Below are 249,349 nucleotides of genomic sequence, written 5' to 3' on the forward strand. Positions count from 1 at the left end.
GCATTTCAAACTTGTTTTCTTTCATAGACAGGACTTTTAACAGAGGTAAAATTTATTCATTGTGCCTCCCAATAATTAGTGTTAACTGAAGAAAAAGGTTTTTCTTTTTTAAAAAACAAAGTCAATTCGAAAACTACTTTGGGCCTTTGCCCCCCCCCCCCTTAATTGTCTGATGTTATATAAAATGTTGCTTTAGTTTTGAACATACTTTTAGAAATCTATCCCATAATGTAGTGGTACCTAAGGGAAACAAAGAACTTTTTCAAACTTTGCTTGTTAATAACAATATACGCATTATTACTACTTTGTAATTAGTGTATCATACCTTCATATTTATACTAAAGATGAAAAAAGACAACTGAAATATAGTGTAGTTTTCAAGAAATGACTCACCACATGCCACATTGAGATTCCTGCCACCAGGTAGCATCACCCACTGGTCTATATTAACTGCAGTTACTGCCATCTAGTTGTAGGTCTCAGTTCATATTTTGGCTTCCAGGTGGCAGCAGCTTTTTGTTCATTAACCTACCAGTGTGCATTCATATTTTGGTCACCATGTGGCAGCACCCACAACCTGATGGCAGCATCCACTGCTTTTTACATTACCACTAGATGGCAGTACTTGCAGTCAGTTCATATTTTGGCCACCAGGTGACAGCACACTGTTTAAGTTCTTTAACTTACCAGTGTGTGTGTGTGTGTGTGTGTGTGTGTGCACCTGCCAGAATCCGGTTCAGGTAGCAGTGCCCACTGTTTTTGTTATTAACTTATAACTAGGGGCATGCATATTTCGTTTTTGACGAAAAAACGAAATTTGAAAAAACACATTGTAGTGTTAATTTTTCTTGTTTTTGAAAGGTGTGAGGTGCTTTTTGTGACCATATTTTGTCACGAAATAATGCGAAATGAACTGCAAAAAGCGAAATTAACTCTTAAACACGAAATTCAGGGTTTATTCACCGACGCGACACCTTCCGAGGTCTGAATTATCCTGAGAGTTATGCAATTCCCGGAAAATTGATTAATTATTCTGTTAATATTGGAGAAGCAAAAATGGACTCCTTTACACAGAAATAAACTTAATACTCTGATAACTACATAAATGTGCTATTAGAAGTGAAATGTTAATTCTGTGGAATAAGTGTAGTTTTTAAATCAAATTTAGGATTATTTTCACAATTTTAAAACCAATATGTCTTTTTATATACCACATTTCATCCATTTTTTCACCGCTATAACATCGATATTTTATTTTATTTACCGCTTTTGAACCCGAAATTGACTCAGTTTTTGTACCGAAATTTTGCCTTTTTATTTACCAAAAATATGTGCCTCTACTTATAACTAAGCTGCGCGTCAGGTCAACTTTGCAGCAACTTTTCGCACATGTAGATCCAAACGTGTGCGCAGAATATAGTTCCATTGAGACTGGTTCTATTCAGACATAACTGCATACTTGCAAGGAAACGGTTAATACATTTGTAATATGTAGACTATATAATATATACATTAGCAGATATGTACCTGATCGGTACAACTCAAGAGCGAGTCGGTGGACTTGAAGGTTGTAGTACGCGTGGAATCACCAATCCATCAGACACCAGTGTTGCAGACTGTACTATTTTAACCCTACATTTATAGTCATTCATTGCTAATCGAGCTGCACAGCAACAAGTGTGGCTGAATCAAGGTCTCTTGTTGAGCGTGTGGTTTCGCTGGAATGTTATTTTAGGCAGCATTCAAGAGTGAAAGCTCTCCAAAGTCAAACCAAACAAGTTGCTTTAAATATGTATTCATCCTTAAGGCAACAATATCCGGATAAGACAGGACTTGAGGTGATGAGCATGACGTCAGTGTTGACAGGTGTCAGTGAACGTTCCATTTACGTGGATGTGAAGAATGGTGGTGTTGGATGATTTCTCCAAGCGACATATTTGCCAGAAAGTAAGTTTCTTACCTTCGCAATGAACTTCCAACCTCAAAAAAACCTGGCGCAGGCAATAAGAAGCGAGCGATTTACCGCCGATGAGCGCTCTGTGTTGGGTGTTGAATAATTTAGGTTTAAAGTTTAGTAGGAGGAAACTATCGTCTGTGTTGCTGGAGAGGGAAGATATTGTTTGGCGACACAAGTATCTCTGTGCTATAAAAAGGTAGTCGTGAAAAAAAAAAAACATTACTTGGACGAGACATGGGTCAACGTGGGACACACTTTGAGTAAAGAGTGGTAGGATACCACTGTGCAAAACCACCACCAGGCTTTCGTTGAAGGGCTGAGCACTGGATTAAAGCAGCAGACTGGGAAGGGGGGAGGCTTATTGTTACACTGCATTGGCAGCAAGGAAGGCTTGGTCAAAGATGCTTGTTTACGGTTCAGTGAATTAATGAACCAACTTAATATTTTGCTTGAATGAGGCTCCTCTTCAAAATGGACATGTGCTTTATTTTACTTCGCTTTTATGCCACTTTTTGGCTAATTACGAAGATGGGGACTAAATTGATGAATGGACTAACACATTCATGCCCAAGCTGGGATTCGAATTCAGGACCTCTGGCGTCGTAGAGTTTTAAGATTGAGAATAAAATTTAATTTTTAACAAAAGAAATGTCTGTGCGTGCAGGCACATGGGCGTGCATGTGTGTAGGATGCACAATCACTTATGAACATAACACAATGTTTTCAGTAGTCCTTATGTCGAAAACTAAGACACACACACACAAATGGAGAATACCAGAACCTTTCTTCCTCGCAAAAGTTCTTTTTAACATTTTTTTATTGGATTTTGCTTAGCTTTTTTTGATACTTTTAGCTAATCGCAAAGATGAGGATGAGTAATGATATGAAAAATTAATGAAGGCACACATTCAAAGAACACCCATGCTTGATGTATGAAATATCATTATCCTTGCTTCGCACCACCCTTAATATTATCGTGCAAACAGTAACTTCTGGTATTGTAAGGAATCCATAGCACAAATGGCATAGTTTTGAGAGATATGCATGCCCTTCTCTAGCAAAAATGTTTAATTTTGAATACAAAATTGTACTGCACATTCCGGATTTTAAGTTATTTTACATAACATACTTGTCGTTAACTGGTACATTGTATAACACCATCAATAACAAATCACGTGGTTTTTTGTGGTATATAAACTTAGTTTGTCTTATACGGAACGGATGCTTGCAAATGGCGCAACAAACTTTTTAATAAATTTAACCTTTGTAAACCAAAAGCCAATAACTTACCACAAATTCAAGGGATGCCAGTAGTTTGTTTACTTTTACTTTCTTTCTGATCGCTCGAAGCAACCTAATTCTCCCCTGCACACGCACCCTCATGTTTCGAAGATATTTCGCGATTAAACAAGAACACATTTATTACAGGTTTATGCACAGAAAGTGAATTAAAAATTGTGTGGTTTAGGAGACTAAAGTAGAAATACATTCCACTTGACATGCATGTATGGGTTTTGATGTGTTGGCAATACTGCAGATTCTCTCATTGTCTGCGATAAGAGCAGCTCGGCAGTTAGGTAAGACTGGCATGGATGATTTTGAGCGCTGTACTCTCGTGGATTAATACATAAAACTTGTTTCAAACTTGACCTGATGCGTGGCTTAGGTGGCAGTACCTGCAGTCTGCATGTACTGCCACCTGGTGGGTAAAATACAAAGTCACAGACTGCAGGTACTGTCACCAGGTGCCAGCACCCACTTTTTATTTCCATTAACTAGTCACTAGGTGATGGTACCTGCGATCAGTCAGTCCATAATTTGGCCACCAGGTGGTAGCACAGACTCCTGATGGCTTTAGGCACCTGTCACCAGGTGGCAGCACACACTGTTTTGGTTCATTAAATTACCACTATGTGGCAGTACCTGCAGTCTGTCAGTTCATATTTTGGCCACCAGGTGGCAGGAGTTTTTTCATTACCACTAGATGGCAGTACCTGGAGTCAGTTCATATTTTGGCTATCAGGTGGCAGCACCCACTGTTTTGGTTCAGTAACTTACTACTAGGTGGCAATACCTGCAGTCTGTCCAATCATATTTTGGCCATCAGGTGGCAGCACCCACTACCTGATGGCTTCAGGCACCTGCCACCAGCACCCACTGTTTTGGTTCATTAGCTTACCACTAGGTGGCAGTACCTGCAGTCCATATTTTGGCCACCAGGTGGCAGCACCCACTGTTTTGGTTCATTAACTTACCACAGTGAGTCTGTTCATATTTTGGCCACTACATGATAGCACCCACAGACTTCAGGCACCCACTGTTTTGGTTCAGTAACTTACCACTAGGTGGAGGTACCTGCAGTCCATATTTTGGCCACCAGGTATACCCTAAGTCTTCTAAGTATCACCAGTTCGGCATCTTTGACACAACCCTAGAGGAAGCCGACCTAAACCGTATCTGGTTTCGAGCCACCATCTGTTTTTCGGCAAAGCGCTGTTGTCACTTTTGCGTGCAGTGTTTAAACATCCATTCCTTCACTGTGACATTTTACTCCCATGGTCTTTATATTACTTCCTCTGTCCCATAATTATTGTCCGGTATGCCAAAATAGTAACTTTTTATTTAGGTTCTTTTGGATACTTGATCGGCCAATTTGTACTGATCCTTGAGTAATAACACTGTATGACACATTCTCATGTTTATTTACTACTTCTGTATACACCAATGTCACAGTTTGAATATCGTACAATTATTATGGGACAACAAACAAAAGTGTACCGGACAATAATTATGGGACAGAGGGAGTACATAAGACAACCTAGCAAAGACAAGGAACCAGAACCTCACCTTCAGTAATCTCTAAAGAAACTGAATTAGCAACATCTCATTTAGTCCACGTGGAGTTGACGAGAGCAGTCATTTCTTGGACGGACACTATTGGTGGCAAAAGGTTTCAGGGGAGGATTTACTGGACTCCACGTGGACCTGATATATGGTTGTAAGGGGGAAAACTGATCTTTCGGAACTTTGTTTGAAGTAAAGTGAGGTTGCTTTGGGGACCAGAACTATACTAGCACCAACCAGATGGCAGCACAATCTATTCTAAACCATGTGTACAACTCAAAGTTCATGTACCTTTCATAATTAATTTTTATTTTGAATTGAGAAGTTATCAAATACATACTTATTGAAGCACAAGAGTACTTATTTATTTATTCTTGATACAGTATATTGGTAAATTGCACCATTTACAAATAGACTTGAAACTTTCAAATTTATGAAGTAATAGAAAATGACCACATGCTTTCAAAACATCTAAATTCATGCACTACATAATCAAACTCCTGATGAGTACTAATGAAAGATTGGCAAACAACTTACCTTTTAATCAATTAAATATTCCCTTCAGGCAATCCACTATCAAATTGCAGGATTTCTACGGCATTCATAAGACTAGAAACCTAATTATACATCAGATTTCATATTCTATGCACTATTGCAGCTGGCTTTAATCAAAACCTCCATTATTTTAACATTTATGATAAAAATATATCAACTTTTATATGACTGCGCAAATATTAATGTACTACTAACACCACCAAAGATAATAATTTTCAAGTGAGGTAAATAGTTAACATCATATCAGATGGTATGACAGCAGTTACAGTAGCAAATACAAACTGCAAAGCACACTTATCCACTATCAACACAGAGTGGATAAAATTATTTTCAAATAAGATGCTTCAAATTAAAAATGAAATTTGACATTCAAGCTTAAAGTTCTATAAAAACAAGGTTCTCAAATTGTAAAAGTTATTGGCAGTAAAGCACCCTCTACTTATGCTGTGCTTAATTTTTACATGTAACAAATGTTTTCCTGTTTTTAGGAATGGAAGATGCTCTATTGCATTGATAAAGTGTATTCAAAATTGATTGTTTTGCCACTTACACAAAACTTGGCAAGATATGTACATTTTTACTTCGTAAGTGCAGGTAATATTGCCTATATTCATTTAAAAAGAAACCTGCATTTTATGCACGGCAATACCACAGAATGTACATTGACAATGTTGATTTTCTTCAAAATAATTTTATATGGGGCTTCAAATGCACAATATTAATAAATTCTATAGTAAATATTTGTGAAACATCTTCCAGCTTTGCTTCTGCAATATATTAAATTATTAACATATTTAATGAGCAACTAGTTCCTACATATGGCAACTAGAACTTCCATAGAAGCTTATGAACGTCTCTATTAGCCTACATAATCTGCCATTTGCATCAGACAAACTTACAGTAATTTCTATTATGTTGCCCTTCCATTTAATAGAACACATTGACTCGCAATCAAGTGTCACAGTGTGATCTTTTAGACATGCTACACACTAAGACACTAATGGAAGAAAAGGTGCACCATCTCAATGATGATAATGAAGTAAAAGGATATAGTATAAACTGAAACATTCACACTCGTACTTTGTATAACACCATAAACTAAATAGGTTACGTATAAATCTGCAATGCAAAAATTCCACTATAAGTGTTTACTCATTAATACTATTTAACAAATGCATGCTGATAAGATGACAGGGAATATTAACAGGGAAAAGTTTCTTTGCTACTAATTCTTGGTAATAAGAGTTAAATTTAGCAATGGTCATTTTCTACTTTCATTTCCAAATGTTGTCATTGGAATCTACTGTATACATATACAGATACATATTCTTTTCTATCATAAAAGAGCAATTAACAATTTGACATACAAGCACTGACAACATATGTACATATTATACACACACAGTCTGTGGTCTACAGAACAAAAACTGCACAAATGTGCCATTAAGACTTGAACCATACTACAACTAGTATGTTAATTTCTACGTACACAAGGGAAGGATCTGCTGCTCTGATCAGTTGAGATTCACCGAGGATGAAATTTCTAGGTAAGAAATTGTTTACAACAACGTCTAAATTATTCTACAAGCTTGCACAGGATCAATCTCTATGTAGTCATATGTGGAGAATATATGTGTAGTACTTGATCTAACAGAAACGAAGAAGGGTACCGAGATTTACAAATCTAAACTTCGTGATTTCATTTTACATTTAGCCATTTAAAATTCTCTACAATTACATTGCAGGCTGCAAGCAAAAGGGTATGAATGCAAACTATTTTTTCTCTATTTTGAAATACACTTCTGTGTCTTTATATGTACACTTGCTACTGTACTTAAAAAAAATCCTAACTTGAAGCAAATACTGGGTCATTAGCACCTCTCATTTCTTCTCTATTTTACATCTATAAATAATTTGGCAACAGTCATGAACATGGCGATACACTGTGAAATTAAAATTTGTCCACGGAAATGTGGGAGGAAAAATATTGAACTTATCTTTTTACATCGACCAACACATCAAATACTCATCGCTTTTCATGATGACTTTATAACAATTAAAAACAAATATGCAGAAAGAAACAACTCTTACTGAATAAATTCTCTAATATGATAAAGAAATACAATACAAAAGAAATATACACGTACTCCCTGTACCGCCAATATGAATTTTTAAAATGAATTGCTCTTCAATCCATACTTATCACAGACTTATTTTCCTATCAACTGTCTATGCAATGTACAACACATTAAAAAAATATTAGAACTCAACTGAAGATGTGCTTATTGCATTCTGCTAATTACTATCAATTTACACCATTAGTTTTGTACTCTATTCCTTCTGGTCGCACCTCATTTCGCAATACAAAAAAGTTTCAGTGTGACTGAATGTCACATGCAAAAAAAAAACACATCACGTATTTCCACATCATCACCAATTGTCTTTCAGGAACAAGTTCTTGCACTTTTCAACACTCGGAAAACTTCACTGCAGTCTTTGTAATTATGCTATTATTATGCAAGAAAGGTGGGTGCCACATTTTTAGTGTTACAGTGTCTTTTTTTTTTCTTCAAGATTTACCTTGTATGGAGATATGCAGATGCCATTCATGCCAACACGAGCTTATCATACCTGAGACTTTGGTTATGCCTAGCTTCAGATCCTTGCTTCTCCTCCCTTGGGAATGGGCGTGGAGCCTATGTTAACAGCAACTGTTTCGCTAATCGTAGCCAAGTGTGCAGTGGGTGTTCCACTGAATCGTCGGCCCATTATCTTCAATGCTGAAACTTTTGCACGTTGGTATGCTGTTACTGTGTTCAGACCCAGGAATCTATAAAGAAAACAAGATGAGAAGCTATAATATATGAGCATGAGTATTATGACTGTGATGGTAAAACAGAAGTACAAAATTACCCTGAAATGACAAAGCAATCAGCGAATACCTCTAGCCAAGAACTAGGACAGGATAAAATAGTTATGCTGATCATTTTATCGTTCCAAAAGTTCTATAACTGTAATCTCTAATTGAATGCACAATTCTACCATTTTTTGTTTTGTTTTGGTGAACATATCCTGGTTACATAAAATAAATTTCAATTTGAGAGGGTACTTCAAAAGTAAGTCTTATGGTTCTCTCGGTGGTGGAAATGTCCACTGTGACGATAAGACACTATGATTAAGAATATAAACACAGTCCCAGTTTTTAATGTAGTCCCCATTCAGGTATGTGTCATACAATTGACCCACCCCATTCAGGTATGTGTCATACAATTGACCCAGGTTGAAGAAGTCCTTGTAAAAATTTGTATCCTGTATATGTGTGCAAATGATACATTTTGCATTCTTCAAAGCTGGGAAGAAGTGGAAGTCCCTGTGTGTCAAGTCAGGACTTGGAAGGAGAAAGGGGGGTCCCAAGTCCAAAGCAGCTCTACATTGTCACGTGAGGTTGTTGTTGCTGCGTTGTGGCTCTTATCACCATAAAGCAGAACACAAACTGAGAAGGCCTGGTGTCAATCTTTGAATTGCGCCTGTACCTCACACTTCATGTGACACCTTCAAGAAAGTCCAGCGTCAGAATACCTTCATCTTTCATCCAAATCTGCAACATACAGCACTGCTCATGGCTGGAAAACCGCATACCCCTCCAGAAAAAAAAAATAAACTGTAGGGTTGCTACTCAGTCAATTATATGGAGCCCACTTCTTGTGTGAATAAAATAGTGCAATCCCACACTTGATTTAGGTTTTCATTGACGGCAGAATTTGATTTTCACATATTATATATTAATAATGTGGTTAAGATTATTTTTGTAGAGGTGTATTTTTTGTTTCATGATATCATGTGTGAATGAAAGAAACATTAGTAGTAAGAGAGATTATTTTCAAGGTGTCAAGAATTGGATTCTCAATTTGTCCACTATAAATAGTCAAATGCACTGGGCTTACTACATTTTATCATCAGATACTTAACTATACTTTAAATATCAGCACTATACACACTTTCAGGAACACATACATTCACTTTTCAAGAAGACTGAAATATTGCAACAACCTATAACAAACAAAGGGTTGAACCTTCCCTTCCCTCTCTTGAATTATATCCAACACCAAAATTTCTTCATGGCAAAAAGAAAAACAAATGTCTTACCTTACGCAGACATATTCTATGAGCAACGCACTGCCTGCTGCCAGCATTCGAATGCCTGGGTCATTAAACAACTGAATAACGACCCATGCACCGGCAGCAGACACACACATGCATGTCACGAGGGCAGCAGTTTGCAACCAGTGCTGAGTAGTAAATCCATACTGCCAGATGAGCCTTGATCCCCTTTCAACCTCGTATGGTGAACCACATACTTTGCAGCATAAGCTGTCAGGGTTGTCGGAGCTCTATAATGAAAAAATAATGCAAAAGTATTAGAGCCACTTAACATTTTTTTTTTTTTTTTAAATTCACTTGTCATGTTGTTAATTTTTAAATTTTATACAGCTATTTTTTAAATGATTTTTACAGTGCTCAATAAAATTTGTTACTCGTTAATAAGTTCTATCATTTGATACAATATTACCTTATAGGTATGCTAGGTTTTATTCATTTGGCTACGAGGGAGCCTTAATGTCCGTCCAAAATTAAAATTATAAATACATATTGTAACATCCCAGTTATCAAAAATTATAACTGACTGAAAAAAGAAATATTTCATTGCAATTTTACAAATCTGTTCGTTTCTAAAGACAATCCATAGAAATTATTAATTGTCACGTATCCTCTGTACCTTGCAGAATGATACTGGTCAATACTAAGTGTTGTCTCAAATCTTCTCTACATTAAAAATTAAAGTGCTTTGAATTAACATAAAACTGCGTTCCTTATTAGAACAGCTAACAGATCACTGTAAGCAAAAGTTGGGCACAATCATTTGCAGTAAATAATACATCATGCTGGAAAATGCTAGCAAATAATGCAAATTCACAAATTTCAAGTTTAAAAATGATGAACTTTTAAATGAAAACTACACAATGCACAAATCAATAACTCTACTACATGTGTTTTCAGAATATTTCTCTGAGGAGCTAATATTGCTTAAAATATCAGTTTTTCCAAAATATATTCATAAAACTCTGAACAGTTAAAATCGTTGAACCTGAACAAAATCAACATCAAAGATTTTACAGAATCTATTAGAAAATGATGTGTCCATTATGCTGAAATGACAAACACAACCAACATAAAAAAATTCCCTCAGAATTTCTGTTTCCCCACCTGACAGTTTTATTTTTCTAATGCAATTTCTGTAATGCTCATAATGCAGGACACACAGAGAAAAAGAAAAAGTTGGTAACCTTAGGTTTCCCACTAAGTCTAGAAACCACATTTTTAATTCTATCCAACAGATTCCATGAAAAGAAGTTAGAAAAGTAATAGGAGGTACAAGTTGCACTTACTTCGACAAGCCAGCGTCGCAAGCAATCATGGTGGACAGTGCTAACGTCTCCTCGACACTGGCAGGGCTGGATGAGAGGTCCTGCATCCAGTCTCTCTGCGTCATAGCAAATCCAGCAATCTTGAGTACGTTCGGATGTGCCATCTTCACATGGTGATAGAAGAACGGAGGAAGTTCATTAGTTATTTAATTGTACATATGAGTTGCAAAATGCATGCATTGTTGTACAGTTCATGCCACAATAAAGTAAACATATGTCATTTTTAAAAAAAAGGTAAAAGTAAAAAGGAGCTTGGGGTTTTCTGGGAACAAGCATGTTGGGGATTTTACTTGCAGTTTAAATACTAGTAAAAATTTCACGGGACATCTGCAAATGGCCTGTAAATGCACAGTTTGGGAAATTTGGTTAGTAATGTGTTATATTTTCAGTACTTGTATTGGTAATGAACTACTGAAAATGCATGAATAGTTTTAATGCTACTTTGTTACTTGCATTGCCTTTATAAATTCTGAACGGAGGATTTATCTACCACGACAAAACGCACCATGTTTGTGTTAAAGTTGTACTGTGAAAACAGATGTGATAATTTTGCAAACAATTACATGCTGAAATGAACAATGCCAATTTCTAGGGAGGGTCGACAGACCCCCTCCCCCCACACACGGAAGCAGGTACACAGTACCTTTCTTCTAGTAACTTACTCATCTCTGTGTAAATCTTTGTGAATATGTGTAAGAAACACATTTCTTCACTCGGAAACTTACAATACAAATTTGCCTTTTGAGCTAACAATAAAATTCTAATAACATATTTAGCATAGCAAAGCAGACAAAATCTTGCTTGCTTCAAATTTACTTTATGCTCAGACGGACTCAGGACTGGATCTACAGTCTCAGATTCAATCCAAACCTTACCTACCAGGAATCAATCATGGCTCCTTTATTACAAAGTGACAGCTTTAGCCACTAGGCTTTAGGATCTTTTTAGGGGGGGGGGGTAGATCCACCATGCTACTGAAGAATTGGATGTGACCACAAACACTTTGGTAGTATTGCAGATAGAGCTAGACGTGCAATTGTACAGTTGCAATAGTTTGGTCCAAAATAAAAGAAAAATTTAACTCGGTGATAGACTCGACATTCAGTCCATTACACACAAAGGCTGTCACAGGGCATACAACTTGGTGCTTACTGTTTACATTCAATTCTCAGAAGTATTCAAATAATATTGTGATGAACAGCCATGATAATTCTATGTTTAGAAAATAATATATTTATAAATTAAATGATACATATTAACAATGATTCTTATTATGAAAATCATGCCAATGTGAGTTTACCAAAATACACCTTGGACATTTTCGCATCACAACTGCAGTTCAAAAAAAGTCAGGACAGGAATTAAAAAGAATTAACTGTCTTGACTAAGTCAGGAAGTTTGGTAGACTTGCATCAATGGTTATAAAACTAAAACTGCAAAATATTGCAGATTGCAGACTTTTTCTCTCCACAAGCAGCACATTCATTTACGCAAGGACAAAATCGAAGTTCTTGCAAAATCTCACAAATCATCAATGCTATTAACGTAGGTTTTGTAGATTCACATTTAAATAGTTTATAGTTTGAGGGGTCATGGACCCCTTGCCCCCCCCCCCTGGGTATAGGTCTGCACTATGGTAGAAAATGATGAATGCAAAACGTTTCCCATTGTTGAAATTGATGATTGTGTAAGAGCTTATCCTCATAGCCCATGAATTCCATAAAGCTGGATGAATGTGTGTTTCAAGAGTGTCAAAATCACAATTTATGGTCTTCCATATGATTGTATGGGAGCTGTGGTCCTCTAGTTGGTAGGGCATCTGACTGCCATGCAGGAGACCCAGGTTCAATTCCAGGATGGCTGATCTAAGGTCGATTTTCCTGGCTTGTCCCCACCTAAAGCGGCTCTGGGGCTCATCCAGCCTCAAATGAATCCGTACCTGGTGGAGGGGGGGGGGGTAAAGGCAAGAGTGTGATGCTGATCACATCAACTCCAAAATGGCCATTATCAAAAATGTATGGGGCCTTACACACATATATCCCTCTATGTATGCCTTATGGCATGGTGCAAAGTGCATGAGAAACCCGGGACCCCTTGATTGCAAGGCGACGACGTTTCCACTATGCCATCGGGGAGGCTCAAATGGGGGAAAATCCAGTGTACATATCTCTTACAGTTTCCAAGTTATTAGAGATCAAATTTAGGGTTGAGCGACTTTTGAAACGTGCTGTAGTAGTCTATGCTATAATTTCACCCATCCCATGTTTTTTTTTTAAAAAAAAGATGGGTCAAGAGTCAGTGGCGTATTTAAATCGCAGAAAATGGCACGAGAGGTGGCATCTAGGCGTTTTGGACCCGAAACTTTTTCTTTTTCTCCCAGCCGTTCCTTAAGCACCCACATTTTCAACACAAGTTAGATAACAATAGTAATAATAGTTACAAATTAACATAAAAACGGACGAAATTATTGTTTCACTTTGTTCCGATTTCTTGGATTCTTCTTAATTTCGACGAACAGTTGAGTGTCATTGTAAACATACGTTACTCTGCGCAAAACCAGAATTACGCCGGGTACACCAAAAAAACCTTTGTGTATTTTGAATAATGTGAGCAAAAAATATAATAAAATTCCAGCGGTATATTTGCAGTAGTGCAGCAGGGTTCCGTTTTTGCATTCGACTTTTGACGGATGCCGCATAATACAAACTTCGTACACGACGACGACGACAAAAAAAAAAGCCATACTGCAATATCCAATAACAATTGGATCCATAAGAGCGCCATGCATGCGATTTTTGTGGAATGTCGCAGGATGACAAATGTTGAACTGTGACATCCGACAAAAATTGCATTCATAAATTAAATGTTTGTCCGACAAAGAGTCTGGTTAAACATAAGGCCTCACTTGTTTTCATGTTCCTTCAGAATGTCTGACAAAATGCCGTACTACGACGTCCGACTTGGGTTGTGGTACCCCCCCCCCCTTTCCGATTTGAAAGCTCTGCCTCCTAAATGACATGATATCAGGTGGTTTATCAAATTTGTCTGCTCCTCTAGAAATTTCTCCCCCACCTCCCCGCACTTCTTGTTTCTGGCACCGTGGTTGTGTCGGGTGCATAAAAGGGGTTTAAAGTTGACGCTGAGGCTTAGCAACAAGATTTCCGTTCCCCTGCAATTTTTGTAAAAGCCAATTAAATGCATCGCATCAACAGTTCAACAAATGAATAATGTCGATCAAAACGGACATTTCCCGGACTTTTTTTGACCACCGAAATTCCCCGGTTTGTCGCCACGCTACCAAAACATGAAACGTTTTCCTTTATCATCTTTATTCAGTGCTAAATGTATGCTATTCCTAGGGACCTTATCATGAACGAGAACTGCACACTGTGGCTTAACGTTGAAGTTTTTGAAAACGAAGTACCGTATTTCACCGCATAACCGTCGCATAGTTTATATCAACATTTTTCTGCAAAAAAGTAGAGTGCGATCATTATGTGAAGCGTTATTTCTTTTTTAAAAAAAATTGTGCTGGTATTGCCGCTATTAAAAATCAATATTAGGATGTACGGAATACTCGTGAATATACGTCAAAATTCAAGTCTAAATCGACGTACATAATTTCTTCGTGACAGTTTACCAAACATTTATCCCGTCTGAAAAAAACACTTAGTTGTTATTTATTTGTGCATTATAGTCGTAATATTAAAAGCAGAAAATTTACTACAGGGTTGCGAAGTACGGAGTCACAAAATTTAAACTTCAGTGTTCGAAGATTGTGCGCCGCTATCATTGGTTTCGTTATCTGATGCGCCGATTACGTGGTGAGAGAAGAGAACAAATGATTATCCACTTTACTTTGCGAGTTTTTATCATCTTGGTCGATCTGTATGGCTCCTCCTGCTTTATAATGTTACTAACGCGCCAAACATGCAAAAAAAAAACTTGTAGAAAATTACTTTTGGACACCCCTCGAGAGGTCACGGGGAACGCAAGTGGCTGGCTAGGCCAAGATTGTTTGCTTTCATGTCACGCGCCAGCCGAAAAACGTCCCTATAAACCTGCCACACCCGCGGAGCGAGATGCGTAGAATCCCACAGAAACCACGGTACTACTACCGTGCATAACTGAAGGTATCGGCACAACCAAGTTTGCTGCTCCTTCAAACCACTGCTAATGGAACTTTCCTTGCACTTTTACGTAAAATCTGAACAGGGAAAAACTGTACTGTACCCAAGATCTATGACTATACTGCAATCCAGTGGCGGTGATTTGGGGTGGGGGCTTTTTTTTTTTTTTTTTGCACTCGCAATATGGCATCTTAATACTAAGCCTTGGCTACCAAGAGAAAGTAAACTGTCCTTCCTGACAGTACACCACTAACCTTAATTTAATTAATCGAATTTTTAAGGCCTTAATTGTCAGAACTTGCTGTTTGAACAAAGCACGTTGCCCTTCCTTTCTTAGAAATATATGCCGAGCTAACGTCCCGGTGGGTCGCGCCCTGTGGAGGGTGGCATCGTAAATTTTACTAGGGGTTAGTGCCTACATATATATTTATTCGTGCGATCTATGAGGTTTTGTTAGTGATATTGTAAGTGCCGAATCTGCAAGCGCCAGACTAACGAGGCTTTGGCGCCTGCACGCTGAGCCAGTATAACCCTCTGTAGTACTAGTTTCATGTACGTAGATTCCATGTGTTTCAGATTGTCCTTTCATTCATCTCATCACCATTCATCCTCATCGTTGCGATTAAACGCATGAGGCAGAAAAGCGATGTTAAATAAAGAAAATCAGTCAATCAAGCAACCATTGTTGTGGACACCCGAGTGCTCATAAAAGGAAAATGAACAATTATGAAAACAAATTACAGTAGGATGTAATGTATTTTAATTGTAATTTCGATTTCAAACAATTGATAATTATAAAAAATGTTTGTTAAGTAATGTACTGTCTTAAGTAAGAACAATTTTAAATAAAAATATACGGGTAAATGAGAAACTGACGAAATTATATTTTTAGGCTCGCAATACTACTTAAGTACAGTAACGGACACTTCCGGGATGTAACAATTCTATTGAAAGTAAATTGTATCCTTACAACCCAGAAGTGTCCGTGACTGTACCATTGAGAAAAAAATATTCAGTATTGAAAATCACGAATGGTTTTGTAGATACAAAATAATATAAATAAAGTACCGTCGTAAAATTTGCGGGTTAGTGAACACAAGCCTCCCACTAAGGGTTAGTGTTCTAGGATTAAGAAACCATTGAAAAGATACAATGCGGGATCATTGAATAATAGTTTGAGAGCGAGGCGATATAAATTATTTGTATTGATTGATAAGAACCCACCTGGACTACGTATCAGCTTCCACGTATATTTTCTGGGCACTTTTCTTCCGCTTCTTGTACACTGCCATATGATCAGGCTACACCACGACATCTATACAAGTTCGGCGTTGCAACAACAGAAGTAAATCCATCGGGACAGGACGACACCAGTTAAGCCTAACAATGAGTGTGCGGAAAGAAAAAAGCTTCCCAAAAATGCGTGGGTTGGGCATCATATGTGTGCCAGGCTAATGTGCGCGCTCTTTTCTCGCCCAATCTATCACTGAACTCGTACGCTTGTTTTGAACATAGCTATGCTGCGTATCGACTTAGACTGGCTCCCCTGCGAGACCACATTCCTTGGGCACTCCAAAAACAAAGATGTGAATACAGCAGTTGCTATTGATTGAATAGGCAAGGTCCTGTTTCTATGCAACTTCCGTCGTTAACATTTTAGCATAGTTTTCTATTTATTATACGTACATTCGGGAAAGATAAATATAAAGGCACTCGGTAGATGACGAACACTGGCGATAACTATGTTCACTGAGGATTTGTTAATATTATACAGAATGAACTTAACATTATTATTCGTACACACGGACTTTCAAAGAAAATGCTTTAATATCTGAAAGGAAATACACTATTTTGAAATTGTTTCAAAAACGAATATCTCATTAGGAACCTAAAATCTTACCCAAATTCTGTATAACCAATGACAATAATAAATTAAATTAAACTGAAGGTAAAAAAGGTAAAGTGCTCCCCTGTGCATAGCACCACGCCATGAAGGCGTATAGGGGGTGTGGGAGTAACGCCCCACACTTTCTTGATCCGGTCGTGAGTGGGGGTGATGTGATCAGCATCACGCCCCTGACCGCCTTTACCCCCCAGGGTTTCCCCCAGGTACCCATATTATTCGACACTGGGTGGGCGCCGGGGCCGCTTCCATCGTTAGAAAAGTTGCCGGATTTGAACCGGCCGGGGATCGAACCCGGGACCTTGAGCATGGTAGTCAGACGCGTTACCGACTGAGCCACACATGAAATTTTTTAACAACTTTTCTATTCGTACACTTAATAATATAAAAGAAAAAAGTATATTCAGAGCAAACTGACTGACAGTTCTAATACTTTGATGCATATCCGTTGGCTTTAATTCCTGCTTGACACCTGCTCTTCATAGAATTAACCAGTTTCCGACATTTTATTTCATTTGACTTCCACAATAGTTTTCAACTCTTATTTGGACTTGACGCCTGCTTTATGGACTCCTAGGTGCATTACATTATAGAATGTGAAAAAACTCCCCATTTTTATGATTGTTTTTCATTGAAAGTTGGGGGCCGCGGCCCACTTAACCCCTCTTATTGGCTTTGGCGTTTTGATTCCTGCACGGTTGCATGCCCTGATGTTCTAGCTGCAAAACAAAAGTTACCCGAAGTAGATTGCTCAAATAGTCTCCCAGATATAACGTTTTTCTCAAATAGTCTAAAATTTAAAAATCGCGCGCAAAGGCGGCGGCCAGAGAGAGGTTCAAGGTGGAAAAAAATTCGAGACGAATGCGAGAGGACGCAAAGGTCTAGTCGGTAGGGCGTCTGTCACGCGGTTCAATTCTCGGGGTGGGTGATCTAAGGTCGGAATTTTTCCGGCCTTTTCTCAGCATAAAGCGGCTCCGGGGCTCACCCAGTCTCAACTGAATAGGTACCTGGGAGCAACCTTGGGGAATAAAAGCAGCTGGAGCATGGTGCTGATCAAATCACCTCCAAAATGTCAGAGATCGAGAATGTGCGCTATATGCACGGGTAAAAAAAAACAACAACTCACGTGAACATGAATAAATGGTGTTACCTCTCCGAGGTCTAAAACGAAGCTATCAGCCCTGAACATGACGTTTAAAACAAACAGTAAACTTTTAAAAAATCTAAATGGCCAACAAACAAACGTTCCTTCCTCGGTTGTTCCGCCTCTACCCACAAATGCTTTCGTTATTGCCTGATGTGAAGAAACCACAGAGGAGGGGCAAGATTGTTTTTTAGCTCTCCTTCCCGTCACACCCCTACCCCAGTCCCTTCCTAAAAATGAGACTACATCTATTTCAATTTATCTTGGTTTTCAAGAATATTTGGAAAAATATATTTGCACTAGATTTGTGAACATGCACTCAAGTTTCCCTTAACAGCAAGAAGCACGTGACATCGCAGTCAGGTCTCTGCAAAGCAAGTATCCCCGAAGGAATTCGCTGCTTCTGTTTCCAGTTTTGCTGAGAAACTCGCATATAACAATGCATCGGGGTAGAGGGGCAGAGGACAGCTTAACTTTAAATCTTCCGGTGCACTTTCCGAACACGAGCTTTCCTTAAGGACCTCTTGCTGTCAAAAGGTCATCGACCACAGAAAAGGCGCACCTTGCAAGTTCTTGGAAATTCAAGTCTAGGCTAAGCTCCCCATCCCTTTTCAAATTTAGACTTGGTCAGATGACACAGTTAGTTATTGTTCAGAGTAGAACAACTGCAGAAGGCGTGTTTCGGCATTTACTCTGGAAATTGTAGTGATGAGTTTGGATTTCTTTCCGCACCAAGCGATATAACTGTACATGTACGTGTAAATCATTTGCAGGAAGTACCCCAACTGCAAGGTTGCATCGGAAGATCACTGCACTTTTTATCAATCCATAGGATTATTCTTTATTTTATTTTAACTTTCTCCAGAAGCTTCAATTCACCAAGGTTCATTCACCACGTACCATTCTAATGAATGATGGGATCGAACCTGCCACTCCCAATGGGTGATGTAGCTAATCATCATTCATCTTCATAAATGATGAGAGCATTTGTCATAACGACAAGTTAAATGCTTGGCAGCAAAAGACACAACTGAAATAAAATACCTTAAACAACTAGAAATGGCAAATAGTCACTCGTTGGATTTTAGAACCTTGAACCCGAATCATACATGGCAAGGATTAGGGTAAATACCTGTCTAGACTTAGAACAATGATGATGAAGGTAATATTGAAGAGTAAAATGAAACTATCCTTTCTCCAGGCTTCTTAGCTAGTTGAGCTCAGTCAGGGTGACTGCTCTCCTTCCCACCTCTCCAAAACCTCTTCCCTGTTTTCAATCAATTCGAAAAGTGAGTCCTCTGCCAGCCTGTCCGTTCCTCTAAACCCCTGTCCACAGAGACTTCCTATACGCTGATACGTGAGTTTTTACCTTCATATTATGTAAACAGCTTACTACTTTTTTACCTGTTGTAAACCTTGTAGCCTCAATATATCAGGAAGTGGAAGTCTGCTTAACACTCGACTGTGCATTATTCAAATACCTGAGCGGAGTGGACAGCTAGAGTAAACAAGTGAATGAACCTTGGTGAATTGAAACTTCTAGAGAAAGTTAAAATAAAATAAAGAATAATGCTATGGATTGATACGACTGCACTCGGTCACCTGATATAGAATCAAATGACTGGTAAGTACGGGTGTGCGAGACAGAATTTTTTGGGTCGGGAAATTTTCGGGATGGGAAATGTTCTAAATTTCCCGAAGCTCTGGAAATCTCGAATTCTACACGTCCCTTCCACGTTAAGTGATTGTTTTTGCATTTCTGGAATAAAAACTAAGAATTTCCGTTAAGTTTCAGACACTTGAAATGCAGAAAACGTCGACAATTAACGACTTTTTAAAATGACCATTCGGTATTTCCCGACTGCTCGGGATCAGGAAAAGTTGGGAAGTAATTTCCCGAAGTCGCTATCGGGATGAAAATTTTTTTTCCTGCTCCCGGTCCCGACTTTTCGGGATCCCGCACACGCTGACTGGTAAGATTTACTTCTGAGTAATTTATATTTTCTGTGTGAAAGGACAGAAAAAGACGAGACTAGAGACAGACAAGTTTCGTCTCGATATACCATCTGACCTTTCGGGCTTTAACACTGCAAACTTTGGAGTGTATGATCCACCTCCTCTCGTGGAAAGGGAGGATCTTTTATTCCTTGGATATTTTTATTAAACGTTTACAGTTTGTTTTAAACGTCATGTTCAGGACTGATGACTTAGTTTTTAGACCTCAGAGAGAGGTAACACCATTTATTCTTATGTTAGCAGGCGATTTATTTTTACATTGGGAGTAGTAATTGTTTAGTTTTAGGCATGGTTGGTTTAAGGTGGCAAGATCGAGGTATGATTGATATTTTAGATCTCCCGGAGGTGAGGGGGGGACGATCTTTCCTGACGCCTCCAGTCTTGTAAGACTGATTTCATTCAAATGCAATAACCAGGTACCTAGCTGCTATGATAATTACAGATCAAAATATGAAGCTGTTGGCTTGGTGTGGCGACTTGACTCATATTTGATACTTCGGCCCTCTCCAACCATACACTACATTTGAAAGTCTTCGTTGGAACACTTTAGCCTAGCAATTACTCTAAAATTACTGAGTGTTTCATTTTTTAATCTCAACCTCTGAATAGTCCGAGATTTGCAAATATCAGCAAAAGGTAAAAGAATCGTTTGTCTTTTTTTGCGCCATTTTTTATGCCTTTTCTGAAGCAGAAAATTTTAAAAATATAGCGCCTACAAAATAAAATATACCATATTGCCTCAATCTCATTGACTGCCTTCGCAATTAGCCAAAAATGGCAGAAAAGTGAAGTAAAATAAACTAAATCTAACTCTTTCATTCATGTAGTTCTTATTTAATATGTGACGTTTTTGTTAAAATTATTCTACGATTTATGAGAAAGTTTCAGAAACATGGATTTTCTCAATATGTTTGCACGTGTACTTCATCGACTTTTAAAAGTAGTGTTTTCAGTTATGTCAGTATTCATTTTTTTAAAAAAAGAAAGGAATGCCTCAATACTATCATGCCTAAGTGCATGCGAAGATCGAGTACTAGGCAGGGATGGAAATTTGCTGTATTTATCATTTCGTAAGACATACTACTTCAGTTTTCTTGTATTAAGCACAGTTTAATGGAATTATAAGTAATAAGATCTTATATTTCATGAGCCACTGTGGATATTCAATAACTATAACTATATATAACACAGTAGCTCATGGAAGATAAGAGGACGCCGAGAGGCCTCTATTACGGATTATTTTACCAGGTGTGCCGGTTAATAATTCTTAATTTCGTCGCTGGATGGTGCTGTTACGCCATGGATGTGCAACCGTGCGAGTGATCGTGATATTGGGTTTGTGTGGTAAACATGTTGACCTTCAAACCAAATAAGGAGCATGTGCGGCACGTCCTGCTTTTCTTGTTCAATCAAAAGACGCGAGTGAAAGCCATCGTATCCTTGTGGAAACGTACGGTGACAATGTCCTAATGCAAGACGCGTGTGTGCATTTGTTTGGACGATTCAAAAGTGTTGATTTCGATTTGAAAGACAAAGATCGCCCGGGCCAGCTGAAAAAGTTCCAAGATGCCGAATTGCAAGCACTGTTGGACGAAGACGATACACAAATGCAACAACAACTGGCAGAGAAGTTAAATGTTTGTCGCCAAACCATATCTGATCGTCTTCATGCCATGGGAAAGATCCAGATTGGGCGACAAGACACGGAAAAGTGATTTTGCATCATCACACACAGCGGAAGGCGTCACACACACCATTTCTGCACTTGGCTGGGAATTCTTTCCCCACCCGCCATACGCACCAGACTTAGCCCCTTCGGACTACCACTTGTTTTCATCGATGTCTCACTCACTTTCCCAGCAAGACTTCAACAATTACAAAGATATCGAACAATGGCTTGCTGACTGGATCACCTCAAAATGTGAACAATTTATCTGGTAGGGCATCCACAATTTGATGGGACAGATGGGCAAAATGTATAGCTAGCGATGGCGCATGCTTTGAATTTGTTACCTTTCTCCTCACATACACTTGTTTTCTTTCGGAACAATTAAGAATTACTAACTGGCACACCGGGTATTACTTATAATTCCATTAAACGGTGCTTACGAGACGAGAAAAGAGACTGTAAAATCTGGTTGACGGATTTAAAAACCTGCCCCCATCCCCTCCAAAATAAGTTCTGACGTCACTGGTGCAATAGTTCCGCCAAAAGAACTAAAGCCTGACTCACACGGAACTGGAATACCAGAAGGAATTCCCTAGTTGGTGCTGGACTGGCTACCATTTGCTAGTTTTCGCCTCACATGATAGTTGTTACCTTACTTGTCGATAGACTTCTGTTCCCATAAGACATGGCACAGAGCAGACAATCTCTGTAAAGATGGACGAGCAATTTGAAGAATGTTGTAGGAGAATTACTGCTTTGTGCTTTTATTAATAATTAAAAAAGAAAGTATGGACTAGTGATTGGCTTGAAAAAAAATATGGTAATCAATGCGAACCGAACAAGTTCTATTTATGAACTCGGGTATGCATTGATATATTCATACATGAGATTCGCAGGATTCGTTCACAAAGAAAAAGTCAAACATGTAATAAGGATTTTCATATTTGTTATGTACATATCTCATTGCTTTGCAAAAATACCTAAATATTAATGAACTGAACACGAATGCACTGCACGTCATCTCTTTACCTTTATCCTTATCGAGAAATTAAGAAAAACAGCCAACACTCGGAAAACACAGACAAAAGAAACTCTCCTTTGCAAACTCGCAGATTATCTTCACATGGTCAAACTTTGCTCCGATTGGCTGTTCCACAGAATCCAGTCGAGGAAAGTCAGTAGCAATTAGAACATGTCCTATTCCTCCAAACCAGCCAAGCAGTCAGCCAGGCGGCCATCACATCCGGGCTGGTAGCCAGTTCAGCGCCAAATAACTGGATATCCAGTCCCGTGTGATTTGGCTGGTGGTGGTGCCACCCTCGAGGTGTCCTCAAAAGAATTTCGTTCATCATTTTGTTGCCCCAAGTTTTACATAGGAACGTGATATAATAGCTATTCAAACGTTATTTTCACCGAAGGTAAGAGCTTCTCGTGAAAGTCGATAATAAAAAATGTGTTTAGTAGGGATGGGCTGATATGAAATTTTGGCTGATACCGATAAAGTACCGATATAAAATTTACCGATACCGATAACCGATATTCTACCGATCCGATATAAAATTAGAAATGGTCATTGAAGAACCTGAAATGTTCATTCATCTCCTTAATATATGTGTGTTTTGAGGTGACTGCAGTGCAAGAGAAGCTAAATATTTAGACATTTACTTTTTAGAAAGAAGAGCATGGAAATTATACATAAAAATTACAACAAAATGGCAGAATTTTGCATTAAATTATAAGATATTTATCAATATAAGATCGATAAAATAATCGGTAATTTTACCAATAAACCGATATGCCTATATCGGCTGATACTGATAGAGTACCGATTAATCGGTCCCATCCCTAGTGTTTAGTCAAGCTTCACGATTATGCAGCTAGTCATAAATTTCCTAAAATTACATTCTCCTGAACCTCAGAATTAATATATTAAAGCACAATGTCATTTGGGTCGTCCCCAGCTGCCATGGGTCAATATACAAAAAAATATATTCTACACACCACGCACATTTTGTTTGCCAGTACGTGTAATACAACAGTGGGTGTAGGAATCGGAGAAACTTCCAAAATTATGCAGGAAAAATGTATTAAGTGTGTGTGCACATGATATTTATTATAATACACTATGCCCTATCCAATAATTTAATATTAATACATTTTCCTTGTAAAGGGTCTACCAATTTGAATGTCAGATCTTTGAAAGAGTGTTATGGCAACACTGACTGGAATGACTAGATGAAACTGTGACATCTGTGTGAGTAGTCTGTGGCAAGTTATCATGAAGAGATACACAATGCAACAACGCTTAGAAATTATTCAAATTTATTATCAAAATTCGTGTTCATTTCGACAGACATTTCGTGCATTGAGAGGAATTTATGGTCAACATAATCCACCGACAGAACAAACAAAACTGTAGGATTTGGGCAGATGATAATCAGCAAGTGATTCTGGACATACCCATTCATCCTAAGAAAGTAACTGTGTGGTGTAGATTTTGGGCCAATGACGTGATCAGACCTTATTTTTTTTAGGACCAACATGGAAACCACGTGACTTTCAATGGGGAGCGATACATGACTATGGTGGTGCAGTGTTTGTGGCCTAAACTGGCAAATCTTGACATCAACAATGTGTTTTTCCAACAGGACAGTGCAACTTGCCACACAGCTCGCCAAACAATGGAATTATTGCAGGAAAAGTTCCCCGGACGAGTTCTGTCCAGAAAGGGTGATGTGAACTGGTCACCAAGATCATGTGACCTAAACCCCCTGGATCATTTTCTATGGTGTTATGTCAAATCTAAGGTCTAGGAGACTAAGCCACACACAGTTTGTGACCTGAAACGGAACATCGAACGAACCATTGAGGCTATACTGCTCAATATGTGTGCAGACGTGCTGGAAAATTGGACATTCAGAATCCATTCTGCAATGATACTTCACACTGAATATATATTGTACGCGAAGGATGAGCAGACTTTACCAGGTGAATAAGCTTAAATCTGCTGTTTGCTCATAGATGGCGTTAGTGAGTGCATGAAGCTACCATGGGCCCGCCATACCTGGTGTTTGTATGAGTTGGACATCTGCCAACACGAATCAGTGCACATCCTCAGCACGTGCAGACAACAACAGCAGGGTTCCCACGCAAACTCCAAATCCATTTTCCCTGAGTTTTCCAGAATCCTTAATTTTTTTCCAGAGTATTGAATGCACAGTAAATGACTACTATAATTTTACAATGGCCTCCACCATTTCCCCTCATAGCCATACCATCCTCACCTTCTTTATTACTGTTGTTTTCTGATGCAAATAACAAAACTAGTTCAATAATAAAATAAAATTACACTTCTTTGCATGTAATTAAGAACAAAGATGACCAGTTTTCTAGAACTTTAAACAACTCTGAAACAATTTCTAACATATCTGATATAGAAGATTGAAATATTGTCACACTTTTTATAGGTGTTTATAAATGTATACAATATCAATTAATCTGTAATGCTTACAATAATAGTCAAGACAGGAATAATAAGTTACTGAGACTGAAATATAAGAAATGTACTTAATGTCTGATACAGCAAATTAAGAAAATTTACTTCTCAGAAGCTTCAAGTTTTATTTTTAATTGTACTGCAATAGCCTTTGCTTCTTCTTGCATCTTTTGTTGTTTGGCTTGTAAAGCACGGATCTCACTTGCTTTACGTTTCATTTCTTTCCTTTTGTTTTCTTTGTGTTCACATTTCTTTCTCTTCTGCAATGCTTCTTCGTATCTAATACGTGCACTTGTAACACTCTGGATCATATCTTTGCTTACTGTTTGACCAGCGATCCGAGAGCTCTCGAGTTTTCTGCGCATGACCGAAGTAGCCGAGTCCAGTCGTAAATTGGGGGAGTTTGCGGAGGCGCTCCTCTGAAACTCGAGCAGCGCGAGTGTCAGGTGGGGAAAGAAAGCAATGTTGCCAACCGGAGAATATTGACACAAGATATTGGAAGTGCTCTGGCCGTGGAGAGGCGTCTTTGCAAATGCTGGTCTTGAACGTAGCACAAGGTCGGCATCTTTGACCCAACATCAGAGGAAGCCGACCGGACCCGTATCTGGTTTCGGGCCACCACCATGGGGGTCTGGAAGGGGGGGGGGGAATGGGGGGTATGAGAAATGAAACAACCAAAAATTATGTATTTCACACAAATAATTTCATTTTAGCCACAATAATATGTGTTAATTTTTGCATGATCACCATAAATTCAAATTTAAGCAATTTTTTTTTATGGAACTGCACTATTTTTGGAGAAAATGTGCCTTGTTTGCCCCACTGGAAAAAAATACCTTGTATAAGTGAAACTGCAATTCTTTACCCTACTATCCTTCTATTTTAAATTGTGATACAAAACAAATCCTTGTCACAATCCCTTTACTTCTGTGCATGTTCTCAGTTTTCGATACTTATGTTCTGGTGGATAAGCATCCTCGCAGATTCGTAACACTGTTCAACGTGCAACCCCGAACTGCAATCTCCCGCCTGCCTACCTCTCACTAACTTCCCCTTTTTCTTGGCACTTTGCCAACTGGAGCTCTCGGATCACTGGTCAAACAGTACTTCTACATTTGACACTCCTCTTACCACTTTCACTGCCTCAAACTGCCTTAAACTTGCCGAATAGCCACAACAGACTCTTCTTTCAAGTTTTCTATTAGAACCTGCTTATTTACAAAAAAAAAAAAAAAACCTTTCCACATATGCATTGTCATGTGATAAAATCAAAACCAACTTAACAGTGCTCCATAACTCAGAGAAGTCATCCTTGCCCTTCATGACACCTGTATAAAAAGGATCTAGTGATCAGTTTTGATTGAAAAGTTACAAAACTTCTCTTTCAATTCAGTTTCACTACTGACATTGTGCAACAATGTCTTAAACTGGCAAATTACTTTATCACCAGTTACAGCCTTCATTCTCTTTCTCCTGAGAAGTTCCTGTATCAGGTCTTCCATGCGCTGAGCACATCGCTTTGGAAACTCAGTCATTTGCTTCGGAACTAAACAAGTAGAGGCTCTCACCAACCAGAACTTAAGGGGACCACGTTCCACAATCTTCTCTGTTGTTGGATGCAAAAAAATTCTGCAGCTAGTAAAAAAAAAATAAGCATCTCCTTTTCATTCACCTCTTTAGCTTCCAAAGCAGCTTTGGCACCAATTCCAATATCAATCTTTGTCAAAGGAATCAAGTTGTCAGAATTTCTGCCATCAATTTGCATTAATTTAAAACTATTTTTTGCATTGTTCAAGATGTCTTTTTGTAAAAAAAAGAAGGAAGAAAAACTTAAAACTACTCCCTAATAAGGGAAATCAGATGAACACTGGTTAACTTTAGACATCTGAAACTTTAGACATCAGGTTATCTCTATTATGTGTTTTCCACATCTTGAAATATATTTTACGTCATGTAAAAAATCAAAATCGGTTAATTAAAAAGCGCAAAATTTATGAGGGTATACACTTGGGCACTAGCCCTGGAATCACATTTAAAAACAAGAAACAGACAAACAAATAGATATGAGTTCCTTGCTGAAAGAGAAATGCTACAACAGCCTGGATTATCCCCAGACAGGAGCATATTATAATCCCTCAGTTTTGATTCATTGGGAACCATTAATCAATTACAAGATTTTCCCTGAGATTTGTATTTTTTTCAAATTCCCTGAGATTTCCAGGTTTTCCAGGTGTGTGGGAACCCTGAACAGTGTTCCTGTGGTAAGCATGTCTAGTTTTGTGCCAGAAAAAGAGCATATGCGGGAAGCTCTGCTTTTCTGCTTCCATTTGAAGAAATCGACTGCCGAATCGCATCGAATGCTTGTGGAGGCCTATGGTGACAGTGCTGTATCGGAAACAACGTGCAGGGATTGGTTTCGTCGGTTCAAAGACAGCAATTTTGACCTGAGCGACAAGAAGCGTGAAAATCGGCCCAGGAAGGTTGAGGACCATCAATTGCAGGCTCTTTTGGATGAGGACGATACCCAAACGCAAAAGATACTTGCCGAGCAATTGGGTGTTACTCAAGCAGCCATTTCCATGCGTTTACGTGCCATGGGAAAGGTTCAAATGATCGGAAAATGGGTGCCGCATGAATTGACCGATCGGCAGCTGGAGAGACGCCAAAACACATGCGAAATCTTGTTTGCCAGACAAAAAAGAAAGTCTTTCCTGCATCGGATTGTGACTGGCGATGAAAAGTGGATATATTTCGAGAATCCTAAACGCAAGAAATCGTGGGTTGATCCAGGCCAACCATCAACATCTTCCTCGAGACCAAATTGCTTCGGCTGGAAGCTGATGCTGTGTGTTTGGTGGGATCAACAGGGTATCCTCTACTTTGAGCTGCTGAAACCTGGTGAAACTGTCACTGCCCACCGCTACCACCAACAACTGATCAAATTGCACCGTGCTCTGTGTGACAAAAGGCCGGATTATCAACAAAGACATGACAAGCTGATTTTCCTCCACGACAACGCCCCATCGCACACATCAAGACTGGTCTAAAACAACTTGGAGACATGCAACTGGGAGGTGTTACCTGATCCCGTCTATTCACCAGACCTGGCCCTTTCCAACTACCATCTGTTTTCGTTGATGGGCCACGCCCTCGGTGAGCAGCACTTAGATTCGTATGCAGACGTCCAAAAATGGCTTGATGAGTGGTTTGCCTCGAAAGAGAAGGACTTTCTTTTGAGTGGTATCCACAAATTGCCCGAGAGGTGGCAAAATGTGTAGCTCGCGAGGGCAAGTACTTTGAATAAATTTCTTGTTGCTTTCTATGAACAAACCATGTGTTTTTCTGACTACAAAACAGCGGATTTAAGCTTATACACCTGGTAACACAATTTTAAAATTAAATTGCAAGCCCTCAGCGCTCAACTGGTTTTCATAATGTTATGTCATAATATACTTACATTGCAAGAATTAAACAACACAACTCAACTTCCAAAATATTATTTCACTTTATAACATTTAGTTTTTTTTGCTAGGTGAGAAATTGTTTGAATTTGTAAGAAAAAGCATGAAATATAAACTTCGATTTCTAACACAAGACATTTTAAGTCAATATTCTTACATATAACAAAAACGAAACGAAATCAACAACTTAAAACAAATATCGACATTGATACAGTGTTCTTAATCTCAATAGTTAACTGTTAATTTTACAAACTTGTATGCAATAGAAATCAAGTAAATATTAGTTATTTGTGAATGTAGAAGACAGTCACAATTCCACCCACTGAAGCAGGAGGATATTTGAATGACATATTGTTCAAAACATAATGCCATTGTAAAAAAAAAAAAAAAGTCATTATCACTTGTGGTTTTCACTCTATCTAATTTTAAAGATCTGACGTTCAAATTGGTAGATCCTATATTAAGCAAACATTTTCCCCCTATACTTTCATCATATTTTTTTTTTTTGTTACAACACTTTCAAAACTACAGTTCCCCAGTGATTTAAACAATTATGCTTTAGACATACAATAAGTTTTAATTTAGAATAGTATACACTAAGAACACCATATTTACAGGAAAATGGAAATTTTCTTTTTGTAATAACTATTCTTCTAAAAAAGAACCCCCAAAAATTATTTTAAAAAATTGCCACTTCACCCAAAAAATGTCCTTGCACTTGGGCACAAAACGACACCTGCGCACAACATTCACGGACGAAAAGCTAGAACGCAGTGAAAAATGATCGCCAATTCTTGTAGCTGCTTGAAATTCTATTTTTAGACAATGCAGGGTAGCCTCTGTTGCAACTTGTGGACACTTGTGCTAAAAAAACAAAGGTTTCCTTCAGCACGCTTCGAAATTCCATTCTCACAACGCAGATTCAACAACCAGTCTTCCCCTCACCCTCCCTCTACCCCCTGCTTGCACCCTCACGGAGAACTTTCATTTTGATTTCCGATACTGATAAACAAGCTTCCTTCGAATGCAGTTAACAGGAGGGAGTGAAAAGCATTGCTTTAGAACAACAAAGCCGCTCTTCCTTTGTCGGCAAAAATTTGACCTTGAAAAGAGACGCAAAAGAGAAGGCCCTTTTCCCGCCTTTCCCCCTCCATTTTCATGAAGACAAAAAAAATGCAAAAAAAACATTTCTGTTAAATACATGTGTTAGGAACAATATATAAATAAAATCGAAATTCTAGCCAAAAATAGAAAAGTTATAATGTAAAAACTACGACCTTGACACAGGGACACAAGAGGTTAAAGGTGTAGATCTCTTAGTTTGCGAAGGTTTCTAACAATATAATCGACGATACATTCATTTGGCAGTCATACAGCAGTGCCTACAGATACAGCTTGTCAGCTACCATGTGCAAGTGGGAGAGAGGAAGGGGGACTAAGGTTGGGTCTCATTATCTCACAAGCCTCAAACAACATCCCCGCCCTTTGCCTGCTGACATCGGTCTTTAGATTTAATTCTCTTAGAATAAATAATACCCTTTGGTGAAGCTCTGAAAAATTGGAGTTGCTTACGCCAAGAGACATAAATCTAACAACGAAGGCATCCCCTGCTTACGTGAAAAGGTGACGGTGTGATGTTGTTTGAGCCTTGTGCTTCTTTCTAACTCAAGTCGGCACATGAGAACGTCCTATTTTTTTCTTTTTAGCACACCTTCAGGCATATTATTTTTTGTTAAATGAATCGCAACTGAAACATATTACTAAATTATGAAATATGCATGATACTTATATTACAACAGGAGTAGACTAACAATCGGCCATTTTATTTTTGCCACCTTGAAGTGATTTCAAAATGAAATTTACGACTTCCAAATCACACAATTTATCTTGCTTACTACGTGATTTGTAACTTACTTCACAAATAGTATACCTAACGGTGACGAAAAGGTTTTAACGCATCTACACTTAACACATTATTGCTAACTTTGGCATTGTATCAACTTCACTGATGACATTTCAATGAACCATGACACAAGTTCACCACCGTATTGTCTTACACAGGTACTGTGGCACAGATATTTACAAAAAAATCCTACCCTGTGATGTTGCTGAAGACATGATTTCGCGAGCCTCTAGTGACTCAACCTTCATGAAACGCATCATAACTGGTGATGAGACATGGGTGTATAATATGACACGCACACAGATCAACAATCTTCGGAATGGCACTTCGAAAATGAACCAAAACCCCAAAAACCATGCCAAAGTCGCTCAAAAATGAAGGTCATGCTCATTGTTTACTTTGATTATCGTGGTGTTGTGCACTAGAATTCCTTCCAGCAGGACAAACTGTGAATAAAGAATTTTATATGACCGTTATGAGGCGTCTGCATGAGAATGTTCACCTGAAAAGACCAGAGTTATGGAAAAACAATTCTTGGATTTTGCACCACGATAATGCGTCGTCGCACACGTCGACTCTTGTTCGCGAGTCTTTGGCCAAAAACTCAACACATGTCCTCGCCCAAGCCCCATATTCTCCAGATATGGCTCCATGTGATTTTTTCTCTTTCCGCAACTCAAGTTACCACTTCGGGGAAGAAGTTTTGAATCAATTGAATCCATTACAGGAAATTCGCAGAAGAAACTCAGGGTGATACTGTCTTCTGAGTTTGAAAAGTGTTTTGAAGACTGGGTTAAGCGTTGGCATATGTGTTTGCATCTGATGGGGCCTATTTTGAAGGCGACAAAATAAATGTTGATGATTAACCACGTATTTTGTGTTTTATTCACAAATTCCGGGTTCTTTTTGTACGTAGTAGTAGTTCTGCTATTTTTCAAAGGATAGGAGGGCATATCAAAATGTGCAGTTATAATTCGAAAACTTCCTGACCAGCAGAGAGGATTTTCAATATCTGAATTTCAATAATTGTGAAATCACAAATCTACTGCCATCTACACTTCCATGTGGCATTTCGACCATCGCTTGCAGGCTTTATTTACGACAAATGTTTCAGAAACTGTACATCTGCTGACAAAATTCTGGTCTACTAGTGTTGCTAACTTTCATCATATGGCACTAAAATGTCACTTTCTCAATTCACTCAAATTCACTATTCCAAAATCCATTAGGTGTGGTATATGAACCCTATTGGTGGCAAACCTGAGTAATTGCCACGTCACCAGTCAGAAAATTTTGAGTTATGACCCTGTGGTAATTTCTCACCCGTTTCTGCCCACAAGATTGGATTCAGGAAAAAAATGCAGTGAGACTTGAGCAAGGAATTAACTTCTATAATTTCCTGTATGGCGTAAAATGGCAACCAAAGGCAATTAAAAATATGTAAATAGGTGAGGCTTCATAATGCTGAAAATCTGGTGTGAATCTCTCTCCCATTATTCATATTACAGTGGTGCCGTAATTTCGGATTCCCAAATTTTACATTTTCCTGCATTTTAAGTTTTTTCACCTTGGTCTTTCTCAAAAATATAAAATCCAAGTTCCTCAACTTTACAAACATTCTGTGGCATAGTGTTGGGTAAAAAATATTCTCCTAATTTTCTCTAAAGTATTTGGTAACCATTTTTAAATAGTGTGCAAAACATATGATAGCACTATCTTGCCACTCTAGAACTTCTGTCCCCCTACTGGCTGTTCCATGGGTCAAAATATGAATAAGAAGGTAACAAATCTGGAGGGCATCTGACTGCCATGAAGGAGACCCGGGTTTGATTTCTGGGGTGGGTGATCTAAGTTCAGAATTTTTCCCGGCCTCGTCCTCACATGAAGTGGCTCTGCGGTTCATCCAGCCTCAAATCAACAGGTACTTTGGGGGGGGGGGGTGTAAAGGCGGGCTTTAAACTTTGAGTTAATTCTTGGGGGTCCGTGAGGGCGAGTGAGCTCTGGAGGGGTCCGCAGTCTAGGAAAGTTCAAGAACCGCTGGTATAGTGTAGTTAGGCCTATGCCCTTTAAATACACCATAATAAACATGTATTTTTGCTACAAACAGAGTTTTCACTTTCTACTGTTCTTTTAGGTTATTTCAGTTAATCCGGACTTTCGTTAAACCAGTCAACTTATCCCCCCCATTAATCTGGATTAACGAGGTTTAACTGTACATGTAATTTGACTTCAAAGTCCAGCTTTTAATGCAAAACTAACACAAACATTTTAAGTGTTCGAATTTTGCACAGTTTCAAGAATAATCAGACTCTGCAAAATTGTCGCACGGGATTTTTAAGGAGTCCATGAAATACCAAAATACTGGAGAAGTATCGGATGGTATCGGTAAATAAATTATGGCTGATACTTTCTACCAATACCACTGGTATCAGTCGATACCTACCAATGCTGATGCATCTGTATCGGCTCAGCCCTATTTACAAGGCAGACACAACCAAACCATTATTCAAGGCAAGTTCTATAACAATCAGTAACAGAAAGACACAAAATAATGCTCTATTCTTCACATGTAGTTCCACAATGAAAACAGTACATATGCTACAATCTGTAACAGTGACAAAAAGAGGTACTCACCATCTGCTTGGGCAGATGCATTGGATGTGCCTGGCTTCTCATCTCGGGGTTCAACTGAAGAGGACTCCAATTCCAACTTTTTCAAAATTTTCTTTGGATTTAATATCCATAGTTGTTCTGGGCTGGAAAAGGGAAACGAAAATACGTGTTAACATCATTTGCTCATTCTACACAATACACAAATTATAAAAGGTTCACATTACAGAGTAATGTACAGATAACGGTGTTTCAGAAGTCCCCCAACACTAACTTCGTACGCTTACAACAGTGATTTTCGAACTTCACGAGACTCATGCCTAGTAAATTCAAGTCGATGCCCCAATCCTAATAATTATGCTCGTAAATACCTTTCTAACTTTTATATTGTATCTGTTAATATGGACCCTTGAAATTAAATATTAAGAAGTATAAGTATGGTATAATCGTAATGAGTAATAGTCTGATTATGTCTAGGCTTCATAAGGTTTAAATTAGTTGTCTACCACCGGTTTTAATGAAATCTTGTAATTCTCAGACCAAAATCATTAAATTAATTTGGTGTCTTGATTTTCATTGGCATGTTGCACCTTGAACGCAGAAACTTTCAATTACTGTATTGCCCCAAATATAAGCAGCATCCTAAAATTTGAAGGAGTGAAAAAAAAAAAAATGGTACCCAAATATAAGCCGAGGGAAGAAAATAAAAACCGGTAAACATTTTGTGTAGATCCACTTCCGTAGAAATGAATACCTGTACGTATAAGCTTAGAGAAGAACAAACACAATCTTAATAAAATCAAAAAGTATCTTATCACTATGGCTAGGATTTTTATGACCTAAAAATCACCAAAATATGCAAAACAAAATATGCTCTTATGACCTAACATTTTACAAAAGCACTATAATTTGAAAAATATGCCCTTATAAATATTTTCACATATGTGCTATTTTTAGTTAACTTTATGGCCCTGAGTTGCAATGCACAATGAATACTTTCTCTAAATTTTCAAATAAAAATGAAAAAGATTTTGCTGCAGTAAAAAAAAAAAACTCTCGGGTAAACATGAGAGTAAGAACGAATTCAATAATGACTGTATATTTCTTGAAATTGCAAAAATATGCTGAATATGACTGAAAATCCATCAAAATATGCTCTATCACGCAGAAATAGCCAAATATACCAAAATATGCCCTTAAAAAGCACCTTAATTTAATTACTTTCTTCATAATATGAATTTCTATATGTTTAGGGAACACATCACTCTTACCACAAAAAATATGAAATATGAAAATCCTAGCCCTAGTTATTAAGAATGCAGACAATTTTTACAATTTCCAGTTAGAAACAACAATGCTATTGTTGGATAACATTATGATATCTACAATGTGGCCAGTTTCTACAATGCTATTGTTGCATTATCCTTATTTCAAATGAAAAATCAGCACATTTTTAACAGCATATGATTTGACAAAATGTCACTTTTTTTTAAGGTCTCGAATATAAGATGCATCCAAATTTTTCACAATTGAAATTTGGATAAAATGTGCAGCTTATATTCGGACCAATACAGTAATTATAATTGGGAAATTGATAACTATATTATTACAATCATAAAACTGATAACTATATTAGTAATTTGATTTGAATAATGGTTGGAAAAGAACTATTTCAGGAGAACCTCTTGCAACCCAGTGAAATGATGTCAGGGGTTGAGAAACACTGGCTTATAACAGGATAACTGGGGGAGATTTACACAAGATTTTCTGGTACAGTTGATTTGCCAGTTCAATCCACACAAGAATAAGAAGTTAGTCAATATGTTCAAAATTAAATTCTAAATATTACAAGCTTCTAAATATTTTAGTTACCAGTGTTAAATGCTGGGGAAATGCAGACAAAGTTTAATTTCAAAATGGCCAATCAATAATACAGTTGGAATAGTGAAATTAGGAAGAAGTATAACTAAAACATTGGATTTCAGATAAGCATTTTAATAAATATAATAAAAACCATTCACTGTTACATATTATATTTAGATATATATCTATATATTTGAAAAATGTGTCAGGTTCCAAACTCAGTACATTGATTCAAGTAAATAGAAATTTGTATTAACTTATGTCTAGTAGAGATTACAATGTTTAAAAACTCACCTCATACAGTTCCAAAGCACGCACGGAAACCACAATGCGACTCCGATTTCAACAACCCTGAACACAATGTCATGCCAATTACGACTGTACAGGGGAACCCTAGAAATAAAGGAAAGAACAAGAATGAAATATTCAACAGAAGCCTTTAAGGAAATTAGGCAAGAGTCAGAATATCATCTGACTCTATGAACATGTGAGTTTAAGAAGAGTAAATTAAAACTTCATGATTCATGTGAATTTAATGAGAGACTAGACTATTGCAAAACAAATTACAACCTACTTCCTGTATAGATACTTTCTTAACCTTTTAACATAAAATCCCGAGTATATTCGGGTTTTTAATTCCCATGAAAATATAATATCCCGAGTATATTCGGGGTAACTTCTTTTTATCCGTACACATTTTAAAAGGACGATTATACTCGTTTTTCTATGTTTCTGCATGTTTCCGCTAGATAGTGCTGTTGAAGTTGTTGTTTACTTGTTTTTCCAGTGGATGTCACTAATAGTGCTGTTTAAGTTTTATTCTCTTTGCCTTTCCGGTAGATTTCACTAATCTCCTTCTTTTGACGTTTATTTTCGTCTACGGCGTACGTGTGAAAAAGTCAGTTAGGGTGCCTTTGTTTTCTTCACTGTTTCTTGGCGGTATTCTTCCTTTGTGAAAATGGAGAGTGGAGAAGAGCTTGATATTGAGTTTAGTGGTTCAGATAGCTCCGAAGGAAGTTCAGAAGAAAGTGATGTGTAGGGGCATGCATATTTCGTTTTTGACGAAAAAACAAAATTTGAAAAAACACATTGTAGTGTTAATTTTTCATGTTTTTGAAAGGTGTGAGATGCATTTTGTGACCATGTTTTGTCACGAAATAATGCGAAATGAACTGCAAAAAGCGAAATTAACTCTTAAACACAAAATTTACCATTTATATACCGACGCGACACTTTCTGAAGTCTGAAGTATCCTGTGAGTTATGCAAGTCCCGGAAAATTGATTAATTCTGCTGTTAATATTGGAGAAGCAAAAATGGACTCCTTTACACAGAAATAAACTTAATACTCTTATAACTACATAAATGTGCTATTAGAAGTGAAATGTTAATTCTGTGGAATAAGTGTAGTTTTAAATCAAATTTAGGATTATATTCACAATTTTAAAACCAAAATGTCTTTTTATATACCACTTTTCATCCAATTTTTCACCGCTATAACACCGCTATTTCATTTTATTTACCGCTTTTGAACCCGAAATTCACTCAGTTTTTGTACCGAAATTTTGCTTTTTTATTTACCAAAAATATGTGCCTCTAGTGATGTGTCAGATTCATCGGAAACTGACTTTGCAAGTGCCAGACAGTGGTTGGTGGTTAGTGTTTCAGTGCTATTTTGTGTTTATTTTGATTATTAAAATAACTTATCTTGATTTTTTAACAAGTTCTATTTGTAATATTTTACTCATTGATAGCACGAGTATACTCGGGATTTTATTTTAGGGGCTTTTCAGACGCAATGTATCTCATTGTTGAGTTGTCAACAATCAACATTATTATAACCATTTATCATGTTAACTGATTATTTCAACCGAGTAATAAAAAAATTACATTAAAATCGAAACAATTTTTCTTTAAAAATCTGTATGTTAAGAGGTTAAATTGTACTGCTCTCTGAAGGTAATACCCTACACATAAGAAATGCTGCACAATTCTTGGTCATTTTCATTCCCTACTGTGCAAATGCATAATCGTTTCCTTCCAGTCCATACAAATCAGTATAAAACAATAAAGAGAGCAATTACACATTATATAAAAAAGTCTTCCAGGTTTCAACATAAAATGAAGTTGCAACAACTTTGAAAAGTTACATGTTATGTCTTGGCGCATTATTAGACACCAGATTTTAAAGGGAAAAGAATTCCTCTAAAATTGCCAAAAAAAAAAAATGGGGAAAGGACTAGTTTTCTTGTACTCCACTAAAAACACTATTTTAAATGAAAGTGCAATATATACCATTCATATATAAAAAGGGATACATTAAATTTCATATTAATGTATCCGTTTTTATTAGGGATGGGACCGATTAATCGGTACTCTATCGGTATAGGCCGATATAGGCATATCAGTGTATCGGTAAAATTTCCAATTATTTTACCAATCTGATATATCAATAAATATCTGATAAATTAGTGCAAAATTCTGCCATTTTGTTGTAATTTTTATGGATAATCTCCATGCCCTAATTTCTAAAAAAGTAAATGTCTAAATATGCAACTTCTCATGCACTGCAGCCACATTGAAACAATTTATTAAGGAGGTCAATGAACCTTTCAGGTTCTTTAAGGACCACTTCTAATTTTATATCAAATCGGTAGAATATCGGTTATCGGTATCGGCCAAAATTTCTTATCGGCCCATCCCTACTTTTTATATATGTATATATTGTGCTCTCATTTAAATTTAGTGGAGTGCAAAAATAAACTACAGTCCTTTTCAATTTCCTTTCCTTGAAGGTAAAGTACAGCAAATAATCTTACCATCCGTTTCGATGAAATCTTCCTTGAAACAACTTACCGCAATTCCATAGCTTGCTGGCACTTTTACCTGGCTTCACCATTTCACTGATGCTCAATACTGTCGTCACTGTCACACAGTAAAGTTAAAACTATTCTATAAAACTTCACAACAAAAGACTAAATCTAGCAGATAAGTACACTTTCAACTCAACAGGCGTACCGCTTACAATGTTACTGGTTAAGCCCAGATCGCATTGTTGCAACAATTGCATCAACGTGCTCCCTACATTCATGAAGGTAAGGTAGAAGGTGCTTGTTCTTTCTTTCCTCTAAGCTGCACCAAATAGACAATTGTTGAATGTTTTGTTTAGGAAAAATTACAATCGTACAAAATATTTGATATCTTGTCAATAAAGGGACAAAGGAAGATTTTTTTTAAAAAGGTAAAAAGGAAATGTAGGCAAAAACACTAGTCAATTAAGGGACCAGTAAGAAAATGTATTTAAAAAAGGGAGAAAAGAGAATGTTGGTTGAAAAAGAGAAAGGAAAATCAAAACAGCGTAATCTTGTTGGTGGAAGATAATTGAAGGCCCAGGGGGAAAAACGATGAATGTCGATTTTTCGCCCATTTTGAGATCGCAGCGCCTTCTGATAGCTCAGAAGCTGTACTATAAGAATGTGAACGGCCTTGGTTGGGAAAATGGTGATAAGTGCCTGAAAAACACATTCAAACATACGGGGCAAGGGGGAAAAACGATGGAAGTCCGAGCGTCAGGGGAAGAACGATGAGTGTTTTCTGTTAAATAATATGTGCCTCACTGAAACGGGCTAGCGCTACGGGAAGGTTATTCCAGTCGTTCGTTGTTCGTGTGTTGAATCGTGCAGTGTTGTGATCAGTTCTATTGTGTACTATTTGTGACGAACATGAATGTTTGCTTAATATTTGTTGAGGTATTAAGATTTTTAAATGTTTGTTATTTCAAATTATATGCAAAATGTCACAGACAACTTTAATTATATTGGTACAGTTGATGTTGGAACTTGTATATATGTTTAGAAATACATCATAATCGGTTCGCATTGACATCACGTTCCCATCTCAACAGAGGAAGTGACTCGTATGTACAAGTCGCAAAAAGCTGTGGTTGAAGCTGCCATCAATGACTCTGAAAAATCAAAAAGAGAAACAGAACTTTCAAGACTGGAAGCAGAACACTAACTTCATTTACTGAAAGCTCAGAAGTTTTATTCCCTCAAGAAGTTATACAAAAAGAAGAGTAGAAAGGATGACACCATGGCTGCAGTTACCATGGATGTTCAGAAAAATTTACCGACCCCCAACATTAGCACCAATGATGTGTATTATAAACATCTGTTGAGCTTCTACAGCTTCAATATTCACATCTTTTCCTCTGGTGATTCAGTTTTCTTCACGTACGACGAGACCATTGCTCATAAAGGGTCAGATGATGTGTGCTCTATGGTCGACAGTTTTGTGCACAACTTTTTGCCGGAAAAAGTTCGTCGCGTGGTCATCTTTTGTGATTCTTGTGCCGGCCAGAACAAAAACTATACTGTCATTCGATACCTCCACCATCTCGTGACAGAAAAACGTCGTTTCAATGCCAACAACATGTTTTTTTCCAATCAGGTGCCACTCCTACTTAGAGTGCGATAAAAACACGAGCTACATAAATCAACAGTCCTAAGTTGAGTTGCCGGACGAATGAAGAGATGTAATAAGGAACAGCAGACACAAACCAACGCCATTTCCTGTGGTAAACAGCACGAAGGAGCTCGTCAAGACGTGGACTGAGTTCTTGAAGCCAATTTTCCTGCCAAAATGTCCATTTCCTACCAGGCCAGTGCGTTGATTGGAGATACGAGCTGAAAACCCTACCAAATTTTCTACCGCAATACCTATCTTGGCACTTACTTGCACGCTGATGTCATGTGGCGACCACCGAAGAGAGGAAAGAACATAGGGACCTCTACTTCACCTAGAACCATTTTGAGTAACCTGTACGATGGACCGCTGCCCATTCCTTTGCCCAAGTACATGGATCACCAGGATTTGAAGCGATTTTTCACCAACCCAGAGCCTCAACAGTTTTACGAGACCATGCTAACCACCAACGCTATGATAGAAAATGATGAGGATCTCTATGTTGACTATGTGGACTACTTAGTTGATGATCAGGTATAGTTTGTGAGTTACCCCCAAGACTGATCCAACTTTTTTCATTTTGATGATAGTTTGATAAATAACAAACATCACTCTTTTTAATGTTGTACTGTTACTCCCATTTTGTCTTTGTTCATTAGTGCACACCTGCAATGTAGAATTAAAACCACATTTTTCAGCATAATTTTGCTTATTACTCTTTTTTGGTTTCCTCTGATTCTCCAGCAACATTTTCCTATGTTTACTACATCTGTGGGAGTAAAAAGATACTTAAAAATAATTATTTTGGCATATAATGGCGTATTTATGAATATAAATACTTGTTTTTCATTTCCTGGCAAATAGTCTCGAATGAACATTCATTGTTTTTCCCCCTTCCCCTTCAATTATAAACACTGTTGTTCCATGATTCATGTTGAAAATTAAAAAAAGGAATTCGCTTTAAAATCCATTCTATACTCATTACTTTCAATTCTTTAGCATCTCAAATTGCAAATGGTTGGTCAATCTCTCCCATATTTTTCCACAGTGTTCACAATAATCCATTTTGTGCTACTAAATACAGACTAGATATAGTGTGGAAACTGTACATTGTTGCTTATTGATAAAATTTAACAATCTCTATATGTCTGTCTATACAGGGTGGTGCAAAATTCCGTTTACAACGCTTGGGAGGTGATTCGACAAGTAAAAACAAGGAAAAAATGCCATGTGAAAAAATGTCGAAATCGGCACCGTTTTCGAGTGACAGGCGTGCGAAAATCGCCTCACACCATGTTTATAGCACAATAACTCAAGAAGGAAGAAAGATATCAATGTCGGAATAAAATAATACAAACAAAATCGTACCTGACGAATACAATGGTGCAGCAATTGAGGCCCAGTGTAAATTGCGCAAGGGGACTCTCAAAGAAAGTGGGGAATCCCCTGATGGAAAATACAGGAAATTTACTACTATTTTCTACATAATGTTGAGATCGGAATGTAGGCAGTAAAAAATTACGACGTATGTCCACATGTCCAACTACTGCTGGGACACCGTCCCACACTCGGGAAATAGGAAAATAACTGCAAATTTCCTGTTGTACACGGTTCACATTGCGGTACGAAGAAGAAAAGAAACCAATTTGTCGCATGTCCCACTACTGCTGGGACACAATTCCAAATGGAAAAAATACGAGAAAACACCAAAAAAACGTTTTCAATACCTTAATGTTGACACACTACTTTGAAGTACAAAAAACAAAAGTTAAACAATGGCCACATGTCGTCAGGCTGTACATACTACAAGAGAGCTCCAGAAAGAAAGTGGGTAATCCTCGAAGGAATGAAGAAGGAGAATGGCGAGAAAACGCACACAATGGCATGTAACATTTCCGGACACAGCACATCTTGAAGGGATTCCACTGAGAAGCGCACAACCTCCGCACATGCAGATCGATGGTATGAAGTACAGCGATCTCCAGCATCTTCACTCGCACCTTTCACTAAAGGACACTATGCTATGCTGTTAGGGGCTCACAAAGACCGGTATACTCAGAGACTTTGTTGAAAAAGTCCGCCATTGACTTGAAGACAAAGATGGCATCGGCGAAGCACTGATTGTCTGGTAAGCGAAAATACCTTTGGCCTGTCAACAATTGTCCCAGCAGCGGCACTTACACGAGCAACGAGATCCTCAGCACTTTCCACATGGGTTCCATACACGAGCCTTTTCATTTCTCCCCACACAGAGAAATCCAGTGGTATGAGGTCGGGGGAACGAGGTGGCCACGGTAAAGGTCCACCCTTGCCAATCCAACGATCGCCGTAAATATCGTTGAGTAAGGCCCTGGCTCCCCGGTCGAATTGTGCGGGGGCGCCGCGGGGTGAAACCAGATACGTTGTCTGCCTGCCAGTGGCACGTTTACCAAAAGTTCAGGTAATACGTCATGTAGAAACACCCGATTATTCCCAACACACAAAGTAGAGGGCAAAATGTACGGGCCTATCAAGTGGTCACCTACTAAGCAACACCACACATTCACTGCGAACCTATGTTGATGATGGCGCACAATGATTGCATTCGGATTGTCCATATCCCAGACGTGGCTGTTGTGGCTATTGAACATGCCGTCTCTGGTGAACATTGCGTCATCGGTCCACAAAACTCTTGTTGGGAAATCTGTAATGGCAAGAGTTTGTTGCACGTACCATTGGCAGAAATCCATGCGTAGGGGAAAGTCCGTGGGCAGTATGTAGTGCACCTTATGCAATTGGTATGGGTGCAATCCCTCCTCCTGAATAACGCGGAACATATTGCTATGGTGGGATTGTTGCATACGAGCAATGACACGTGTGCTGGTGTCAGGACGGTCTCGTATCGCGTCCAACACGTCCTCTTCAAATTGCACAGTGCGCACAGTGCGGGGTCTTCCACAATCCCACCTACGGGGTAGTAGAGATCCAGTTTCACGCAGTCGAGCATCAAGTCTTTGAAAGAGTGCATGTGCTGGTAACCGCCTATTGGGAAAACGTTCGTGATACGAACGCCATGCTTCATATTCCTTGAAGCAATTCAACCACACACACACGCCAGACTAAACCCTACGCTGCGACACGCAGAACAGACAGGAAGAACAACGGTCGACTACACTCTCTACGTAGTATCCACCAACACTAATACGTAACAGGTGACCTACACTCCCACAGCGCCTCTAGTGGGGCTTTCTGTATCAATTAGCTGAAATCAATCTCAGCGTAATCTGACGGCATAGCGTCATTTTCGGGTGAATTTCCTATTTCCCGAGTGTGGGACGGTGTCCCAGCAGTAGTAGGACATGTGGACATACGTCGTCATTTTTACTGCCTACATTCCGATCTCAACATTATGTAGAAAATAGTAGTAAATTTCCTGTATTTTCCATCAGGGGATTCCCCACTTTCTTTGAGAGTCTCCTTGCGCAATTTACACTGAGCCTCAATTGCTGCACCATTGTATTCATCAGGCACGACTTTCTTTGTATTCTCTTAATCCGACATTGATATCTTTCTTCCTTCTTGAGTTATTGTGCTATAAACATGGTGTGAGGAGATTTTCGCACGCCTGTCACTCGAAAACGGTGCCGATTTCGACATTTTTTCACATGGCATTTTTTCCTTGTTTTTACTTGTCGAATCACCTCCCAAGCGTTGTAAACGGAATTTTGCACCACCCTGTATAGACATATATAAATGAGCAAATACATCACATGCAACTTTCATAGTGGTGCAATGTCATTTTTATAGTGAAACCTTAAAACTCTTTATACAGTGTGTATTTGCTATCTAAATTGGTTTATACGGACTTGTACTGACTGGAGGAAAACAATTATACATTACACAAACAAAATAATAAAATAGAAAGAGAACTTACTTCTTTTTCCAAAATTCACTTAAAGTTTCACTGAAGAGAAACCCAACGATAATTATAAGCATGAATGCTTGAGAAAGCAATCCAAGTCTTGACTGATGCAGCTGTGAAGTGTCAACTCTCTTAGGAGGTCCATCTGCAAAAGCACCCCTCAACTAAAGAAGGGAGAAGAAAACAGCTGTTAAACACATTATAATGTTTCCATCCAGCATTGGACTCAAGAATGGAAATGTGGCATCCTTTCGCTTCTTTTAATTTAATTAAATGAATCTGGAAACAAATTAGCATCACTCCTGCAATATCCGACATACGACATCGTATTTGTATAAAGATCATTCATCAGGAATTTTATTATTTGATGATGCATTTTAAAGTGGTTAAAGCTAAATGTATCATTTTCTAGTTGATGCATCTTCAAAATGTACTCTTGCCTGACCAAAACAACCAGCAGTAGCCGATCATCAGTATTCATGATTGGTGGCCCAAAATCAAAATTCAAGTAAGAGATTTTGTTTGGTGCTATGCATATAGTTACCAATGCCTGTTATTACAAACTCTTAACTTTAAGAATTCACTACAAAAACTACAAATAATTGTCACTGTATTGGTGCTGAGAAACAAAGTAATTGTTCTTTTCACACGATCTGCATCTGCATTTAATTTTAGTTGACCAATCAATTTGAATCTTTATAAAAAAAAATGTGGATGGAATGAGGGATGACCAGAAGGGTTAGTATAAAAACTGAGGACGACATAACAAATATTCACCAGACACTGGAACTGATAAATTTTCCAGTGACTGGTGAGAGTTTCCTAAACACTGTTGATTCATTTTAATAAAATTGATTGCTCATCCAATAAGCACCTCCAGTTTTCTGTTGAGACTTAATAGGGATAGGGATATACACTAGAGCTGAGACAGTACCAATATGCTGATATCAGATCCAGAATGTTGGATTTTTATCGCAGGTACCAAATGATGCTTTTCAGGTATCTTTCAGAGTCCACAAAATGCCCCGATTGATTGAATTCATTTATTTTACTTCATGTTTCTGCCATTTCTGGCTAATTACAAAGATGAGGATGAAAATTGACAAGAAAACAAATATGGATGACATACAACACAAGTTCCACAGAGAATTATCCTGGGCATGGGTCCAAATGTCAGAGCTTTGTTAGTCTGCAAATCCAGGGTGTACTACATGGAAGTGTGGTTGATATTTATATGTAATACCTGGACCCCTCACACCGCATGTGGCATTTTTGTGGAGTATTATATATCCTGTAAATTACGCAAAACACATAATTTTGTAATACTAGCAAAAGTGGAGCTGAGAATTAAATGGCAGCAATTTTCATTTTGGATTATCTTGTATGTGAACCTGTGAGTAATTTAAACTTACAGTACATCGTTATAATGGAATAGTTACATAATTTCTTTATGTATTCTGAAGAACGTTAAATTGTTTAACCAAGTTTAAGTACTGGTACCACTGGGAATTTAAATTATTACAATTTTCAGGTATCGGTGGGAGTATCGGTATCGGCTCAGCCCTAGTATAAAGGTGACAGTGGTATTAGCTCAGCCCTAATATAAGCACTACAACAAACATTCACTGTAAGTAATGGTAACATGGACTGTGATTACACACACTTTTAGAAAGCATTAGTGAGACAACTGTGCATAATGATCTTATCCCTGCTGCTTCTTCAAAATACAGTGTGTCCCCCATGAGACTCCAACATTTTCAAAGTTTATTTCTTTTTCATTTCAGATAATACTGTTGTGATTCCAATAGGAGCAGAAGCAGAAACTCAAAAACTTTATGTGGTAATGTTGTAGTTCATGCTAGAACCGCAGTGGCGCTACAACAATAAATTGTTTCTAAAATGGTGATTCCAAATGAGCATGCATAGGTTGTGTGGTGGTATTTGATTTGGTGGCTAAACATGCATCCATGTTTAATTTTTCTTTATTTTCAACATCGCACCCTCAAGATAATCCTGGCACCACCGCTGGAACCCAGCATCCAGGAAGAGGTTGTAGAAAATGTGTGGAGATCGTTCGATCCACTGCAAGTAGACCGATTTTGAGAGTTACACTGAAAACTTTGTGAGTTACATTATCATTTTCATGTATAGAAATGAGGATATAAAAATTTCCCTTTCCACTATATTTGTTTCAAATGTTGGGAGTCTCACGGTGGACACCCTGTATAATATGGAGAGAAGAAGGTAAAATAAATTGTTATGCTTTTTCCAAGTAAAGGAATGTTTCCTTTTACATTTCTATCCCTCCCCTTTTCTTCCAAACCGGACAGGTAATTATGATTGAAATGGTGTTACTGGTGTTTATGCTTTGATCAAGTCGCTAATTATGCATGTAGAAGCAAAATCAAAAACTAGCTCCTAAGATTTCTACTTTTCTTAACATGCTAAATTACTCTCATGCTGTTATCCAAATTTCAAAACAATCTGTGAACTACAATGCTTACCTTTGTATCTTCAACAATTTTGCCTTAAGAGTTGTAAATCCTTTAAGAGTATTACCAGAAGCAATTTCAAGTAAAATGCTTTGAATACTTGAATAAAGTGTATGTACACACACACACTTGTAACATTCAATATAAAAACAGAAAAAAGTTTGCCGTTTTATTTTAAATCCATTATATTTACTTGGAGTTAAAGGGGTTGAACACTTAAATGGTTCTATAAGCACAGTGAGACACAAATATGTCCTAAATAATTCCCATGGTGATCCAAAAAGGACTTTACAACTTTGAAAGCATATAGAAATTTATTCAGATAACTTACAGAGTCGGTTGAGGTGCCACTGCAAAGAAAAACACATCAAGTTTGTCATAACATTCATGTTGGGTCGATGTGGCTACAATTTGTAATGCAGCATATAGCCCACCTGAAGTTGATTTCATTCCAGACTTTCACCAGTAAGTCAGGTGTCACTTCTGCAGCTGAAACGTTAATTCGAAGTCTCAGCTCAGCAAGATCAGCAGGTAAAGGTGGTACAAACACCCGATTTTAATGAAACCCCACAAGAAAAAATCTGGGGAGCAAGGTGGCCATGCAACCAGTCTCAACGAAGGTTTCGTGGCAAGAGTAAATTGCAGACCTACTAGGAGGCACCTTATGATACTCCTTACAAAACTTACGTTGCACTGCTGTTGCTGATTGCATCTCGTGAAACCAAAACACACAGTGAAGCACATTCTGCACCAGAAAAAATAGCTATTTTCAAGAACAATGTTGACAGTGCTACTGGTGGGTGAGTTCGGGACTAATGAACTACGGGAGTCAAAACTTGATGTGTTTTGCTTTGCAATGGCACGTCAACCAACTCTGTAAGTTATCTGAATAAATTTCTATATGCTTTCAAAGTTGTAAAGTCCTCATTTATCTTAATTTCCATTGCTATTCTGCCAAGTTTTGTTAATCATGGCAACAACTATGACATAATGGTTATGAAATGGACATAAAAGAGGCTCATAAAGGAAAACTATTGTGCAAAGGCCAGGTCCAAAATGGACTGCCAATCAGGCAGCTAACCAACTTACCATGAAAGCTTTCATACGTGACAACTCGTATGTGAAATATAATGCAATTGTCAGCATCACTAGTAACAATCTGAATATCTTAAGCAGTGCAATTCTACTTAATGCATAAGGACATGCTCCGTTCAGTATGTTGCGATAGAAGCTATCTTTTGCAAGAAATTTTGTACATCACACCAACATGGCAGTGCATGAATGAGATGTGATTACACAAATGAAATTCAGGTCTTCGTTCAAGGAGTGAACATTTTTATAAAACTTATTGACAACTACCACAATGATTCTAAAAGGTGTAATTAATCATATGTTAAACAGACGTACAGGATTTTTTTTTTAAATTCATTGTCATACATCATACTGCCTACCACTACTATTATTTGAGTGAACTGTTTGACTATTACCTACACTTCTTAAGCAGCAACCATTTTGCACGTTTATCTATAAAAGTCTTAAAATCATGGAGTACAATAGGAAAAAAATTATTCAGAAAAACACACTGCTTTTCATCTTGCCAAGGTTTCAAAATTAACAAGAAGACAGTACCAGATATAAGTAATATCAATGTTAAAAAAAGGGTAATGTATTTAGTGTGACCCCTCATACATACAGAGAGGATATTCTAGAGGGGTATCAGTCAGTAAAGTGACTGCACTAAAAATATAGACAATTAGAAGTGCTTACCAGAAAGAATTGCGAAAATGAAAATAAGATGAGAGCTTGGTGTTGAAAGAGGTAAAATAATAAAGTGAAAAGCAGCTTCTACATATACTATCAGAGTAACACATGTCCATGATATTACAGTATCCTTAGAGGCATGCATATTTCGTTTTTGTTGAAAACACGAAATGTGAAATAACACATTGTAATTTTAATTTTTCATGTTTCTGAAAGGTGTGAGGTGCATTTTCCTACCCGTTTTGTCGCAAAATGATGCGAAATGAACTGCAAAATGCGAAAGAAAACTCTTAAACACGAAAAATACCGTTTATATACAGACGCGACACTTTCTGAAGTCGGAATTATCCTGTGAGTTATGCAATTCATGGAAAATTGATTAATTCTGCTGCAAACATTTGAGAAGAAAAAAATGGACCCCTTTATACAGGAATAAACTTAATATTCTGGTAATGATTTAATGTGCTATTAGAAGGGATATGTTTATTTTGTGTAATAGTGCAGTTTTTAAATCAAATTTTGGATTATATTCACGTTTTTAAAACCAAAATGTAATTTTATATTCCTCTTTATCACCGCAATAACAGCAAAATTTCATTTTATTTACCGCTTCTGAAATTTTGCTTTTTTTATTTACAAAAATATGTGCCTCTAAGTATCCTACTTAATGAATAATTTAAATTAACAATGAACAGTAATAAATATTTATCTTGGATTAAAGCACACCTGTGAGAAGGAAGGATGCCCTGGCAGAACTTACATAACATAATTCTTTTCGTGATGTGGTAAGATATTGACACACATGAAATGTACTTATGTATCCACATAATGGTTTACTTTATTCAATTAATGACACCATCCTCCTCGAAACTTGATACCTAAAAGTTCCAAATTGGATGATGACAGTGGTCACTGAAATTAATCAAATCAAATAAACCGTTATGTGTAGTACATTCTGTGTGTATATTAATTCATGTTCAATGTTAGAAACTTTGACAACTTTTTAATTCGTAGAAGATCTGAATTCTATGAAAGCTTCCGAGGTAAAGCCGTGATTTTGCACGCATGCAGGATGATATATCTAATACATTATACAGAGCATTTTACTTGAAAGCTGTGTGTGCAATATGAAAACCACGTGGGTAGATAAAATTGAAAAAAAAATAACTACATGCCTCTTGCTCAACAAGCTTGGTAACTGCAGGATCAGTTTCAGTTTCTCGTTCATCACATGGGGTGCGATTGTGTGTTGCTATAGCCGTCACAGTCGTTTCATGATCGCACAAAAAACCTCCTCGTACCTGTCGGAAATTTCAACATGGAAATTCTGTCCTGAGTATTTGCAAATCCAAAAATGTATTTTACAATAAACAAAGGACATATACATGTTAGGAAATAGAATTTACTTACAATCAGGCTTCATCTCCTGCACAAGTAATTGAAATGCAAAATGCACTTTATGTTTAAACACACAAATACATGCAAAATATATCATTACTGCAAGCTAAACACATTATGTTAAAATGCTGAATGCATTCAAATTGCAATATGAATTTAGTTAACGCTCATACTAGCCAAGCTATGAAAAAAATACACGGTATGTAGCTACACACAAGCTATGTAGGATACTTCTACAAATACACACACGAATTTTAATAAATCATCCTACTCAAGTACGTTAACAAACAAGCATTCACAACACACATAGGAATTACAATAATTAAGTTGTATGTAAAAATCATGGATGCAGAACAAATTAAGAAGGAAATAGTAGAGGTATTATTCACAACTACATGCACTTCTAAATTGCAGACTTGCATTTCTATTGGGCATATTGTAAACACAAATTGAGCAGCAAACTGGCATTACATATTCAAGAAATTCTAAGCTTCTGGCTAGATCTCACCAACACCTCAAGTAACACAAGATACCTGATGTTAAGGGATCTTGAACAGAATTTATATTCTACTCATCAAACATCAATATTTACGAACAGCTAGTTCTGTTTGAACGTAAACTTCAACTGTGCAGTCAGGAGAAAAATGGGACTTATTTAAAAACACCCTGAAATATCTACAACTTATATTCTACCTTGGAGAGAAAAAATAGTTCACCTTGTATTGCCACTTATTTTTTTTACTACCTTGCGTCCATTTCGATCTGCAGCCGAGAGATCGGGAGAAGCGTGGCGGGTGGCACTGACGGAGATGCCGACATTTGCGGCCTGAAATGCCAACTTATTTTTATGGACATATGCAGACATTTATATAAATATTGCAAAACGAGCACTAACCTGTGTTATAAGAGTATGGTTTTAATTTTAGTAGCTTAGTGACTGTATGTGCCGATGATTTTGACACGCCCACCTCTTGTGAAACACGGCGTAGAGGTTTGTTTGGAGAACGTTCTAACGCTGCACCAATATCATCGAGTTTTGATTCGGTTAGAATGTGTCGTTTTTGCTTAGGTGTTTTAAAATTTAACGATACAGTTTCTCGTAATTTAAGGACAAGATATCTAACCGTATCTCTGTGTGGAGTTGAAACGCATGGGAATTTCTGTACAAATTACCTACACACGTCTCTACACGAGTTTGTTTTCACGTAGGTACGTGTCATACATAAAAAATCTTTGTTCTAACGTGAATCTTGCGGCTGGCATTCCAATCGTCTCACTGACACGTCACACATACACACTACAATAACACAAACAAGTAACTGCAAGTAACCAAGAATAACACTCTTGCGCACAGTACGAAATTAACATGCTCTTGGTTTACATTGCTCGCCACTATATTTACAACTCTGTCTTCATCTAGTCGCGAAGGAACAAAAAACTCGAGCTCGGATATTTCGGATTGCGAGGAAGCTCACGAAAACCATTCACTTTTATCGGTTTCGTCTGCAGTGTAATCCTGATACAGTGTTGCACCTTCGAAACCTCCAAACGATTCCCATCGCCACAAAACTCTTTCAAGGATATAAACTTAAGCAGGACGTTACTGATCAAAACCATGATTAAAATGCTTTTTTATCTGTGGCTCTTAACATCATTTCTATAGCGTATTTATTTGTGTATATAAGAGCAGAACTTGGATGAATTACAGAAGAACTTTTGCATGTTATAACACAGGTTAGTGATCGTTTTGCAATATTTATATAAATGTCTGCATATGTCTATAAAAATAAGCGGGCATTACAGGCCGCAAATGTCGGCTTCTCCCGATCTCTTGGCTGCAGATCGAAATGGACGCACGGTATTACTTGCATAAATTACAGGGATTTTGGGCATGTGCTTTAATGATTCTATATTATCCCGGGATATCACAATGTTCCAAGCATTGTAATGATCCTTTTCAGGTTAGATGAAGCAACTGCGTTACTTTATCCTCTGTCTTTTTCATTTGTTGACCTCTGTGGACTTTTTGTTAAAGTCTAAATCTACATCTATCTTTAAAAAAGAATCCTTCAGTCATTATCATTACATTCATTTTTACATTAATTTATAGATATATTTTTAAAATCAACATTCTTACAGTTTCAGCAGTTTTATTAACTGCATGTGGAAATACACTGCTCAAAATAATTAGGGGATCAGGCAAAAATAAGTAGGGGAACAGACCAGATATGTTGTCAGCGCCTGTACGAGCTACAATCAGCTGCTAAAGCCCCATAAACGAAAGTTCCAGTGCCTTAAACATGATGTAATCTTTGCACTGGAGATATCAAAGGGTAGAGTGGAGGAGTGTATGCGTGCTGGTGTTGTATGCTAGTCGTCTCTGGTTAGCGATACAGTTCAGTTGGGGGAGGCAAAGGTTCAGGTGAGAAAGGCAATGCCACACCAATGTGATTTACCGGAAGTTATGGCTTGGAGAGCCATAGGAAGGATAGAAGCTGGGCAGTCACAATGCCAGGTAGCACACACCATTGGAGTGTCGCAAAGTGTAATTTCCAGACTATGGAATCGTTTTGAAACGACAGGAATTATTCGCAGAAGACAAGGCCAAGGTCGTCCACCACCAACAACATCGAGGGAAGACCGTTAACTCTTAATCACAGCCCGTCGGAACAGGAGGCAGAATGCAACACTACTGCAATGTGCTTGGCAAACAGCAACGGAATGCAGAGTGTCATCGCAAACTGTCCGGAATCGTCTTCATGAAAGTGGCCTCTATGCACGTAGGTCCATGGTGTGTGTTCCATTAACGTTACAACATCGTAGAGTCCGTAGAAACTGGGCAGAGGAACATCGTGGTTGGGGACATGCCGAATGGAGGTCTGTTCTGTTCTCTGATGAGTCGCGATTCAGTGTGGAACCTGACAATCAACGTGTTCTCATCTGGAAGGAATGCGGAACACGAAACAACCCAGCTTTTGTGAACGAACGCTCCCGATATGGTGGCGGTGGACTGATGGTGTGGGCAGGAATCACTATTGGTGGACATTCGGACCTGCACATCATCCGCGATGGCACCTTGACAGCTCGAAGGTATAGATACGAGATCCTCCGACCTTATATCGTGCCTTATGCTGGTGCCATTGGTGATTCTTTCTGTTTCATGGATGATAATCCTCGTCCACACCGAGCTGGGTTGGTGGACGACATGTTGGACAAGTAGGGTATCGAGTGTCCACCCTGGCCAGCTTGCTCTCCAAACTTAAATCCAATCGAGCACATCTGGGATGCACTAGGCCGACAAGTTGCAGCTCGATCAGCACCTCCCACAACTCGTGCAGGGCTGGAAATTGCCCTTCTGGCAGAGTAGTGACTTATCCCCAACAGCTCATTGACCAGCTCATTGATTCCATGCCACGCAGGTGTGCAGCAATATTGGCCGTTAGGGGAAACATACACCGTACTAGAGGAGAGTTGCTGTAGTGTTTGTGTCTGTTTTTGTGCTTTTTTGTGTGCTGTCCTACTGATGCTCTAATTGTCATATCACGTCACATGTCATTAATGTCATTAACATTAGGTATCATGGCAGCATATCTTGCTGTAACTAATCTCAGAATGAAATAAAGGATATGGTATTAGTATGCCTACATGAGCTTTGATATCTGGTATGATACCCTACTTATTTCTGCCTGATCCCCTAATTATTTTGAGCAGTGTATGTCTCTGTGGATTGTCACAATGTAAAATTTTCATCCTTTAATAGCTTTTTAAAAATAGAACATGTTTGGTTTAAACAAATTACTGAAATTAAAAGACTTTCTCCTGAATGTAGAATTACACAATGCACACAAATAAGACACAATGGGAAAATAAAACTGTAATAGTGCCTGAAGAAGGTGCCTACAATCCGAACAGAAAAGATACAATTTATCCATTTTAATAATGACATGAAAAAATACAACTTTCATTCACAGAAGCGAATAAAAAACAATTCCAAACTCTTTAATTAGCATGAAATGTTTGTATGTAGTCAGTATAATAGCATGCACACATTAAGGCCAATCTACTCACAGTTCGCCAATAATGTTGTTGCATGATGCATGCATATATGATCTGTTATAGCGGTTATCAATATTCTGTAAGACACTTCCCTGTTAGGTAACTAAAGCTCATGAGAAGATAATACATAAAATGCAAATTCTAACCTATCTTTTTAAAAACACATAATTTGCTCATGTAGCATACAAATCTGCTCTGTTCACTTAGAATTAAACTATGTTGAGGCAGAAACGTTTATGCTTCCAGCATAAAAAACTCTGCATGACTCAAAAACCATCAAGTTCTGTGCAAAAGTGCATCTTGCTTTGTCCCCAGCTACAAAACTTGCCTCCTGATTGTGGGGGAGATACATACTTAAGCTATCTCAGAGCAAGATTTAGGATAGAACAGCTGTCAACTGGTCCCTAAATACATGAAAGCCAATCAATGCATGTTTTCCAGTCTACATGCATCAAAAGTTCTATTATTATATTTTCTTCTTTGAAAAGGAGAATGAGTAGGGACATGCATATTTTGTTTTTGACGAAAACACAAAATGTAAAATAACACATTCTAATTACAATGTTTCTGAAAGGTGCGAGGTGCATCTTCCTACCCTGTTTTGTCATGAAATGATGCGAAATGAACTGTAAAATGCGAAATAGACTCTTAAACACGAAATTTAGAGTTTACTTACAGACACGACACTTTCTGAAGTTTGAATTATCCTGTGAGTTATGCAATTCACGGAAAATTGATTAATTCTGCTGTAATTATTTGAGAAGCAAGAATTGACCCCACAAATACTTAAATAAATAAATGAAGTTAATACTCTTGTAACTACATAAATGTCCCATTAGAAGGGTTGTTCTCTTTGTAATAAGTGCAGTTTCAAAATCAAATTTTGGATAATGTTCACAATTTTAAAACTAAAATGTCATTTTATATACAGCTTTTGATCCATTCTTTCACCGCTATAACACGAAAATTTTATTTTATTTACCACTTTTGAACTCATAATTGACTGTTTTTGTAGATTTTTTTTTCCAAAAAAAAATATGTGCCTCTAAGTATGAGGTACATACATTATGCAAATCAGAAGATATGTGCAATTGCTTGCAAATAATTGTAAAATTATTTTACACATGTGTGGGGAAAGGCAGAATTTATATTGTGCAATTTCAGTTCTCCGGTGATATTCACTGTCCACAAGTAATTCACAAGAATAAAAAAAGTTGTTTCCTTTACCTTAAAATAAACTTCAACTCCATAAATCAGGAAAAACACCACCACAATGAAGATCAAAACTGCATAACATCCATTGAAAACATGAGTGTAGAAGCTCTGGAAAGAAAATGAAAGAAAGGGATAACTATAGTAACTTACACTTGAAGAACTTTCTGTAAAAACAAATCTAGCATTTATAAACTCACACTGTAAACTATAGTTCTGAAAATCATTAAAATCACCACTGACTGAAAATTTATCTATATTAAATTTATCTTTTCAACTCGCAAGGGGAGTATTTCTCAAATATCCCTCCAGTCAATTGAAATTAACAGCTTATTGAATGTAACATATTGAATGATTTTGTATGATCATAATCAGTTACGTTAGACTGAGTGTTCACCACAATATTACACATTGATTTACATCACCAATCTCAAATCTGTTTAAATAAATCATGTCTATCACAATTCCCAATCCTGGAACTTGATGATTTTAAATCAAAAGATTTTACAATTTTTCAAGATTGAAACTACATGTTAACAGAACAGATTGCATGTTTATCATTATACTGCATCAACTTCAACATAAAATGACAAAAGGAGAGAAAACAATTGTCACAAAAATACAAAAATTTAAAACTTTTGACATTAACACACTTCACATCTTTGACTATGATTTTGAATTTTTCTTATATGTAGCTATATATAACTCAGAAATTGTTTCTCAACCGATTTAATCAGGTTCTTAAAAAGAGAGCTTTAAAGAGCTAGTGCATTTACCATTATGGTGAACTGAAATTACTCGTAACATATATGTATCTGAGAATAAAGCATACTTGACTTTCAGAAATAAAAAATAAACACATTCATATTCTCTACATACCTTCTCCTCCACACTTGTGTTGGCAACCTGTATTGTTATGAATTCTGCCAGCAACAATGAATACGTAATGATATTAAAGGTAAGAAATCCTAAAAAGGACTTGGACAAAAACTGGGGCTTTTCACAACGGATATCTCGGAGATGAAAAACCTGGAACAAATAAGAAAGAAACATTACACTTAGACAATATATTGTGAAATATATCACAGTGCAAAAAAAATTCAACCTTTCCTTTTTGTACCATCTTAAGAGCAACTGCTAAGTACATAGAACTAATCTCCCTCCTTTCTTTGTCTCTACATCTATTATGTACAAATATCTTTATAAAAGTTTATTCCAGTACCATTAAACTGAGTGGGATTTCCTAACATGTGTAAACAAGATGATACAATCAATGAATAGAATTGTCTACAAAATTTCAGTACCGGAGAATACCTCACACCTGTAATTAGTCCACACATGTTCAGTTCAGGAAAGACAATAATACAAGTCATATTTACAATTCTATTTCTGCTATTAGTATGCAAATTAATTGGGCATTATCAATTGTCTAGATTTTAACTATTCTAATGCTACATTTCAAGAGAGGACCTTTTCTCTTATTTTTGGGTGAATAAATTACTTTTCATTGATGATGGGGATTCAACCGATGACGGACACGTGATTTGCTACAAATATGAAAAATAAAATTGAGTGCTTAATCTTAAGGTGTTCATGTTCCAAGTTACTTCTAAGTCCCCCTTATGCTCAGATCAGAACAGCCTACAGTTTAAATTGGGATCTGACCCAAGGTTCCTTGAATCATAGTAGTCCTCCCTGCCTGAAACAGTCCCTTCATTACTTCAACCCCCGAGGTCACAGAATTCATCACGGAAATACTTGCCTTCCTGTGCCAGCTGTTCTATATGGAAGAGCATTGGAGGCATAGGCGTGTGCAGACCCTCTGATTAAGGGGGAGGCAAAAGACATGATGAAATTTCAGTCGGGAAAGAAAAACCTTATTTTATCTCATGTTTTAGTTTCATTGCATTGATGAATATATGTATGTGTGTATATATTATATATAATGCAGCAACATAGAGGCACCATAACGAATAAATAAATTGTCTCTGAAATGTGCCATGCTCCTTTTACTCCAAAGAATTGTGTTCATGCATTTAAGGCAAAACTGTTTAGCTGCAAGAGTCTGAAGTACTTGAACTTCTACCTCTAGCAATTTACAATGTATTACAGAAAACAAAACAATTGCGAGCGAAGCAAGCAAGAAACATTTTACATCCAAATTTTTGCAAACTGAAAAAAATATTGATTTAATATGGCACAAAAATTTTTATGGTGCGCCATGGAATTTTTTTTTACATTTTTTTTTTCATTTAGATCGTTCCGTGCCCAGGGCCAACTACCACCACCCCCTAGCTACGGCTCTGAACCTGACAATATTGTAAGAAAAGCAGATAAGCGAGCAAGAAAATTTTATGAAATGTACGAGGGGCGTACTATAATGATTTAAACTTTTTTTTTTTTTTTTTTCAGGTCCCATGTTTCACCATTCGAGAAGTGAGGACTGGCATATGAAGCTACGAGTCTAGTCTACCGACTGCAGGCAGCAGTGCCCAAAAAGGATTCCCGGTGTTCACACATGCCAGTCCTCACTTCTCGAATGGTGGACCATGGGACCTGAATAAATAAATAAAGTGTAAATCATTAAAATACGCCCCTCGTATTTTTATTTGTATAAAATTTGATACCGAAGGGTGAAATTGTTCCTCTGTATCCCCCAGTAGGTGCTCTTGGCCATCTGGAAGAAATAATGCAAGAAAGACGTGAAAACTAATTCCATCTTAAGCATACTTTTGTCCTGCTACTCTTAGATTCTACTAGTCTTGCTTTCTGTTACCTCAATGTTTGCCCCCCTTGCCCCCTAGAATTGATTTCCGTTCAAGGCAAAGGGCATTGCCTCTCCTGTCGTTTCGCCACTGCAACCCTTTCCCCCGTAGTTCCTTGGAACCTTAATCGGCTTGAAAATACTTAATTTTCTTTAAGAGCATAATATCGTTTAATAACCATGATAAGATTCCATCTCCACTAAATTTCTAGGTGAAAGTACAATAATGTAGGAGGGATATGGATGACTGGAAGGGGGCCAAGGATGGCCACACCTCCCCCTTAGAAATCGAATGTCAACCTAAAAGTATATATTTTCCACATATAATTTGATTTCAGTCATAGTAATTTACATTAATTCGATAATTTTAAAGTTAAGTGGTGTTTTTTGAGGGGGCAACACTATTATCGGGGTAATATACTCCATGGAAAAATACCTTCCTTTTGTCCCTCCGTGGAAAAAAATCTGCAGACGTCCATGATTAGGTGGGGGCAATTGCCCCCCCTTGCCCCCCACCGTGCGCACGCCTATGATTGGAGGCAGGAGTAGGGAAGAATGTTTTCAATTAGTATACAGACCTATATTTATGCAATTGTTATTGGAGTATTTGTATACAATGATATATTAAGATGGAGGGACCGGGGGGATCTACACACACCCTGCCCCCCTGAAAGAGCAAAATACGCCCCCTGCCCCCCCTCCCGAAAGAGCAAAATACTTGATTACAGTATGATCATAAGGATTCGATTGGGATGAATTAGTTTTGAATTGACAGTCTGCAAAACTTAAAGCATGATGATGATGATAAGTTATAATTATATGCAAAAAATAATAATCAGGAACATCTATTTTCATCACTTGAAACTATCCTTTTCGTTGATCTACAAATTTCCTATTTATTTTTACACTAATTTTCTTGGTAGAAAGAACACACTTTTTTGATAAAAAAAAAATCAGTGGTCTTAACTAAAAATAATAGATAATGTATGTGTATTGTTACATGTGTATTCTTACACCATCTTCTTACTATTCATATATACGTAAGGTAAAGTTCCCCGTGGTATGAAAGAACATTTAGGGGATGGGAGTAGGGCTCCACACATTCTCGATCTAGGTCATTTTAGAGGTCATGTGATCACGCTCCCACGGACTTTTACCCCTCTTCCCCTAGGTTTCCCCAGGTACCCATTTATTTGAGGCTGAGAGAACCCCAGAGCCACTTTATGCCGGGTCAAAGCCGGATAAATACCGACCTTAGATCATTCACGCCAGGAATCGAATCCAAGTCTTGTAGCAGTCAGACGCCCTACCCACTAGACCACCGCAGCTCCCTGCTACTATTCATATAATAATCCGTAATTATTTACAAGTATTACCTATTCTTTATCTATTTCTTTATTTTGTCACTTTCTGACATTTTGGCTAATCGCGACGATGGGGATAAGTGGATTAAATTGATGAAGGGACACTCACGGACAGGTATGGTCAGGACGGGTTCGACCACGAAAGTTCTGATCGAAGATCGAAAGTCGACCACGTAACGCAATCGCTCACAGAACCGGACGGCTATTCTTTATGATATAATATAGTATTATTAGTAGATATTGTAATATTAATAAACACATTTTTTCGTATTATTACACGTGATACAATTGACGAGCGTGCGAGGACCCTCCCCGTATTTTATTTCTAGATAAGTGCCTATGTCCATACCATGATCCACAAATAAAATAAATGATATAATGAGTATTCAATTGGAAAGTATTGACACCTCGACGCCGTTTACAAATGAATTTGTCAAGGCAGAGGGAAAGTTTTCTTCGGCAGTGACGTCCCAAGTTTACGATCCCCTTCCTTTGCGGAAAAGGGGCTGTTATGAACAGACTAATGTTGGGCGACATATCGTCCTGACGATATATATCGTGTTGGCGATATATCGTCACGATATTTTTAGCGATATATCGTCACGATACTTGGAGATATATATATATCGCGGAGACGACATATCGCCGATATCACGATACCGAAAAAATATCTTGACGATATCAAATTTCCGATATCGTCCTTCACTAGAACAACTTCACTGATCTTGGATTCGACCCACTATGTGCCTCCACAAGGTATCGAACCCGAGACCCCTTGACCACAAGGTGACACACAGACAAAAGGTGTAATTTTGTCTGAATACTGGCATGTATCAGAGGCGATGCCACGGAAGGTATGGGCACCCCCTCCCCTACACACACACACACACACACACACACACACACACACACACACACACACACACACACACACACACACACACATATATATAACGGGATAACGGGATAGAATTCGCCAGGTTCAGCTAATCCTAAAAATAAAACCCGGGTGTACCTTGCAGTTGCTAAGTAATGACGAAATATTCCCCCAAATATTTTAGGTATAAGTTTTAACCATTTGGTTATATATATATATATATATATATAAATCGCAATTCCAGCTAATAATAACAACATTATGACATTAAAAGTACGAACATGACAACGTATCTATTTATAGATACGTGGTCACCTGGGCTTTACCGAACGTATCTATAAATAGATATGTAGTTTTTACGTCATAATGTTGCTATTATTCGCTGGAATTGCGATATTTTTATATATTATTGTTAACACATATGTCGGCGTAAAGACCGTTGCAGGTTCCTGGAAATTTATTGTTATTCCATTTTAAAAACGTGAAAATGGCGGCTTTCTTTGGGAAAAAAAGCATTTTTGTGCACAATAAAGGCCGGAATGTTTGTTCCACGACAATAATGCAGACGTACTTGGAGTTGGGAAAAGTTTTCCTGTCGGTAGCAGCAAGTTCGTAAGTGCTTTCTGTGTCGGCAAAAGGGGGCGGAAGTAAGGGGTCGAGAACGGCAATTAGCCTCCGATATACAGTCCTTTCAAGATAACTCTGCATTTCGCTGAAAACCTAGGCTTGAGTCATTAACGTACAGACATGTCGTTTGGGTGATACAAGTGGTGTTCTATTGCACATGATAATAGTGCAATTATTTTCTTGTCCCAAACATGCCTGCGATCATTTCCATGTGTATTTTCACAATGTCCTGTACTTTGTTGTCCAGGGAAGGGGGGAACCCAATATTTCTTCAGAAATATTGGAATTTTCCGGTTCCTCTCCTCCCCCGCAACCATAGATACACTCAATGTGCATAAATTGTATGTAGTCCGAATCTATGGTTCATTTCGCGTATATCGGTACTTGGTTCGTCTGTATAGGGCAATTAGCCTCCGATCTACAGTCATCTAAATTAAACTCTGCATTTTGTCACTGGGGGCTTACCTGAAAAATGGGCTCCGTAATCAAAAGTTAATAGTACAACGCTCGCCTCAGTTGCAGCTAAATGTTTGCGGAGAGGTGTGAATTTCCACGACATCAAACAATAACCAAAGAGTGAACAAACTATCCTCTTCGAAACTCGAAGCAAGGAAAGTTGATTAAACAACAGTCGTCTCACATGGAACAGTAACTTCACATCCACCTCGTGCGACAAAAGAAATAAACACTTCTTGTTCACTGAAATATTGAACAGCGCTGGTACTTAATGATTGCAGACGGCCGTCTGCAACTTCACCGCCACATCCTCGTCGAACTGCCAATCGGATTGCAGAACGCGGTGGAGGTAAACGCCAGGCACAACAGTATGCAGGCACCTAATTGTTTTCTTCACGCACGCACTCTCACAAACATCTTTATTCTTACTAATAATTTCATAACAACTGATAAGTGAGGTCTGCATACTTCAGTTGCGCTTTCCTTATTAGCTTAATGCAAGTTACGTCGACTCTTGATGAAGAATTCTGTTTTCAGAAGGAGACCTCCGTGGCGGAGTGGTTAGCATAGCGCGCTACGACGACAGGGACGCCGGGTTCGAATCCCAGCCTGGGGATAGGCGTTTTGTGTGTGTCCCTTTATCATTACTCATCCTCATCGTCGCAGAGTGGCAGAAAAGCGACGTAAAACAACCTAATTCAATCAATCAATATATTTTCAGAAATAGCACATGGTTAATTAATGAAAGAGTGGGTAGATATCACAGGATCAATTTGGTTTATATCTCGTCCTACCACTGAAAAGAATATCCAGATTAAGACGTCGCATTACCTGTTTTTCGCGAAAATACAAAATGTAAGAAATGAAGAAATATGAAAAAGGACAAGCAAAATGAAGATATTATTTTCGTTAAACACTACAATCAATCGCGCGACTTCCCTTTGAGGGGCAAGGCTTGGTCAAGTGACTTTTCATTGGATGACACGTGATCCGCGCATCGGACAATATTGCCCTTTTTATTCTGGTTAGTCCACTGTTTCCAATTCAAAACTACTTCTGCAAAATACGCCCGCAACAACACTGAGTGCTGGACCGCAGTGTAGAGTTGTGCAGTGTTTTAGAGTAGTCAGTGTTTCTTCTCTTGTATTGTAATAATTTGGTGGTGATTTAACTTGCGTAAAAATGGACAATACAGCTATGGCGGGTTTTGTGGTTATGGCAGGAACGTACCATGAACTTCTAAAAAAAGAGGCGAAAACAACCTAGATGGTGGATTAGAAGTTTCCTAGCGAAAACTCGTTGATGAGAGACTTTCGTCTTCAAATTGGATACGAAAACTATGTAAGAATGACTGCAAGTGATTTTGAATTGTTATTAAATCTTGTTGGACCAGAGACTGTAGTCGCGTCGTGGTATACTCTAGTGCGCATGCCCGTGCCCCAGGAACTTGCTGCAGGCTGTTTCTATTGTCCGCGGCGCATGTTGTGCGTCAAAGTCGTTTGGGGCAATTTTGTCCCCGGCACTTGCGCCGCGGCATGTTGCAGACAGTTTCCATTTCAACAAATGCTTGGCACGTGCCGCGTCACATGCTGCGCGTCATGTTGCGCGGCAAATTTGTGGTAATGGAAACGGGGCTGAGCCAACACAGATTTTTTTATCTTTTCTTCCATCGAAAATCGAACACGGGACAGCCGCACGAGCGATAGGATATATGATAAAGATACGATTACTACTAACCGCTCAGGAACGCGAGAGCTCTATCTTCTTTCAGAACCGAAAACATGCAAAGGGATACGTTTATTCGTTCTCGGAATTCCACTACTTAATACTTATAGATAAGCATGGCCATATCCCGTGGGTGGGCCTCAGGCGATGCGAGTTTGAGTGAGGGACATTGATGGAAAATTGCCAAAAAACCACACACCCCTGAAATCAAACCTGGTTTTCCAGAAAGGCACAACTACACTACAACACGCATGTGAAGCAGCTAGATGAAAACAAACATTGGCACAAACCGAGTGAATCACGGCTGAGAAAGGCCTTTCAGGCAATTTGAAGATAAGCCAACAAAGCTAAGAGATTAGAATTTGAATGCTTCCATTATTCAATCGCCCGTTCAGCTTACACAAACAACAAACAAGGTTTGCTCCAGATAAAAGTCCATGACTGTGAACCTAGGTAAATTTCACTTGGGAGGTGCCTCAATGTTTTACACTTTTATGTCGTTTGAAAATACAAATCGGGAATATCTGTAGTAGCTATCAGGATCTTCGACGCTCTTGGAGTTCTAAACAAATGTATTCCCGTCACTGTTGTATGGCTATATCAGTGGTCACGAATTTAGGTGTCTGGGCAGAAATGCTCTGTTGCCACATACAGCAAACGCAAAACGAGCCATGCAGCGTTGCCTAGCCTAAACGTCAATCCTCCCTCCAAAGGAAAATCGACAGTTGTCGGTCATATTTCCAACAAATACTTTCTTGCAGACTAGCGGGACTGTGGCGTCTGAACTCATCTGTAGGGCTCGTGTTGTGTCGTCCACATGTTTGTCATTCTCCCTCCGTCGATCTCATATTATCAGCATTCATCCCCATCTGCGCGATTAGCCAAAAGTGGGAGAAAAGCGAAATAAAATAAAGCAAACGAATCATAACTATTCTATTACAGTAAAACATCGTTAATCCGGACTAATGGGGGGATAAGTTGACCTGTTTAAGTTTAACGAAAGTCCGGATTAACTGAAATAACCTAAAAGAACAGTAGAAAGTGCATTAAAACTCCATTTATAGCAACAAAACACGTTTATTATGGTGTATTTAAAGGGCATAGGCCTAAATACACTATACAGTACAGTGCAAAGTCTGCGGGAAACAGAATTTCATCAGTGGTTGACTGCCTTTTCTTTGGGAAGTTCTCTTGTTGACTTCTAGCCACATTTAAAACCTTGCATCCTGGTTTTTTGCCTTTTGCCTGTCCGGATTAAGCGAAGTCCGACTTACCGGGGTCCGGATTAACGAGGTTTTACTGTATTGTAATGATTTTATTGCGAAATATTTGCTCTTGTGAAACACTATGAACTTGTGTAATGTAAATTTAGAAACCACAAAAAACACCGTTTTCACTCCTTTAATGGAGTTCCAATCAAAATCCAACAAATATTGGTACCATTTTTGTTCCGCGTATATTACAAATACGAACTGCAAAGCAAGATCGTACATTGTAGCATATCTCCGAAGAAATCCACTTGTGGGCAAAACCCCAGTCGCCGACATGTCAATGGTACAAATTTTGCCAGGGGACTAATTTCGTGTCGCCGAGCGTAATACATATAAAATGGAGACTAGGTACAGTAATCGAGAACAAGAACATAAAGATCGGATATTTTTCGAGACACTATACTCGGCGCCAAGGATTTGTGGAGCAAGCGAACGAAAAGAAGTCCACTGCGCAAGTAGAGGCTCGAGAGAGCTCGACCAATGAATGTGTGAGAGAGACGGATTGACTCTAGCGACTGCAGCTACCAGCCTTTTGCAGCAATGCAACGCGACTGCAGCTACCAGCCCTTTGAAGCAACGCGCACTGCTTTGCTCGGCCCACTCGCTTTCTCCTCTTCTCTACCGTTATCTGCTGTATCTTTTGATTTAACGACACGCTCACAACGCCCTCTCCCCACGCGATATATATCGTCAAGAAAATATCGTCACAGACGATACGATATTTTTTCCGTATCGTGATATCGGCGATATATCGTCTCCACAATATATATCGCCAAATATCGTGACGATATATCGCTGACACGATACATATCGCAAAATATCGTGACGATATATCGCCGACAAGATATATATATAGCCACATATCGTGACGATATTTCGCCGACACGATATATATCTCCAAAATATCGTGACGATATATCGCCAAAATGTCGTGACAATTTATCGCCAAAAATGGCGTGACGATATATAGCCGACACGATATATATCGCCAGAATATCGTGACGATATATCGCCGAGACGATTTTATATCGCCAAAATATCGTGACGATATATCGCCGAGACGATTTTACATCGCCAAAATATCGTGACGATATATCGCCGACACGATATATATCGCCAAATTTTGGTGACGATATATCACCGACACGATATATATCGCCAAAATATAGTGACGATATATCGCCGACACGATACATATCGCCAAAATATCGTGACGATATATCGTCAAGTTGATATCGCCTGAACGATATTTTTTCAATATCGCCCAACACTAGTCCTTACATTTTTCACACTCAATTTATGATTATTTTTTTACCCTAAATTTATCCTTACCTCCCCCTACCACCTGGGCTAACGAAATCATTCACCATTCATTCTGCACCAAAACACAACGAAACGTGGTTCCACACCTAAGCGCAAATCACAAATAACTCACCACCAGCACCATGCTCCTCCACACAACTTCTCCGTGGCTAATTAAGGAACATTAAAGCTCGATCTGAAATTCGAAACCAAGGACCTTGACCAAAGAGTTTCACACGCACACACGTCTTCAATTTGTTCCATACTTGTCCATTCCATGGACATATTATACGAGGTCATGGCAATTATTTTCTTCGTGGCACAAAAATTCAAAATATACAAATAGAAGAGAACAATGTATGGAACTGAACATGTATATCAGGGGTTGGTGGAAAAGTGCCAAAATACTTGTATTTGTGCATTTGTATCTTTATTTTGCATTGCCTCTTGTTCCACTTCTGGCTACAGGATACATTGTGACAAGGTACTACTGATAAAGTGTTCACAAAGGAACACTCGTGTCCAGGACGGGATTCGAACCTGGAACTTTCGTTGACAAATTCGTGAGTAGACCACTAAATGCGCTCGGTTGCCGTGGTGGCACTACGTGAGATTCTAAAGAGCCTCAGGTTTGTAAAAATATCACCTAATTCCTTATGCTTAGAGGCTAATCGGGACTGGACCTACAGTTTAAAGTGGGGTTCCAATAATTACGCAATGCACCTCAACCGGAAGCGCTTGATTATGAAGTGGCATCGTTAGTCGCTTATGCTATCGTAGGGTCACACTGGTTTTAAGTACATACCCACCCCCTTCGAAAATATTGCGCCTCCTAGTAGTACTTTACACTCATGACTTATTTTATACTCACAGAGGTCAAACAAGTACAATCACCACAATAGCGTTGTTTCCTGGCATACAAGTTCTAGCAGTGCCGAAAGCTACCATGGGATGCGAAACGATGTCCTCCACCGTGCACCAAAAGCTGAACTTGGTCGGTAGACGAAAACCCTTCCATCTGAGGACGACATGAGTCAAAGGACCACGTGATATTTACACGCTAAACGACAAACTGCCCGAGTCTCGAAGATTTCAAGGGACGCCTTCAGGGAGAAAGTCCCAGGCTCAATGTTCTTTTCTTCTGTCCCAAAGGCACGTGCTGCGAAAAGGACTGGAGCGCGTTAGCATTGAACAATTCTTAAGTGCCGGATCTGAGCTGTAACTCTTAGCTGGTTACGTATTCCGCTCGAGTACGTTTGCAAAACTGCGTTTGGTTCGCGCGGATTCAGCGGTCCGTGCGAAAGTGTGCCAAGAACGCCCGCCCAAATGTAGATATGCAAATTTTCCATTTTTTCGTTTGGTCCTTTATGCCACTCTTCTTCCTCTAGATCAATCACGACGATCAGTGAATTGATGAAACAGATGAAGACGCAAATACAACGAAATGTAGGATTCAAACCTGGAACCTCGGGAATCATAGAGCAAGCTACGTTGACTACTCCGCAATTGAGACTACATATGCGGATATTTTATAAATAAATATTACGTTCATCTTCGCCTAACATCATTTCGGTCAAGGTTTTCCTGTTGTGCAGAACCTCCACAAGATTCGCATTGTAGAATGGGAGAAGGGGGGAGCCATGTGCTTTCTGGGGCCATGAACATGACAATGCTGAGGTTAAACGTGATCTTTCAAAAATATGGTTTTGCGGAAACAGGCTAGGCCATGGCATCTTAACTTCCAATACGAAACTTAGCATCGAGTTCTTGTAAAATGTGTTGTATGCCGTGACGTTCGTTCATTTTTATTTTCATTCGTATTTCACACTTACTTGAATACTGCATGCTCAGCAATCAATATAATAGGCCTTGTAAGTAGGAATTGTAGCTTCCCCGGTGACGTGATTCGAACAAGTGTTCTCGTGTTACCAGCCAGGTTAATTCGCGTTAGCGTCCAACGTTTCAAGCTCATACATGGCTCTAATCATCAGGGAACAACACAGACCTCACATTATTCTTGTTGTTATTTCTACTGTAAAGATCGAGATTGCTCTTTACTGGTTTTTATTACATTAATTAATACATGAGCAGCAATTAATTAATACAATAAAACCCAGTAAAGATCACTCGAACTTCATACTACTTACGTCACGAAATAGTGCATATTACAATCGTCCTTTAACTGAATGGCATTGCAATCCTTTATTGCTATTTTCTTCTACTTTATATTCATGAAAAAAAGTCGTCTGGAAGTAATGAAGATTTTTTTTAACAGTTTGTATTTGAGTATTGGTATCATGGAGTGGGAGAAATGGTGGCGAATGGGTTCCAAAACTAGGGGGGGGAAGGTGCCAAAATTGGGGGGGTAAACTTCCCCCTAATCGCCGCCACTTGGTGGGAGGTAAATCATCGTAGGTAAAGATCGTTAATATCTTATTATTTAATTATACATAATACTGCAACAAATTGACTGGATTGGGGACTGTTGTCAAAATTTGGCGACCCATAGCCAGGATTCGAGATGTCAGTACCTTGAACTAAACTGGAATACAAAGCAGGGCATTGAGAAAAATAAATGGAATCAAATGCAAGCTCGTCCTTTCCTTCGCTTCGCCCCTTTTCCACTGAAGCTCACTTGGCTGCCATCAAGCCAAACAGACTAAATTTAATCTGTTTCCATTAGAGCTTGACATTGTAAGAATCGACTGCAACAGGTTGCTTCAGAACACGAACAATAATAAAAAAAAAGGGGGGAACGAAAGTTACACATGGGCTTGATCGAAGGAGGAGTTGCTCACAAATTGCAAATTGAGGGAAACGAGGTTGGTTGGACTGCAGCGAATGACTGAAAAACTGAGCGAAGGACTTCAACATGCAGAGATCAAACTGCAACATGTGTCTTGGTTCTTGTCAATCAGCTACAAGGTTTCAAATTGAACGTGTAAAGGACGACGTGATCTTACTAAATCCCACGACAAACGACATAAAAACTAAGTTGGAAAAATCACGTGATCGGGGAGTTAATTAAAAGAACAGGTTTCTAAATCAGCTGTGATGATTCAATAAATCCGCTAAAACAAATACTGTAAATGTTCACTATTTTCATGGTCAAATGTTAAATTACCAGACACTATTAGGTGAAGCTATCTCCATTGCCTCACTGACAATAGCAACATTAATTTAATGGCATTTGCGCCCCTTGTGTATTTAAACATACATTTGATGGAAAGAACGAGGATATCTTTTAAATACAACAGTGATGTTCTTTTGTTCACGTTACTCGTCATATCGATTGCAAAAACCTAACAAAGAAAGTTTCCACATTTACGATTCGTTACTAATCAGTAATTTGTTTTCTCACAAAACCAATATTTCTTCCTTCTTCTTGTGGGTGGGGGGGGGGGGGCTGGAATTGTACAGGTGCTCAGTACGTGGCTGTTTTCTAGGAGGGCGGCATACATAATACGGTATTTCATATTTTCAGAACTTTCTACTATCAAGAATGGAAATCAGAGGTCATTTTAAGGGAAATATGCATTTACCACTCTGGTTTTTCCCAGAGTTCTTCACTTGCTTTTATTTGAAAATGTTAATTTTCTGAAAATTTCGGAGGGGGCTGTAGCTTCATCAGCCCTCCGCGTACTATACCAGTGGCGATGGTTGAGATAAACGTCTGTAGGAAAACGACAACTAATTAAAATTTTGTTTCATTCATTTTGGAGACCACTCTTTATGTCAAAACTTGAGAAGTGATTGCATATAGTTTTGGCGTCACGTGCCTTCTCAATAGTAGAATGTATGTATGTATGAAAATGATAAGAGGAAAATACATTAACAATGACGAGCCGTTGGCATCTCTATTAAATGAATTGCGAGATAAGGATAGCAGTGATTGTACGAAAGAGGTATAGAAACAACCACAAACGAACGCGCATGTCCTTGTACGGGATTTGAGCCAGGACTCCAGACCCTTCAATGTTGTCGGTCACCGACAAAGCGGAAAAACTGCAATTTCCATTTACAAATACGATACATAGGATTGGCTTTCCAAGAAAGAAAATGTCGTTCTTTCCATCATATCGCTAAAGCGCCTTGTACAGTGAGATCCATGAGTATTCCCGTACAAATTGTCCATCACCATGTTTGTGAACTTTGTTTGACCCAGTAAGAGCTTCAAGAATTACAAGAAAACTCAAAACAAGCTGTTCACAACTTCTGCACCCGCATACATAAAAATTCATCTCTTAAAAACACATAGGATGTAAGAGAAAAATTAATGAAAATAGTCATGGACAATTTGCAAGGTAATACTCATGGATCCCACTGTACACGACCAAATTAATCATGAACAAGTCGTTGAATTGAACGCAATTGAAAGTGGTTGAACCATCTTGAATGTCTGAAATTGCTCATGTACACGATGAAATTACTGAAATTACGGGGAGTTTACTGCATTTCTAGAGCAGCAAACGTGATATTTTTTTCACTCTTGCCGTAATTCGAGTTTTGTGTCTGTTAAGTCCACCTTATTCACAGAAAGGCTAAACGGGACTGGACCTACAGCTTAAAGTGGGATCCCAACCACTATGTACCTCCACCGGGAATCGAACGCAGGACGCATTGATTGCAAAGCGACGACATTACCACTACAAGTCATCGGGAGGCCCTTTTGTGGGTGTTGCATGCAAAAGCGTCGTTTGCGACCTCCGGGCTAAAACATCAAGTGCCACTTTAAGCCCATATTCTAATAACAATGACATCCCAGAAAAATATTCAAAGATGTGTGTAGAAATCATATCTCCCACACCGATATCTCCCTTGAGAAAAAGTTTACGGGTGAAACCGCCAACCTGGGCATGACGAGTGTTCGTTAGCAAGTGACTGATTGCTAGAAAAGAAATGTTTTGGTGCGTCAGCACTTGAGCTATTTGCATCTGTCACATTATACGCGTTCAAGCCCTTACCATAACTAAAGTCAACACGTGTTACGAGGAGTAAGATCTCCTTACCTAAACCCTGTCCCGGCAATCACTGGAGCAAGAAAACGAAACACGTGAGGGGAAATAGGATTGCGTGGTGGGGGAAGCGACTGCAGTTACCAACCTTCGCAACAGCGTGTACTGCTTCGCTTTCCCCCTTCTCTGCAGCTATGAGCGGCCTTGTTCCAGAGATAGCCGGGACAGAGTATAGATTAAAATGAAGCTGTAAAGGGGCGATCAGCCCATATAAGGACAAAACAGAGGATTATACCGGCTGTAGGTTCACACGCCATAACCTCGTTGGCCTGCAATGCAGTCGTTTGCAAGTGGACCTTCGTCAATGTAACCTCATCTCGTGGTCGCGATTAGCCAACAAAGGCAGAAAAAGCGACGATAAATATAAATGAACATTATATAGAATACGAGTGAAAAGCCACACTATTATTTTGCCTCATGTAGGATCTCAATCCGCGGTCACTAGGAATCCTCATTGCATGCTTCTCTTGCAGACGTTTCCAATCCAAGGTGAAATGCAAATTCTCATCCACTAACGTCCTAATAAATATATTACACAGTGACGTAAATTATAGAGCTTCTAGCACCCACGTTTCTTAAGCCATAACGTGTCAATTCCCTTCCACGCACTTCAACCGCTGGAAGAGAGTTACTACTTGGATGACAAAGTCAAGCCACACAGCGAAATGACATAAATACGTCAAAACGGGAAATGGATGTGAAGAAAATGGCGCAACTTCAGCTAGCCAATCGCAGGAACGTTGACGTAACGGAAACTGTGGCTATCCCCAAACTGGAGAATTGAAAAATCGTGGTATTCCGAGGTTTTATCTCAAGAGCAATACAGGTTGGATAAAAGTCGCTTTCCTCAAAAATGTACATTGCTCATTTCTTTACAAAGTGTGTTCAAAATGGAGACCCTGTTTGGTGATACACAATTCACATCGTTTTTAGGCACTGATTTACAGATTTTGGAACATAAACGACGATCTTTATCGATCTTTTCAAAAGCGGGACGAGACGGCGGTTGAATAACAGGAAAGTCTGCTATCACCAACGCTGTGTTTTTATTGTGTTTGCACCAACATTGTAGCACAAAAACACGTTATCTTTGGTTAATTTGCGATTCACTGCAAGAAACCACAAGCAGTTATTACAGACACAGCCCTACACACAATAAACAGGGTTGCCAAGTCCCACCACTTACGCACGGGGTACTTGTTTGTTCAAGTTAGGACGTCTATATGGTGATACACAATTCACATCGTTTTTAGGCACTGATTTACAGATTTTGGAACATAAACGACGATCTTTATCGATCTTTTCAAAAGCGGGACGAGACGGCGGTTGAATAACAGGAAAGTCTGCTATCACCAACGCTGTGTTTTTATTGTGTTTGCACCAACATTGTAGCACAAAAACACGTTATCTTTGGTTAATTTGCGATTCACTGCAAGAAACCACAAGCAGTTATTACAGACACAGCCCTACACACAATAAACAGGGTTGCCAAGTCCCACCACTTACGCACGGGGTACTTGTTTGTTCAAGTTAGGACGTCTATATGGTGATACACAATTCACATCGTTTTTAGGCACTGATTTACAGATTTTGGAACATAAACGACGATCTTTATCGATCTTTTCAAAAGCGGGACGAGACGGCGGTTGAATAACAGGAAAGTCTGCTATCACCAACGCTGTGTTTTTATTGTGTTTGCACCAACATTGTAGCACAAAAACACGTTATCTTTGGTTAATTTGCGATTCACTGCAAGAAACCACAAGCAGTTATTACAGACACAGCCCTACACACAATAAACAGGGTTGCCAAGTCCCACCACTTACGCACGGGGTACTTGTTTGTTCAAGTTACGACGTCTGTATGTGTTTATTCACGAACAAGCATGAAAACCCAGAACTAATTTTTGGGGAAAGCAATTTTTATCCCACCCTGTATTTGGAAGTATTTGTTCGTGCCACGAGATGCAGCAGATATGGACAATCGTCTATTAAATACAAACTTATTTATTAAAAAAAATGGTTCTAATTTCTCTTCTCTGGATACACTTACCGAGCTCAATACATAATTAGTATTTGCAAGTTGAAAGATTAGTTAAATTTGCTTAGTGCAGGTACAGAAGTGAGAACTACCAACAAGAACGTGTCCAATGATGTCTCTGCTACTTATTAAGATACTGTATATAAAACGTTCACTCTCGATTTCATGAAGAAATGACTATTTCACAGTAACATTTACTCATATTAATTGCAAGAAAACTGGTTTTGAGCCTGGAAAATGTTTGCAAAGAATAGCAGTCATCATAACACACCAAATTTTCTGATTTCTTTTCAATTTTCCTAAACTGAGATGTTTTTCCTGGTGGATTCTGATTTAGTTTTCTCATCCTGCATTGTTTTTGATTGATTGAATTAGGTTATTTTACGTCGCATTTCTGCCACTTTTGGCTAATTGCAACGATGAGGATGAGTGACATGAAATTGATGAAGGGACACTCACAAAGAACATCCATGCCCAGGCCGGGATTCGAACACAGGGTCCCTGGTGCCGTAGCCACGGAGGTCGGTCATTATTTATTTTAGTAAATTCCTTTGCAAACCATCAGTTTAATGCAAAATTCAGTAGAAAAACACACAACTGAGACTGACTTGTTGAATTTAACGCAAGTTTTACTTGTAGTAAAAATCGCAGATCTGTCGTAGGTTCGATTCCCACTAGCGGCAAAAATAAATTTGTTCACCTGAAGACGAGAGAAGAGGTACTCTCGGGAAACGTAGTGCTATAATAAATATAGTTTAAAGCAGTGGACAATGGATAATGTCCAATTAACATTGCTCGCTAAGTCGCTTCTACCTATCGAGACGGGACCCGAGATTATACTCACTCTAAACTATTGGCATGGTATTCAAAATTTTACCTACACTAAATTTATTATACTGTACGACTACGTTAGGCATACCAAGCGAACATCTATCTGTTTATTAAAAGTAATATATTTTATGATAACTGCGAAATCAATCTAATTGTGAGCCTGTGCTATGTGGTTGCATACATATTCAGGATAAAATCCCTTGGAGAAGAAACGAGACGTCAAAGAGACGTTGTCTACCTTAATGACTTCTATACATTGTTGCTTTAAGTCCACTTTATGCACAGAAAGGCTAATCGGGACTGGACCTAAAGTTTAAAGTGGAATCCAAACCACTATGTCATGTGCCTCCACCAGGTATCGAATCCGGGACCCCTTGGTTACAAGGCGATGACATTACCACTACGCCATCGAGGAGACCCTTTCTATACATTGTGAAAATGTGTGCGGTCATACGTCGTATATGGTATTCATAGCCACTATATACTTCGACACTTGAAACGAGACCGAGACAAGAACGAGAGGAAAGTTTATGAATCAAGACGAGAAAGATCCAGCTCGAGACAGTCTTTCTTGTCTTGTCCCGATGTTATTTCCAGTGCAGAAAGTCCTGATCACATGGCCGCACGGCTTTCTATCACTCCTCATGGCTCTTCTGTGGACAAGACAACAGAGTGGCGAATTCACTACAAAACACTCTTCTGTGGACAAGAAAATAGAGTGGCGAATTCACTGCAAAACAATGACAGGACAAAAACGAAAAACCTAAACACACATCAGCTTGCCGTCAGAAAATATCAGACTTGTTCTTACAGCTGTAATCGGATGTTGGTTGAGGATTCGAACTTCAAGACCAGAGTTGCTTAACCACGTCTTCGGATAAGTTGGCACTAGTGTTGGGTGATATATCGCGATATTGAAAAAAATATCAACTACAAGATATATCGTCACGATATTTGGCGATATATATCGTGTCAGCGATATATGGTCAAGATATTTGACGATATATGGCAGATATCAAGATACGGAAAAAATATCGTATCGTCTGTGACGATATATCGCGATATCAAATTTTCGATATCGTCCATTGGTACAATAACAATCCTATAACGGTAAACCTGTTAGTTCTTTTCCTCTGCGTCACCTCCGGAACAGAAAGGTACAAAAATAATTCAACTAACCTGCACAGCTATAAATCTGAAAAGCAAAGATCCTAAATTGTAACAGTGGAAAGCCGCTTGAAGGAGCCAAATACATATACATGCCTCTCACTTTGCACTAAACTGCGTAAATACAGCATTATCTACAAAGTAAATGTACTCGACTCGTACAAAAGGGCACATGCACTCGGTACTTAAGCACCGACCTTGGACCGAACTCTTGCTTTCGTTCCGTTCAAGTGCAAATCACTCGAATCGAAAAATAAGGGGAAAAACTCATGCAGAGCTAACATTTCAAGTAGGAAGACGTAAGAAGGAGGCGTGTCAGGGTAGCCAATGTCCGTTTGGGAACTGAAAGGCGAACATGACTTACGACTTCCATCCATAACAGCCTACGCAATAACTAAGCAACACAATGCGGACAGGAATTTATCGTTCCGTACTGGATTTCACCACTCACAGCAAGTACTGACGCACTTAACGTCGTACTGTACGTTGCACCAAAAACTGAATAACAATGAGACAACTTGAACTGGTCGCATTTTTTTGCCTCGCATCTGAATCTTGAGTTATTGTTCGATATACAGGGTGTCCACAAAGTCCTGCTACCGTAAAATGAAACTTAACTTCTAAACTATATGAGATAAATACATGCAGTTTTTTGCAACGTGTTCTTCAGCTCTCAAAGTTTTATTTACAATTACAACACTTCAACCTGTTCGAGGACTTCTGCAAGCCGTGTTTCTTCTCCTCATTGGTCTCTAGATGTGAGGGACCTTTTGGATAGACATTTCCCTGGGAGATGGATTGGCCGCAATGGACCAATCTCCTGGCCACTGCGATCCCCTGATATCACTCCCTTGGACTTTTTCCTTTGGGGGTATGTCAAGGATCATGTCTACGGAACCCGTTCCAGATCTTGTCACACTTCGTACACGCATTGCAGAAGTTCTCGAACAGGTTGAGCATCCAACCTGATTCTTTCAAATGTGGCCTTTTGCGATTGATATGGACTTGGAAAATTTTCAGTACATCCCTATAGTATGCTCCAGTTACAGTTGTATGTGCTGGTACGACATGCTGATACACCATTCCCTGAATATCGAAAAATGATATGACCATAACCTTCCCAGCAGAAGGTACCACTTTTTTGTTTTGTTTGGTATCGGTGATGACGGAGATTTCCACACAGAGCTTTGCTGTTTGCTCTGGATCGTAATAGTGTCGCCAAGTTTCATCTGCAGTGATAACCTTCGAAAGAAACACCTCATCTTCCTGTAACAGCGCCTTCAACTGCGAACAAACTTGCACGCGAACGTCCTGTTGTTCGGGTATGAGGCATACGCGATACTGAACGTGTCTGAACTTGCACGGCTGCCACTGACGTACTACTCGCAAGAAATAATTACCACATATTCATTACACGTTAACCCTTAGAGGACCGCTTATCACTTATAGGTGACAGCCGGTATTTACGACTGATATGATGGCAGCATTCTGAACATTCATACATATTGGAGGGTAAACTATGCTTTATAATGATATTTTTTCTTATTAAATATTCCTGCTGCTCTCATGGAATATTAATGAAAATGGGGTCTTACACGTGTGCGTGTTGTTCTCATTGTCATATCAAAAATCTTTATGTGGCTGATTACTTTTTAAAAAATAATTGGAATTTATCATATGTATTGAAATTAACTAAAAACATGTTGTGTAAAATGGGAATAAGATAAAAATTTGATATTTATCAATTCTATCTTCTTAGCACTTAAATGGAATGCTAGTTGGGGGAGGGGGCATTTACTCAAACCTTGGGGGATGCTTCTTATGGTATAAATGAGAAACAGGTGGAGCGATGCTTTACTTAAGTTTATTTATTACTTCCCTGAAGACACAGTGGCAATTGTGTCGCCTTGTAATCCAAGGGACCCAGGATCGATCCAGTCTCGATCAGTTTATCTATGCATAAAGTGGACTCGAAATAAAAACTAGGAAAGACTCCTAGTTGGGAGGATGGAATCCTGCTGCTCCTCCACTCACCACACGGCTCATCATCCGTCATTCTTCCTTATTCTCACAATTAGCCGAAAGTAGCAGAAAGTGACTATAGATAAGCTAACTAAATAAACCATTCATCCTACTTGCCATTATTAGCAAAAGTTACAGAAAAGCGACGCAAAAGTAGGAAAAATACATAAATTTGAAAACTATGTATATTAACCAGGGTGCGAAATCCTGGGAGGGACGGGGGGGATTTCCCCCACCCACAATCTTGGCCTCAAAAACCACCCCACCAAAAATTCCCGGGAGGGAGAGTTTTTGTTATGACAAACAAAATATAAGCAATTACTTTTAATTTCACACATACTTTACTAAGAATAATATCGAAGACACACACAAATTAGTGTAGTTGTGAGTATTGAATGCTTTCTCTCTCAAGAGATCAATAACAAATCTACATCAATACGCATAATAAAAGTAAAACAAGAATGCAAGAACATAACTATGAAATCTGATTTATCATAAAGCACAAACTAAACAAAAACTTACATATAATAAAACCACTTGAACTATTTCAAAATTTATTAACATTTTTAACCAGTTAGTAAAGGATGCAATATCTGATACGTATAAAAGTAAGAAATTAATTTCCTTTATGTAATTAATAATAATAGTAATAGTAATATATTTTTAATTGAGTAATTTATTTTTACTTTTAATAACATTACAAATATGTATCAGTATGTGGGGGAGGGGGTTTGTAGATGAACTTTCTCTCCATTTCTGCAGAAAAAGTCAATAACTCGTACATACTTTTTACAATATGATAAAATGTATTGAGGAAACTGTCACTCACGTGTAAACCCGAGTGTTCTAAACATATTGTGTAATTTTACAATTTGTGAACAAATAGGTATTATCACGAAAATAAATGTAATTCCAGAAAGTGTATGTCTATCGTTCTTGTAACAATAATTTCCTGCTGGTGAGATCCTATATACTGACAATGATCAATGCTATTAACGTACTGAGCCATTGGTTGCTGGCACTATTGCCTTGTCAGTGTACTGGAAAATGGATCGCTCGTTTTTGAACTGCAAGTTCTGTTTTACACAGTAATTATTGATATTTTGCTGTATCTTTCACCATAGGTGTCCACAGGATTTGTTCCGGGGGTGACGCAAACGAGGCATTTTTTTTCTAGCGGTGCAGAAAGCGAGACATGTCTCTACCCAAAATAGCGATGCAGCTCAGAAAACGTAGCTGTTAGCCTGAATAAATTCATATATGTCTGTTAGTTATCTGGATATAAGAAATATTCAGATATTAATTAAATAAATTACGCAAATATTTATAATGACCGATATTGAGATATTTATAATTTAGATTATACGTATTTCCATGTAATGGACTGTCTTTATTAACCTCCTGCAAAAGTAAGCGTTGTTGTGGATTTCTTTCTTTTACGCTATTGCCACATTCAAAATTTACCTCAAAATGCAGAGAAATAATGTAGCTGTATCTACAACTACAGGAATTTTGTGGCTTCGCTACTGCTACAACTACAATTTTCAAAATGTAGCGTCGCTACAGCTACAAATTTTGTAGCTAGCTACAGTAGCGACGCTACTTCCGACCACTGGTTATTCATAATAGACATTGCTTATATCCTGCAACTTCCCCAACATCCATAAAGTTGTATCAGTTCGAACTAATGGAAGGTAAATGTTGGCAACACGCTACTTGCGTCATGAACAGCTTTCAAAATGTGTAACTCTGAAAAATAAGTAATCTGTGCACTACAGGTGTGAATATTATATCCGAGGTCAACAAATCATTTTCTTTGATGTCAAATAACCTTGGTTTGACAGGAAAACCTCGTCTCGGGGAGAGGAGAGGGTGAAGGTCAGGAAACCCTCAGTTAATTCGCAACCTTGTAATAAACGAACGTGTAAGTTTTCTTAACAGTTGGGACATATTAAACGGTTCTGTGTTGAAAATTGCTTGGAAATGTGTCCTTTATTCCAGAAATGGAAAAACAAATTGCTTGAAAATGTGTCCTTTATCCAGAAATGGAAAAACAATCACTTTCAGGAGAAAAAGCGTGTAGAACTCACGATTTCAAAATGCATACGTGTATGTTAAGAACTGTCAGTGTTGAAAAACAATAGGCGCTCACACGCACATATACAGGTTTTTTTTAAAAAAATGACTGTCGCCCCCCCCCCCCAAGAATTTAAGCCACTGAGAAAACAAAAGTTCTTATACATAATATTATTTGTTAATCTGTTACCTTGAAGCAACTTTACAAAGCAGGGATGGGGAGCTCATATTTCCTTGGGTTTTGAATAATACACTGAGGACCTAACCTTATATATTTCCGATGACCTTGGAAAAGATTACATGCGCGCTATTTATCTCATTACCTTGCCAGGAATGATGGGATGGTGATGATAACAGTTCATATCTATACGTTGCGTAACACTTGTATGTCTGTCAAAATAGTGGAATAACGCAATGTACACAATATTTTACATTTAAGGGGATAAAGTATGTTTTGTCTGACAAGTAAACGTTGTAGAAAAATCTTTAGCCCTCGCGACAAATAATAAAGTGGATACGTATCATGTAAGGTAACCTGGGTGAAGTACGTTGGGAATGGGGAGAAAAACATGGGCCAAGGAAAATGTGCCCGAAATGAAATGGACTCAATAAAATCTAAAATAATTATGGAGCTTTCACACCTAAGCGACAAGCGACACATTTCCATTCAGTCCATAAACAAGCATTCACCGTTCTGGCGCGAACAACAAACCGAAGTGACGCGATACCCGGTATGCAGCGATTACTGAGGGTTCGTTTCCAAGCGACACGTGTCGCCTGTCTCTTGTAGCTTCACTCTGAAAGCTCCCTTAAAATAGCTACAGCTAACTTAAATTCTTCTAAAATTTAACGTTACAAGCGATTTCCGATTTTTTCGTGTCGCCTTGGCGGCAGAGCGCGGATTCACTTGTTGCCAGTGATGTGCCTTAGACTATAAGTTTACGTCTAAGCCAAGCGTCAAGTCAACCTTGCAGCAGGTTTTCGCATATGTAGATCCAAACGTGTGCGCAAGAATATAGTTCTACTGAGACTGATTCTATTCCGACACAACTGCATACTTGCAAGAAAACAGTTATTTAATTTGTAATATACAGACAAAATAATACATCCATTAGCACGTATGGACTTAATTGGTTGCAATCACTGTGCAGACGAACTTAGAACCGCAGATTCGCCAACTGGAATATGTATTGCGTTGAGAGACCCTGAAACTTTAGGGCGAGTCGAGCGAGACTGAATGCGTTGCAGAGCGCGTGGAATCGGCGATACCAGTGTTGCACATCCCACTATTTTAACCCTATGTTTATTGTAGAACGGCGAGAATGGCTGAATCTCCTGTTCAGCGCGCGGTTTTACCCGAATGTTATTTTGGGCTTCATCCGAAGGGAAATGCTCTTCAAAGTCAAGCAAGTTGTTTTAAATGCATAATCCTCCTCGTGGCAACAAGATCAAAGTAAAACCGGGCGTGAGGTGATTTGCCGTCAATGTGCGCACGAATTGTATCACGGGCATTGAATGATTTGCTGTTTGAGTTTAAGAAGAGGAAACGATTGTTTGACGACAAAAGAATCTCCGCGGTATTAAAAGATATCGCAGTGAGAAGAAACATGTTTATTATTTGGACGAGACGTCCTTCAACTCGGTGGGTCGGGGAAAGGGGAATAAAACATGGAAGGATACCACCATGCAAAACCACCGCCAGGGCTGAAGAAACCGACGATGAGGGGAAGGGGGAGGCTTATTGTTTCACCCACTGGCGGCAATGAAAGCTTTGTTGAAGGCGCATATTTACTATTCCGCGCAAAGAAAGGGAAGGGTGATTATCAGCAAGAAATGGACAGACCAAGATTTGAATCCTGGTTTAGTGAAGTGATTCATAAATTGAAACCAGAGTAATAGCGACAGACAATGCTTTTTTGGTGATATAACTTGAAGTGCGTGTGTCTTACAGTAACGGATGTATTACGAACGAAGCATAAATGTATTTCTTTCTAAACCAAAAACAATAATTTGTCATTAAATTCAAGAGGGGCCTATTGTTGTTTTCTTTTATCTCCGTTTATTTTTCGTTTTGCGTGGTCGAAATATACACACATGCTCTCATGTTTAGAAGTTATTTCGCTCTTATATTAATGACACATTTATTAAATAATATATGCGCAGAAAGTACTTTTAAAATTTTATGTTTCAGGAGACAAAGAGAAGCAAAAATACATTCCACTTGACATGCATGCGGGTTTTGATGTGTTGTGCGGTTGGCAATACTGTGGATTTTCTCAGTGTCTGCGATGTAAGCAGCTCGGCGCTTGAGGAAAGACTGGCACGGAAGATTCTGAGCTCAGTTCTCGCGCGGATTGATACATAAAACCTGCTGCAAACTTAGCCTGACGCGCGGCTTACATGCGTTGTCTACACGTAATCTACGCGTAGATTACATTGGGTTGTAGTTTATGTAGACAATCTGAAGTGCATTAAAATTAATTTTCAAGGGTTTCATGAAAGGAAAATGACATTTTCAACTGTATTGGTTCCTAACGAAATAAAAAGAATCCTATTTACACCAAATTTCTCTTCTCTTCTATTATCAACTATGGAAGAAGCTAAATAGTATGCAAAAAAGACAACAGATGGCAGTCGTGAGGCAAGAGTGGTCTTTTCCCCATAAAACACTAGAATATTTCCTATATTAGGTTTCTTCCTAGGTGAGAAATTGTTCGAATTTGGAAGAAAGAGTATGAAAAGTTCTCTTCACACATCAGCAACTGATACGCAGTATAATTTTCTTCTAATTACACGGCGCCCTTTGCTAAGTTATCACCTTTCGCCATGTTGTTTACATAGATTACATAATCTACGTGTATAAAATAATCTACGTGTAGAATGTAGACTATCATTGTTTACGCGTAAACGCACATCACTGCTTGTTGCTTGCCTATCACTCACACTGGGACGTTCTTCTCAGTGGCATGAATCGTGTCGTCTCGGTCTGGTGATCGCGCATGTGCAGTGAATGTTTTTACAGGATGTAGATGCCTTTGTCGGTTCGGTTGTCACTTCGTGTGAAACTCCGTGTCGCTTCGGCCTGAAAAGCGGCAAGCGACACGTATAACTTGGAAAAGGGCCTTCAGAAATAACTTCAACCTTTCGTACCAGAGTGACAAGACAAGCTGGGCGTGTCGCTCGGACTGGGCCATTTTCTCACCGTGTTGCCTCGGTCTGTCGGCAGCTCATGCTCAGATGCTTTTCTACAGACTGAATTGGCCCTTGTCGCTTGTCACTTCGGTACGAAAAGTTGCATCTTTTCTGAGGGTTCGTCTGTCGCTTCGTTCGAAATTTCCGGGTTCGAGTCCGGGCAATCGCATGGATGTTCACTTACGAGTGTCCCTTCTTGAAGTTCATCTCATCGTCATTCACCATCAACATTCGCGATTAAGAGACAGGAAGTCAATGTAAATGAAAAAAATTACAATTATTAAAAACGGTAACCAATTTCTTGCGGTTGAATCTCGGTGAACATTAGTGTTGCCCACGGGACGAGACGGAACAGGCTTTTAAAAATTCGAGACGAGACGAGATTGACCATGTGTCATAAGACAAAATTAATATTTTCGAGACGAGACAGCATTTCCACGAGGCTCCACGAGACGAGACAGGCCAAAGTCTCGTCTCGTGGGCAACACTAGTGAACATGTGCGTATTCGGAATCCAAAAAAAGTTAGGTTTAATTAAAGTGCTGATTCCCGTGAACATTGCAGGACGAACATTTCACACATCCAAGGTACACGATCAAAGTATTTCAAGGTTGCCGAAATACAAAGGGCAATGCCAATTGTCGATGACACAGGAGGAAATACAGCCAACAAAGCAGCACGTCCAATGGTTCGCCATTTGCGGATGAACGGCACACGTTCACCGACTGTATCAGCTGACATTACGCCCAATTGATAGCAATTAGATCTCCTCCTCATGCCGCACGAGGTTCTACAAGCACATCGATGAATACAAAACTTACACGTGCGACGATAAAAGCCACTCAACCCCTGAGGCAGTCAACTCATTTACAGATAAATGTTACAAACACTGTCAGTAACTGGAATTAACCTACTGAGAGCAATGCTACAAGATAACTATGCCTGTGTGCGTACATAAACACGCGTTCACGCACTCTTACCCCTTTCACAAACACATTTATTTACACGCTAGTGATTTTTCATTACTTTAATATTACTCATTTCCATTTTATCACTCTACCTATTGGCGATCCTCTGTTAAGTATACAATGTAGACGACAGTGTTGCCGTATGATGCGCAGCAAAAGATTCCACCGAAACAGAAGTTACAGTCGGGAGGCGATAAGAAGTGGTGTGCAATCAGAACGCAAAACGGCAGAACGTGACCAAATTCTGTCCCCTCGTTGGCTGCCATGTGGCTGGGGGTTTTCTGCGTTGCCACGTTCGTGCAAACAGGCGGACAGGCTGATCAGCTGTTCTGTTGGCAAACTCAGGAAAAAAATAAAACGTCAAGCGAAATTAAGCACGTACATATCAGTATGCTAATATATGTTATTTCCGTCGCAAAGTGAGAAATTAACGAATCTAGACGTTTGAATCTGAAGTTTCTTGTAGGTTAACGTTAACTTCCCGTGTGAATTTTACTTTCTGGCAAGCATGAAACATTTTCTCTTCCTGCTCTACACAGCAACCGAAAACCTTCAATGAAAGAACCCTTGTTGTGTTTTCATTATGGTACATTGCAAGCATCAGCTACCGGCATCTTTTTACTTGTGTTGTGTCATATCACAATTACCAACAAAAGAAAATGCCTCTTGTGTTATGTACAACACTGTGGAAAATCATTCTCCTTTGATTTCATACCGCCTCTCTTTGCCTTCTTTGTCACGCCGCGGCGTTCGTCTTTTTCGCAACTCTATACCGACCGCAGCTATGCTCGCCTATTGTTTTTGCATATGAAACTCGTCCTTTATTTTGTAGAGACATGGAATTTATACTTCTGTAACATTGTTGAAGCTTCAGAACGTACAAATGAATTGTATTTCTTGAAAATTAGGGCGAATTACGTATAAACAAATTACGTACAACTTGGTTTCGTTAACACGTTTTTAAATTGTATTTTGGGGAACCTACAAAAATTCACTAAAACAGAATTTCACAGAACTGAGTTACTGTATTACGGAGAAGAATTTATCAAGAACAAAACAATTGTGTGTGAATTGATTGATTAAGTTGGTGTTTTAAAGTCCACTTTATGCACACTACGGCTAATCTGGAATGGATCTACAGTTGGAAGTGGGATCCGAACCACCATGTGCCTCGACAGGGTATTGAACCCAGGACTACTTGATTACAAGGCGACGACGCTTACCCTACCACTGTACCATCGGGGAGGCACATGTGGGTGGTGAAGTGAGATAATTTAGGAAGCTACATGAGAATACATTTCTGGCAAGACAAAGTTCAATAAATTACAACGAAACGCTTGCCAATTGCTCGATTTTCGTAACATTAATGATACATTTGGTACATGTGTTTTCGAGCTACCTGTAGGCTATGTAAAAAAAACATAAAAAATGAATGAAAGAACAGAAGTAGTTAACGTTGTTCCTTCAAATATGAACAAAGTCGGAATGAGAACAATGGAAGGGTCCCGTTGTTGACTGTTTAACCAGATGTTTAATCCTACACGTGTTTCTGTGGGCTCGCGAAAATCCTGAAGTAGGTCAATCTGGCAACGGCGCGTCACTACCACAGCGGGTGGTTCCACGCCGGTTGCTAGCGCGTCCCCACTGTAGGAAGCAGCGGCGGCACCAGGATTATTCATCTAGGGGTGCTGAGGGGGTGCGGAAAGGAATTTAAGGGGTGGGGTACTGAAAATAAGGAAAACATGGAACATGCATGCAACCTATGCAACCTTTCAAAACGGGGGGGGGGGGGGGGTCAAGGACAATTTACATTCCCTTGGTAGATAAGGTTTAGCATAGTGCAGGGGCAATAATAGCAAAAACTGGGGGTAACTGCACCCCTAATTGCCATAAATTACTGACTGAAATTAAATTATATGTGTGAAATATATAACTTTAGATTGGCATTCATTTTCCAGGGAGGCTGTGCCCCTTGCCCTCCCCCTCGACGTCCATGATGATATGTATTGTCTTCTACTCCAAGAAAGTGGTCATACAGTGTAAACATTCACATGCACGTTGCAGTCTTATTGACGTAGGTAGTGAAATACAAAATTAAATTATCCTTGCCTTTAAAACACAATTTTTAAACCTTTTCAATGTAACCAATGGAGGTACAAAATATAAAGTACATTATATCTTCCGTCTGCCACAGGACAAAACACGAAGCGCACAGCAACTTCGTCTTCATTAAAATCCCTTCTGCTGCACTATTACCAATAACGAACTGTAGAATTTCTTCGCGAACATTGGGCCTCTTCCTAACATTTTTTGAAAAAGCCTGAAATGGTACGTTTACTAGACATGTTACGTGGAACAAATACATGGAACGCATTAACAATAAACCACCCTTCACGTTGCAACTTGCATTAAATAATTTCCTGAGCACGACTTGGTGATACATTGAAAGCAAGGTACATAGAGATTAGGTAAAGCCATCCGAAGATTGCCGATCTTACACGAACGCGTGACGTCACAGGAGAAGCAGTGAGCTCGGCTGAAGCAGACGGCCCCTAGCATTTATTGTACATTCAGACAGTGAGAGTGAAAGTATATTATTACTTTTAGGAGGGGGAAAATAATAATTGTCATCCTCCAAGATGGTATTGGGGCATCCTTTTAATGATTAGTAACATAAATGAAAACGCGCTACTTTTAAAAGGGGGCAAAGTACGTGAAAAAATGTATTTGGAAAATCCATATTCCTGAAACTTTCTGACCGATGCGCTACAAAGAAAGATACGTGTTCTCCTTTAGAATTTCGTCATTTTACAAATCGTAATATAATTTTAACAAAAACGTGGCATGCTAAAGAATAATTAAAGAGTTTAAAAAAGAGTTTTAAAAAATAATTGATTAATAGACTTAGTTTATTTTACTTCGATTATCTATCACATATGGCTAATCGCAAAGATGAGGATGCGTGATGATATGATGAAATTGAAGAAAGGAGAGTAGATCCATGCCCGGGCGGGGATTCGAACCTGGGGGCCCTTGGCTTAGTAAAACATTGTGCTAACCACTTTGCCACGGAGGTCAGCATTACAAGGAAATAAACAGAAAATGACATCTATGTTTTAATATGCGAGAAACATTTGCGAGGAGATTATTGAAGTAACAAATAATAATAATAATTGTGATGAAAATTATTACTATATTTGAAATATCGAGAGTTGACCTTGCAGTCTCTAAATGTACTTTTAGGGTTACGCAAAACCTTTACTCAAAATTGCTAATGTAAATTTATAAGCTACTAAAATTTAAAACTTATTCCTGTTCAAAAAAAGAAACTGCCAAGTCAAATTAATATTTCGTAGAAATACATATATTTTTCTTTCATGAGGCCAAGAGAGTATTTGAAGGGGACGGTGGCTTGGGAAGGCTATGGCCTCGGATCTCGATCTGCAAAGGGGCTTCCAGTGGGAAAACATTGCTATGAAATAGTCCAGAAGGGGCGAAATGATTTTTATTAAATGGCTCAAGAATGCAAAGATATAAGTGGACGTTTGACAAGCTTAGTCTAAAATTTACAACTGAAATTGTACGTGTGTGGGGGGGGGGGGTGGCTACGTGAGGTAACACAGTGGAATATGATTCACAATACTAAAATTAAAATAAATATGTGGGAACAATAGAAATCAAAATATGTTGTAGCTAGTGACGGCGCAATAGTAAAGATGGAGGGGGTAAGTCATATTTTCCCGGGGCAATCATGTTTATTATTCAGTTACATACGACACAAAAATGCATATTTTGGCTAAAAGAGCATTCATTTATTTATTTTTGTCGTTTTACTGGGGGCAGATAAGATAGAGAGAGATAAATTGTCGAACGAGAATAGGGGGGCGTTCCTGCCCCTTCCCCCCCCCACCCCCATAGTGTGGTCACTGCCTATAGCTCTGCTGGAGAAGAATGCACCAATTAATACGCTATTAAATAAAACAGATACTTTTAAAACTTTTAATCAAATTATTTGTGAACTATGATTTAAATTTAGAGAGAGCACATACTTGTTTAATTTAATTTGGATGAGTTAACTTCTGAAGCCTGCCATATCCGAGCCTTCTTCCGGTGTAACTGCACTGCCCTTTGAGCCCTAGCTGCTGCGTTCAGGTGGCGGAACGAGCAGAATACTAATTAAATACAAATATGTGACAAATATATATAAAAAAACCAACGTGTTGAAGCTATTGACGGCGCCAAAGAAAAGACAGAAGAGAAACGTGGAGAGTGCAGTGATATTTTACGGGAAGCAGTCACGTTTATTACACCCTTACATTTACATACAATATTAAAAAGTTTTGCTTTTAGATCTCGCACAATGCCTTTTTCACAAAAATGGGCAATCCCACATTTTTTATATCGATCAAGCTGTGATATTTTAGATTTCTTCCGTTAGTTTTCTGATAATAGTTTTCACAGCTTTCCATAGCATTTAGGCATGATTTCAGTTGACAAGAACAAAATAATCTAATTTCAAAACATACAGCAAAAATAAACTCAACGCGCGTAAGTTAAAACTCCCTTACATTGGAAGCCTGGAGAGAACAAAACAGGGGTTCCTTCGTAACACAATTTCTTGAAAACCATTTTACACATTTGAATCAACTTTGTGATAAATTGATTAGAAAGGATGAATCTTAACAGTAAAAGTTGTAACTTTTCCCCTGCTACTATATTTTAGAAGATATTCCTTGTCAAATATCCCAATATTTGCATAAGGAACCAGCCTTTTCAGTGCCGAGTGTTTCGACGATGACGTCATGCATCCACGGACAACTGGGCATACGATCGCCGTCGAACGAGCACCCCCTGCATTGAAAGGAGCTAAAATTTTTGCTCCAGTGCAAGGAAGAAACAAGCAGACGGAAAATAAACAGTTTATCAACAATGCAAGAAAGAAAAAGAAAAAAAAAGACATAACTCACATTAAGCTATAGGCAATTATCGAAAACCACAAACAGACCACTTAAAGAAACAACAACAATGCTGAGGAAAGAAAAAAAACGACCACTGATCTTTATAGAGGCTGCCGCCAGTGCATCTCTTTCAGTGCTTGCATGCTGCATACAAATAATAACAGTCCTGCTTCAGGACCTAACATTCGGCGCTCAATATGACGACATGACATAATATGACATTGTAAGGGTTAGTATTTTCAGTTGAACGTAGGGGGTGCGGAAGAAAACTAAGGGGTGCGCAAGCAGCCCCCTCGTGCCCCCTGGCGTCGCCCCTGTTAGTAAGACATTGATGTATTTAATACCAGAGCGACAATTTCAAGGCAAATCAATGCCGCTAAGAAACACAAACTTTAAAAGCAATTAAGAGGAATACTACTGAATTCTCTTTCCAAAGGAGTAAAACCGTCCATTGTCTCATTCCAGCTTCAAGAAACACTAGGAAACAAGAAAGCGCACACTGCACACCCAGGGAAGACTATTTATGATTTAAATTACCACTGGGCGCTGCCACTATGATCAATTGAACTGGGTTACAACGTTTTTATCCATTTGTCTCCACAACGTGATGCGTGGAAAGGGTTTCGTTCAGAATGGAGGAAACTGAATTTTCTGAATGTTATCGTGTGATCTCGAGGAGGTGAAAAGAAGTTGGAAGCATAATTCGTGCACAGTTGATACCTACGGCTACGGACAATTCAGTCACAATAAGTTCATATTAGGGCTGAGCGGATACCAATTTGAAAATAAAATTATAAAAATACCTATTATGTACTCACAAAATACAGTTTTTGCACATAATATTGGTACAAAATCAATTGGAAATGTTGTGTGTCATTTTTGCGGACCCCACGATTGATCAAAATGCCGGAAAAATATCGGACGGCATCGGTAAATCAAATCCAACAGATATTTCCCATATCGATAACACTGGTATCAGGCGATACAAATACATCGGTATCGGCTCAGCCTAGTTCATATGTATTTGGATTGTAAAATAACGTTACTCGTACCTCATTTTGTAACTGCAGTTATTGCAGATAACATACGTATTAAACAAATTTGAGTGAACATAATAAGTTGAAGCATATAATCACTGATATTATTTATCAGTGACTATCAGTGAGAAATTGAATTTTGAGTTTTTTAAGGAGCTGACGAAACTTCAGTGGCGCAGGGGCAAAAAGCGTTGACGTTGAAAGGACGACCCTCCACTCCAAGGGACTTCAAAATCTAACAGTAAGTCCGTAATTAGCATAAGAATAAATTGTGGTCATCTCTCACACATTCATGTCTCAAAAGGCAAAACTTTTAGCAAAGTTTGTTATTTAAGTCTATATTTCATGATCAGAAAGGCTGATCGAAACTGGATCTATATTTTTAAAATGTAAGATCTGAAACACTTAAAATGTCTTAACTGAGAAACGAACTCGGGTCACTTTGATACAGTATAAACAAGCAATTGACTTGACTAAAATTAATAGTTCACCCCTCCCCCAACACACCTGAAACTAGTAACATATAATCCTTTAAAAAATTTAATAGATTTCAACAATATAGTTGCATTTATGAACCTGCAAAGAATACAAAGTTATGATAATCAATAGAAAAACCTAGGAAATGGAAGATCAAAATAAGATGGATGGACGGATGATGAGAATTTTAGGGTGAATAAGATTAAAAGGACTGATTGTGAAGGAGATCAATGTTAACCAAGACATTTGTATGTAGACAAAATGAAGAGTATTTCTACAAAAGGAATGGTATTAACGTGTAGATCAAAGTTTACAAAAATGGAAAAAAACTAATTTTAACGATCAAAACTGATGTAGAAAAACGTATTTATTCATGTGTTGTGACCTGTAAGCTCTCTACCAGAACACCCTCATGCAGGAAGATGGGGGGGGGGGTCAGTTAGACCCACAGCATTGGGTGCATCGCGTCAAATGGACAATACTTTGAAGGTGGCTAAGGTATTTGTAACTCAAAGTTAATAAAACATCTTTTTTGGCATATTCCGACAAATTTCTGTGTCAAATTCCGGTTTCTTTTGGGTACATCCTCGTATATTTGCGTATAATATCCTCAATGTTATTTCTTCATAATACATTTTAAGGTCAAAATTGTGTATTATAATCGCTCAAAATGTTATTTTTGGTCTTCTTTTTAGGGGAAGGCAGTTTGTTTAACATTTGAATTTTTTTGTGCAAGTACCAATAGTGTGTCAAAATTATTTGAAGCTTGAAACTTTAATCCTTTTGTTTCCACCACGGCCATTCTTTTTACTCATTCTTTGGTTCAGTCGGTAACGCGTCTGACTACCATGCTAAAGGTCCCGGGTTCGATCCCCAGCCAGTTCAAATCCGGGAACTTTTCTAACGTTGGAAGGGGCCCCGGCGCCCACCCAGTGTCGAATAACATGGGTACCTGGGGGAAACCCTGGGGGGTAAAGGTGGTCAGGGGCGTGTTGCTGATCACATCACCCCCACTCACGACCGGATCAAGAAAGTGTGGGCCGTTACCCCCACACCCCCTATACGCCTTCATGGCGTGGTGCTATGCACAGGGGAGCACCTTTTTTTTTACCTTTTACATGTACATTTTAAATTTTTCAAAAAGATGCAGTGGTTGGGGAGTTACTTGTACAACTCGAACAAGTACTTGTTTTGAACATAAAATAATTCACTTAGGAACATGGAAGGCACCTAACAGAACAATAAGCCAGATTGATCATATATTGGTTAATGCACGTCATGCCTCATCAGTTATTGATGTGAGAAGCTGCAGAGGACTCAATTGTGATAGCGACCACTACCTGGTAAAAGTAGTAATGAGGGGAAAATACTGTAAGATACAGAGTTAACTGAAGGAGAAAGAAAATGACAGACTACGAGTGGTTGAGGAAGAATGGGAAATAATAGAAGGAGTGATAAAGGAGGTAGCACAAGAAACTTTTGGAGAAGAGAAAACTAAAAGTAATGAGTGGTTTGATGAAGAGTGCAAACAGGTTATAGATGAGAAGAATAAAGCTAGAAAGAGAATGTTACAGAGGGAAACTCGAAGTAATGCTGAGAGGTATGAGGAATTAAGAAGGAAAGCACATAGAGTATGCAAACTATGACATACTAGCGTTTATGCCATATGGTTTGCCTATAATTCACGAAAATGGTTAAGGAAGGATGAAACAATATAACATGTACAACGTAAAGTCCATTTCGAAGCAAGTACTTCAATACTATTAATGGTTCTAATTTCTCAACGTTTAATCACGAAGCAATTCGTCCATGTAGGATGCGAAATTCACGCTAGGTGGTGGGTACGAACAGAGAGGGTAACAACAATCTTAGATCAATTAGTTCATGTTTGTACCGTTAATGGAGCTTGTTGTTGTTGCATGTTAGGGATTCGATAATTCTGTAATGTTGAAAAAGAGGTTATTTGATATAACACCTAACGTATTTTGTCTCTGTTTAAAGACATTGTTGCAATCAATAGTCGCACTTGATGGATCACGAATCCACAATTTTATGCATCCCGAATGCGCAACTTGCGTTGCGGGTCAAATTGTGGGAAGCAAAGGGTTGGCGCAAAGGCACTCGGGGGAAGGGGTCAAGTGATCGCATCGCAAGAAATCTTCGGAAGTTTGTAGCCTTAGTCGATCGGTCTGGCAGAATATTAATGTTTCAGCCCAATGAGAGTGTAATGGCAATGGAAACAAACATAAAAAACCAACGAGGTAGGTTGCGCACGTTTATTTGAAGACAGGAATGTGTGCACCGATTGGTTTGCTCGACTCCCCCATGTTCCCTTACATCAGGTAAGAAAATATTTTCCCTACTCTATTTCAACAAGGACACATTCGCAATATTAGCCTGATGTTAGAAGTTCGCATAGATCATGTTTAATCTTATCAAGTGCATTACGATAAGCATTTTGTGAAGCAAAAGACTGCTTTTCTGCGAGTGTGCGTGTAAGTGCAAGGTGAAAACCACGAAATGGCGACCTGTTGCATTCTTGCTGTATCTGTACGCACATGAGCGATTGAAACCGAAAGTGATCAGCCACAATAGCTTTCGTCGAAAGGACTCAAAAGTGGAGTCGTGTTGTTATCTCATGTCAATGCATGATGGTATAATTCAACCTTCGGGGCATATGATATTGCATTAATGTTCGATAATGCATTACTAACTGGTGACAAACATAACACAGGTTACAAGTACATGTTGGATATACGTCATTCGTTTATAGTTCTCAGGCTGTGAATGACTGTGATTTTATTTCCTCTCTTCTTTTGGCAGAATGATGAGTGATAGATTAAATATCATTCGACATGTAAATTTCGCCTTCTAAACGACAATGATATCAGGTAAATTGTGAAGTTGGAAATACTGATCCTAATGTATGTGATCATTCCAGTGTAATGAACACTTGGATAACATTTGGTTGTACAGTCAAAGCCATAAGTAGTTTTACATATTTGTGACGAGTAAAGTCATAAGCTATGAACATTGTATACTAATTAAATCAAGCCATAAGTTGTAGCATTTGGACATGGTAGTTTGGGACCATAAGGGATTTCTAGTTCCTGGTTTGATGTGTACACTAATGTGAAAAATTATGTCATAACAGTAGAGAAAACAAGATAATCGTTTAAACAGTTTAGATTAACTTGAACATTAGTAATGGTATTCTGGCCGAACTGTTTGAGCCATATTGAATGTTGATTTTCAAGAAGCTTATCATATCTCATGTACAATTGCGTACGTAAGTATTTTAAGTCGACTGTGTGACATTTCACGTGGTATGATTTTGACTTATGAAATACATTCATAAGAATTTCGCTTGATAAGTTTCAAGTTGTTTGTTAATAATAAACACATATAATACATATGTACTTGAGTTAACTTTTAACCTACAAAAGACTGTATCACCCAGTGTGTCTTTATGTCCTATTTGTGCTCTAATATGTAAGAATTTCTTCCAGGTGGGGGGCATCACATGCATTCTGGGCATAAGCTGAAACAGGGGTAAATACTTGAGTGCATATCTAATTGCATAACGACATAGTATGGAAGTGGAGATGTGCATGTTACAGGGACATTTGTACATTTTGTCCGGTGTGTTTAATTTGCAAATCATCTAGAGGATAAAGTCTACGAATCATTAACTCTTGCAAATTCAAACATATCTCATGATGTGTGCCTATATTCATGGCCTTGGGTCATAAATATTATAATATACAAACTTCCATAATAATTTGTGAAATATTCTGAGTATACATATGAATGCCTCTCCTGTCTAAAGAGGGAAGGGTGTTAATAAGAGTTTTGTCCCATCACATCCAAGCGAGATCTTCACAGAATCCTCACATTTTATGCAAAATATACAATATAAGGTAAACTTTGTATTTCTTTAGGGGTGTATACTTATTTTGTTGTTCAATTCAGATTGATAGAGGTTTTGTCGTACTGTAACCCTCCTGTCAGCGTTACCGGTGTTACCAGGCATGTCATCCAAGAAACCATTGGTGATGAAGTTATGGAAATAATTAGGTCTGTGATATCAATTGTTGGAGTTTCTTGGGACGCATGTGGGTTCAGGTATCCTCACCATATTGAACTCATTATAGTAGATTACGAGACCTCAATGGCAGAGTGGCTGCAGTGACAAAATTTCATAAGGCATTAAATAAATTAATTTTTCATTTTGACTTGAAAATCAGTTAGAAAAAATGGGAACTGAACAGGAACCTGTGACATTGGATTCTTTGTTCGCTTTCATCAAACAAAGTGATGAAAGAAACAAAGAAAGCACAGAATTGCTGAAATCCGAAGTGAAAGAAAGTAATCAGTTGCTGAAATCGGAACTCACTGCTCACACTAGTAAGTTGGTGGGGAAACTCCAGTCTGACCTTAATGATACCAACAAATGCATCTTGGACTTGCAGCAAGACATTTTTAAAACTAGTGAAGGTCTTCATTATCTCACTTTGTCGGTCTATCAATATAGGGTTGAGTGCATGAACAAGGCACAAGGGTTGGAAAAGAAGCATGAGGAGCTTGCAAATAGGATGGATTCTGAAGTGCAGGGTGTGCAAAAATCAATGGAACAGATGAAAATAGATAATGAAAATCATTTCAGATCTTTGGAAGGGCAAATTGTAGAGAAAGTGCTGGATAAGTTAGTATGTAGGAAAAAAAAGAGAGTTGATTGAAGTTTCAATTGGGTCTCAGTTAGGAAAAGCGGTCAGTGATAGTGAATTGACTGTGGTAAAGAAGGAATTTCCTTCATCCTGTCAGCCGGTAGTGCATGCTTCCTCTCAGCACCAAGAGAGTGGGACTTCAGTTGTGAACACTATGCCTGCAGAAGTGATTGTGACGCTAAGGTTTCTTGAGAATTCAATGGACAGGTTTAGTAAGGTGTTGGCCAGGTGGGATCAAGAGGCTCCCGTAAGGTTCAACAACTGCAGGATAGTAGTGGGGAAACAGATCAAGGGTAAAGGTCTTAATTACTCTGTGTCTGGTATCGCAGGGATGGGTCGTGTGGATAAAGCCACCTCTACGGACAATTCTGACGCTGTTCCTACTAGGCAGGATGGCATGGTGAAGCCGTTTGCGTGCTATTGTGCAACCAGCGCAGAATCCTCAACTGATGCTGAGAAACCTATGACGGTTAGTCCTGCATCAAACAAGAAAAGTTATCTTAAAACTAGACACAAAAGAGCTAAATTGAACGGGTTTCAAGGGAAAGTTGTTAGAAGGGAATAAGGAACAGTCTGATCTTAACGGTAACCTTAGTATTGCTCATGTGAAGTTATACAGCATAAAGCCCCAGGACTTGTTGAAGTTTCCGAAATTCAATGGCTTGATCACGAATGTAACTCCAACTGAATTTCTGGAAAAGGTTGAGGAGTTTTTGGAGTTATATGGGATTGACCAAGTTCAGTAAAGTAAAGTAAAAAAGTAAAAGTAAAATGTTCCCCTGTGCTTAGCACCACGCCATGAAGGCGTATAGGGGGTGTGGAGGTAACACAAAGTATAGTACACAAAAGTTCAGTACACAAAATATATTCCCAAACTGTTAACCGAAAGCGCCAAACTATGGTTTTCTGAGCGGAAGGCTCAGTTAGTCTCTATGAACTAATCAAGATGGAATTCATAAGCCACTATGAAAGTTCGAGATGGCGCACTTCGTGCCTTGCTAAGGTTTTGATCTTGCCTTATCAGAAAACGTCCGAGGAGAGTGTATTGCAATTCCTCTCAAAGAATTTCAAGTTGTTACGTTCCATTCAACCTAAGGTGGAAGTGTCTCATATAGTGGCTCAATTGGGCTCACTCTTGCCTGTTAAGTTGAGCGAACACTTTGTCATGCAAGGTATCTCGTCTTTTGCAGAGGTGATACATACAATAGAAAATTTCGAAGCTTTGAAGGAAGTAGCCGTGAAGTGGGATTCTGTTCCACTTCCGAAAAGCAAAGGCTTCAAGGAAGGGATAAACAAGGTGTCGATCGCGTCTGAGGGTTCTGAAGTGAAGGGTAAACAAGGTGCTCAGCAGATGACACAAGCCAAGAAACATGCACCAGCGCCTGCAGATGGGGAAAAATGGAACTACCACCAGCTGGGGAAGAAACAAAGCAGCTGGGAAAGAAACAGCAGTGACGCACTCCCATCTCCATCCTAAACACTGTGTCCTCAGTTAACGAAAGCAGTGGTGCTCCGAAAATATAGGGGAAAAAAATTAAACTTTCAATGCGGAAACACAAAACTTGACATATGCAATATTAAAACTGCCTTTAATGCATCCATAAAAGTATACTGTATTTACTCAATATAATGTGAACTTTTTTTCCAACATTTTTGCTCCCAAAAACTGTGGTGTGTATTATAGATGGAATAATTCTGACAGCCAACATGAAACCGTAGAGGGCCATTCCATCATTTTGTTGCACTTGCTTTGATTTTTCATGTTTACGAAACTCTATCATGTTATATATCGTTGTAAAGCTTAAATCCTGAAGTTTCTGAATATGGCAACAGTATTCCATTCAAGATAGCGACACTAATGTGCAATGCAGTTCAAATGAGCTCATCACAAAATGAAGGAATGTTCTGATTTTTATAGTACTTTGGATGAAAGAAAAGATAAGGGAAAAGAAAATAATAATTAAAATGTATTACTGGCCAAATAATATGACATACATGGAGTGTGTAAATGTCTTAATCTTGTACTGCTGACTGCTAGTTTGAGGGTCCTAAATGTGCCTCTTATAAATGTTAAGTTAGTCATGGAAAATATATACATTTTGAATTTTTTTGTAGAAAAAGTAAACATGGAATGAGGAACACCACGTAGAGAAGTTTAAAGGCGATGTCCCACGATTTTTCACAATAATGTAATGTTCTGTGACACCAAGAAAAGCAGTGTCATTCTGGCAGAATTCAAGCATGCACCTTCCGTCACATGGGATGCATATCACCGGCATTTGTTGGGCGAGAAATAATAGAAAACGGCACTGCAAATCCATAATGTAATTTTAATCTCGCTTTCTACTATTACAGAATAAATAAGGTGGTTAAAGAGTGAAAGCTTTGGGATGCTAATCATAGTGAAGGGGGAGGTGGCATGGGTTGGTGACTTATTGTTTACACAAAGAGGATATTAAAAAAAACACGAGAGAAACAGGACATGACATAGAGTGGGATGAGGCTAACCAGATAGGAAGGGAGAAGAGAGTACTAGTGAGAAAATGGAAGGAGGCCAAGGAAATAGAGAAGAAAGGAGAAGAAGAGACAAGAAACTGGAATGGGGGACTGAAGAGAAAACAAAGAATGGAATAAGGTGTCAGAAAGAGTGGGAAGGACAAGAGCGAAAGAGGAGAGAAGAAGAAACAGGAATGAAGAAAGGAAAAAGAACGTGAGTCCAACCACTTTCCAGATCATAGGAAATGTTTAGCTACATCGCCTGTCAGGTGACAGTACAGTTGACAAGGGAAGGTCACCTACTGGAATGTTCCAGAAAAAACAACTTTCTAGTAATCTTGAGTCTGGGGGGGAGTGATTTTTGTGTATATAATATCTTATTGTTTTTTACTTTGTTTAATTTGTACTTGGTACAGAGTCTGAAGAAGACCTTGCTAGAAGGTTGAAGTGTTACGTTTAGTTAATGTTTTAAAATAAAATAAATTTCTGCCTTGGTCAGCATATTGAGTTTTTCACATCATGGAAACAAGGCTTAATGGTGTTATAAGAGGATATTGTCCTATTGATCCACATAGCAACAGGTGACTCATTGAATATGTAGGATGTCATTCACTTTTGATCGGCATAACAGCTTTACGACCTACAACTAATAAAGCCATTTCTTGAACCTGGATTATAATGCACATTATATATGGGATATAATTTTTTGTCACTTTTCCCCATCAAAAACCAGTGTGCGCATTATACATGTGTAAATATGGTATCTATTGTAATCGTCAGATGATCTTTCATATTTCTCCACATTCATCTAAGCAAGCATTTGTCATATGCAGCACAAAGGGTCAAAAAATATCATGACTTGGAGTGTGGATACTGTCACTGACATGACTGAATTGACGATAGCACACTTTCAACAAGTGAACATTGCTGAACTGCAGATTGCTTTGATTTTAGGTAAATACAAAACACTAGAAGGAAATAGCAAATGAATAAAACCCTATCAGTCTAGATGAACTGTTTTGATATTCATGTGTTTTTAAAAGATCTTCAATTCTGACAGTGGAGACATGATATCTCCGAAATGATGGTGGCCTATAGATGCTTCATATTTCTTGCGCAGTATTGCCTGTTGTTTTCTCTCAGTTACGAGATTTGGTATCTGGAATACTTTATTTTTGAGGTATGCACAGCAAATTTTCCTTTATCAAGTCAGTCAACTCAAGATGTCTGACTTTTGAAGAACCAATAGCAATATGTACTCCTAAATCTTTCATCATTACAGGCAACTTTTAAAATATTAGATTCTCGGGCCATTTCAGGAATACTTCAATGATATTTCGAGTGGTGTAATATTTGAAATGTCTCCATAAAGGATTCCCCCAATTTGACACAAAACATTTCAACAGAGAAATCACCAGACGAAACTCACAAATACAGACAACTGTATAACAATTAAATGCATCATCACATTGTGGTTTTTGCTAAGCTACTTGCCAGTATTGCCACAAGGCTGCAGGCATTAGGCATATCATGCTACTAGTTTGTGTCACCCTAGTCGAATCTGGTAATGCTCATAGTAAACCAGCATTGCAGCATCTGCGCATACATAATCTGTGTCATGCACAAAATTCAAAGAATTTGGAAGAAATTTACTATCTTTTTAGATATCAAAATTAATTATTTGTAACCATTTCCGGTTTGAAAAATATTTTAGAAAAAAGTATGTTGTTTCCAAGATTAATAATTATATGAAGATATCATAGAAGTCTAAATTACATGATGTAATTGTGCAAAACCATAGATACATGTAAATATTGGTCAAGTTACCTTGGTATTTTGTCAAAACTTTTCTGTATATAAAGGAACCAAACTGTGAACTTTTCAGCCTCCTTTATCTGGTTGCTATCAGGCTGGTATCACAGGTAGGTAGGACTATCCCTACCTTCGGGCAGAACTGGCATTAGCCTTGGGCAGTTCCTGACAGGGTCTATGTCTTCGAACGCCTTCAGGTGATCGTTCCTTAGATACTAACAAAACCGTTTAGTATTAATCTTGGGGGTGGGGGGAGGGGGGTTGCCCATTACGGATTTGCAAGCAGACCTGTATCAGCTAACTCAATTCAGATTTTCCACTGATTAAGTTTCATTGTATTTGTGTGAAGAACAATAAATAGGACTTTATCGGAAGATATTTCCATAACCTTTCATTTCAAATCAAAGAAAGGTATAAATATGACACCAGTGACCAGTCAGGGTCTGGTCACCTGTTACCGTTAGTCCAAATTGTGGTAATCCAGCTGTGACCAGTCACAGGTCTTAATGGACCAGTGGAGGTGTATGTCAATTTTTTTTTTGGCATGCTATTTCAAATGTTTCAGAATTTTCCAAACAGATTCCTAATACACGGCAATATCCAAAAGTTTAGCTTTCCTTTCAATAATAAACCAGTAGAAAAGAAGCAAGCTGCACTTTGCATTATAGTAAAAGAAGCACTGAGGAGTACAATGCCTTCAAAAGGTTTTTGTGCTGTTGGAATGCAGCCACACTTAGCGGTTGGAAGTATGCTGCATGCCAGCAGAATCGTATTTATGTAATTTAAGAGGATTTGGTATCTTTCCAAGCAGAGGTTTCATCAGGTTTCTCCTTGAGCCAACTTTGATTGTTGATACATCCAAGTTCAGTAAAAGAAGACCTCCTCTTTCTATTCAGTATCAGATTGAATTGTCACTGTTGATATCCACGTGTTATCGAGAACAGATCCTGTGTAGTCAGAATGTAGCATCTCTCTTCAATCAGACTTTGTTGCGTTGAAGAAAGATTCATACTCATTTTGGTGTAATTTGCTAAGATGATTAAGTGTTGTTAAAATTGCACAACATAAGTACACTTTATACCAAAGATTTTTTTTTTTATGTAGGATTCTTAAGTGAAAATAAACTCAAGAGAGAAAAGTGAGTACACACTTTGCATCATCTTGTTAACGTAAGACAAATGTTATCAATTAGTAGCCGCAAATAACTCACTGTATGCCAAGCGACATGAAGCTTAATGAAACCATGTTTTGGAAAGCTTTCAAATGTGCTTTACACTTGAGTTTAGGGGGTTACGTATATATACAGAGGTTGTTCACTTTATATCTGACCATGTTTGACGGGTACTCACCTTAAGAGATAACGTGCCGCCACCACTGATCGATCATGTTCTATTGGACCCCCAGCATTGTGGACTATCGACCGGCATCGCAGTTTCCATTGCAGCAAGATCCGGTGCAGGACAGGCATGGGAATTCTGTCCCACTCCTCCCTGCAAACTATCCATAGACCATCCAGGGTGCGCGGGCGGCGATATTGAAGACGTCGTTTCAACAGTCCAAATGCGCAAAAATCCATTGGACTGGCATCTGGGCTTTTCACAGGAATGTCTTCAAACGGAATGACACGAATTTCTAATTCCTCTGCCATTTCCCGATAAAAACGTAGTGATGTTCTGGCGGTATGACTCGAAGCCTTGTCGATATGGATCATCACCTGGTTCGCGTCCATTCCATACAATTGTGGGATGTCTCTCCGATAGATAGGTGTCAGAATGGAGTCTTGGAAGTATCTGGCATTCACCGTCATGTGTTTGTCCACCTTGCGTATCATCAACTTACCCTCATATCCGAATCCCGTCACAACCGTAAAGCCACGAGGGAAACTTTCCCTGCACTGACGAACAAAGTTGCTGCGCCCCTTGCCGTCAATGTCACGGTATGTGATTGCCCGAATGTGACCACCAGCAGTGAGATGGACATATGATTCATCCATTGTGACAACTTTCTTCCATTTGGAACCCGTCAGGTACTTTTCATACAGTTTCATGCAGTTCGTCTTACGTTCGGCAATGTGACGCGGTAGAAGGTGGTGTACATGGGTCTTCCGCACACACTTCAACCTGTGGTGCTTGCAAATTGTTTTGTTCACAGTTGACGGTGCAAGGTGAAATCTGTGGGCCATATCACGTTGAGTCGGGGGATTTTCTTGGCACACCAATCGACGGATCCCCCTTAGCACTACAGGTGACACTTTGCTTCCAGCACTTCTCCTGGTGGTTTTTGTGGGTGAATGTTTCGCAAGGAGAGCCTGTTGTGTGTAACGGACCACAATAGCTTTCGCAGTAGTCACCCCGAGTGTTAACCCATTCTTCAGACAGTTTCACAATGCGTACATATGAAAACTTAGCACGGAAAAGGGCCATTACGGAACCCTCCCAATACCGGTTGATTTTCGGCACCATTTCATAACATTCACTACCAACACTCACGCACCTACAAGGTCAGACACAACACTGCTCCCGCCAGCAGACCCATAATTCCAGCATGATACACCAGGTGGCAGCACCGAATCGACAATGGTCGGATATAAAGCAAAGCACCTCTGCAATTGTGTTGGCAAGTGGCATGCTTCCAGTTGCTATGCAGGCTGTGTTCTGAGGGCACAAAAACTTTTGGAAGTGCTGTACATGAAGGAAAAAATAATAAACACTCACCTCAGCCCAAAAGCACACAATCAGAGAAGAGCCAGACAGCAACAGTGGGTAATATGCACTCATCAAGCTAGACGACCAACCCTCATGAAATGCAGTCTGAAATAAGAAAACAAAAACAAAAATTACAGGAATGAAAAATAAGAGTAAACCTTACAGTAATTTTCAATAAAATCCTCAAGCTCTAACAGCATCAAAATAATGTTACCAAAGTGAAACTATGTTCATAAATACAGCAAATACTGTAATTCTTATCCTCACATCTAAATGAATCAATAGTACATGATAGAATGCCAATTAAACATCTTACAGAGACCCTGTACATGAAAACTACATGGTGTAACACCGCATCATAGGCCAAGTTTTGTCAAGCTATATTTTCATTGGGTGACCTTTGTTCGGTGCATGCAGCCCCGTTGTCTGATATTCTAAACTGGTAAACTGCTGTCTGCTAATTATTCATATCGAGTAGCACATCAATTGGCCTTACAATGATAGGTTAGCAACACAAGTTTAAGGCTAATATAAAGAGATAAAACCCAAGACAACTCATTCCAAAGAAAAGGGTGTTAACCATTCGGTTACACCAATGTGAAACCTAAAAATGTAATCTATTCAGAAAAAAGCTTACAATGCAGTATTAATTCTATGTGAACATAAATGTTTAGAAGTTCTTCTTAGTTGTTAAACAAAATTTATTATGCAAATAGATTTTAAATAGAATTTTTCAATTGCATGTTGAATTTTACATAATGTTCTGCAATTGAACTACTTTTGGATAGATTCAGATGGTTTGAAACAATCTGTTCTTTTTCTTATTCTACAATCACCAGAAAACATTTGAATGTAAAATTGTCACTATCACTCCAAGATTTAAGGATAACATCTTTGTTTCATAAAATGCTATTGGTCCGAATTTATTCAAGAGCAAACCATACGGTCATGTCTTGAATACTAAGTTTTCTTTCTGTGCGTCACTCACAATTTTGAGTTTTTCATTTGAAGTTAATTGTTTCCATTTCTGTGCTGCCATTTCATGTGTCAGGAACTTTTGAGATAAAATAATGAGTCAACACCCGGGTACTCCTGAAAACATGATAAATACAGTAAAACCTCGTTAATCTGGACAGGCAAAAGGCCAAAAAAAAAAAGCATCATCATCATAATATGGGTACCGCGTATGTACGTACTGCATTGATTGATTGATTTAGTTTATTTTACTTCGCATTTTGCGCCTCTTGGCTAATTTGCGAAGATGGGGATGAGTTATGAAATGATGAAAATGATGAATGGACATTCACAAACAACCAAGCCCGAGCGGGATTCAAACCCGGGAACCTTGGTGTTGCAGCACAATGTGCTAACCACTCGGCCACAGGGTCCGGCATGTACTGCATTGTACCTACAGTATTGCTTTACACTTTACTGTACTGTATAGTGTATTTAGATCTATGTCCTTTAAATACATCATAATAAACATGTTTTGTTGCTATACACAGAGTTTTAATGTACATTCTTCTGTTCTTTTTAAGGTTATTTCAGTTAATCCGGACTTTCGTTAAACCGGTCAACTTATCTCCCCCCCATTAGTCTGGATTAACAAGGTTTTACTGTACATACAATTGTCTGGCTGCCACATAAACATTGCAGGAATTGTCATTTGTGATATTTCTCACAGTTTATTATGAGGAAATTTTAAATCAGCGATGGGTATAGTCTTCAGTGTTCACATCCATTATTTGGAATGTTGATTGTTGAGAGGTAAGTTCTCCATGTTGTTTACCATAAATAAATGTGTCCTACATCTGGGAACAGTGTGTTCTACTTCTTTTGATTCTGGCAAGCCTATTTAAATGATACATGGTGCTCGTTACTTAACGGTCAAACTTAAATTTTAAAAAAAAAAATCTCACTTACCGGAGATGTAAAATATGCTCCTCGGATCATAGCAGCAAGGAATACTACGAAGTACAGAAGTTTCTGGGTTGTGACACGACAGGCTCTGAGAAGTGAGGGAGCTTTCATGCGCTGGAACTCTGCCGTGATGCACATGACCAACTGGATGAGACACACAAGCGCCAACAAGAAGAAGGATGTTGCGAATGCAATGTAGTAGCTGAGGTTGGGACTGTGGCACTCCTCCCCCTCAAACTGAATCTGTAAAAGGCAGAAAATAATGTTGGTGAGGTAATATTTTTGTGTACACAGAGTATTTTGAAATGTATTACTTACTACATTCTTTCTAGAGCAAACACAACACTTAGTTGAACCAATTCCTGACACCACCAACACTACTACTAACTTATTAACCCATTAACTGCGGCGGAGCTATATACAGACACTCTAAAAATGGGCCTTTTTTTGCGGAGCTTCTATATATGGACGGTATTTCAAAATTGACGGTTCTTGTATTACGGCAAGTCATGTTATAGACATCATATTTTTTTTTTGTGCTTTTAGTAGTCTATGTGGGTTATTGGCAATCAAACCATCCATTATTGATGCTTTGCCAGTACCTGAAAAATATTTTTTTGCAATATAGACATAAGAGCCATGGTGGTCTAGTAGGTAGGGTGTCTGACTGCCATTTGGGAGACCCGGGTTCGATTCTTGGGTTGGGTGTTCTAAAGTTGGAATTTTACCAGCCTTGTCCATGCATAAAGCAACTCTGGGGCTCACCCAGCCTCATATAAGTGGATACCGGGAGGGTAATTTTGTTGGTTGATTCGGCATTTTAAGTCCACTTTATGCACAGTAAGGGTAATCGGGACTGGACCTACAGTTTTAAAGTGGGATCCGATCCACTATGTGCCTCCACTGGGGATCGAGCACCTCCAATTTGGCAGAGATCGAGATGTTGTGGGACCCTACTCCCAAATGTGTCAGGAGGAACTTTACCTTTTACCTTACCTAGTATGGAATATTTATTTGCAGCAGAGTCTATATATAGATTGTTTTCCTTAGCTTCATCTTGTGGAAAGTCTTTTTATAGTTATTTTTTTTACATTATGATGAAGCGCATTTGCGGTTGCATCTATATAAAGACAGTTTATTTTTGGACGCACTTCCCTTCAAGGTAGCCACAGGGAAGGGGTTAATAATAATAAATAATCTATTTTGAATGGACAGAGAATAGTAGAATTATGGTGACAAGCTCTTACACGCTTTAACCCATACCTACTATGGACTTAGACAGTGCTGGATCTCTTACATTATTTCTCACACCCCTCTCACACTCTTCTCCATACCTTTCAGTTGGGATGCTGGCTACATGCCATCAAGGCCATTTGTTTTTTGTTTTTTTCAAATCTTATTGAATTTTATTTTCAGCAAACGGTCTGATGGACGTACCATAGTAGTTACGTTTGTTTTCTGTTACATTGTGTTTCAAATGGCTAATCATTTTAAATTTCAGCAAAATATTACATACTACTTTGAACTACCTCTCTCTGACAACATAAAATGTAGATAATTTAATAATTTAAAATTTCAAAAAATGAAGGAGTCATTGTTGCAATTTTTGACTGATTTTCTTGCTCTCTGAATAAATTACGTTACTTTCTTTAACTAAACAATAATAATTGAAAATTGATTTACAATATTATTCTATAACTATGACAAGTCATGTGAAACCCATCATTACTTTGCCTTTTGTGCCATTTTTGGCTAATTTGGGGATATGATAAAATTGATGGCTGGACACTCGCAAACATCTATGCCCAGGCCAGGCTTTGAACCCGGGACCCCTGGCATTCTAGCACAATATGCTAACCACTCCACCATAGGGGCCGGCCCATCAGAAATTGAAAATTGCAAAACACAGCTAGTGCACAGTACAAAATCAAAACAAGAGGCCTGACACACCCGTCCATAGGAGTTATGTGATTATCAACATCCATAGTAGTTAAGGGTTAACAGTGTTAAAAAATTAGCAGTAACAAGTTAAAAATTATACTACAGGCTTGGTTTTACTGATTCTTTTCATCTATTTGGTTTCAACTAGAACTGAGCCAATACTAGTATCGGAAAATTTTAGCTGGATTTTATTTACTTATACCGGCCCTGTCTTCTTCCCTTTTTTGGTCCGCAAAAATGCCACGAGACACTTTATGCACAATTCACACATTACATTTACTTTGCAAATGTGTGAAAAACCTTACTTTATGATTCTTGAATATCTTGAAGCAAAACTCTGGTAAATTGATGCTTATACAGGGTGACAATTAATTAATGACCACATTTATATTGTAAGTTTTGTGGTACTAATTTGGTTTTTATTTTTTATTTTAGGTGAATATAAAGATCGACCTTTGCAAAATTAAGTGGTGTAACATGGAAAGGTGGAGTGCACAACAGCAAGCAGCAATAGTGGAATTTTATTTCGCTAGCAATTACTCGGTGACCACTGCTCAAAGAACGTTCCATGCAAGGTTTGGCGGGCGTACATGTCATTCGAGAAAACCAATTCTGCGATATGTTGCATCCCATAGAAACAGAGGCAGTGTAACTGATGCTAAACGTATTGGTAGGTGGAGATCTGTGCGCAATGAAGAAACAATTGAAAGGGTGAGAGTTGCAATCACAAACAGCCCAAAGAAATCTGCAAGAAGGTTGTCACAAGAAGTTGGTGTCAATAGAGAAACAGTGTGCAAAATCCTGAGAAACGATTTGCACTTGTTTCCGTACAAACTTCAGGTATCCCATCAGTTGAAACAGACTGATTTTCAAAAACGTTTAGCGCTTTGCAACACAATGATTGGACTTAACACTAATCCTAATTTTGGAGAGAGGCTCATAATGACCGATGAAGCTCATTTTCACTTACCCGGTTATGTGAATAAGCAGAATGTGAGAATATGGACTGGAGAAAACCCTAATGAAATCCACGAACGTCCTAGACATAGTGCAAAAGTTACTGTATGGTGTGGATTATCGAGATCATGGATCATAGGTCCATATTTTTTTGAAAACGCAAATGGTGTTACTCTGTAACTGCTAACGGTGACCGTTACAGACAAATGTTAAGAGCATTTTATACCCCTGAGTTACAGCATCGAAACCCCAATTTTGAGGACATGTTTTTTCAACAAGACGGTGCAACAAGCCACACTAGTCGTGAAACAATGCAATTATTGCAACAGAAATTTCCCAATCATGTGATTTCGAGGTTTGGTGACTTTGACTGGCCTCCTCGTTCCCCGGACTTAACTGCTCCAGATTTTTATTTTATGGGGGTACTTAAAGTCTAAAGCGTATGCCACGAAACCAAACAACTTACTGGACTTGAAAAGAGCCATAAGAAATGAAATTGACTTGATATCATGTGAAACACTTTCAAAAGTTATGGATCATGTGTTTGTTCGTATTCAGGAATGCATACGATTCAATGGAGGGTACCTCAAGTCTGTTATTTTAAAAAAATAAGCAGGGTTTGTTATTTTCCTGTAATTTCATATACCATACTACCTACTCCTTTACTTATGTAGCTGCAAGTTTAACACACAAAAAATTATACTCAAAATGAATGTGGTCATTAATTAATTGTCACCCTGTAGTTGGATTGGAATACTGACCAATTTATATTGATCAATATTTTGAACAAATATTAATTGTTGCAATTTTCAAGCTTCAGTATAGGTGAATCAACAAAAGTATTGGAATTGGAGTGGGTATTGGTTCAGCCATAGTTTCAACCTTTCAACTTGATGCGAAATCACCAAAAAAGCTTCAGTTCCCAGAAACATAGTTTCATTCTGGTGCTGATATGTGCCTTTTGTGGTTGCCTACATAACCAATAAGCTTGAATATACCAAAGTTTTGATTCAAAATTAACAAAGGTTTGCACATAAAAATCATTCCACTGCAACTATACCAAAGTTTTGATTCAAAATTATCAAAGGTTTGCACATAAAAATCAGAACATTCGAGTAGATGTCTGTCAATCATGAAATTCTCTCTTGCCGCACTTTATATTTCACCTGATACATCAGCAAGGTTATCAGCTAAGTCAAAATTTAAAGTCTAGGATAAGGTACAACTGCCACACTTACTTCACATAGGCATGTTCCATTGTGGCACTCTCCATGACCAGAACAATTATCTGTGCATGTTCCATTCCATCCCATAATGCTGTACTTGAGTAGCATTGATAATGGGTTCTGTGTCGTCAGTTTCATAAGACGCTCCATAATCGTGTCTTGTGTCACAGCAGGTAACCTTCAAACAGAGAAAAAAATATGTTAAAACCATTCTTATACAGGCACAATAACAATTAATTACCTATGTATAGCAGGTAACGACTTCATGGCACTGCTCTTCAAATGCAATATATAGTGAAACAAAAGTGTTCTGTGTGGATTATTTATTGACAAGATGTTGGGAAATAACCCTTTTTCTAATCCTCCCCCTACAAAGACATCAAATGTGTGAAAGGGATAAATATGGAACCAGGGCCGGCGGAAGGGGGTTCGAACCATGCCACTGACCAGAGTGGCAAAATTTGAAGAGAAGAAAAAAATAAGCATATTGAAAATTTGAGAGTTAAAATATTATATTATATAACTTGGAAGTTAATATATGCCAACATGCCGTTTTGAAGGAACCACTGAGTGCCACAAGGTGGGAAAGCAGATTTGTTGATTTAACTCAGAGGTCTCCTTCAAATAAGTGGTGACAATATAACTGTCCAAATGGTCGCACACGAAGCTCAGTTGCCTGGCTTTACATTCCTTTGCTCACTAGTTATCCGGTACGGCTTTTTACTCCACGTAATGTAATGAGCAAATGTCTTCAAAACATTAATTTACGACGTATTCGATGATTTCTTGCAAACATATCAGTGCTTTGAAAACAGCAGTCCTCCCTCCCTTAACTTGGGGAGGCGTAGGGGGTGGCCACCTATGAGTCCCGGTTGATGAGAAAGAATTGGCATCGAATTTAGATATCGATGATCCAAAGAGAGGCAACACTGTACAGGGCCGAAATCGAAAGAAGCAGCAGTTTCAGTATGATGAAACTGCTGAAGATCCACAAAAATGGTCAAAAATTGATTTTTATTACCAGGTCCTAGACGATTATTTTAGCTCTAAGAAAGATTTGAGCAGTTTAGTGAATTTTAAATTTCTTTTATGATATTACTAAGAATAAACATCTGATCTTTTGTTTGAAAAGTGTTTTCGGGTATAATAAAACAATTACACCAAAGGGTCATGATTTTGCACCTAATGTGAGTGTAGAACTTCGAATTTATTAACTTTGTCGGTAACCGTGGCAAGTGGTGAATAAAGTTTTCTTTTTTTGGAAATTAAGGCTAATAAAAATACTATCTTCGGTCAATCATGTCTGAAACACAATTGTTTCCATTTTATGCAAGATAGCATTATACGAAAAATAATATTACATGCAAAGGTAAAGTTCCCTGTGCATATAGCACCACTATCTGGCAGCCTTTACCTCGGAGGGTTGCCACCCCCCCCCCCCCACACACACACACACACGGGTACTCATTAATTTGAGGCTGGTTGAATCCCAGACCAGCTCCACGCGGGGACAACGCAGGAAAAAATTCAGACCTCAGATCTCCCACGCGGAGATCTGGGAATATTCCATGTAATTCTTTTAAAAATCCAATCATATATCACAGACCTACAACAGTAAACCTATGAAGTCAAACCTTCATTTTTTTTCCTAATATTTGTTACATTTAAGATACGTTTAAGAGCGAGAGAGTTTTCATAAAATATAATAATAATATAAAATTAGTGTCACATATTTTAAAGTTTAGCTGTGGTCGAGCAAGATATCCTTTTGTGCTTAATAGTACCGAAATGGCGTAACAAGTCTCATTATTCATTTTATTGTTTGATGGTTTAATTAGAAATATATTGATTTTCAATTCCCCGTTGCTGCGTAATGACGGGAAGGGAGGGGACGGGGGTTAGAAAGAGAGTGGCATCTGTCTCCACCACACAGGGCGGCATAATGACCAGCGTCGGCTCTGCATGGAACTAGCATTAGCAATGTGGGCAATTCAACTGATATCGGTATGTTAGTTTGGTATGATTTTACAATACCGGACACTTTCCCAATTTCCTTCATATTTCGCATACTCAATAATTTAGGGCTTCTAATCACGAATCTGCAGTTAAAATTTGGCGCTCATGTGTGCAACTTGCAAAATAACTTGTAGAAGGTTGTGATTTTACAATACAAAAAAAGGCATAATTTCGTTAATAAACTGAATACTCACTAATTATGCAAGGGGTCCCAGGTTCTATACCTGGTGGAGGAACATAGTGGTTCGGATCTCACTTTAAACTGTAGGTCCAGTCCAGATTAGCCTTACTGTGCATAAAGTGGACTTAAAAATACCAAATCAACCAACTCACTAATTATGGAGTCCTGATGACGTATCTGCAGTTAAGATTTGGTGGTCACATGTAGAAATTGTAAATTAACATATAGAAGTTGTAAAATAATGTTGTGAATAACCATGCTGATTCTCGATACATAAACAACGATGGGAGCCATTTTTCTCATATGAACAAGTGACATTTACAATTCGTTACGTTGCGTTCAGTACCCAAAGTTGCTAAAGTGTTGTGCGATAAGCGAAACCCTCAGTAGTTCATGTGAGCAAGATGGCATCTTTGGAAGGAAGGAAGTAATGTCCATTTTTCCGTAAGTTTTGCTTTGAAAAAAGCCACTACCAATTTCCTTTAGGTCCATCTCAACGTTGGCCCTCGATCTTCATCTTGGCCTTCCTACAGGTCTCTTACCATCAGGTTTCTCAACAAGAATCCTGTAAACTCCTCTTTCCTCTCCCACTCGTGCCACATGGCCTGCCCACCTAAGTCTTCTTGATTTAATTATTCTAATAATATCTTAATACTACAGGGAAAATTAATGTTTTGTATAATTTAACTTTTAGTTTCTTAGATATTAAACATTAAGACAAAAGTTTTTGAAGAGAGAAGTAACATGCATTTCCTGAATTAAGCCTACTTTTTATTTCCTCTTTAATATAATTTTCATTTGCTAATATTACTCCTAAGTATTTGAATTTGGAAACTGGTTCAAACGAGTTATCAATAATTAGATTTTGATTATTACCTAACACTTGGTTTCGGCATGTAAGCATATACAGGGAGGTTATTTCAGTCGTTTACCCTCAGCGTGTCAGCCGGTCGGCACCGCCTACATGCAACAGGTCCCGGCAAATTGCGTTACAGGAAGTCCGTAACAGAAACAGCTTGTTTTGTAATGTTTCCACTTTTCACAATTACAGTTACAATTACAATTGAAATAAGCAAGTACCTTGTCGCAAGGATGCTGGAAAAGGTGTCCTCCCAAAAACAAATATTTCTGGCACCTGATTTCTGACATCTAATCTTAGATTAGACATCGCTACTTTATCCTCAGTTGTCGCGAGAGCACCGGCAGCTTATCGGGGGAGTTGTCAGCCGCGAGACGGCACTTCATACTGCACAAATGCGACAGTGTCGGCAGTGATGCCAACCGTAGGGACTTTTCACTATATTTCTCCCACGTAGGGACAGATTTTGCCAAATGAGGGAAAACGTAGGGACTTTTTTTCAATCTTGGAAAATAACATTTTATTGTGCAAAGGTGCAAAGCTTACTAGCCAGGCAGTTGCACTTTCTTCGTGCTCAGTTTCGAATGAATGGATTAGTTTATCTGGATACTTTAGTGAGGAGAAAAAACAACTAACTAACAAATCTCCATCAGAATTTTGGAACATGTTATCGGTTACCGAGAACTTTCAAGGCAAGTTCTTTTTTGAAAACATTTCCACTCTCGCGAAAATAGTGCTAACATTGCCACATTCTAACGCGGGAACGGAAAGAATATTTTCAAAGTTACATAAGTGATACAAAAACAAAAAAGAGAAATAAAATGAGACCAGAATTGTTAAAGACTGCAGGAAATACAGCATGACCAACCAACATCTATCTCTTCACAGCAGCAGCATGTATGACTTCAAATAACATAATCAACAGTAAATGACTCAATGTTATTCAATAGGGGTGTGCAGGATCCCGAAAAGTCAGGACCGGGATCGGGAAAAAAATTTCCCGTACCGATCCCGACTTCGGGAAATGACCTCCCGACTTTTCGGGATCCCAAGCAGTCAGGAAATACCGAATGGTCACAGAAAATGGCACCAACTAGCGTAGATGTGTGTGTATCTGCTCCTACAAATTTACGTATAGGGGTGTGCAGGATCCCGAAAAGTCGGGACCGGAATCGGGAAAAAAATATCCCGTACCGATCCCGACTTCGGGAAATGACCTCCCGACTTTTCGGGATCCCAAGCAGTCAGGAAATACCGAATGGTCACAGAAAATGGCACCGACTAGCGTAGATGTGTGTGTATCTGCTCCTACAAATTTACGTATAGGGGTGTGCAGGATCCCGAAAAGTCGAGACCAGGATCGGGAAAAAAATATCCCGTACCGATCCCGACTTCGGGAAATGACCTCCCGACTTTTCGGGATCCCAAGCAGTCAGGAAATACCGAATGGTCACAGAAAATGGCGCCGACTAGCGTAGATGTGTATGTATCTGCTCCTACAAATTTACGTATAAAGTGTGATGATAGATGTGCAAAATGTAAGAGGGTAGTAAAAAACGGCATTTTGTGTGATTCATGCAATAAATGGCTGCATTTTAGATGTGGAAATGTGCCGAAAGATGAAGGAATTGAAGAAAATACTGAATGGTTTTGACCCCAGTGCATCAAAGATGGCGGCCATACTATCTCCCCAAAGGACAATGAAGATCATGATGGTTCAACTCTTCTAGAAATTGTTAAAATACTTGAAAGTGATATTTTGAAACTAAAAAATGAAAATCAAATGCTGAGAAACAAACTAGAAACCATCGAAAAAAAGAAACAAATGTAATGACTCCACCCACACATGGACACAAGTTGTGAAGCATGGCAGAAAATCGAGCAAAAGCAAGGAAACTGTAACTCTCATAAACAAGAATAGATTCAGCATCATGCAGGAACTCCCAGTGGAAGACATGTGTACAGTGAAAGATACAGGCAATCTTTGTAAATATGCCTCAGCAGTAAATCCAAGGAAAATTGAGAAGAGAAATAGGCAAAAACCTAGTCATCTACAAGTGCACATTTTTGCAGACAGTCACGGCAGAGGTCTAGCAGGTGTAATCAAGAAACAATTATGTGAAATTCCTGTCGATGGCGTTATCAAGCCTGGAGCTAAAATACAAGAGATCGTTAGTGGCATAAAACCTGAAAATTTGGAAAAAAACTGTGTAGTTATCATGGCTGGTGCAAACAATGTGGCCTGCAACGAAGGACAGGATGTTGCAGAAACACTCGAAGAGAAACTGAATGATCTGGCCATGTCGAAAGTGATTGTTGTGAATATACAGTAGAGCGTCGATTATCCGAAGTAATTGGGGGACATGGGTGTTCGGAAAACTGGTTTGTTCGGATAATCGAACTGTACATGTTTATTTGCCAAAAAGAAGTACTGTACAGTAAATTTATTCATAAAAACAGGCATCTCTTTAAGTATGTATTACAAAGTAACGTACAAAGGCAACTTTAGTAGGAATATATAGTATGTGGTACAGTTTATTAAACAAAAATATGTACATATTACATACGCATTTTGCATGAACAATACACACAGTACACAAAATTAACGTTTAAAAAAATCCTTTATTTTGGTCTGTCTAAGCAAGCCTACACGCTTACGAGCAGCTAAGTCACGTACTTTTTTCATTACAGATATCTGAAAGTGAGCGAGTACACAGTTCGGTTAAGCGGTCGTTCGGTTGACCGACGTTCGGATAATCGACGCTCTACTGTACCTCATAGATATGATCTGCGGTCTGACTCGTGTGTAAATATTGCAGTACATAATACAAAGCACACAAACCATGGTTTGCATTTAAATTGGTCAGGTAAGCAGGGGGTATGTGATCAATTATGTAAGATAATTAAAAATCATAGTGCAAATCAAAGTAAAAGCTCCAAACCTATCGACTTGAAATGGCAAGAAACGGAACCAAAACAGGGAAACTTTCTGCCCCACCCGGCCTCATAAGCAAAGACAGGCCCTCACTGAGTCGGGTGGTGGACAATCCAATTCATAATTATGATGTGAGATTAATCCACGAAAATATTCAAACACAATTATTACGGCAAGCTAAGTTAGGGATACCACCTTGTAATGATATCTTACTACTGCATCTGAACATTAGATCCATTAGAAATAAATTAGATGAACTAGAAATATTAATGGGGGGAATAAATAACTGTATTTTAAGCATAAATGAACACTGGCTACGGGATGAAGAATTGCAAATATATGTACCTCCAGGTTTCAGGTTAATTACTGGCTATTGCAGATCAAATATGAATCATGGTGGTGTATCACTATATATCAGCGACAACCTAGATACCAGCTTTTCAATCTTAGATGTTAGTCAGTTTTGCATAGAATGGTGTTTTGAAGTAGCTGCTATGTCACTGCCAAATTTAAGAACAATTGTTATCTCAGTGTACAGAGCACCTGAAAGTAATGTAGAATTTTTTATCGAGTGTGTGCAAAATATTATTTCGTACCTAGACAAAAACTTTAACAAACATAAAATAATTATTCTTGGAGACATCAATTTTGACCTTCGAAACGGTACCACTAAGCAAATACATCTTCTAAATATTTTAAAATCCTTCAACTATTACTGTGCAAATAATAGGCCAACAAGACTAGACTCTTGTCTAGATAACATTTTAACAAACCTAGATAAATACTGCTATGAGATAGGGATATTCAATACATTTTATTTAACGGACCACAAAGGCTTATGGTTAAAATTGAACAATAAAATACCTCTGAATACTATACATAATCAAATTAAATCAGTTAGGCTAATTAATGATAACAGGCTGAATATACTAAGAAACAAATTAAAAGACATTGATTGGATTCATTTAATTTTCTCAAGTGCAAATGTCGATGCATTATTTGAGAAATTTATCAGTACCATCTCCGATATATATAACGACTGTTGTCCTAGAGTCCAAAAAAAGGAGAAACCAGTTAAAGCTAAACGCGAACAAAGGCACTTAGGTCAATGGTATAATCCACACTTGAGTAAATTTAAAATCTTGCTTATGATGTATTATAATGGACTTAAAAATGGTAACGAAGATAAGACCAGATATCTCAAATTAAGAAATATTTACAGATCAGAAATTAGAAAAGCTAAATGCACAGCAAATGATAAATTTATTAAAAACTCCAATAATAAATGTAAAGCAGCTTGGAATGTCATTAAGGCAGAATTAGGCAGAGGGAAACCCAGAAGAAAAGAAAATGTTCCGATTACTCCAAGCGAATTTAATGATTTCTTTGTCAGGGTAGGTAACAAATTGGATACAAACCACAATTCTATGAATCAATTTGATTATAAATATAATAATCTCGTGTCACAAGACATCGGTAACATTTTAACTGACTTTCGGTGGCATGAGACCCAACCTGCTGATATTTTAAAAGCAGCACAAAAACTAAATAATTCAAAATCTGAAGACTTTTATGGAATGTCGAACTTTGTTTTAAAAAGAATCATTGATATTCTACAGTACCCACTTTGCATTCTCATAAACTGGATGATGTATTGTGGGCACTTTCCTTCCTGCCTCAAGCTTTCAATCGTCATTCCCGTGAATAAAAAAGGTGATAAATCGAGCCCCGACAATTACCGTCCTATATCACTTGTTCCCATTGTCTCCAAAATTATAGAACACTGTTTATATAATCAACTCGATAGCTATTTCACAAATAATAATTTATATACAAGTGCACAATATGGTTTCAGAGCCCATCTATCCACTGTGAAAGCAAATGAAACCATTGTTTCCACAGTATTAGATGCATTTGAATCCAAACTTTCTGTAAGTGCAACACTTATTGATCTGAGTAAAGCCTTTGACTCTGTTTCCCATCAAATATTAATAAAAAAATTACACTTCTATGGCATCAAAGAAACTGAACTTGCTCTAATAAAATCCTACTTGTCAAATAGACAACAAATGGTCACTGTAGACAACATAAAATCAGAATTCTTAAATATAAAAATGGAGTTCCACAAGCTTCTGTCCTCGGCCCATTGTTGTTCAATATTTATATTAATGACTTACCTAATATTATTCCTCATAAGACTGTTTTATATGCAGATGATACCACATTCCTTACAGTGGGCAGTGACAAATTTACAGTTGAGAAACTTGATAAGGAAATAGAGGAAAGGTCCACATTGATTTGAAACAAATCAACTTACAATTAATGAAAATAAAACAGAGAAAATATTTTTTACATTAGGAAATGGCCATGAATTGACTTCTGTAAAACTTCTTGGTTTACACTTAGACTCCAAATTATCTTGGGAGTCCCAAACAAATCACCTATGTTCCAAACTTGCCAGGGTGATATTTCTACTTAAAAAGCTCAGAACATGCATTAGCAAGGATTTGCTGCTGCAATCATATTATGCATATTTTCATAGCCTTCTGACTTATGGAATTCTCTTGTGGGGAAACTCATCTGGTGCTGGGGATGTATTTATCTGGCAGAAAAAAGCTTTACGAAGCATGGCAGGAGTCTTTGATCAGTCTGTTTCCTGTAAAAATCTCTTTAAAGAACTAAAAATAATAACTGTGCCAAGCTTATATATATTTACCTGTCTAGTGTATACAAAAGAAAATGTACATAATTATAACGCAAGACACACTGTGCACAGACACAATACAAGATTCTGTTACAAGCTCGACACACCATCAATCAGATTAAGTAAAACACATAATAGTTATAAGTATTTAGGAATTAAGTTATACAATATGTTACAAGAAGTTGCTCACAGTGTCTCTCTTAAAAAATTTAAAAGTGTACTTCAACTCTGGTTAAAAGATAAGGTCTTCTACAATCTAGAAGAATTCGAAATCCATCCCAAAAATGATTTAATATTATAGAATGTATTGTATTGTTTATTTCCTGTTTTATGTATTATTGTTATGTATATTGCCACTGCCATATTTATATTATTTCATCTTCACTAATATTATAATTGTCTTATATCTGCGTACTCTTACTTTATATACGCATTTACTCTCATATTAGTATCTATAACATATTGTAGTTCCATGTAATCCCTCTCTATAAATGTAATTATATATTTACATATATACAATAACAAATATGTAACCAATAACTGACGACATCTATTGCATTGTACAATGTCTAACGATGAATAAATGTATTGTATTGTAAAAAGTCGTTAATTCTCGAAATTTTCTGCATTGTAAGTTTCTGAAACTTATTATAAATTGTAAGTTTTTATTCTAGAAATACAAAAACAATCACTTAAAGTGAAAATTACGTGTAGAATTCGAGATTTCCTGAGCTTTGGGAAATTTCCAAAATTTCCCAACTTGGTCGGGAAATTGCAAATTTTTCCCGTCCCGAATGTCGGGATTTAAGAAAAATTCCCGTCCCGATCCAGAAAATTTTGTCCCGCACACCCCTATTATTCATTAAGGCAAAAATTTACAATACCGGACCCTTCTGTAATTTCTATGCTACGTCTTATACTCACGAAATAATTAGTTGTGATGATTTAACTCACATTAACATGTTGGGGTGAGGTGAAAAAATTGTTCATTAACGTGCAGAAGTTGTAAAATAAGCATTTCAATTCTTGATTCTCCGTATACAAGTATGGTAGCCATATTTGTTGATATGAACAATTGATGTTCGCAATTAGTTACGCTGTCTACTGCATTGCCACACTGTTGATTTCGTACTTGGAGAGCATGGATCCTGCAAGAATGGCGGAAGAGAACAGTAAAAAAGTTGTTAGTGTTGTACAGATTTTTAGGTGAAGTGTGCAGGAGGATTTCGTGGGGTAATTAATAAACTTATGGATTTCGGTATGTTGCCTAAAGAAGGTGATTACAAGTGACAGACACAATCACGATGTAGAAGAACATGTGGAATGTGGACTGATTTGATGACAGGTAAGTTTGGTAAAAGTGCATCAATCGTAAAATTGCTAGGAAAATAAAATTTTGTATCGGTTCGTAATCACAATTAGCGCAAAACCATTCACGTATAGCCCCACTGACCATTCTCGGTAAGATTAGGTTCAGTTAGTTTAGGCAAGGCAATCATAATTAAAATTTGGGGTCGAAAAACCATGCACGGGTAGCCCCACAAGCCATTGACGGATAGCCACACGAACCATTCACGGTAAGGTTAGGTTAGGATAGGCAAACATAGTTAAAATTTGGTGTAGTAGTAATATCAGGAATGTATATTTTGTTTTTTTAAGTATTGGAAACACAAAATCTTCCGGTAAATAATGAGCACTGAAATTCAATTATTTTGCAATTTCTACAGGTGACCCCCAAATTTTAACTTCAAATTCGTGATTAGGAGGCCTCAATTAGTGAGTATGAGAAATATTACAAAAATCGGGGAGGGGTCCTGTATTGTAAATTCGCCCCTTCATTAATTGTGGAAGCAACGAGCAGAAAGATTTGGTAAGTAAATGTGTATATTTTCTCTTCTGTTTTGCATGCTAATGAGGTGGGTTTTTTTTAGTCGCTTTACTTGGCGTAGGGACATTTGGCCAGTTGTAGGGAGATTTTGACTACGTCTGTAGGGACATTGCTGGAAAATGGTAGCAACACTGTCGGATACCAGACGTGAGTCTACACTCATTCATGTTCACTTCTGTTCGCGTTTATCAGTACGTGTTTTGTTTATACTGTGTTATTGAGTTGGTGTGCTAGTGCTTTATTGTGTGTTAATTGTTATTCATTCATTAGTTATTCCGCTAAACAAATATAGTCTTGAACATCGAGTTTTTATGTACGATAATTACGTGAAAATGAACTCTTACAGAAAAGTGGTCAGGCAATTATGAGAGACAGGATCTCTTGAACCTAAGAAACGTGTTGTATTGCTGTTGAAGGAGGTCATTTTCAATATATCTTATAACACACCAGGTTAGTGATCACTATTATTACTTTGAAATATCATTTTACGGTTTCGGTTCGCTTTATACGCCGGGATGCTGTCTTCCCTTTCTGTCAACAGTAAGCTTAGATGTCAGAAACCAGGTGCCAGAAATATTTGTATTTGGGAGGACACCTTTTCCAGCATCCTTGCGACAAGGTACGTGCTTATTTCAATTGTAATTGTAACTGTAAATGTGAAAAGTGGAAACATTACAAAACAAGCTGTTTCTGTTACGGAATTCCTGTAACGCAATTTGCTGGGACCTGTTGCATGAAGGCGGCGCTGACCGGCCGACACGCTGGCGGTAAGCGACTGAAATAACCTCCCTGTATTTAGTTGTTTTTTTTTGCTAACTTCCAAACCTTTCTCTTTAGAAGTTTTGAAAAAAATATGTACATAATATATCTTTAATACTTCTTTGCTTAAATATCTTCTAATGGCATGTGCTGAATAGAGCATGCTCTTACCTGTTGTTGTCCAAGAATAAAATAGAAAATATGGCAAAAATATCATAATACAATTCAGTTCTGTTGCAGATTTCTCACCTGCATTGTCAAGGAAGAAATGGTGAAACGCTTTTGAAAAGGTGACAAAACATGGATGGTTTACTGCAACATGAAAGTCCTAATGGCTGACATCAGTAGCTTCCATTTTTTCAAGTATTGTCTGCGTAATTTCTTGTTGGCAAAGAAGAATAAACGATGAAAAGATTCTCTCGGAGTATCAACCAGGTGAGGTGTGGAAAGGATTCCAAGCTTCCAACTGTCACTTAGGTACACCCTGAAGATGCACTTAGCTCTCAAAAGCTTGGAATTCTTTCCGCAACTCACCTGGTCGATAGCCCAAGAGAATATTTTCATCATTGGTCGCCAGGAAAGCTTAAAGACTTACTTCAAGAATAAATGATATTTACACAATCATTTTCATTCAGATTACTGGTCGGTACTGCAATCATGGTACACACTTAGGAGCGGACCCCTTACCGATTTTTGCAATATTTCGCATACTCACTAATTGAGGCCTCCTAATCACGAATTCGAAGTTAAAATTTGGAGGCCTCAATTAGTGAGTATGCGAACTTCGAAACACCTGCACCGATCGATGTATGTCGAAGTCGGTTTTTCATGGCTGTACCCCAAGAAATGTCATAAAAAATGCTGTCAAAATTTCCCGCCGATTCCAGGCTCCGCCCCTGGCGTAATGACCTGCCGCCTGCAACCGCTTTCACGGCAACGCCTCCATTTTGCTCCGGCTACCCGCCTGTCTCTATAGATACATTGGTAAGGAATTTAAATATTACAAAAATGTAAGTTTCGTAGCACGTAGAACTCCAAAAATTACTTTCCGCGCTCCAGAATTTCTTTATTCACACTTAGTAACACGTAATCTTCATAAAAAGAAAAAAAAAATCCTTGCAAAATCGAGGGTGGGTTAGATTACCACAGAGGCAATGTTGTGAGGAGCAACCCGTACATAAGTAGTTTTACAACCCCAAATTTTAACTGTTTCTCTAACCTTACATAACCTTACCGAGAATGTTCAGTGCGGCTATCCGTCAATGGTTTTCCGGTAATTGCAGCAATGAACCTAAAAAAATATTATTTTCGAAGCACTTTAACCACAAACGTTACTCACCGAAGATGCCATTTTCGTATCCTGCAACTTTACGATCCATGCACTGTTGCCAAACTTACCTGTAATCACATCAGTTCGCATTCCACATCCCCTTCTACATCGTGATTGTCACTTTCACTTTAATCCTTCGTCCTCGATGCATCCTCCTACACACTACATCTAACGATCTGTGCAACATTCACAACTTTTTTACTGTTCTGTTCCACCATTCTAAGACGATCCGTGCTCTCTAACTATCAAATCAACACTGTGGCAATGCTGTACACACAGTAAGTCATAGTGAACGTCAATTGTTTATATCAACAAATATGGTTTCCATACTTGTACACTGAGAATGATTACGAGAATTGAAGAACTTCTCTTACAACTTCTACATGTTAATGATCAATTTCTGCACTTGACCGCAACATCTTAACCTTAGAAGAACCACCGCGACTAAGTATTTCGTGAGTATAATTAGTATTATGGAAATTACAGAAGGGTCTGGTATTGTAAATTCTAGCCCACACTTATTTTATAGTGGAACCACAAGGAAAGAAACCTGCGCAGACCCCATCGCGCTGGCGGGTGGGGGAGAAAGACAGGAGGAAGAAGCCTTCAGAGTCGTCAACGTCAGTGTTGCCAGACCTATTGATTTCTCGGTAGGATTCCATAATAAACTATTGCTATGGCACCTCCGACGGCCAGCTCAAAAACACGTTTCCTGCTCATCTTTACTTGAACATGGAGGGGAGATGTGGAGTGGAACTCCACTCAGCCCTGAAAAGTGCTGTTTGAACTGTGAAATTATGTCAAACGCTACTAAATTGTGCTAGGACATTATTTTATTACTTTTACTACATTACTATTTTTAGATGGCTGTATTTTATCCCACCCTAAACTCTATTTCTATTTTAGTTATTTTACGTCGCTTTTGTGCCTCTACGGGTAAGTACGACAATATGGATGAATGAAAAATTGATGAAATGGATGAAGTGACACAAACACAGTGAAACGTCCTTGCCTTACGAGGTAGAAACACTGACTTCGTAGCGTGGGCAAATTATGTTATACATGTATGTGTTTGTGGGTGTGTGTGTGTGTATTTCTAGCAGATGGGGAGGATGGGTGGCACCCTAGCATAAGCATTGCTATCTTGAATTATTGAGGAAGACATGCTGTCTAATTCACCAAATATATTTCACATACGTAATGCATTTTTCATTATGGTGCAGGATGCGTGCCCACCCCTATCGATAGCTGCACACGAACACCATCAGAAGGCAAATTGATTTGTTATTGTTAGCATTCGACTTGAAAGATTGTGGAAAATCGCTGACAACGAAAGGCGGCACGTTAGCTTCATCTGTGAACACAACTTTCTACCATTTCGTGTCATAAAAATTCCTCGCGATAATAGAGGCATCCCAACCCCTAGTGTCGATGCTGAGAAAGGGTAAATTTGAGGGTGTTTTCCACGTACCCTCTAACCGGAAAATGCGGAAGAGATGAAAGATGTTGGTCGGTTCCTTCGGGTGGTTTACTTTCTTTTGTTTGAAACATGTCCACTCCTGAAATGGAGATCTTCGGTATATTTTCGCCAAACACAGGGTGCTGGGTTTAGCACCATTGTTACAAAAGTATCTGTGACATTTACACCGTAAACAATGTGCGCCACTCCCCCTTGCCCCCCCCCCCAGTGCGCACAACTATGCCGCCCTTTTCCCCCAAGAACGTCGTTCATCCTCTTCTATTAGATCATCGGATTTTGTAGCAGAACTTCTGGTTTCCAAGGAACAATCTCCCGAATTTTTCAAATCTGACCTGGCAACACTGCCCCGAACACCGATAACGGCAGGGAAGTTGCACGAACACTTTGGACGGAAGGTTTTTTTCCTTGTGGTCGAGCTATAGACATATAGGCCTAACAAGAATATAATCCGAACAAGAGCGGCAAATTAAGCAACATGTCCATGTTCACATCACTGTATGCATTATATATTTCCAATTTCCACCAATCAAAAAAATTAAGACGTAAGGCAACATAAAAACTAAAAATCACCTTTGAGTTATTGGATGTGTTCAGACAAACCATCATTTGTCATATCTCCCCCGAGATGTCATAATTCAAAATTTTCAAATTCTCATGAAAACATGGACAAGGGGTGCTGTGAAAGACAGCAGATTATGTGCCTACGCAAATTATCCTAGTGCTGGAGATGCTTTATGAGAATTATCTTCACTGGGGGAAAACATCAGTCCTTATTCCCCCCCCCCCCACAATCCTGTAGGTGGCCTTGTATGCCAGCCTTGTGCAAGTAAAGTGTGTGTATCAGCTGGATAACAGTCATACAATAGGTGCATTGTGTCGTTCATAGAGACCAACATCTTCCATACGCAGAAAGCTTGAAAATTACTATCTTAACTTATGTCCACATATACTGTAATCACATGCTATCCCAGGCACTGGTAAATTGCAACAAATATCAAACTGTTCTATCCAATAAGTAAAGAAGGAAGGTTAGGTTGATAGAAACTAACGGTAAATGAAGCTTGATTACATTGGATCAAATTCTTCCCTTATGAAATGTTACGTGAAATTCTATGCCATAAAAGAATTCGTAGCCAAAGCATTCCACTGAATTTCTTTCAATCTCTTTCCATAATTGTACAACTTTAAAAAAAATTAACACTAAAAATATTAAGTGCAATAATAATGTTATGAACTATACTATTTTGTAGCATTAAATATTATTTCAAGTATTCAGTACTTAAAATAGAGAGAATTTCACTTCAAGTCCTTCCATATTATGCATTGTGACAGGAGTAAATTTCCATCTCTACAAAATCACATACTTATATTTTATAATTAGCTTTAATTTTACATGTTTAGGTAAACTTACCATGAAATGAGACTCATAGTAACTTTATATGAAATCTCCAAAAAGTTTTAATTGTAGCTATATCGAATGTTACACACATTTCCATGAAGTTAAGTTGATGTTACATTTTGTTGCATTTCCATTCACAAATAACTAGAATATCGTGCATCAGTAAAAATTCAAAAGTTACTGCACGAAAATCTCGTATATTGCTGTGGTGTAACAATGGAACACCACAATTGCATTTTCTAGTTAGCACAGTAATCTTTGTTTGCGAAATATGCAACTCGTGAAGTGAGAAGGTTGCAAGGTCAACAAATAAGGCAGATGTTCCGGCTATACATATCAATGCTTAGATATCAGTAGGCTTCCATTAGTTTAGAACTCATATATACTGTACTTGTGTTGCATGTAAATCAAGAACATTTAAATGATTGGGTATCAACAAAAAGTAATTCGTATGGAACAGCAACTTCCGATTAAGATGGGGCCTACTTGATTGGTCGTGTCTGACATAAGCATAATTAGCGAAAGTATCCACTACGATAATACATTATAATTTGTAATTACCACTTGTTAAACGTTTGCATAGCGAATCACGGTACGTATGTTCTGATAGAGCAATAAACCAACAACAAGTAACGGAACTACAAAAATGCCCAGCTGAGAAACCTAATTTCTTTCAGCACATACACAAAGAACGCAACTAAAAGCAATTGTCTACATACCTGCAGCTATTTCCGTCGTCTTGATTTATGCATTAAAACTTTATTTTTTTTTACAAATTATTGCGATATAATCACATTGTCACAAAATAAACACAATTTCAGTCACTTTCACGCAACATCCATTACGCGAACCTGGCCCTGACGACACATAGTAACTGTTGCCAGAACTCAACGAGAAAATCATTCGAAAATTACATAAAAAAAGCGGGCTCCGTATTTCTTGCTTCATAGATAAATACACACGAAAGAGGGCAATTAATTCCTTTGAAAAAACAATGCTCGATTCCCACAGTCGTGTCAGGATTTTCAGATGGTAAATCGAACTACAAATGATAATATTTCTCTTGCGAGAGGGAGGGTGTTCAATGTTCAGTGACGTAGCGCACCTTTCTGTGGCCTCCGGAAAGGCCAAATATGGCCGAGTCTGCTGCCACGCACGTGTCAGCAGTAAGAATAAGCGTCAAATTTGCTCCTGCCACGTAATTTGTCTGCTAAGAGGATGTTACAAGTCTTAAGAACAGATGAAGATTCTCCTGTAAATTTGAAGAAATACGTTTGTCCGATACGAGAAATTTACTAAAAAGGTTAAAGAAAAGCTGCACCACAGGACAATGGAAATATTTTGTGCATTCTAATTGTAATAACACATTCGAAAACTGTGGGATCCGAGGTGACAAAGGATTAAGAAAACACCACCACAGCTTCAGAAAGGAAGGGTGGATGATGGACCTTTAAAAAAAAAAAGCCACAAGATTGGAATACAGGAAAATGGCAGTGGCGTAGCAATGGCATTTCGGGTGGGAACGCCAAGTCCGAAGAAAGGGTCGGCCCTTTCTTGCTTAATAATTAATTATTAGTCGCCACAGGTATTATTTGCCTGAAGTCAGGTGGGTTTTCAATAAAACATCATCCATGCATGTTTTAGCTAGAAAATTAGATGCCTCACTATGCCACAAATGTTTTGAACTCTGGTGCGCCCGTACGCCCGGCGTTCCCAGATTTAAAATTTCAAAAATGCTTAAATGCTGTGATTATAAAGTAAAACGTGACTAATTTCATATATGTTTGGCCTTCATGGGATTACAATAGCTACTTTTCGCGATCCGCTTGCAACGCTCCACTCTCAACACTCGTTCTAGCATCTCTTTTCAATGCCTTTCCCTGCCGGACGCCGAGCAGGTTCGGCGTACAGGACTCTATATTCCTTGCTGCCTTTCTGGAGGGAAAGCTTCGATTTCTACAGCACGTGCGTAAATGGTCTCTCTTACGCCAGCGTACGAGAGGTCTACCGTGATTGGTTCATGTGACCCTTCCTGCCTTCTGAAGCAGACGACAGCGGCAGAATTCCTACCCGGTTCTTCGCTCTTCGCGCTCATGCAACTCGTGCTATGTGATGCTACAATACGCAATATTGACTGACGTAACTTTACCAATCTCAAATATACTGCTTCTTAATGGCCACTGCATTGTATAATTTATCGCATGAACAGCGATGTGTATTAGAAACTAAAAGATCAACACAGTTTTTGTCAAATAAGTTGGTGAAGTCCTCGTGGTAGAAATTCAGCCTGTGGCTGCTCTACCACTTAATCCGCAAAACTATTATTTTTTTATTGTATTTTTTCGTTATTATCTAACTACTTAATATTGTGTGAATGGAAATCTTTAGCATTCATTTGAAAACTCTTAACATCGAATGGTCTCTGGAGAAAATTATTTTAAAATGTTTATCAGCATTCTCAAGATGTAATAAACAGTGGTCTGAATTACTAATCGGCACTGTTACGTCAGTAGAGTGTACGATATTTGGATCATCCACTCTGCTTTTCACAGTGCGCCAAGACGACAGAGGTCCCTGGTTTGAATCCCGGCATGAGCACGGGTGTTCTTTGTCAGTGTCCCTTCATCAATATCATCACTCATATTCATATTCGCAATTAACCAAAAGTGGTAGAAAAGCGAAATAAAATAAACCAAATCAATCAGTAGTTGGATCGCCCACAACAATGACGTCTACTGTTGTGCAGAGGCGCTTGTGATTCAGGTAGGTTTTTAATGACTTGCGTCATGTAGAAAGATATAAAAAAAGGTATAGAACACCAGAGTTCAAAACATCTGTGGCATAGTGAGGCATCTAATTTTCTAGCTAAAACATGCAATGATGATGTTTTATTGAAAACCCGGCTGACTTCAGGCAAATAATACCTGTGGCGACTAATACCATAAATAAATTATTAAGCAAGAAAGGGCCGACTCTTCCTTCGGACTTGGCGTTCCCACCCGAAATGTCCATGCTACGGCACTGAATAATAGTACCTAGTCATATCATAAATTCTCTTACAAAGTTAATAATGAACTACAGGCACAGTGAGCAAGCTAATGTATTAATATTTGGATGTTACAAAGGTACAGGTCTTGCCAACACAGAGCACCAATCACTGTTCAAAATGGCCACCTCTGGCCTTCACACAGGCCCGAAGTCTCCGAGGCCAGTCATCAATTGCAACATGCATGGTCTAGAGGGGAAATTCCGCCACTGCCTTCACAAGAGAACGCTTGAGACTCGCAAGGTTTGGATGCCTGTTCCTACAGACCATGCCCTCCAAAACGGACCACAACCTGTAGCCAATGGGCTGAGGTCGAGGCTGCTGGAGGGCCAATCAGCCGGAGCAATGAAATCAGGTACATTCCTCTGAACAGGGCCGGATTAAGATGAAATTGGGCCTGATGCTTGAAATCTTAAGTGAACAAAAAAGATGACGACATTATACTAGTTACGTCACAGCACAAAGAATAATAGTAATTCTATAATAATTAACGCTGTGTCTAGGCATCCGAAATTGGGGCTCCAAATTTCATTCGAAGATTTATTCTCAGGTTAATATAACAAAAGAAAACTGTTCAGTTTTCGGATAATTCTTGTTTTGTTTTTTTCATCTGGGCCTAATGCTGCAGCATCAATAGCACCCACCTTAATCCGGCCCTGCCTCTGAAGCCACTCCTGTGTGGTCTTTGCCTTGTGGGCCGGTGCCAAGTCCTGCTGGAAGCTCCACGGCTCATTGTTGAACATGGTGTGGGTCAATGACGTCACAAATGGCTTCGACACTGTCACTTGGTACACTTCTGCAGATGTTTTCACACCATGTTCACAGAAGTGGAGGTCGGTTGTGCCATCGTATGAAACCCCCCCACAAAACCATCACTGAGGCCGGATGAGATCTCCGAGCTTCCTGGGATGTTGAGGCATAAACACAGTTCGTTTTTTGACGATTGTAAGACTCTTCAATCGTGTAGATTTTTCGTCCGTGATAGATGCATGATAAGAGGAAGAATAATAATTTGTATTTTATAGCATGTTATTGATTGGTTGTCATAGTAACAGTGTGTAAGATGTACGTGAATGGTAAGTGTAATTGTAATTTATTCTTGTTCTGTTGACTACATTGTAGATATTTCTATCCGCAGCAGTATAGAGCACGTCATTTGTTACATATAACATTAGCATGATTTCAGTACAAATACATCCACTTGATTACTTATTTGGGATGGAGTATAATTAAAGTTACAAGTATATATTATTACATATCGGTTTGATTACATACATGGCATATAGCAGTTATGGTTACGAATATATATTACATACCCTTGATAACATATTTGGGATGTAGATCAGCATAATTGAGTTACAAATGTATATTACATCCACTACATTCCATATATGGGATGCAGGTCAACATAATTAAGTTACAAATATATATTACATACCCTTGATTACACATTTGGGATATAGATCAGCATAATTGAGTTTCAAATATATATTATTACATCCACTAGATTACATATATGGGATCCACATCAGATTAATTAAGGTTTCATACATGTTGATATATTGTGTCCAATTGATTATGTACATGGGTGAGACAGAGAAAGTAGTGTTAGATATGCTGTAGAAATTCTTCTATGATGTAGGGTGATGTTTCTAGGAGATAGTTTTTTTATTTTATTTTTGAATACCTTAAGATGTCTTTCCTCCTTTATTTCACATGGAAGTTTATTGTATAGTAGTATTCCTATGTTTCTGGCACTCCTTTTGTATAGGTTCAGTCTGTGGTTGTCTGTGTGTATATTTGCTTGTGTTATGATTATGTATATTATTATTTTTATTGAGGTTTTTGATGTGCTTTATTAATGCATTAAAGTTATGTTGTTTAATTTGAACCTACGTGTTTGTATGTCTTGTGTAAGTATAGATAAGAAATCACACACACACACACATATATCAAGGCTTACATCTATGGTGCTGACGTATAGGATATTCTTGGTGAGAAGAAGTATGGATGAAGATGCCATGAAGAATACGCGACAATCACCATTCAAGCATAGGTTTATGCAAGAAGAAATTGAGTCGGCTTGATGAATTTCTTCAGTAAGAACCAAGATTACACAGTTTGTGTATTATTTACAATAATTTTACAAGGGCAAGGTTCAAATCAGTGTGATACAAATTGTGTGTACGGCGTAAATTACAATAATTGTACAAGAACAAAGTTTAAATCATGTGATACGAATTGTGTCTAAGATATTGTGATATTAAGTTGTCCACAATTATGAATATGTTGGGTTTGAATTTATTCTCTGAGTTCCAGCCAGATGCGGAAGAAATAGAAGATTATTTAACGAGGTTTGAACAGTCTTGTTTGGCTCATGATGTTAAAGTACCCATACAAATTGCAGTTATAGGGTCTGAAACTTTTAAAGTGTTGAAAACTATCCTTGTACCTAAACCAGTCAAAACATATTTGACCCTCAAGGACAATCTGCTTAAACATTATGGCCAGATAATTAACAAATATGTTGAACGTTTTAAGTTCAGGCAATGCATGCAGGAAAGCGGCGAGAATGCAACACAATTTATACTACGTGTTAAGCAACAAGCACTTAAATTTAGTTTTGGCCAGTAGTTACAAGAAGCCATTGTACTGCAAATAATTGTAGGCGTTCGGTTTGATGCCATTAGAAGGAAATTACTATCCGAGCCTACATTGACTCCAGCAAAATGTCAAGATGATGTGCTTCAAATGGAATTAATTGAATGAGAAAAGCAAATGTTTTCACGTCGTGAAAAGGAACATAGTGCTAACGTAGTTGCATTTGCTGGGAAGACACATAAATATAAACCAGGTTTCCAGTCCTCGCAAGCACACAAAAAGAACTTCGTTAATCCTCAAGATAGGAGTTATAAAAGCACTGAAGAATGTGATAGATGCTCCAGAAGACATGATCCTGGACAGTGTCCAGAAAGATATTCGATATGTTCATTTTGCAAAAAGAAAGGTCATTAGCATGTAAAATGCAAGTTTAGGAAAAATAACTATGAACTTACAAGTAAGACAATTACCTCGGATCAAACTTTTAAGTCTAATATTAAACCTTTAGATGCTATTGTTAGTGAACAAAACATACATAACGGAAGTTCATGGTTTGTCTTTATTGCACTTTGAAGTTAGTGATTCTCATCCACCAGAAGATAATACTTGCACTATTTCATCAAGCACAGACAATTCACAAGTGGAAGATGCTACAATCACTCGTTCAAAAGCAAGAAGAGTTAGTTTCAAGCTAAAAACAAAAGTTGTAGATGGCACTAATGTTCTTGTGTCAGCGGAACCGTGCATAGTTGATCTGTGTATTGATAAGCAAATTGTACAATGTGAACTAGATACTGGATCTACAGTTACGCTGTTCAATAGCAAGTCTTTCAAAAAAATGTTCCCTCATCAGCGAACACAATTCACTACACTAAAGTTACAAGGTGTGAATAATAATACTTTGAAGTTGAAAGGTCAAGCTTTTATTGATTTATCATTGAATGATGTATTGTATAAATTACCGGTTATATTGTGTGAAGAAGAACTGTGTTATCTGTTAATTGGACGTTAATGGCTCGACAGTATTCATCCAGGTTGGAGGATTTGATTTTGATTTGATTTGATTTAGTTTATTTTACTTCGTGTTTTGTGCCTCTTGGCTAATTTGCGAAGATGGGGAAGAGTGATGAAATGATGAAATTGATGAATGGACATTCACAAACAACCAAGCCCGACCGGGATTCGAACCCGGGACCCTTGGCGTCGCAGCGCGATGTGCTAACCACTCGACCACAGGGTCGGGCTCCAGGTTGGAGGAACTTGTTAGCACAATGTCCACAAATACGGGGTCCGGACAAAACGATAACGCAGATATTAACACTAAAATACCGGAAAGTGAAGGTCTGAGAGTGCAGCTGGAGAAGAAACTTACCCAAAAAGAAAATGAGAAGAAAGAGTAGCATCTGAGGCAGTTGGCTCAGAAGTCGAGAGAAGAGAAAGCTGGAATTCGAACACAGGCAATGGCAAATAAGGATGATGAATCAAGGGAACGTGACCAACTGCTATGAGACTCACAAAGATAGACAACGAAAAATAAATTTCGCCAGAGCAGATCCTGGTAAAAGATCGAAGCTCCAGAGAGACGGAAATTAGTGAAAAGATTGCCCTTGGAATGCCAGCTAAAAGCAAGAGCATGGCAGTGAAGACACTCAGTTTGACCAGAGGCTGTTCAACCAATCAAAGGATATAGACAGTGGGTAAGGAGATAATGAAGCGTACGTATATGATAAACCTTTGAGAGGTGCAGGAACTTTGGGCCAACATATTTACAGACCATCAAGAGATCTGGACAAGGATGTGTATGGAGATGATTTGGAGAAAATAATGAAAACAAACTGATTTGTCCCAGACAAGGAATTCAGTGGCATGGACCGTGGAGCAGAACGCAACAGACCTGTTCAGTGTGAGAAAGATGAAGACGATCCTTTCGGTCTGGACCTGCTCTTGACTATCTAAAAGAGATACCAATAGACCTACGGATGCAGAGGAAGAAGAGATAACCACAACCAACCAAATACAGATGCTGGGCACGTGCCACTCAGAAGATCCAATAGACTTAGATCTTCTGAGAGATATGGTGAGACAAAAAAGAGACTCCAGGAGGAGATCGTAGACGCATGATAAGAGGAAGAATAATAATTTGTATTTTACAGCATGTTATTGATTGGTTGCCATAGTAATGGTGTAAGATGTACGTGAATGGCTTCCATGCATTAAAGTTATGTTGTTTAATTTGAACCTACGTGTTTGTATGTCTTGTGTAAGTATAGATAAGAAATCACACACACACAACAAGGCTTATATCTACGGCGCAGTCGGTAGGATATTCTTGATAAGAGGAAGAATAATAATTTGTATTTTATAGCATGTTATTGATTGGTTGTCATAGTAACAGTGTGTAAGATGTACGTGAATGGCTTCCATGTATTAAAGTTATGTTGTTTAATTTGAACCTACGTGTTTGTGTCTTGTGTAAGTATAGATAAGAAATCACACACATACATCAAGGCTTACAGTCCGTGAAAAGGACCCTCCTGTAGCCACCATTTGCGTAACGCTGAAGGAATCTTTTTGTTTTCTGCTCCCTCTGGACCTTAAGCTGTGGAGTGAGAAAATGACCAGTACTTTGCCGATAAGCACGGAGTCCTAGGTCACTTTGGAGCACATGCGACATCGACATTTTCGAAATGTTCAGCTCCCGAGCTATCACTGCTTGTTTCCTGACAGGATTTCGTCAAATCTGCGCCACCACTGCTTTCACGAGCTTCTGGCTCCTCACGCTGCAAGGTCTACCTTTCCTGGGGCGGTCCTCAATTGTCCCTGTGTCACAGTATCTGTTGATGGTCCGATGCACAAACATCCTGCTGATATTCAGCTTTCTCAGGGTGTTGAAAATGTCTGATGGTGATTTGCCAACTGTGTGCAGTTCGATTACTGCCACATGCTTCTCGTATACACTCCACTCCATTCGACTCGCAGTGAAATTCACCTTTCCGCTACCACAGCCAAACACACAATGATACTGGTTGTTGTTTGATCCAACATGGTGGGGTAACTTTGCCAACCAGTGTTGCCATCCCTGTCTAAACTTTGTAACAGAATTTATGATTTGTAATGTAATGTATGATTTTGATGCATGTAATTGCAGTGGAATACTTACACACTAACATTTATTAATACTTATTCCAGTGAAAGCGCGAAGCTCCCCTTCTGCACCCCCCAGGCATAAGACTCCCTTGTGGAAGAAAACGCCGTGGGACACCGTCTGTCGAGCCATTGACCTTTCAATTGGAACCTGCTTTCCGAAGGGACCGTGACCGAGGCTGTTGAACTGTTTACGGACGTGATTCATGCCCTAATTCAGGACTATGTGCCACATAAAACAATGAAAAGTAAAAAGTTCCCCCCTTGGTTTGATAAAGAGTTGCAGCATCTGTTACATAACAAAAAGAGAGCATGGCAACTGTGGAAACGTTTCCCCAATCCCCACACACACAACACTTTCAAAGCACTTCGAAAGCATAGTAAAGACCTTATGAAACAGAAATACACCGAATATGTCAACACAGTCACAAACGAACTCCTTACTAATACAAAGAGATTCTGGACATTAATAAATTCACAGACACAAACCAAGCGCATCCCTTTAGAAGTAACACACAATGACATTTCAGCTGTTGGTAATGATAGAGCTGAACTATTCAATCTAACATTTCAAAATAATTTTGTTTCAAATGATGTTTTAGATTACCCGCCTATCAAATCTATCTGCTCTCACTCTCTTTCTACAGTCTTTACAGAACCAGGTGAAGTCTTGAACTTCCTTACCTCCTTTTCTTCTCACCGAGCATCTGGACCAGACAATATTCCTACTATTTTCCTTCAAAAAACAGCTCACTCGCTAGCTACTCCTCTTGCAATGTTATACAATAGGTGCTTCTCTGAAGGCTGCTTTCCCACTCAATGGAAGAAAGCAAATATCATTCCTATTTTTAAATCTGGAAATACTAACGATACTACATGTTATAGGCCCATTTCTCTCCTTAACACACTTGCTATTGTCTGTGAAAAAATTCTGAAAAAAAGACTTCTGAAATTCACATCCCCTTACATTAACCCAGCACAACACGGCTTTCTTCCAAATTCTTCATGCCTTACCAATCTGTCTTGTATGCAATCCTGTGCCATAAACACAATTACTAATCGTAATCAGTTAGATGTTGTTTACTTTGATCTGTCCAAAGCTTTTGATTCAGTGGATCACCATTATTTACTGCGTAAATTATCTAACAGATTTAACATCACTGGAAACACGTTAAAATTAGTGAAAGACTATCTAAGAAATAGACAACAACGCGTTATACTTCCTGGAACTTATTCTAACTGGCTTCCTGTTATATCTGGTGTGCCGCAAGGAAGCGTTCTTGGCCCTTTGTTATTTGTATTATATCTGGATGATCTCACAGACCTCTTTAATTCCCCCATCTCAAGCAAAATTTTAATGTTTGCCGATGATTGCAAGATTATGAGAGAAATAAAACAGCCATCAGACATGCAAATTCTCCAAAATGACATTAACAGATTCTCTGAATGGTGTAAGCAATGGAAACTGTCCACAAACCCTTCTAAATGCTCTTACATAACGATTTCATTGAAACAAAACATTCTTGAAGGCAATTATATGCTCACGGACCTCCCTCTAGCAAAAGAAGCACAACACCGAGATCTAGGTATCCTCATAGATTCAAAACTAAATTTCGATAATCACATATCAACAATCACAAAAAAGGCAATGCGTATGCTAGGACTGCTTTACAGATTCACCGAAATCAATAACCCGAAAGCACTTTCAATTTACTTCAAGACATTTGTGTCCCCCATTCTAGAATATTGTTCACCAATCTGGAACATGGCTGCCCATTCTCATACCTCCAAGATCGACAGTGTCCTCAGCTTTTTCCTCTCCATCGTTCGATATAGAGTGCCTGCTCTGAGACACCTGTCTAAGAGAGATCTGCTTGTAAATCTGCATATTAATACTCCAGAAACTCGTAGATACATTGCAGATATGAAATTGCTATATAAGATCATAAATGGAAACTTAAGATCCCACTCCACGAACTCTCACTCAGAGTGCCTAGACATAAAACACGGAGCAAGGAAACTTTCCACACTACAACTCCCAGGCTCTCACTCAGACAACGTTCACTATTCCATAGGCTACCGAATCAGTTCAATATAATCTCAAACCAAATAGATATATTCACCTCATATTCATTTTTTATCAGCAACATAGAAAAAATTGTACATAAGTAATGCTTTTGTGAAACTGATCTATTTACCTTGGTACTGTTTTGGCTTGTTTTATTTTTGTTTATTTTATGTTATCCTTTCTTTTGTGTTTTTAATCTTAGTCTATTGTTTTACTGTTGTTTCTTTCTGGTTTAAAATGGCTTCTGCTGTACTGGAAATTTCAATAAATAAAATAAAAATACTTTGTAAAACTTCTTAATTACAGTGGACTCTTCTTAATTTGAACTTGGATAAATCAAATTACTCGCTAATTCGAACGATAGTTCAGTCCCCTTGAAATCATTTTAATGCTACATGTTTTTGTTAATTCGAACTTTTTTTCTTCTCCCTTTGGAATTCGAATTAGAGGCCACTGTATTAAATTTTTCAAGCCTTGGTATGGCTTGGAACCGGTATGGTACCTGTATTGGTATGCGTTTTGGTTCAGCCCTGAGACCTAAACCCAGGCATACAGTCTCGTGTTGCATTTGAATCACTCTCACATACAAAATCAATTTTATAGTATAATGTTACATATCTCTCATTCAACACAAGGAAATATTTTCTTTTATCTTAGAAACTGGTGTGGACAGGGAATATCACGAAATTTAGTCAAACGTAAAATATATCCTCCATTTTACGTATTCAAATTATTTTGTAATTTGGGTGTTCACAAAATTATCTGTAAATTTATTCATAATTACTATGACTGTGTGTGTTTATGTGTGAACAGGAAAGCAGGGGGTTCATATTTGGGGAATTATAATTCATAGTAACTGCCAAAAAGTTTAGATCCTAGTAATATCACATGGAACATGCAACTATCTACCAGGTATACTTATATGTGCCTGTACCATGCAATCTACTTTCATAAAAAATGGTAAAGCTGATTTCCTGATCTTGTTGATACTTGAGGTGAGGCTGGCCACAGACACCTGCAGGGTTGCCCTCAGGTATCCATCGACTAGGAGCTGAATGAGCCCCAGAGCTGGTAAATTGAACCTAGGTCTCCTGCATGACCATCAGTCAATTTGAACCATGCAATCATTGCTCCACATTTTAATATAAAAATATGTATTGTATATATATTCAAACTCCAGACATGAAATGTAATAGTTTTATTTCTGCAAACTCTTAAATTCTAAGTTGCACATACAACAAGTTTTTAACTAGTGAAAATTATTCCTCACATATCTATAATTAATTTTTGGTATATACCCCCTTAATGAACTTTAATAATTCATTGACGGCAGCCTTTGCTTGAATAACACATTATGTGGTCTTGTGTTTCTTTCAATCTAGAATTATTACTGAAACAACATTATCATCTGAAAAAACAGGCAAAAATATTTACAATGCTTCCCTGGATTTTTATAAAGTACAATATATCTGTCCATTGCAGCACAGAATGGAAGTACTAGCAACAATAGCAAAAACTTCACAAACTCTTATCATTACTATTTGGGAAATGTGTTTAATGCTTAGCCATGTTTACCTCTGGGAGCTTACTCCCGCATCTACTCTGCAGAAAGGAATTACAAATTAAAATTTTTCCAGCAGCAAATTTCCATGTCGAGTGGAAGAAAATATTTGCTGAGAGCCAAAACATCAAAGCCACAAAACATTCACCCAGAGTTGATAGTAGACGAGGTGATTTTCTGAAGAAATGCTGCTGAACCTCTGTCAGGATTAAATTAACACCCGAGGGCAAAATATCACTTGATTTGCACATTATGGAAATAATAATTTCAAGGCTTATTTCCAATAATAAAATACTACATCTGGCCGACAGTTAAACAGAAATTGTTTATCCTTGAAGAAATCATACCCAATTATCATAGTGATGAGAAATTTTTGTTTTGCACTGTATAGCCAAACTCAAACCTCTCCTTCGTGAAACTGGAAGCAAAATGAACATGTTCACATAACAAAATTTGACGAAGACTGCTTGAAAAGTAAAAATATGGAAAGTATCTCATTCAGTCAAAAAGGATCAATTTAAACTTATGACTGTTAAAATACATTATTTACAACTTGACCAGAGCATCTCAACACATTTATTGTTGAAAACTACATTTTTAACACAAGCTCTGAAATTAAAGTTTCCATTTAAAACAAAAAAAAACATTCTTCATTTGTGGATGGAAGTAGTGTGTGTGTATGAGGTCTGGAAGAGTATTTATGGTACGTACATACCAGTATAACTTAAATAACATGTGCTTATCATCATGCATGCAACTAAAGAATATTCATCTTGCACATGTATGACTGTTCCTTGACCTCCCCCACCCCTGCCCCCTATTGAGTACATCGGTGAATATAATGGTCATTTAATGCACTTTTCTGCAATAGTATACAATAAATTCATTTTGTTCCACTCAGGAGGGAATTGTATTAGAGGTGCCAGGAAAGAACACTGCACGAGTTGAAATTTTTTTCACAGCTTGAAAGTTGGTACAATGTGCAGAGAATTAAGAATATATATCCAGTTGCTAGTACTTTCAATACTCTACTGCAACAGTGGCAAATATTCCAGGAAGTCTTTACAAGAACCACATATTTTCTTGAAACATTTTATTCTTGAAATACAAGCAAAACATTTGTTTTTGACCCTATGAAAGTGCATAAACTCTGACTCTATTTGGTCTCTTGCTTTATTTTGGAAAACCTGTGCTTTGGCACTCATATCACTTACCTAAAAATTTTATATGTACACACACACACACACACTCACGGACACGCATGCACACACACACACACTCACTGAAGATCAGTAAATACATTTGATACACAATCTCAAATCCCAAGTTAGTATATAGGAATATAATGCATGTAAGTTTTCCTATTTATACACAACATATATATTTGGAAAGAACCCTGGAATATTATACAATTACTGGCAATTTATTGTAAATACAGAATACTGATGAATGAAAATATCACACAAAATGACTGATAATGAGGCACGCACACATGCAGCAGGACACACATATGCTTTTTCTATATTTTCTTGCTCTCCTTCTGATACACTCCATTGGAGCTAAACAGTTCCACAAAAAGCATTTGAGATGACAAATGTAAATGACGGAACATTTCTTGTGCTGAATAGAGAATACCCAACATTTCTTCATGAAGTATAAACATTGAATCACAAAACAATGTTCATATTGGTTCATACACATTAAATTTACACAAATATTCAATACTGTCTTCCCACATGTTAAGAATTTATGATAGACAATGGACATAAATACATAAGCAAGTGACAATGTCAATTCTTTCAATTGTAAAAATAATGCCTTGTTGACTTTTAATGATCAATTAACAAGAACAAAAAATTAAACATATTGCAGCTGCATCACAAAATCTTAAAATTGAACATTAAAAGTCAACTGTCATTAATTGGTCATTAACTATCATCATTGGTTCCCCCATTTGTCGCTCTACGTTTTCATCCTGTTCATTTTCACTTTTCTCTTCCTTCTTGAGGGTGTAGGTGTTCATCTGCTGAGTCTGTTCGCCATCACCCTTCGAAGTGTCGCATTTCAACTTTGTAGTCGCTGCTGCGGTGCCACCTGCCAAAGGAGACATGGTGGCTGTCGCTGCTGGTAACTTCATGGTGATGTTGTCCGAGCTAGCACTGAGAGTGCGTGCAGGCCGTGTCCCACATGGCTGATGAATGCTCGTGATGTTTTCCGTGCTGTGGGCTTTGTGAGCATGATCCAGATCACGCACTTCTGGCCTCGAATTTATCTCCTTTTCCTGCGGCTCCACTTTGCTGTGAGAAGTCCCTCTTGGTCTGTTTAATGGAGGTCCACTGTGGCGCAGGACAACTTCAGGTCCACCGCTGTAAATGCGATGGAAGAACTGCCACAGCTGTTCCGACAATTGAGCATAATCCGATCCTTTAAAACAAATAACCATTGTTAATATACATTGTACCAAGTGGTTATAATGAAAGTTCCCCTTCTCAGAGGCCATTTGAAGCATCGGATTACGGTGAAACTTGGTACAGAGGGTATGAAGACCATGGAGAAGCAAAAGCTGATGAAAAAAAATACTTCAAATTGTAAGGCACCACTATTCATTACAAGGACTATAAAGGTTCAAACAAATCTACTTATCAAGGTTTATAATGTTTTTTTTGTTTTTTTTAATTCAAGTCCTGAACCTCGACGAGTAAGGCCTGCGAGGACCCCATAAGGACTGTCACACCAAAATTAATTAGGTCCCTTTTCTTCCCAGGCACCTCACTGTAAGGAATAAATGCCTTTCATCAACACCAGGATCTGAGGATCCGTTGTCAAGTGGACTTTAGTAACAGAATAACAGAAGAGTCTAGGGTAGTGAACAACAGGTACTAAAGTGTACTCTCGTTTGTGAATGTTGTATAGTGAACTGTGTATCTCAAAGTGCATAAATACGGAGAAACTAGTACTCACTTTTATCCGCGAAGCTGTTTTTTCTTTTTTCATTAATTTCAGTGACCACTGCCACCATCCTCATTGGAACTTGCTGTACTGTTGCTTGGCGTGCGTCTTTTGTTTTCTATGGCTGCCGCAAGGTGCGCTGTTGTTAACTGTGCGCCTGGGTCTGTGTCATCTGCTATTTCCAGGCGATAACTGTTGTAGTAGGGGAATCCAAGTGTGGTGCGCTTGCCCGCTATCAATGTTTAGCTCGTGCGGGAAGTGCATTATGGCATGAGTTTCCTTGATTTTGGTGTCTACGAGCGTGTGGGCCTTTTGAATTTTATGGCTATTGCATTTGATATGTTTAGGTTCAAGTCAAACACACTGCCCACACGCTCGTAGACACCAAAATCAAGGAAAGACATGCCATAATGCACTTCCCGCACTAGCTAAACATCGATAGCAGGCAAGTGCACCACACTTGGATTCCCCTACTACAACAGTTATTGCCTGGAAATAGCAGACACGACAGAGCCAGATGCACAGTTAACAACAGCGCACCTAGCGGCAGCCAGAGAACTACAAACAAAAGATGCACGCCAAGTAACAGTACAGCAAGTTCCAATGAAGATGGTGGCAGTGGCCACTGAAATTAATCATAAAAGAAAAAAACATCTTCGCGGATAAAAGTAAGTACTAGTTTCTCCGTATTTATATACTACCGCGTCTCTCTTTTCCCAATTATGAATTAAAGTGAATGTTGAAAGTGTAATAAAATTTTATACCCAGCAAGCCTTGAGGTTTTTATGGAGTTCCAGTGCTACCGATTGGAAAATAAGGGCAAACTTTTGCAACAAAACTAAGTACGGTTCTTGCTGTAGGGTTGTAGTTTGGCCTGTGGATGTTGCAAAATTTTCACCACCAGGTGGAAATGTGGCACTGAAATCTGGTGCACAGTGAACAACATCCTCTGCTGAATAATTGATGATGCTGTCTTAGGCTTCAAAAGAGTCATTCATGATGATGTTATGCATATTGAACTACCTAACTGTACGAACAAACTAAGAAAGTTTTGATTGTCTGAATTCTGGTTGTTGTTATTTCAGCACCACATTTACACCTGGTGGTGAAAATTTGAACTTCTTTATCATCAGCATTCACTTCCCCATGGTCTCCATAGCATCTATAACAAGTTTCACCCCAACTCGATGCTTTGAAAGGGCTCCACAAGTCTCTGAGTTGGGAAAGTTTGACCACACCTATGTATAGGGTAGCCAATAGTCTGACCATTCCTGCAAATACTATATAATTGAACATTTCAGGTATTTAAATATATATATATATATATAAATTTTTATTACAGGTGAGTTTATGTCACTTTCAACCAATACTCACACTGATCCCCAATTGATCATTGTAATATTTTAAATTTGTTCTGAATATTTAGAAATGTATATTAATCCCATGGCAACTATGCTATGTTCTTCTTAAAGGTTCGCATAACCACTTTTTGTACATACAAAATAATATAACACAGTTATTTTTAGTGTAACTATGTTATTTCTAAAAGAATTTTGCTTTAAAATTAGCAGGTTAAAATATACGATAATCAAAGTATTAAAATAGCTGTCATTCGATTACGAAACTGTGCAAATATTTAGAAAAAAATTTAAATGTGCATTTGTGAGACTGTGGTATGGCATATGGCAAACCCAATGAGATATCAAGATTTCAGAAAGGCACTGGTAAATAACAATGATAAAATTGGAAGTTAAATTTTCTGGTACTGATACCATTGCAGTGGTATAGATTGATAGTGGAGATTCATTCATTAAATTAATAATACCAACACATAAAACAAATTACAATTTCATATTTTACTAATTTTCTCCGTGTGTCTTTTAACGTAATGGAATGATCAGAAAATCACTAATGTCAAAGAATTCCATCTGCTGATTAATTGGTCTCATTCACATTTTAACCTAACCTTTATTTTTTATTGTAACCTACTTATTCTATTATTTTTTCTAGTATCGGCTAGGCAAATCAATTTCCCAGTTTGTCCAAGCAAGTTTAAAATCCATTTTTAAGTGCTCAACTACACTTGCAATTCAAGAGAATAAAGTTTATTCACCATTTATCAAAATTAAGGGACAAAAATTAACTATAAAACATTTTATGGACAATATCTCACATCAAGAATTGGTTCAAGAAAAAATTGAATTTCTTTTCAGTCCCAAGCAGTAGTGGCTTCTGCCTATTCGCATGTGTACACCCAAATAAATTTGTAATGCAAATCATTATTATTATACTTATTTATTGAACTCTATCTCCATCGAAACATCAAGTGTTCCCACCCCGCTTCACCAAGAGAGATGGTGGAGAAGCCTGCCATCAGTGATATCAACCAACGTAGACCGAGCCGCGCTTGGGGCTTGAACACAATGTTAGTTTCGCTCCCTATGATGCTGTTGCAGCAGTCGCGTAGAGGACGCTGATTGGGTCTTTTGGCTGGGGCACCATGTGAGGGGAGGTTGCATCATCTAGGAAATGTGTGAATGCAGCGATTGGCATGCTAGCAAATGTAGTGTTGCAAACCCATTCCATTGGAGATCGTGTGACGGAGTCGAGGCAACCCATACATCATTGCAAATTAAGGGATTTTTTTTAGAAAAGGGAAATATCGATGAAATATTATCCCTCCCATTCTGTCTCGAGCATGACAGGGGAAGAAGAGGAGGAAAAGGCAGGAGGGCAACTGAAACCGAAACGGGTGTTTTAAGCATGCGTTTGTTTAGTGCATCTTGGCCAAAATAAACGGTCTCTGTGGCGCAGTAGCCGAATTATCAACCTGCACGGAAGGAATATGCATCAATCAGTCAGCTTCTTTTGTATTGTATGTCGTCTGTTACTGCGTTGCAAATTGTTTAGCGCTGTCAAAAGGTCGTACCTGTTTCAGTGAAAAGTGTTCGATTTCATGATAAATAGGTAAACTTTACATAGCAAAAGCAGAGACTTAATATTTAACGTTGTTGAATTTTTGGAGGGAAGTTAGCCACAAAGCCTGTAGCAAGTGAAGTAATATATGGATACGGCGGAAGGGAAGGAAAAATTCTGAAGTACGAAGCAGAGCAGTGTGGACTGAGTGAGTACTGTATATATTCTTTAAGATCTATTATTCCCTTGATTTCGCTTGATTTGCTTGGTTCGATCAGTCTATCATTAGAAATAAACAACGGCTAGATAGATCACAACTGATTTCCTCCATGTGGTAGTTGGATCGGCTTCTTTGGTGTACGCCAATGCTATTATTCTCCTTGTTCATTAATATCAGCGGAGCGGGGGAGGACAGGACGTTTTAACAAAATATTTTGCAAATCGACAATAGTATTGATATTGTAGTTCGGTATTTCTGTTTTGAGTGATTTTATCAGGTTATCAAATGCTGAATTACATATCGCACAATAACATCGCTCTTCTCATGATTGGCTGAATAATTTCCAAAATACTTGAAATTTGTAAAAAAAAATCAGTGTTATAAAAATCGTGAAATATAACTCTGTCATAGCCTCATTTTCAGTGGAAGGTGATCAAAACTTGGGTTGCCAATACATTTAGCATCATTATGTACGCAAAAATGGGTGCGAGTATTTCACAGGGGTGGTATAACACTTCTGGATGCGAGAATAAAGTGAACACCCATAGAGCCAGACCACGAGCTGCCACTGGCCCCAAGTATTAAAAAGAAGAAGATGGAAGGTTTTTCTATCAGACATTTCCAGTTTTTCTATGATTTCCAGACAGTGGGAACCCTGACAAGTCCACTGAGTATGCAGTGTTTTGTTTTGTAACAAATATAATGATAAAACAAGGTTATAATATTGAGATATGAACTTACCAACTTTCAGTATTTGTAGACCATTTTTGTTCGTAACAATGGATGAATTGTCAATAGGTCCAGGAGGTTCAATTTCCTTCCCACGCACAAAGCCCTGCCACTGGCGGAACCAGCTCATTGCGATTGCATAAATGACTGTCGGAGACTCCTCAGCCTGCAAAGGGAGGAAGGAGAGAATGGTTAGCATCAGGAAGTCGAAGAGAATCAAAATATGTGCATTTTGTTAAAATGTGTGAAGTCAGATTTCATGACAGAAATATAGAGCCACTCCAATACTTATTTGCACTAATAGGGGAGACCGGGGTAATTAGAACATGGGGTTATTGGAACATGTTAATGTAGAATAATTTAAAACGAAAAGACTGGTGTAATAACATTTCATACCTATGTACCTACACTAAACCTACATGCAGAAAATTTGTTATTGGAATAACTACACAAAAGTAAGTTTTATTTGACTTTTATTATACACCTGCAAAAAATGATGTGACGCATGTTTGGTGTTTCTCTGCTTCTGCATATACTGGATGTGAATGAAAGAACCCTTGCAAAATTTTCTTCACCCCTATAATAAAACATAAGGGCACACATCTTTTCATGTGAGTTTGGTTGTCTATGGGCATTTTGCCTGGTTTTTATAAGCAAAGTTCTTATTACCCCAAAAATTTCTCCAAAGGGGTTATTAGAACATTGCGTAATTTGCTTGATTTTGCTTGGGGTAATTAGAACAGTCATGGGGTAATAAGAACATCATCTTGAAATACCATGAATATGACAATAAAAATAATACATTGTCATAACAACATTTGAAAATGGTTAGGCTAAGTTCAAAGTTCCACATTTGTGCAATATTTATAATAATTTAGTCATAACAGTTATTTTTGACTGGCAATATGAAAAACAAATATCTTCAATCATATGTGTTCTTTCAGACAAGAAAGATATGATACATTCAAATTTATAATTAAATTTATTGAAATTGTGTACATTTGCATTGGCATCAAGGTTTATATACAAAGGTCAACTCTTTAAAATTGTACAATGTATAATATAATGTCATACTTGGTATTTTGTATCAACATTCAAAAAACGGTAATTGTAATCATTAGATAAGTATATTGTGATATACATAGTAAAATAGAATCAGAGGATGACGATGTAGTCCTATTCAAACTGGAAAAGTACTACGCTGTATATTACGAGCGAAAGTGGTATGTTGGTAGAATTATTAAAATCTCTAATGGCCAGTCTAAAGCAACAATCAAGTTTCTGGAGGAAAAAGAAACTGGCAAGTTCGATTGGCCACGAAGACCTGATGTTGAGGAAATTGATAGGAAGTTTATATTTTACGGACCTTTGGAGTTAAATGGAATCGGTCCATTTACCCTTCCATTGTATGACATCATTAAGAGCAAGTATGAAGCTTTCAAAAAAGAAATCAAACATTCAAATCAGTAGATCTACTGGTGCCAAACTGACAAATGTTAATATGGGTCAAGTGTTCTTTGGTGTAGCTTTTGCCATGTAGCCTATATTTTATGGTTTCATATATAATTGTTTTTTGAGACTGATAAGCTTAATTTCTGTATATATTAGTTTTTCACGACAGTTAAACCTGTTAGTGTAAGTTATCTTAAGTGTTTTTAGAAGTATTAGCACTACTTGTTACAAATTGGAGTAAGTTTTCCTCCAAAAAAGATGCTTTTTTGTACTTTTTCTAATTGATATACTAGATTGTACATGTAACTATTAGAAGTTTTTTCTTTACTACATTGTAGAATGGCCTGTAACCTTTCAAATAAATCATAGAACACTGATTTTCATTCACACATGTTTGCTTCACAGCTGGGAAATTGAACTTTATGAAAAAAGACGTTAACTTGGGATTTTATTTAAACAAGCATTGATAACTCCAGAAGAAGTAGAGCTATTGTGTTCAAATTTGCAGGATAAATGAGACATTTATATATGATGTTCTTATTACCCCAACAGCAATCTAAAGCTATTCAGTTGAAATTTCTAACTTATGTTCCATTAACCCCAAATGGGGTAATTGGAACAATTTTATGGTGTCATGACAATTTTTTTTTTTGGACGAGTATTTGCAATGCAGGTATGGTCATTATTTTTTTCAAAAATATACAAAAGATGTTCTTTGAAATGGTAGAAATTTTTAAAAAATCCATCAGTAACTTTCTGAGTAATTTACAGTGGAACTTCTACAGGCTGTTTCCTGTTCTAATTACCCCGGTCTCCCCTATTGATGAGAAATCAGTTTTTTTGTCGCCCCCCCCCCCCCCAACTATTTGTTTACAAAACATATAAAAGTACACATAAGTATAAGGAGATGCTATGGCTATATTTTCCCTTATACCTAAGTGTATTACCTTTCAGTAAAAGTACATAAAGTTCCCTGTGAGCACTGTGCCATGAGGTACATTTTAGGGGATGTGGGGGTAGGACCGCACACATTTGCGATCTTGGCCATTTTCGAGGTGATGTGATCAGCACTATACTCAAACCACCTTTACCCCCCACTCCCAAAGGTACCAATTGATTTGAGGTTGGGTGAGCTCCACGGACAAGGCTGGAAAAATTCCGACCTTAGGTCACCCACCCTGGGAAGCGAACCTGGGTCTCCCACTTCAGACACCCTACCACCTACACCACCGCAGTCAGTGGCTTCTATATTATATTTTTTTTTAAATTACCAACACACAGAGTTTTAAAAACTCCTATTTTTTCTTACTGGAAGCCTCAAGCGTATTTCTTTTATGATTCATTAGAAATTGCAATGAAATTGCGAACTAATAGAAGGAAGTGGACATCAACACTCATGACTTGCCATCATTCACATTTATGATATTCACACTGCATACAGTTTATGGATCTGAAAACCAGTTACGAACTGCACTAACCTGGAACTCCTTGTGCAACTGGATGAACTCATCTTGCTCCTGCTTGATTCTGCACTGCAGAGCTTCCTGTTCCTGCCTGCACATCGCACACTCATACAACCTGTTGCATGCTGGCCCACCACCAAACCTTGAGAGAGAAAAAATTGAAATTAAAATTCTTTGAATGCATCTCAGGGACAAATTTACATACATGCATTTATAACAAGTAATACACTTACAGTGCATTTGTTATTGTTTTTGTCTTGTATAAACGGTATCAAAAATTGTCATCAATCAAGCAGGGGTGATTTCATCATTTGAATATCAGTTAAAGTGTTAAAGACTGCATTACACTATTATAAAAAAGGATCAAGAACAAGATGTCACTACATTTTAAGAAAGAAACTAAGAAAAACAGGAAAATTAATTAGGAAAGAATGAGTAATTTTTAGGGATGGGCCGATATGAAATTTTGCCCGATACAAAATTTACCGATACTGATCCGATATCAAATTAGAAATGGTCCTTGAAGAACCTGAAATGATCATTGATCTCCTTAATAAATGTGTGTTTCAAGGTGACTGCAGTGCAAAAGAAGTTGAATATTTAGACATTTACTTTTTTAGAAAGAAGGGCATGGAGATTACCCATAAAAATTACAACAAAATGACAGAATTTTGCACTAAATTATAAGATATTTATCGATATATTGGATCGGTAAAATAATTGGTAAGTTTACCGATAAACCGATACACCGATATGCCTATATCGGCGGATACCAATAGAGTACCGATTAATCGGTCCCATCCCTAGTAATTTTCATTACTCCCACAATCCTAGCATTAAAAAAATGTCAGTACCAGAATGAACAATTCTAGTCAAGTGATAAAACAAAAGATACACTATGAGAGATATTTTACAGTGTTACTCCAATTTTAATTTTCCCAGATTTTACATTTCCCGCATTATAAATTAATTCTTCATGGATCAAATGGAGCAAAATGTTCATAAATTTACACCACATGCTAAAGCCCAAAATACTTACGTATCATACAAATACTCCCACACACTTTGAGAGAGTATAGTGCAGATTTCGTAAACATAGGCAACTTTGTTGGGGTAAACTCCACCATGCGAACAGAGGAAGTCCGAGTTGTCAATAGGGCCTGGCTCGGCAAAGGTATTGAACTTGTTCACCCACTGCTTTGAAACATAGAACTGCATCAGCGTGGGTTCATTCTGTGATCTCTCCATCAATTCCATTGTTCTGTGTCTCAACTTATTAACTTCATCTGAACTTTTTCTGAAATGAAGAGACAACAGTTAATCGACAATCTATTATTGGCTCCGGAGCACAATAATTTTTGTGTATTTAATGTATGTATGGATTATTATTTTCCCAAAGTGGAACTAACAGTCCTTTCCTCTTACCACAGCAGTTATTTGCAGCATTAAAGGACATGAAAATTCATGAATAACTCCTTATCAAGACTAGAAAATACATGTATTTCAAAGAGTAAAATCTCCATAGTACTGTGGCTGTAAGTAAGCTCTTAGCACACACAAGAACAACCTACCCACAAATGACTATTACTCTGGATGTAAATCCAAATGTCAGTCTTTCTTCAGCTGCTTATTTCAACGACGTACACTCTGGAAAAAGAGACTGACACTCGAGTAGGTCAGACCTTACACCTTCCCAGAACCTCCTGTGGACAAACATTGACAAAAAAATTCTGTCCAAGATAAAACCCAGGTCTGTCTCATCGCAGTCAGACCCATGGGCCTTTTCTATTCCTTGCACTGCTTACTTTCATACATGGTTTTACTCATTAAAGTTTTGATTCGGTTGCCTGAGCCTCATGTTGAGCTTTATCATTTACTTGCTGATTACCCGACGTTGCTCAGAAATTTATCCCTCCCAATCTTGTATTAGACAGGAATATAATGAATTCTAACTATAGTGTAAAATGTAACTAATTTTAAATGTGATCGTGAATGTCACCAATTAGCTTAGCGACTCCGAAAACTATGGATTCGACACTAATCTAAGTTATTTGTGGCATTTTATTTTTCACCCCCTCTCACCCCCCAGTTTGAACAGCATTGGGAGTGTCACAAAAACTATAGATTCCATTCGCAACACAGCCTGAATGTTAGACAACCCGAGAAACACTTTTGTTGTGTGGATTGCATAGAGTCACGGATGTCTGTTTGTGCGGAATTTAATATTGGTCGATCTCGATTATTTATACTTGTCACCCCTTCCCACCCCACCCCTAGGGGTGCCAGGGGTGTCTTATCTCAAAAGTATTCTTTCCAGATTGCAAGTGATACATGTACCAAGTTCAGTTGAAATTGCTCCACTCTTACGGCAGGTGCTCTAAATGCTGGTAAGGAAAGTGGGGAGTGGGGAATTCGCAGCAGACCAACCAGACAACAGTGGTGGCATCAAGAGTTACGATGTTGAGGGGAGGAACTACTACATGAACCTTGTTCTACTGGCTGCTGCATTTCTTATCAATGCTTCCCCATTTCCCTTGTCAGCATATAAAGTGCCCGCCATAAGACTGGTAAAGAACTAATACGAAATTATCCCAGGCGATAATAGCAAGGATGGACCAATATAAAATGTTTGCCGATACCAATAAAGTACTGATACAAGATTTACTGATAAACAAACAGTATACCTTCTTCAGACAGATTACAAATCAGATGAAGCAGTGTTCCTGATTTTTTTTTGTTAAAAATACACTAAAATAACATTACATTAGTTTCCAAAATGCAATGGCAGCAATAATGTAAAAAAATAATTTTAAAAATATCTTTCGACACCTCTGGCATCCTATTAAATAGCACTTACGTTATTTTTCCTCCCATTTTACAAGTAATTGCCATTGCCATAAATCTAAGTTGAGGCAGAAGTGTCATTATACTCACATGATTCTCTTAGACAAAAACTAACTTACTTGTAGAACAAAACGTAAGCTTCGCAATTCTGCACAGCCTCGGAAGAAACTTCAGTCACATATTGGTCATCGAACTCAAACCACTGGTCACTAAAGGAGTTCAGAGAATAGCATGTGTAGTGACCTCCTCCAGCCGTTCCATGATGGCAAATCACAGAACATAAGTCATACGTCGTTACTTGTGATTTGCAATCTGAAAATGAAAAAAAGGGTACGTAGAAATTTTCAGCAAAGGATGTAGGCTTGACCAGGACTCGAACCCGGGGTCTCTTGCATACCGTGCCAGCGACAGCGAAAAATCAGGCGAGGCCAGGTCGGCTCGGTAGCTCAGCGGTAGAGCAATGGCATGGTATGTCAGAGACCCAGGTTCAAGTCGTGGTCGAGCCAGCATTTTTCGCTGAAAATTTCTACGTAGCACATCTCCTGTGTGCACCTAATCTTCAAAAAAAGAGAATGTATTCAAATATGTATACATAATAATTTCAAATGTGCTATTTACTTTCGTACACTTGTCACATTCTGTTTTATTCTACATGGAGCTAATACCAATATACCTGTATTGCCTCTTATCAGTGGTATCAGTTCTAGATATACCATGGGGTCCATAAAATACGACATCACACTATCACAAGTCTAAATATCCTGGAAAATATACAAATTGCATAATTTTACAATAATTATACAACACTACCATGTAGTCTGAATTTCTAGGCACTGAAAACTGCCTAAATGAGCTAGCAAAAAAGTACCAAAAAATTTTAAATAGGCACTGTAATATGTGCTAAAACTAATAAAATATAATAGGCATTACTTGTAATATTATGAAAAATGAAAATCTCATAATAAAATCTAAGAAAACATTAACCAACTGTAATTTTTCAAAAATAGGCTTACTAGTGTGTAATTTTTGCATTAACAGAAACAAAGAATATTACGATTTTTACATTATGCATTTATTTTCAAACAAAAAAAAACCTACATTTTGAGTTCTATAACCTACTTAAATAATAGAAGAGTTGTAATGCAAATTAACAACTGCTCCAACCTTCTCTGCAGTCATGAATTTTTTGCCCTTTTTCTTGAAACAGAAAATAAAAATCCTTCTAACTTTGCAAGTGGCTACTTGGATATATTTGAATTTAACCATTTCTAAGCTATTCTCAAATTTATACTCAAAATTTTCACCTTCCACAGAAACACCAAACTTCACGTATGAAACGTAAATGACCTGTTTGTTTGTTGCAAAATGATTTTGTTAACATTTTTGCGAAAGCTCTTCCAGTGAATACATACAACTAGGAATTAGCTGATATAAAACTTACCAAAATACGATTATAATAACATTCAAGTATAATTCCCGGTTTTCAAGGCGAACTTTCCAAAAATTCAAGGGTACAAGAGATGTTTTCTCTATTTCAACCTTATGTATTACCGCCTCTCACCCCCCACCACACACACACACACACACACACACGTATTATCAATAAAAAAAGGTCTGTGCGATTCCAATGTATCCAAATTCAATTCAATTAAACAGTATAAAAATATTTAATTTACGGTGTGGAGTTTGCATTTGAAATTTCACAAACTGAGACTCAAAATACAAAAAAAAAAAAAAAAAAAAAAAAAAAAAACACGTCACAAATGTTACGGGATATATTAATCTACGAAAAATTATTACTTCTATAAGAATTTCAAACTCAAATTTACATAAATAGCTTCAATATTTATTATCCTGCAATAATTTTCCGCCTGTCAGATAGATTATTCTGTAAAGGACACTAAAAAAGAAAACAAATTGAAAGAATTCGGTTCTATTTTCCGATCAGCTTTCTTTTCCTTCCTCAAGGAAAATAATAGCTAAACTGGTAAAAACTCGCCTCAGAGCATTAGTAAGCATGTATAAATTCAATGGGGTTTGGATTAATAAAAGTTGCAATATTTCACGTCTACGGAGAAAAATTCACGTAGCCAATAATTCACACATAATTCCCGGAATTCCCAGTGAGTAGCCATCCTGCAAAATCCAATATTTTAACAATCCAATATAAACTAGCAAGACTCTGAATACACCTCAATAAATAATGTATGTAAACAGGTGGCTGCAATGGGTTTTGCCTTAGAAAAGAAACTGTATCCTTAGGCTTAATAGTAGATATACATGTTAATATTAATTTAAAATATATTGAAATGGTACTAAATTTACAGGCTACTTATAGAAATATTGGGACTAGTAAAATTATCAGCTAATTTACCCTACTGAACTAGAAATTACTGATTGATCTGACAATTTCCTACATAAAACATACTAACAGTATTGAGTGTACGTTCAAACTAAATATGAGGATGAGTCAACTAAAAACCTTTAAAACTTATATATTTCTATAAATCCCCATGCAGTTTGCAACATGTCATGAGGCACATATAGGGACATTTGGGAGTAGAACCCCACACATTCTTCGATCTCGGCCACTTTGGAGGTGGTGTGATCAGCACCATGCTCTGGCTGCCTTAACCCCCCATGGTTGAACCCAGGTAGCCATTTACTGAAACTGGGTGAGCTTCCAGAGCTGCTTTACGTGAGGACAAGGCCAGAAAATTTCCGACCTTGGATTACCCACACCAGGAATTCAACCTGGGTTTCTCATGTGGCAACCAGACACCCTACCAATTTGACCACTGTTTTATGCATGAAAAGAGTAACTCAAACGGTTTTATTTCAGTAGCTGGCAGTGATGTCACGTGATCACTTTTCCCAAAATGGCTGCTACCCTGACAAAGAAGGCCTTTTGAGTTATGGACTTTTGAAAGTTTAAATCTGATACCTCAGTGCATCGTAAATTCAGAACAAGTTTTAAAAGGCTCCACTTGGCAGTCTTCAGCTGGGTATGGTACAATATGTTGATTTTCTCGGAGGAATGTTTCCTCCATCCGTTCCCTCGATGATGGTGGCCTCGTACAACTTTTGCCTTTACGGCAATTTCCTTACCTGATCCTAGATGGATTGCCTGCTAGGTAGGAGCCTCTCAAAATTTAGTTCTGAGGTAGTGGACTCCGACTTGCAAAACAAAACTTCATAACACAAAAGGACTTCTTCATCATGTGGTGTCACTGGCAGGTACTACGGTTGCAGGCAGTCAGTTACTCTTTTCATGCATATACAGGGCGAGGCAGTGAAACGGGAAGATTTTAAAAAATCACAAAAAATAGAGAGGGTAAATATTATTTATTTTTTGAACATGAATGTACTGTACATGAGTGGAAATTACTAGTATACCTGAAAAATGTTCATTTTTTGAATATGGTGTCTGTAAGATGGCTTCCTTGGTTTTGTACACATTGTCGGAGTCTCAGAGTAAATCCACCCATGACTTTGCAAGAGGCAGTCCAAAAATAATCCACTCTCTCTCCATAAAATGCCTCTCCATTCAGAAAAAGTAACAGTGTGGTCTGTATTATCACCTCGTGGAATCATTGGCCCCTACTTTTTCGAAAATGAACACGGTGACAGTCAACGCTGGACATTATGCTAACATGTTGGCAACTATTTTCCTGCCTGCCCTCGATGACTATAACCCAGATGAAGAAACACTCTTCCAGCAAGATGGTGCAACTGGCCATATTGCCAGAATGTCTATGGATTTGCTTAGACTCTCATTTCCTGGTCGTCTCATCAGCAGATTCGGCGATATTCCGTGGCCTAACCATTCACCCGACTTGACGGCTCCTTTGGAGTTACCTCAAATCCAAAGTATTCAAGGAGAACCCTCCAAGAACCAGGAATGATTTGAAGGAGCGAATTCGGCAAGAGATCCACAACATTCCTTTGTAGATGCTACACAATGTCATGGGCGGATTTACTCTGAGACTCCGACAATGTGTGCAACACCAAGGATGCCATCTTACTGACACCATATTCAAAAAATGAACATTTTTCAGGTACACTAGCAATTTCCACTCATGTACAGTACATTCATGTTCAAAAAATAAATAACATTTGCTCTCTCTATTTTTTGTTAATTTTTTAAATCTTCCAGTTTGACTGCCTCACCCTGTATAACAAATTAGCACACCTCAATAACAACACAAGTTACAATGACTTCAAAGTGTGAATTTCTTTTTGAATAACCCTGTATTATTTATGACCCCCAATTACAAGACTGAAGGAAAATTAATATTTAATCATGTGCCATGAGCTGTTTCATATAAGTAGTTTAGTTATACAAATAACTTTCACTTATATTATTACTATTACAATTGACAGAGTATGATTTTGATTTTCCTACCTTTATGAAGGAACGGCCTCATATCCAATCCATCCAATGGAAAAGAAACATAACTGCCTATCTTCGAACTAAACATAAGTTCATGTCGAAATCTCTTCAGGTGAATACACAAGACTTCTGGCAATTCAAGAACTTTGGAATATTTAACACCATTACGCAACTTGTTACATTTTTCGCAGCTGAAAACAGAGAAAAATTATTATTTTTATTACACAAACATTTACTATGATTCGGTTTAACACTGAAGTTATACATGTAACCGAAATAAGATAAATCACGTACAGCATAAGTAAGCAAGAGTTGTATGAATGTTTTAGCACAGCTCAAGTACACTTTATGCACACATAGGCTAATGCTAATTGGCACTGAACTAAGTTTCAAAATGGAATTTGAATCACTGATATGATTTGATTGATTGATTCAAAGTTGAAATTGTGGGTAAAAAAAAAAGGTAAAGTGCTCCCCTGTGCATAGCACCATGCCATGAAGGCGTATAGGGGGTGTGGGGGTAACGCCCCACACTTTCTTGATCCAGTTGTGAGTGGGGGTGATGTGATCAGCATCACGCCCCTGACCACCTTTACCTGCTAGGATTTCCGCCAGGTACCCATGTTATTTGACGCTGGGTGGGAGCGGGGGCCGCTTCCATCGTTAGAAAAGTTCCCGGATTTGAACCGGCCGGGGATCGAACCCGGGACCTTTAGCATGGTAGTCAGACACGTTACAGACTGAGCCACCGCGGCCACCGAAATTGTGGGTGCATCAGCATTTAGGCTATTTTTCCACCGTTACATTATATGGGGCTCAGCCCCTAACCATAACTAAAATATTACTAATATAACATAACTACACTCTGTAAAGAAAAAATAGCGACACTTGCTCAGATAGAGTTTTCACAAGATTCACTAACCAAAGTGATTTTGTACATGAATTCCTGATAACATTACAATGCATATTCACAATGAGCAGTCCAACCTTAACTACATCATACGTCACAGTTTCAGCTTATTGACATGACTATAATGAATTTATATGCATATATAACTAGTTGTGTGTGTGTTTCTATAAAAAAGCCTTTGTAGAGAGTAATACATAAAAGTCAAAGAAACAATAAGAATAGTACAAAACAAAAAAACAGAATATCTTAAGGGTAAGACATATTGTGTACAAACATCGAGAGTATAACACAGCAAACTTGTATTTTGTATGACCACCATGGACATTCTGCAGTGCAGCCAATCTTCAAGACATGCTGGTTACAAGTTTATGGCAAAATGTAACCTCGATTTCATAGAACCTATAATGCCTTTTAGGTGACCAACCGTATAACTATGTTAAATATTAGAAGTTTTTGATTTATACGAGGATTCTCGGTAACGTAACAGACACAATTGCACCTTCACAAGAAAAACAAAATTGAATTAACCAGATAACAGTATATCTCTTGCACAAGATACAAATGCAGCACTCATGTCTGTAATGTGATGCATGTTATGTGTTTACCAAAGAATAACAAGTCAATTTATATGAATTGTTCAATATCAAACATTTTATCATAACTCAGGATTAATAGTCTTACGAAGAAAAAATATATGACTCATTATCAGTAGTCACATTGAAAGTTCTTAAAACAAAATGCTTCGTGTCAAAAATCTTCTATTTATCAATGTATTAAATACATATACATGAGTGAAAATTACGTTTTTAATTAACGCATTACATGCTTATGCATAAAATAACACTGGTCAACAAATTTTAACTTTTTTTTTTGCAACATGGATGAAAATTCACTTTTCTTTATAAATCCATGATGCTGAACACGAAACTGACAATGAAAATGCCACTTGACTTCCGGTTTAAGAATTATACGAGGTATTGTCGAAAAGTCATGTTTCCCAATGTTGTAACGTAGTGGAATGACGTATGTTTGGTGTGCATGTGACTTTTACGCTTTAACTGTATTATACGAACAGTACAAAACATGGGTACATTTCCATTTGTCTTTTCCAAGTAAATTCATGAATCAAAGTTTTTACATTAATCACAAAATAAATATTTTCTACTATGCTACTGTATGGTTTGTTCTTTACTACTTACATGGGATTAAATCCGCTTCCTCTTTGCTTCCATCTTGTAGTGAAGTTCAGGATCATCCCTGGTTACTGTCCAGCAATAGTCGGTCAGCATTCCTGTACTCCATTTCCCTTGGTATATTTTCTCCATTACAGATATTTGTTGGTGGAAACGCTCACCGTGTTCATGACTTACCTCCCCACATCTTGTCGGGAAGAAATTGAGATGAGAGTAGAAAATGCAGTTTAAGGGACATATTGCAACCCATTTTTTGATACGATGAAACCAAATTATTTACAAGTTTTTCATAGTCTTCAGCACGTTTGTTTCCCAAGAAATTGTTTGAGACTTCTCTGAAAGAACTCCTTGCACCTTTCTCAACATCACTTAGCAGGTTTTCGAAGATCTCGTCCTGGTAAAGTTGACGAATTTGAAGGCCCACAAAAATTCCTTCCTTGATCTTCTGTTCACTGATTTTTGGAAATTTGTTAAGTAGATATTTGAATGCCAAAGAGTTTCGATCCAACTTTTTGACAAAGTTTTTGATCAGTCCAAGCTTTATATGAAGTGCAGGAAGTATAATATTTTCAGATTCAACGAGAGGTTCATTTTGTACATTCATATTTCCAGTTTCCATAATTTGACGTAATGGCCAATCCTTTTTAATGAAATGAGAAGCTCTGTCTCTGCTATTTCATTCGCAGAGGAAACAGCAATATTTGGTATAGCCTTGTTGGAGTACAGTTAAAATAGCAATGACTTTCAAATCTGCACATATTTTCCATTTGTAGTTGTTGTATTTAACTGATTGAAGGAGGAATTTTAGGCTATCATACGATTCTTTCTTTTGCACAGAGTAACCAATAGGGATTGACGGCAATTGATTGCTGTTATGAAGCAGTACAGCTTTTAGACTTAATACCGATGCATCTATGAACATCCGCCACTCCTCACAGATGTGCTTAATGCCCATAGCTCCCAATAAACCATTAATATCACTGCAGTATATCAGATCTCCTTCGGTAGAAAAGTATTCTTCCAACCTTTTCTGACGGTCACGGTAAAATGACACCTTCACATTACTAGCCAGAAAATTCCATTGTTGAACTCTGGAGGCTAATAGCTCTGCCTTGGCTAACCTTGTGCTGTTCTGTAAGTTTAACATCACCTGCAAAGTCTGGATCTGTAGATGTGGAAGGTTGTGGATCGTACGGTTCGTCTTGTGAGTTTACGGAATAGGATTCAGCGGGTGTTGGAACAGGTAGTTCATTACTATGTGCCACAGGATGAGTAGCAGAACGAATATCTGGAAATACAATTGTCTTCTTTTTAGTATTGGACATACGCTGTATTGGTGGGACCATACAAAAAAAAAAAAACAATCGTCTGTAGCCTCCAGAGTTCAACAATGGAATTTTCTGGCTAGTAATGTGAAGGTGTCATTTTACCGTGACCGTCAGAAAAGGTTGGAAGAATACTTTTCTACCGAAGGAGATCTGATACACTGCAGTGATATTAATGGTTTATTGGGAGCTATGGGCATTAAGCACATCTGTGAGGAGTGGCGGATGTTCATAGATGCATCGGTATTAAGTCTAAAAGCTGTACTGCTTCATAACAGCAATCAATTGCCGTCAATCCCTATTGGTTACTCTGTGCAAAAGAAAGAATCGTATGATAGCCTAAAATTCCTCCTTCAATCAGTTAAATACAACAACTACAAATGGAAAATATGTGCAGATTTGAAAGTCATTGCTATTTTAACTGTACTCCAACAAGGCTATACCAAATATTGCTGTTTCCTCTGCGAATGAAATAGCAGAGACAGAGCTTCTCATTTCATTAAAAAGGATTGGCCATTACGTCAAATTATGGAAACTGGAAATATGAATGTACAAAATGAACCTCTCGTTGAATCTGAAAATATTATACTTCCTGCACTTCATATAAAGCTTGGACTGATCAAAAACTTTGTCAAAAAGTTGGATCGAAACTCTTTGGCATTCAAATATCTACTTAACAAATTTCCAAAAATCAGTGAACAGAAGATCAAGGAAGGAATTTTTGTGGGCCTTCAAATTCGTCAACTTTACCAGGACGAGATCTTCGAAAACCTGCTAAGGGATGTTGAGAAAGGTGCAAGGAGTTCTTTCAGAGAAGTCTCAAACAATTTCTTGGGAAACAAACATGCTGAAGACTATGAAAAACTTGTAAATAATTTGGTTTCATCGTATCAAAAAATGGGTTGCAATATGTCCCTTAAACTGCATTTTCTACTCTCATCTCAATTTCTTCCCGACAAGTTGTGGGGAGGTAAGTCATGAACACGGTGAGCGTTTCCACCAACAAATATCTGTAATGGAGAAAATATACCAAGGGAAATGGAGTACAGGAATGCTGACCGACTATTGCTGGACAGTAACCAGGGATGATCCTGAACTTCACTACAAGATGGAAGCAAAGAGGAAGCGGATTTAACCCCATGTAAGTAGTAAAGAACAAACCATACAGTAGCATAGTAGAAAATATTTATTTTGTGATTAATGTAAAAACTTTGATTCATGAATTTACTTGGAAAAGACAAATGGAAATGTGCCCATGTTTTGTACTGTTCGTATAATACAGTTAAAGCGTAAAAGTCACATGCACACCAAGAATATGTCATTCCACTACGTAACAACATTGAGAAACATGACTTTTCGACAATACCTCGTATAATTCTTAAACCGGAAGTCGAGTGGCATTTTCATTGTCAGTTTCGTGTTCAGCATCATGGGTTTATAAAGAAAAGTGAATTTTCATCCAAGTCGCAAAAAAAAAAAAAAAAATTGTTGACCAGTGTAATTAGTCTGTTACGATTTTTAACGACAGTTTCGAATTTAGGGGACCAATATGTACTAGAAATTGTATATATCACTCATGTCGCATTTTGGCTGTTGACCAGTGTAATCAATTTGTATCTCAAATTTTACAAAGTACTAGATTGCACGTTTCAACAGAAATCAAGGATACAGAAATCCATCTTTGGACAAAATTGCATTTTTTAGTCTTTCTATAATTATCACATTCGTTTTCCGAATGTGTCAAATCTTGATAACACAATTGTCCAATGTGCAATTAGCAAGTATATTATACTCCTGTCAAGTTATCCATACTTATCTTCAAGTCCTGCAACCCAAAATAGCCGACGAACACCATCATCTTGACGAGTCACTATTTTCGTGTTTTTTCACATTTCGACTTATGCATGCCAAATCTTATGATACGAATCAAACATATGAATCCTTTTGCAAAATATATCAAAGTTTTCACGGATTCAACCAGTTTTTTAAAAAATAAAAGACCAATTTTAGTCTTACAGAAAAATTTACGACTCCTTACTCCGAGTCTGCAATCTTTAATATGATCAGTGTATCTAAATTCACACTGTTACAACTATATGCACAGCATATCAACTTCTTAATATTTTTTAAGTAGTCATGTACAATGTTAATACATGAATATGATTGTAAAATAAAGTTAGTACAATAAAACACATATTACAATACTCTATCACGTGTTTTGTATTTCTTTTTAATTATTAAAGGTAAATAAAAGTTTTATAATTTTTGTGGGAAAAAGGTTTTTCCACGCATATCTTAGATTTTTTCCTCTATGAGAGTTGGCAATCTTTAACAACGTTATCACTTTAGGATTACTATTTAAGACGCTTGTTGTTCCAAATCTTAAATTTTTAGTTGAAATTCCACCATAACACATTTCAATTTGCTTGTATGTGTTGGTAATCCATATGAAGTACATGTACGTACACATATACCTATGAATAATCAAGTAAAACCTAGTGAAATCAAACTTAACTGCGTTTTTGCATTAATTGGAAATCTACCGTAAGTACATTCCTCATCCATCATAGACCAAATTACTTCGAAGAGTTTTTGAAATATTTTTGAATACTTGAAGTTAAGGTATGTAGTTCAATTCAAACAAAGCCAGAATAATGTAAATTTAATTTTGAGCAAATATAAACAACAAATATGAACTCAAATCATAGATTTTACCTGATTGCATTATTTTATTTTAAGTTTATAATGGTACACATTATGGTACCGTTATAAACTAAACCCGAATTATCTGTTCCATGAGTTCCCTTCTATTCAAGAATGTCTTGTTATGCAGTCTTCTGCTCATAATGACCCACAAATTTTCAATGGGATTCATGTCTGGCGAGTTTGGAGGCCACCAGTGTCTCGAAATACTCATGTCCTAGAACCACGTATTGACGATTTTCGCTCGGTGACATGAAGCATTATCGTCCTGGAAAACAAAGTATTTTCTCCAGAAAAGTAGTCTCTAGCTGCTGTAAGAACTTTATGTTCCAGAATTTGAAGATATTTTCGTGCATCAACTGACACTTCACATATCTCCTTCCTTCCGATGCCTTGAGCAGTAAAGCAAGCCCACACCATCACTCCGCCACTGAATTTTTGCATCTCTGGAACACAATCCTTTTCAAGTTCCTCGCCCTTTTGCATCCACAACTTCACACCACCATCGTTTCCCACTATTATAAATCTCTTTTCGTCGGAGAAAATGACATGCTTCCAAACGTCTTCAGTCCAACTTGAATATCGCCTCACAAACTCACGTCTTGCTGCCCTGTGTGCTTGTGTCAGCTTCGGCTTCTTACACGGTTTCTTCTTCCCAATACCCACTTCGCACAGTCGAGACAACACAGTTGTATGGCTGACTGCAATTCCAAGGTCATTTCTAAATACAGAAGCGAGTTGGCGGGAACTCATTCCTCGATTCTGCAGTGCTGTTGTTTTCATTTTCCGATCTATTCTGGATGATGTTTTCCTTTTTCTACCACACTGTTGCCGAAGCGACGATTTGTTATGCTGGTTTTGCTGAAACTATGGTTTTCTGTGTAAGTTACTGTGAGAATTGAGGTATCGCTATTTTTTCTTTACAGAGTGTATAATGTCGGAGGACTAAAATATTTTTACTTGGGTTAAAAGCTGAGGCTGTAAAAGGGCACTCAGCACACATAAGGACAAGACACACACAGCCCAACAGAGGATTATACTCGCCGTAGGACCAGATGCCAGTCTCTCATTAGTCTGCCAAATGCAGTCCAGGGTGCATGTGAGTGAGGTTGACTGATATGAGATCCTCCTGGGAATCGGTTATGGCAAGAAAAATCACACACTATTTTATAGGGCTGAGGCGATACCACTTTAAACCGATACCGATGCCGATACTCTTACCGATTCCCACAGATACCGATATTTGCAAATTGCAATAATAAATATATTGATCAACATTGGTGTGTAAATATTGTTCTCCAATTATATGCATCAGTTTACGAAGAAATTTACTTTAGAATATTCAAGAATTGCATCAGAATATTAAAATAGATATTATGTAATCACAAAATATAGTATTTCGTGCAAAATTAGTGCAAAATAAAAAGGAAGTTTTAATTTTGCATAATTTTAAGGATAATTAGACTCTGCAAAAGTGACGCGTTGCATTTTTCCGGAGTCCGTGAAAGACCAAAATGCCAGAAAGTATCGGCTGGTATCGGTAGAAGAATTCCAAACGATACTTTCCGATACAGATACAGCGGCATCGGTATCGGCTCAACCCCACTATATTATCTTCCTCTTGTTACAAACTCTAGCTACACCATACCCAGATCTGTATTGATGCTGCCTCCCGATTATTATATTGTGGTAAAAACACAATCCTATTATGACTGTCAGACCAATACATTGTATATGTTTAACGTGAAAAAAGTACATTTCACTAACCTGTACATATTGTCCCCCTTGAGTTCATCTGCACTGAAGAAGGCTGCTAAGCAGTCGTGCAAGCTCACCGTTGGTCCCCAAAACCAGCTTCTCATCCACTCCCACATCCAACTAAGCCAACTCTGCAAATTAAAGAATGTGCACTTTAAAATTTGGATAATCCAACAACTGTAACATCTGCTTACAGTGGAACCTATACTTTATATTTTATTGTATTATGAATTCAATTTTAACAACTCCCAATAATGTTTTCCTCATTACGCAACATGGTATAAAATTTTCCTTGATTTCAAGTTGTTCACCCTGGGCGTTCAAGACACGTAAAATCAAAGTTCAAGTGTACATGCATAATTTTTAGGGCAGTCGATATCACTACAAACTGATACTGTTACTCTTCTCAATTCTTACTGACCGATCCTTGAAAATTGTAGGAATTGAATGTTCCAAATACTGACGAATATTATACATGTAAACATTCTACTGCAATTAATCTTTTACATGCCGAATTGTCTTTGGATTTGAAATTAATGAGTTTATCAGTAATTTTTGTCTCTTTGGTGTACATTAAAGAGAATTATTCAAAAAGATTGTAATTTTTTATTTTCTGTACATGTAAACTGAAGTGTTCCCAATTGGGAACATTGGCGTTTAATGTGAAGTATTATTACAGTTTTTTCTAATTATAATTCAACTGGACCAGCATTTTTTCCGTTTATATATTAGCATAGTAAATGTACAGAAATAATACATATAAGCTTACAGAGAGTGAGACAACATTACTACCTTCAAAATAGAAAATATGAAATACTAATACAAATACATAATAGCATAACATAATTGTATAAAAATGAGGTGTGTAATTTTACTCAAGGAGAAAAGGATTTGTTCTCGTACTGTACCTATTGTTTTGAACCTCTTCATTTTCAGCTCTTTCAGCAATGTGTATGAGGTAAAGAAATTATCAAAGAAAACTTTTAGAGGATTAGTGACAACATTCAATAAGGCTGTCACCACTTTAGTCCCAAATGGAGAGTTAGATTCATCTTCTTCCTTTATTTGATAGATTTTCATAACGTAAGGATATCCATCACTTGAACTAAGTGTCCAGATTTTTCCTTTATGAACATCTTGCAAGAATGATGCCCATAATAGGGAACCAATGATTTGTCGATGCTCAGATGTTTATGAAAAATTCCATATTGCTGAAGATTGTTGTTTAGCTCATCATATAATGGTGAAATTTTTCCAAGTTTATTCCCTTGTTTCAATTGAGTATTGTCCATAACATAGAAATATTTCTTTATATCCCGAAACTTTTGCCTGGGCATCACAGTTGGGACAATTGGTAGTCACATCTTCTGCTGTTGACCAGTACTAATTTTCCCTTGGAACACTGTGATAGCCGCTGATTAGAAGCAAACCAAAGAACTGAGCTATGTCATGTTTGTTGAACGACACAATTACTAGCATTATGTTCTGTTCGATTATGTACAAAGAAGAAAAAAGTAATTGATCTGGATGTAAATAAAATATATATAATATTATGGATGCAATTTTAACCATTTTAGCGTAATTTCATATTATAGTATCCAGACGATAATAATGAAAATATTACTTAAATGTTGTTAAGAGTAAATATACACCCTTAATTAATAGATCAAACAAGAAAACTATGAAAACTTTGTTTCAGTATAGTTTAAATTGAAAATTAGTTGATGTTCCCAATTGGGAACATATGCAGGTAAAGGGTTAAGTGCATCAATATGCCAGATTTGACTTAAATATTTAAGAATTACATTGGAATACTAAAATAATGTCCCACACCATGGCTGTGCAATCTAAGGTGTCATGCTTTGGGCTCCGGCAACGGGATGCACACACGTTTGAGTCCCCTGGGGAAACCCTAACAACTTTTCTCCTGAGAATGCACCTTGTGTATGGGACTGGTTGTCACCCACCATCATGAAGATATTGGGGAGCTACGAGTGAGTAGTGTAACCCGTCATGGAAAACTACGACGACGACTGGGGGTTCTCCATGATGACCACATTGCCCTGTAACTCGTTGGATGATCTCCCACCATGGTGGGAGTGAGGCCTGCAGTCGGTAGGTAGGCCCTGGTCCTCACGAGCTGTTGCACCATGGGTTATTATTATTATTATTATTATTATTATTATTATTATTATTATTATTATAGGCTTAATTCAGGAAATGCATGTTACTTCTCTCTTCATAAACTTTTGTCTTCTCGTTTAATATCTAAGAAACTAAAAGTTAAAATATACAAAACGGTAATTTTGCCTGTAATTTTATATGGGTGTGGAACTTGGTCCCTTACATTGAAAGAGGAACATAAATTGAGAGTATTTGACAATGAGATCCTTAGGAAAATCTTTGGACCTAAAAGGGATGATGAGACAGGTGAGTGGAGAAGGTTACATAATTTAGAACTACATAATTTGTATTCATGTCCAGATATTATTAGAATAATTAAATCAAGAAGACTTAGGTGGGCAGGCCATGTGGCACGAATGGGAGAGGAAAGAGGAGTTCACAGGATTCTTGTTGGGAAACCTGATGGTAAGAGACCTGTAGGAAGGCCAAGACGAAGATGGAGGGACAATGTTGAGATGGACCTAAAGGAAATCGGTAGGGATGGAAAAGAGTATATAGATCTTGCTCAAGATAGGGACAGATGGAAGGCCTGTGTTGCTGCAGCCATGAACCTTCGGGTTTGAGAAGGCTAGAGAGCTAGTTAGTTAGTTATACTAAAATAATTGTTATTTAATCACAAATCCACTTTTAACACCATACTGGTGCAAAGAAATGAAAATTTTGATTTTTCCATAATTTCGAGAAGACTCCTCGAAAGTGACATGGCATTTTTGCAAAATACATAAACTTCAGCAAAATATCAGCCTGTATTGGTGAATAAACGTCAACAGATATCAATGGCTCACCTCAGTGACATCTTGTTTCATGAAAACTAATTGAAACAGTTGAAACACTTTACCAATAAATGTAAATTCGAAATAAAAAATCACTTATTTCATTTCCTCAAAATAATGAGACATCAAGCTGACGGTGTGTTCACCCTGCTAACCACCCGCTTCACAAAGACAACCAACTCTAACCACAAACCCCTTTTCCCCATACCAACTTTCAATTTTTACTCTACTTCCCTGTCTACGTGTGTCTCGCTCACAGCGCTAGGAGCAGGATTGACGGACCACTGGTTTGATAACTGAAATCCCTTAGAAAATATAGTACCCACGAAAACAAATTGTTCCTGAAATTATTTTATTTAAGTTTTCCCTTACTACTTCTCAACTTCAATGTCCCCTCACCGGTTATGCAACTGGATGTACAAATCGCAAGTTTATAAGAAACAGGTTATATGCTCGGTGAGCATTCAACACCACTTCCTGAAAAGAATATCAAAATTATCACAAGTTCAGATATCATCCACACTGTACATGCAGGAGTTTAGGAACGACTACCAATGGACAAGAGTGTACAAGTTACACTATTTTATTTTTGTACTTAGCACAGTGACATTAATGAAATTTTACCTGAGTTCTTGGACAAATAAAAACGTTTCACAAGAATCCTGCTCTTTTTGTTCTGTCAATATTGTTTTAAGAAAATACTGAAAATACCTGTTATGTTATTATATTTTGTAAATAATTTGTGTGCCGGCACTTCTACAACACTCTTGAGTGGATTATTGAAGACCCAACACTTCACTCAACTGTCAATTGCAGTTCTACTATATTTGCTATTTCTAAATATTTATACAAGAGTGTACACATTTGCAAAATCATAAGAGCATAGACATTGTGCTGACCCTTCACATTGGCCACGATGATTAATTATTCATTGATAATACCATAGATACTTATTTATAATCAAAGCATGATATTTGACACAACCATTAACTTCACTGTATGCAGTTTATTTGCATGATACTTATGAACTCGAGTGTAGCTGTTCACAAACTCATAGAAATGTTACTATGTATTCGCCTCTATATCTAGGCAGAAACCATCATCAGAGTATAAACTTTGTGCTGACCTTTACACAGGTCACAACTATTATGTATTGATAGATAATATTGTTATTTATTTATGTTCAATATTTGTTATCTTACTCTAATTAGCATGATACTTATGAACTCGAGTGTACATGTTCACAACATTATAGAAACGTTATTTCGCATCCGCCTCTTTACATGGGCAACACTAAACGATTATTACATGATAATATTCTTGATATTATGTATCAAATAATTCCTTTCGCTTCTTTCAAGTTTAATATTGTTTATCCTCAGTAACTACACAAAGAAATCCTATGCTTTCTCGGATATGGATGCCGATCAAACATCCTACATGCTACTTAACAACTGTACTGTACTTGCCCTGCTCGGACCTAGCACTTTAGTAGCATACATGCATTAGATTTACATCTCCAAGTACGTTCAATCTAAGATATTCTTTGCTTTGAGATGAACCTTCACTTATTTACATTCATGCAATTTTGCGATGAAAGTGTAAGCACAATTCCGCAACGCACCTCGATGCTCACGAAATGGCGTCTTAGCATAAAGAGCTATTTTGCTTCCTGCATGTGCACCAACAGACTTGTACACATATCAGTTTCTACTTATTTTTGCTGTGCACTGGTAGCATTTAAACTACTAAGTACTTTAAGCTTGTAATCACGGAGGGATTTTGCACTGGGTTTCGGAATATCGACACAGAAACAGCTGATTTCGTACTTACTTTTTTTGAAAAGTCACTCGGAACAACGAACGTATACGGGCATTACTGATTCTTCCTATTACCGTTCGCCATCACCTACCTCGGTCAAAATTTTCCACCGAAGGAATATAGAGTTCTTAACAAATCTGTACGTTACTCTATCACAAGATGAGCTGTCCTCTGTTAACTTCGAATTCCATTCCAAACTCTCGTCACCAGTTTCCCTGCAAGCTTTCTTCCATTCTCTATTGTTCGACCGCTTTTGCGGACATTTTTGGATCTGCTGAAACGTACATGACTCGAATCTGGTCCGGTCGGAATTTTTAATTCGTTTTCTCCTGACCCAATGTTACGTTAGATCAAACAAAGTATCAATATCGATATCTAATTTGAATATATCAATTGAATATCGTTACTTACAATAATAATGCACTGAAAATTCCCTTGATGCATTCATATATATCTCAATTAAACTAATTTCGACCCTTAACCAACCCCTAGCCATCTCTCGGAAGCTCATCAAACTAATCAGAGATTACAATTTTCACTACAGCCGGTAAACTTACGCCATCTAGCGTTCTTTTTATCATCGATATGGTCGATTATACCATGCAGGAAAATAAAATTCGAATGTACTTTCTACTGAACACGTAAGCCAAATTCTTCATATTTGCATATCTAAAATGTGAGTACATATGACTCGTCATAATAATTTTACCCAAAAAGATTAAAAGGCAACTGCTGTCACCATAAGTTACCTGCTCTCCACTGTACACATCGGAACATGCCGAGAGCCCACCCTTCTGAGGGGTTAGCGATCCCTGATGCAGCATGTGAATGTGATCACGACTAGGTATAGGTAAGGACAAATCCTGGAAAGTCTCCACTCTTGTAGATATCTGTTGACGAAATAAACAAAAATCAGATCACCCGATGCAGAACATATCTTTTACTACAGAGGCTGTTCAGCGTATATTTGACCAAACGTGATCCCTTCCCCCTGTGCTCAGAATGAACTTGCCCAACCTTGGTCGGGCGTGTTTGTCAGTGTAGTGTGTGAGCTGTAAAAGAGTGGTTGTGTTTTCTCACTGGGCCGAAAACGATGCCAAAACTTTGTCGCTTTTGGGAAGGTTATGTTGTAGCCCTTTACGATGTAAAGTTCAGTGTGTCAATGATCAGGAAGTAGTGTAAGAGCAAGGATTGTGACGTTAGTTTGACTTCATTCAAGAATGTGATCGACAAGTATAAGAATTGCATGGCCCCAGCATTCGGTTCTCGAACAAAGGGGATGAGAACACGGCCGTGCACACAAGCCACCACCAGTATGCACGCGAAACTTCGCAGAATGGCCATGAAAGAGAATCCACCGACCCAATGATAGATTGCGAATCATCTAAATATGTCTTTGGAAACTGTTAACCGCACCTTGCACCAGCATACTGGTGGTGGCTTGTGTGCACGGCCATGTTCTCTTCCCCTTTGCTGGAGAACCGAACGCTGGGGCCATGCAATCCTTATACTTGCCAATCACATTCTTGAATAAAGTCAAACTAACTTTACAATCCTTGCTCTTACACTACTTCCTGATCATTGACACACTGAACTTTGCATCATAAAGGGCTACAACATAACCCTCCCAAACGCGACTCAGTTTTGGCAGCATTTTCGGCCAAGCGAGAATACACAAAACACTTGGAAAAGTTATACAACGTACTCCTCCCAAAAGCGACTCAGTTTGGGCAGGATTTTTGGCCCAGTGAGAAAACACAACCTCTCTCTTAGAGCTCACATACTACACTGACAAACGTGCCTGACCAAGGTTGGCCAAGTTCATTCTGAGCACAGGGGGAAGGAATCGCGTTTGGTCAAACATACGCTGAACAGCCTCTGTAATGCATAGCTAAATTAGTACAAAAATGATGTTAAGAAACAAGGTCATCCCAATATGCACTACAAACACATGCCAGTCAAATTTAAAATATTTTGTGTTGAAAGTTGATTTAAACATTAGATTCTAACCAAAGCATAAGCGCCAGTCAAATAGTTAAGTTATTTGTAAATTAGCATGTGGTGTTACATTTCACATAATGCTTTCTACAGGCCAAAAAAATATATACAGAGTGGTCACTCTAGGACCATGATAATATTCTAGTATAATTCCCGGTTTTCAAGGCAAACGTTCCAAAAATTCAAAGCTACAAGAAGATGCTTTCTTTATTTCACTTACGTATTACCGCCTCTCTCCCAACACAAATATATTAACAATATAAAGGATCTGTCCAAAAATTCTAATTCAATTCAAATGGTATAAATATATAAATATTTAATTTAAGGTACGGAGTTTACATTTGCCATTTCACATATTCAAGCTCGAAATACCTTTACAAATACAAGTGAAAAATGTTATAGGATATACTAATCTACGAAAAATTGTTAATTTTTAAGGATTTGAAACTCAAATTTAACTAATCAACTTCAAGATATCTTATCTTGCAATAATCTTCCGTCTGTCTAATATATTGTTCCGACTGTGAAAAACTTGCCTCAGGGCATTTATAAATATGTATACATTCTATGGGATTTGGATTAATAAAAGTTGTAATTTTTCATATCTACGGAGAAAAATTCACGCAGAATGCACACATAATTCCCAGAATTCAAGGAATTGCCGGTGAGTAGCCACCCTAATATATAAATATGTTAATCATCATTGTAGCAAATTGTAGTACAAAAGTATCTGCCATAAGGCAAAAGTATTTAAAGCAAGATTAAATGCCATATGATGATATAATTTGTAATAAAATAATAATTATTTATGTAATATATATTTATATTTATGTATAATTTATGTAAAAATCACTTGCATAGTTCTGGCAAATTACTGTATGCTATATTTTGACTGTATTGAACTATCATTGTAGTTACATCACACATAATTCATTTAAATATAATAAACATGGCCGCAAATCACAATGTTAAAATACAATACAAAATAATACATTTTTAAAACATACAAAATACATATTAAGGACTAACCTGTGGCCAGGTTAATATTTAATTGTGCATTCTTCCTGATACTCAGTTGTTGTTGACTGACATATGTCAGGATAGAATAAGATGGAATGTTTTATGAAGTGACACTTATAAACGAATACATATTCTGTGAATTCATTGTTAGGATCAGTTAGAGTTAAAATGGTGCATGCACTCTATTATGTGTATAAATGTTTATTAACCCCTTCCATTTTATACATTGAGTTACAAGCGGGTAACCCGAGCTGTGTTCGGAGTTGCAATGTGTAACATTAAGCAGGTTGCCCGAGCTAGGTACAGGCAGGAAAGTTTATTCCAACTTCAGATCGGGTAACGTGAATTGTTCTCACGTATTCTTGTGTACACTATGCAATAACAAATTTTAATTAAAATAATAAGTTAAAGGAATAAATATATAAATAAATTCCAAGATGAGATTGTATTATCCAATGCTACTATTCAAAATGTTGAATAATATTTGACGATATTTCTGTTTTGTCAATTTGCAAAATAATTAGTAAAAGGAATAAATATGTACATAAATTCCAAAAAATTATTTCTGTTGTGTCAGTTTGTAAAATAATAACTCAAAGGAATAAATATGTGCATATATTCCAATATGTAATATGAAAACTTTGAACAATATTCAATGGAAGTTCTGTTATGTCAATTTGTCAAATAATAATAAAGAATAAATATATACGTACATATATTCCTAAATGAAAATGTATTTTCCATGGTATTATTCAAAACGTTGAGAGAGTGAGAGCGTGTGTGTAACTTAAACCTCAATGGGAATTGAAACTACTGCACACACAATTTAAAATAAATTGTATGTTGAATCTTAGTCCCCAGTTGAGCGAGCCCCCAGTCCGCCCCTGTCCCAGAGGGCACATGGCTCTGGACAACATTATAACAATACAGGTCTTGTAAATGAGAGAAAGGTGTATGAACACACAAACATTCAAGCAAACTGTACAAAACGAAATGTATCTATGTTTGTAGAACTGTATATCCATTTAAAGAAAATAATTCCCCGCTATGGGAACATTGACTGGATCTGAAATGCACAAAAAGAAGCCAAATTCAAATGCCCGAACACAACTCGGGCTCCCCACTTAAGGGGTTAAAAAAGGTGTGTCTAACAAACCTTGTAAACTGGAATTAATAGGGCTTCCGCATAGCCAAATGGTTAACACTCTCATCTTTAGTGCATGTGGTCCCAGCTTTGATTCCCAGTGGGTGTTGACCCAGCAGCATGGGGACAATTCGAGAGCTGCTTGAAAATAATAAGTACCAGGTTCTGGTCTTGGAAGCCAGAAAACAGCAGCAATGGGGATCGATGTGCTGACCATGCATCCCCCAAAGAAACACCAGCTGGCAGGCCTTCGCTCTCAAAGGGCTGTTACGTCACCGAGTTTAGTATGTCTTAGGAAGTTGCTTTATTATAATACACACAAGATCCAATATTTCTTAACAATATAGTCAAAATATTGTGAAATAAAATAATAATACATGCCAAAACTACAATAAAACAATGTTAAGTTACTTTACGTAACTTGACATTTGAAAGCAAATAAAACTATAATTCTCTCTTTAAATGTCAGATATAATTTGACTTTCTAAAGAAATAATCTTAATACATACCCTGTCACATGTGAGGCACTGAACTGAACTTAGCAACTTTCCATCAAACACATCTGATATAATGCTTCTATATTTCACTGTTGGCCTTTTACGAGTTGGCCTTGAAGGTGAGCTTGGAGAAGAACCTGAAAAAATACATTTTATACATACAAAGTGGGATAAAAGAGCAGAACCACCTCTATAAAGAAGAAACAGGCTGAGACACAGCAATCCAATGTGGATAAGGGAATAACCATCTAGGCCAGCAGTTCTCAAACTTTTTAAACTTTGGACCCCTCTCCACCCACAGATGAGGCCGCTGAGCCCCAACATTTTTTCTATGCTTGTCAGACCAAAATTGTATTTTTACAGCAAATGAAAAATCAGGAATTATGTTTCTGTGGAGTATTGGTTTTAGCTAACAACATGTGTACACTTTTAGTGTTTCTGATGTTCTAGGCATCTAATTAAAAAAAAATTTAAAAAATCATAATATGGTATATAAAAAAATGCTCTTACAACTTTGCAAGTATGAAGCTGTGAAGAGGGATTTTTCATGCAAAGCATTGTGGAGCCCTTGTGGAGTCCCACGGCTCCACGGAGTACACTTTGAGAATCACAGATCTAGGCCATGCTAACAATATGACCACCATCTTGAAGTCAACTTCATTTCTTAAATGAAAAGATTGTCATGTGACATCAAAATAAGATATAATTTGATGACAAACATGATGGTGTTGTCAACTTTATTGTAACTTTAATCAATCCCTATAAAAGACAAATCTGCTGACATACACCCATCCAACGTCTACACACATGATGTGGATGAGCGGAAAAAAGTCTACACTATACTTGACTTGACCAATGTTTAATGGAACTACCAAATGCAATACCATGACAACAATGATCAACATCACCATACATCACCTCAGAAAATGCAAGTCTTCCCTGCCGAAATATATACAGGTACAACAAACTATGAAAAATGATGATGCCAAACTGCTGTAGCTGACCCACATTCCAGGGTTGTAATTGTTTCAGAAACATTAACATGCAATTTTGTTAAGGCTCGACTGGACCTTTGGCAGCCAAATGGGTGATTTTTTTCAAACTTTCCTCTCCATTCGAAAAACCTCTTTGATATTCCAAAATATGAAAAATTACATACCCTTAGAATTCCTTCTAGAGCATTGACGTGAATTTTCGTGTAGTTTGCTTTCAACGTTATCTAGATATTATCAATAATTTAATAGACTTATGTAATCACAAAACTTTTGAGAATATCTAGATAACAGCGAAAGCAAACTATACGAAAATTCACGTCAATGCTCTAGAAGGAATTCTAAGGGTATGTAATATTTCATATTTTGGAATATCACAGCGGTTTTTCGAACGGAGAAGGAAAATTTTAAAAATTTACCCTTACGGTTGCCCAAGGTCCAGTCGAGCCTTAAGGTGTGGAGGATTCCTTCCATATACTTACCACGAACTGAAGACTGGGAACAATTGTGGTGCTTCAAGGATTGACTATGGGTTGCGGTCAGCTTTGAACGTATTTTTTCCTGAGGCGGCGATGGTGACCTTGATAACCTAAAATAACACAAGTAATTATTATCACAATATTAAAAAAAAAGTATTTTCTACATGCCAAAATATGCAACACTAAAAAAAGGTTAAGCTACCCGTATACATTCCACCATAGCTGGCAAGAAAAGCCTTACCAGGTGCCTCACACATTCTTCTGTATCTGCCATACTGACAGTGATATGATGAACACTACACTTTGGCCAAATTATGCAATTAGAGTTAAAATTTAAAAAAATAAATTCCTGTAATGGCTGAGCCAATATCACTTTGAATAGACTCAAACTGATATACCAATACAAATACTGATCATTATGTACTTGAATTTCAAGCAGTTTAAAGCTGGGCTAATGCCACTTTGAATCAGTAGCCATAACGATGCAGAGACTCTTATAGCTTCCCACCTATACTGTTACCCAGGGGCAGTGATTGGGTTCCAAAACCAGGGGGAGCAAGGTGCCAAAACTGGGAGTGGGGGGTAAGGACAGTTTACTTTCCCTTTGTATATAAGGTTTAAAATAGTGCGGGGACAAAAGCGGGGGGCAACTGCCCCCTCACCCCCCTTAATTGCCACCGCTGCTGATACCGATGCTTGAAAATTGGAACAATTTAAAGTTGTTTAAAAAATATTAATATTATTGTGTAAGATTTCTGCTCCAATCGTATGCATCAACTTGCTTTAAATATTCGGGAAATCAATCAAAATATTAAAATAGCTGGTATGTAAACAGTGCTGGCGCAAATTAAATTAAAATTTCAAATTTTGTGTAATTTTAAGGATAATTAGACTGCAAAACTTTTGCAGACCCTGCGAAAGACCAAACTTCTATGAAAGTATTGGTCAGTATTGGTAATAAAAAAAAAAAAATCCAACCAATACTTTCTGATAGTGATACATCGGGACTGGTATCAGCTCAGCCATAGAATATTCATAATGATCTAAGTATTCCATTGAACTACACCATTTCAATCTACCAGCATTTTACTCTAAAATATCCAGAACTTAATATAAGTGACAATCAGAATATTGCAATAGCTGTCATTTAATAGAAAAAATATCTTATTTTCACACAACAGTGGTGTAAGAGTAACGAAAAATGAAAACGATTTTAAGGAATTCCTTGGATAATAGATTCCACAAAAGAGCCAAATCGAATTTTGCATACCCTATGAGGCACTTGAACTCTGAAAATATATTGGCCAGTACTGGTGGTTAATTTTGAACTGCAGTTTCAATATTGATACATTGCCACAGTAATGGCTCATTCCTGTTACATAAAAAAAAAATGGAAACATTTATTGTGCTATATTTGTATTTTGAACACACTTTTTTGTACAGAATATTTCGACTATACTAAACGGGCAAGTTATAACAAGGGTGTGCAATCCTTGTGCATAAATAAATAATTGTGCATAGATTTTTTAAAAATTTGAATTTGAATTAAAATATTTTGGGTGCGTCAGCACTGAGGCTATTTTGCACCCGTCACACTATACGAGGTCCAGCCCCTTATCATAATAAAAATTAAAGCATGTCTGAAAACTATAAGTTCCTTACCTTGGTTAAAAGCTGAGGCTAAAAAGGGCACTCAGCACAAATAAGGACAAAACACAGGGCGACACAGAATTATACTGGCCATGGGACCAGTCGCCAGAGCCTCGTTAGTCTGCAGTCCAGGGTGTACTATGTGGAAGTGAGGTTGACTATTGGGTGCACTACGTGGAAGGAGCACACCTTACACCCCAATTGTGCATCAATATAAATGCACCAAAAATACAAATAAAATATTTGATTATAATAAATCATCTTAATTGTTGTCCCCTGGCGGGGTATCATGATTTGTACCCTGTGGCTCTGGACGAGCCACAGGGTACAAATCATGATACCCCGCCAGGGGACAACAATTAAGATAATAAATCATGTTGGCAGAAGGCATAAATCATGTGTACTTTAACATAAATACCTGTTATCCTCCATAATTGCCTCCATGATTGGTGTGTCAGACACAGCGTCACTAAATTCCATGGTATCCACCTCCAACCCAGAAGAATCATCCACACAGCCTCGCTGCTGAGCAAGATTTGTACTTTCTTTCATTTCTTTTGTTACATCTGGTGGCAAAGGAAATAAACTGTGCTTTCTGGAATGATGTTTCCTACAAAATGGAAAAAATATATTAGGGATGGGCCGATACCGATGAAGTACTGATATAAAATTTACTGATATTTTACACAACTGACACAAAATTTTCAAACGATTCTTGAAGAACATAAATAGTTTATTTACCCCCTTAACAAATGTGTTACCAAGTTACTGTAATGCGAAAGAAACTGCATATTTAGACATTTACTTGAAATACATTAGGAATAAGAGATTATATGTTCATATCCATAAAAATTACAACAAAATCACAGAATAATGCACTAAATTATAACATCTTTATAGATATATCAGATCAGTAAAATTATATTGATAAAATGACACACTGATATGCCTAAATTGGCCGATACTGATCTGTCCCATTTCTAAAATACGATAATAATAAAAACATAATTGCTATGTAAATATCATGGAAGTAGTAATTGTTCCAGAAACATTAGTATATATTTTGAAGAGCAATAAAGAAATGATTTCACTGCTTCTAGAAAGTCTACATAATGTAGTTTTAGTTCAAATATTGTGGTTGAGAACCTACTTTTGAACTTTTCTTTGCTTTGCCTCTATAGTTCCATTATTACTCCTTTAGTTTATGGCTGACACACGCATAGAAAAACAACTCCATAATTCCTGTGTGTGAACCAGAGAAATTTTTGATTGATTTGCTTTATTTTACTTCGCTTCTTGTACCACTTTTGGCTAATTTCCGAAGATGGGGATGAGTGATGATGTGATGAAATTGATGAATGGACACTCACAAACATCCAGGCCAGGATTTGAACCCAGGATCCCTGGCATCGTAGCACTATGCCATGGGGGACTTTCAAGAGAAAATTCCCTAAATATGTCAAAGTAAGGAGTCATGAGTACAACCTTAGTGATAATGAAGTTCGACCAGTCACAAATATAGGAGTGCGTTGTGAAAGAAGGAGAACACATGCATATGCTGAACATATTTTATTCAGCAGGCTACATGGAACAAAGGAAAACATAAATTTCCGCTGCAACGCAGCAATGTATGGTGTCCACACAAAATAAAACATTTTCGTCCATCTACACGTGACATTGAAGTTCGACCACTGTTAAAGGGGATCCTGTTTACCATGGTGTGACGCCGCCCCGTCGGCGAATAACTGTGGCAATGGGTCGGGGCATGATGTGGACGAGTCGTTCAAGGTATTCTACATCGATGCGGTGCCATTCCTCCTGCAGGCAGGCGATAAGAGCAGCCACTGTCGTGGGTCCCCTCTGTTGCACACGTCGCTTAAGAACACGCCACACATTCTCAATGGGCGAGAGGTCGGGACTCGATGGTGGCCATGGCAGAGTTCGCACGTGATGGCGAGTCAACCATTCTCTTGTCAGCCGCGCTGTATGAGGCCTGGCATTGTCGTGTTGAAAGATGAGACGCCGCCTGTGGAACAGGTGCCTTCGCACTGTGGGAAGATGCCGCTCCAGTATGCGTGTATAGGCGTGTGCATTCACAATGCCCTCACAGATGGGTAGTGGGCCAACCCCAGATGCCGTCATGCATCCCCATTCCATCACTGACGCAGGTTTCTGTACCCGACGTGCATAACATTTTGCTTCATTCTGTTCCTCCTTCCGACAAATGACTGTTTTCCGTATTTTCCCGTACACAACATTGAAAATGGATTCGTCCGTCCACAAAACCCTGTTCCACTGCCGAAATGTTCATCCCCGGTACATTCGTGCCCACCGTAGTCGATTGCCTTTGTTCAACATGGAAAGGAAGGGTTTACGTTTCGCCTTGTACACTCGGTAACCGCATCGCTGTAGGTAACGGCGAATGGTTCTGGTTGACACTTCAATGTGAAAGCGTTCTCGAGTCCACAGTCGTAATTCGGCCACAGAAACATGATTGTTGGTCTGGATATAGCACCTAAATATCCATAGGTCACGCACGCTCAGCAGGCATTTTCGACCGGGCGCCTTACCTGGCTCTGTAGTACCCGTATTTTGGTGGCGTTTGATGATGCAGTGGACGGTTGACTTGGGTAAGTTCAGTTGGCACCCTATTTCCCGTTCACTGAGTCCATCCCGTTGCAACTCCACAACTCTTCTCCTCACAGTGTTGTCAATAGGTTTGCCCCTGGCCATGGTGATGATGCACTGCGGTTCCTCGGTGCACAGCATGCGCTTATATACGGCGGACTCCCTTATCGTGTCCGTGACGTCATGTTTCCGTCGAATGCGCCACTATCTGGAATTTTCCGTATGGGTCTGGTGCCTGGTCGAAGTTCAATGTCACGCGTATAGTTCCCCGTTTTCGTTCTTTACGTGACCTTGGGTGCAACATGCTGGGATCACGATTCTTGCCTGCTCACACGCCTCCTCTTACACACATGCGTCACTTCTGCGGGTCACCCATTCCACCACCTATGCCTCTGTGCATTTAATCACGTATTCCTTTCTGGTCGAACTTCATTGTCACCAAGGTTGTAATTCACAATTAGTAGAGGCACATATTTTTGGTAAATAAAAAAGCAAAATTTTGGTACAAAAACAGAGTCGATTTCGGGTTCAAAAGCGGCAAATAAAATAAAATTTTGGTGTTATAGCGGTGAATATTCACATCAAAAGTGCTATATAAAATGACATTTTGGTTTTAAAATGCACTTATTACACAAAATAAACTTATCCCTTCTAATAGCACATTTATGTAGTTACCCGGATATTAAGTTTATTCCTGTATAAAGGGGTCCATTTTTGCTTCTCAAATATTTGCAGCAGAATTAATCAATTTTCCGTGAATTGCATAACTCTCAGGATACTTCAGACTTCAGAAAGTGTCGCGTCGGTATATAAATTGTAAATTTTGTGTTTGAGAGTCAATTTCGCATTTTGCAGTTCATTTCACATTATTTCGTGACAAAACAGGGTAGGAAAATGCACCTCAGACCTTTCAGAAACATGAAAAATGAACATTACAGCATGTTATTTCATATTTTCGTCAAAAACAAAATTTGCATGCCTATAACAATTAGGAATATCAAAGATTTTATTCTTTTAAAAAAAATGATATAGAGGTCAAACTACAGCCATTTTAAGTTCATTTTATTGAGCTACGATCATCAACAGCATTTGAAACCAATTTGGTTTGGTTTCAAATGCTTCATTTTTAGAAACTAGAAATATCCATCTGTGATTTCCGCAGCAAAACCAAATTAATGTTTAAGCATCTACACAACTCTCTCTTAAGGCAAAGAACCTATCCAATGAAAGCAATACAAGCGTACATAGAAAGTTAATAATTTTCAATCAAAACAAATATACAATGACAGAAGAAATTCCTTTCTTAGTTCTAATACATCTCACTTATGTGCGAGCAAGCACTCTATGTTTTCTTGTAATAGACATCAAATTCGTTTCACAATTTGCACATCATGTCTTTATTTGCATAATCTTACTTGCATGAAATTGGGATAAAAATATACACAACAGCCTTACACTAAATTTTTTTATGGTTTTTAACATCATGCCTTTCTTGTATTTGAATTTAAAATTTTGGGTGCGTCAGCACTTAGGCTGTTTTGCACCCATCAAATTATATAGGGTCCAGCCCCTTACCATAACTAAAAAACCATAATTGTTATGTCGTGTCACTAAAATATTAAAATATTCTTACTTCCATTAAAAGCTGAGACTGTAAACAGGAACCCAGCACACATATGGACAAAACACAGAATTATACTGGCCATAGGGCCAGATGCCAGAGCCTCGTTACTCTGCAAAATGCAGTCCAGGGTGTACCATGTGGAAGTGAGGTTGACTTTTGGGTGTAATACGTGAGTGGAAGGTCACCCCTTACACCTCATCCTGCCTTTCTTCTGTCTATTTTTATCCTGATTTTTATGCACATAAGACTACTTGCATTTGTGTATTCTATATGTGTCATCTAACACTGAATACCCATTTGCTTGTTGTGTTAAAAATAAATATATAATAATGAAACTTGTCACAATTGTTGCCATCCATGTGTACACAAGTTTGTAAATTTTACTTGTAAATTAAAACATACACCATATCAGTTTTAGAGCTGTTTACAAAATAAAACCATCAAACAGATTTGCAATCATTATGGTAAAGTATAACCTAAACACTGACCCCAGTAGTAAGGCAACAAGTTCCCAAGTGGATGGTGGTACCGAAACTAATAGAACCATTATATGTACGTCTCACGGACAAGTTCGTAATTTGCATATGTCTATTTAATATACTACTGCATCTTTTATTCCCTAAATATGAATAGATGGTTTCCAAACACATTGTCCAAGCAAATTACAAGACTTTTCCTAGGTACTGTTCAAGAAATTTCTAGACTATCAAATTTACTTTAATATAGTCTGTAGCATAAATTTTGAGTTGAAATGCTAAAGTAGTGCCTACTCCAAGAAACTCTTTCTTTCCTTAGGAATTTAATTTTATATGTTATTGCAAATCAGTGTTTACAAATAGGCAAAAGACATATCCTTATCCTTTACAACATTCAAATTCAATATCATAGACATTTCCAGGTTTTGTATGTTTCTAACATAACTTTTTCATGAATTTTCAGTCCATTGCTGTGATTCCTACGAAATCTACCAACATACCTCAGAAAATTAGCTTTGAAGTACATTAACTTATTGGTGTATGTTTTATGATAGAGAGTAGGGAAAGAAAAATCTGTAACCATATATTTTCTGAATGTACAGTATGATGCATAAGTATTATCAAGCAAATTGCCCATCACCATGCATATTCTGTTTGTTTTATAAAATGAGAGCTTCAAGAATTGCAACCAAACACCAAAAACACTGCTGACAACCTCAGCCTCAACATACATATAAATCCATTCCTTAAAACCCGTAGAATGCACGCCAAAACTTAATGAAGATAGTCATGGACAATTTGAAGAGTAATACTTGAGCATCCCACAGCAAGAACAGACCAATGTACCCTTACATTTTGCATTGTATTTTTTTCTTATTTTCCACTGTTCTTCTGTCACTTTTTGCTAATTAAAATGATGAGAATTGATGATAATTAGAGGCACATATTTTTGGTAAATAAAAAAGCAAAATTTTGGTACAAAAACAGTCAAATTTGGGTTTAAAAGTGGTAAATGAAATAAAATTTGGTTTTAGCGGTTAAAAAGCCGTATATAGAATGACAATTTGGTTTTAAAAATGTGAGTATATTCTCAAATTTGATTTAAAAACTGCACTTACAACACAAAATAAACGTATCCCTTCTAATAGCACATTTATGTTGTTACCATAATATTACGCTTATTTCTGTATAAAGGGTCCATTTTTGCTTCTCAAATATTTACAGCAAAATTAATCAATTTTCCATGAATTACATAACTCTCAGGATAATTCTGACGGTATCATGTCGGTAAATAAACTCTAAATTTCGTGTTTAAGAGTCTATTTCGCATTTTGCAGTTCATTTTGCATTATTTCGTGACAAAACAGGGTAGGAAGATGCACCTCACACCTTTCAGAAACATGAAAAAATAACATTACAATGTGTTACCGGTATTTCACTTTTCGTCAAAAACAAAATATGCATGCCTCTAACGATAATTAGATGAAGGAACATTCAAAAAGAAACACCCATGCTGGGATTGGAACCTGTATGCATCAGTGGCAAATTCATGTCTTAAGTGTGCTTCACCACTGAAGTGATCAATATTCCCTTACATAGCATTACATCAAATATAACAAGAAAAAATATATAAACTTCACTTCCAAAAGTGTCTTAAATTCCTCGCTAATGTAAACAGGAAACACACTAGCAAGACGGTATATAGAAATATACCATCATTCTCCATTAGCACTTGCCTTCTTTTACTATTTGTAGTCCTATTTCGTTCACTCTCGTCACTGTACGAACTCCTCTCACTCACTCCAGAATCACAGGTTTCATATTCACCCTCGGACTGACTAGACAAACCATCACACTCTTCATCCTCCTCATCTGTCACACCATCGTAACTCCCTGTCTCCATGTGGTTACTGCTTTCTGCAATCACACAAACCATATGTATTAATACTACATGGCGTTTCAGAAGCTTATCAGCTCAGAATAACAAAACAATGTCAAGACAAAACACAAACAAATACTAATTAATAGCAATTTTTAGTGTCGTAAGTAAATCACTATTTCTTCATGCGGAGAAAAGGGGGGGGGGGGAAATTTTACAATTTAAAAGACAAATAATAACTCAAGTCCCTCAAGTGAACTGGAAAGGATTATTTAGAAAACCTGATGCAATGTTTAACAAAAATTCAAGAGCCAGAAGAAAGGTTTGTGAAATATACAAGAGTTTATAAGTCCTTACTGCCATCTGCAGGGAAATAAGAAAACTACTTGCACAATGTTGTTTATATCTGTCAAACATCGACATGTCTCAAGTGGTAATCATTGCGGAAGAATACCACAGAAAGACCAAATTGCAAATTTTCGACAATGACACTCCCCTACAAATATGTTGTAATTTTTCATGTTATTTGTAATGACTGGGGACCCATCTGAAAAAAACTTCAAATAAGGTAAAATATATACGCAATCGAGGAAAATTTTGTAACATCTTGGTATGTTGGGACCATCAAAACTGAAAATATAAAATCCTGGAATGTAAAATCGGATTTCCACTGTATATGCCATGGGTTCTCAGTACAATTACAAGCACACACATGTACTAATCAAACAATAATTGTAATTGGATAAGAAACAAGTATGGTACTACTGTGATCTATTACAACCTGTTTATAGCATGATAGAATTGGCTCATGTGAAGTTTATCACAAAATTATGGGCCAAAAAACACAAACTATTAATCAGGGACCTGTAACGTAACGCAATTCATTGGTATTTGTCACTGTTCCGCGTTATTTCCGTACTGGGTACCGCATACCGGCCCAAGTGCCGTGGACCGTTCCAAGGAAAATACCAGAACCTATTGGTAAGGCGAACAGTAACGCTTCTGCTATACCGTTCCGTTCGTACCCGAGAGTGCTTCGGGGACGACAGCTTTCGGTACACAGAGTGGAACGTTAAAATACCCGTACCAGAAAGCATGGAACTTGTTCCTTCTGTGAATGCCGGTTCCGTTACGGTACGTACCTCTCCTTAGAATCATACCGGTACAAATTCATGATGGGTATATCTGAAACTTTGGGATCGGGTACAATTGTAACAAAACCTATTTTCAACAAATCAAATGGGTATTGAATGGATCAGAAGATATATGTCACGTAACTCTTCATTTTAAAACTTTCATTGTTGAATTCTTCAAAAATCGATAATAACTAATATTAATGGAGGTTGTAGGCAATATATATATAAAAATAAATATGGAATCGTGAGATTTGTTATTAATAATGTTACTTTTATATAACCAATACAGGTAATATTAGGGTGCAAGGTGATGCCAACATATTAAAAAAAAATCTTTTTAAGCAAGATATTGAGAGTTCGACATGATGATAGTTTATGTAATTAGAATATTACCAACTAATACATGTGGAGAAAAGGGAAAGTTAATGTACGCCATATTGAGAAATGTTGCCATCTAAGTTACAGATCTTAAATTCGGGTTGACCTGGCATTGCCAATCAATATGATTTTGGTAAAACTGGAAATTAGATGCCATATTGATAAATGTCACTTCTTAAGATAAAGAAGTAAAATTCGCTTTGACGGTAGCTTATGCTAATTACACTATGGCAAATCAACATGATTGTGGAAAACCGGAAGTTGATGGACGCCATATTGAAAAATGTTACCTTTTAAGATATAGAAGTGAAATTCGATTTGGTGGTAGATCTTGCTAATTAGTGCATGTTAAATCAACATGATTGTGGAAAACCGGAAGTTGATGGACGCCATATTGAAAAATGTTACTTCTTAAGATAGAGAAGTGAAATTCGGTTTGACGGTAGCTTATGCTAATTAGAGTATGGCAAATCAACATGATTGTGATAAACCGGAAGTTGATGGATGCCATATTGAAAAATTTTACCTTTTAAGATATAGAAGTGAAATTCGATTTGGTGGTAGATCTTGCTAATTAGTGCATGTTAAATCAACATGATTGTGGAAAACCGGAAGTTGATGGACGCCATATTGAAAAATGTTACTTCTTAAGATAGAGAAGTGAAATTCGGTTTGACGGTAGCTTACGGGAATTAGAGTATGGCAAATCAACATGATTGTGGAAAACCGGAAGTTGATGGACGCCATATTGAAAAATGTTACTTCTTAAGATAGAGAAGTGAAATTCGGTTTGATGTTAGCTTATGGGAATTAGAACATGGCAAATCAACATGATTCTGGAAAACCGGAAGTTGGTGGACACCATATTGCAAAATGTAATTTCATAAGACAGAGGAGTGAAATTCGGTTTGATGGTAGCTTATGGGAATTAGAGCATGGCAAATTAACATTATTCTGGAAAACCGGAAGTTCGTGGACGCCATATTGAAAAACGTTATTTCATAAGACAGAGGAGTGAAATCTGGCTTGATGGTAGCTTATGGGAATTAGAGCATGGCAAATTAACATGATTCTGGAAAACCGGAAGTTGGTGGACGCCATATTGCAAAATGTTATTTCATAAGACAGAGGAGTGAAATTCGGTTTGATGGTAGTTTATGTGAATTAGAGCATGGCAAATTAACATGATTCTGGAAAACCGGAAGTTGGTGGACGCCATATTGAAAAACGTTACTTCTTAAGATAGAGAAGTGAAACTCGGTTTAATGGTAGCTTATGGGAATTATAGCATGGCAAATTAACATGATTCTGGAAAACCGGAAATTGGTGGACGCCATATTGCAAAATGTTATTTCATAAGACAGAGGAGTGAAATTAGGTTTGATGGTAGCTTATGGGAATTAGAGCATGACAAATCAACATGATTCTGGATAACCGGAAGTTCGTGGACGCCATATTGAAAAACGTTATTTCATAAGACAGAGGAGTGAAATCTGGCTTGATGGTAGCTTATGGGAATTAGAGCATGGCAAATTAACATGATTCTGGAAAACCGGAAGTTGGTGGACGCCATATTGAAAAATGTTATTTCATAAGACAGAGGAGTGAAATTTGGTTTGATGGTAGCTTATGGGAATTAGAGCAAGGCAAATTAACATTATTCTGGAAAACCGGAAGTTGGTGGACGCCATATTGCAAAATGTTATTTCATAAGACAGAGGAGTGAAATTCGGTTTGATGGTAGCTTATGGGAATTAGAACATGGCAAATCAACGTGATTCTGGAAAACCGAATGTTGATGGACGCCATATTGCAAAATGTTATTTCATAAGACAGAGGAGGGAAATTCGGTTAGATGGTAGCTTATGGGAGTTAGAACATGGCAAATCAACGTGATTCTGGAAAACCGAAAGTTGATGGACGCCATATTGCAAAATGTTATTTCATAAGACAGAGGAGTGAAATTCGGTTTGATGGTAGCTTATGGGAATTAGAGCATGGCAAATTAATATTATTCTGGAAAACCGGAAGTTGGTGGACGCCATATTGCAAAATGTTATTTCATAAGACAGAGGAGTGAAATTTGGTTTGATGGTAGCTTATGGGAATTAGAACATGGCAAATCAACATGATTCTGGAAAACCGGAAGTTCGTGGACGCCATATTGAAAAACGTTACTTCTTAAGATAGAGAAGTGAAACTCGGTTTAATGGTAGCTTATGGGAATTATAGCATGGCAAATTAACATGATTCTGGAAAACCGGAAATTGGTGGACGCCATATTGCAAAATGTTATTTCATAAGACAGAGGAGTGAAATTAGGTTTGATGGTAGCTTATGGGAATTAGAGCATGACAAATCAACATGATTCTGGATAACCGGAAGTTGGTGGACGCCATATTGCAAAATGTTATTTCATAAGACAGAGGAGTGAAATCTGGCTTGATGGTAGCTTATGGGAATTAGAGCATGGCAAATTAACATGATTCTGGAAAACCGGAAGTTGGTAGACGCCATATTGCAAAATGTTATTTCATAAGACAGAGGAGTGAAATTCGGTTTGATGGTAGTTTATGTGAATTAGAGCATGGCAAATTAACATGATTCTGGAAAACCGGAAGTTGGTGGACGCCATATTGAAAAACGTTACTTCTTAAGATAGAGAAGTGAAACTCGGTTTAATGGTAGCTTATGGGAATTATAGCATGGCAAATTAACATGATTCTGGAAAACCGGAAATTGGTGGACGCCATATTGCAAAATGTTATTTCATAAGACAGAGGAGTGAAATTAGGTTTGATGGTAGCTTATGGGAATTAGAGCATGACAAATCAACATGATTCTGGATAACCGGAAGTTCGTGGACGCCATATTGAAAAACGTTATTTCATAAGACAGAGGAGTGAAATCTGGCTTGATGGTAGCTTATGGGAATTAGAGCATGGCAAATTAACATGATTCTGGAAAACCGGAAGTTGGTGGACGCCATATTGAAAAATGTTATTTCATAAGACAGAGGAGTGAAATTTGGTTTGATGGTAGCTTATGGGAATTAGAGCATGGCAAATTAACATTATTCTGGAAAACCGGAAGTTGGTGGACGCCATATTTAAAAATGTTATTTCTTCAGATCGAGGACTGAAATTCGGTTTGGTGATATTATGGACATTACTGCATTGGAATTCAACAAGATTATGGAAAATCGGACGTTATCGGAAAATTTTACTTTAATATTCCTCTTTTCCTTTGGTCATTGCTTATAGTAATTAGAACATGGTAAAATTTATAAGATATTATAAAACCGGAAATCGATGGACGGTATAATGAAAAATGCATTTTATTAAGATGAAGAAGTGAAATTCGGTTAGATTATTGCGCTTGGTAATTCGAACATGGACAATGCATATGCTGTTGTAAAACTGGAAGTTGATGGACGCCATCTTGAAAAAGAAATACTTTTGAGTGTCGATTTAGTCTTTATTTATTAAAAATAAATATGAATGAAATTAATTATAAATTTCTGCAACTTTTACCAATCGCGTCGATGATGATGAGTGATGATTAGATGAAATTCATGAATGTGAATTGACACTCACATAGAACACCTATGTCAAACCTGGGACTCTAACCCGGCACTCCGTCAACTATAGCACTTTTACATTGATTGATAATATTAGCCCTACATGTACAAATTGACATTTATATTTTACATCTAATCTCTCACTTTTACTCGTTCCAATCGAGAAGTTCAAGTTACAATTCAATGGTTTATGACGTGTTAAAAATTTGGTGCTTACTTGTGTGTCACAAAGTGGGCATTATCATAAGTCAATTATTGGAGTTACAACAAAAAATAAATAATTTACTATACTACTGATGATATTTGTTCCAATGAATTAACGACACGAGTTTTGACTATTTGAAGTGCGAATATGTAAATCACTTGCAAGAACACGTGACTGATTATTTTATGTAATTAGGAAGGCTGATGATTACATGAATTTGAAGAATGGATATGTCAAGTTTGGACTCGAATCAAAAAGTTAGGTGGCGAGATCGTTGTTATCCGGCAGCTTAACGAGCACTTTCTTTCACATTTATAAAGCATATGTTAGCATGATTCTTACGCTAATTGAAGACTTATTACAGAAAATAATGAATAAACTTAGATTTTGCCCTTGCACATGCATTCCATATTTGCACTTGATATTCACATGTCGTTATAATTTTATTAGAACAAATGGTATCTGTAGTATTAAAAGAATGTTCAATTTGTTTTGAATTTATTAATTGACTTATGATAATGTCCACAATAGAAGTCAAATTTAATACCTTCTTTGTGACACGAGTAGCCATACAATTTTTCACGCGCTTCATAGCATTATAACTTGCACTTTTAGAAGAACTTAAACTTCATGAAGTTGGTTTCTCTTCACAAAAAATACTATTCAGAGTATTTTGTCCACAGATACACTTGATAAGAATGAAATAATGAATTATAAATTCAATATACTCTTGTAAACACTATACGTGTAATATGAAATACATACTTGCCTCACGTAAAAAAGACGTTGAAAATGACGTCTAATGAATAATTATGGTGAGTACTACAAAGGCAGTTAGTGTAAAAAGATAATCTTGAATCATTTTTAATGTGGGTTTCCAGTTTAAAAAACAATTCTATGTAAAGTGTCAAACGAGGTGTAACTACAAATTGCTTTCCATATCTTTATTATGTTTAAATATGCACCATATTAGTGTAATGCCACACTGCAATATTGAGTGAAAGAAATCTTCTTACGTGGTTTTGGCTTTGTGATAACATTGGGTCTTCCATTTCAAGGGGTAAGTTTAAAAGCTGCGACAGCAATCAGGCAAAATTCGGTGTATTAATTTTAATTCGGTGTTATTTTTACATGCATTTTTACTGTTCCTTCTATGCTTAAGATTTTCATATTGTGTTGGTTCTAAAAAATTGAGGCAAATTTTAGTTTTAATGAAAAGAAAATATTATGGCTTGCCTTTGTAAGAAATGACCAAATTTCTTCCACTTGTAAAACTATTTCATCTCATCAGACCCTAAATGTGAAATGTTTATTGAATGATAACTCCCAAATCTTTTAGCACAATTATACACATCACATTTCCATAACAATGCAAAAAAATCCCTGTGACCTCAAAATAACGTTTTGTGTGCACACACATACATGCCTTAATCCTCCCCATCCGAAACACAACAGATGCTTCTATTGGAAATTTTCCCGTTCCTACAAAATTTCCCTTCTGGGAAGAACCCCCCCGAGCAAATTCTATTTCAGGACGAGGTTAAATACTGTCAATATGTCTGCGCCAAACTGCAATAAATAATGCGTGACAATCTTTTTTGAATCGAACTATCACCAGCTAGACTACAAATGACAGAATTGCGCTTTAGATATATAGTTCTTTTTGAACAGAAGTGTTATCGTCAGTTAATATTGCATATTTTGCGTTAAAGTATAAAATTCTGTATTTTTCTGAAAAAATGGCATACTTCCAGTTATTTCGCGATCTCGAAAGATCGAAATTTTTCCTCCTTTACCTACCCAAATCTATTTTATACACTTAATTTTGCTTTCCTCAACTTTTCGGTGTTATCGTTTAAACGAAAACTTCACGTTCCTATATATAACACATACCTTACAGAGGAGAGAGGAGTATGTAAAGAATTCATAGAGTAGGAAATCGAGGACGCGTTGATTTGCCATGCTCTAATTACCATAAGCTACCAGCAAGCCGAGTTTCACCTCTCTATCTTAAGAAGTAACATTTTTCAATATGGCGTCCATCAACTTCCGGTTTTCCACAATCGTGTTGATTTGCCATGCTTTAATTAGCATAAGCTACCGTCACACCGAGTTTCAATTCTCTATCTTACGAATTAACGTTTTTCAATATGGCGACCAGCAACCTCCGGTTTTTAAGAATCTTATTATTTGCCATGCTCTAATTCCCATAAGCTACCATCAAACAGAGTTTCAATTCTCTATCTTACGAATTAAAGTTTTTCAATATGGCGTCCACCAACTTCCGGTTGTCCACAATCATGTTGATTTGCCATGTTCTAATTACCATAAGCTACCACCAAGCCGAGTTTCACTTCTCTATCTTAAAAAGTAACATTTTTCAATATGGCGTCCATCAACTTTCGGTTTTCCACAATCATGTTGATTTGCCAAGCTTTAATTAGCATAAGCTACCATTGAACCGAGTTTCACTTCTCTATCTTAAGAAGTAACATTTTTCAATATGGCGTCCATCAATTTCCGGTTTTCCACAATCATGTTGATTTGCCATGCTTTAATTAGCATAATCTACCGTCAAACTCAATTTCACTTCTCTACTTGTTCTAAACGTAATGGTGCCTACTGCGCATGCCTCCTAGGAACAGGTTGCCTGAAGGACAAATATCGACCTTCTGCGCAGGTCGTTGTAATTAATATATTCTACATGAGCTTGTTAAACTAATTGTATCTATTGTTAATACTTTGCCAGAGTGACGTCTTCGAAATTTTTGCATAGCTGATACCATTATTAACAAATTAATGAAAGATAAACGAGATATTATTTATACATATTTTTCGGATAAATAATTATCCAGAAAGATCACGCATTAGTTTTTTCTAAAGTTATTATAATAATTTTTTAAACAAAGAAGTGTATATTTATCGGTATTCCATTTGCTGCTGTCGAATTTTGATTGACAGTAAACTTAATTCGGATACCCTCAGTATGTTATGATACGTACTGTAAGTTCCTGTTACAAATGTTACCCGCTTCATCCATTTCTATCCACGTACTGGTATTTTAATAACAAGCGCTGGTCATAGTGCTTCAGTACCGGTTACCAACTTGTGGTTCCATTTCGTACCCGGTAGCTACCGTTCAGGTACAGTATGTACGGGTACGATCATACCCGTTCCATCCGAGACCCGTTCCACTCAGTACCTGAAGCGAATGGGTCGTTGAGTAACGGTACGCCTAATTTACCCAGGTTGTAGGTAGGTCCAATCTGTCCGGTACTGTGTGGAACGCCAAAGCCATTGTAACGCATATCGATAGTTCCGTTCGTAACTTGACAGCGTTACAAGTTGGGTTACGTTACAGGTCCCTGCTATTAATGTTAGAAAAATCTGAATGCAAACTCTGAAAGCTTGTGTCAATTTACATAATTTCATCCACAATTAACAATATATATAGATCTGTCCATTTTAGTTTGGGAATGGCAAGCAGGCAAAGTAATAAATGAAAATTGTAACAATATGCAAAATCAACAACCTGCAATAAAATAAACTACACAGACTGAAAAGCTGGTTACCTATATTATTTACATGTAGGTTTGTGTTTGAAAATGTTAACATTTTCCCTATCACACTTTCAATCAGGCCTACCCTTGCAAATAGATATTATTCACATTACAAAAAAAATGCCTATTTCCTAAAATCTTTAATACTTTACCATGATTCTGCAACATTTTCTTCTTGTCTGCTAGCTCCATCACTGGTTCCTTTAACTCTTCATGCAACTGATCCATAAAGCATCGCAAGAACTCCTGTGTATCGTGCTGCTGGTATCCTCGAAACATGGGATGCACCTGTCAAAGGGAAGCAATGAATACGTTGAGGACAAACAGGATCTCAACACAATGATACATGAATCATAAGAACATACCTCTACATCTATACAATTACATCTGTATAGAATTCGCTCAAGACCATTCACTTGAATCTTCATGTGGTTCACTTTCGCTCTTGTCTAGATATCCTCAATAGTTTTGTGATGATTGATTTGCTTTATTTTACTTTGCTTTTTATTTTTACTTTTGCCATTTCTGGCTAATTTGCGAAGATGGGGATGAGTGATGATATGATGAAATTGATGGGACACTCACAAACATCCATGCCCAGGCCATGATTCAAACCCAGAACCTCTGGCGTCATATTGTGATAAGTCTACTAAACTATTCATAATATCTAGACAACAGCGAACGCAAACCACATGAAGGTTCACGTAAATACTATAGAAGGAATTCTAAACTGATGTCATTTTTCAGATTCTGAAATATCATAGCAGTTATTTGAAAGGAGGAGAAAATTTGAAAAATCTGACCTTGCAGAGGTCAATGGTCCAACCGAGTTAAGATTTTGTATCGACTCAGCACTAAAAATATACACACACTGATATATTAGGAAACTAGAAAATGTAGATATAATAATGTTCGATAGTGTAATTAATACTTACATTTCTAATACCATATAAAATGCCAGACGGTACCACATAACCAGGCCTTTTTCTATGCCACATTTCATGGATGAGTCGAAGGTAGTTGCGTGATAAGCCTGGTTTCTTCTCCACCCTTGCAACCAGGCCTCCGCAATCAAGGAAAAACTGAGTCAGGGGTGGAGTGTTGGACAGTGCCTGAAGAGCTGAGTTCATGTAGCATGTATTACCGATGTTCTGAAGTCCAGTTAACCCTAAAATGAAAAATCACAATATAGTTTAAAATAATTATATCATGTACAGTCACGGACACTTCTGGGTTGTTACAACCCAGAACTGTCCCTGACTGTACACATTATAAAACAGCATACTATGAAGAACTGTTCGAAAGATGGAAATGTATGCGTTATAAGCTTATAATTATGCAGTCGTGGGTGTCTAGTGATTTGTATTATCATAAAAGACTGATAATTACAAGTATACAGGTCATTGCACAAACACAATAGCTTCAAACTGAAGCAATTTTTTTTGGATGCATGTTTTGGGGAAATTAAAGGCTACCCCCACTCCTGTGAAAATCCCTGCAGACAATCACGATCAATGTCAACAGCTGATGAAACTCATGAAATAACAAGGACTGCTGTTACCTGTCAACATCTAATATGCCTTTATTGTAGTGTAAATCACATCTGTGATTGTACTCATGTGAAGCCTCACACACAATACTTATTTAGAAGACGTAAGAGTACTAAAAAGATTTCCGCAAAACTTACTTGTAAATGTTCTATTAATTTCGGTGGCCTCTGCAAAAATCTTAGTACTCACGTCTTCTAATTATCAACCACGTTCTTTATTTCCTCTAACATAACGATACTTGTGTTCTAGTCTGCTGCTGTTTACAGCAACAATACTACAATTTTAATGTTGCCTTATTGATTGACTGATTACACTGGTCAACATGAAATTTGTTACAAGGAATGTGAATGGTGTTCTCAGGTAAGTCGATGGTGCTGAATTCAAAAATGAAATCAGTTTTTTCCTATCGGGCTCAGTTTTCTTGTTACACACTAACCTGTACCTAATGCAATTCATGAAAATTCTGCCTATTGGGCTGTGGCTTAACCTATATTTATTCTACAGATATTGTTGAATAACAGTCATTATATGTCCATAGAACAACCAGCTTGTTCCTAAGGCCAGGGAGCTTCCTCCAATTGCAACAAACCAAATCATGAATAAGAGAGAGGCATGGCAACACTGTCGATGAGTCATGTGTGAACACTTAGAATCGCAGTGTTGTTTGATGTCACGTGCGTCTCAGCATTGTGAGTTCTGACAGAGTGGGAAGTGACTGCCTTTGATTAGGTTGTGATTCGAAGTTTCAGAAGTACTGTGCTTCTGTGTATTTAGTGCATAAGAAAATGCCTCGTACCTGCGTAAATAGCCCCAATTCGTCTTGTTATATATGTATAGAGTTGACATTTAAGTCACAAAAGCGACGGATTACCCCTCTTATAAAGAAGTGCTATGAACTTTCTTTTGGGTGTAAAGGGGGACAAAACATTGACCCCCTACATATGCTGTTTGACCTGTGTTACACTTCTGACAAGCTGGTTAAAAGGATCACGTCACATGTCGTTTGCTGTTCCCATGGTTTGGAGGGAACCATCAGATCACACAACAGACTTGTTATTTCTGCCAGACCAAAATAGCTTGAATCACGTCGAAAACAAGGAACACTGTGCAGTACCCAAATTTACTATCAGCCATGAGACCTGTATGTCACAATGAAGAATTGCCGGTATCAAAGCCTCCTGAGAATGTGAGTGAAGATGATTGTCGTGACCAACATGGGGAAGCAAGTGCAAGAGGTGAAGAAACTGCTGACCCAACATCTAAAGTGTCCGGTTCATCAATGGAGCCACACTTATTGTCACAAGGGGACCTGAACGATCTTACGCGGGATTTAAATTTGTCTAAGCAACAGTCTGAACTTTTAGTTTCGCGACTGAAAGGTTTGAATCTCCTTGCTTGCGATACGAAAGTGTGTTTTTTCGTGACCGCCATACTATTTTCTCAGAATATTTCTCCCACGAAGGAGACATGGATTTTTGTAATGACATCTCATCCGTTATGGATTCTCTTGGCCATGAATACAGTTCACACGATTGGCGTCTTTTCATCGATTCCAGTAAAGTTAGTAGGAAAGCTGTACTTCTCCATAAGGGAAACAAATTCCCAGCAGTACCAATTGCTCATGCTGTTAACATGAAGGAGACGTATGAGAACTTGAAACAGCTTCTGACAAATGTCCAATATGAGAAATACAAATGGAATATATGCAGAGATCTGAAGGTAATTGCAATTCTGCTTGGCATGCAGCTTGGGCACACAAAGCATTGCTGCTTCTTATGCGAGTGGGACAGCAGAGACAGAAAAAGTCACTACTATTGTGGCAAAAAATGGCCTCTTCGTAGTGAATTAGTGCCTGGACAGAAGAATGTGGCGAACACTCCTCTTGTTGACCCCAAAAATGTGTATCTCCTTCCTCTGCACATAAAATTGGGACTAATTAAAAACTTTGTGAAAGCCATGGACAGAACTTCACGTGGATTCATGTACTTGCAACAGAAATTCCCAAGAATCAGCGATGCAAAATTAAAGAAGGAATATTTGTAGGGCCTCAAATAAGGGAATTGATGAATGATGAGAATTTCATTCAACAATTAACAGATGTTGAAAAAATACATGGTTGTCTTTTACAAGTTTATGTAAAAACTATCGCGATATTGTACATGGACTAATGAGATCATACCAACGTATGGGATGCAACATGTCTCTAAAATTACATTTCTTGAATGATCACCTGGACTTCTTCCCAACTAACCTTGGTGCCGTTAGTTACGAACACGTTGAACGGTTTCACCAAGATATTGCTCTAATGGAAAAGTGGTATCAAGGCAAATGGAGTGCTGTCCGACTACTGCTGGACCTTACGAAGAGATGTTCCTGAGGCAAAGTTTTGTAGGAAATCGGGAAGGAAACATTTTTATATATGTTTATACACTTTCATGCTACTCATTTACTTCATTCCTTTGTATGCTGACACAGATTTATTACCATTTACGTTTGTAGCACTTTTGTGAAAGCAAGTCCTTACGACCAATACATATAGAACATGGGCTAAGGTAGGAAAATATAAAAAACATTTTTACAGGAAATCTGAGCCCGATGGAGAAATTCTGAAATCAGATCTGCATTCAGGGGCTCAGCAACTTCTAGAAACAGCTTGTTTTGTTCTTGTAACATTCACAAATATTTTTTTTGTAGACCAGTGTTATTAATATAATTTAGGGCATGTCACCACTGAGACTATTTGTTCCCCTTAGTCCAACATAGGGACAGAAGCCCCTCAACAGTTAATTAAAGTCAGAAATAAAACCTTGCTCAAGGACAACGTAGAATAAATCAAAATACTAAAGATCCATGATTTTGAGAAAAGTTGAGGTCTTAAGCTTGCAACACACTATGACGTATGTTGTCATAGGAGTTTCTTTTTATATGTATTCATTCGATTCAATATGTTAATTCATGTTAACAATGGGTACATTTTATTATGACTGCCACACCACACTCGTTATAGACATTTGTGGGCTATTCAGATCAATGTTTGTACACCTGGTGACAGCAGCGTACAGGATGGATGAATCAGCTGATCATTTGAACAGTTCGCAAACAATACGTGCTCTCAGCCGACCTGGTGTTTGCATACAGAACAATGACTGTTTTCTCTTTAATTTATGTAAATGATTTATCATGAAGCAATGCAATGGTCTAATAATCTGTTTTGTGAAGAAGACGCAACTTAAATTGGGTTATGGATGCAACTGTGCAAGAAAGATTGAACCTCATCAAGGAACCGAAGAACGGATTCGTTTTCTGATGAGCAGGTAAAAGGAGCAATTCGGGGACTGGTTCGAGAGGAAGGAAACATGAAGGTGGATTGAGTTTTTCGCCAATCAAAGATATCGGTGATCATCCCAACGCACAAAGGATTGCGATGGAATTTGATTGGATCCAATGAAACACAAAGGACTATGTAACATGTTTTGCCAAGAATTTATGCGTGCAATATATAGTGTGGACAGATAATTGAAATTTTCTTTGGCTATTTTGAGCTTCGTTATGAGGTAGCCGGATGGTCGTAAGTACAGTATCTTTACTTATCTAAGTGTCATCGGAAGTCTGCAGGATATTTCGTGGTACGGCGGAATCTACTTGCATCTAATTATAAAAGCTAGCTTTCGTGTGCATCGAATTCTGGCCATTTTCGTCGACACGTCGCATCCTTAATTTAGGCGGGAAGGGAGCACGTCAGGTAGCCATCTTGGCGAGTATAAACAATTGGTCAAAAAACTGTAATGTATATATCAATTATTGTAAATATTCTTTGATGTTCTTATTCTGTGTACTCAGAACTTCTCTTGAACATGTGGTGTGGGTAATGTTTTATGTTTAAGCATAGGGTAGGTGACGTATGGTAATATGTAACTGCCTCACAAAGAGTGAATTATTGACTTTTATGTGGCCAAGATGTTACCGTAATCGTTCAAATTTTTATTGAAAGATAAACTCTTGATAATACAAGTCACCTACAAACTGCTTGTTTTAGGGGTATTTACATTGTAATTTTACAAGTGAACACCAGTAATTTGTCGAATAACTGCACTGTTTGTTTATCGGGGTCAACAGACACAAAATGCTACCTGGATAATGTGGCATGTAACTTTGTCGTTAATAATTGAGTATAGAAAGAATGCTTGATCAGCTGGCTTTATCTTTGTCTGTGTTCAGCAAAATAAATATATATTAATTGTACTTCGTTGCGTTAACATTTCACCACAAAGCAATCCCAGTGTTAAATGTATGTATTAATGACAGTGTTCCTTTTCAGAGGAGGAAGGTACAATTCGCACTAGTCACTCTGGGATGATAAATGTCAATTAATTCATAAATAATTGGGAAGTCATTATTGCAGTATTATTTTTACTTTAGTTTGATCTGCCTGGTTTTAGATGGTCACTGTAGTTCTAACGTCATTGCAACCAGGGCTACCAATCAGTTGGGTGGCTCTGAAACTCAGCGAATAATTGGATGCGGTTTCAGCTTTTAAATTAAATTGATTTTGTTTTTGAATGTACTTGCTCCAATTTAATATACCCTTCTTACGAGGCAAAACGCTTAGTCTTTAGGGATTCCTATCATATACAGGGCTTCCCCTGGAGTTGTGGATTTAATTTTGAGTTCACAGCACCCACCGAGCATTATAACTAGGGCTAGGATTTTGATGCAAATGCATCTTTTTTTTGGTAAGGCAGAAACATTGCATAAGTAGATAGAAATGTGTTTTACTCGTAAGTGAATTAATTGGGATGCCTTCGTTAGGGCATTTTTTTGCATTTTTTGACCCTTTTTGGAGTAAAGGGCATTTTTTTAACTTTTTAAACCGTTTGTCATTTTTCGACCTTTTAAAAGTCATTTTATGCATTTTCCTACATTTTGGTGAAAAAAGGGGCATTTTACATGCAAATGTAATTCCTTTGAAGGAGAGATGTTCCTTACTCTCGTCTCATTGCCTTCAGCACAGTTCTGAATGACTGTGTTTGAAGAAACAAAGAAATTCTGTGCCGTATTATTGACACAAGCTGTTGTGTAACAATTCAGCTTAAACAATGTGATTTCCCCTCTATCAGTAAATATATTGTCGCCAGACGGATTATTGTTAAAAACAAGGGGTACAAAGTTTTGTGCTCTGTATCGGACATTTTGTCAGGGAAGCAATTTGCACTCCATGGAATTGAAAGTGACTTAACAGCAAGTGATATTGTTCATTTCAAGTACGCTCCTCTTATGTCGGTGGAAGTCGAAAGATGTTTTTCCATGTACAAGGCTCTCTTGTCCGAAAACCGACAATCATTCGCTTTTGAAACTTTTCATATGATTTTCGTTATGTACTGCAACTCTGTAATGACAAAAAGTGAACTTTTTTATTTGTGCTACCATACGCAATGAACATGTGATAGATATTGTAACGTTAATTTGTAATTTGAATTTCTCTTGGTAGTTTATAAATTTGTTTTACAAATCTTTCAGAATTTTTAGGTCATTTTTCTAAGTTTATAGGGCATTTTCTTGCATGTATTAGGTCATAAATGCATTTTTTAAATGTCATTTTTTGGCAATTTTAAGGTCATCAAAATCCTAGCCCTAGTTATAACACAAAGACAAGGAAAAGGTCAACACACATCCTTGCACAGGACTGCAAATCCACATGCCAGAGCCTTGTTAGCCTGAAAGAATGCAACTTACAAGGTGTGCTGTGTGGTGGCTTATGCATGTCTACAAGATTTCTACAATATCATTGAGCCCACTCCAACTGTTATGCTGCAAGAAATGAATTGATAAAAATGTACATCCTGCAGATAAAATGCCAATCCATGGTGTGCGTGTGTTAGGGTGAGGAAAAATGGAAAAAAAGGAGGGGGTCTTCATATCAATCAGACTGAGCATAAAAAGTTGTGTATATGAACAGAGAACTGTACAATCTTCTTAAATCCCTTATCAGTATACTTGGCATATCACTGCTGTCTCGGTAGCTGTATGTTTTACTTAAATACAATGGCGTCTCAACTTGTTCCACCCATTACTATTCTGTTACTACAGGTTTCAAGCTCTCCTGAAGCAAAATGTGGCTGTGCACCTAAACTTCAGCATATACAGCGAAACCTCAATTTTATATTTTTCAGGGAACCAGCTGAAGAAACTTAAAATGCAGGAAAATGTAAAATCAAGGTAAATTCTATAACATTTTGAATATGTTGGGATCATCAAGATTGAATGTATAGTGCAGGAAAATATAAATGCAGGGAAAAGTAAAATTGGGTTCTATTGTAAATTTCTATTTTCATGTTTCACATGTACAGTCACTGACACTTCTGGGTTGTAACGATCACATTGAAAATTAATGGGATTGTTACAACCCAGAAGTGTGTGTGACTGTACACTGAAAACACCTTCACAAGGTATCATACGTGGCAAACCCCAACATCGCTATTAACCAGGGCTGAGCTGGTTTTTATTTACCAATACAGGCCAATACTTTCCTGGCATTTTGGTGTTTTGCGGGGTTTACTAAAATGAAACTCAATACTTTCGCAGTCTGTTAATCCTGTAATTTATGCAAAATTCAAAGTTTCCATTAATTTTGCCCCTGATAATAGCCCCGTTTAGTTGGCTGCACTTTTTGACTCTAGTTGATTCTGTTTGCACCGAAGCGTCTAGTTGGTTGCATGGTGCAACACTGAGTCGTCTAGTTTGTTGATTTGGAGTCAAGTAGTGTATTTGGTGTCTGAACTACCTTCCGGACCGGTGAATGTTCGGTGTATGGTCACATGGTGCGTGCTAACTAATCAAATGACCGTTTAAAGTAGCAGACAGGCATTTCTTGAATCTTCTGAACTTCAACACCGCTTTCAGTCTAGTTGGTTAACGTCATTTCCTTGCACCACTCTGACACTGGTTACACCTGCACTGCACCGAGTGTCAAAAAGTGCAGCCAACTAGACGGGGTTATTGTATGAAAAACTGTAATTTGTGAAATACGTAACAGGTATTTCAATATTCTGGTGTAATTCTGGAATATATTTAAGCAAAACTCTGGGAAATTGATGCTTATACATGGAATGAAATAGTCACCCACTGATATTAATCAATATTTTGAATGACTTTTAATTGTTACAATGTTCAAGTATCGGAATCAGTAAGAGTATCATCATCGGCAGGGCTCGAAAAATCCCGGACGCAATGGTGAGTAAAAATTTCTACTTGGCGACTGCGATCTTTTGCTGTAATATTGCCGCTTTTTAAGTTTCAGTGTATGAAACTTTGAAGATTCTAAGTTCAAATTGCAGAATAGCATAAGTTAGTAAATGATTTATTTATCAACGATATGAACATTTCATAAAATCAGTAACAATTTCTTACTCTTTGTCCCTGAACCCCTCATTTCTCACATGATTTAGCGAAGTTTTGAATACGGTGATGCTCAGCTTCTTACAGATTGATTGAGTTGCTTTATTTTACTTCGCTTTTTGTGCCACTTTTAGCTAATTTGCGAAGCTAGTGATGAATTGTTGTTTAAGTCCACTTTATGCACAGAAAGGCTAGTCGGGACTGGACCTACAGTTCAAAGTGGGATCCGAACCACTATGTGCCACAACAAAGTATCGAACCTGGGACCCCTTGATAACAAGGCGACGACAATGGAATTGATGAAAAAACACTCACAAACATCCAAGTCCAGTCCGGAATTTGAAACTGGGATCTCTGGCATCATAACATGATGTGCTAACCACTCCACCACAGGGACTGGCTCAGCTTCTTGTAGTATCCACAATTGGTAGTAGGTGGTTTCCTGGCACCTGATTTTCAGAGCTGGAACCGGTCATAGGTATGGGTATCGACTCAGAAAACCGATGAAAGGGTACCCACCATACTGGGACTTGAATGAGGAATGTTCTTCTGTCTATATGTTTTTTGATTGATTTGCTTCATTCTACTTTACTTTTCTGCCAGTTTTAATGATGAAATGAAATGGATGCAGTGACAAACACAAACATATAAGGACGGCACACACGCACCCCACGGAGGATCATATTGCCTGAGAGTCCAGATGTCAGAGTCTTCATAGTCTGCAAAATGTAGTACAAGGCATACTACGTGGAAGGGAGATTGACATTTGGCTGTCTTACTCCCCTTCCCTCCATATGATCTACACTATATTGAGGAAGGAAGATTCTGGAGACTTGCATGTTTAAGGCATGTGCTTTCAACACTACGCATGAGGCACCACTCACCGACATCTTCATTGTTTCTTCTCTCCATTTCCATTTCTGCCACTTTTGGCTAATAACAACAATGAGAATGTATGATGATTAGATTAAATTGATGAAGAAAGATTCACAAAGAAACACTCATGCCCAGGTGAGGACTCAAATCCAGAACTTTGGTGGCAAGGTCATGATCACCCATACATTCAGTCTTCGTAATTTCATTATAGCAACCTATTGGAAAATTATCCCACATATACAGTTCTTTCATATTGATCCCCTAACAAACACAATCGAAATTCCAAAATATACATATTCAACTTGCAACCTCAGACCTCTCAGAATACTAACATACTGAAACTGACTTACCTCTTGGCTTCAGGTTATCATCCTGACTATCCTCGCTGTCGCTGCTGTCAGTTTCATTAGAGCGAGCAACGTACATTGAATTCTGTGGCGAGGAAATGGGGCGACCTAAAGTTCCGACCACAGGTTCATTGTTTTCGAGGAACACTTCCGCTTCACACTGATAGCACCATACTCGCATTGTTGACAGGTTGAGGTGAAGGCAATGAGATGGGATTCCCTGGAAAATTTATGAAAAACAGAAATACATATGATATGGTTATTTTGTCAGGTCATACCACACCATATTTGAGTAAGAGATGGAAATTTTGATTGATTGATTGAGTTAATGATTTAAGTCCACTTTATGCACAGAAAGGCTAATCGGGACTCGACCTACAGTTTAAAGTGGGATCAGAACCACCGCGAATCGAACCCGGGACCCCTTGAATTTGAATTTGATTTTAAAATTGTGGGAGCGTCAGCACTTAGGCTATTTTGCTCCCATCACATTATACGGGGGCCAGCCCCTTATCATTACAAAGAACAACTCGAACGTTGTATAATTAAAAATTAAAAATCTTAAAATGTTCTGACTTCTGTTAAAAGCTGAGGCTGTAAACGGGCACTCAGCACACATCAGGACAACAGGACAATACAAAAAAAAATTATACTGGCCATGGGGCCAGTCGCCAGAGCCTCGTTAGTCTTCAGTCCAGGGTGTACTAACGTGGAAGTGAGGTTGACATTTGGGTGTACTATGTGGAAGGTCACCCCTTACACCCCTGGGACCCCTTGATTACAAGGCTACGACAAAGAGATGGAAATTCTCCTGAATTGTGCCAATGATGTTATGTCAAAATTTACTTTAACATTAGGTATAAAAATTCATTTAAATCTCACCTTGTTATGGGTTGTACTATGATCATTGTGTGCTTCACCACATCCAACCTTCAAACAATCCTTATACAGGCACACCCATAAATTGGGGCCTGTTGAGTCGCATTCACAGCATTTAGGACACTGAAAAAGACAACAATGTTTTAGTCAATAACAACTTAAGATTACAATTTAGTACTATGTAAACTGCTATTAAAGATAAGCATTTAGGAAAATGTAAAAAGTTAAAATTCTTTGCACAAATGCATAAAGTTACTTAATCTGAATAATCCATGAGCTTATTATTAAGGGTTTTAACTTTTTGCATCCACCATAAAACAAAAAACATGGATTTTTACCAGAGTGATTATAAGTGGATAAAATGCTATGTTAAACACATTTTTTGTGCACAGTAATTTGCTAAATAATGAAAATTTGGTCTATTTGATATTTGCGTTCCTTGCAACTTTTACCACTTTTTCATGAGTATACACAGGTAAATTCCACAAAAACCAGCGCATTATTAGTGATCCTTGGCTTTCTAGGTCAAAGTCTACTTTTTTTATGAACAAGGTTTTTTGAAAATCCCCAGCAGTTATATGTTGATTAATTTGGAAATCTGTCCAAGTCAAAAGGTTTGTTAAAGGTTAAAGATTATTCCACTTGATGCACAGAATCAGCTGGTAAGGGAAAAAGGAGAGTTTCCTCTTTTTTCTATTTATCATTGAGAAAAGAGGTTGAAGGATAAAACTGTATTATATAACAGCAATTTAGCATTTTTTTTTAAAATTGAACTTTGGTTATTTTGTGATACTTTTTACTTCTCTCACATAAACATGATGATAAAGATGAGGAAAAGACAGAGAAACAGCAATGCCTTGCTTAGGATTCAAACTAAACACTTTCCCTGTGGGGTAAAAATACTTGTTTTTTTTACCCTTTGATGACAGATAAAACAAACAAAATCAATTTTAAAGAAATAAATCTACTTCATCTGCTACAATCAGAGTAGCACATAAAAATAGCTTATACTGAATGTTTAATTTATTGATTGATTGATTTAGTTTATTTGACTTCGCATTTTCTGCCTCTTGGCTAATTTGCCAAGATGGGGATGAGTGATGAAATTGATGAATGGACATTCACAAACAACCAAGCCCGGGCAGGATTCGAACCCGGGACACTTGGCATCGCAGCGCGATGTGCTAACCACTCGGCCACAGGGTCCGGCTCTGAATGTTTAAGTTTTGCCTTAGTCCAATGGGAACTAACACATCAACTTTAATATAATTCATACCACATCAACACTGCCATAATAGGTATCAACAAATATGTAATACATATCAAATTCTGATAAGAAAAAAACAAATTTTAAACAGAAAGACACAGAACTTCTTAATATAAGGGAATTTCATTTAACAATGTAAAAGAGTACTCACTTCTTTCAGTCTTTCTATATCACCGCGGGTTAAGTCACCAATGGTATACACATGTTGACACTTGCTTGTTTTCGCTGCCATTCTCTTGCATGTGACACAGCAATTCTACTAGGAATATCTTACATTATTGCTCTGAACATATTGCATCTATTGGGTATGGAGAAAAGATTAAGGCATATTAGGAATTACCTTTAATATTTTTTTTACGAACAAAAAACAGAATTCAATTTGACATGTTAACATGTTTCAATAAAGTACTGATATAAAATTAACTGATACCAATATCGGTACCACTGACCCTCTGTACCCCCTAGAGAAAGTGAAATATCTTGCATGGTTTATGAAGATTTTGTTGTTTATGAACGTTTTCAGTTGATTTTAGGTCTCGAAAATGAGTTATTGTGAAGTAAAGTACACTTGTTACCTTAGCATGTTACTTTACTGTGAAGCAGAAGAGTCCGAAGGCTTCACGAAAGTGAATATAGCACGCAAAATGACTTTCCACAACAGCAGCTATAATTTTACGTAGTTAGGTTAGGATTGTTAGGTTTGGTACTGTAGTTACTTTCGGCGTGTTCTTTTGCTATTTTAGTATACATACAAACAGTTTTTACTAACAAAAAGTGGCAAAAATACTTCAAAATTGCAGGTTTTAACTTACGTGTGCCATTCTCTGGTATCAAATATCTCAGTTATTTGTGCTTTCCTAACGTTGGAACCACTTTTACATTACATAAAACATTGAAATTTGTAGACAAAAAAAAAAAATGATGTAATTCTCAAGGGGCTACAGTGGGTAAACGGTCCCCCAATATCTAGTCAGGCCTTCGTATGATGGATGAATCTTCATGGTTTGTAGGAGGAAAATGAAGGCATTTCAAGTTTTGAAATGCATGTGAATTAGGGTGACATTAAAGAAAAAATTATGAAGAACTGCAAAGAATATAAAAGAAAATTCCGAGACATGATTTGATATGGGATGGGAGAACTAAATGAAAAGATACGTAAATAAGTTTATGAAAAGATTATGAGAAAATGTAATGGAACAGGCTAAAGCCTACAAACAGAAATATCTATTCATAAAAGAACAGGAGCGAATTTACAATACCGGAAGTATCTTCAATTGCTTTCACATTTGGCATACTCACTAATGTTGGCCTCGTAATCACGAATCTGCAGTTAAAATTTGGCGGTCATGTCTAGAAATTGCAAAATAAGTCGAAAAAAGTGGGCCCGTGAACGGAGTAAACACCCTTGATTTATGAAGAAAACAACTATTTTCTTGCAATGATTAGCATTTCAAAACTATGTTTATGATGACCCTTAATTTTAACTATGCTTGCCTAACCTAACCTTACCGTGAATGGTTCGTGGTGCAAACATGTTTTCCACCTTTACGCAAGATGCCATTTTCTCACATGCAAATCAACGCTCTCACTTATTGCACAACACTTGAGCAACGTTGGTAGTAAGACGTCTTCATACCATTTTAAAGTTAGTGTACGGAGAATCATAGCAGCAATTGACAAGGTTATTTTGCAATTTCTAGACGTGGCCGCCAATTTTTAACTGCAGATTAGTGATTACGAGACCAAAATTAGTGAGTATGCCAAATTTGAAAGGAATTGGAGATACTTCCGGTATTGTAAATTCATACCAAAGACCATTTCACAGAAAACACAAATATTTTAAGATGAAGAAAATGATTTAATACTAACGCAATAAAACCAAACCTGCCTAACCTACACATCCAGTGTGGAATATTTCACACATGGAGGAGGGGGAGCACACAGTTTAGTGCTACTACCTCGACATGTTATCTGCAGAAATCTCTAAATTATTGAATATTTATCATATCAACCTTAAGTACAACTCAAATCTTCAGATAAGACATATAAAATAAACAAAACGTGAGATGGAGAGGAGAACAATGAAAGTTGACATAAATCAGAGATATTTCAATTTAAAATTAGAAATGCTCTATTAACAATGTTTTAAAGACAATCCTTGAAATGAAACAATGTCCCTACAATGGAACACAAATGTCTATTGGACAACAATGCACAAAAATAACAATAACCCACACAAAAGTGAGAATAACAATGTATGTATTACTGATCCTGCAGTCTTGTGCCAATAATGAATTTCCAGCAATTAAACCTCCAAGTCCAAAAAACATAACTCCTACAGTAAAGAATGTAAAATATCATTGTACAGTACATGTCCACTTTGTTAATTTACTATGCAGTATAGTCTCATAAAAAGTATGTTTGAGTCCACGAACCGATTCACACCAGATATGAACTGAAGTATATCTCAGACACACAATGCCAGATATACTAATCAGTGTTGCCGAGTCATTCCATGCCAAAGTGTCCATCTACTATTACATACGGGATATGCAGATCAATCTCCTCTTTAATCTTGAAATGCAATCTGACACTAGGTAATAAAATTAAGTGGAAGTGCCATTGGGCAATGGTTCTGAATGTTTAATGATATTTGCAAGTATTACAGGAGTATTAGGAAGTGTTTAAGAATACTGTAAATGATTGCGGAAGTAAGTTTGAAACTAATTAGCACAGCTACAAGCTTCACTGAGAATAATTTACCAGACAAATTATGACTTGAAAACTAGATTATGCAAGCATCCATGCTTCCCAACGAGCAGCAATTCCTTGTTTATGGTCACCTGTCACAGGGCATTGACAGATTCTCAAGTGAAGCTTGAAGTGGGTTTCATGCTTGAGACCAGATATTACGTGATGAGGTATTGGAAGTATTTACAGACATTATTTTAATGAAAAGAGCACTAAATCTGACCTGCCTAACCTAACAGCAAAATCACTTAGGAACATGATAACCTTTCACACCTCACATTACAACATAGTACCAGCAGAAGTTCATATACAACACAACAGTAAATGAATGGCTGCTACAAACAAATACGCACATATGAGCATGTAGTAGGTAAACTTTTTTCTCCTGAAAGCAAACACTAAGTAATTAATAACTGAAGGAAATGGAAATTGAACCATGTACAAAAAAAGAAAAAAAATTGTGCAAGCCTTGACTAGTTCAGATAATCATCATCAACTATTCATTTAGTGGGAGTAGCTCAGACATAAGCTGCACTTACATTAAGTATGTTGTTCCCAGTAAAATCATTCCTAAAGACTGGTTAAAGTTACGCTAACAAAATTTGGACCGTGCACAACTAAATAGGCATTCATCTATATTTAATGTTTTCATCTTAAAAATTTACTAAAAGGCTATATGACAAAATCGTACAGAAACTATGTTTCTAGTTTCCATTTCTCCTGTTGATGAGAAAGACATGGAAATTCTTGTATTTGCACAACAGTTGAAGTTAAACAATTTTGAAGAAAAACTTATTCAAGTTCTCAGATCTTTAAAAATAAGAGATGTTTTGAAAGATAAAAAAATTAATATTATGCAAATGTTGTACAAAACACATAAAAATGAAAGTATTGGACATTCATCACATGAATCTTATTTAGGACACACATTATGTGCTACCTGAACACATTAGTAACTTTCCAAGACATTTATTTTCATGCAAAGAAATAATGTAGGATTTGAAATTATAACCATTCGTCTAATAAACTTAATTTAAAATAACATGTATCTCGATAAGTAATCAATTCAATATAAACTTTAACTAATCAAACTTAAGTAAAGTGCACTTAAGTAATGTGCAAACAGTTCCGATTCATTGCATCCGCTCACTACTGAAGCATAAACTGCTTATGTTGAAAATAAGGATATCCTAACTCGATGTTCAGGAATAATGCCTGACGTTGTATGTTAAGAGATGGGGAATTATTTAGAACACGAGTACATACAATGACCGGATATTTGAGAATTCTCCAACTTATTTTCTTTTCCTTTTGTTGCTTTGTTTTAAAAAGTACGAACACAAAAGTACTTATCACTGACGTTGGATTTCAGTGTGTGTGTGTGGAAATTTCGTGCAAGGGCAATGAAATAATCTCTCACTGCAAGAGAAATAGAATGAAACATTGCCAATTATAAAGCAAGTCCATATTTTTATGAATCATAAGAAAAAGTGGAATTCTGTTTTTGCTTTATGAGGTAACTGTTTCATATATCGGAGACACATTTCTTCATTTTTACAGAAGAAACTACTTACGGAAATGAGTTTCTGTAAGGTTTCCAACGTTCGCCGAGGTATTTTCTTTCATCGTGGAATCTATTTGGTTACTAATTTACTATTCCACAAATAGATTTCTTCAATTTTACACAAGAGACTACTTACAGTAATAAGTTCCTGTAGCATTGTCTAACATCTGGAAGGGGTTTTCTGTCATGTGGGAATGTATCATAGCGGAAATTCATGTTTTTTGTTGAAAATTAATTCTCCGATGGACAATAGCCTCTGGTGTGTATACCTTTGTAGATCATCACACGTCATGCTTGTGTTTTGTTGATGTTCATTGGGATGCAGTGTTTCCAACCTTCTGCGTTTCCAACCAAAAATACGAACATGACGTGTCATGAATGCGTGGTGAAATTCATACCAGGAGGCCCACAAACCATTTCCGGCAAGGTTAGGTTAGGTTAGGTTAGGCAAGCATAGTTAACATTTTGTTAAAATTAACAAAATAGTAGGTATTTTTCGGTGAAGGTTGGAAACACTGCATACCCACTACAGTAATCACGTTTTGCCTGCCATATTGTGTGTTAAGGAAGCGAAAAAAGGCGTAACAAAAATTACTCTCTATGTGAAAAATTGTGTTTGTTTTCGTGTAAAAAGCATAATGGCACCTTGACCTATGTTCCGCAATACACAATTGGTAAGTACGTACCATACGAAACACAAAATATCAGATTTTAATGTCTCCGATCTATGAAACTGGTACCCTTTATGAATATATGTCTGAGAAACATGTATTAACGGATAGCGTAAAACATTTCTCACATCAAATTAGTACAAAGATTGCAAAATCAATGGGCATAAAAAAAACTTTGGGTAGGCGTATAACTTAAGATGACCGGACCCCTCTCCGATTTTCTTCATATTTGACATACTTACTAGTTGAAGCCTGCTAATGACGAATCTGAAGTTAAAATTTGTCGGAAATGTCTAGAAATTGCGAACCATTGACGCTAGCCCCACGAACCATTGATGTGTAGTTAGGTTAGGCAAACATAGTTAAAATTTGGTGTTGTGGTAGTATCAGGATCTAGAAATTGCAAAATAATTGCGAACCATTGACGTGTGGTTAGGTTAGGCATAGTTAAAATTTGGTGTCGTGGTAGTATCAGGAATATATATATATTTCCTTGTAAAACAAAAAATTTCGCGAAAATCGACGGTTTCCATTCCGAAAACTAACGCCTTATTTTAGCATATTTTGCAATTTCTAAACGTTTCCGACAACTTTGAACTTCAGATTCGTGATTAGGAGGCCTCAATTAGTGAGTATGCCAAATATGAAGAAAATCGGAGAGGGGTCCGGTTATCTTAGTCGTTCCAAACTTTGCAAGTTTCTTGCTTCTCTCACTTCGTTTTCATAACGAGTAGGCAAGCCATAATTGCTTCCATTATATTACAGACAATACTCTCGACGATATTTAAGGCTACTAGTTTCAGCAAGTCATTTACCTACATATAGGTAACTACTTACGTTTATGAGTTGTATCTTGTATTAATTTTCAAACGTGAACAGTCATTAAGCATTAGCCTGAGTCAAACATGCTTTTCGGTAACCGGAAGATGTCATCATTCTGAATATTAAAATAAATAATAAGGGTACACAATAACTAATAATCACTCGAAATAATTATTATTTTCCCACTTTAATCACATTTCATTACTCATCTTGTGGTGATGAATTTACATACACAATTCTCGACTAGTCATTCCAAGGGAACTTCCTATGACGTAGCAAAAGCATGAAACTGTGGCGTGACGAACTGTGGTCCAAACTGTGGTCGGCATGTGACGTGAAACCGCAACTCCGTGGCCGCAGGTTCATCAATGCTGGACGGAAGGGAGAAAATGATATGAAATCGTTCGGATGCGTCTCCATCGCGGATCGAACCCATCCCTGACGAGACGTTCTGATCTGAAGAGAATGCAGAATGCACTTAAACAAAAAAGGTGCGGCGGGAAATCCGAATATTCAGGACGGAAATATTTACAATTTAATTTTCTGAATGTTCGAATTTCTCGACATTATGAAAAATCCCATCAGAAAAGTCGGGATTTGGATACTTCTACAAATTAAGAAAAATAAAATGCTTGAAAATCTAATTTCCTACACTAATCCACAGATCTACAAATTCTGTAGATCGTGCCCTACATAAAGGAAAAAGTACAAATAGATATTTGGTTCATTAATTTTGTGAATGGAGATGCAAAATAATATCATTCATGATTCAATAATCAACATAATAGATTGTTGTTTTCCTACTTTGTTCATAGTGGAGACTTTGTACATGACTTGGTAACATACTTATCATGTAGTCAGGCCAGGAGTAGTCATATGATTGATTCAGTCGTTCCAGGGAAGGAAACATGGCGAGTCAGACGCAAGGAATTCAACAGCTTCTTCAAGCAGAAAAAAGGGCCGCTGAAAAGGTCACAGAAGCCAGGAAACGTATGTATTTCTTCGAAATATTGAATGTTCACCTCGAAACTACACCTTCAAGATATTTATCCCACCGTATTTTTTCTTATTCAAGGTTCAATGTAGGGCAACACCTACAGAATTTGTAGAAGTGTAGAAAATTAGTTTTTGAAGACCTATTATTTTTTTATATAGTATGAAATAAAAGTACTAAGTTGATTTAACTCATTGTTAATATATGTAGTAGCATTATTGTTTAATTACGAGTTCGGCTTAGGTAAAATCTAGGTTTCGAATTGCGTACTTTTTGAAGTAATGATTTGCTTGAATTTATTAAGTTTTAACATGCGTAAGAATATATTTTTAGGAAATTAATTAGTACGTTAAGATTGACTGAGGTGAACAAAAGTTTGATATTACGAACGTTCCCTTCCATAATTATTTATTCCAATTTATACTGGAACCTTCAGTGTGCAAAACTAGTTCTATGCAAGACACACAAGCTAATGGGATGTTTTGAATAGATTTATGTGTAAAATGCGATGTGGGACCAATATTAAGTTATTTTTTTATATAATAATTATCATGTGAAACTGGATAAAGAAAAAGTTTAGAAAATTGCAACACCTCCATGGTAAAATCCAGTGGCGTGCCCAGGATTTTCGAAAGGAGGGGGTTAGTAATACATTTTTTAGAAGTCGGCCATCTTTTCCCTGCATTTGATGTTCCTTTTTTTTTTCGGAATACTGGGTCAAAGGAAGGGTATAACCCCCACCAGCCCCCCCCCCCCCCTTGGACACGCCACTGGTAAAATCAAATATTGAAGTTTTCTTTACTGCATGAAAACAAACTGCATTTTGCTCACTTACAAAAACTGCAATGTTTTTCATATATATATATTTGATTTTATGTGAAATATTTAGAAGGATCAAATCATTTTAAAAATCGGTAATATTTTGTTTGTATTTAAAAACCAGTTTGTCTTAACCATGAAGGCATCTAGTACTGAATTAATGTAAACTTGAGTAGCATATGATTTTGAGATTACCACAAAGTCTTAACTTGAAAAGTTTCAAGTGTGTATTTGATAAAATATGTTTCCATGGTCATATATTATTTCAGGAAAGGCTCGCAGACTGAAACAGGCCAAAGAGGAAGCCCAGGATGAGATTGAGAGATACAGGCAGGAAAGAGAACGGCTGTTCAAAGAATTTGAGGCAAAGGTAACAATTATGAATATGTAGAAGATTGCTTTGAATAACAATTTCATATCGACTCAGAATTGGCTATTTTTAAGTTTACTAAGGTTTCTTACATCTACCTACATTAAATCAATGACAGTCTACATTCATACGTATAAAAAAAATACTTTAACTATGAAAAGTTAATAACCGAGCTTTGAATTGCGTGCGATGGGCATCTGGAAAATAAATGTCAGCCTAAAATTGTTTCAATATGTTTTGGGATGAAATGTTACGCTTACCTCCCTTGGACATCCTCGGGCACCCATGAATGTACAGTGTATCTTTTCACACTATATATTTCAGAATCTGCACTTCTTTCTAACTACAGACTTGGTAAATTTTAGTCTTAACTTTAATTAAATCTTATATTTAAAAACATATATATGCTGTCCTTAGTACTAATATTCATGTCAGTTTTTTTTCCTTTTCTTTTTAGCACATGGGATCAAAGGATGATGTTGCTGCACGAATTGAGGCTGATACGAAGGTTAAGATTCACGAAATAGACAGAGCTGTTGCTTCACACAAAGAGGAGGTTAGTTTTGTTGTTTCCACGTCTATTCATGGGACATATGCTTTTGTAACAACCTGTGCTAAAGCTTACTAGAATTAAGTTTATTTTCTGTTACTCCTATGTTAAATAAAGTAATTGTGAAAGTATTGAAATTAACCAGATAGATTTGCTGCCATATTGGTCGCATGTACTTATAATATACAGGGCGTGACAAAAATCTGTGGCTGCCATGTTGGATAATTGATATCTTTAAATATGCAGAATTATTGATGGTTAGAACAAAGGTTTCTTTATGGCTGGTAGAAAACCAACTATTTGAGGGGAGAGCTGCGAAGATCCTTATCATGGCTAAGGATACCCCTAGCATGTGATTGCTGGTACAGACCTTGCAACAAAGCCATTATTGAGGTTCTTTCATCGGTAGCTGTTGTAGAGCAAACACTACAAGGCTTGTCATGAAAATTTCCTAATGTTATTAAATTTGTTGATATAGCAACACCACGGCCAGACACGAAGATCATTTTAGTGCATTGATCTTTTGGTCATGGTTCACTGGTCTGTAACAGAAAACATTTGTCTGATTTTGTAAATTTGCTCATTAACCTGGATTTCTAAACACTTAGAAGGTGAAGAAATGGCACTAAAAGTTATAATGGAAATCCTAAAATTGAAATTGTTGCTTTTAAAATCTTCCGTAACATGAACAACTGGAATTTTGTAACGTAGGCAGAAGATGGTAGAATTTTGCATTTTTTGAATTGTTTGGTTTTGAAAATAGAAGAGTTGTAGTACATAACAATTGCTCCAAGTTACTCTGTGGTTTTGATTATTTTTCCTGAAAAAATGTTTTGTGGTTGCTACATTGAAATATGACCTCATAGCATTTTATTTTTTTTCGAATTGAGGGCACTTTCAAATGTAGCTTGGCTGACGCAAAATCCAGTGTAGCCTTACGTTTTCACATTGCACTTATGAAGCTTGCTGAGAAACCTGAACATGTTCACAGCCTGAGTACTAATATTGAAATTCCTCTATATTATTCTTTGGTTGCATATTCTATGGGGCACATACAGTGTGTTTCATCTGGAATTTCGGAAGTCTGTTGCTCGGAGGCGAACGCATCCACCGGGATGAGAGCACATCAGTGAAGAGAGTAAATTTCAAAGGTTTTAACACACCCTACAAATGTTCGATATGTCTTCCCTTGATGACTCAACAGATGTCAATTCTGTAATCTTGCTCATTTGAGGTCCACAGGCGATGGCCCCGGCCTACCTGCTCATTTTACATCTGTAGTGTCACCAAGGAAGGACGTGTTGAAAATTTGTAAGGTGGGTTACAAAAGTTGATATTTACTCACTTCACTGACATGTTCTCATCCCCGTGGGTGAGTTGGCCTCCGAGCAACTGACTTCCGAAATCCCAGGGGGAATTATGAAACATCCTGTATTGTCAGAAACATGTAAGGCTGAGTAAATGGTAGGGTTATTATCGAAGCCAAATCTCAATGAAAAAGTGGCCGCGGTGGCTCAGTCGGTAACGCGTCTGACTACCATGCTCAAGGTCCCGGGTTCGATCCCCGGCCGGTTCAAATCCGGGAACTTTTCTAACGGTGGAAGCGGCCCCGGCGCCTACCCAGCGTCGAATAACATGGGTACCTGGGGGAAACCCTGGGGGGTAAAGGCGGTCAGGGGCGTGATGCTGATCACATCACCCCCACTCACGACCGGATCAAGAAAGTGTGGGGCGTTACCCCCACACCCCCTATACGCCTTCATGGCGTGGTGCTATGCACAGGGGTACACTTTACCTTCACTTTTTTTACCTTTTTAAATCTCAATGAAAATGAACTTACATACAAGAAAGGAGTAGGAAAACTAATATTATGGAGTAATGTCCATGTTTTGAGTATTTTTCCGTTTCTTGAGGTGCTAACATTTGATTGGAGGTATTCTTTTCTCTTGTAGGTTGTTAGAAGAGTCCTGGACTTGGTGTATGATATCAAGCCAGAATTGCATCAGAACTTCCGCCCTATTTAAAGAGGCTACCTTCTATTGGAAAACCATTTTCTGTTAGTGCTGGGAAAGGTTTAGCTGGATGAATAGCAAAGAATCCGTAACAGTATTTTTTAGTTCAAATGGGAAAAACAATTCACCTGGAACCAGTGTACTTTAATGTATTCATTTCTTTCCTTCAACAATTTTCATTTTTCTTTTAACATTCCTATTGCAAATGGTTGTCAATTAGTAGAGATTGCCATTGCATGTGTTCATTCAAAACATTTGCACATATTCACGTGATCATAAGGATTTAATAATAGTTGGTTGAAAGTTAATGTGTGTATTCCGTTAAAAAAAAATGGTGACCTAACAGTATGCATGTACAGACACCTTTCTGTAAAGTGTTTAAAAAAACGAGCAACATGATTATGTAATTTGATTGTGTATATGTATATAAATATGTTATGTATTTTTTTGCCATCATTCCCGGAATTGTATTATAGCCTTGTTATGAAAGATAATATATTAGACTCAAACCGTCAGCATTACTTTTGTTTTTTTCAATCTGAACCTACAAAGCCAGTCATCTACAGTGCAGTTAGTCTACCACTACAGTAGATTCATTAATTTTAAGCTTATAAAGTGTCAAATTATTTTGCAAGTGGTATTATATGTTGCAACCTCCAATGCACATTGCAGTACAGATTGGAAGGGGGGGGGGGGCAGCATGGCACTACTGAGATAGAAATATTATGGTATCACAAAAATTTTGCAAATGGTTGAGCCATATTAGGAATAAATTCTTCATGAGCTTTGCTACACTCATCTGGCACTTTTGCCACTCAACTGATTATAATAGAAAATTGAAGAAAGCCATATGTTTAGCCAGTGTATAAAATAAGGAATTGTATTGCTACCGAAAATTGATAAAATATTCAAGAAAATTGCCAAGTCGCCTGCATTTGTACACTCCCTGTTTTATAAGATTGGACAATTGAAGTAAGTTCCACTTTATCAGAACAGGATTGTACCTAATATGAATATTGCAGTGTTAATGTTCTTTCAAAATTTAAATTCCAAGAGTTCGACTGTGGAGGTCTTGTGAAAATAAAGGCTTCTGACGAGACTGAGAATTAGATAACCTCTACAAAATCAACACGAGACCGGAAATGCAATGTCCGAGACTTCCCCCTCTTTCCCATATTGAAAAAAAAAAAAATTTCTTCACTATAGGACTTTTTCAGACAGAGCAAGCGGATATCCACCTGATTATTTGTAGGTAAGTCATTTCTTTGTTTATAGAAATTACAAAGTTTATCCCTTGGTGGCAATTGTGAGCTCGTGCTGCATATTTTGCATACACATTAAGGATAAAAAAACTCTGTTGTTTTGTAGGCTTGCAGCGTTGAAATAAGGGGTCATACAGAAAAAAACTTCAAGAAAAGTTGTCCAACTTAATAACCAATATGCACTGTGAAAGTTTCTAAGGTAATATGCTGTGACCTATATGTTCATTATTATATGCATTTCGAGATGAGAACTAAGTGTGTGTATAAATTGAGATGAGTTAGAGAACAAGATGGGCATTTTCAACTTGAGACAATCCCGAGGCACTGCGAAGTCTCATCTTGCCTCCTTTTGGTTTCATCCCTAAGAGGGACACCATGGGAATTTTGCATTCTTTATTATCTATTAATATACATATGTTATTAAACTGTCATTAACATATGAAATCAACACAGCCCAGAACCAGACCAACTCAGATTTTCATGAAATTTGGAGAGTTGAAACCATGCATGGAACTTGGTAACTATGAAAATGTTGAGACTCGTGCTTCTTGTAATTGTTAAATTATTCAAAGTTTGCATAAATTGCCCTTTTTGAGCCTGCTTAGTTATGCTAAATGTGCTGTAACTCCGCTCCTATTTCACCTAGGAAGCTCAAATAAAGCTTATTGTACAGGGAATTGAACAAGCTTTCCAGTGATATATAACAAGTCTACCTTTGGATAAAAATATAATCGACCTTGAATATCTCAAAACATGTAATCATCAAAAATCATTAAAATATATTTGGTCCCTCATTCCATACTCTAAAACATATCAAAAATCATTTTGGGACTGCAATGGGATCAGAACATACAAAGTCAAATGTGTAACTATGACTGATAACAAAGTCTCATTACATGAACTATGAGGAGTCAAATGTCCCTTAACACTAGGCTTACCATACATCTGGGAATAGCCTGGACAGTCCTGTATTTGTTTTTTTTAGAGCTGTCCGGGGTTTTGAGAATCTCAACATGAAAATAGCTACCGGTATAGAATATTCACGACCAAAATTTATGACCGGCAAGGATCGATTATACCTTTTCTGATTTACAAGAGGGTGCACAAGTTATTAATGCAATTGTAAAAGATGCCGTAAATATTGATGACCTATTTGATGAACAAGGTAATTCAAAACCAAAAGGTAGGTTGTGGTTCAAGTTCTGAAAAAGTACCAGATACTATTGAAGAGAAGTGGCAAGCAATCTTTAACGTGTTTCAAAAGACTGATATTTCACGTAACAACATTTCTAAAATGGTTGAGTTTGCTATGTCTTTGCCTGAAACATCTGCTCCAGTTGAGAGAGTATTTTCAATTATGGGAAATATTTGGTCTGCAGAAAGCGGTAGACTTCTAGTATCCACTGTTAAACATCTGCTGAAAGTTAAAATTAATTCAGAACTTTCATGTGAATTTTGTGATATTAAAACAAACAAGCCATTTCTGAAAAAAGTCATGTCTAGTGAAAAGTAGAACTGAGTCAACTAACAGATAATGCTACCTAGAACAGAGAGGCTTCCTAAACATCAGAAAATGTATTATTCAATTAAACATTTGAAAATTATTTCATTGATTTTAGAAAATAATGTTAATATTTTTTTGTACAATTTATAGTTTAATGTTCCAATAAAATGTTACGGCTTTTAAGTCATTTCAATTTATTTTTGTAAAAAAAATCTGAAATTCAGCAGTAATGAGTTGATCGCGAATATGTACTGGGTTGGACCAAAAAATATATGGTAAGCCTACTTAACACCCCCTGCAAAATGTAAAGGAGTTATCCTGGTCATGAAAGAAATAGGTTAGGCACAGGGAGATTCCTAGCTGCGTGTGTGAAGCGCAGGTCCGGCATATTGTTGACCGCCATATTGAATTCAACCTAAACATTTCAAAGAAAATGGGGTGATGTGATATATCAAATCAGGCTAGAATTTCACCAGAAATGAAGCAGTGAAGGTTTTTCCAACATATATTTAACCAGCAAAAAGTTATTACTGCATGCTTGTAACCATTTTATCCTTTTCGAGGTGTTAAAAACAAAACATTAGAATGCTCCTAACGTGTTACGAATTCACTGAGATCACGCTGACATCTCGGGAGAGAAAGAAGTAAGTACACACCATTGCATATGATTTTAATTAGCGACATTCACCAAATAGTTGAATAGTGAAGAATATTGGAAAAAGTATCTCAACAAATTCCGTGACACTTCCTTTGGAATGAAAAATTCTTCAGTGACCAGGCTAATTTTTATGTTTACGGTGAAGTTAATAAAAAGAATATGCAATACCTGTGATTTGATAATCTACAGTAGACAGATCACAGTCGAATGGTTGTTGCTGGTAAGCTAATGATGTGGTATAGTGTATGGAGAACGGGAATGGTTGCTCCATATTCACCAACAGAACCTTAAATGGTTGAGGGCTTCTTGGATTTGTTAAGTGAACAGGTTTTTCATCTTTGCTTATGGGATATGGCACTTTTCCAGAGTTTTGAAACAGGACAGAGTGTGATCACACTATGTGGACATTGTAGCAATTTCTTCATGTTAAATTTCTGGGTAGATTGATAGGCAGACAGGGATGTATTAAAAGACCTGCACATTCCCCAGATCTAACATCTTAGGAGGACTTTTACCTTCAGAAACATTTGAAGAGAATGGTGCATGCACTAAAAGTCCCTGATATTGACCATTTGAGAGAAGGCATATTTGCTGCTTGCGATGATGTTGCACCTGCTACATTGCCAAATGTTCTATGTGAGTATGTGAGACGTCAACGAGTGTGCTCACAGGAACATTGACAACATTATAATGTGCATATATCGTAAGTGAAAGATATGCGTATAACTTTTTGCTGGCTAAAGATACATTGAAATAAACTTCGGGCACTTCATTTCTCGTGAAATTCTAGACTGATTTGATATATCACATCACCCCATTTTCTTTGAAATGTTTGTGTTGAATTCAATATGGCAGTCAACAATATGCCGGACCTGAGCTTGACACACGCAGCTAGGAATCTCCCTGTGCCTAACCTATTTCTTTCATGACCAGGATGACTCCTTTACATTTTGTAGGGGGTGTTAAGGGACATTTGACTCATCATAGTTCATGTAATGAGGCTTTTCTCAGTCACATAGTTACAAATATTAACTTGTATCTTCTGATCCCATTGCAGTCCCAGAATGATTTTTTGATATGTTTTAGAGTATGGAATGAGGGACCAAATATATTTTTTCACGATTTTTGGTGATTACATGTTTTGAGATATTAAAGGTCAAGGTCACGTGACAAAATTATATTTTAATCCAAAGGTAGACTTGTTATATATCACTGGAAAGCTTGTTCAATTCCCTGTACAATAAGCTTTATTTGAGGTTCCTAGGTGAAATAGGGACGGAGTTACAGCACATTTAGAATAGCTATGCGGGCTCAAAAAGGGCAATTTATGCGAACTTTGAATAATTTAACAATTACAAGATGCACGAGACTCAAAATTTTCATAGTTACTAAGTTCCATGCATAATTTCAAATCCACAAATTTCATGAAAATCGGACATGGTTAGGTTGGAAATTGCACATATCTCTGTTGATTTGGCATGGAATGACTCAAATGCAATATAAGATTTCTGGATTTCCTGGTTTATACGCATCATGTTCATGTGTACAAGTCAAGAATTGTGACGTCATTGATATTTTATGATTTTATTTCAGGGCAGGTTGATTTTTTTTTTCTCCAGGGACTCGACAATCTATTTGGAAAGCTAATTAAAAAAGCAGTGCATTAGAATTCATAGGAATTTGAAATTGTAGAGAAAGAGATTTATGAGGATGGCACTGTAGGACCATGATAAAAATCAAGTATAATTCCGGTTTTCAATGCGTACTTTCCAAAAATTGAAGGGTACAAGCAAATATTTTCTCTATTGCAACCTTACATATTACTGCCTCTCACCACCCAAACACAACGCACACAAATATACAGAGTGATTATAAAGTTTCGCAGGGGCATTTCCAGGCAGGCAGGGCACATTATTATTTTGGGTGGGCAGTTAACCTCTATATTCCTCTTGAAGGTTTTTGAGAAGAGTTCCTTGACATAGACTAAGTAAATTGTTCGAAAAATGGGCCACTATTTGGAATGAAATGTAACAAATTCGGATCAAGATATCTCTCTAAAGAGCATTAAATACTTGCTACATAGGAATATGAAAAATCAGCAACATATGGAAGAAATTACACGAATTAAAAAAAAACAAAAACATACTGAGGTGGGAGCTCTATACGTAGGGAGACAAATTTATGGTAAATAAAAACTGAGGAGAGCGGTAAATAAAATGTTAGATCAGCGGTATATACCAGCGGTGGGAAAAAAAATTGACTCACTTTCTCATCATGAGAGAAAACAACATACAAACGAGCTATAAATTGATAAACTACTTCATTTTTATATACTGTACACACACACAAGTACTTAGATTTCAACTGTAATTGCCAGTAGCGGCGATTGGGTGGGGCAAGGATAGTTTACTTTTCTTGCTAGACAAGGCTTAGTATTTAGAGGCCAAAGTGCAGGGGCAAAGAAAGTGAGGACCCCCACCGAATCGCCGCCACTGGTAATTGCACTGGAAAAAAAGAAGAATTTCACTTAACCACAGTTCTAAGTCTCGCTGTGCATATATATATTCTTACTCACTTACAGGTGAATGTGATCGAAGATAAAACGTTCTTCAGCTGCAAGTGGTAGGAAACTTTAGGCAAGTGTTTTGTTACAAATCGACAGTTTGCACGCACAACCTCGATTACCGGTTTTTGCATGTTTTCTACTTAATTTAATGATATTTCACTGTTATTTCGTGGAAAAGTACACATTTCGCATTACTTCGCGAATAAAACTCATGCATATTTCATCATTGGGGGTGTAGTTGCATGCAGAATGTTCAAAATTGCATCTTTTTTTCACATTTCGTGCATCGCGAAAATTCAATGTCCCTACCTATACGCTTGCAGTACCTAACCTTTGGGTAGGCAAAATGTTACACTGTTAACTCTGCTATAAAGGGCATAAGAAATGAAGCAATGCCAAACGTACTTTCAACTACGACCTTAAAATCTGTGAAATAGTTAGCACCCCTCAAAATTTAATGCAGTATGACCAATCAGCATTGGGCATACATGCCCACACACAAATAACCACAGGCCAACCTAAGTACAAGGGCCATTAGGTTGGCACCAGGGAAAGCTTGTGAGAGCTATTTTCCCAGAAACTTATACCCCCCACCCCCAAATAGAATCATGGGTCATGTTTACCAACCAGTTGTCACTCATGGGAGGGGTAGAAATGCTTTATTTATAAAGAACCAACCATTGTTAGGCTAACAGTAGCCATTTTGGAGAACAAAAACCATGTGCTCCAAATCACATGTTTACTAAATCTTTTATTCTTTACTGAAAATCAGAGATAACACTCACCCATAGGTAAAATAATGCCTAATTTATTAAAAGTAAACTCATTTGCAATTATCTGGCATAATTAAGCCAGAAAAGCTGAAAAAACACTTTTGTTTATGCTTTTTAAGCAATTGATAACTCTGCCATCTGGTGGGAGAAAGTGGCAACTCTCCCAAACACAAGGAAAGATCTCAAAGGACTCCAGCTGGCCAATGAGAAGCCGTCAAGGCTGTGACGTCACAGAGGAGACTTTCAGATGGCCTATTATTGTGTTCTGAGCTTGCTAGTCAAGCTCACTTGTATTACAGACCCACCTGAGAGCAGGTCAGCTTGGAAGTTGCTGGTAAAATCCAGTGTGAGAATGGCCACCTGTGCCAGCAACAAAGGATACATAAAGGGAAAAGGGATCTAAGGTCCTGTTACAGTAAACACAGGCCTAAGTGTGTGTGACCAAGTGGGATATTGTGTCCACAAGTGCATTTAAGGATCCCAGTGAAAATTCAGCAAAATAGCGAGTTTTGTGTCCCTCATCCCATGTGGAAATCCAGACCACATGGTCGGCAGAACTGACGCCATAGAAGCATCCATAGGATATCAAAGAATATCCAAGTTGTTCTTAGCCATCCATCCAAGAAAAGCCAGGAAAACTCATTTATCACCCCCCAAAGCCTTTGTTACACCAAGGAAGCACATAATAGTAATATTTTAGTGTGGTGTACCACAAATTTGTCCATGTGTCGGGATGTGGCGATAAAGAGTGAAATAGCGTGTGTAAGGCCCCAGGTATGAGTGATATAGTGTGAAAACGGCTGATATGTAAGTACAAAATCTTTTGTATATCTTTTTTGTGTCTTGTACAGTGAAGTGCTCATGTTTGGTGGCAGCTATGCCACAAGCGATGTTCTTTTCAATGAATAAATATGTCGTTTAAAGGTGTCTGACCTTCTATCATTTTAGTGAATCATAAGCCTATTAAGCCCTCCTCTAGTTACCGATTATTAAAGTTAGGCTAAAGTTCGTCTGTTGCTTAACAGATATATCAGGGGATATCTGTTACTATACGGAACACCACACGTGGAATAGGGTCTGCGTGTGGCTGCGTAAAGCGTGGTTCTCTTTTGTTTTTGCTGTTTTTGATATATTATATATTTAAAGTTAACCTTTTGTAAAACCAACTTTAAAGCAACGTAATATAATATAAACAAAGCAAGCAACCCCCAATCCAACAAAAACATTTTCCCCTTATACGAGATTATGAGACTCAGAGGTAGCAGATTCACTACAATGGATACAAGGTCAAAGTCACTAGAACGGCCAGCCGGCCATATGTCATCCCCCAGTGGTAGTGGAGACTCCCAACTAGCCTTAATTATTGCCATGCTCAAAGACCAAGGGCAAAAAATTGATAGTCAGGGGCAAAAGATTGATAGTCAGGGACAAAAGCTTGACAGTCAGGGAAGGGAGATCATTCAGGCATCAGCAGAGATGCATAGGAAACTGGAGGCTGTTCGTATGGAGTTCCAGGCTAGACTGGACTCCATCCACAACGTAACGACAAAAAATTCCGAAGCACTGGTTAGGTCGGTATCTTCAAATACTGACCGGATCAATAACGTAGAAATCAGATGTAACGAGCTGGAAAAACAGGTCAATAGGGACTATGTCCAGCTATCTGAACAAGTTAGTGAATTGAGGGAAATAGTGCAAGGGGTAAATGGCACAGACAACCAGACCACCGTAGCGCAACTCCTAGGCAGGTTAGATGCCCTGGAGAACACTTGCAGGGAAATTGCCCGCAGTGATAGTGCCATCGCCATAGAAGATAGAATTCTTGAGCGATTGAGGAGGGAGATGCAGAACTGTATGGTTGGAGAACCTAGTTCGCACAATAGCATCTCCGAGGGTCAGAGTGTTCCGCAGCCCGCCCTTCCGCTATCAGACAATAGTGAGGAGGATCGGGCAACCGAACAGGCTAAAGATAGTGCAGCCCTCACGAAAATTTTGGCATGCCTAGAGGGGTTGGAGAGGTACATTACTAAATCACCTGCTCCGGTAAACCCATGCACCAAGCCAAGTCCTCACCCAAGTAAAGAGTCTGCCGTCGGAGCCACCAACCACTTGCACAAGGTTCCCGAAGTCACTAGCAGAGGTCCAATGTCAGATCATAGTAGTGGGTATTCCTCCCCCCAAAGGTACCATGTTTGGGAAGGATGACATCAGATCCCGATAAAGCATACAGTAACCAGTACAGGCGTAGGGATAAGAATAGGTTTAAGGAACCCATCAGCGGGGAAAAAAGGTAAAGGACCAAGAATGGGTATAGAACCCCAGGGTAGGAGTTCGTTAACACCTCCCGGGTCCACAGAGCATATAGCTGAGGTGCATTCCGAAAGCCACAGTCAGGGAAACTAGATATGCAACATCCTGAAGTGGGGAGGGGCGATGCCGAACCTAGATTAAGCCCACCATGTTCAACCCAGTGTAATCATCATCCAATCATTAAGGCTCATCAAGCCATTGGAGATTCAATGTTGTCTAGGCTAGCTCAAAACAAGTTTGGTTACCCAGTCCAAAGGGACTTTGACGGTAGATACCATGTAGGGCTATGTAAGTCGGGACAATCCTCTAGCCAGCTGCTCAGTGAACTCCGTCGTACTAAAAGTGTGCACGATAAAGTAGTGTTGATGATTGCAACAAATGACATGCTCCGAGGGGAAGACAGCGACCGAGTGCTGCGGAACCTCGAGTGCATAGTAGGGGTTCTTAAGAGGAAAGGTGCCAAGAAGATAATCATTCTGACACCTCCACCAATTCCCAGACTAGCTAAGGAAAATAGAGCTAAGTTCTGGGCAGGGTATGACTCTCTCATAGGTAAAATTACCTCACTGGAGAACAAAGGTAATATAAGAGTGCTTGATGTTTCTTCCAAGTTTACTCACCAGGGTCAAGAATTAAATATGTCCTTATTTGAGGAAACCATGGGGTATGGCAGTTACAAAAGGCCTGACCTGGTTCACCTCAGTCCCAGGGGTATGGACGTAATTCTCAAGGCGTTAGATGAGGTACGGTGGTTTACCCAGCAACAGCCAGAGACCAAGAAACGTCAGTCACCTCAACAATGGGAGGATGTAGATGCCATAATGCCATACACCCCACAGACGGGAAACTAGCCAACGCTGCTCTCGTAGGAAGTAATGGTGGCGAGGGTAAAGTAAATCCCCATAGATTAATAAATGTTCCATTCTGTAACAGGGACGACAGTGTGTCTATAGAAGAGGAACTGGTTAGGGATAATTGTAACAGTGTAATACCCATTAATAATTTGTATTAGTCAAGTAACATGTAATATTTTTAATGTTATACATTGTGTCAATGGTAGAATTATAAGTAATCAACATGTAAATAACATGAAGATATGGTGATGTAGTCCCAAAGTATACAACCTGTACATCGACAAGCTCAAACTATTACATCCCGATTTAGCATCCAAAGTGCCTCAAAAATGCTAAGCAAAGTTGTGGATGGGGTTCAGTTCTGTCTGAATACAGAACAGCAGTTGTAAATAGTATATGGGACCTATATTTCATTTTTGTGCATTTTATATACTGTCAATGTTCTAATATATCCTATATTTAGAGTATTTCACATTTATGTTGTTCTATTTGAGGGTATGGTAAGAAACATCCCTCAGAGCTCAAAATGCCAAAACAAAATTAGTAAACATCTCCACTACCACCATGTTTGAGTAGGCCAAAGGTAAATGTCGACACAACCAAGGTACAGCCAAAGCCAAACATGGGAATTCACCACCAACACAGCCAAATTGTGTAAGTAATGGGGCAAGTGATAGTGTGCAGTGACCCATCACAAGTGTGCCACCATCCCAAAACACACAGGCTTAGGGGTGAAGAGCGATACATCGCAAGCAAGATGTTGGGAACTATCCACCATGCCCCCTGAGGCACAGGAAGCATGGGGAGTGTCCGAATAGTGGTTGTCACCCCCCAAGATTACCGAGCGGAAATTAACAACCATGAAAACCAGGACATACCCATAGTGCGCATTGTGTAAGTGCGCATAGACAAGTGATATCCGAACCTACGTATAAAGAAAGTCCAATGTGTGTATGCAGACTTAGGTACACAAGTACAGTGTTCAAGGGCTTCTTTTTATAAATGTCTCTCTTTGGACTAAGTGCTGAAAGGGTAGAGCAATCCATTCCCTTCAAGGCGAAGAGAACAAACAGTCTTACAAATTATGTACGGTGACCAAAGTATCTTATATATATATATATGTACATCTATATAAATTCTTTATCATAATGGGTAGTCATGACTCAAGACACCCAAGAACTTTCATAGGGATAGGAATGGAACAGGAGGCAGAAACTCTGTCCTCAATGTATTACAAAAATTTTTAATATGTATATTTCCAAGAGTGCATCAATGTAGATGTATATTTCAAGTATGGTAATTTTCAACATGTCTATTACAGGAGTATATTAATGTCAATATGCAAGATCATTTCAAATGTTTCTTTTAACAGCATATGTGTAATTTAATTCTATATAGCCGTGAATATTTATTTTTGTGTGTGTTTGCATAATAGTGTTTAAGTAATGGGGCAAGTGATAGGGTAAAGAAAAACGAATCGCTTCTCGAATCCTTTTTCTTTTTCCCCGAGGGGCCGGGATATGTATGACCAATCAGCATTGGGCATACATGCCCACACACAAATAACCACAGGCCAACCTAAGTACAAGGGCCATTAGGTTGGCACCAGGGAAAGCTTGTGAGAGCTATTTTCCCAGAAACTTATACCCCCCACCCCCAAATAGAATCATGGGTCATGTTTACCAACCAGTTGTCACTCATGGGAGGGGTAGAAATGCTTTATTTATAAAGAACCAACCATTGTTAGGCTAACAGTAGCCATTTTGGAGAACAAAAACCATGTGCTCCAAATCACATGTTTACTAAATCTTTTATTCTTTACTGAAAATCAGAGATAACACTCACCCATAGGTAAAATAATGCCTAATTTATTAAAAGTAAACTCATTTGCAATTATCTGGCATAATTAAGCCAGAAAAGCTGAAAAAACACTTTTGTTTATGCTTTTTAAGCAATTGATAACTCTGCCATCTGGTGGGAGAAAGTGGCAACTCTCCCAAACACAAGGAAAGATCTCAAAGGACTCCAGCTGGCCAATGAGAAGCCGTCAAGGCTGTGACGTCACAGAGGAGACTTTCAGATGGCCTATTATTGTGTTCTGAGCTTGCTAGTCAAGCTCACTTGTATTACAGACCCACCTGAGAGCAGGTCAGCTTGGAAGTTGCTGGTAAAATCCAGTGTGAGAATGGCCACCTGTGCCAGCAACAAAGGATACATAAAGGGAAAAGGGATCTAAGGTCCTGTTACAGTAAACACAGGCCTAAGTGTGTGTGACCAAGTGGGATATTGTGTCCACAAGTGCATTTAAGGATCCCAGTGAAAATTCAGCAAAATAGCGAGTTTTGTGTCCCTCATCCCATGTGGAAATCCAGACCACATGGTCGGCAGAACTGACGCCATAGAAGCATCCATAGGATATCAAAGAATATCCAAGTTGTTCTTAGCCATCCATCCAAGAAAAGCCAGGAAAACTCATTTATCACCCCCCAAAGCCTTTGTTACACCAAGGAAGCACATAATAGTAATTTTTTAGTGTGGTGTACCACAAATTTGTCCATGTGTCGGGATGTGGCGATAAAGAGTGAAATAGCGTGTGTAAGGCCCCAGGTATGAGTGATATAGTGTGAAAACGGCTGATATGTAAGTACAAAATCTTTTGTATATCTTTTTTGTGTCTTGTACAGTGAAGTGCTCATGTTTGGTGGCAGCTATGCCACAAGCGATGTTCTTTTCAATGAATAAATATGTCGTTTAAAGGTGTCTGACCTTCTATCATTTTAGTGAATCATAAGCCTATTAAGCCCTCCTCTAGTTACCGATTATTAAAGTTAGGCTAAAGTTCGTCTGTTGCTTAACAGATATATCAGGGGATATCTGTTACTATACGGAACACCACACGTGGAATAGGGTCTGCGTGTGGCCGCGTAAAGCGTGGTTCTCTTTTGTTTTTGCTGTTTTTGATATATTATATATTTAAAGTTAACCTTTTGTAAAACCAACTTTAAAGCAACGTAATATAATATAAACAAAGCAAGCAACCCCCAATCCAACAAAAACATTTTCCCCTTATACGAGATTATGAGACTCAGAGGTAGCAGATTCACTACAATGGATACAAGGTCAAAGTCACTAGAACGGCCAGCCGGCCATATGTCATCCCCCAGTGGTAGTGGAGACTCCCAACTAGCCTTAATTATTGCCATGCTCAAAGACCAAGGGCAAAAAATTGATAGTCAGGGGCAAAAGATTGATAGTCAGGGACAAAAGCTTGACAGTCAGGGAAGGGAGATCATTCAGGCATCAGCAGAGATGCATAGGAAACTGGAGGCTGTTCGTATGGAGTTCCAGGCTAGACTGGACTCCATCCACAACGTAACGACAAAAAATTCCGAAGCACTGGTTAGGTCGGTATCTTCAAATACTGACCGGATCAATAACGTAGAAATCAGATGTAACGAGCTGGAAAAACAGGTCAATAGGGACTATGTCCAGCTATCTGAACAAGTTAGTGAATTGAGGGAAATAGTGCAAGGGGTAAATGGCACAGACAACCAGACCACCGTAGCACAACTCCTAGGCAGGTTAGATGCCCTGGAGAACACTTGCAGGGAAATTGCCCGCAGTGATAGTGCCATCGCCATAGAAGATAGAATTCTTGAGCGATTGAGGAGGGAGATGCAGAACTGTATGGTTGGAGAACCTAGTTCGCACAATAGCATCTCCGAGGGTCAGAGTGTTCCGCAGCCCGCCCTTCCGCTATCAGACAATAGTGAGGAGGATCGGGCAACCGAACAGGCTAAAGATAGTGCAGCCCTCACGAAAATTTTGGCATGCCTAGAGGGGTTGGAGAGGTACATTACTAAATCACCTGCTCCGGTAAACCCATGCACCAAGCCAAGTCCTCACCCAAGTAAAGAGTCTGCCGTCGGAGCCACCAACCACTTGCACAAGGTTCCCGAAGTCACTAGCAGAGGTCCAATGTCAGATCATAGTAGTGGGTATTCCTCCCCCCAAAGGTACCATGTTTGGGAAGGATGACATCAGATCCCGATAAAGCATACAGTAACCAGTACAGGCGTAGGGATAAGAATAGGTTTAAGGAACCCATCAGCGGGAAAAAAGGTAAAGGACCAAGAAAGGGTATAGAACCCCAGGGTAGGAGTTCGTTAAGACCTCCCGGGTCCACAGAGCATATAGCTGAGGTGCATTCCGAAAGCCACAGTCAGGGAAACTAGATATGCAACGTCCTGAAGTGGGGAGGGGCGATGCCGAACCTAGATTAAGCCCACCATGTTCAACCCAGTGTAATCATCATCCAATCATTAAGGCTCATCAAGCCATTGGAGATTCAATGTTGTCTAGGCTAGCTCAAAACAAGTTTGGTTACCCAGTCCAAAGGGACTTTGACGGTAGATACCATGTAGGGCTATGTAAGTCGGGACAATCCTCTAGCCAGCTGCTCAGTGAACTCCGTCGTACTAAAAGTGTGCACGATAAAGTAGTGTTGATGATTGCAACAAATGACATGCTCCGAGGGGAAGACAGCGACCGAGTGCTGCGGAACCTCGAGTGCATAGTAGGGGTTCTTAAGAGGAAAGGTGCCAAGAAGATAATCATTCTGACACCTCCACCAATTCCCAGACTAGCTAAGGAAAATAGAGCTAAGTTCTGGGCAGGGTATGACTCTCTCATAGGTAAAATTACCTCACTGGAGAACAAAGGTAATATAAGAGTGCTTGATGTTTCTTCCAAGTTTACTCACCAGGGTCAAGAATTAAATATATCCTTATTTGAGGAAACCATGGGGTATGGCAGTTACAAAAAGCCTGACCTGGTTCACCTCAGTCCCAGGGGTATGGACGTAATTCTCAAGGCGTTAGATGAGGTACGGTGGTTTACCCAGCAACAGCCAGAGACCAAGAAACGTCAGTCACCTCAACAATGGGAGGATGTAGATGCCATAATGCCATACACCCCACAGACGGGAAACTAGCCAACGCTGCTCTCGTAGGAAGTAATGGTGGCGAGGGTAAAGTAAATCCCCATAGATTAATAAATGTTCCATTCTGTAACAGGGACGACAGTGTGTCTATAGAAGAGGAACTGGTTAGGGATAATTGTAACAGTGTAATACCCATTAATAATTTGTATTAGTCAAGTAACATGTAATATTTTTAATGTTATACATTGTGTCAATGGTAGAATTATAAGTAATCAACATGTAAATAACATGAAGATATGGTGATGTAGTCCCAAAGTATACAACCTGTACATCGACAAGCTCAAACTATTACATCCCGATTTAGCCTCCAAAGTGCCTCAAAAATGCTAAGCAAAGTTGTGGATGGGGTTCAGTTCTGTCTGAATACAGAACAGCAGTTGTAAATAGTATATGGGACCTATATTTCATTTTTGTGCATTTTATATACTGTCAATGTTCTAATATATCCTATATTTAGAGTATTTCACATTTATGTTGTTCTATTTGAGGGTATGGTAAGAAACATCCCTCAGAGCTCAAAATGCCAAAACAAAATTAGTAAACATCTCCACTACCACCATGTTTGAGTAGGCCAAAAGTAAATGTCGACACAACCAAGGTACAGCCAAAGCCAAACATGGGAATTCACCACCAACACAGCCAAATTGTGTAAGTAATGGGGCAAGTGATAGTGTGCAGTGACCCATCACAAGTGTGCCACCATCCCAAAACACACAGGCTTAGGGGTGAAGAGCGATACATCGCAAGCAAGATGTTGGGAACTATCCACCATGCCCCCTGAGGCACAGGAAGCATGGGGAGTGTCCGAATAGTGGTTGTCACCCCCCAAGATTACCGAGCGGAAATTAACAACCATGAAAACCAGGACATACCCATAGTGCGCATTGTGTAAGTGCGCATAGACAAGTGATATCCGAACCTACGTATAAAGAAAGTCCAATGTGTGTATGCAGACTTAGGTACACAAGTACAGTGTTCAAGGGCTTCTTTTTATAAATGTCTCTCTTTGGACTAAGTGCTGAAAGGGTAGAGCAATCCATTCCCTTCAAGGCGAAGAGAACAAACAGTCTTACAAATTATGTACGGTGACCAAAGTATCTTATATATATATATATGTACATCTATATAAATTCTTTATCATAATGGGTAGTCATGACTCAAGACACCCAAGAACTTTCATAGGGATAGGAATGGAACAGGAGGCAGAAACTCTGTCCTCAATGTATTACAAAAATTTTTAATATGTATATTTCCAAGAGTGCATCAATGTAGATGTATATTTCAAGTATGGTAATTTTCAACATGTCTATTACAGGAGTATATTAATGTCAATATGCAAGATCATTTCAAATGTTTCTTTTAACAGCATATGTGTAATTTAATTCTATATAGCCGTGAATATTTATTTTTGTGTGTGTTTGCATAATAGTGTTTAAGTAATGGGGCAAGTGATAGGGTAAAGAAAAACGAATCGCTTCTCGAATCCTTTTTCTTTTTCCCCGAGGGGCCGGGATATGTATGACCAATCAGCATTGGGCATACATGCCCACACACAAATAACCACAGGCCAACCTAAGTACAAGGGCCATTAGGTTGGCACCAAGGAAAGCTTGTGAGAGCTATTTTCCCAGAAACTTATACCCCCCACCCCCAAATAGAATCATGGGTCATGTTTACCAACCAGTTGTCACTCATGGGAGGGGTAGAAATGCTTTATTTATAAAGAACCAACCATTGTTAGGCTAACAGTAGCCATTTTGGAGAACAAAAACCATGTGCTCCAAATCACATGTTTACTAAATCTTTTATTCTTTACTGAAAATCAGAGATAACACTCACCCATACGTAAAATAATGCCTAATTTATTAAAAGTAAACTCATTTGCAATTATCTGGCATAATTAAGCCAGAAAAGCTGAAAAAACACTTTTGTTTATGCTTTTTAAGCAATTGATAACTCTGCCATCTGGTGGGAGAAAGTGGCATCTCTCCCAAAGACAAGGAAAGATCTCAAAGGACTCCAGCTGGCCAATGAGAAGCCGTCAAGGCTGTGACGTCACAGAGGAGACTTTCAGATGGCCTATTATTGTGTTCTGAGCTTGCTAGTCAAGCTCACTTGTATTACAGACCCACCTGAGAGCAGGTCAGCTTGGAAGTTGCTGGTAAAATCCAGTGTGAGAATGGCCACCTGTGCCAGCAACAAAGGATACATAAAGGGAAAAGGGATCTAAGGTCCTGTTACAGTAAACACAGGCCTAAGTGTGTGTGACCAAGTGGGATATTGTGTCCACAAGTGCATTTAAGGATCCCAGTGAAAATTCAGCAAAATAGTGAGTTTTGTGTCCCTCATCCCATGTGGAAATCCAGACCACATGGTCGGCAGAACTGACGCCATAGAAGCATCCATAGGATATCAAAGAATATCCAAGTTGTTCTTAGCCATCCATCCAAGAAAAGCCAGGAAAACTCATTTAACACCCCCCAAAGCCTTTGTTACACCAAGGAAGCACATAATAGTAATTTTTTAGTGTGGTGTACCACAAATTTGTCCATGTGTCGGGATGTGGCGATAAAGAGTGAAATAGCGTGTGTAAGGCCCCAGGTATGAGTGATATAGTGTGAAAACGGCTGATATGTAAGTACAAAATCTTTTGTATATCTTTTTTGTGTCTTGTACAGTGAAGTGCTCATGTTTGGTGGCAGCTATGCCACAAGCGATGTTCTTTTCAATGAATAAATATGTCGTTTAAAGGTGTCTGACCTTCTATCATTTTAGTGAATCATAAGCCTATTAAGCCCTCCTCTAGTTACCGATTATTAAAGTTAGGCTAAAGTTCGTCTGTTGCTTAACAGATATATCAGGGGATATCTGTTACTATACGGAACACCACACGTGGAATAGGGTCTGCGTGTGGCCGCGTAAAGCGTGGTTCTCTTTTGTTTTTGCTGTTTTTGATATATTATATATTTAAAGTTAACCTTTTGTAAAACCAACTTTAAAGCAACGTAATATAATATAAACAAAGCAAGCAACCCCCAATCCAACAAAAACATTTTCCCCTTATACGAGATTATGAGACTCAGAGGTAGCAGATTCACTACAATGGATACAAGGTCAAAGTCACTAGAACGGCCAGCCGGCCATATGTCATCCCCCAGTGGTAGTGGAGACTCCCAACTAGCCTTAATTATTGCCATGCTCAAAGACCAAGGGCAAAAAATTGATAGTCAGGGGCAAAAGATTGATAGTCAGGGACAAAAGCTTGACAGTCAGGGAAGGGAGATCATTCAGGCATCAGCAGAGATGCATAGGAAACTGGAGGCTGTTCGTATGGAGTTCCAGGCTAGACTGGACTCCATCCACAACGTAACGACAAAAAATTCCGAAGCACTGGTTAGGTCGGTATCTTCAAATACTGACCGGATCAATAACGTAGAAATCAGATGTAACGAGCTGGAAAAACAGGTCAATAGGGACTATGTCCAGCTATCTGAACAAGTTAGTGAATTGAGGGAAATAGTGCAAGGGGTAAATGGCACAGACAACCAGACCACCGTAGCACAACTCCTAGGCAGGTTAGATGCCCTGGAGAACACTTGCAGGGAAATTGCCCGCAGTGATAGTGCCATCGCCATAGAAGATAGAATTCTTGAGCGATTGAGGAGGGAGATGCAGAACTGTATGGTTGGAGAACCTAGTTCGCACAATAGCATCTCCGAGGGTCAGAGTGTTCCGCAGCCCGCCCTTCCGCTATCAGACAATAGTGAGGAGGATCGGGCAACCGAACAGGCTAAAGATAGTGCAGCCCTCACGAAAATTTTGGCATGCCTAGAGGGGTTGGAGAGGTACATTACTAAATCACCTGCTCCGGTAAACCCATGCACCAAGCCAAGTCCTCACCCAAGTAAAGAGTCTGCCGTCGGAGCCACCAACCACTTGCACAAGGTTCCCGAAGTCACTAGCAGAGGTCCAATGTCAGATCATAGTAGTGGGTATTCCTCCCCCCAAAGGTACCATGTTTGGGAAGGATGACATCAGATCCCGATAAAGCATACAGTAACCAGTACAGGCGTAGGGATAAGAATAGGTTTAAGGAACCCATCAGCGGGAAAAAAGGTAAAGGACCAAGAAAGGGTATAGAACCCCAGGGTAGGAGTTCGTTAAGACCTCCCGGGTCCACAGAGCATATAGCTGAGGTGCATTCCGAAAGCCACAGTCAGGGAAACTAGATATGCAACGTCCTGAAGTGGGGAGGGGCGATGCCGAACCTAGATTAAGCCCACCATGTTCAACCCAGTGTAATCATCATCCAATCATTAAGGCTCATCAAGCCATTGGAGATTCAATGTTGTCTAGGCTAGCTCAAAACAAGTTTGGTTACCCAGTCCAAAGGGACTTTGACAGTAGATACCATGTAGGGCTATGTAAGTCGGGACAATCCTCTAGCCAGCTGCTCAGTGAACTCCGTCGTACTAAAAGTGTGCACGATAAAGTAGTGTTGATGATTGCAACAAATGACATGCTCCGAGGGGAAGACAGCGACCGAGTGCTGCGGAACCTCGAGTGCATAGTAGGGGTTCTTAAGAGGAAAGGTGCCAAGAAGATAATCATTCTGACACCTCCACCAATTCCCAGACTAGCTAAGGAAAATAGAGCTAAGTTCTGGGCAGGGTATGACTCTCTCATAGGTAAAATTACCTCACTGGAGAACAAAGGTAATATAAGAGTGCTTGATGTTTCTTCCAAGTTTACTCACCAGGGTCAAGAATTAAATATGTCCTTATTTGAGGAAACCATGGGGTATGGCAGTTACAAAAGGCCTGACCTGGTTCACCTCAGTCCCAGGGGTATGGACGTAATTCTCAAGGCGTTAGATGAGGTACGGTGGTTTACCCAGCAACAGCCAGAGACCAAGAAACGTCAGTCACCTCAACAATGGGAGGATGTAGATGCCATAATGCCATACACCCCACAGACGGGAAACTAGCCAACGCTGCTCTCGTAGGAAGTAATGGTGGCGAGGGTAAAGTAAATCCCCATAGATTAATAAATGTTCCATTCTGTAACAGGGACGACAGTGTGTCTATAGAAGAGGAACTGGTTAGGGATAATTGTAACAGTGTAATACCCATTAATAATTTGTATTAGTCAAGTAACATGTAATATTTTTAATGTTATACATTGTGTCAATGGTAGAATTATAAGTAATCAACATGTAAATAACATGAAGATATGGTGATGTAGTCCCAAAGTATACAACCTGTACATCGACAAGCTCAAACTATTACATCCGATTTAGCATCCAAAGTGCCTCAAAAATGCTAAGCAAAGTTGTGGATGGGGTTCAGTTCTGTCTGAATACAGAACAACAGTTGTAAATAGTATATGGGACCTATATTTCATTTTTGTGCATTTTATATACTGTCAATGTTCTAATATATCCTATATTTAGAGTATTTCACATTTATGTTGTTCTATTTGAGGGTATGGTAAGAAACATCCCTCAGAGCTCAAAATGCCAAAACAAAATTAGTAAACATCTCCACTACCACCATGTTTGAGTAGGCCAAAGGTAAATGTCGACACAACCAAGGTACAGCCAAAGCCAAACATGGGAATTCACCACCAACACAGCCAAATTGTGTAAGTAATGGGGCAAGTGATAGTGTGCAGTGACCCATCACAAGTGTGCCACCATCCCAAAACACACAGGCTTAGGGGTGAAGAGCGATACATCGCAAGCAAGATGTTGGGAACTATCCACCATGCCCCCTGAGGCACAGGAAGCATGGGGAGTGTCCGAATAGTGGTTGTCACCCCCCAAGATTACCGAGCGGAAATTAACAACCATGAAAACCAGGACATACCCATAGTGCGCATAGACAAGTGATATCCGAACCTACGTATAAAGAAAGTCCAATGTGTGTATGCAGACTTAGGTACACAAGTACAGTGTTCAAGGGCTTCTTTTTATAAATGTCTCTCTTTGGACTAAGTGCTGAAAGGGTAGAGCAATCCATTCCCTTCAAGGCGAAGAGAACAAACAGTCTTACAAATTATGTACGGTGACCAAAGTATCTTATATATATATATATGTACATCTATATAAATTCTTTATCATAATGGGTAGTCATGACTCAAGACACCCAAGAACTTTCATAGGGATAGGAATGGAACAGGAGGCAGAAACTCTGTCCTCAATGTATTACAAAAATTTTTAATATGTATATTTCCAAGAGTGCATCAATGTAGATGTATATTTCAAGTATGGTAATTTTCAACATGTCTATTACAGGAGTATATTAATGTCAATATGCAAGATCATTTCAAATGTTTCTTTTAACAGCATATGTGTAATTTAATTCTATATAGCCGTGAATATTTATTTTTGTGTGTGTTTGCATAATAGTGTTTAAGTAATGGGGCAAGTGATAGGGTAAAGAAAAACGAATCGCTTCTCGAATCCTTTTTCTTTTTCCCCGAGGGGCCGGGATATGTATGACCAATCAGCATTGGGCATACATGCCCACACACAAATAACCACAGGCCAACCTAAGTACAAGGGCCATTAGGTTGGCACCAAGGAAAGCTTGTGAGAGCTATTTTCCCAGAAACTTATACCCCCCACCCCCAAATAGAATCATGGGTCATGTTTACCAACCAGTTGTCACTCATGGGAGGGGTAGAAATGCTTTATTTATAAAGAACCAACCATTGTTAGGCTAACAGTAGCCATTTTGGAGAACAAAAACCATGTGCTCCAAATCACATGTTTACTAAATCTTTTATTCTTTACTGAAAATCAGAGATAACACTCACCCATAGGTAAAATAATGCCTAATTTATTAAAAGTAAACTCATTTGCAATTATCTGGCATAATTAAGCCAGAAAAGCTGAAAAAACACTTTTGTTTATGCTTTTTAAGCAATTGATAACTCTGCCATCTGGTGGGAGAAAGTGGCAACTCTCCCAAACACAAGGAAAGATCTCAAAGGACTCCAGCTGGCCAATGAGAAGCCGTCAAGGCTGTGACGTCACAGAGGAGACTTTCAGATGGCCTATTATTGTGTTCTGAGCTTGCTAGTCAAGCTCACTTGTATTACAGACCCACCTGAGAGCAGGTCAGCTTGGAAGTTGCTGGTAAAATCCAGTGTGAGAATGGCCACCTGTGCCAGCAACAAAGGATACATAAAGGGAAAAGGGATCTAAGGTCCTGTTACAGTAAACACAGGCCTAAGTGTGTGTGACCAAGTGGGATATTGTGTCCACAAGTGCATTTAAGGATCCCAGTGAAAATTCAGCAAAATAGCGAGTTTTGTGTCCCTCATCCCATGTGGAAATCCAGACCACATGGTCGGCAGAACTGACGCCATAGAAGCATCCATAGGATATCAAAGAATATCCAAGTTGTTCTTAGCCATCCATCCAAGAAAAGCCAGGAAAACTCATTTATCACCCCCCAAAGCCTTTGTTACACCAAGGAAGCACATAATAGTAATTTTTTAGTGTGGTGTACCACAAATTTGTCCATGTGTCGGGATGTGGCGATAAAGAGTGAAATAGCGTGTGTAAGGCCCCAGGTATGAGTGATATAGTGTGAAAACGGCTGATATGTAAGTACAAAATCTTTTGTATATCTTTTTTGTGTCTTGTACAGTGAAGTGCTCATGTTTGGTGGCAGCTATGCCACAAGCGATGTTCTTTTCAATGAATAAATATGTCGTTTAAAGGTGTCTGACCTTCTATCATTTTAGTGAATCATAAGCCTATTAAGCCCTCCTCTAGTTACCGATTATTAAAGTTAGGCTAAAGTTCGTCTGTTGCTTAACAGATATATCAGGGGATATCTGTTACTATACGGAACACCACACGTGGAATAGGGTCTGCGTGTGGCCGCGTAAAGCGTGGTTCTCTTTTGTTTTTGCTGTTTTTGATATATTATATATTTAAAGTTAACCTTTTGTAAAACCAACTTTAAAGCAACGTAATATAATATAAACAAAGCAAGCAACCCCCAATCCAACAAAAACATTTTCCCCTTATACGAGATTATGAGACTCAGAGGTAGCAGATTCACTACAATGGATACAAGGTCAAAGTCACTAGAACGGCCAGCCGGCCATATGTCATCCCCCAGTGGTAGTGGAGACTCCCAACTAGCCTTAATTATTGCCATGCTCAAAGACCAAGGGCAAAAAATTGATAGTCAGGGGCAAAAGATTGATAGTCAGGGACAAAAGCTTGACAGTCAGGGAAGGGAGATCATTCAGGCATCAGCAGAGATGCATAGGAAACTGGAGGCTGTTCGTATGGAGTTCCAGGCTAGACTGGACTCCATCCACAACGTAACGACAAAAAATTCCGAAGCACTGGTTAGGTCGGTATCTTCAAATACTGACCGGATCAATAACGTAGAAATCAGATGTAACGAGCTGGAAAAACAGGTCAATAGGGACTATGTCCAGCTATCTGAACAAGTTAGTGAATTGAGGGAAATAGTGCAAGGGGTAAATGGCACAGACAACCAGACCACCGTAGCACAACTCCTAGGCAGGTTAGATGCCCTGGAGAACACTTGCAGGGAAATTGCCCGCAGTGATAGTGCCATCGCCATAGAAGATAGAATTCTTGAGCGATTGAGGAGGGAGATGCAGAACTGTATGGTTGGAGAACCTAGTTCGCACAATAGCATCTCCGAGGGTCAGAGTGTTCCGCAGCCCGCCCTTCCGCTATCAGACAATAGTGAGGAGGATCGGGCAACCGAACAGGCTAAAGATAGTGCAGCCCTCACGAAAATTTTGGCATGCCTAGAGGGGTTGGAGAGGTACATTACTAAATCACCTGCTCCGGTAAACCCATGCACCAAGCCAAGTCCTCACCCAAGTAAAGAGTCTGCCGTCGGAGCCACCAACCACTTGCACAAGGTTCCCGAAGTCACTAGCAGAGGTCCAATGTCAGATCATAGTAGTGGGTATTCCTCCCCCCAAAGGTACCATGTTTGGGAAGGATGACATCAGATCCCGATAAAGCATACAGTAACCAGTACAGGCGTAGGGATAAGAATAGGTTTAAGGAACCCATCAGCGGGGAAAAAAGGTAAAGGACCAAGAATGGGTATAGAACCCCAGGGTAGGAGTTTGTTAAGACCTCCCGGGTCCACAGAGCATATAGCTGAGGTGCATTCCGAAAGCCACAGTCAGGGAAACTAGATATGCAACGTCCTGAAGTGGGGAGGGGCGATGCCGAACCTAGATTAAGCCCACCATGTTCAACCCAGTGTAATCATCATCCAATCATTAAGGCTCATCAAGCCATTGGAGATTCAATGTTGTCTAGGCTAGCTCAAAACAAGTTTGGTTACCCAGTCCAAAGGGACTTTGACGGTAGATACCATGTAGGGCTATGTAAGTCGGGACAATCCTCTAGCCAGCTGCTCAGTGAACTCCGTCGTACTAAAAGTGTGCACGATAAAGTAGTGTTGATGATTGCAACAAATGACATGCTCCGAGGGGAAGACAGCGACCGAGTGCTGCGGAACCTCGAGTGCATAGTAGGGGTTCTTAAGAGGAAAGGTGCCAAGAAGATAATCATTCTGACACCTCCACCAATTCCCAGACTAGCTAAGGAAAATAGAGCTAAGTTCTGGGCAGGGTATGACTCTCTCATAGGTAAAATTACCTCACTGGAGAACAAAGGTAATATAAGAGTGCTTGATGTTTCTTCCAAGTTTACTCACCAGGGTCAAGAATTAAATATGTCCTTATTTGAGGAAACCATGGGGTATGGCAGTTACAAAAGGCCTGACCTGGTTCACCTCAGTCCCAGGGGTATGGACGTAATTCTCAAGGCGTTAGATGAGGTACGGTGGTTTACCCAGCAACAGCCAGAGACCAAGAAACGTCAGTCACCTCAACAATGGGAGGATGTAGATGCCATAATGCCATACACCCCACAGATGGGAAACTAGCCAACGCTGCTCTCGTAGGAAGTAATGGTGGCGAGGGTAAAGTAAATCCCCATAGATTAATAAATGTTCCATTCTGTAACAGGGACGACAGTGTGTCTATAGAAGAGGAACTGGTTAGGGATAATTGTAACAGTGTAATACCCATTAATAATTTGTATTAGTCAAGTAACATGTAATATTTTTAATGTTATACATTGTGTCAATGGTAGAATTATAAGTAATCAACATGTAAATAACATGAAGATATGGTGATGTAGTCCCAAAGTATACAACCTGTACATCGACAAGCTCAAACTATTACATCCCGATTTAGCCTCCAAAGTGCCTCAAAAATGCTAAGCAAAGTTGTGGATGGGGTTCAGTTCTGTCTGAATACAGAACAGCAGTTGTAAATAGTATATGGGACCTATATTTCATTTTTGTGCATTTTATATACTGTCAATGTTCTAATATATCCTATATTTAGAGTATTTCACATTTATGTTGTTCTATTTGAGGGTATGGTAAGAAACATCCCTCAGAGCTCAAAATGCCAAAACAAAATTAGTAAACATCTCCACTACCACCATGTTTGAGTAGGCCAAAAGTAAATGTCGACACAACCAAGGTACAGCCAAAGCCAAACATGGGAATTCACCACCAACACAGCCAAATTGTGTAAGTAATGGGGCAAGTGATAGTGTGCAGTGACCCATCACAAGTGTGCCACCATCCCAAAACACACAGGCTTAGGGGTGAAGAGCGATACATCGCAAGCAAGATGTTGGGAACTATCCACCATGCCCCCTGAGGCACAGGAAGCATGGGGAGTGTCCGAATAGTGGTTGTCACCCCCCAAGATTACCGAGCGGAAATTAACAACCATGAAAACCAGGACATACCCATAGTGCGCATTGTGTAAGTGCGCATAGACAAGTGATATCCGAACCTACGTATAAAGAAAGTCCAATGTGTGTATGCAGACTTAGGTACACAAGTACAGTGTTCAAGGGCTTCTTTTTATAAATGTCTCTCTTTGGACTAAGTGCTGAAAGGGTAGAGCAATCCATTCCCTTCAAGGCGAAGAGAACAAACAGTCTTACAAATTATGTACGGTGACCAAAGTATCTTATATATATATATATGTACATCTATATAAATTCTTTATCATAATGGGTAGTCATGACTCAAGACACCCAAGAACTTTCATAGGGATAGGAATGGAACAGGAGGCAGAAACTCTGTCCTCAATGTATTACAAAAATTTTTAATATGTATATTTCCAAGAGTGCATCAATGTAGATGTATATTTCAAGTATGGTAATTTTCAACATGTCTATTACAGGAGTATATTAATGTCAATATGCAAGATCATTTCAAATGTTTCTTTTAACAGCATATGTGTAATTTAATTCTATATAGCCGTGAATATTTATTTTTGTGTGTGTTTGCATAATAGTGTTTAAGGTTAGTGAGGGTAAAGAAAAACGAATCGCTTCTCGAATCCTTTTTCTTTTTCCCGAGGGGCCGGGATATGTATGACCAATCAGCATTGGGCATACATGCCCACACACAAATAACCACAGGCCAACCTAAGTACAAGGGCCATTAGGTTGGCACCAAGGAAAGCTTGTGAGAGCTATTTTCCCAGAAACTTATACCCCCCACCCCCAAATAGAATCATGGGTCATGTTTACCAACCAGTTGTCACTCATGGGAGGGGTAGAAATGCTTTATTTATAAAGAACCAACCATTGTTAGGCTAACAGTAGCCATTTTGGAGAACAAAAACCATGTGCTCCAAATCACATGTTTACTAAATCTTTTATTCTTTACTGAAAATCAGAGATAACACTCACCCATAGGTAAAATAATGCCTAATTTATTAAAAGTAAACTCATTTGCAATTATCTGGCATAATTAAGCCAGAAAAGCTGAAAAAACACTTTTGTTTATGCTTTTTAAGCAATTGATAACTCTGCCATCTGGTGGGAGAAAGTGGCAACTCTCCCAAACACAAGGAAAGATCTCAAAGGACTCCAGCTGGCCAATGAGAAGCCGTCAAGGCTGTGACGTCACAGAGGAGACTTTCAGATGGCCTATTATTGTGTTCTGAGCTTGCTAGTCAAGCTCACTTGTATTACAGACCCACCTGAGAGCAGGTCAGCTTGGAAGTTGCTGGTAAAATCCAGTGTGAGAATGGCCACCTGTGCCAGCAACAAAGGATACATAAAGGGAAAAGGGATCTAAGGTCCTGTTACAGTAAACACAGGCCTAAGTGTGTGTGACCAAGTGGGATATTGTGTCCACAAGTGCATTTAAGGATCCCAGTGAAAATTCAGCAAAATAGCGAGTTTTGTGTCCCTCATCCCATGTGGAAATCCAGACCACATGGTCGGCAGAACTGACGCCATAGAAGCATCCATAGGATATCAAAGAATATCCAAGTTGTTCTTAGCCATCCATCCAAGAAAAGCCAGGAAAACTCATTTATCACCCCCCAAAGCCTTTGTTACACCAAGGAAGCACATAATAGTAATTTTTTAGTGTGGTGTACCACAAATTTGTCCATGTGTCGGGATGTGGCGATAAAGAGTGAAATAGCGTGTGTAAGGCCCCAGGTATGAGTGATATAGTGTGAAAACGGCTGATATGTAAGTACAAAATCTTTTGTATATCTTTTTTGTGTCTTGTACAGTGAAGTGCTCATGTTTGGTGGCAGCTATGCCACAAGCGATGTTCTTTTCAATGAATAAATATGTCGTTTAAAGGTGTCTGACCTTCTATCATTTTAGTGAATCATAAGCCTATTAAGCCCTCCTCTAGTTACCGATTATTAAAGTTAGGCTAAAGTTCGTCTGTTGCTTAACAGATATATCAGGGGATATCTGTTACTATACGGAACACCACACGTGGAATAGGGTCTGCGTGTGGCCGCGTAAAGCGTGGTTCTCTTTTGTTTTTGCTGTTTTTGATATATTATATATTTAAAGTTAACCTTTTGTAAAACCAACTTTAAAGCAACGTAATATAATATAAACAAAGCAAGCAACCCCCAATCCAACAAAAACATTTTCCCCTTATACGAGATTATGAGACTCAGAGGTAGCAGATTCACTACAATGGATACAAGGTCAAAGTCACTAGAACGGCCAGCCGGCCATATGTCATCCCCCAGTGGTAGTGGAGACTCCCAACTAGCCTTAATTATTGCCATGCTCAAAGACCAAGGGCAAAAAATTGATAGTCAGGGGCAAAAGATTGATAGTCAGGGACAAAAGCTTGACAGTCAGGGAAGGGAGATCATTCAGGCATCAGCAGAGATGCATAGGAAACTGGAGGCTGTTCGTATGGAGTTCCAGGCTAGACTGGACTCCATCCACAACGTAACGACAAAAAATTCCGAAGCACTGGTTAGGTCGGTATCTTCAAATACTGACCGGATCAATAACGTAGAAATCAGATGTAACGAGCTGGAAAAACAGGTCAATAGGGACTATGTCCAGCTATCTGAACAAGTTAGTGAATTGAGGGAAATAGTGCAAGGGGTAAATGGCACAGACAACCAGACCACCGTAGCACAACTCCTAGGCAGGTTAGATGCCCTGGAGAACACTTGCAGGGAAATTGCCCGCAGTGATAGTGCCATCGCCATAGAAGATAGAATTCTTGAGCGATTGAGGAGGGAGATGCAGAACTGTATGGTTGGAGAACCTAGTTCGCACAATAGCATCTCCGAGGGTCAGAGTGTTCCGCAGCCCGCCCTTCCGCTATCAGACAATAGTGAGGAGGATCGGGCAACCGAACAGGCTAAAGATAGTGCAGCCCTCACGAAAATTTTGGCATGCCTAGAGGGGTTGGAGAGGTACATTACTAAATCACCTGCTCCGGTAAACCCATGCACCAAGCCAAGTCCTCACCCAAGTAAAGAGTCTGCCGTCGGAGCCACCAACCACTTGCACAAGGTTCCCGAAGTCACTAGCAGAGGTCCAATGTCAGATCATAGTAGTGGGTATTCCTCCCCCCAAAGGTACCATGTTTGGGAAGGATGACATCAGATCCCGATAAAGCATACAGTAACCAGTACAGGCGTAGGGATAAGAATAGGTTTAAGGAACCCATCAGCGGGAAAAAAGGTAAAGGACCAAGAAAGGGTATAGAACCCCAGGGTAGGAGTTCGTTAAGACCTCCCGGGTCCACAGAGCATATAGCTGAGGTGCATTCCGAAAGCCACAGTCAGGGAAACTAGATATGCAACGTCCTGAAGTGGGGAGGGGCGATGCCGAACCTAGATTAAGCCCACCATGTTCAACCCAGTGTAATCATCATCCAATCATTAAGGCTCATCAAGCCATTGGAGATTCAATGTTGTCTAGGCTAGCTCAAAACAAGTTTGGTTACCCAGTCCAAAGGGACTTTGACAGTAGATACCATGTAGGGCTATGTAAGTCGGGACAATCCTCTAGCCAGCTGCTCAGTGAACTCCGTCGTACTAAAAGTGTGCACGATAAAGTAGTGTTGATGATTGCAACAAATGACATGCTCCGAGGGGAAGACAGCGACCGAGTGCTGCGGAACCTCGAGTGCATAGTAGGGGTTCTTAAGAGGAAAGGTGCCAAGAAGATAATCATTCTGACACCTCCACCAATTCCCAGACTAGCTAAGGAAAATAGAGCTAAGTTCTGGGCAGGGTATGACTCTCTCATAGGTAAAATTACCTCACTGGAGAACAAAGGTAATATAAGAGTGCTTGATGTTTCTTCCAAGTTTACTCACCAGGGTCAAGAATTAAATATGTCCTTATTTGAGGAAACCATGGGGTATGGCAGTTACAAAAGGCCTGACCTGGTTCACCTCAGTCCCAGGGGTATGGACGTAATTCTCAAGGCGTTAGATGAGGTACGGTGGTTTACCCAGCAACAGCCAGAGACCAAGAAACGTCAGTCACCTCAACAATGGGAGGATGTAGATGCCATAATGCCATACACCCCACAGACGGGAAACTAGCCAACGCTGCTCTCGTAGGAAGTAATGGTGGCGAGGGTAAAGTAAATCCCCATAGATTAATAAATGTTCCATTCTGTAACAGGGACGACAGTGTGTCTATAGAAGAGGAACTGGTTAGGGATAATTGTAACAGTGTAATACCCATTAATAATTTGTATTAGTCAAGTAACATGTAATATTTTTAATGTTATACATTGTGTCAATGGTAGAATTATAAGTAATCAACATGTAAATAACATGAAGATATGGTGATGTAGTCCCAAAGTATACAACCTGTACATCGACAAGCTCAAACTATTACATCCGATTTAGCATCCAAAGTGCCTCAAAAATGCTAAGCAAAGTTGTGGATGGGGTTCAGTTCTGTCTGAATACAGAACAGCAGTTGTAAATAGTATATGGGACCTATATTTCATTTTTGTGCATTTTATATACTGTCAATGTTCTAATATATCCTATATTTAGAGTATTTCACATTTATGTTGTTCTATTTGAGGGTATGGTAAGAAACATCCCTCAGAGCTCAAAATGCCAAAACAAAATTAGTAAACATCTCCACTACCACCATGTTTGAGTAGGCCAAAGGTAAATGTCGACACAACCAAGGTACAGCCAAAGCCAAACATGGGAATTCACCACCAACACAGCCAAATTGTGTAAGTAATGGGGCAAGTGATAGTGTGCAGTGACCCATCACAAGTGTGCCACCATCCCAAAACACACAGGCTTAGGGGTGAAGAGCGATACATCGCAAGCAAGATGTTGGGAACTATCCACCATGCCCCCTGAGGCACAGGAAGCATGGGGAGTGTCCGAATAGTGGTTGTCACCCCCCAAGATTACCGAGCGGAAATTAACAACCATGAAAACCAGGACATACCCATAGTGCGCATAGACAAGTGATATCCGAACCTACGTATAAAGAAAGTCCAATGTGTGTATGCAGACTTAGGTACACAAGTACAGTGTTCAAGGGCTTCTTTTTATAAATGTCTCTCTTTGGACTAAGTGCTGAAAGGGTAGAGCAATCCATTCCCTTCAAGGCGAAGAGAACAAACAGTCTTACAAATTATGTACGGTGACCAAAGTATCTTATATATATATATATGTACATCTATATAAATTCTTTATCATAATGGGTAGTCATGACTCAAGACACCCAAGAACTTTCATAGGGATAGGAATGGAACAGGAGGCAGAAACTCTGTCCTCAATGTATTACAAAAATTTTTAATATGTATATTTCCAAGAGTGCATCAATGTAGATGTATATTTCAAGTATGGTAATTTTCAACATGTCTATTACAGGAGTATATTAATGTCAATATGCAAGATCATTTCAAATGTTTCTTTTAACAGCATATGTGTAATTTAATTCTATATAGCCGTGAATATTTATTTTTGTGTGTGTTTGCATAATAGTGTTTAAGGTTAGTGAGGGTAAAGAAAAACGAATCGCTTCTCGAATCCTTTTTCTTTTTCCCGAGGGGCCGGGATATGTATGACCAATCAGCATTGGGCATACATGCCCACACACAAATAACCACAGGCCAACCTAAGTACAAGGGCCATTAGGTTGGCACCAAGGAAAGCTTGTGAGAGCTATTTTCCCAGAAACTTATACCCCCCACCCCCAAATAGAATCATGGGTCATGTTTACCAACCAGTTGTCACTCATGGGAGGGGTAGAAATGCTTTATTTATAAAGAACCAACCATTGTTAGGCTAACAGTAGCCATTTTGGAGAACAAAAACCATGTGCTCCAAATCACATGTTTACTAAATCTTTTATTCTTTACTGAAAATCAGAGATAACACTCACCCATAGGTAAAATAATGCCTAATTTATTAAAAGTAAACTCATTTGCAATTATCTGGCATAATTAAGCCAGAAAAGCTGAAAAAACACTTTTGTTTATGCTTTTTAAGCAATTGATAACTCTGCCATCTGGTGGGAGAAAGTGGCAACTCTCCCAAACACAAGGAAAGATCTCAAAGGACTCCAGCTGGCCAATGAGAAGCCGTCAAGGCTGTGACGTCACAGAGGAGACTTTCAGATGGCCTATTATTGTGTTCTGAGCTTGCTAGTCAAGCTCACTTGTATTACAGACCCACCTGAGAGCAGGTCAGCTTGGAAGTTGCTGGTAAAATCCAGTGTGAGAATGGCCACCTGTGCCAGCAACAAAGGATACATAAAGGGAAAAGGGATCTAAGGTCCTGTTACAGTAAACACAGGCCTAAGTGTGTGTGACCAAGTGGGATATTGTGTCCACAAGTGCATTTAAGGATCCCAGTGAAAATTCAGCAAAATAGCGAGTTTTGTGTCCCTCATCCCATGTGGAAATCCAGACCACATGGTCGGCAGAACTGACGCCATAGAAGCATCCATAGGATATCAAAGAATATCCAAGTTGTTCTTAGCCATCCATCCAAGAAAAGCCAGGAAAACTCATTTATCACCCCCCAAAGCCTTTGTTACACCAAGGAAGCACATAATAGTAATTTTTTAGTGTGGTGTACCACAAATTTGTCCATGTGTCGGGATGTGGCGATAAAGAGTGAAATAGCGTGTGTAAGGCCCCAGGTATGAGTGATATAGTGTGAAAACGGCTGATATGTAAGTACAAAATCTTTTGTATATCTTTTTTGTGTCTTGTACAGTGAAGTGCTCATGTTTGGTGGCAGCTATGCCACAAGCGATGTTCTTTTCAATGAATAAATATGTCGTTTAAAGGTGTCTGACCTTCTATCATTTTAGTGAATCATAAGCCTATTAAGCCCTCCTCTAGTTACCGATTATTAAAGTTAGGCTAAAGTTCGTCTGTTGCTTAACAGATATATCAGGGGATATCTGTTACTATACGGAACACCACACGTGGAATAGGGTCTGCGTGTGGCCGCGTAAAGCGTGGTTCTCTTTTGTTTTTGCTGTTTTTGATATATTATATATTTAAAGTTAACCTTTTGTAAAACCAACTTTAAAGCAACGTAATATAATATAAACAAAGCAAGCAACCCCCAATCCAACAAAAACATTTTCCCCTTATACGAGATTATGAGACTCAGAGGTAGCAGATTCACTACAATGGATACAAGGTCAAAGTCACTAGAACGGCCAGCCGGCCATATGTCATCCCCCAGTGGTAGTGGAGACTCCCAACTAGCCTTAATTATTGCCATGCTCAAAGACCAAGGGCAAAAAATTGATAGTCAGGGGCAAAAGATTGATAGTCAGGGACAAAAGCTTGACAGTCAGGGAAGGGAGATCATTCAGGCATCAGCAGAGATGCATAGGAAACTGGAGGCTGTTCGTATGGAGTTCCAGGCTAGACTGGACTCCATCCACAACGTAACGACAAAAAATTCCGAAGCACTGGTTAGGTCGGTATCTTCAAATACTGACCGGATCAATAACGTAGAAATCAGATGTAACGAGCTGGAAAAACAGGTCAATAGGGACTATGTCCAGCTATCTGAACAAGTTAGTGAATTGAGGGAAATAGTGCAAGGGGTAAATGGCACAGACAACCAGACCACCGTAGCACAACTCCTAGGCAGGTTAGATGCCCTGGAGAACACTTGCAGGGAAATTGCCCGCAGTGATAGTGCCATCGCCATAGAAGATAGAATTCTTGAGCGATTGAGGAGGGAGATGCAGAACTGTATGGTTGGAGAACCTAGTTCGCACAATAGCATCTCCGAGGGTCAGAGTGTTCCGCAGCCCGCCCTTCCGCTATCAGACAATAGTGAGGAGGATCGGGCAACCGAACAGGCTAAAGATAGTGCAGCCCTCACGAAAATTTTGGCATGCCTAGAGGGGTTGGAGAGGTACATTACTAAATCACCTGCTCCGGTAAACCCATGCACCAAGCCAAGTCCTCACCCAAGTAAAGAGTCTGCCGTCGGAGCCACCAACCACTTGCACAAGGTTCCCGAAGTCACTAGCAGAGGTCCAATGTCAGATCATAGTAGTAAGTATTCCTCCCCCCAAAGGTACCATGTTTGGGAAGGATGACATCAGATCCCGATAAAGCATACAGTAACCAGTACAGGCGTAGGGATAAGAATAGGTTTAAGGAACCCATCAGCGGGAAAAAAGGTAAAGGACCAAGAAAGGGTATAGAACCCCAGGGTAGGAGTTCGTTAAGACCTCCCGGGTCCACAGAGCATATAGCTGAGGTGCATTCCGAAAGCCACAGTCAGGGAAACTAGATATGCAACGTCCTGAAGTGGGGAGGGGCGATGCCGAACCTAGATTAAGCCCACCATGTTCAACCCAGTGTAATCATCATCCAATCATTAAGGCTCATCAAGCCATTGGAGATTCAATGTTGTCTAGGCTAGCTCAAAACAAGTTTGGTTACCCAGTCCAAAGGGACTTTGACGGTAGATACCATGTAGGGCTATGTAAGTCGGGACAATCCTCTAGCCAGCTGCTCAGTGAACTCCGTCGTACTAAAAGTGTGCACGATAAAGTAGTGTTGATGATTGCAACAAATGACATGCTCCGAGGGGAAGACAGCGACCGAGTGCTGCGGAACCTCGAGTGCATAGTAGGGGTTCTTAAGAGGAAAGGTGCCAAGAAGATAATCATTCTGACACCTCCACCAATTCCCAGACTAGCTAAGGAAAATAGAGCTAAGTTCTGGGCAGGGTATGACTCTCTCATAGGTAAAATTACCTCACTGGAGAACAAAGGTAATATAAGAGTGCTTGATGTTTCTTCCAAGTTTACTCACCAGGGTCAAGAATTAAATATGTCCTTATTTGAGGAAACCATGGGGTATGGCAGTTACAAAAGGCCTGACCTGGTTCACCTCAGTCCCAGGGGTATGGACGTAATTCTCAAGGCGTTAGATGAGGTACGGTGGTTTACCCAGCAACAGCCAGAGACCAAGAAACGTCAGTCACCTCAACAATGGGAGGATGTAGATGCCATAATGCCATACACCCCACAGACGGGAAACTAGCCAACGCTGCTCTCGTAGGAAGTAATGGTGGCGAGGGTAAAGTAAATCCCCATAGATTAATAAATGTTCCATTCTGTAACAGGGACGACAGTGTGTCTATAGAAGAGGAACTGGTTAGGGATAATTGTAACAGTGTAATACCCATTAATAATTTGTATTAGTCAAGTAACATGTAATATTTTTAATGTTATACATTGTGTCAATGGTAGAATTATAAGTAATCAACATGTAAATAACATGAAGATATGGTGATGTAGTCCCAAAGTATACAACCTGTACATCGACAAGCTCAAACTATTACATCCGATTTAGCATCCAAAGTGCCTCAAAAATGCTAAGCAAAGTTGTGGATGGGGTTCAGTTCTGTCTGAATACAGAACAGCAGTTGTAAATAGTATATGGGACCTATATTTCATTTTTGTGCATTTTATATACTGTCAATGTTCTAATATATCCTATATTTAGAGTATTTCACATTTATGTTGTTCTATTTGAGGGTATGGTAAGAAACATCCCTCAGAGCTCAAAATGCCAAAACAAAATTAGTAAACATCTCCACTACCACCATATTTGAGTAGGCCAAAGGTAAATGTCGACACAACCAAGGTACAGCCAAAGCCAAACATGGGAATTCACCACCAACACAGCCAAATTGTGTAAGTAATGGGGCAAGTGATAGTGTGCAGTGACCCATCACAAGTGTGCCACCATCCCAAAACACACAGGCTTAGGGGTGAAGAGCGATACATCGCAAGCAAGATGTTGGGAACTATCCACCATGCCCCCTGAGGCACAGGAAGCATGGGGAGTGTCCGAATAGTGGTTGTCACCCCCCAAGATTACCGAGCGGAAATTAACAACCATGAAAACCAGGACATACCCATAGTGCGCATAGACAAGTGATATCCGAACCTACGTATAAAGAAAGTCCAATGTGTGTATGCAGACTTAGGTACACAAGTATAGTGTTCAAGGGCTTCTTTTTATAAATGTCTCTCTTTGGACTAAGTGCTGAAAGGGTAGAGCAATCCATTCCCTTCAAGGCGAAGAGAACAAACAGTCTTACAAATTATGTACGGTGACCAAAGTATCTTATATATATATATATGTACATCTATATAAATTCTTTATCATAATGGGTAGTCATGACTCAAGACACCCAAGAACTTTCATAGGGATAGGAATGGAACAGGAGGCAGAAACTCTGTCCTCAATGTATTACAAAAATTTTTAATATGTATATTTCCAAGAGTGCATCAATGTAGATGTATATTTCAAGTATGGTAATTTTCAACATGTCTATTACAGGAGTATATTAATGTCAATATGCAAGATCATTTCAAATGTTTCTTTTAACAGCATATGTGTAATTTAATTCTATATAGCCGTGAATATTTATTTTTGTGTGTGTTTGCATAATAGTGTTTAAGGTTAGTGAGGGTAAAGAAAAACGAATCGCTTCTCGAATCCTTTTTCTTTTTCCCGAGGGGCCGGGATATGTATGACCAATCAGCATTGGGCATACATGCCCACACACAAATAACCACAGGCCAACCTAAGTACAAGGGCCATTAGGTTGGCACCAGGGAAAGCTTGTGAGAGCTATTTTCCCAGAAACTTATACCCCCCACCCCCAAATAGAATCATGGGTCATGTTTACCAACCAGTTGTCACTCATGGGAGGGGTAGAAATGCTTTATTTATAAAGAACCAACCATTGTTAGGCTAACAGTAGCCATTTTGGAGAACAAAAACCATGTGCTCCAAATCACATGTTTACTAAATCTTTTATTCTTTACTGAAAATCAGAGATAACACACCCATAGGTAAAATAATGCCTAATTTATTAAAAGTAAACTCATTTGCAATTATCTGGCATAATTAAGCCAGAAAAGCTGAAAAAACACTTTTGTTTATGCTTTTTAAGCAATTGATAACTCTGCCATCTGGTGGGAGAAAGTGGCAACTCTCCCAAACACAAGGAAAGATCTCAAAGGACTCCAGCTGGCCAATGAGAAGCCGTCAAGGCTGTGACGTCACAGAGGAGACTTTCAGATGGCCTATTATTGTGTTCTGAGCTTGCTAGTCAAGCTCACTTGTATTACAGACCCACCTGAGAGCAGGTCAGCTTGGAAGTTGCTGGTAAAATCCAGTGTGAGAATGGCCACCTGTGCCAGCAACAAAGGATACATAAAGGGAAAAGGGATCTAAGGTCCTGTTACAGTAAACACAGGCCTAAGTGTGTGTGACCAAGTGGGATATTGTGTCCACAAGTGCATTTAAGGATCCCAGTGAAAATTCAGCAAAATAGTGAGTTTTGTGTCCCTCATCCCATGTGGAAATCCAGACCACATGGTCGGCAGAACTGACGCCATAGAAGCATCCATAGGATATCAAAGAATATCCAAGTTGTTCTTAGCCATCCATCCAAGAAAAGCCAGGAAAACTCATTTAACACCCCCCAAAGCCTTTGTTACACCAAGGAAGCACATAATAGTAATTTTTTAGTGTGGTGTACCACAAATTTGTCCATGTGTCGGGATGTGGCGATAAAGAGTGAAATAGCGTGTGTAAGGCCCCAGGTATGAGTGATATAGTGTGAAAACGGCTGATATGTAAGTACAAAATCTTTTGTATATCTTTTTTGTGTCTTGTACAGTGAAGTGCTCATGTTTGGTGGCAGCTATGCCACAAGCGATGTTCTTTTCAATGAATAAATATGTCGTTTAAAGGTGTCTGACCTTCTATCATTTTAGTGAATCATAAGCCTATTAAGCCCTCCTCTAGTTACCGATTATTAAAGTTAGGCTAAAGTTCGTCTGTTGCTTAACAGATATATCAGGGGATATCTGTTACTATACGGAACACCACACGTGGAATAGGGTCTGCGTGTGGCCGCGTAAAGCGTGGTTCTCTTTTGTTTTTGCTGTTTTTGATATATTATATATTTAAAGTTAACCTTTTGTAAAACCAACTTTAAAGCAACGTAATATAATACACTCTGTAAAAAAAAAATAGCATCACTGTATTCTTATTACGGATGTTGACAATTTTGAGTTTCGCATGCATGCATCTTTCCTGCACAACTTGAAATCAATTGATTGAAGCATTGGTCTGGATTCACTGCGTAGTGTGGTGTTATTCTTTTGTTGATTTAGTGTTTGGAGTGTCCGCTAGAGGGTGTTGCAATCAGTTACTGCTGCAAGGCTTTGTAATCGGTTGTCAGGAATCTGTAAAACGACTGTTAGTAGTGCAACTTGTGACGTGTTTTATGTTGCAACTACATGTTCATTATTGACAGTTTGGATACGTTATCATATTTGTGAAGTGTTCTGGTGGTGTGTAGTGTATTTGAGCGTGTTTTCTCGAAAAAAAATGGGCAGAAAGTGTGACATTTCACCACATAAGCAAGGAATGGTTCTTGCTTTGCATATGGATGGTCATTCTCAGAGAGAAATTGGTCGACAACTTCAAATGCATCAATCCACAGTTAGCCGCTGCCTGCAAAAGTAACAAGAACATGGAAAATTATCACTGAGAAGTCACTGTGGCAGAAAGAAAAAGACATCACCTTGACTGGATCGTATGTTAAAGGACATGGCACTGAAGAACAGAGGAATGATTTCACGACAAATTGCACATAAACTTAAAATAAGGTGGGAGTTAATCTTACTCATGCTACTGTAGTATCCCGACTAAAGAAACAGGGTGTTTCTAAACACGTCCCACGTAAAAAACCCAGACTAACTGACGCACATGCAAAAGCTAGACGTGAGTTTGTCACACGTTATGGCGCATGGAATGATACAGATTGGAAACATGTGATATTTTCTGATGAGAAACGATTTAAATTGCTGGGGAATAACAGCTCAGTTAAACTGTGGATGCGGAAGGGAGAAGAACTTGCAAAATCTTGTAGTTTAGAAACTCAAAAGTTTTGTGGCAGTGTTATGATTTGGGCATGTTTCTCTGCAAAAGGGATTGGCAGGATACATATTTGCACATGGACCGTTAAGGCTGATCAATATCTGGAAATCCTGAATCGGAAAGTTCTACAAACTGCAGGAGATCATTTCTCTGGACAGAATTTGGACTACTTTATTTTTCAAGACGATAATGCAACCTGTCACCGTGTTCAGGTGGTGAATAACTGGTTTCATGATATGAATATTGAAAGACTTTGGTGGTCGCCCAACTCTCCACACATGAATCCTATAGAAAACCTGTGGGCTATGATGTGCAAAAAACTTGGTAATCAGACGTACAGGTCAAAAGAGGAACTTATGGCAGCAATTGTACATGTTTGGAATGAAATTGAGGTCGAATAGTGTCAAAATCTCATTCATAGCATTCCTCGAAGGTTGGAAGCACTTAGAAAGGCCAGGGGTGGCCACACTAAGTACTAGTCAATGTATTTACTTACTATCATTTCAAATTGACATATCATGATGCATTTAAAACCTTTGTTCAATCTTTTTACTTGTAAAAATTGTCTTTGTGCGAAAAC

General features: G+C 38.2%; 3 protein-coding genes across 4 annotated transcripts; 1 reads left to right on the forward strand and 2 right to left on the reverse strand.

The window, feature by feature from the left end:
• Window positions 1-5,089: 5,089 nt before the first annotated feature.
• Window positions 5,090-122,705, reverse strand: LOC145980386 (uncharacterized). 2 transcript variants are annotated; one of them, XM_083113452.1, is made up of 13 exons: window positions 122,543-122,704; window positions 106,285-106,450; window positions 102,152-102,391; window positions 100,238-100,333; window positions 55,200-55,349; window positions 54,336-54,431; window positions 48,830-48,955; window positions 43,414-43,565; window positions 35,332-35,430; window positions 33,199-33,320; window positions 10,804-10,946; window positions 9,503-9,747; window positions 5,090-8,186 (listed from the first exon to the last, which is right to left on the reverse strand). In XM_083113452.1, the coding sequence occupies exons 2-13, from the start codon at window positions 106,420-106,422 to the stop codon at window positions 8,012-8,014; spliced, it is 1,782 nt and encodes a 593-aa protein (XP_082969578.1). In that variant the 5' UTR covers window positions 106,423-106,450; window positions 122,543-122,704; the 3' UTR covers window positions 5,090-8,011. The 2 variants fall into 2 exon arrangements, with proteins under 2 accessions (XP_082969578.1, XP_082969579.1); XM_083113453.1 differs by lacking the exon at window positions 48,830-48,955 and having other exon boundaries at window positions 122,543-122,705.
• An 11,166-nt stretch (window positions 122,706-133,871) lies between these two features.
• Usp20-33 (Ubiquitin specific protease 20/33) lies at window positions 133,872-205,522 on the reverse strand. Its single transcript, XM_083113355.1, has 18 exons — window positions 205,260-205,522; window positions 199,588-199,734; window positions 198,173-198,292; window positions 197,294-197,510; window positions 188,058-188,290; window positions 187,275-187,410; window positions 178,121-178,301; window positions 172,075-172,266; window positions 170,010-170,116; window positions 168,548-168,672; window positions 164,626-164,766; window positions 159,108-159,229; window positions 151,222-151,400; window positions 146,936-147,128; window positions 145,012-145,269; window positions 143,988-144,114; window positions 141,070-141,223; window positions 133,872-136,667 (listed from the first exon to the last, which is right to left on the reverse strand). The coding sequence occupies exons 2-18, from the start codon at window positions 199,666-199,668 to the stop codon at window positions 136,144-136,146; spliced, it is 3,090 nt and encodes a 1,029-aa protein (XP_082969481.1). The 5' UTR covers window positions 199,669-199,734; window positions 205,260-205,522; the 3' UTR covers window positions 133,872-136,143.
• Window positions 205,523-206,117: 595 nt separating this feature from the next.
• On the forward strand, window positions 206,118-210,504 carry Vha13 (V-type proton ATPase subunit Vha13). The gene is made up of 4 exons (XM_083113454.1): window positions 206,118-206,234; window positions 207,327-207,427; window positions 207,885-207,983; window positions 209,930-210,504. Exons 1-4 carry the CDS (start codon window positions 206,153-206,155, stop codon window positions 209,999-210,001), a joined length of 354 nt encoding a protein of 117 aa, XP_082969580.1. The 5' UTR covers window positions 206,118-206,152; the 3' UTR covers window positions 210,002-210,504.
• The last annotated feature ends 38,845 nt before the right edge of the window (window positions 210,505-249,349 follow it).

The sequence above is a fragment of the Lepisma saccharinum genome, chromosome 27 (genome assembly GCF_977018435.1).
Source record: "Lepisma saccharinum chromosome 27, izLepSacc3.1, whole genome shotgun sequence".
NCBI classification, from domain to species: domain Eukaryota; kingdom Metazoa; phylum Arthropoda; class Insecta; order Zygentoma; family Lepismatidae; genus Lepisma; species Lepisma saccharinum.

Coding starts and splice junctions, on each gene's coding strand:
- Vha13 (XM_083113454.1), top strand. CDS start 206,153: ATGGCGAGTCAGACGCAAGGAATTCAACAGCTTCTTCAAGCAGAAAAA. Junction 207,428..207,884: donor TCAAAGAATTTGAGGCAAAG/GTAACAATTATG, acceptor TTTTCTTTTTAG/CACATGGGATCAAAGGATGA. Junction 207,984..209,929: donor TTGCTTCACACAAAGAGGAG/GTTAGTTTTGTT, acceptor TTTCTCTTGTAG/GTTGTTAGAAGAGTCCTGGA.
- Usp20-33 (XM_083113355.1), bottom strand. CDS start 199,668: ATGGCAGCGAAAACAAGCAAGTGTCAACATGTGTATACCATTGGTGAC. Junction 198,293..199,587: donor ATATAGAAAGACTGAAAGAA/GTGAGTACTCTT, acceptor TGTCTTTTTCAG/TGTCCTAAATGCTGTGAATG. Junction 187,411..188,057: donor TTTTATATGGTATTAGAAAT/GTAAGTATTAAT, acceptor TCCCTTTGACAG/GTGCATCCCATGTTTCGAGG.
- LOC145980386 (XM_083113452.1), bottom strand. CDS start 106,422: ATGGAGCGTCTTATGAAACTGACGACACAGAACCCATTATCAATGCTA. Junction 35,431..43,413: donor AGTGAATTTTGGAAAAAGAA/GTAAGTTCTCTT, acceptor CTTTATTTCTAG/GGTTCCCCTGTACAGTCGTA. Junction 9,748..10,803: donor TGCGACGCTGGCTTGTCGAA/GTAAGTGCAACT, acceptor TTTTCATTATAG/AGCTCCGACAACCCTGACAG.